The 243,793-nt window shown below is 55.5% G+C and overlaps 12 protein-coding genes and 2 long non-coding RNA genes across 22 annotated transcripts; 6 read left to right on the plus strand and 8 right to left on the minus strand.

Annotated features, from left to right (window-relative positions):
- The first annotated feature begins 47,679 nt into the window (after positions 1-47,679).
- LOC140701867 (uncharacterized) lies at positions 47,680-49,556 on the plus strand. The gene is made up of 2 exons (XR_012080859.2): positions 47,680-47,798; positions 49,219-49,556. It is a non-coding gene; the product is annotated as an uncharacterized LOC140701867 (long non-coding RNA).
- A 15,741-nt stretch (positions 49,557-65,297) lies between these two features.
- BUD13 (BUD13 spliceosome associated protein) lies at positions 65,298-72,414 on the minus strand. The gene is made up of 11 exons (XM_020793640.3): positions 71,750-72,414; positions 71,282-71,378; positions 70,909-70,993; positions 70,420-70,477; positions 69,384-69,823; positions 68,934-69,277; positions 68,587-68,698; positions 67,572-67,710; positions 66,970-67,157; positions 66,617-66,698; positions 65,298-66,191 (listed from the first exon to the last, which is right to left on the minus strand). The coding sequence occupies exons 1-11, from the start codon at positions 72,397-72,399 to the stop codon at positions 66,098-66,100; spliced, it is 2,289 nt and encodes a 762-aa protein (XP_020649299.3). The 5' UTR covers positions 72,400-72,414; the 3' UTR covers positions 65,298-66,097.
- A 361-nt stretch (positions 72,415-72,775) lies between these two features.
- On the minus strand, positions 72,776-80,157 carry ZPR1 (ZPR1 zinc finger). The gene is made up of 14 exons (XM_072979371.2): positions 79,909-80,157; positions 79,196-79,357; positions 78,251-78,341; positions 77,729-77,799; positions 77,311-77,397; positions 77,052-77,174; positions 76,707-76,760; positions 76,432-76,498; positions 75,502-75,572; positions 75,315-75,404; positions 75,123-75,233; positions 74,445-74,531; positions 74,218-74,283; positions 72,776-73,422 (listed from the first exon to the last, which is right to left on the minus strand). Exons 1-14 carry the CDS (start codon positions 80,089-80,091, stop codon positions 73,288-73,290), a joined length of 1,398 nt encoding a protein of 465 aa, XP_072835472.2. The 5' UTR covers positions 80,092-80,157; the 3' UTR covers positions 72,776-73,287.
- A 2,182-nt stretch (positions 80,158-82,339) lies between these two features.
- LOC110078986 (uncharacterized) lies at positions 82,340-86,217 on the minus strand. Its single transcript, XM_020793698.3, is given in 5 exon segments — positions 82,340-82,892; positions 82,894-83,641; positions 84,542-84,668; positions 85,312-85,409; positions 86,068-86,217. Coding segments are annotated over 4 exon segments (1,107 nt in total). The 5' UTR covers positions 85,364-85,409; positions 86,068-86,217; the 3' UTR covers positions 82,340-82,712.
- A 3,113-nt stretch (positions 86,218-89,330) lies between these two features.
- On the plus strand, positions 89,331-91,595 carry APOC3 (apolipoprotein C3). Of its 2 annotated transcripts, none has more exons than XM_020793808.3 (4): positions 89,331-89,412; positions 90,060-90,135; positions 90,704-90,827; positions 91,317-91,595. In XM_020793808.3, exons 2-4 carry the CDS (start codon positions 90,078-90,080, stop codon positions 91,405-91,407), a joined length of 273 nt encoding a protein of 90 aa, XP_020649467.3. In that variant the 5' UTR covers positions 89,331-89,412; positions 90,060-90,077; the 3' UTR covers positions 91,408-91,595. The 2 variants fall into 2 exon arrangements, with proteins under 2 accessions (XP_020649467.3, XP_078235693.1); XM_078379567.1 differs by having other exon boundaries at positions 89,337-89,411; positions 90,054-90,135.
- Positions 91,596-92,814: 1,219 nt separating this feature from the next.
- APOA1 (apolipoprotein A1) lies at positions 92,815-96,130 on the minus strand. Its single transcript, XM_020793737.3, has 4 exons — positions 95,984-96,130; positions 95,285-95,352; positions 94,826-94,982; positions 92,815-93,866 (listed from the first exon to the last, which is right to left on the minus strand). Exons 2-4 carry the CDS (start codon positions 95,325-95,327, stop codon positions 93,227-93,229), a joined length of 840 nt encoding a protein of 279 aa, XP_020649396.3. The 5' UTR covers positions 95,328-95,352; positions 95,984-96,130; the 3' UTR covers positions 92,815-93,226.
- A 2,478-nt stretch (positions 96,131-98,608) lies between these two features.
- On the minus strand, positions 98,609-171,028 carry SIK3 (SIK family kinase 3). 2 transcript variants are annotated; one of them, XM_072979374.2, is made up of 25 exons: positions 170,706-171,027; positions 128,972-129,088; positions 127,066-127,129; positions 123,318-123,479; positions 122,334-122,458; positions 121,539-121,662; positions 119,079-119,197; positions 118,168-118,278; positions 117,918-118,061; positions 117,260-117,337; positions 117,051-117,160; positions 116,520-116,682; positions 116,104-116,259; positions 115,151-115,221; positions 113,098-113,235; positions 109,295-109,445; positions 108,953-109,078; positions 108,222-108,307; positions 106,793-106,905; positions 106,184-106,523; positions 104,726-105,648; positions 102,193-102,362; positions 101,838-101,970; positions 101,219-101,384; positions 98,609-100,749 (listed from the first exon to the last, which is right to left on the minus strand). In XM_072979374.2, exons 1-24 carry the CDS (start codon positions 170,925-170,927, stop codon positions 101,227-101,229), a joined length of 4,104 nt encoding a protein of 1,367 aa, XP_072835475.2. In that variant the 5' UTR covers positions 170,928-171,027; the 3' UTR covers positions 98,609-100,749; positions 101,219-101,226. The 2 variants fall into 2 exon arrangements, with proteins under 2 accessions (XP_072835475.2, XP_072835476.2); XM_072979375.2 differs by lacking the exon at positions 113,098-113,235 and having other exon boundaries at positions 170,706-171,028.
- Positions 171,029-178,939: 7,911 nt separating this feature from the next.
- PAFAH1B2 (platelet activating factor acetylhydrolase 1b catalytic subunit 2) lies at positions 178,940-185,795 on the plus strand. The gene is made up of 6 exons (XM_020793773.3): positions 178,940-179,129; positions 179,944-180,031; positions 180,268-180,357; positions 181,755-181,871; positions 182,103-182,225; positions 182,944-185,795. The coding sequence occupies exons 1-6, from the start codon at positions 179,095-179,097 to the stop codon at positions 183,220-183,222; spliced, it is 732 nt and encodes a 243-aa protein (XP_020649432.2). The 5' UTR covers positions 178,940-179,094; the 3' UTR covers positions 183,223-185,795.
- A 931-nt stretch (positions 185,796-186,726) lies between these two features.
- SIDT2 (SID1 transmembrane family member 2) lies at positions 186,727-204,522 on the plus strand. Of its 4 annotated transcripts, XM_072979377.2 has the most exons (27): positions 186,727-186,988; positions 188,620-188,741; positions 189,005-189,169; positions 189,592-189,637; positions 190,168-190,269; positions 190,370-190,453; positions 190,957-191,056; positions 191,749-191,814; positions 192,556-192,649; positions 193,133-193,197; positions 194,013-194,084; positions 194,378-194,455; positions 194,650-194,697; positions 195,851-195,969; positions 196,591-196,664; positions 196,944-197,010; positions 197,156-197,229; positions 197,392-197,515; positions 197,965-198,082; positions 198,408-198,544; positions 198,977-199,085; positions 199,645-199,721; positions 199,876-199,922; positions 200,287-200,392; positions 200,776-200,886; positions 201,523-201,636; positions 202,947-204,522. In XM_072979377.2, the coding sequence occupies exons 1-27, from the start codon at positions 186,728-186,730 to the stop codon at positions 203,007-203,009; spliced, it is 2,643 nt and encodes an 880-aa protein (XP_072835478.2). In that variant the 5' UTR covers position 186,727; the 3' UTR covers positions 203,010-204,522. The 4 variants fall into 4 exon arrangements, with proteins under 4 accessions (XP_072835478.2, XP_072835479.2, XP_072835480.2 ...); XM_072979378.2 differs by lacking the exon at positions 194,650-194,697; XM_072979379.2 differs by lacking the exon at positions 194,013-194,084.
- A 1,217-nt stretch (positions 204,523-205,739) lies between these two features.
- On the minus strand, positions 205,740-209,604 carry LOC110079017 (palmitoyl-protein thioesterase ABHD10, mitochondrial). Of its 2 annotated transcripts, none has more exons than XM_020793757.3 (5): positions 207,748-209,604; positions 207,183-207,368; positions 206,943-207,054; positions 206,471-206,608; positions 205,740-206,217 (listed from the first exon to the last, which is right to left on the minus strand). In XM_020793757.3, the coding sequence occupies exons 2-5, from the start codon at positions 207,356-207,358 to the stop codon at positions 205,888-205,890; spliced, it is 756 nt and encodes a 251-aa protein (XP_020649416.2). In that variant the 5' UTR covers positions 207,359-207,368; positions 207,748-209,604; the 3' UTR covers positions 205,740-205,887. The 2 variants fall into 2 exon arrangements, with proteins under 2 accessions (XP_020649416.2, XP_020649410.2); XM_020793751.3 differs by having other exon boundaries at positions 207,850-209,595.
- Positions 209,605-209,914: 310 nt separating this feature from the next.
- Positions 209,915-216,108, plus strand: TAGLN (transgelin). Of its 2 annotated transcripts, none has more exons than XM_020793684.3 (5): positions 209,915-210,056; positions 211,804-212,003; positions 212,968-213,145; positions 214,251-214,353; positions 215,321-216,108. In XM_020793684.3, the coding sequence occupies exons 2-5, from the start codon at positions 211,824-211,826 to the stop codon at positions 215,463-215,465; spliced, it is 606 nt and encodes a 201-aa protein (XP_020649343.1). In that variant the 5' UTR covers positions 209,915-210,056; positions 211,804-211,823; the 3' UTR covers positions 215,466-216,108. The 2 variants fall into 2 exon arrangements, with proteins under 2 accessions (XP_020649343.1, XP_072835484.2); XM_072979383.2 differs by lacking the exon at positions 209,915-210,056 and adding an exon at positions 210,085-210,200.
- LOC140701918 (uncharacterized) lies at positions 212,341-214,288 on the minus strand. The gene is made up of 2 exons (XR_012080938.2): positions 213,598-214,288; positions 212,341-212,503 (listed from the first exon to the last, which is right to left on the minus strand). It is a non-coding gene; the product is annotated as an uncharacterized LOC140701918 (long non-coding RNA).
- Positions 216,109-216,952: 844 nt separating the features above from the next.
- PCSK7 (proprotein convertase subtilisin/kexin type 7) lies at positions 216,953-232,647 on the minus strand. Of its 2 annotated transcripts, none has more exons than XM_072979376.2 (16): positions 232,360-232,647; positions 230,288-230,848; positions 229,730-229,864; positions 228,868-229,033; positions 227,423-227,513; positions 226,756-226,810; positions 226,203-226,341; positions 225,613-225,713; positions 223,212-223,379; positions 222,547-222,654; positions 222,171-222,273; positions 220,213-220,369; positions 219,778-219,872; positions 219,338-219,431; positions 218,750-218,867; positions 216,953-218,481 (listed from the first exon to the last, which is right to left on the minus strand). In XM_072979376.2, exons 1-16 carry the CDS (start codon positions 232,645-232,647, stop codon positions 218,053-218,055), a joined length of 2,808 nt encoding a protein of 935 aa, XP_072835477.2. In that variant the 3' UTR covers positions 216,953-218,052. The 2 variants fall into 2 exon arrangements, with proteins under 2 accessions (XP_072835477.2, XP_078235694.1); XM_078379568.1 differs by having other exon boundaries at positions 227,330-227,513.
- On the plus strand, positions 232,579-243,330 carry RNF214 (ring finger protein 214). The gene is made up of 16 exons (XM_072979381.2): positions 232,579-232,720; positions 233,849-234,103; positions 235,278-235,809; positions 236,293-236,352; positions 237,022-237,162; positions 238,129-238,268; positions 238,614-238,682; positions 239,303-239,399; positions 239,664-239,752; positions 240,448-240,538; positions 240,776-240,874; positions 241,187-241,560; positions 241,977-242,115; positions 242,278-242,385; positions 242,502-242,597; positions 243,033-243,330. Exons 2-16 carry the CDS (start codon positions 233,955-233,957, stop codon positions 243,096-243,098), a joined length of 2,250 nt encoding a protein of 749 aa, XP_072835482.2. The 5' UTR covers positions 232,579-232,720; positions 233,849-233,954; the 3' UTR covers positions 243,099-243,330.
- The last annotated feature ends 463 nt before the right edge of the window (positions 243,331-243,793 follow it).

Below are 243,793 nucleotides of genomic sequence, written 5' to 3' on the forward strand. Positions count from 1 at the left end.
ATCAGGTCTTTTGAAGAAAATGGCCCAGAGATAGCCCAGCATTTTTGGCAACGGCTTTGTCACCCGGGATTTGCAGCTTGGCGGGGATCCACGGATCCGCTCACCAGTCCAGATGCCACCTGGGGCCCTGGTGGCCAATCCTGGGTGATTTGCGGTCCTCTGCTGCCTTCTCCCTGTGTTTTGCAGTATAGGTTTTAGCTATGACTATTCATTATTTATTTATTTAAAAATAAATAATAACAACTAGGCAACAACCGCATGCACGCATGTATAAACATGAAACGAAACCAGTAGAGTCTCTTTGAAGAGAAGTAGGTGGGCAGGGGGGAAGGCCTTGTGCCCCAAATATTTGGAGGAACAACAGACACCATCAGTATGGTCCAGCTCTCAATTCCATACATCACTACTGTAAAAAAACATAGCTTTGACTAGGCGGACCTTTGTTGGCAAGATGATGTCTCTGCTTTTTAAGATGCTGTCAAGGTTTTTCATCGCTTTCCTTCCAAGAAGCAGGCGTCTTTTAATTTCGTGGCTGCTGCCACCATCTGCAGTGATCATGGAGTCCAAGAAGGTAAAATCTGTCACTGCCTCCATCTCTTCCCCTTCTATTTGCCAGGAGATGATGAGGCCAGCGGCCATGATCTTCCTTTTCTTTTTCTTTTTCTTTTTTTTTAATGTTCAGCTTCAGACCATTTTTTTGCTCTCTCTTCTTTCACCCTCATTAAGAGGTTCTCTAATTTCTTCTCACTTCCTGCCATCAGAGTGGTATCATCTGCATATCTGAGGTTGTTGATATTTCTCCCGGCAATCTTAATTTCGGTTTGGGATTCATCCAGTCCAGCCCAGGGACCTTTAATTGCCATCTCAAAAAATCTAGACAGGAAATCTCAATTTCTGGATCCTGAACTAACTTATACTGAACTGCTTTGTGGATAAAACAGGCATCTGGTCTGGTCCGGTATGAGGCAGCTTCCTCTGGTCCATAAAACTGGCCCCATCTGGCCTGGCCGAGAGAGAGCTTAGGACAAAGACAGAGAAGCAGTTGTCTGCTCCAGAGGCTGCCGAGACCCACAGCCAGGGCTCTGCTCCCTCAATGGAGGAGAGGATGTGCAAGAGTCATAAGCCAACGGGGCCTGCTTCCCACTGTTCAGCTGACCAAGAGTCTTCTCCTTGGTTGCACCTTTAGGCATCCTTTGCTACCTAGGTCTGCCAAGGAAACCGTGCAGTCCCCATCTGTCTCTCTTGCTCAATCCCACTTTCCTCCGTTCTTCTTCTCCTTCTTTTTTCTCCCCTTCTGGCTCTTTCCCGAACAGACTCTTGCACTAAATTAAATAAGCCAAACTCCCTTTTTATTTCCTCTTTGACAGTAACGTATTGCAAATGTGCTTGGTTTTGACATCCTAATATTCAGAGTCATCTCCCTCGGGATAAACACATCGGCTGTTATCCAAGACGGTGATTTGTTCCAGGACAGAACGGAGCTGGGAAGCGGAGCCGACACAGTCCCAGACTGAAGGGCTGGCTGCGCTGATAGAAAGAACGAGAGACAGGAAAAAGAAAGCAGGGAGAGATAGAGAAAGGAAGAGAGTGCCCAGTGAACCAGACCACACTGCCATCAGCAGGATCACAGGTGCTGGCCACTCATGGAGAGAACTCCCTTCCAAAGTCCATGCCCACCTGAACGGCATCTAACCAACCTGCCCTCATTGCACCACAATGGGCTGGCCAAGTCCTTGAATACAATCACCCTGGACACCACACTTCAAGAAGGATGCTGACAAACTGGAGCAAGCTCAGAGGAGGGCAGCAAGGATGATCAAGGGGCTGGAAACCAAGTCCTATGAGGAGAGACTGAGAGAACTGGCCATGTTTAGCCCTGAGAAAAGGAGACGGAGGGGAGAGAAGAGAGCACTTTTTGAAGACTTGGAAGGTAGTCCCGCAGAGGAGGAGCAGGATCTGTTCTTGATCATCCCAGAGTGCAGGACATTACAAAAAGCCAGATTTAGGCTGAATCTCAGGAAAAACTTCTTAACTGTTAGAGCAGTATGACAACGGGACCCATGACCTTATGAGGAGTCAGTGAGCGCTCCAGCACTGGAAGCATTCAAGAGGAAATTGGAGAATCATCTGGAAGATCTGCTTTGATTTGGATTTCTGCCTTGAGCAGGGGGTTGGAATCAATGGCCTTATAGGCTCCTTCCAACTCCATGATTCTAGGATTGTATGAAATGGTTATCTCAGGTGGAAGGCAAGCCAAGTCCATAAACAAGACACAAGCAGCGCTGTCTTAGTGGGGTGGGGTGGAGGTGCAGTCTAAGGGAGTTTATGCCCATGATTTGGGCAGCTGCGAGACCTGAACCCAAGACTTCCATCTTGGGTTTTACTGTCCTCTGGAGGGCTGGGGAGGCAGGGGTGGGTCAAGGGCATGAGAGTCCAGCCATGTGCTGGGGCTGACCTGTGTTGAGAAGAGAAAGTAACTTTCAGGGACTACGACAACCAGAGATCTGTATTGCTCAGCTGATTCATAATGGGGATTGGAGATGTGGTGGGTTTTTTTTTAACCTCCTGTATCTCCTGGAACTTCCTGGGGAACACGTGTGGGGGGAGGGGGTTCCTGAGCAATTTAGTCCCAAAAGGGAACTTCCCGAGCTTTGGCCCAACCCCTCTGCTCTTGGCCCACATAAACAGAGGTACATTCCCCCGGGGATGTTCTCTTGCCCTAGCCAGCTTCTGTTCATTTTACTGAAGCTGGCCCAGGAAAATGTCCTGGGAAATTGGGCCAGAGGAAAACAATCCACTTTTCAAAGGGCTATCCTCTCCCCCCCCCCCCCCATTTTCCACATTCTCTTGATAGCCTGTTGCCAAGCCTTCAAAAAGGCACTCGTTTTTCTATCAGTCGTCTGGTGCTCTGATCACTTCAATCAAGCCCCGTACAATTCCCCCAGCTTCGCAGGAAGAAGCCAAAGGGCTTCCAATCAGTGCAATCTTGCATCCCAGGCTTGTCTTGCTTTTTGCAGCTCCTCTGCGGGGAGCTTCAGAGAAGCTGGAAAGGCGAGGGGGGGGGGTGGACGCCTCAGCGAGGGGTCTCCATAAGAGATCAGGGCCTCTTACTAACCATGCATCGGCTGGGGATCTCGATCCGTTCTGAATCTAGCACGCTGCTGGATGTGTCTGCTCTGCAGCCGATCGGATCCCTGGTCTATCTCGCGCAGGGTCTCGCTGTGGGGTGTTGGAGGTCTTGGGGCAGTCACGGACCCTTGCAGATGTTTTCCTGTCTCTCTCAGCAGGAAAACCAAATCTCAGCCCAAGAGTGGCTAGAGAAAGAGGAGGACGAGGGAGGTGGGCTTTAGGGAGGGCAGCAGTTTTCAAGCCTGGACATGCATCTCCTCCTCACTGCCAGCTGGCACCAGGGTTCACTCACTTGGCACAAATGGGGTGTGGGTGTGTGTGCATGATGAGAAACCCCTACTGCCTGTTTCACTCCTTTGTAAACTCTTATCCAACAACAGCACCACAAATCTCTGCACCTTGTTGTTGAAGGTCAGTGGAAGGAGGGAGAGCATTTTTCAGACCAAAACGTGGTGGTGCTGCCAACGCTGTGGGGCTTCTGGTTCAAATGTCAACCGGTGGTGGTGTGGCTGCAGCACCCCAATTCTAGACTGGCTGAACAGATGTTTCTGGAACCTTAGCAGCTGCTTAGAAGTGGAGGCCAGGGCTGAGCGACAACGTACCCTAAAGGTACAAGCGAGTCACCCTATTGTCTGGCAAATGAGCGCCGCAGAAACTAGTCAGCTCCAATTTATCTAATAACTCCATGCAAGTATTTGCAATACATACACTTTAAAAAAGGCACTCTGAGAAACTGAAAACACAAGTAGTACTAAAAAATCCAGTCAAAGCAGCAAGGCATAACCTAAGAAGCCCCTAAGAATCAGCCAATGTTTGTGTGTGAGAGACAGACAGAGACCCCCCCCAAGGTCAAAACCTGGGGTCGTGTCATTGTTGGGGCCGTTTTCTGCTACTGTTGGAGATGCTCCTTGCATGGAGGAGCTGCAGCCCATTCCCCTTTCCCCTGTCCCTCGATATATGCCTGGGAGGGGCGAGACCCAGAAGGAAGCAAACACCAGCCGGGAGAGGGCAAGGCTGGGGAAATGCTGCTTCTGGAGACTTGTTGACGCCTTTAACATGCAGCAAGCCTAGTAATCTAATAAGCACAGCAACAAAGCATTTGTCACCCGGCTAATTTTATTAGAGTAGATCTCAAATGGCTAATTTCCTTTTACTAATGAGTAAATTAGCTGAGTCTCTAATCTGTTTTTAAGGCACTTACCCTAATGAAACATGAATGACAGCTAAATTCATTGTGAAATGGGGTGACACATTTTGTTAAGGTTGAAAGGGAACCTGGGTGTGTTGGAAAGGCAGAGAAATTTCACGCCGCTGCCCGCTTGCCCCTGGTGCTGCCGCCAGGATGAGAGTCTGAAGGCCTTCGCTGGCCTCCTTCTCCCCAAAGTGGCAAAATAATGCAGCTAAGCCACGAAATCTTGGGAGTGGTCCAGTGAGGTTCGAGAGGGGTTCGATTGCTATCAAAGGACCCCTGCAGCTGCCTTTAAAGAAAGAGGAGAAAGTGGGGTGTCCCCCTTGAGTAGCGGACAAACACCCGTATTCCTAAACACACCGACTTTGTGGAAAAACTGATTTCTTGGACATAAACAGAATGCCCTCCAAAGCCCAGGTATTAAGACTGCGATTTAAACCCGCTGGTTTCCAACAGGCCTAAATCTTTTAATGGACATGTTAACAATACATCTGTGCAGTGACCCATGTCGTGATAAACGGATCACGCCGAAACAACAAGGAGTTTCTGAGACAGCTTAAAGAATGGCGTGTTTTATTCAGCGCCAGCTTTCCTGAGCTGCAGCCAACACCTTTTGAGGCCTGGAAAATGAGCGGGTTGCACCATCCCACCAAATTCTGTGGTCGGTAAAGGTACTTAATCTTTCACGTGGTTCTGAAGTCTTCCTTGCTTCTTCTGCCACAAACTTAACACAACAGCCCCTCTGGGGATTTTGGATCACACGGAGCCCTTTTTTCACAAACAAAGGTTTTGGTCGGTCACTGTAGGGTTTTTGGAACCCCCAGAACACCCACCAAGAACTTCAGTTTCACACATGACTGAGAATTTTTCAGAGAACTCCTGACATTTATATTTTGCCGTGCTTGGTCTGAGAAAATGTGTGGATTCAGAATCATCCATGAAGTTCAAGCATCTAAGCCACAAAAACTGAAAGGGCTCATTTGCTGAAGGAGTAACTTGTAAACATGCGTGGGCCACTCTTCCATGCCGCAATCCAAGGCCAATATACAGAACACCAGAAAATGGATTGCTTGTTTATCATTCCTTCCATGCTTATGTATTATTATTATATTTATTATTTATTATTCATCTCATAAAACAGATTCTCTAGGCAATGTGCTAATGTTAGCAGATTAAAATATAATAATTAGCACAATCAAAACAAGGATTGCAAATATATATATATATATATACCCAGAACAAAAAAATAATTAAAAACAGATGAATGATTTGCTTTGCATCAAGGGTTAAAACAACCTAGTGATCATCACCAACCACATTATGGAATCTTTATACAGTCAATGTTTTATCGCCAATAGCAGATTTTTAAAAAAAAAAACTGCAAAAGATAAAAGAGGTCTTTTGAAAACTAAAGCCTTGGGAGAATTTTTGGATAGGTTTTTGCTAGCATGGGGACAGGGGGAGTGCACCCCCACAGTCACACAGTGACTTAGAGGCCTTTGCATGCCCCCACTAGTAGAAAATAACCTTTGGATTGAGCCATCCCTGAAGCCACTGGGAAAGTAGAGGAGATGGCCACCCAAGACTTAAGGCCACCACACCCACACCAAGGATTGGCCACCTCCTCCTGTGGCCCCGATCCCTCTGCAATCTGCCCCCCCCCCGCCATGGGCACATAAAGAGTATGCTTTCCTGAGAACTCAGGGGGCAGTTCAAGGTCTAGCCACTCACCCTCCGGGCTGCTGCCACGGATAGCAGGAAAGCAGCTGGCACAACTATCCTGCCCAGCTCCTCCCTCTAAGAGGGCCCCTGAGCAAGGCACTGGGTGGGTAGATGTTCCAGAGAGCCATGCCAGCTGTTTTTCTGCCGTGGCCTCATCCTGCCTGTTGCTGCTATGGCCACTGGCTAGTCAGTGCTCTGGCTGCCCCTCTTCTCCTGTTGTGGCAGGACCAAAGTGGGAAGCCATTCTGGAGACCAACACAAGCTGCTTTTCGACCACGCCCCTTCGCCATCTGCCCCCAGAGACCCAGCGGGCAGGCCTGGGACCCATGTGTGCATCGGCGCTGAAGGTCACAGAAGCAGGAAGCCCCTTCTGTGTCTCTGCCCAAGCGTGGGTTGGGGACTCAGCTCTCCTGAGTGGAAGAGAACTCAGCCTGGAGGATGTGCTGGCGGGTGGCCTCCCATCGCCCTCTGCCACTCACCCATCTGCAATTACATCTTTCTTTAATTATTAGATGATTATGTGTGAAAGAAGCTGATAAAGATAAAAGCTGGGTCACCAGGAGAGGGCTGTGCAGAATGGAAGAAGAGCTTTCTCTAATAACGCTGCAGGGATGGAAAGCAGAGAAGGAGATGGAGCCCCCGGCTCGGCTGTGACGGAAGCCTCTGGGGCTGTCCATGGAGGAGAGATGCTGCTCCTTCAGACCGCGCAACACCAGCCAAGAATGAGCAGGATCCACATCTCTGGAGGACTCCTAGCAACCTCTGGAGAAGGCAGATCAGGGCTGCCACGCTGGAACAATCTCCCCCCAGGACCTTCCTCTTCAGCTCGTTGGGCGCCATTGGCCTCCACCCCAACCTCTAGCAACCGGTCCCCAGAATCATCCTCACCGCCCATGTTCACACATGCGTGAGCCCTTCCAGAGGGCACAGCTTAGCCCTACATCATACCTGCCCCAGCTTGCAATCAGACCTGCCTTCTTGCATGGCTTCCGAAGTGATTTACTGCCACTGTTCATTACAACATTCATAGAGAAACTATTTGCCTACCAAAATAATTGGTGACCCATTCGTTGCTTTATGTTATCTTTAAAAAACACACACAACTCTCAGGGCTGCTAAAAGAATCACATAAAACCTGAAAAGTCCCTGTCAACCTGTTTAAAACTGTCCGAGTAGTTGAGAAACGCAATTCTCCCCCACCATTCATTTCCCCCCCCCCATCCTGTGTGACTCAGAAACAGGCCAGTCCGTGATGTGTGTCTAGCCAGAAGCCAGACTCATTGTGTGTGGGGTTTTTGGGGGGGTGGGTGGGTTGCACTTTCTTCCATCCAAATAGCTGCCACAACCACCTGGAAATCCCTGGTGCCAAGTTCACTTGTGCCAGCAACTCCCAAGGAGACCTGGGCCAGGAGAGGCCCCGGGTTTGCCCAGGCTCCTTGCCCCCCCCGAGTGTCCCATTGTTGTGGGTTGGTTTGTTTGGCCCTCCCCCGGGCCAGGAAAAGGGAGGGGTGGAAATGGGGCACAGATGACACAGGGATGTACAGGTTCCTTCAAGGCAAAAGATTCACCAATTTACTGATTCTTTTCATGGTGCGCGGCACGGGTTCAAGGGGCCTATTTACTGTCTGGACGGAGGCACAGAGGAAGAGAAGGAGGCGATCAGGCTGGCAGCTGTCAGGCTCAAGCAAGCATTCACCAGACGTGGCATGGGGCGCCAATGGGGAGCGAATGCCAATCTGGTGTGGGTGTGACTTTCAGAGGCCAAAGGTGGGGAAGGGGCAGCGTTTGCCACCACCTGACGCTCCCTTAAGGGGGCTCTTTCTGGCACTCGCCAGTCCCGCCTTCCCTGTGGCCTCTGCCAGGGCAGCTTCGTGGTCTCCTCTGGTGTGCAGCGCAGAGGCTGCCTCACAAACCGCTTTGCCATCTGGGATCTCACCCCTGCTCTCTTGCAAGCCGGGCCAAGCAAAACAACAGAGGGGACGTCTGGGCCTCCCCCCCCCTCTTTTCCCAGAGGTGGGCTTGACCTGTCGTTCTCTCCCAGCCCCGCTCCCTGACTTGGGGACCCTGGGAGTCCTCATCCTCCCAGGTCCTCCTTTTCTGGCCCTTTCAGACCCTCTGCTAGGCTTCGCAAGCACCACCTGGAGTTGCAACCAGCTGAGCAGGCGCCCTCCGCACAGCAGCCATGCGGGCTGGTCCAGCCTTTCTGAGCATCCTCCTTGCAGCCAGACTGACTGACTGTGAATCCGACCGAAGCAACCGCCTCCTGTGGGGGATGTGGGCAGGCAGGGGAAGGCTTGGATGCCAGATGGGTGGGTTCCTTGCCCGACGTCCCGGAACTGACCTGATGCTGTTCTCAGTCCCATGCAGGATGTTGTCCCATCATCCATTCAGATACAGGAAACATCTGGCCATGATTCTCCTGTCTTTTGGCCCAGCCTCTGAGGATCCACCCTGGTAGAAAGAACTGACTCTTTGCCTGGGGAAGAAGGGTCGGGTTATAAAGCTTCCAGTTCCCTCCCTGGTGCCGCCATCTACGTTCCCCTCTGTATCTCCTGCCACAGGATTTGGAAGGGGAAGGCAGGTGTTTCGCTTCTGTCAGAGCAGGCAGGTCGTCCTACTCACCCGCTCCCCATTTTGCCACTTCTTTCTAGAGATGAGAGGAAGCCAGGAAGAAAGGAAAACGTCCAGCGGTTGTGTTGGGAACATGGCAGTGCATTCAAGACTTTTGTGTTCCCTCCTTGATCTGTGGTTAGCGGGGAGGGGGGCAGGGAGGAGGAAGCAGGTTGAGAAAAATAGCTTTGTGAAAGATGATGGCTTGACAGTTGGGTGTGATTTGCTTTCTTCTTTTTAAAGACTCTAAAAATCTGCTTAAAGAAAACCGGAACAAATCCGTAAGGTGCTTTGTTTCCATGCGTATGCACACCCAGGGTGGTTTCCCCCCCCCCTTCAGAAGAACTTCACAGCGGAAAAGCAAGGAGCAGTCCTTCGAGGTGCTGGGTGGCCACTTGGGGTGACCCTCTTTGGGGCTGATGGGGGGGCATCCACGGAACAGGCTTTGGGGGATACGAGGCCCTGGAGTGATACAAAGCTTGCTGGAATACCGCTCCATCCCAACATGTGTAGAGCTGCAGGAGGGCCCCCAAGACCCCCTCTTTCTTCCTCACCCTGCTCAGTGCAATCTACCAAAATGGATGGGTGCCCCTAGGCAGAGGGGCCACCTGCTACATGCCCTTTTGACCTTGGAGGGGACTTCCTGAGCCCTCCAAGCCCATTTAGAGAGTGTAGGCTTCAATCCCGATTGCCTTCTCTGATGTGGGGCAGAACGGAGGCTTCCCTCCCCCCCCCCATTGGCAAGGGAGGAAAAACACCCGTGCAAGTAGCCCCGTACCTGAATAGGGCAACGGGGGGGGGAGGCAACAGGTGGTTGGCTTGGTGTCGCTCTCTGGAGGCATCTCAGCCTTCACCTGAGGCCACCAGTAGGCAAAACAGTTGCTACACCCTCACACACGCTGCAGACACAGCAGCCAAGGGAGAGCACAAAGGATGGGGGCTTATACATCAGCTGGCCATGGGCGTCCAAGCAGTGGTTCCCAACCTGAGGGTCGTGATCTCTGGGGTGTTTTCTGGACGTTCATGGGTCACTGCTACGTAAGTGTTGTAGCCCTTGTGAAATCATTTCCTCCACCTTTTGCAGCTGGATAGTAAAGGTAGCATGAGAATGTGTGTGTATGAGAAGCAGGCCCTTCGGAGGAGAAAGAAGCCTCTGCTTTGCCTCATTAAAGCTGCCTTTTTAAGCAACTGTGATGGGGAGGGGCACAGGTGACTTGGTTCTTCCGACGGGTGGGGGCCACAACTTGGGAAAGGTTGGGAACCCCTGCTCTGGGGAGGGCACAGCAAAACAAGCGCCAAGGGGCTTCTCCTCCCGGCGCTTTTAGCAAGGACGGATCATTGCCATTCAAAACACCTTAAGACACACATATGCTCTCTCTGAGCAGGGGGATTTTTTGTTGTTTCATTTCTTATTATATACCTTAATTCTAGGTCCCACGGTTGCTTCCTTGGATTTCTCGTTTTGTTTTGGTTCTTTTTTAAAAAAAAAAAGACGACGTTTGTGCAGCTTAAGTTTTATCAGACAAGGAAAAAAAATCAATTGATTGTTTAGCTGTCTGTTTAAGGAATAAAAGCCTGGCTTAAAAAGGCTCCTTGGAGTGCGTCAATTCAAAGCAAGGGCTGCAGGCAGAGTGCACAGCCGGCATCAGCCAGGCCCTTCTTCCAGCTAAGTGGATGTGATCTCTCTGTTCGGCAGTCAAGTGAGGATGTGGGATCCCCTGCCCCACCTGCGGAGAAGGGCTTCAGCGACCGCTTGGGCCAGAGGAAAGAGTTCACAAAGACCAGGCCCCACCGTGGCCAGTGAGACGTTTGGTCCTGTGCTCAGGACGTGGCTCAGTGGGTGCCTTTGAATAAGGGGTGAGGGTGCAGAGTGGCCTTTTTCACAGACAGCAGTCCTCTGTCGAGGGTTGGGCAGAGGATAGCCCTCTTGGCCACGGCATCCTCCAACTGAAGGCCTCTCCTGCCCCACTCTGATTTCAAAATTAAAACCAGACGCAGGAGAGGCAGATTGGGGGACTGGACATCATCCATTCAGCACCTGGACAGCGGCAACAGTCACCATTAGAGTCACTTCTCATCATCTACTCCTCTGGGAGAGATGTTGGGCTATGGCCTTTCAATGATTAGAATATTTTGACTCGTGCATTAGGAGAGAGTGGTCTAGTGGATACAGTGACCGGCAGGGACTCAAATTACTGCTCAGTCATGGAAATTCATGACTGAGAGTAAGGGAGCCTGGTAAAACCATTCCTTAAATATCCACTTCCTTTGAAAAGCTTATTGAGGTTGTCTTAAATTGGACGTGATGCCTGCCCAAGACAAAGCAACTTTACAGATGACTCGGTTTTTGTATGTTACCAGTTGCAAGTTCTCTCCCAGGAACAATCCAGAAACAGGGCAGTTTCCTCTCTTGTTTCCCTCCTTCCCCCTCCTCTGCATGCCTCAGAGTGCTCATGGTTCATCCATTGCTGCTGCCCCACATGCCACAGCTGCGCCACCTGACCCCACTTGTTCACCCATATATCTGCGTCACAATTCCACACTCCTTTAGCTCAGAAATTGCTCGGCAATATTGGGGACAATGAGGCCTGACTGTCTTCCCTCAGAGCAAAATAATAACTTCTATTTTTTTAATACAAAGGGGCATCATGTTCGGGGCCATGTATCATTCCACGTGGCTCTGAGCTTGCCGCGTGGATCTTCTGGAAGAAAATTTCTGGGAGGACCTAAGAGGGAAGGGCATAATGCAAGGAAGCCATTCATTTTCCCATGACCGTCTCTCTCTCTCTCTCTCTCTCTCTCTCTCCTTTTATGGCTCTCAGCTCTTCCTGAACCAGATACTCAGGAACAAGGACCAGAGGGAAGCACACAAGCTGTTCATTCTCGGTATTGAACCAAGACTATACACACCCCTGAGGCTGGACTTCCATGATTATACTTGCTGTGCTCCCCATGGGCCATGAGCATCTGCTGAACAATGAGAAGAAACTGGGGGACTACAATACCCATCGAACAAACCATTGAATCCTAGGACTATAGAACCGGAAGGATTCCCAAGCACCATTTAGCTGAATTCCTACTATAGCAGAAATCCACCTGAGGCTGTGAAATATTTATACCTTCCCTGAGTCTCTAACATGGGCTAGTAGTCATTTGCAAGACCCACACCTCCTACACAGTCCAATGTGGGCGCTTTGCATCATGGAGGATGCAGTCAAATGGAAGAAGGATTAAAATGATGGTCACACATTGTACTTTATAGAGCATCGAATCCCCTTGCCCAGCCAAAAAGGAAAAAAAACAGCAGCGCCTGCTCTGTGGAACCCGAGTCCCATTCAATGAAGTTTCTGGTTCTTCCCAAACATCCATACAGGAGACGGAACAATGTACTGGACACCCAGCCAAAATATCCACACTTAGAAATTCTACGTTAGAGGAAGGAATTCCTTAAGTGCTGGGGAAAGTCTGGTTGTCACAACACCAGCTTTTTTTTCCCCTTCCATAATAATTTGCAGATCCATCCCTTTTGCCTTGTGATTAGCCCTCTGGACCTAAGAGCTTGACCTGCAAATATAATTCCTCACTCACCAAATTCTGCATGTCTCATCTCCCTGGAACACTGACAGATTTGGGTCTCCAGTGACAGTAATGTATGGTTTGGTCCTCACGTTCACCCACCCACAAACACGAACACAAACACACAAATGTACATCTAGCCCTAACTACAGAGGACCTTTGTAGGGGGTTTATTATGCCCTGTCCTGCGAGTCAACCTGGTTTGAAAAGTGTGTCGGGGTGATGCAATCAATCATCACTGACCCTGCCATTCAACAGGTATCAGAAAATATTTGGGGTCACAGGAATTTTCAACCGGGAGGGGTATTTGTGGAGGCTTTTCCAGGACAAAGATTTGTGTTTCATCTTCCTTATCGGACCCCCTTATTTTGGGAACTCAAGGTAAGACAGGAACTGACAGTATTTAATCCAAAATGGTGAGGACCCCTCCTTCCTTCCTTCCTCCTCCCCCCACCCCCAAAATCTCTCTCTCTCTCTCTCTCTCTCTCTCTCATACGTGTGCCCCTCATTGGCTAATTTTAGCCAAGGAAAAAGTTGCAAGCTGTTTGGAGGCTGGGTATTAAAATCTGCGCAGTAGGAAGAAAGCCGATTGGTGTTCATGAATATTCTGTGGGAGGAAACGGATTAGTGTCGGGGACGTATCGGAGGGGATTTGCGAGGGAATTATTTACGGTGGCAACACGTAAAGCACTCGTTTAGCTGATATTCGACATTATCCAAACAAGGCGCTGGGCCCTGCGCGCTAAGGCAGTAATGCTGCTCCAAATTAAATTCATCAGTGCCTTAATTAAGATCTATATTTAGCGCTTAATTAAAAGGAGGAAGGGACGAGGATGCAGGAGGCACGGTGTCAGAGGCAGAGGAAGGTTGGGGAGGAAGGAGAGACGGATCAAGGGGGGGTTTGGTGCCATCTCCTCAGGCACCAGGTTGCCAGATCGCCTTCCTAGAACATGCGCATGCACACAGGCACACAGACCTCTGTCTGGGTTTCTCCGCCTGGGCCTGGCTGGCTTTCCCAGGGAGAACCATGGCTGATACCTGAGGGGCTCCAGCACCAGAGCCAGCCCCCCCACCCCACCCCAGAGGGTATCTGCTGCCTCTCCTGCTTCCACCATGACCAGGCCTGGATGGGGAGGTAAAGACCTTTAAGATCTGGTCTGATGCTACCATCTTGGTTGTGCCCCTCTGGTCACGCCATCAACAGCATGCCGATATCTTTCTGCAGCTGGAGTGCCTCAGCAGAGCACCGGACTCCAGGTGAGGTCTGACCACAGCAGCAGAGAACATGGCTGTCGACTCTCAGGAAATTCCAAGGAGTGGCAAAGAGATAATGGAGGGGAGGGGGCTTCAGAGCAATCCTTGCCAAGGGAAGCTGCTGAATCTTCCCGGAGATGGGGAGCGAGCAGAAAGGAGGGTGGGAGATGGGGAAAGCTAGGATGGGAAATGTTGGAACGCAGCCACCTGTGGGCTCTCAAAGTGCTGCAGCTGTTGCTCCTCACGCCATCCCTGGCTTTCTTCTCCTGCCTTCCTTGTGCCCGATGGAATCAGTGGCTGCAGCGAGAGAGGCTTTGATCCCAGAAATCAAGCCCCCAGTCTGATGGGTGACTTGATGTTATGCTAATCCAAGCTGATTGAGCTGAGATAATTACACTTCGGCTCGGGTTCCCTGGGAGTTTCAAATAAATATTGATGCACATCTGTCTCCTTGCTTAGGTGCCAGTGGGGGGAGGGGGAGATGATGCCAACCCAAGCCTCCCATTCTAGGGTCATGGAGGACTGGATGCCTGGCTGTCAGGGGCACTTTGACCCTGGTGCTGGCAGCAGCCAGAGATGCTAGCGCTAGCCGGCCAGCTGGCTGCTGTTGGGGAGGCAGGAGCAGAGCAAAAGGGAGGGCAGGGGGAGGGCGAGGCTACTGAAAGGCAATGGGTGGCTTTTTCTACAGAGGCTTGATGCAGAGGCCGGGGAGGATGGGAGGAGGCAACCAGGGTACTTTGGGGGATTCCCACCTTCATCTTCAGCAGCCAAAACAACAAAGCACAAGAACAGGACAATGGAAACAAAGTCTTGCTGCAGCTTTGAGATGAACAGGATTTTTTCAACCAGTCCAAGGCCAGCGTCAGGAACCTGATGTTTTTAGACTACAGTTCCCAGAATCCCCCAAGCAAGGGATTCTGGCAGTTGGATTCCTGATATACTAAACAAGAATACCACCACCAGAAAAGCCGCATACCGACCTTGGCGGGGTGGAGGTTTTAGGGGGGAGTAGAAAGAAGATGAGTTCTGGGCATGTATGGCTTTGCATTCTACCCTTGTTTGGTTGGTTGGTTTTCACATTTTTGTACCTGACTTTTACAACACTACTCTTAGCGGTTTGCACATTAAAAGCAATATGCCAAAACGTCCACAAACGCAAGTATAACGACCCAATAAATCCCAAGTGAAGATTGATTGTGGGATAAATAAATTTATTTAAAAAACTTACGGGAGGATGTCCTCAAAGGCTTCCCAGAAGAGCAGAGTCTTAAGCATCCTCTCAAAGGATGGGCAGGAGGAGGCATGATGAATTTCCACCAGGAGCCCATTCCATACTGTGGAGCCACGGACGAGAAGTCACGGTTGGTAGTGACTGTCTTCTTAGCTTCTCTCAGCATGGCTACCCAGAGAAGGAAGTCCTGTGGAGAGCAGGTGGCATGAGCTGATGTTCTGAGAGAGTAATGCCTCAGGAGATACAGAGGCCTCAAACTGTTCAAGGGCTTTAAATACTAGCATTAGTCTATATAGCACCACGGACAGCGCCTTTAGTGAGTGGCCTGCCATTACTATTTTAACTGAAATATGTATGGGTTGTGTGTTTTCTTTTTTAATTGTTGTGACTTCATTGTGTTTCAGTGTTATAATCACTTTGAACATGTTTTAATATTTATCTCGTATGTGTTGAACTCGTGGACTCTCTTCAGAGGAGTAATCAACTAACTTTCTCCAGTTCAGAGCAGGGTTTGTTCACCACGGCAGAGACATCAGCCTGCATCAGGCTGCCAAGAAGGACTTTGAACCCAGGGCTCAGAGGCACCCAGCCCCCACCCACCCCTTGCAGGTGCCTCGGGTCAGGTCCTTCCCACTGCCCCTGCTCCTCTCAGCCACCTCCTCTGCGGGTGGCTTCGCCGGCATCTCTGGAGCGCCAGCAGCATCGCAGATGCCCGACCGTCCCCCTGCCCAGCTAGCAAATTCCGATGCAAATGAGGCAGATCCATCAATGTGACGCACTCCCTTCAGGTGGGATGACGATGCAAGGAGTGCTATAAATCATCCCCTCCTCTCTCTCTCTCTCTCTCTCTCTCTAACTTGGGAGTGGGGGTTGAAACTCATTTTGTGACCATCCCAGACACCCTCACAGAAGCTATAGCTCAGCCAGGCAGGAGAGGGAGGCAGACGGAGAGGCGTCCCTCGTTAGCTTACATGGCTAATAAAGCAGAGGGCTCCAGGGCTTAGCGATTATGGCATAATGCTGAAGGAGGCCAGGTCTTTGGATCTTCTGCCACGACGAACCGATATAAATCTTACCTTGCTTCATTCTCAAGTGGAGGAATGGGAAACCCTTAGCATGTCCTCTTTTCCTCAAAGACAGTGAAATGTTTTATGTTGTTGTTTTTCCCCCCTAAAGGTGTTCATATTTGAAAGGGCAATTTTTGTGCCAGTTGGGTAAAAGCCGTTACCTGCAATAACTGCGGTTTTAGACAAAGCTGTGGTGGCTGCTTTGTTTAAAAACCTGAAGCACTGGTTGGGTTGCTTGTTTCCCTTTGAGCACACAGCTGGTCGGTCCTTCGGCACTGGCTCTCTCACTCTCTTTCTGGGCTTCCAAAAGGGGAAATGCACTTCTTTTGCCCAGAGACATTTTCTGCAGATTGTAGAAACCTCCCACTCCACAACAAAAAAACCAAAACAACACACTCATTTCATTCTTGTGGGCAAGAAAGCAAGAAGTAAATCATATTTCAGGGACTAGGAAAGACTCAACCACCAGTCAAGCCAGCCTGTTTCATCCAAAATGCATCTCTTTGTTGTTTTTGCTGCTGCTGCTGCTGCTGCTGCTGCTGTTTTGAGATTTCTTCGTGTCCTTCCCACTGACTATTCTTCCTCAGTGACCTACCCTGGGAAAAAGACGCAGTGGGCCCATGGAGTTGTGAGTCTCAGCACCTCTTACATCAGCAATTGAACATTGGAGGAGTTGAATATTTGCAGAAGCACAAAGAACAACCATCACCTGGAAATCACCTCTCTGAGAGTTAGATCTCATACTAAGATAAAGGGGGTCACCCCTCTAAGGGCCTCATCTAGTGCACATAAGAAAAACAGAGCAATTCCTGGGTCTCAGTGATCCGTAACGTCTAGAGTGACCACGGACAGCTTCTCTAACAGACAAGACGACTCACTTTGTAGGCATGACTTGAACCCAAGCCTTTTGAGAAGGCTTTCCTTTGTGTCTGACCCACCCTGACTCCTTTTGTGTAAGGGAGTCACCCGAGTGCAGCTGAAAGGCATTCACCACTCCAGGATATCCTACCTGTGTTCAAAAACCATTCCATCTAATCAAGAAATTAAAGAGCCCTAAGACAAAAAAAGAGGCCAATGAAATTAAATTTCAGCAAGAACCCTTCAGAACCATGTGTGTTTTCTTAAATCTTAATTAGAAATCTTAGCAGCTCCTGGCGGTTCTGTAATCCATCGTTGGAAACATGGCTGACAATTGCAGACACGCACACTTACAGCTCCATCCTTTCTCTCTCATCTTTGGCACTAAGTAATTCTTACTGATGCAAATTCTCTGCACTTCCCAGGAGAGCTAGGAGGCAACAGGGAGGATTGTCGGCATGGCTTCTGACTTCAGGGGCGTGTGCGTTTTTAACGCACAGCCAGAAAGTCAGTGGGTTTCCAACCCCTCATCCAACATTTCAAGATTTGCCATATTCAGGCCTAGCAGGGCCCCTTTCGAAAGCATTGATTATGAAAATATTGAGTCAGTCTTTTAGACCTTTCTGAGCTGAGAAGAGGCCTTGCCCGTGGGGTAAAACCGGTGGGGGGGGAGGAGGGGGAAACGCTCGGCAGAGGACAGAACAACATCCAAAGTGCTTTCACCAAGGAATCCAAGCCTGTGTCCCATTCGGTCAGCCAGAAAAATGGACAGACCAACAGACCAAAATTTCAAAAGGTTGCCGTAGCGCCTTTGGAAGGTCTGCTATTTATTCTCTTGGGTTTTGATCTGATGGGCCTTTTGAAAATCCCTTTCAGGTCAGGTTCTCCTTCTCCTCCACCCGAGGAGTTGGTCCAAAGGGTGGGCTTGAGACCCTTTTTTGATCTCCTTGTAGAAGACAAGCAAGAACAGAGAGCAGGCTCACCATGCAGGGATTGGGGGCTGGGGCGGGGGGGGGGGGAGGTAAGGCTGAGGACTCAGCACTTCTCAAGCAATCGATGGAACACATCCTGAGTGGACTCGATGCGGATGCCATGCTGTACACAGTCCTTATGCAAACACCATCATCTCCTGCGTTATTAATGGGCGGCGTTGGCTGGCTCTTCATTAGCGTGGAATATAAACAGAAAATCATTTGCTTACCACCGATTCCAGCTTGAGCTAAGCAAATTTGGACAGAGATAGTCAAACAGGGAGTTTGTTGTTTGGCTAATTGCAGCCACCGTGTAAAGTTTAGAGGAGGCGAGCGCTGCGGCAGCTGGAAGGGCGGGAAGCGGGGGGGGGGAGGGTGGCAAAAGTCACCTGGGGATTGTGAAAATCATCCGCTGCCTCTGAATGCAAAATTAGCAGCCACCAGACAGCCCTAAGAAGACTGTGTGTGCCTGTTCCCAGATGGATCCCTGGGGTCCTGGCGGTGGAAGGGAATGGACTTCACCTGGGCGTGCCCTTGATCTTATACCTGAAAGACCTCCGAGATCCTTGAGGTCCCCCATCAAAGGCTCCTGGACAAATGGGGTCCCTCTTCCCGCAGCTCCTGGCCTGCCTGGGCTGGGCTGGCTCTCGTCTTTCACAGCCCAGCCCTCCTCCCCCTCCTGTTTGTTCCTTCCACCCTGTGTCCCTCCATCTTCTCTGGCCAGTATCCATCTTTAGGGATGCCCTCTGCAACCCTGAGCAAAAACCAGGAAATGGCATGCAGCTAGACCTTGGAGATGTGAATTTCCCGGGACTGCCTCCAGGCCTTCACAGGTTGCCAGCCCCTCCTGCGGAGAACACAACAGGCCTCCCAGCCAGCCTGGCCTGTCAGGCATGGGCTGCAGGATCGGCACACTTTGTTCAAAGTGCCTGTGAACAAATATTTGCTGCGCAAGCAGCCCATGACGAGGGAGAAACTCGATGTCTTCTCCGGGTGGCCTCTCTGGCATTAACTGGGGGGGGGGGATTATGTTAAAAGGGGAATGTTTAGAAGGAAGTGAAAGTCCACCGACCGTGGAAGGAAGCTGGAAATATCACTGCACAAAGGCATCGGTTTTGCCTGCCAAGACCACCACTTTGCCACCAGGCTTTTAAAGGGTTGCAGCTGGGCTTTCTAATGCAGTGCTAACTGGAATCAGCTCTTGGCCCCTTCCCCCTCCCCATGGCCAGAATCTATCCCTGTCCCTTCTATCACAGGCCAGCCCTATAAGACAAAGGGGGAGAAATCTTTATTTTTTTAAACAAGGTTAATGACCAGGCATCAGATTTCTTTCAGCTTCAGGGTGGAAACAGACAAGAGGGCAGTTTTTAAATGAGTTTGCCTACCAATGAGGTGTCTACAGCTCTATGTGTTGTGAAGGAGTGTGCTTTTGTTTTGAGAAAGGTTGTGGAGAGAAAAGGCAGGGGATTTATCTGGAAGCTGACATACAAAAGCTTTGAAACAGTATGCATTTGGAGGGGTAATGTTTCACCACCTTCTAATTGCAAAGCTGTTGTCTTGCCCCTTTCTGCCCTTAGTCTTCCCCAGCTTCAAAGAAGTTACATCATGTACGTTAAGGCCTGGAGACCGGTCCCTGCGAACAGCTCCCCTTCCAAAGTGGGTTTCTTTGGCCTTTGTAGGGCTGTATACAGGGAACTACTCCCAGTGCAGTGTAGTGGATACAGTGATGGGCAAGAACTCAGGAGAAGAATCTCGCAGGGGCCTGGAACTGGCAAAACCACTCTGAAACGTCTCACTTGCCTTGAAAGCCCTCTTAGGGTCTCTTTAAGTCGGTTCCGACTTGACAGCACAGAGCAAGTGGGGAACTGGGCGCCCAGACCAGGAGACGGCATTCGCGTTTTGTACCAGCCTAGAGATGGGAACCTTGGCTTCGATGTGCATGCAAGCCGTGAAACTCCCCAACGCCAGAAGCCCAAGCAGCCAAAGACGGGTGTGTGTGTGCGGTGGCCAAATTATCCGCTCTTTATGCTCCGTGAATGGCAGGCCCTTGTTTAGCTTCAGGGTTGTTGCTGGTTTTTTTGTTTTTTGTTTTTTAAGCAGAGAAAGTAAACAAAGCAGCAGTAATGAACATGAGCACCGCCGCGCCCGGCTGTACCAAGGCAGTTTGTGGTGGTTTAATAACCTCTTCATGGCTCTGAGCACTGCAGCCAGCAAATGTTTCCTCTCAGGGAAAGAAAGGTGGGGGGGGGGCTACAGGGCTCAGCGTCCTGCACCAGGCGGTGCATAAATGTTAATAAGCAATCCAAACAAGGGGGTTAGCCACAATGAACGGAAGAGCCCGGGAAGGACTCCCTCTTGCTCAGCCCTCCCTGTTCCATCTTCATTTTGAAGATGCTTGGAGCCACGCAGGGGCGAGGGGAGGAGGTGGACCTGCCCGTCAAAGCAGGACTGGTTTGGGGGCAGGGAGGGGGGGTGCAACAGGAGGCGGCTCATGGGCCCACAGGTCTTTGTGGAAAGGTGGCCCTGGACCCAGACACACACCGCTGGGTCAAGCTGAGGTGCCACTTCTTCTTCCTCCTTCTCCCTGGCTTATATAAGGGCTCCCTCCCTGTTTCTCCTCTCCTGCTGTGGATGGACCTTACACACACACACACACACACACACACAGAGAGAGAGAGAGAGAGAGAGAGAGAGAGTGTATACTGGCAGGAGCACTGGGAGCTCCAAGGAACGGCACCCTGGCAGCCCAAGCAGCAAGACAGCCTTGGCCTTTAAGCACCTGGAAAAGTTACTTTTTTGGACGATGGCTCCCAGAATCCTTGAGTGGGGACCCAAGCCCATGGCTTGGGTCCCCTTCTAGACGCCCTAGGGCAGAGCCCTGGTCTTCCCTTGAGCAAAGACGGCTCATTCATCCAGAGTGCCCGGAGGTTTGCCATTTGGCCTTGGGCTCAGGAAGCAGATCCCACCCACTTGGCTCAAGGACAGCCAGGGGGCCTTTCCTGGTCTTCCAGAGGATGGAAGCCCAGTTCCATGGCAGCCTCTTAGCTTAGGCCTCCTCACCCTTGATTCGGAGTCTGGCCACTGTCCTGCTGCTTTCATTTTGCAGAGAGAGGACACCGTGGGAGTGGCTGCAGGGAGGAGACGCGGTGGTGCTTGTGTGCGACCTCAGGCCGAGGGCTGGCGGTCGTGCCAAAGGTCCGGCTGCAGCCCCTTTCATGCTCTCCCTTCCACACCCAGTTGAGAAGCAGCCACCGCACACTCGCCCCGGCTCCTTCTGTAGCTGATCTCTGTTGGACAGCTGATGTCCTGGGCAGCAGGATCGGGGCCTTTTGTGTTCTGGGGCCAAGGTCCAAGGACAGGGTCTTCAGAGGAGCCCTCAGGACCTCCCTTCCTTTGGCCCGCCACTGTCCAAAGCAGAACCCCCGTTCCTTCCAGGGGGCTTGGCGAGGAGGAGAAGCCTTCCTCTGCTCTGCTGGCTGATTCCGATCCTGTTCTGTCCGCCTGTTTGAGAGCACACCTCGCTTCTAACCCCTCCCTGAAAGCGGCGTTGAGTTCCCCTGGTGGAAGGAGAAGGGGTCAGATCCTAAAATAAAGGCCCTGCCGAAAATAAACAGACCCAGTTGCCCAACAGACAGCTAGCTTGTCTCCCAGTTCAGCATCCTCTCACTGCTCTGGGCTACATGGCCAGCCCCCCTCAACAAATGTGCCAGAGCTCTGTGGGATGAGGATGATGAGACCGTGGATGGAGGGTGCCAGAGAAGGTCCGGCTCCTCTCTGCACAGCAAAATAAGTGGGTCCCCTTGGATATTTCTGGGCTCATTCCTGTTTCCAGGGAAACGGCTCCCCATTATTTCACCTGGGAACACCCCAGTCTGGAACCAGCGCCCCATTTTCTTCCTGCCTTACCCTTCACGCAGCACCCTTCCTTCCGTTGCCAAAAAAGAAAAAAGAAAACTGAAGAGAACCCTGCTAAAATCACGAGGGGGAGTCAAAACAAACCTCTATGAAGATGAGTAATGGGCTGGGAATGAGCCGCTCAAGATAAAACTGAATAATAACACGTCAAAAGCTACATGTTGTGGATTTTTAATCCCCAGTGGAGTTTCCCTCGTGCTAATCCATCACTGTAGAAGATGCAAGATTACGGCTCTTGGGGAAGAAAACTCCAGGAGATAAATGGGAGTAAATGAGGGTTTATTATATTATAGGGGGCGATATAATTCTGGGCCTCCCCTTATTGAATCTCTTCCCGGCTGCTCTGCGGGGGTCAACCTCCTCTCTGATCCAGCCCCCACCCCTGGCTTCTCCTGAGACCGGCCAACGGGGGGGGGGGTCTGGGGAAGAGAGAGCGGGAAAGCACAAGCCGCTTCCGGCTGGAAGGGACACCGGGCAGCCGGGTGGTCTTCCTGGCCCACAGGTGGTGGGGTGGCCATGCATCCCACTTTGCAGAGGGCAGTCCCCCCCTCCCTCCAAGGCTCCTCAGATGACTGTCCTGGGTCCACAGGGCTCCCTGGTCTACGTTTGGAGGCCCTAAAGTCCAAACCCCATTGACTTCCCTCCTTGCAACCCCCAGCCTTCCGGGGGGGATCTGAGGGTTCTTCTCCTCTCAAGCAGTTGCCGCCCAGCCTTGGCAGCTTCTCCATTTGGGTCTGGCAAAGAGCAAACAAGGGGAGCCCCCACCAACAACACCACCACCCCCTCCCAGTGTGATGGGAAGCACAGGTTTTCAAATTGTGCCACTCCATCACTTGTCATGCCGAAGGTATATAATGAGTGGGTAAAAACAAAGGAGAGGCGAGGATGTGAAGGTGAGGGGGTGGGAGAGGGAAGGCACACAGCATTGAGCCAAGAAGGCTTCCCAATGCAGGCGGGGGGGGCCTTTCATTCCTGCACCCAGAACTGGAGGCACCCCTTCAGCCAGCAAAGGGTGGGGCTCCTCCTGGAGGAGGCCTGGATGGCTGGATCTTTGCCCCCCAGGGCCCCAGATTTGGAGGAGGCCGAAATCTAGATGCGAATCTCCTGGGGAGGAGAAGGAAACAGCAACACCTCCTGGCCCCGATTCACTTTGCCTTTTCCGAAAGCACCATCTCTCTCTCTCTCTCTCTCTCTCTCTTTTCCAAAGGGGAGCATCACCATCGCTGCTGCTTCCTTGCTCCTGCTGGAGGCTCACACCCACATCTCAGGCTACCGTAGGCGTGTGGCCACCGTGCCTGCCTGGGGTCACCCAGCATTGCTCCTTATAGCTCTGGGGTGCAGGGGCCTAGTGCTGGACATCACCCACAGACGCTGCTCTTCACTTGGTGGCCAGCCACGTGCCCGTGGAGAGCCTGCTAGCCAGACAGGAAGACAGTGACCCCCCCCTTCTGTCTCCTGTCTCCCAGCAGCAGGTAGACTTCCTCTAACGCTGGAGGTGATAGATTGCCAATCTTTTCATCGGCCCCAGCCAGCCTTCTCTTCCAGGAAATTCCTCCAACCCCCTGCTGACGTCATCCGAATCTGCAGCCCTCAGGGCATCCTGTGGCTGTGAATCCCACACTCCGAACTCCGTGTGTCACAAAGGAACCTCTCCTTTCATATCACTGACTCTCCCCCAATCCAGCTTCCGTGGACCACCTCATGCAGTGCTCCTGTTACGGAAACGTCCCTGTAGAGGTCCAGCCCTTCCACAAGAGGTGCTTCTTCCACCTGCAGTGAGATGGCCGAGATGACTCTCAAGAGGGCACACCAGCTGCGCATCCCGTTCAAAAGGTGCACCTTGGGTGCCAATGCAAAAGCTTTTAAAAAAACACGTCTGTGTTCCCAGGCACTTGAAAAGTTTGCTGCTTTTTCTTTAGTACAGTGTCTTTTATCATCTACCGTTATGTCACCCAGAAAGCTGACATGATGAGGGCTGGTTGGTATCTAAGCTTTTTTTCCCCTCCTTCCCACCCACCCCTCCACCACCACCTTGATGGAAAGACAAGATCATCATCATCCACACACTGAACAGAGTTGATGATTCACACCACCTGCCAGTAATGTTTCCCAGCCTGTCACGCAGGCAACTCACTGAACGCAAAGCATGCTGGAGGCACAGAAGAAGCTGCCGTATTCCTTGTCCGACTTGTGGTCTCCATGTGGCTCAATACTGCCAGCTCTGACCAGCAGCAAGGGCTTCCTTCCTCACGTTACCTGAGGGTGGAAAGGGGGCTCTTCTGCAGGCAGCTCCAGCCTCCTCCTCCTCCGTTGTAATTGTGCAGTTGACTTTTTGTCAAGTTGGGTGAGGAGAGACGTGGCCCGGGCAAGGCTGTCTTCAAACCCCATTAGCAACTGGGCCTCCCTCTGACCTCAGGCCCTGCAAGAATCTGCTGTGGTTTGCAAGCGATCCTCAGCCGCCCCCCAGCAGCCTTGCCAGACGATGGCAGCAAACTGGTTAAAATCATCGGAAAGGTTTCTCCCTTTTAAGCACTCAGTGATCAAAACTGCCTGGCAGGTGGTAACATGGATACAATGCACGGAGCCCCATGCAAGCACCAATCATTTGGCATTAATTAAAGAGGGACATTATGTGACTCCGGTCGCTCTGTGTTCATTACTTTCTGCAATTAGCAGATGGAATCTCTCTTTACGATGTTGCTTTCCTTCCCAGCCTGGGAGGGGGGAGGAGTAGAACCATGCAAAGATGGCATCGTCCAAGCCAAAAGCTCAACCCCTTACATTCACACACCTCCCCGCCTCACTCGCATCGTACTTATTTATTGACAAAGCGTGCATGCAGTCCTGTGGCCGGTCACCACCCTCAAGTCCATTCTAACTCTTGGTGACCCTTCCCAGGGTTTTCTAGGCATAAGAACACTCAGAAGTACTCTTATATACTGTACTCTGATCGTATAACTTTCAAGGAAATAACCCAGCCTTCGGAAAGGGACTGCCAGGTTGGGGGTGCACGTGGCAGAGCCAAAGGTTGGGAGTTCAATTCCCCCACTGGGCCTCCTTGAGAGGGGTTGGACTGAATGATCCGGAGGGTCCCTTCCAGCTCTGCAGGTCTAAGATTGTTGTTATCATTAAACTGACCTTCCCTCTCTTGCACACTTTTGAAACATCTCCTTTTCCTTGCTCCACTTCCATGCCACCGTGCCAGCCCAGCCATTCAGGTCCCTCCCAGGCAACGGCTGCATAGCTTTTTAACCAATACCTTAAAACAAGGAGGGACCGCATCACTGCCCCAATCAGGCCAACACAGGACTGCATGTTCTGGGCAGAGGGCTCTGCTGCCCTCCGGTCCAGCTCTTGTGCCTCCCGTCTTGATCTGCTTTGCGGAGGCGTGGTGGACGGGGTTTTCAGCTGGACCCTGGTGGTTGGAAACCCGCCCACCCACCCGGGCTGTTGCATGACTTCTCCGCTGTTTGGGTTCTCACTTCCTACCCACACAGCGGATGAGCAATGAGGGAGAGTAAAGTCACAGCGGAAGCTCTCTTTCTGTCTTTCAGCTGAAATCACAAACCCTCCCTCCCTCCATCTGCCTTGAGAAACGCCAGCCAACAGGGCAAACAAAGTCAGGCGGGGAGCAGGGGAGAGGCATCGCCTTTCAGATTAGCTTTGGATTGGGGGGAAGAGAAGGGTGTTTGCCTGGGATAGGGGGAAGCAGATCTGTGACAAAGTAAGAGGTCTGGGCAGCCTCTGGCTTCTTCCAGCCCCCCTGCCACACACACACACAAAAGTTCCTTTGTAAGAGCTCAGGAGGCAGAGAAAAATCTTCTGTTGCTTGGGGGGGCATGACAGTCCCAGTGACATGGTAGCCAGTGGCACCTTGTTCTTCTTCTTCTTCTTCTTCTTCTTCTTAATTGACAGGATGGTCCTCCATCAGAAGAGCTGGTGGAGGAGGAGGACCAGCTCCCTTCTGATAGGGTCCCTCCCCTTTGAAGGGCTGCTCAGTCCCTGGGCTACTTAAGGAGGCAGAGCCCTAAAGTGGGAGAAAAGGAACCCCAAAGCTGAGCATGCCAAGGGCAGAAGCATCCAGGCGGCAGATCCAACAGGCACACAGACTGCTTGGCCATAGTCTTGCACTTTCCATGAGTTGCACTATCATTCTCTTTAAATAGTTTTATTTTAAATCTAAATTTGCATATGTAAATGAAAACCATAGAATAACAAAGTTGGAAGGGGCCTGTAAGGCCATCGAGTCCAAACCTCTGCTTTAGGCAGGAATCCAAATCAAGGGATATCTGCCAGGGGGTTGTTCCCATATTTCTCTAGAATGCCTCCACAGCGCTGTAGTGCTCACCACCTCCCCCTGAGGGGGTTCCGTTGTCGTACTGCTCTAACAGTAAGGACATTTTCCCCTATATTCAACCCAAATCAGGTTTCCTGTCACTCGAGCCTGTGTTAATTAAATTAACACAGGGCATTTTATGCAAACCAGTATCTTCTTTTTCCATCTCTTAGGCGATGTGCGAAGGATTACTCAGTCCAACAGGGAGCAACAGGTTGGATTCCTTTTTTCCAGGCTACAGGCGAGGCCTGGCATCACCCGCTGTCGCCAGGCAGTTTTGTGAATGGCGATTCATCCCTGGTTTGGAAGGAAGTGTCATTCTCCTACACCAAGCTTAAAAAATCCTCCTCGACATGCTCCCCCCCCGGTTTCCATCCATGTGCTGCCCCCTTTGGCGTGGGAGAGAGGCCTTCGTGATGCCCACAAGCACTTGCCCTTCGGCAGATTCCCCTCAATGGGTTGCACAGAGAAGTGCTGTTTAGCCCTCCTGTGTGAGAGCCTTGGGCCAAGCCATACATGACAGGGAGCACCTCTTTGGAGACTGGGCGCCTGTCTATCTGGGGTGCTCTTTTTATGGGTTTCCCTGCATTGGCATCCGTGGAGTCTCTGATGTCCCTTCCAGCTCTGCAGCTCTAGGACTCCGTGTCCTGTACATAACCGTGGGGTTTGTCTCAACAAGGTCCCCAAACGCTGCTGTTCTCGCAAGCTCTTATTTGACTCTAGCATGGCTTTTGTATTGTTTTCAGAGAGGAAGTCTCTGTTTCAGTAAAGATGAAGACCCAACCCGGGTCTGAAAAAGTAGGCAGTAATCCCTTAAGAATTCACAAAGGAATAGATTTTAAAGGTGACCACCATACTTTTGTTTTGCACTTGTGTTTTGTTGTTTCTATGATTTGTTACTGACTTTTTTTTTCATGGGTTTTATTCTCGGCTAATTTGGTCAGAACGTGGCGCAGACGGAGAGAGGAGGGTGTGTGCACCCTAAAATTTTATGTTGCAGCAGAATCGTCTACTGCCAAAAACCCACCCCAGATGCATCTTCCAGTCACTTCACCCCTTTTCTGCTCGGTGAGACACAGCTGTTCTTTGGTGCGCGCGCACAGGACCTGTTTGGGGGGCTCTTCCCTGGCAGCTGTTGAGGGCCTTCTGGGCCACTTCCCTGGGAAAGCCATCTGCACGAAGGCGTGCACACCAATTCGAGTGAGATCAGGCACTTAAAATGCTGCCTGGCGCGGCGTCTCGAGTCCCCTGTCACTTAGGCTCTTACCAACGGGACAGTTAAAAACCAAACCACCATCATTATACTTAATAACCAGTCTCCAGATCATCAACTCATCCAGGTTTGACAGGCAGCGCTAATGTCAGCTCGCACAGCCTAACAAGTTAGAGCAAGAGGAGCGAAAGCAACCAGCGGTGGTGGCAGGCCTGTGATTTGGTTGCACACCTGCCCATCCCTCCATTTGCCTGCTGGAACGGCACACAAGGGCAACCTGACACCGGCGCCTTCCACTCGGTAAGTGCCAATTGCCATGGCAACCTGATTCTCCCCCTGCCTACTTGGGCATGGCATGAGAACGGGCCGCAGGCTGCCTGCCGGAACGTGACCAAACCCACCCAGCAGCCAAGTGGAGCCTAACAAAGCTTGCGTGCCTCGCCTCGCCTGGAAAAGGCAACACGTGCCCTGCAGGCCCACTTGGTTGGTCCCAAAGAACAGCCAAAAGGCACCCTTGAGCATTCCAAGGGCTGCCCCTTATTGGAGGGACAACCCTTTCTGGGCAGCCCCATGCTGGAAATGGTCCCCCTTCCGGGCTTGTTCCAAAATAGAGGCGGAGGCGATTAGAGAAAGGTGGCACAATAGACTTTTCCACCTATTTTAAATATATGGGCGGCGGGGGGGGGGAAACAAAAGGCTTCTTCTCAACCACAGTAGCTGCTCGTTCACTCGCCAGTTCACAGAAGAAAGGTCTACAAAACCCCCTACTTGGCAATAATTTGGTTCCATTTGGGCAATTAGTAAAATCCAGTGGGCTGGAGGTTGTGCAAAAGAGAGGCCGGCATCTCAGTCCATAGACGTTTCTGTGTGGGAGAAAGGACAGGTGGACAGGCAGGCAGGCAGGCAGGCAGGCAGGCAGAGACATCGTTTGGATTCTACTCAGCCACAAAGAGACCAGAGTATTTCAGAGAGCACTTGCTGAATTAGCTCCCCACCCACTCGACAAACACATACACCAAAAAAGAGCATAAGAACTCTTTTTGCCTGGTTTTATCATGCCCAGAATATAACGGGAGACCTTCTCACCACTACCACCTAAACTGATGTAAATTATGGGATATCTCTTTTAGGCTGGACTATTTGGGGTACCAAAGCCTAGATGAAGCCAGACCTGCCTCAAATGCCATCTGCACGGGGACTTCAGCATTGTCTGGACTCCAGGGGGTACAAGCTCCAGTTCCCTGCAGAGGTTTCAGGATGGGCATAAAAACCTGAATTTAATCTTTCCCCCTTCCCGACTCGTCATTTGGATTACAGCCTGTTTGTCCCATGGTTCTGCCGCTTTTCAGCAGGTTTCCTTGCGTGTTTTGTGCTTAAGATATTCTTGGCTCTTTTTGAGATAGTGGGAAAGTGACCTACATCTGGTAGGTAGGTAGGTAGGTAGGTAGGGAGGGAGGGAGGGAGGGAGGGAGGGAGGGAGGAAGGAAGGAAGGAAGGAAGGAAGGAAGGAAGGAAGATGCCAACTTTGCAATTAGAAGATGTAAAACATTCCCCCTCCAGAGATGCATTCCTTCAAAGCTGCTGTGTATGAGCAGTCTGTTTACAAATAGTGCCTGTCATTTACTGTCTGAGGATTGAGCACCAAACCAAAGCAAGCTAATGCATAGTTTGTGGGGCTGTAGAAACCTCACACACAGGTAATAATCAAGCATCCTTCCTCTCTTACTGTAGCCCCAGCTTCTGACTTCCAATGAGTGTCTCAGTCGGATCCTGTAAGAGCTTTTGTACATTTCAGTGATGCGTATGAGAGAAGCCCCAACTCCAAGTTTTAATTGATGAAGAAGCTATCGGAAACCCTTGCACAAGGGAGGCAGTGATGATAAGGGGCCGGCTTGTGGTCAGAACAGCCAGGCGTCTCTGGGGGTGGAGGCACGCATCCCTGGGCCTGTCTGTGGCAATCAGCAGGGATATGCAGCACACTCGAAAAATGTCTCGCCTGTGGCCGTTTTCTGAGTCTCATCAGCCGAGTCTCCTCGGCAAGACTTCCCCCTGCATCAGGGAGATTCCCCAATTTCCCATTTCTGGAGTTTCACCTCGTTCTTTGCTCAGGCACCAGCCAAATTCTGCACAGCCTGACAATCTTTCCAGGGAATCTTGCACAGAAAAGACGCCATATTTTGCCCAGGGATTGTAAGAATTCTGCACAGATTGGCATTTCTTCTGGGAAAAGAAAATGACCATAAACATCAGAGAAATCCTGGTAGATTTTTATGTGAAATATCTCAGGGGGAAAAATGCAAGTGGGGAAAAAACAAACCTCACAAGGAAATCTTGCCAGGTGCGAAAAGGATTCCCCCCCTCCCCGGTTTCTCACTCAGAGAAGGAGGCAATGAGCCACATCTCTCTCTCTCTCTCTCTCTCTCTCTCTCTCTCTGAGTGGAGCTCAGCACCAAAACCCAGAACCCTTCAGCCCAGAAAGATCTGGCCCAAAGGGTCTAGAGGCTCTACCACTGCTCCTGGAGAACATCTAAGCAACCATGACCCTTTTTGTTCTAACAGCCCCCGGCTGTTACAGTTTTCTGATTGTGAGCAACAATCCATAGAATTTTGTGCTTCTGTTGCTTTTTTGTTATCACTGACTTTTTCTAATCAGGCTCCTCTTCCTTCTACCCCACTTTCTACCAACAGTGCCCTGTGGAAGGTGGGGAGAAAGAGAGAGAAATACTGTCACCGTCAGAGTCTTCTAGATGGTGGGCAAGGGGCCTCTGTGTATCTTCCAAATCGCAACCTGAGGAGGGGAAGGCGGCAGAAGGCCTTCCGTGTCCTGTCCTGCTTCCTTCTCTCGGTGACGTCCTCTTCCTCCCTCTCTGGGCACTCGCCATCCACCGGCTTCCCTTCCCTTGGCACTCCACCGGTGTTGCACTGCCATCTTTTGACTGCCTAGTAAACCTGCCTCTGCAGCCACGCTGCAGGTGAACGGCAGACCCTCTGCAGCCACGGGGGGGGGGGCGTGCTTTTTAGTGGCTGCCTCTTCTCTGAGCAGTTCCAGAAAATGAGTAAGGGGAGAGGGATGGAGGGAGAAGGAGAGATGGGGAGGAAACCTCAGATGCTCAGCCAGGAGTAGTGAAAGCAGAGTGGCATGCTGTTTGTATCAGCAAGGCCCCCAAGGGCTAATGAGAGTCTCTCAGAACCTTCTTCCAACACCAGCATCCCGGCACCCTCCCCAGGCGTTCATCTCCCACAGATATGGCCACAGCCACCCCCGTCCCCTGGCTTTCCCTGAGGGGTGATAAACAAAGGGATTCTCAGCCTTTATAACATTCATAGCAGGATCCAGAGTGGCGCAGTGGATAGAGGGACAGACCAGGACTCTGGAGAACAGGGTTCAGATCCCCCCCCCCTTGGCCATGGAAACTCACTGGGGGGGTGGAACTGGTAAACCCCCTCCTTAAATAACTCACTCATCTTCGAATCCCTATCATTCAGATCCAGCATGAGGGCAAACGGCAACATATATCTTGTGATGTGGAAGCCCGGCGTCTGTCAGCTCTTGGGGAAGAGCGGGATTCATCACTTTAAAAATAATTAAAGGACAATGCATTCCACAGGGATTTTAAAAAGTGCCCAAGAGGCTAGATCCCCAAAACCATAGGCATGTCCAAGCCTCCATGGAAGGCCAGGAAATTGAGCAGCAGGTGGCTTGACCTGTCCAAAGAACCATTTCTGCACACACACACACCCATCCAAACAGTCTTTCTTTCCATCCCAGCCATCACCTCCGTTTGGGGAGAGGCAGCGAGGTGAATGTATGGGGCCAAGCCATCCACAATTAGCTCTTGCCCTTAATTACCTCCATTGCTGATGTGCTCATCAAATTAATTTAATGAGTCCAACAGAGCTCCATCACCAGTCCCCTTTTTCTTAAACGATGTTCTACGTAAGGCTCTTATTCCCTTTGATCGGGGGTGGGGGGTGGGGGGAGGGCTCTTGTTTACATGACTTTCCAGGCTCTGGGTACAGTCTGGGATGGTGGGGGGGAAGACAGACCTACATACCGAGCAGCCGTCCTTCCTTCCTGGCAAGAAGAGGAAGGCAATTATCTCAAACAAGTCATCAACATTTTAAGCTCAGCACTCTTCCAGAGAGAGCACAAGTCATGCCCCTCAAGTTCCTTGTCAAACCCTGTTCATTACAGAAATCCCACCAACATCCAAGCAGTGTTCTCCTCATCTTGTTTTGCATTGTGTGTGTGTGTGTGTGTGTTTCCTATGGTCCCCGGATCATTTTGACTCTTCCCAACCCTTGGTTTGTTTTTTGTACCACCCTGTATCAGTCATGTACTCTGCCTGGCAGCTGGAGAGTGAAAACAGGGCCTGACCCCCTAATTCTGGTTTGTCACCTATCCACTCAAAGCCCACACAACAAGCATCCTTCCACCCTCACACACATACACACAGAGCTCTAATAGTGAAATACTAAGTTTAGGAAACCAAAGCGAGAACCAAAGGTGGGGAAAGAACATTCCAGAACACAAAATCTACACACCAGCCACCTCCATATCAGCAATGTAGCCCACTGTATTACTTTGTATATGTGGAGGAGTTCCCTCCCCAGGGAAATTAGGTCTCCTTCCATCTCTGTAAAGCTTCCAGTAGCAAGCCACAGCTGTACTTTTTAGCCTTTGGCCTTGAGGACTTCTTATCTTTTTTTTCTCTAGAGGAAAAAAAAGAAGTCTTTTGAATAACATTTTAAATCTGCTTTTAAAGGATGTTTTAATCTGGGGTGTTTTTTATTGTCTTTAATCAATTTTTAATAATGTTCATCTTTCTGCATTGCATCATTTTGGGAGCCCTGGTGGGAAGGAAGGCAATCCACAAGTACATAATTAATTAATTAATAATCGCTGGCCTATTGGCAAAAGGCGCATCAACACTTAGAGCCATTCTCTGTGTCTTCTAAACTCAAGGAGGGCAAAAGGTCCCTTTAGTTTGTCATAGCCACATCCAGAGAAAGTGAAAAAGCACACCTACAAGCTTTGCTGGGGATTATTATGATTTTGGCTGGACACACTGGCTGAAATCCAGCAGCACCTTGTAGCTGGAGCAGCCCCATTGAATCCATGGGGAGGTGGGGAGTCAGCTCCCCTGTAAGGTCTGTAGATTCAGTGGACCTACACTAGTCAAGAGTTATGACTGGGATTCAACCAGTATCTTTCCACAGTTCTTGGAGGAACTCTCTCTCTCTCTCTCTCTCTCTCTCTCTCCTGTTTGCTGGAATCAATGCAATCCCCCTAAAAGCTCATAACTCGGAGGTAATTATAAGAAGCATCAATTACCCGACGATGTGGATTCCATGAATTCAATTCATTTGCATAGTGATCGATTCAGCCGGGCCCTCTCTGAGCTCCCTGGAGGAAGTTAGGACATTGTTCTGCGCGCGATTGATTTTACAATGTAAAACCAAACCAGGCTCTCCTCTTATTCAGTGCTGCTCATTCAGCCATATTAACTTTCAGATCATTTATTTTTGTATGTCTTTCAACTCTGTTTGTTGCTATCACACAAATGCAGAGTATTACATTGTACAGAATAATTGAATCAATACGCAGCCACAGTACTTTGGGTCTCCCAGGCTGCTGGCAAGGGTTGCGATGGAGCTAAGAGAGGGATTCCCCCCCCCTAACCTTTCCAGTTATTAAAACGCTTGTCTGGCTCCATATTAACTTTCGGGGCTGTGCATTTGTTATTGTTCCGCCTGGCCTTGGAGTCTGAGAGAGGGGGTGGGCAGGAGGAGCCTTTGAGGAAAAGGTGGGGCCGTTTCCCTCTCTGTTCTCCACTGGCGAGCCTGTTTGCAGAGCATCTTCAGGGACAAAACACCACCACCACCACCCCGTGCGTTGCTACGAGCTCCACTCCCTGCCCTTCAGCAACAGCTGAGCCTGGCAGCAGCTCACGGGCATCCCACACAACCAGACCGGGAGCCAGGCAGCTCCACTTTTCCTGAAACAGGTGGTTGTAGATCCCTGGACCTTGGCCAGAGGAGGAGGAGGAGGAAGAGAGCCAAACCACTGGGGAACTAATGGGGCACAGACCCCCCTAATTTCTTCCTGGCCCTGCTGTGCATATCCGTAGGCCAAGGCTTGCTGGCTCAGGCCAAGACTTCTCACTTTGCAAGGATGATATAGGCTCGGGCCAGGATGCGACCCCACGCACAGCCTTGGAACCCCGTCCCCCGAAGCAGCCCTCTTGTTGCGTCCCAGCCACCACCAGGCTTGGAATGTCTGCGCTTCTTTTGCCTTTCACCTCTACACACACACAAGGGTACACTGCATGTTGTGAACAGCCCAGAGAGTGGCGACGGATGGATGGAAGGAGGGACGGACGGACGGATGGATGCATGCATGCATGGATGGATGGAAGGACGGGCAGACGGGTGGACAGATGGATGGACAGACGAAATGTTCGATGGATCAATGGAGCAGGTTTGGGTGGTTTTTTTTAAGAGGACAGGTCCCAGAGTCCCCCAAACGCTGGCCGTGGTGGCTGAGGGATTCTGGAAGTTGTAGTCCATGAAGCAACTTTTTATGGCTCTTGGACCTCCCACTCTTTGGTGGAGGGGGTGTTCTCCTGCCACCTGCTCCCTGGAGGAGCCAGGAATTGCTCTTGGACCCTTCTGGAGGGAAAGCCATCTCTCTCCAATGGAAATCACTTGCTTTTAGGAGATCTCGCCCCCCGGGTGTGTTGGAGGTCAGCTGCCCCTCAGGCCCAGGTCCCCCCCCTTTCCAGCTTCAGCCCCCCCCCCTGCTTGCCCGAGTGCAACTGAACGGAGGAACAGCCTTGTTTCTCCTGCTGAGGGGTGCCCAGCTCACAACCAGCCAGGGCTCGGTGGCTCCAGCACAGTTGATTTCTTGTTGCCCTTCCATACCAAGCCTCCAAGGGCCTCGGGGGCTTCCCAGGCAGGAGCATCCCAGGGCAGCCGGCGGGACCCCCCTGTCAAAGGAGCCGGCCGGCCTGAGCCAGCTTTGCACCTGGTTGTACTTTTCATGAGAACGTTGGGCCACATGCGTGAGTCCCAAGGCAGTGCGGGAGGGGAAACCTTCTGGGCCAAAGACCCAAAGAAAAAGAGATGCAGGGGTAACAGAGATGGGGGGGGAGAGAGAGAGATTCCTTCTCTTTCTAATTCAAATGGTTGTGAAAGGAGAGGCCGTTTTTTAATTTGGTTTACCCTCCCACCAGGATATTAGACAGCTAAATAGCAGTGTGCCTGTTTCCTTCAGATAACCAGTTCCCAACGAACGCCCTAATTGTCCCCGGAGTCTCTCTGCTGCCATACCGAGTAGGTCATTTACTGAAACGTACACATGACTAAATAAAAATCCATTTTCCCAGCGAAAATTCTATTCTTATCAGAGTTCTGCAAGAGGGTTGCAAGCGGGCCGTGTTAATTGAAGCTTTGATGTTTGTTGGAGGGGGCCTCTAATCAGCTCGACAAAAGGCGCCAAGGCTGCGCATTGTGTGCGCACCCAGCGGCAGAAGAGGATACGGCCCCCCGGGGCTTCCAGGTGGGCCAGCGCGCAGCCCGGCACAGGAGACGCCAGACCGCCTCCAGAGCAAGAGAGGCAGGGTGGGAGAGGCGGGCAGAATAGAGGGAAGGAAACGCAGGCACCAGGCATGGAGCGGGCGGGCGGGCAGAGGGGTCAGGCTGCCTCCCTGCGCCAGGAGAAGGCAGACTAGAGCACCTGGCCAGGATCTGGAGGAGAGCCGGGTTCCTCCCCTTGCAAGCACACCGTGCCTGATGTGGCGCACCTGGTGAAGCCTCGTTGCCTCCTCTCCTTTTAAAGGGACTGCCAGAGAGCGGCCTTCCTTCCGTAAGGACAGCTGTCCAGTCCACGTCTGAATGAAAGAGAAAGAACCATAACAAGGATGGAGACAGAGCAGGCCATCCAAAGGTGACCAGGACTCAGCAGAAGGCTTGCAGGATCCCCGGTCACCCCCTTCCCCCCCCTTCAAGGCAAAAGCACTGTAATTACGACTGAATTACAAAATCCGTTTCTTCTTTTGCAGATCTAGAAATAAATAAGTGCATGCAATGCCATGCAGCTTATGTCTTCCTTTGTTCCCTTTTCTCACACATCACCAGAAAGAGGGGTCTCCATTTACAGGTCAAGCCAAAGACAAAGCAGAAAAGGGTGGCCTTCCTTGTTTCTGTGCCACAATTTAGTTCTAGTCCTTGGGCCTAGATATTCTGTGAAGTACTTGAGAGCACCGAAGACTATCAATAAATACAAAGCCAAAAAATAAGTGGGAGCCTGGCAAAGAAATAAATAGCCTGTCTTGAAAAGTGTACAAAGTAGGGTGCAATAAAATTGTAAAACAATGAATTCGTTTAATGCGCAACAGTCATTAAAACACATTATAAGTTGCAGGAACATGACTGCAAGATTTACCAGCAGAAAACATCTTCTGAAAGGCTTTGCAAATATTTTTACTTGATGCCAAAAAACTTGACTAAGAAACGCTCCGTCCATACAGAGAGGGTTGGTGAGTGAGAAAGTCTTCCAGAAGAGTAGCTAAGAGAAAAGTCCCACAACAGCTAAAGGGTTTTGGCCTCCTTTGGATGCACCTGGAGCATCTCTTTGATGCCATTCTGCCCTACGTCCAGCATCTTAGCAGGGGGTTCCTGGCAAATTTGCTGCATTCTGGCAACTGACACAAAGATGGCCAAAGCCAGATGACAAAAACCAAAGAAGCGTTCTTTCTGTGTGTGAGAGGGAAAGAGATTCAATGCAGGCACCCTCAAAACCATCACACAGAGACGCCCTTCTGTGACAAAACCTGGATTCTGCACCGCACGGCACTCGCCCCACTGCATCTGCAGCTTCGCAAACGGCAGCACACTTTTTCTTCAGCCACTACGGCACATCTTCAGCAATATCCTCCAGCAAATCACGCGATTCCCTTCTTGGGATGTTTTCAATCTGTTTTATGTTTATTTTAATTAAAGAATTTGAAACCGAACAAACAGTTCATAGCAGGTGGCTACACAAGTGTGAAATAAGCAAACTGTTTTATCTGCCACAAAAGTCCGCTAGTAAATTTCTTCAAATTAATCTGAGCCTTCAAAAAGCCAGTTGGTTCCAACCGAAGCACTCCATGATCTGGTCGTCCCCCCCCCCCCCCGTTTCCTAAATATTTCTTTCTCTCTAACCCGTGTCTTCTGGGATTGGTTCTTAAGAATATTGTGGCTCCTGTTGCGATAAGCAGGCAGCCATCCTTGTTGCGCAGATTGCCCTCTTGCCCCTCTTCAACCTAGAAAGGTACACCAGCCATCGCCAGCCTGCTTGGACTCCAAGGCCCATCAGCCCCAGAGTGCAGCAGAAAGGCTGGCGTGGACAGTCAAGCATTTGGCCAACCATTCTTAGTTATTTAATTCCACTCTCTTTGGCCAACATCTCCTTGTCTTCTCTTTGTTCCTATTCCTTCACCAGGGAAAGAGGAAAGACGGCGTCCGAAGCCTGACTGAGCCACTGACTAACCAGAGGCAACAGCCCTTTTCCTCCTGTGTAGAGGACCAGTCTCCCCATTGCAAAGCAGAGTGCACAGAACCGCTCCCTAGAGGCAGAGGAGCGCTAACAGTGGCGGCCACTCCGTTCCTTGCTGGGTTGCGCCAAACCCAGGAAACCATGTGAGGGACCTCTGATGAACCAGGTGCAAAGCTGCCTGAGTCTCAAGGAAGGACAGAAACAGAGGGTGTGTCGAGCCTTTGGTGTGGGAACGTCTGAAAGGAAAGAGTGTATTTTGATCTCTATCAGGACTTCATCCAGTCATGCCTTTCTAAATAATGACACCACGGAATTCATGTTGCTAAATAGAAGACCTGGATTTGTCCCTATGGAAACCCAAACAGATTTCCAGCCATGCCATTAAGTGATAGAAGAATTTATAAATATGGGTGCTTCCCAGAATAAAGGTAAAGGTTCCCCTTGACAATTTTTTGTCCAGTCGTGTCCGACTCTAGGGGGCGGCGCTCATCCCGCTCTTCAAGCCATAGAGCCAGCGTTTGTCCGAAGACAATCTTTCCGTGGTCACATGGCCAGTGTGATTTAGACACGGAACGCTGTTTACCTTCCCATCGAGATGGTGCCTATTTATCTGCTCGCATTTGCATGCTTTCGAACCGCTAGGTTGGCGGGAGCTGGGACAAGCGACGGGCGCTCACTCCGTCGCGTGGATTCGATCTTACGACTGCTTGGTCTTCTGACCCTGCAGCACACAAAGGCTTCTGCGGTTTAGCCCACAGCGCCACCACGTGAAATGCTTATGTGAGTGAAAGGGAACAAACCGAGAGTGTGCAAAACCCAACCCCTCAGAGGGCCTTGGCCTGGCTATCTGGGAATCCACCGGCCTCATGAGGCGCCTCTCCAAACATTAAGACTGGATGGTCCAGAGGGCCCCTCTTTGCATGAAAAGCAAGAGCCTCCCCAGCAAAGGAAGCCAAAACTCAGATATGAGGCCAGCCAAGCTGCTCCCGTCTGTTTCCGCGGATCCCAAAGCCATCAGCCTCTGCCACCACAAAGCCCTCCCTCCAGGGCCGTTCCTCCACTGGGAGGCTTCCAGGTGCAGCTTAGCCCTGCAAGAAGCAGCCAGAGGGGCCGTGCATGACAGGAGAGTAAACGACTGATGGAAGCCCCTTTGTGGCACGTGGCAGAAGGGGTGCTCCTGTGTCTCCGCCCCCCCCGGCTGTGGCAGCCCCTCCCCCTCCTTCTCACTCCTGCTGCTTTTCGGGGCAGTGAGAAGACACGTTGCGTGAATGTGGCCTTCTAAACTGTTTTGTTGTTTACGAATGACTGATTTTAATTAAACAAATTGTTTAATTTGTTTTCAGTGATAATTTTAATGGTTTTGTTGCTCAGCTTGTTTTTTAACAGTGTTAGCCGCTTTGCTATTTTTAGTGGGAAAGGAGGAGACCAAGGTAGAGAAAGCGGCAAGGAGCCAACACCCAAGCGACTCGAAGAGGTCTTCCTCCCTCTCTCATCTCCGTCCACGTGTCTCCATCTCCGTGGCCAATATGAGGCCGTGGCAAGCAACAGCTGCAGTTCCCCTGCCCGTTCTGCCGTGGCTTCAGACATCACAAAGACCACCAAAAGCAGAGTCTGTGGCCACAATGACCAAGGCAGCCTTTATCCCTGAGCATCTACCCCAACACCACAGGCACAGCTGGCATGACGGAGCCATGCTTTGGATTGGAGAAGTCTGGCTAGACCCACCTTGGCCAGGCTCTTAGAGAAGACCTCTGTCGAGATGGGGGTGGAAGTGGAATCGGGTGTGAGTCAGAGGGACATCAGGACTGCCTGATGGAGAGCTCACGCCCTTTCCAGAAGGGCTGTTTCTTTGCCTCCTTGGGAAATTCCTGGGGTTCCCTGGCGGCCGACTGTTCCAACCTCAGAGGAGACCCTCTCTGTGTGTGTTCTGCAGTGGCGTCTTTGCAGCCTCTTCTCTGCCCATTCCTAAAGATCGCCTGCATCTGGCCAGGTGGCATTTCTCTGCAAACAAAGGGCCTCTTTCCGCATTAACCTTGAGGATAACAAAGCCAGTAAAGAGACCCTTTATCTGCGCAAGAGACTGTGCATACAGATCAGCCACCGAGGAGGCACCGATCCCCGTGAGCGTCTTGTCTGGAAAGCCTATGCCGGAGACTGATGCCGATGGAAGGGGGAAGGCTCCTCGACTCGCCTGCCTCCATCTCCCACCCCATGTGCCTGCTCATTCTCAAACACCCTATCAGCCTTGCTCTGCAACCACACAACTCTCCAGAAAGATCACCTGCAAAGATGCAAAGCTGAAGGCAGGCCTAAGGTGGGGGGGAGAGGTCACTTCCCTCAGAACTCATTCCAGGGGTCCCCGGAGCAAGCGAGGGGGGGATGCTGGAAGCAGGAACCATCTCCTTATACACACACAAAGAGAGAGAGAAAGATGCACGCACACTTTTGTCCTCCTCCCACAAAGGGATTGAAATGCTGCTAGCTTGGAGAGCAGGAAGAAAGACCTCTTTGCAATCTTGTCACAGAAAAACATTTCCTCAAAATCAACTTTGTAAAGGAGAGCTGGGCTTTACGGTTTTACTGTGTGCTTTCCAGCAGCTTTGGTTCATGTTATGTATAGGACTTGTCAGTCTTTGAGGAAGGAAGGAAGGAAGGAAGGAAGGAAGGAAGGAAGGAAGGAAGGAAGGAAGGAAGGAAGGAAGGAAGGAAGGAAGGAAGGAAGGAAGGAAGGAAGGAAGGAAGGAAGGAAGGAAGGAAGGAAGGAAGGAAGGAAGGAAGGAAGGAAGGTCTCTGTCCTGCTCTCTAGCAAGGAGGTTTTCACTTCTGCCAAGGTTCAATCGAACAGCACATGGGGCCCACCACATGTGTGAGAGTGTGTGTCTCTATGTGTGTATGCAAGGAAGCAAAGAGACGCAGTGGTGCTTAGATTCCAAGATCAGGTGAAAACCAGGTGCAAATACTCAGGGTTGCCTCATCATTTGAAGCGATAGCCAGCTCTGTGCCAAGGAGAGCGACAGCCTTTCTGGGCTACATCTCTTTCCCTTCTGCCGTGTTGGCCCAACGCTGGATCAGGAGAGACTTGCCTTCTACTGAGCTAGGTTCTGGGTCCATAGAGCCCAGTATGGTTGACTCTCTGATTTGCAGTCCGGACCCATCAGGGTTTCAAGCAGAACTTTTCCTGACCTCACTCGGAGGTGCCTGGGTTTGAACCCAGAGCCTTCTGCACACAACCCACTGAGCCATGACTGAACCCAGCTGGGCAGAGAGAGGGGATGGCTCTGAAATCTGACCGTCCTCTTTGCAAGTCAGCTTGTCCGTCTCCAGCAGGAGGTTGTTCTGGCTTGTTCCGCTCCTCCCGGGTGTTGTCAACAAAACAGGAGGACAGGGCCCTCCACCTCAGCCACCAGGTGCCGTAGCCTAAGCATAAAGACTATCTAGAGAGAATGCAAGTTGGGGGTGGGGGGGCATGTAGCTACACCTGTTCTGGCCATCGGCAGAAGGCAGGCTGGAGCCCATTGAGCAAAGAGCACGCCACCTTTTCATCAGCCCAACATCCACACAACAAATTAAATTAGCCGAGAGTTGGAAGCGTTATCGACCTCTAACCTCGCTCCATCCAGAGGGAAGGCTGTTGTCTGCCAGCTCTCGGTGTTGCACTAATGCTCAGCAAATTCAACATGTTTCCTACCATCTTGGCCTCCCACAAGACACCAGGCTGGGAAATTAGAGGTGCAACTTGCGGCCAGCTTCACTTGTGCTATCCATGCTGGCAAAACCTTTACAAGATGTGCGGCTGCTGTCCTGGGAGTGTGTTTCTCATTTCTCTATTTCCACCCCCTCTTTCCTCTCTCACTCACTGTCTTTCGCACAGACCCACACATCATTGGAAGGAGAAAGATGCAGAGGGCAGCTCCTGTGCAGCTCCTTAGCCAATGTCCACACACGCACAACTGAGGAAGGACAAATAAGTGAGCAAAAGGATGGAGGCGGCAAAAAAGACATCATTCGAACCCCTCCGGGAGGCCTGGCCGTTCTGGGCACGAGTGAACAAGCTCACTTTAATGTCTGCCTAACAGCCAGGAGGTAGCAGAATGCTCATGCTCTGCTTCATGCCGGCCGGCCTCAATCTCCTCACGTTCCTCAGATGAGAGGCACGCAGGAAATGCCTGCGTTTGGCAGCTCCAACTTCTGGCATGTTGGCTCAAACAGGTTTGTGCAATGGAATCCGCCACGGCTCCCCCAGTGGGGCCCGTCTTCCCCCAGGTGACTGATGCAAGGCTCTGCGGCCCGGCCCCTTCATGCCGCCAATTGCACCCATCTGGGGATCAAGAGGAAGCCTGCGTATGGACTGCCAGGTTCAGAAGCAGGTTGTATTCACTGCACATCGAAACCCTTCAAAAAAAAAAACCTCCATGGCGATAATAGCCGTGACTCTAAGCCCTTTTCAAAACTGCCCAACTGTTTTGGCATTTCAGGCAATATCCCTGAGGTACCTCCCTCCATCCGTCCATCTGTCCATCCACTGGGAACCTTTCCACATGGTAAGGAAACTCACCCAAGCCTCCCCTCCCACAACTGGTCATGCAACCAGCTGCACAACTGGTCTCACAACCCATGCAAAGAGAAACTTTTCTGAACAGGGGAATCCTCAAGCGGGCACCCTTCTGTGATCAGGTCATGCAACAGGAGACTGGCTATTTTTTTTTAAAGAAAACCATAAATGCTTTAAAACCATTAAACAGCTCATTGTTAGAGAGGGAAAAGTTCAAGGCCCTTTGCAAAGCATTGCAAGGCCCTTCGGTGGCCTGCTCAGTTACGAAAATAAACTCTACCTGAAGCCATCCCATGAATAAATAAACGGAAATTCTAGCTGCCTATACCTGGAGATACAGAGAGAGAGAGAGAGAGAGAGAGAGAGAGAGAGAGAGAGAGGAGGAGGAGAGAATTTTAGGAAGGGTGGGGTCCAAGAAGGCCCTGCCGCTGCCTAGCCATTTAGGGCGAGCAATCAGACTGGAGGGGCTGCCCATGTGGGCCAGGGAAGGACCAGGGTGGAGATCGTTAGGGGGCCCTGAATGGGAGAGGTTTCCTCAGGCGTCAACCAGGGCCCAGGTGGACCTTCAGAGCAACGGCATGATGATAAAAATCCTGGTTTGCCTGAGTGTCGCCTGAACTAGCCTGAGAGATGCAGGAGGAGGAGGAGGTGTTCCTGGTGCGAAGCACGCCACCGCCACCAGCTTGTCTGGAGCCTAAGCAAGGCTGGCCTCCTGCTGGGCAACAGGCTGCAATCTGGGGGTACCATTACAGGGAGGGGCCGTGAAACAGGACGGTTTGTGCACTGATCTGCGCACCAATTTTCATCAAAACCTCCCCAGCTCATTGCCTTGGTTGTCCTGCCCGTGGGGATCATTAGATGTCGCGTGCGCATACACCCCCGGCACGCCTCTCCTTGCAGAAAAGGAAGCCTGCTTGGGCCCGCTTGACTCAGGAAGGAGCGTGCCTGAACGGCTGGCTGCCATCCCGCAGAGACCGCTGAAGGAGAGGCGAGGAGCTGTGGGCGTGAAATTCACAAAAAGGATGGGGTCTGGCTCATGTGTTTTGCTGCTCTCCTCCCTTTGGCCACCGGGGAGCGCTCTGGCAAAGCCAGGCCGGGCGGGATGCCAGAAGAGGAGGAAGGAACACAGGGACCTAGGAACCTGGGCAGCTGCCGCCTTGGGCAAAGTCCGACCACCCTCGGTCCACCCGGCCAGCCCAGGATGGTCAGCTCAGCTCAGCGATAACGGCTGTCGCGGGTTCAAGGCAAGACTCTGTCTTGGCCTTCCCTGGGAACTCAAGGTGCTCTCCCACGCCAGGATTAACTACCGGGAAAATAAGGCAGGGTCTTAGATTCATTTTTCTCCAAAAAATGCATTAGGGCTTATTTTCAGGGATGTTTTCATGCACAACCCTCTACATTTATTCAAATGCAGTCCTGTCCTCTTCTTCTGGTTGCTTCACAAGGGTGGAGGGCAGGGTTTCACTTAACGGAGGCTTATTTGGGGGGTAGGGCTTATATGACGAGCATCCAGAAAAATCCTACTTGGGCTTATTTTCAGGTTAGGTCTTATTTTTCAGGGAAACAGGGTAGGTGCAAACCTGCTTGGCTTCCAAACCCAGTGGAGACCCCGTGTGTTCGGGGTACAAGGGTGGCAGCTAAACCATCTGTGACTTACCTGGACAGGCCATGCAATTAAAATGCAAAAGCCCAGGCAACGTGGAGGAGGAATTTCAAGGGCACCTGGATTAGTTGTTACCCACTTTAGCCACTCCGCTATGCTCACGAAGTAATAGAAGGTGTGTTTTGCTTCTTACGCGCGTGCACACACACTCCATTTTTTTCCCCAAGCCAGTGGGTGGAACAGAGCATCTGTTCTGTGCTGGTTGTTCTTGCTATGCCAAAGCCCCTTACCCGCTTGTTTCCCCTTGTTTGTGGGGCCAGATTTAGCAAGGGTGAGATGCCATGCGCATCAGTGCGCCCCTTGAGCAGCAGGAACGCCTGTCGTCTGCCCGGGTGCCACTCACCAGCTCAGAGGCCCCAAAAGCATACCCAGCAATGGCTCCGACCTTGCCTGTTGGCCCAGAGGTCACTCTTTCCCCGGGGTCACTCTTTCCCCGGGATCACGGTGCTCCCCCATGGCTCTGTGAGAAGGAGGGGGCTGCCTACACTCACGGAGGGGGAGGCCCATCAGGAGGCCGAAACGCCCCTTACGGCATCACAGCCGCACTCTGTCCCTGGATCACGCTTTGGGAAACACAAGCTGGAAGGAGCCGATATGCTCCAGTCCCACGTTTGGGGCTTCCTGGAGTCAAAAACAAAAGGGTTGGGGATGGAGGCTTGGCCAAGAGATGCCTTGGATCTGAACCGGCTCCGGCCCCAGCGCTCCCAGTGTTCTCCGCCCCCCCCCCCGTGTATTATTCGGTCTGATTCCCACTCCTGCTGGCGGAAGAGCTGAACTCTGCGCCACAGAGTCCGTGGGACTTTCTCAGACAACCCGAGCTGACCTCCTCCTTCTGCTGGCCCCTATCCGCCACCGGGAGGCTCTCTTGCGCGCCTTCCTCTCCTCCAGCCCACTACTTCTTCAGGAGATCCCAGAGCAAAGAGTGCCCGGAAGCAACCTCTGGCACCGTCCTGTCCTGGCGAGGGCCAGAGCGCCAGTCGCCCGTCCTCTCCTCTTGTTGGCGGGTGGGGGAAATGGCACCAAGGGTGACCAGCACTGTTGCCAGGGAACCCCCTCCCCTTTGGATAAGGGAGAACAACAGCTTGTCAGAGATATATATGATGTGTGTTTTCTTTCCAGACAGACTAGATATTGGAATAATTCGTCAATGTGTTTGGCCCTGTTGCATTAGGGCGGGGGTGGGGGTTCAGAGAAGACAAGGCGGGTGTTATAAGAGAAGGAGGCAGGAAGGGAAGCCCCCCCCCTTTTTTTTTTTCCTTTGCTTTTCCATTTAGTGCCTTGGTGGCGCTTTCTTTCCTGTGGTGGTGCATCTGTATGAAGCAGTCCTTCTCCGACTGTTCTTCTTCTTCTTCTTAGGGGAAAACAGAGGCTGGTGCTCTCTAGGCCACCAAGAAGGCTGCTGGGCGTCGGGCAGAGGCTGGAGGAGGAGAGAGGAGACAGAGAAGCCTTCCTGCCCACCATGAGGGCAAATGGCAAAGGCTCTGCAGAGTTCTCAAGCCAGCGAGCCAGTCTGCACACGCCTTCTCCTGAGAGACCTCTTTCTCCCCCCCCCCCGGGCTGTTGCAGTGCAGGAGGAGGCCGTTGTTCAGTCTCCACCTGGCCCAGGACTAGCGGAATGGGGAAATGACCTGGGACCGCCTGCAAGTAAGGCCGTGAGGAGGGCTGGCAGGCCCTTGCTTCTGGCAGACACCCCCCCCTGGGGATTTCTCTTTGGGGGGAGGGGTTGTTGCCGGAGCCCCTGGAACCGGACAGGGAGGTCTCCGAGCCAAGCAAGGAAGATTCCCAACCCGCCCAGCCCAGCCGGATTCGCCCGTTGTTCCTTGTTGTGACGAGGCAAGGCATTGCCTTCTTTCCAGCGACATTTATTCATTCCTGCCCGGGCTCCCTGGGCTCTCAAACTGCAGCCTTTTAGCAAGGCCATTGCACTTAACCGCAGGATTTCGCTACCCGGCAGAGTTTGCTCCAAAAGCCAAGCCAGAAGGCAGCTCTCCTCTTGGCGGGTCGGCCCATCTCCTCCGCGGGGGAACCTGTTGCCCATAAGTGGGGGGGGGGGGCTGCCTCACGCAGGTACAGACCAGCCGTGCTGTTCCTTCCGTGAAAGAGCCAGGCTGTGGCGCTGCCATCCCAGCTTCTGTTTCCTTGGCAACCAGCAAGGCTGCAGGACACCCAGGCTTAAGAGCAGGAGCAACTCATGTAAATACGGCTCCCGGGAGTGGAGTTCCACTCCGAGCACAGCGCAGGCAGGCGTGCTTCTCCCCAAGGGACCCACTCCGCTTAAAAAGGCATCAAACCACTGACCTGTGAAACAGACAAGAGTACGGTTTTGCCAGTGGGGTGTGTTTCTCTCACTCTTGCCTTTCCATCTTCCGCTCGGAATCCTCTGTCATGCAGAGAAGAGTAACTGCACCTTGCTCGCCGCCTCTTTCTCCCTAGGAACAGCTGCTCGGAACAGCTTCCCAGCCAACCCCGTGCCTGCCGTCTGCGGAAAACAGCCCCCAGGATCAGAGAGAAGCGGTTGTTGTGGGTTTCTCGGCCGTGTTCTCTCTCAGAGAGAAGCCTTCAGACGTGCACTTAGCAAGGGGGCCAGGCGGGCCACGGAAGGATTTGTGGCCCGTTTGTCAATGGTTTGGCAAACTGGGACACAGACACACCCACGTGTGCACACATATGTCTCACGGTTGTCCGAACCGGTGTGTCAGAGGCGTGAGCCCTGTGTCCCTTCCCTGATTCGCTAGACCCAGGAATGGGAAGGAGAAGCCCGCCTGGCCATTGCTACCTTTCCATAACGGAGGTGCCTCTTTGCAGGTACAAAGTTACAACACCTGTGAATCAAGAGCGCCGCCTGAGCAAAGAACTCACCGTGGGTTGACTGCTTTGTGTTTTTAATTCATTTCCTTTAAGAGCCCAACCGAGAGTTTTAATGAATCTGTTACCATTGGCCAAAACTAGAATAAAGAGCGATGCAATGTACAAAAATGAAGCCCTTGTTCCAGGAGGTGTCTGTGCCTGAGGGAGGACGCCTCGTCAAAGTGGCTTCCGTCCCATGCGCAGAAAGAATGAATGGGTGGGTCCGGGAAAGACCTCAGCTTCCAAAGCCATCAGAATAAACCCAAAAGGAGAGCCCACCTCCCTGGTTGACGCAGGGCATGAGGTTACTTGCTAAAAATGTTCCTGATTCAATTAATCAGCAAACGCATTCAATGTCTGGACTTCTCCACAAATTGGTGCCCAAGGTGTTTCACTAGAGCTCCTCCACCTGCAAGGGCAGACGGAGCATAACCAGCGCCTAGACGTTCTGTCCTCCTCCCTAAATCCACCTCTGCCTTCTGCTGCTGCTGCTGCTGCTAACCTTGTGCAAAAGGCTGGAAAATCAAAAGAGCACCAATCCTGTCAGAAGCTCTGCACTGTTGGGGAGGGAAATGTGAGCAGAAGGGGGGGGAAGGTTTGGGGAAGGCTAGAGGGGCAGGACTGCCAGAGGGCAGGGGCAGAGCAGGAAAGGGAGGCCTGCAGTCAAGCCAGGCAGACGTCCGCCACCACTTTTTTTACCGGAAAGAGTGCCAGTGGTCATGTCTTCACCACCCTCCTGCCACACTTTTGACAGTCAGCTGTGGTTTTCTCAACTACCCTTCCGTGGCCCCCTTTTGTGCTGCCACATACCCATGCTGCTCGCTGTGGCTTCTTTCCTGCTGTCAAACAAAGTGCCTCCTTCCTTCCTTCCTCTCTCCCTCCCTTCCTTCCTTCCTCTCCTCTCCTTCCCTTCCTTTCCTGCTTGCTTTGGAGCAGCCGTAACTTTCAGGAACATATGCAGCCAAATTGCAAACTGCCCACCAGCAATTACCTGCTCCCAGCACTGGACACCTCCTGCTAATTATTTTCCAAGAGCCAGATGGTGCTGTCATAAAACACTAGCCTTCCATGTGCACATGCATACGTATGTGCACAAAGTGCAAAGGGGAAAATGGGCAGATTTGCCTTGCCGGAGCCCAGGGATTAGAAATCAAGATCCTCACCAATTAATTGGTAATTACTTTGTCTGAAAAATAAACATTCTGGTAAATACAAGCCATTGCACTTTGGTGGCAAGGAATCAGGCAGCGCCAGGTGCGATCACGCGCATGCCACGCGTCCCTGACTGCAGAGGCTGCCCTTAGAAGCAAGAGTCCGGCCGCTTGTGGAGCAAGAACAGCCACCTCGTGAAGGCAAAGAGGTCAAGCGGCCAGACGACTAACAAGACGAAGCTCCCTCTCCTTGCTAGCCTGGGGTGACGTTGAGCCAGTCACAACTCACATCCCATCCAGCTGCAGATTAAGAGGACGGAGGGTCTCTGCAGCTCAGCACTGATGAGGAAGACACCAGAGTGGGCACATCCCAGACCACCTGAGGTAAAGAGCTCTTTTTTCTTGCAGCTGGTGTGGTGTTTATGCTAATTGGAACCTGTTCTCAGGGATCACAGGCCCTGGACCTCCCCCCTTGCTCCTCGGAGCCATCCTTCTCTGGAGGTGCCAAAAACTGTGGGCGGAAAATGTTTTCCTGCTGCGCGGCTACATGACCCTACAACCTCCTTCCCCAGGAAGCATGTGTTTTCCTGGCCTCTTTATCTACTCACTCCAAACAGCCCCGTGAAACCCTCCCAGAATCTGTTTGCTGGCTGACGTCTCGCTTGCATTGCCAATGTTTACAAACCTACCAGGGAGTTGACAAAATAAAACAAGATCAAGCAATTAAAATGTTGATCTTAAAATAGCAATCAGTCATAAAACATGTCAAAAGGCATTTAAAGGCAGCTAAAACCCAGTCGCAACCCACAGCTGGAGGAAAACTTGCAACTCATGAAAGAGAGGGAGGGAGGGAGGGAGGGAGGGAGGGAGAGATGCTTCCACCTGCATTTTTAAAAAGTGAAAGGAACAAGGAGCATCGAACAGAGCAGGGGACAGCAAATACTACAATCAAAATGGCCTTCGCTTCTCCCAGGTGAGTAGAAGGAATGCAAAGCAGGACCTCTGTGTTCATTGCCATAATGCATGAGATTAACCCTCACGGCACTCTGACCCTGAGTAGTGGCTACTCAGGTGACCCGATTTGGCAGCCCTTGGGGGGCCACACCATCAAAACCATACCAGGAGGGCCTCTCCTTCCTGTGTTTGACTGTCTTGTTGATGGAGTCTGGAGGCAAAGCGACCGACGTGCAAAGATTCACATAGTGCTTCCTGTGCATAAGGATGACTCAGGGGCACAGAGGAAGAAGACGGGGTAAAGCACCAGTTTTCAGCCACGTCCATCTCTCAAATGGCTTCCAAACTCGGACGGGCGTGGTCCGGGGGCAACGTTCCACAGGCACTGCTCCCAAAGTGTAAAGGATCACAGACTCCTAGAACGAGGGGGTCGGAAGGGGCCTTGGAATCCATCAAGTCCAACCCTCTGCACAAGGCGGGAGCCCAAATGAAAGCACATCTCACAAGCAGGCAGAAGAGCCAGAAGGGAAACGAATCCCTTTCTCCGCCGGGTGTAGAGCTGGGGGCGAAGGAAGAGTCGGAGCTCAGTGGCTAAACAGGGTATCTTACCAGATGCAGCAAAAATATCTTATCTCTAGAATGAAAGGGGAGAAGTTCACCCCCAGCTCAGGATTCTTCAGATGAATACCTGGGTGGTCCTTGTTTTGCCTTATGCTAGGTGCATGGATACAATTCCTTCATGGCCCCAGCTGTGTAGTGTGGTTCTGTGGTGCTCACACACCTGCCTCTCTATATCACTGTATATCTTCCATGTATCTCCACTACACCTGCTTTTCAAAAACAGTACAAGACGCTTCTGCAGCACCCAGAGGACACGAGGCCCTGACTCTCTCTGCGTGGCGCCTTGTGGAACGTTTGCATTTCCTCACAAACCCCTCACCAGGTTTTTTTTTAATGGGGGGAATCATTGGGTTATGGTTCCCTCCCTTGCAGAGACACAGCACCCCATAGGCAGCTTGTTCTATGATTCTTCCCCAGTGAGAGAAAAAATAAACCTGTATGAGATCGTGAGGAGACGAGGGGTATGGCAGTGGGGAAGAGTCTGACTGAGACACCCCCCTTCTTACAAGATCTTGGTCTCTCCCTGAGAAAGAGGTTGTGAAAGGAATGATGGGGAGCATTTGCCCGGAATGCACCATGGAAAGAAGGAAGCCGGGGGGGCAGGGAGGAGGCTGCAAGGCCTACACGCTCCTGGAGACCCAGCTGTGTAACGGGGTTTGTCGACGGACAAGCAGCCCTCCCGTACCAACTGGGGGGGGGGCTTGATTTGCCTGCGACTTCTTTAATCCTTGCATTGTTGTTGAGTAGATTAAAGTGTCTGCTTCGATACAAGCTGCTGGATGGAGGCATAAATACGCCCGTCACTTATTCTTTTTCAGCACCACGGACAGAGACGTGGGGCTCCTTCTGAGATGCCTGCATGGGCACTGCCGGTGGGCGATGCGTGCAAATCGCCCACCGGACGTTTAGACTTTCCCCAGAACAAACGGGAAGCAGAGTGGCCTCCTCTGGACTCCGGCCTAATCTGGGACGGCGTGGAAAGAGAAATCTTTGCACCGCTTCAACGCCTCGGAGGCAAAGATCGGCTTTTCCTGAATGACTGACTGGTGGTCCGAGAAGGGTTTTCAATGGACTGTTGTGCTCTGTGGCTTCAAATGTGCTCTAATATTGATCTTAGTGATCATTTTAATATAATATCTCTTTAATTCTTTTTCAATATTTGTATACTTACTGTTTTAGCTGTCGAGTACTGTTTCAATGATGCAAGTTTCCTGGGGTCCCTTTGGGGAGAAAGGTGGCATAGAAAGACTTTAAATAGATAGTCTTGGGAGAGTGGGAGGGGGTGGCCCTCAGGGACCGCTGCGCCTCCATGCTGGGCTGTTCACAGGCTTCATTTCTATCCTGGTTGTTTTTTTTTTTTTTTTGGTCTGGGGAGTCCCAGGTGGCGCCATCAGCTCTTGCTTTGCCTGTTTTACCCTCGTGGTGATCCTGTGCAGTAAATCAGACTCAGGAGCAGAGCTTCCCTGAGAGGGTTCAGGGTTCTGTGGGTCCTTGAACCCAGGCTTCTACAGTCCAGCACCCTTACCCAAAACACACACACACACCACACGGGCTCTGACCACAGGCCATGTCATCCTTCTGGAGGTCAAATGGCAGCTGACGCCATTCCCCTTACTTCCTCCCCACCTCCTGCTTACATGGCAATCCCTCTGCTGATGGTGGAGCTCGCCCGCTGAAAGGTGTGCACAGTGACAGGGGAGGGAGCCCGGCCTTCTCCAGGCTGGAGTGGAGAACGGCTTGGTTGTAATCCTGTCTCTTTGTGGGACACGCTTGGATGAGTCTGTCACCCCTCATCAGCTGCCAGCCCTCAGAGCTCTCTTCTGTCTGACTGTCAGAGCAAATCCTCCTTACTCTGAGCCATCAGGCGCGCTCCTACAGGCATTGCGGCACCCTGAGAGATTCTGAGGTGCCCTCTCAGCTGCCTCCTCTTCCTCCTGATGGAACTGCAGGCGTTCGAATCCACCGCATCCTGCAGGAGATGCCTGGGGGTGGTGGAAGGCAAGCAGAGCCTCCTCCGTACTGCAGAATGGAGACGTGTCCTTTTAAAATGCTGGGCCAAGAAATATCGCTTTGCACGGTGCCCATCTATGCCGGGCCCTCCTGTGATTGGCCTACAACCCCCATCCTCTCCATCCATCATGGGAGATGATAGACACCAGCCTGAGAAAAGCTGCTCCAGGTGGACTGAACATCCTCAGCTTTCCTTCTCTCATCCCCGTTTAGCCCATGAACTCTTCATTCTGCCCCACACGCAAGTAGAGAGCAGCAACAGGGTATGGAGGTCATTTGTACCACTCATTGCTGTAACTGAGGAAAAGAGCCAGGATGGCAGGATGGCTGGATGGCTGCACCATTATATCATGCATGGACCAGCTCAGGGAAAACACTGAGCATGAAAGAGTTCTCTCCACACAAAGGGACTGTCTGACCAAAAAAAAAAAAGCCGTTTTGTGGTGCAGTTTGCAGGGGAACAAAAGCTACGGAAATGTCAAAAGGTGGCAAGGTGATCTGAAGGAGAATTACTCTGACATTTTACTCAGTGGCTTTGTGTGTGTGTGTGTGTGTGTGAGAGAGAGAGAGAGAGAGTGCCCTGTCTGTCTGCATTACCAATGTTGCTTTGACTTACACTCCAGAAGCCCCCAAGCTCCAGGGGAAGCTTTCTCCACCCGATCGGCCTCCCTCCCTCCCTCCCTCCTTCTGCCAACCCACCTCAGTCCCCAGCCAGCAGACCAGACCACTGGCCGGCCACGGATGGCCTCAGTCCGGAAGGCTCCAAAAGCCCCCCCATTTACAAGGTCCCAACGGTTCCTCAGGCCTGTTCTGCCAGGGAGGTTCATCTGGGCCTCTTTGGCTGTTCTAAACGGAGCAGTCCTACCAGACAAAAGGTAGCTGCCCAGCCTCAACCCCCCCCCCGTCTCCCACAGCATCCTCTGCATATTCCTGGGGGAAGCTGCTCATTGAACTTCTAAAAAAAAATAATAATAATAACCACCTGGAACTATTTAGCCAGTTTCCTTCCAGCCACCTTTTAATCAGCACTCCCAACTAATTAGTAAGTTGTGAAAAGAATCTCATTGGAGCTGCCGGTCAGTCTGGTGGGTTTTAGGAATTAGAGCCAGGACCTTTTGGGATCCCTCCCTTCCCTGCCCCCACCTCCGGCTGGTGGGTAGGGAAAGGGATCCTGCCTCGGCTGGAAGCTGGCCGGCCGAGCTGCCTTCCTTCCTTCGCCGGCCATCGGGTGTCAGTCTTGCTTCGTGAGAGGCGAGAGGAAAACACACACCCCCTTGGAACCGGAATGCTTGCAGAGATGGGAAATGTTCCTCTCGGGGACTACGATTCCCAGAATCCCACTGCCCGCCTGGCCACTCCCCCACGCCCTGGTACCTGAACACCTGTGCAGCAGCTGCTTCCACCCAGGGCTGCTCAAAGGTGGCCCGGGATATTGTGCTGCCTGAGGCAAATGGCAAAATGCTGACCCACAAGGACAGCTCACACGGGCTGGCCAGGCTGGCCATGACATCCCCCTTCGCGGCTCACACTGGGCCCTCCTCAAAGACACCAGGCCGCTTTGCAGGGGGACCCGTAACACAGAGAGGGGTCTCCTCTCCCCTTTGGGCATTCTGACATCTGAGGCAGATGCCGGTCTCTGCCTCGTGACAGGGATATGGACCAGGATGCACCAGAGCTTTTAAGATCACCAGAGATGGCTGCCGCTAGTGATGCTTCGGTGGAAGCTCTCCCACAATGCAGCGAGTGGGCTTGACTAAGGGATTGGCATCTTTGGAGGTGGGAAAGTGCCTTGCCAGATCAGCGCTGGTTAAAAGGATGTTGCCCTGCCCCGCTTGCTCTCAGGTATCTCGGGAAGAAGAGAGAACCTCCATGTTCACAGGCAGAAAACCCCTAAGTCCAGAAGCTGACAAGGAAGCAAGGAAGCAAGGAAGCAAGGAAGGAAGGAAGGAAGGAAGGATTTTTCATTTTCCTTATTCATGGAACATGCCTCTACTTTTGCTCTGCATAAGATTCTTGACACCATGTCAAATCCTCCCAAGATCCGGTAGCTTTGGAGAGCAAACCCTGTTCCTGCCCTGTATATCTTAGCCTTAGCAGGTTTCTCTCTGGCTGAGAACATTCACTCCAGTCAATTGCAAATAAGCACGAGGCAGCCGATCATTCAAACCATTCAAAGGTGCGGCAACCTCACTTCCATCCTCACTGTGGGCATGAGTATGGTTTGAACAGTGTGTGACTTCCCAAGACCCTTCCTTGGGATGGGATGTGGGCGTCCATCCTCTTCCTTCATCATCTTCCAGAGCCAGGATCGCCTACCTGAAGACCAGGAACTGTCTCTCCAGCTGACAAGAGATTAATTGAAACCTGCTGCCAAAATGTCACCAAGGAGGAGGATTAAGTTAAGGTAAGCCTCTTCTCCACCTCATCGGGGTGAGGTGGTTGGTCCCAGACGGGCCCTTCTAGGAAAGTGTGGAGAGTAATTAATCAAAAAGCTAATGAGAAATGTGTTTTCTTTCCTGGTCTAACCCCACATCATATTCTTATTAGCCAAGGTGATTATAGTCATAATCAGGCATGCTTGGAGTTCAAATTGGGTTTCTTTGCTCCAGTGCCACCAATTTAGAAAGCCATTAATAGAAAAGATAAACCCTGATAACACAAGTCAAGAGCCTTTGTGTTGATTCACCTGTCATGGGATGAGCGGCGGGTGTCGCCTGCTGCCAGCTGACATCGATGGGCCCTTGATTTATGCCCGGCTGCCCTTCTGCCAAGCAGCCACCTTCCCACCACGTACCTGGGTCTGGTCACCTGGGGGGGGATCAGTTTTGCCCTTCCCGCAGTGGCCTGGGACATGTCCCCGTACCTTAGAACAAAACACCGAGGCATGTAAGCAAAGGGCCCGCACTGGGCTGGGCCTCAGTGGGTGGGCACAAAGGCAGATGAACGGAGCAGGCATATTCTCCTCTTGTAAATGTCCCCCCCACCCTAGGGCAAGGATGTTAGGTTCTCCTTTGAGAAGCTGCACTTCAGAACTCCCAACAACAAGGTAGTGGGGGGGGGGGAATGAACCCATAACGCATTAAGGCCAAGGGGGGGGGTCCTCCCTGCACTGGGTTGTGCAAAGCAACAGGGCAGACTAGTGTCCCCACGCCCGGAGGTAAGGGCTTCCTTGAACTTCAGCCTGGGAAGAACTGGCTTTCCTTGGTGGTCCCTCAAGTGCTGCTAAAAAAAATATCCCCAGGATAAAACTGAGATGCAGGGATTGCTATTTAATACACTCCCATCATCCTCTTGGCTGGTGGCATGCTGGGAAAGACCACTTTTGGGATGCCGTTTTTAAAAAAAAACCTGAATGCCAGGATCTGGCCTACATTTGCTCTCCTCCCTCTCCCTCGGGTAACATGGGGGTAAGTGCGGCCGGGAGAGCCCCCAGCCGGCCACCATGTGACAAACCCCTGGGCCAGGTTGAGAGTGGGAAGGACCGGATTTTGCGGACGGTCGGCCACCCACCTCAACTACAGAGTTTAGTGGGCCAGCAACAAATAAACCAGCACTAGTAGTGCCTTCAAAACAGAAGAGCCCTCAGAAACCCAAAGGGGGGGGGAGGGACTACATTAAAACCAAAGGCTCCCCCAGGATGGAAGCCTCATCCTTTTCACGATTCCCCTTTGCCTTCCTTGCTCAAATGAGAGGACGCTGGTGTGAAAGGCAGGCAGAAATCCGCTGGGCACTCCGGGGCCTGGAAACCAAGCCCCAGGAAGGATGCTCGAGGGAGGAGGGAGCGCTTCTCCTCACGAAGCCCGAGAGAGGGGCCAGCGTGTCCGTCTTTGAAGGGCAGTCCCGCAGAAGGTGACTTGCAGGGCCTTGAAGGCATCGACCGAAGGGAGATTCTGAGCAAGGACTTGAGAAGCATCTCCTGGCCGGGAGGAGGGTGATCAGGCAGCACCCTGGTTTATCTCGGACCGCTGGGGACTCTCCGTCCCTGGATCCGGTCTGTCAGAGGTTAGATGCCTTGCCTGCCAGGAATGCTCCACCCGTGGACATCCTGCACCACCGAGACCAGAGGACCTCGACGGTTCGGTTCGGGGACCTCTCTGTGTCCCTGAGCAGGCTGGCTCCAGGAGTCCCTCAAGGGAGTGATCTTGGGAGGGTGGGGGGGGGGAGCCCCTTCCTGCCTCTCCCTCCCTCCCTTACGTGGGCACCAGGGCTTCCTGAGACCAGCTCCAGCCCAGCCCTTCTGCTCCTTGCCTAGTCTCCTCCCGCCCAGCCTTGTTCACCTTGATGAGTTCTTCACAGGGAGATGGGGGACATCCCTCGCCCCCCCACCCCCCACCCCCACCCCCACCGCCAAGCTTTGTCTGCCACGTCCAGGCTGCTATCGGCTGCTCCATTGTCGAGGCTTTGTGTGCTGGCTTTGAAGCCATTATCTGCCTGTGGCAGAGCCTCGGAGGAGCTTTGTGTCCTGGAGACAGCAGCGTCTCAGGCACTCATCTTATCAGCCCAGTGTTAGGTTAATGAGTTTTATTGAATTCCTTTCCCGTGCATAGGAATCAGCCTCTGGAGAGAGGGAGTGACAGCCGCCAGGCAGGTGCAGGGAGAGCAAAGGTCTCGTCCGGCCAGTGGCCACCCAGCCGTCCCAAGGCACCAAGTCAGGGAGGTTGGTGTGTTTCCCAGATGCCAAGCAGCAAAACAGGAGAGGTTGGGAGAATCTTAAGGCTGACCCTCCCGGAACATGGCAGGAGCAGCAAAGAGTCTGGTGGGACCTTTAAAACGGACAGCCAAAGTCCTGTTATTACACCTGCCAGCATAAAGCCAGAGATGTAACTTTCAGCAGTGAATTGCCATTAAGTTAAGAAGCCAGTGGTGGCATTTCTCATCCCCCTCCAATTGCCTGATTCTCTATGTGACAGGAAATGCCAACTTTGACATCTTCCCTTGCTCCAGTTCATTGCTGAAAGCAATGCCGCTGATATAACGCTGGCAGAGATATATGATTGGATTCTGGCCAACCAGCTTTCATGGACTGCAACCTTAAATGAATGGAATAAAAGCCTCAGTAGGCAAATATTTATGTAAACATGAGGAGGAAGAGAATGTTTCATGTAATATACATGAGTCACAATACAAGTTGGTTGCAATGAAGATACACTTCCATAGGGGAGCAGATTAACCTATGTTGTCAATTAAAAAGTCCCTGTCCCTGTTCAAACCAAAAGAGATGAAATACCATGGAACTTTCTGATGCATCCTTTTCCAGCTGTTGATATATCCCATCTTTTATCTAATGAAGGGACTCAGGGCTCTTTCCCTTTGAAATCTGTTTTCTAAAACCCTATTTTCCAAGGATGGTCACCGTGAGGTCAGAGACTATATCTGTCCACCCCCTGGTGAGTTGAGACCTACCCTTGGAAAACAAGGTCACCATTTTCCACAGCCCATTTGTTACACAGTGGCAAGCAGTTTCATATGACCTGCACAGACCACCAGCATCTGTCCAGGGTCTCCAAACAGGCATCTTCCTCAGTTGCACCTTGAGATACAAAGCTGCTGGGGAGGGCTCTGCCACAAAGAGAGAGAATGAGAGAGAGAGAGAGAGAGATCTATAACTCTTTCCCATTCAACAAACAGGAATACATTGGTGAGTAAAACAGGATTCGCAAGAGATTGCTTTTGAGCCCCAAGAGGATGGGCCCGGCTTCTGCAGAGGGATCTGAAGGATGCTTGCTTACCTAAACAATGAGAGGCCATCACCCACCAGCCATCATTCTGGGCAGGGTCTATGAAGAAAGCCAACAGGCCCCAGAGGAGGGGAATGTGACTGACCACAGCAGGAGTGTTCTTCAGGATGGTCCGCAGCACCTAAACCTGGGGAGGAAGTAAGGAATGTGACTCGGCTGTTGAGATGACCCTGGGATGCACGTGAATCCTCTTTCCCTGCAGGCTGAAGGATACTTTCCCCGGCACCTGTTTATTTCCACCCGGGCTGTTTTCTAATTTCATTATTTATCTCCCGTTTAGCCTTTGACAGATCAAAGCCTCAACCATGGCAAGGCAAGGTGCGGTGTGCATGCAAACAAGCCTGATACATAATTAATTACCATAAAACAGTTTCATTAGGAGATGGTGTTACACGGCTGTTTGTCTTAAAAATTTAAGCCATGTAAAGAGAACAAGGAAAGTGGGTCTCTGCCATTCAGCTTATGGTGATGGGATGGGAGGGAGAGGTGTGTGCAATGAATTTGTGGGTGGTGGGGAGCTGGATTTGCGGGGCAGGGAGAGGTATATACCACACAGAGAGTGTTGTGTGGATCACCCAGACCACAGAAAGTGTCCTGCATGGGGGGGGGGGGGGGAGAAGCACAGGACATCTCAGGAAGCAGATGACACTTGAAGGAGCCATCGGAATTGCAGCTGAAATAAATTTCAGGAAGAAAGACAAACACAGGAGGAAAATCATTCACTACACCTTTCTCTGCAAAAAAAGGGGGGCACATGTTTTGAGTTTCTGTACGGTTAGGAACATTAGAATACAGGATGCAGAATATGGTATGTTGTGACTTAGTTCAGCAAGAGGACTGACACAGCTGTGCTCGTGTGCCACCTGAAACACAAGGGACACCCAACGGGGCTTCAGAACCACGTGGAATAGATATGTCCACTAAAGGACAAAGTATTTTGATTCTCACTGGATCTTCTTCAAGATATGATGAGGCACTTGCCAGGAGAATTAACCTTCCCCCCCCCCCATCTACCATTACATACATCTTCCCATACACATAAAATTGTGGGCAATACCACACTTTATAAATCCATATGCTGGGTCTTGACCCCGAGGCCTCAAAGTTTTCGGGGGAGGGGAGGATGGTCCTGCTTGGTGGACCACAGATTCCTGAAGCAGGCCAGACAAATCTATTTATATGTGGAAGCCAGGTAGTTTCCACCTCTCCAGTCCTTACCCTTAGCCTCAGGGCCGAACTATACATTGCAGATAACCTATCATTTTATTTGAAATCAGTCTATTGTTCTGGTGTCATGATTCCAGGCCTATCTTTGTGCATGAAAAATCGAAATTGCAAAGAAAAAGCAACATTTACACCTCAGAAGCCCAACTGCCAAATTAAATTAAATTAAAGTCTGTGTAAAAGCTCCTGCCCTGACAATCAGAGGCTTTTAAACAATTTTCTCTTCCAGAGATGGGCTGTGTATAATGCACAGTTTGGGCAGTCGAGATATAATTCTGAGGAGTCACCGCTTCTTCTTACTTGTGTCTCTCAGCGGCTGGGTACTGACTTGTGATTGTAACCTCCCTGGGAAAAGGATCTGCCCCTCTGGCTCTCCCGGTCAAGCCCCATCGACCCTGTTGGCAGAGAAGAAAACGGGTTCTAAAAGGGGGCCCAGCCCCTTTTTTCTCCTGCTTTCCTGTCTTATCTGCCGTGGAACAGATCTTGCTCATCTTTGCTTATTATCTGTTTTTAATTCTATTAAGAAATGGCCAGGAGAAAGAACATCCATTTTAGATTAACAAGGTTATTAGCACTTAATTATGTGAGGTGACTATAATTGAAAAGGGAAAAGAAGGCACTCCATCAACATCCCCAGAACCTCTAAGCTCCTTAGGGCTAGAGCAGTAGATTTTTTTTTTCCTTTTCTGAATTTTCTTTTTAATATTATTCACAGGGATGTGAAACTATAAATATTAAAATATCCTGCAAAAAAATACGTACAAAGCGAGGCAAAAGGGAGAGTGTGCTCCCCTTTGGATATTCCAGTGTGCCGAATGTTTTTGCATTTACAAATATTCATTAGCAAGGATTTGCTTAGGATTGCCATCTCTCACAGAAACAGGGGAGGGGTTAATTTGTGGGGGGGGGGCAGACTGCCAAGGTAAATATTATTTGTAGGTTCTCTGTCTGTCTGTCTCCTGCCCCCCTTTGCCAGTTCCTCTAGGTTTAGCAGAATAAGCAAAGTGGGGGGGGGGGGAACATACATCTCGCCTAAAGGGCTAGAGCCACACATTAGAGGGTGACGTAGGCAGTGGGGCTGAAGAGTCGAGAGTACATGGCACCAGAATTTGTCCCACCCTGCACCAGGAAGGTGGGCAAAGGCTGCTGGTGGCTCTTATCGGCCCATTTTACAGGGATGGTGACTGTCCCTGTTGCATTCCGGGTGTGTGTTGGGGGCAGTAGTTTATCTTTTCTGCTTTAGGTGCCCAGAGAGCCTTATCCCTCTCCTCTCCTGAGGGCAAAACAGCAGGTGGCGACTGGAACAGATCCGCTGGTCAATGCTGCTCCTTACTCCAAGAGCCGAGCTGGTCCCCCTGCAGCCACGCAAAGAAGACCCCTTTTCGGGATGCCAGGGAAACCCACCTTGCTCACCTGGGCTAGCATTTGCTGCCCTCTGCTGTCAGCTCGCCCTCTTGCAGAGGCGCCCAGTCAGAGCTCTGCTCCCTCCGCTCAGTGGCGGCAGACCAGCCCGGTGTTAAATCTGCATGCCAGGCTGGGTGGCTCCCTGGATGGTCCTCCTGAACACAGAGGCACCGGAGGAAACGAGGAGCGAGGGGGGAGCCATGTCGATGCGTGTGGATGTGTGTCTGTGGATGTGAGCCCAGGCCAAGTCGCCTCGAGGGCCAGCCCTCGGAGAGGCAGAGAGTCCTTCAGTCCAAACCTGGATGAAATGTCTCAGCTCATGGATCTAACCGATGCCCATCTCTGGGCCTTGGGACGGTCCGGAAAGAGATTAGAGGTTCTCAGGAGAGAATCCCCTGCTCCTCGCGGAAGCTGCAAACCCCAAGATTCCTTAGGAAAGACTGGAACAGTGGAAACCAGTCTCCAGACAGTGTCAGTCTGCAAAGTATTTCCAGTCCGAAGCAAAAAAAAAAAAAAAAAAGAACACCTGGGTAAGTATTTCAACCTTCTAGGTGCTTTCCCCTTCGTTCTCCGCCCCCGTCTGTCTCTCTCCATCCCATTCTTTCCTTCTGTTCAAGAGGTGCAATGGCAGGGCCACCGGGGGGGGGGGGAGGCTTGCTTACCTCTCTCTGCAAAGGACTGCAAACAATAAACGGTCCTTTAGTGTGTGTGTCTCCAAGCATTTGCTAAAAATGAAGGCTTCAAGCCTCCTGGATGCCGGGCAGAAGCCTCCTCTTCTTCCTCCTGGTTCCGAGGTTCAGACCTAAAACCTCCCAACACAGTTTGGCCGGAAAAGTGGCCTCGCGTAAAGAATGGCACTTGTGGAAGAGGAGCAAAGGAAGCTGGCGCACCAAATACATACGTCACCACTGCCTGAGTCACTGGGGACCTTGGTAAGCCCGCCAGTGGCACACGAGGCTGCCGGATCAGCCTCTCGGAACTCCACCACCATCACGGCCACCGTGCCTCTGTGAGTGGACGATCCTCTCTGGGGAAGTGTCCTTCCGTAGAAGAGCGCCCAGACCTGACTTAAAGAGAAAGAACCAGAAGGAAGGGAGGGGGGGAGACTCAAGGACTGCGGCCGCTCTGGACGGACAAGGGGGGGGCGGCACCAGCACAGACATCCCCTCCTACCCACCTTTCCTTTTGAATGAGACCTCCTGCCATTCTGTGCAAAAAACATTCCTCCGTTTGCATCTGTTCCTATACATTAGCCCAAGCCGTTTTGCACGCGTTGGTATCCTTTTTCCCCTTCCATCTTGTTGGCCACCCGCTACCCTCCACATCCCACTCGCTGAAGCACTTCCGACTAATCATTCGGTGGCCACTGAGGATACGGGAGCTCCCACGACTGCTCCCCCCCTCCCCCTCTCCTGCTCCCAGCCAAGGCCATAAAGGCAGAGGGTCTGCTCCAGATGGAAAGGCCGGCCAGAGTGCAGGCGGCGGCTGAGGGCACGTGGATTGAAAGTGGGGGATCCAGCGGTGTGCACCACTGCACTGGCAAGGGGAGGTGTGCAAGGCACATGTGGCCCTCTCGATGCACCCAGAAGAGCACACACTGAAACTCAGGCACAGAAACAGAACTGGAGGAAAAGAGCAGTCTTCCAGCAAAAAATGTTGCCGAGCACTTACTGTCCCTTCTCTCGTTTTGAGTGATGTTGATGAGGAAGGCATGGCCGTCTCTTCACCCCCAAGAGAAAAGGGGAAACCGGGCTCTGCCTCACAACCTCCCTCCTTTCCAAAGCCAACCTCAGACACGACAGAGCAAGACTGGCAGCTGTAGCTGTCCAGAGCTTTGGGACGGGTTCTTCTCTCGCCCCGCAGGGAGATCCTACCTAGAGGCTTCATCCAGGTGGTCTCCCATCCAAGTCCTGACCAGGCCTAGCCGTGCTTAGCTTCTGAAACCAGACAAAGCTGAGACGTGTTCGGGAGGCCTGGGTGGACTTTTCCTGGAGGGGCGGCAGGTGGGTCTCCCTGGCAACTCCCCGGGGAGGGCAGGCCCCCACTCCACCTGCCAGCCGTGCTCCTGGTCTGCAGGTGTGGAAGGAAGATGGCATGTGGGGGGTGGGGGGGGAAGAGAGGCAGGAGTGGCAGAGAGAACTAAGCCCTTAATCTTAACTAAACACATTACTGATGAGCTCATCAACAAAGATCTAATTATTGTGTGTGAGGCCAAGCTTAATTGCTTGTCCTTGACATGCATAATGTACCAAATAAGCCTATTACCTAGTGTAAGCCTATTATTATCATCACCCAGCTTCCTGTCAAAAATATAAAAGTAAGTTGGGCAAGGGAGGGGGGGAGGAAGGGGTACTAACGTTGCACAATTAACAACCAAACGGCCAGGCCAGGAATCTCAATTCTCAAGAGCACCTGTGTTTTCCTTTCCCAACAGCTCAGGTAAAATATGAACTCGCTGGAGGCGGGCAAGGGGGGGGAGGGCGTCTCAGCCTTTGACCTTGTGCCCCCCCCCAAAAAAATGTTCAAAATGGCCAGGAGGGCACACCTCAGCTCCAACTTCTTCGGGTCCAGTTTCGTTAATCCCCAATAATTAACGCCACCTTCTCCTGCATCCAGAATGACCTGGATTTCAAGGGTCTGCTCGGAGCAGGACCCAATCCACCACGGGGGTCCTGTTGAGAGGGCGGACCTTAATGAACTGCGGGCTGATATTCAAAGTCATCCACTTTGTGGACAACTTGTACGGTCTTTACGGAATACATCTCTGGTGGGGGTGCATCAGGCCCCCGCCCGCCCAAGGTCCAGAAAGCAAATAAAATCATGGCTTTTCAGCCAAGCTTTGGAGAGTTTTCTCCCTCTTTCAGTGTTTAATCGTTCCAAGTGACAATACTGTTGCCACCATCTTGGGTTTGTCGATGTCTGTGTGGGTGGGTCGTCATGATGGGTTTCTTTTTTCTTTCTTACACCTTCTTTTGAATGGGAAGCCCCAGGCAGCGAAAAGCCTCCAATAGTGACTCTCAATAGACTTACGGGTTGATGGCCAAGCAGCAACAAAGTTACATTGGAAAGCCAACGTAGGGGCCAAAATCCGCTTCCTAATGACCATGGACTTAACACGAACAGCAGAGCTTATGGAGGCAAACGGCTGCGCTTTAAAGCATCAACACAGATGATTATCCGTCGTATTTGAAGGGATGTGACTTGGTGCACAACGGAGGAGGTCTGCGGAGACGTTTTTACTCAAGGCAATTCCCTTCCAAAATCTGCACCACTTGCATACTGTAAAATCTCAACAGGATTTTGGCCAAGGAGTGGAAACATCTTCACTTGATGGAATGAGTGGGGCTCCCTGCTTACTTTTTGAAAGTTACTTTTAAAGCACTTTTTGGGGAACACTCAGAAAAACTTTTTAGCTTTTATGCCATTCGCTTTTGAGAAGCAAGCAGCCATTGCCAGACCCGTGGTCATGGCCTGTCCCTCTCTGTGGCCAGGGGCCCTTGGCAAGCCCTGGCCTTCCAGGGGCCCCCTCCCCGGCCACCCGGTTCTCCTCCCCTTGGCCCCGAATCCCCCCTCCCTCCAGGGGGGCCGGGCTCCTTCGGCTCGTCCCTCCCTAACTAAAATGCGCTAAGAAGACCAACCAGGTTGCCCGCGCCGGCTGCAGCGGCGTCCCCACCCGCACACACGGGCACCACGCAGACTTATCACTACTCACAGGATGTTTACAATAATTTTTAATTTGTACAGTTATTAATCATTTTTCTATCTGCCTCATTTGCATAATGATTAGCCTGCTCAGTGTTTGCCATGACTGTGAATGACAGCATTTTAAATTAAATTAAGATTTTAATATCCTCCCCCTGCCTTCACTGCCGCCCCTGCTTCCTAGGGCTAAGGCTAATCACGGCTGACCGGCGATGCTGGCTTTGAAGGCGGCCGCTGTGTTTCCGAAAGCGTCCCTCGTAAGGGACCCGCGGGGGGGGGGGGACAGAACGCCTACCATCCTGCAAGCCTCCAGCAATGTCTCTTTCCAGGGCTGAGAGAGCAAACAGACCCTACAAGCACCTTTGCTTAAGCATTACACAGCCAAACCACACATCCCAGGTAGCCTGCTATTGGACAAAGAAGTTCCATTAAGGGCTGAGGGTCACTCTCTCTCTCTCTCTCTCTCTCACACACACACACACACACCAGACTTCACCAACTGGCTTGCTGTGTTCTCTGATTGGTCTTCATGCCCTAGGCACGGTTCTTCGTTTGCAAGTCAGATTTCTTGAACTCAAAACACAGCCCAGCTTGGATGCCTACCTCAGGAAAAGCTGCCAGGGCCTTCTCCTCTGGCCCTCAGAGGGACATTCCCACCCCAAAGCTAGAAGATGGCACAGTGGGGAGAGGATGATACCAGGAGTGATCTACTCTAGCCGCCCCCACCAACACCACTACAAACCATCTAGCCTTAATCTGAAAACCTCCAACCAAGGAGACACCCCCAAAGCAGCCTGCTCTGCTACCCATCGGGAAGCTTCCCACTCAGCGTTTCATCCACGTCTCCTTCCTCGTTGCCTTCCATGCGTCTGCTCAGGCTCTGCCATCTGAACCAGGAGAAAAGAAGCTTGCTCTCCTGCCCAGAACTTAGGAGGTATTGGGGGGGGGGGGGTTGCGCTTAAAGCGGTCCCCACTTGAGAACAGCCACGCCAGCAGCACCAAGAGGATGGAAGGCTCTGGCAGCCAAATTTGATGACTCCACAGTGTACAAATTCAGCGTTCAGCAGGGAGATCCCTGGGAAGGGATCCATGCTCACTCTTCGGTGGAACTTCTCAACAGAGGAGCAGGAGCAGAGCTGCAAACGTCTAGGCTGTTGGGCACCTGCTCGGCATCCAGAATTGTCCAGATGCAATCCGAAGTGTAATCCGATAAAAGGGGGAAAGTAGCCGGGAGGCACAAGAGGAAAGCCACTGCCTGAGGAAGGACCAGGCCACCGTCTCCGTGGCTCTCCAGCGGCTGGGGCACCCCATTTCCTTCCAGCACAGCCAGCGGCCAGGGAAGCTGTAGCCTTGCAGATCCTGATGGGGCTCAAAAGCACGACACCTCCGCACCATGCAAGAGCTGGCTGGGCTGTGGGGGGGGACACCTAGCTGCCATCAACCCTGTTCCATTTGTTTTTAATTCAACGGCTTCAGGAAAACGCACCAATGGTTCTTTGAAAGCCAGGTTTCATGAGCAAAGAACAAGCTCCCCACCACAAAAGGTTTTCCTCCTTCTCACTCTGCACCCCACAGCTTCATCATCGCTCTTTTGAAACCTGCAGGAGCTGCATCTTCCAGGGCCTAAAAGAGGATCTTGAGACGAAAGTAGCATTAACATTCGTATCTCCTCCACCCCACTTCTTCCCCACATCCACTTACAGCTATACTTGATCCAAATATATTAACTGAACGGGAAACTAAAAAAAAACTACACACAGAGTACTGCCACTTCACAGCTGCTCTCTTCAAGGAGCACTTTGCATTGACCTAAGGAAGTTCCTCACACACAGAGCAAGGAATTCTCTTATGACCGAGGAATTATTCTAGCGTCTCTCATGCCTGGCAGACAAAAATCACTTCTTTCGCCCCTCCGGCTTCAGTGGTCTTTCCCAGCAGGGCCCTTTTCAAAGTCAAACGGTTCTGAGACATAACTACTCATCCAAGAGACGAGGCACATCAAAGATCTGCAAGCCAGAAACGAATCCCATTTGGACAGAGGGAAAGCAAGCGAGGGGAACCTCCTCCCGGCAGGCCTCCAGGTGTTCAGCCGAGCTGTGCCAGGGGAAGGCTCAAAGCTCAGGACCGGCTCTGGACCAGCTGCAGAGCCTAAACGGGCCCCGGGCCCTTCTTCCTTAACCAGGCCAGCACAATCCGCCTTCTGTTGTCTGCAAACCCACCTAATACAGTAGAGAGGATTGGGATCAGGAAAGGATGTTTGGGCAACCCAAGAGTGGACGAGCCCGCTGGAAGGATCCAACTTCAAAGAGTTCACTAGGAGTGTAACTCTCACACATGGAAATGAAAAACCTCTGAGGTACTTTTTTCCCCCCTTGACTGCAAGTAAATAAATAAATAAAGGTCAATAAATCATTAAGTGTAGTCTTTACACTTACATGATTACTACAACACCTGCTGTCTTATTGCATAGACTTGTGAAAAATTAGTAAGATTAAATGGTTTGCACACTTCCTTGCCTTCCCTACTCCTTGGCCACGCTACGCTTCTGAAAGGGGGAAAAAAGGGAAAAGGCACGGACTGGGTTTTCCACCTCGTATAGAAACGGTGATAGAAAAGCCCTCCTCCTCAAGGCCTTCAACTCTTGCTGGAAGTGAGGAGGGGGCTTAATGCATACGGCAGACTCTCTCTTGCCCAGAAGGAAATTCTCTGCAGGAATTCTGCTTTCTCTGAAGTGAACATTTTGGGTATTATGGGAGGGTAGAGGAGCCTCTGCTCATGCTCGGGTGTAGCCGTAAGAAAAAGACACCTAGAGTCTAACATTCAATAAAAAAAGGAGCATGTTCATTACAAAGTGTTATGACCGATATCCAAATTACAAAGGAAGTAAGAAAGCCCTCCCCGCTCTGCAAAAGCTACTGCTTTTCATTAAAAAGTCTTTGCATTTGGCTCCTCCGTACTGGATGAGAGTTCCCATCAAAGCGCTTCAAAGAAGACAGGGGTTTCTGGGAGAAACGCAAGATTTTTAAACTCTGTCTGGTAACTTTCCGTTTGGTCACTGGCAAAACGTATAAACAGAGAAAGTGGTGGCCGGGCGCCACCGCCCCCTTTCAGAGAAAGGCTGTGGAAATGCAAGCTGACCCCCTGCCCACCCTCAACCCACACCCTCCACAGGAGCAAGAGGGAAAAGGTCCAGGATGTGCCATCCGTCCTTCCTGGCACCGCAAACTCTCATTGCCAACCACAACATCCTTTAAGAGGTGCCAAACAGGGCAGTCCAAGCCTCCCATCCTGTGGCACCAAAGGAAGGTTTTCAGGTAAAGGACTCCATCCGAAGCGCTCCTCTGGTTTGGGGCACGGCTGAAGAGGACGGGCTGCTTCTTTCAGCTGTGCTGGACCTCCATCAGCTTCCATCCAGGTTTCCCCGCCCTGGCCGATGCCGTCCTGCCCTCGCAAGAGACTCTCCTTCTGTCTGGCCAGACACGGACAGCTGCTTCTGTGCCCTTCCTTTGGAACCTGGGCGATGAACCCCGTCACTGGGTACAGGGCCAGAGAAAACCCTCAGCAGCAGCCTTATCACCGTGTGGAAGCTCCCTGCTATCTCAGGCCCGCCGAACCGCCATCACATGTCCTCCACACTCCACTTGTAGGCCAACTCCTGCACCGCCTTCTTGCTTGCAATTCTGGCAAAGCGCTTCTGCTCAAACCCGTTGGACCTGTAGAAAGAAGGCCAATGGGAAGGGGGCCCATAAGGAACTCTGAGAAACAAGGTACATACCTCCTGGAGGCACTGGAGGGTCTCCACAGCACAAGCCTCACCTTCCCAGGCCCCAGGGTTCAAGTCCAGAAAGCACAGGACAGACAAGAGATGGTGGCAGCAGCCGCTCCTGGGGTGTGTGTGTCTCCCAACACCCCTGACAGAACTTCCGAGATGGCTGGAGATATCACAGGGGCTCTGTCCCCCTCTCGTTTTCTGAATTAGGAAGGCCAGAGTTCTTGGAAGAGGCAGAACAGTTTCCAGCCCTTTCACAAAGGAAGGTTTCCCTCCCCTTTTTTAACCAGTCTCCTCAGCCTTGGGTCAGAGCTGCACGTGGGGAATACCGTCTGCATCCCTCATCCGGTTCCTTGAAATAGGACCCACCTGTCAACTCCATCCCAGCGATATCCAGGCCAGATGTTAAACCGATTGAGCGGGGGTGCTGGTCCGTTATATCGTGGCTTTTCTGGTAGAGACAGAAGGAAAGAAGCAAACAGCCTCATTATTTTTCCATCAATAAGCCAGAATTATGCTACTGTCGCCTCGATATACACAGCACCACGGGCAGGATGTGACTCCGCTCGGGACCCCTAAGGAGCTTGCAGAACCGAAGGGAAAGACCACGGGCGGATCCACATGCAGACCCACGAGATGGCCAGCCCCTTCCCCACTGACTCCAGCTCTGCTCCTCCCTCCTGCTTTCCCCCAGCAAGACCTGGCGACCAGGGACCCCTGACCTTTGGTATCTTTCCTCTCCTTGGATGCCTTTTTCTTCCTGATGAAATCAGCCATGGGGTCCCCTTCGCGTTCCTGCTCGCGCAGCATCTTGTCCAGGTCCTGATCGTCAATGTACCGAGCCAGGGGCTTCTGCATTTCTTTCACGGCATCCTCCACGTTCTGCTGCTGCTGCCGGCTCTGGGCCAGCCTGAAAGAGACACCGTACAGAAGAGGAACAGAGAGCGGCTGCTGGACACCCAGGGAGTGATGTGGAGCAGAGCAAAGTGGGCCGGCTGCTTATCTACCACCCCACCTCTCAACATGGAGGCAGTCTTACCTCCCCCCGCCCCCCCCCCCAGCCAATGAGTTCTTCTCTCTGGGGTAAGCGATGTCTGTATCCAAGGACAGAGAAGCACTCTGCAGGCAGAACAGCCAAGGGGAAAACCATTGGTCCCCACCCATCCGCCCCAGCCAGAAAGGGTCACACAGAAGATGCTGGGAAAGACAGAGCCAGGAGGCGTCGTCAGTCAGTCTGCGCTGGACCAACTGACTCTCCTTCCTCACCTTCCTACAGAAAAAAAAGGGACTTTGCAGATGGCTTTCCTGGCATGAGGTCACTCACCCCTTCCCCCACTTGGCATACTGCTCATCTCGCTCGGACTTCTCTTTGGCTTTCTTCTGCTGTTCCAGCCGCTCCTGCTTCAGATCCCTCTTGCGGCCTGACTTATCCCTGAAAATGGTTTCTGCGCGCCGTGATTCAGCTGCAAGAGAAGTCGGGAATCCAAGTCAGACACATCACAACACTCCCACGATCGCCCGACCAGGGCACTCCCTCTTGGGTTCAGAACATCCATGCACTCTTTTGTGCAAAAGGATTTGGGTACTTCCAGAGAAGAGAAAAGCACAAACTGAACTAATTTTTAAAACTGGCAGGACATGTATCTTTCTGCGCTACAAAAGCTTACTTCCGGACTCGTGCTGAACTAAGGTTTGCCTGCCCACAGTCCAGAATCACTCCTCATGGGAGTTGCCTAAGTCAACTACCGAAATGTTTCTGTGTATGTTCTTTAGACCTGGCCCCTAGTTGGTTCATGGGCTGTGTGAAGGCTGAGCAACCGCAAACCAGCCCACAACAACATTTTCCCTGGCCTCCCTCTGTTTCCTATGTTGGAGGAACCCCCTGTGGGAGCAGCAGATGGAAGGAAAGCACTTCCGGAACCATCAGGCTGGTCATTACCAGATCCTGCAGAAAGGCCTGTCTAAAGCAGTGGTCCCCAACCTTGGGCCTCCAGATGTTCTTGGACTTCAACCCCCAGAAGCCTTCACCACCACCTCTGCTGGCCAGGATTTCCGGGAGTTGAAACCTGGAGGCCCAAGGTTGGAGACCACTGGTCTAAAGTATTGCTTCAGCCCGCCTCTCCCTTCAGAAACCATTTTCAGCCCCGCTTCACCAACATGCTCCTGGGGCTTCTGAGGACAGAAACCAGCACAGCTTAGAAGACTGTGCCTTGGGAGAGCTGGATTGAAGCCTTGCCCGCACCACAGATTGGTTGGTTTCCTTAGGAGACCATGAGTAAAACTACCCTCTCAGCCCTCCGCCTGCCCTCCCCTGGACAGATGGGCCCGGACGGACTCACCTTCCAAGTGCTTGCTGCTGCCGCCACCCTGCCTTTTGAGCTCCTGCTGTTCCTTCCTCAACAATTCTGCCGACACCAAGCCAGCTTTGCCTCCTGAGAGCATCTGAGAGCCCTGCAAGCGAAAAGCAGTACAAAAGCTGTAACCTGTACAAACAGAAGGTAGTGACCGGCATCTTCTCGCAGAAATTAATCAAAGGGACCAGATCAAACCACACTTCTTTCAGGCTAGTGGGAAAAAAAACTGATGAAAAATTCCCAAATTCCAAATTCTCTGGCGCTCCTGGCTGGAGCAAGGCCTTCTTACCTTCAGGCCGTCTCCCTTTCGATGCCCAAAGCAAAGCCCTCACCTGCTGACTGTCACCCCTTCCTTTGGCATCCCTGGCCCGATGAGGCGGAGAGGAGTCAAGGGGGCTCCTGGACTCGGGCAACTTCTTATTGCCTTCCTGGCCCCTCCGCGGAGGAGATAAATCAGAATCCGGAGACTTGGGCCGATTCCTTCTGGGCGGAGAAAGATCTGAAGAGGGATTTTGGAGATGCGAGCCCGTCTTGTGAACGGAACGTGGGGGGGAGAGATCTGAGCCTGAGGAAGCTCTGACACTCCGCCGCTGCCGCCGCGAAGTAGAACCAGAACTGGACCCTGAATCATGTCTATGACGCTTTCTTGGATGGGGCTCCTTTTTGGCCGGAGAGACTGCAAAAAGCAAGACAAATATCAGAACACGTGAGAAGCTGAGCAGGGTTTCATCACAGACTCGTGGTGATCCACAACCCAAACAACTTTCCACAACTCTACTCACTTCTAGACGAAGCCTGCTTCTGAGACAGCAAAGCATCGGCCTCAGCACCACGTGCTTTCTTCCAGGGGGGTAAAGAAGAATCACCAGCCTTTTGGCGCTTCTGAGAAGCTGAGTGTTCACCTGACAAGCGTTCTTGTTCACCTCTGCTCGAAGTTCTGCCATTGTTTTTACTAGATACAGAACGATGTCTTCTGGGAGACAAATCGAGTAAGTCACCATGGCCCCTCCTGGGGGGAGACTGATCAGATGAGTTATGGCGGACTCTCCTGGGTGGAGACTGATTGGTGGAGTCATGCCGGCCCCTCCTGGGTGGAGACTGATCGGAGGAGTCGTGCCGGCCCCTCCTGGGTGGAGACTGATCAGGAGAGTCGTGTCGGCCCCTCCTGGGTGGAGACCGATCTAGCAAATGCTTTTGCTTGTTTTGCTTTGAGTCTTCTGAACTGAAAAGCAAAGTTACAAAGATATATACTGTATATAAATAAATAAAAATAAAACTCAGTATAGACAGCAGAAGCAAGCACCAAGTCTCTCTCCTGATCAAAGAAGAAAGGGCCAAGTGTTTGCCCGGGTTCCTGGTGCTGGCATGTAATGTCATCTGTTACCAGAAGCACTGTCCCCCAATACACAGCATGAGCAGATGCCATGCCAAGGGTTCACCGTGTGTTCAATCTTGTCCAAATCATGCAACGACTAACATTTCAGCTCTCAATTGTTCTTATATGCTATCATGACGCACAAGCTTCTAGCCGTGTAAACAATTATGCTGGAACTTTCCTACCTGTTTTTGGTAAGGCTGCAACTCATTTTGTCTCCAAATGTTAGCAATTTCACAACCAGCACATAACAAAAGCTAGCACTACTGTTCCTCTTTCCATCCAAAGCCAATTTTATACAATTGTTGAAACAGGAAGGTAAAGGACACCCATCAGCAAAAGTTAAAATGATCTTGACAGAGTTTTGCCTATCACACCACAGAAATCTGTTTGTAAAATGCAGTAAGTACACAGATCCAGAGAAAGCAGACTACACTCCTCACCTATCTGTTGATTTCATAAGGACAGGAACGTCAGAACCCCATGAGTCTTCATTCTGACCTAGAAAAGAAAACCAAAAAAGCTGCATTTGGAAACTAATTGTATTTCTTTTGCTGTGCAATTACTTTTCCTTTACAAAGAGAAAGAAGGAGTCTAGAAAACTAATCTAGGCATGAATTCCACATGCATTCTCACACTCCCAAATCAGACAAAAGACTGGGGTGGCTTAAATTAAGGCCTTCAGGCCTTCTGTAGATCACCACAGCATTCTCTTGGAACCCCACTTCCAACGAACTGCCTATCCTACCAAAGGCACGAATAAAAACCTAATAGCCCATATCAGCCAAACTGTACATGGGCGTGCAGTTACTTGCCAACCTCCACATAAGTTAAAGACCAAAAACAGGAAAGCCTTGTTATTTATTTCTGTCACTCTCTTCACATCATGGTTTATCATTTCCATGCCTTTAGAAGTACCGCATAAAGCTAACCTCCCAACAGTTTCCACTTGTTACTGGTTCGGAACGCTTCCATCAGCTTAACTTCTTCTGGCCGCTCGTCAATAAATTCTGCCACCTGAAAAGAAGAGGTAGGACAGGCAATCAAGGGAAGCTCAAATTTCCTGACAAACTACAATACCAAAAAAATAAATCCAAGCCATTATATAGCTTTCACTTGACCCACTCGCGCACATGAACTACGCTATATTCTGAAATGCCCACCTCCCACGAGAGCACAATGTGAATCACAATGACCCACAATGAACTCACCTGACAAATACAAGGCCCAAGAGCACCAAGTACAGCTGTAGCGGCCATTGCCTGGCACATTAAACTGCCCAATTCTCAGCACTCAAATACTCACCACCGGTAAGTCTCCATCATCCCCCTCGTCATCATCCTTCTCTTGCTCAACCAGAGTGTTTTTCCAGCTTGTGTCATCATCATCCACAATGCGCATCCTGGGAGGGAAAGGGGGAGGGGAAAGCAATGTGGGGGATCCATCAGAATGGCTCCCAAGCACAGTAAGAGCTGAAGAGGAAGAAAACCTAAACTTCTCTGGAGCAAAAAAACCCGGCAAGAGCCCCTCCTTCCTAGGATCTTGCCCCTAAGAGAGGGCCGTAGGAGGGAAACCGCGGCTCAGGCCCTTTCAGGGCTGGAGGCTGAGGTCGGCCAAGAGACCGCCTCACAAACGCTCCCCTCACACGAGGAGCCGCCGAGCCCCCTGCGCGCGTTCAAAGGGGCTTTCTCTTGAGGAACGACAGCCGGGGCTAGAACCGGGGTAACGAGGGCACTCCCCGGCCTTCCTCCTCCTCCTCCTCCTCCTCCTCACCGGCCCACGGGCAGCTCCTTCCCCGCGTGGCTCCCAGGCTGCCGCGCCGTCGGCTTCTTCTTGCGCCGCTTCTTCCCCGCCTCGGCCCCGCCGGCCTCCAGGTAGCGCCGCCGGAGGTACTCGGCCTTCGAGAGACCCGACGACGGAGCCGGAGCCGAAGCTGCTGCCGCCGCCATCTTCCCCCGGAGCCCGGAAGCGGAAGTAGACGTCAGAGAGCCCGGAAGGACCGCGACCACAGAGACAGAGGAACGCCCCCGTCTTGGAGAGGGCGCGATCGCCCCCTTGCGGCACCCCATTCGCGCCAGGAAACTCACCCGCCCCTTGACAAACCGGGGCGGGGGGGAAGGTTTGGGACTCCAAGTCCTATCGCCCGTGGCTGCTGGGCACTGACTGGGGTTGCAGACCCCCCGCGATGCCTGTTCTTTCGTGTTCTTCCTTAAAGCGTCATTAAGGTCCTTGAGCCTGGCCCAGCGGCGAGGGGCTGAGGATGAGCCAAGGACCTGCTCCGGCCCCTGTTGCTCCAGCCCCCCAGGTGCAAGCCCTCTCACCAGGCTGCCCAGGAGAGCATGACCCACACCCAGCAACGAGGATGAGGGCCCTTTGCTCTGTGCTCCTTTAGCGACAGCACCGAGAGCAAGGGTTCCTGACATCCGCTCGCTTGAGCACCTTTTTTTGCAGGAAGCGGGATGCAAATGTAACCACCCATACTGTCTTCCTGACCTTCCCACTGGCCCCTGAGGGCCTCCAGGCAGACACAGCCAAGCAGGTCTCCCATTGGCCCAGGCTAGAGACCAGAACCCTTCCAGACCCACCACTCCTAACAATGGAGGTGGCAAACTGGGAAGACGCCAAGGGTCAAAAGCACCTCCTTGTAGCCTCAACAGCCAACTGAAACTGGCCAGTGGCAGACCCCCTCCTCCTGCACACCAGGCATGCCCTCTGGCGGTTTCTCACCACTGCAGAGTCTTTGCGGCTCAGAAAAATCAGTAGTTTTTCTCTCTCTCCTACCAGGCACTGACCTTTGAATTATTAGAATACACTGATATTTCTTTATTGCTCCAGAATAAACAGAAGGAAAAGACAAACACTTGCGGAAAAAGAGGAAGGAAAGAGAGGAAAAGGCTCCCAACCCTTGCACTCCTGAGCAGAAATGCCAGTGTCCCCTCGTCAGGCAGTGGGAGGCACCCAACCCATAACCACAGAGGCAACAAACTCTAATTAAACAAGAATCATGTTAAAATAATACACACCAGGAAGACCAACCTGAAAGGGAGAGGGCACGCTTAGGCTATTTGTGCAGAATGGATACACATAACCCCTAATTCCCACCCTCCCCACAGATATAAACGCAAGTCTCCAAGTACGCAAAGCTTCAGCTTCAGCGGAAAGGCACCGCAGGCGGCCTGCTGGGGTTCACATTCAACCCTGAGGGTCTGGAGCGGCTCCTTCCCAAGACAGAATCTTTGCCACAAGCCTCAGCAAAGCCAGTCCTTTCTGTAGGCTGTTGGCCACGCTGGCGGAGCCTCTGCCCAGCTCTGCTACCGGAGAGGGGAGCCGTCTGCCTCATAGCCCTCCGTTTTCATGTCGTTGAGGCCCAGCTCTTCGTTCTGCTCAAAGAGACGCTCATAGCGCTCCACCTTCATTGCGGGGTCCTCCTCAGGCGCGTACAGGTTCTGCAGGGGTCAGGAGACAGGGTCAGGCACCGGAGGGGGGGCAGCAAAAATCACCCTTTTGCCTATACGCTGTGGGGCCGTCACCCAAGGGGGAGGAAAAGCCATGGCCACTCACGGGCGTTTGCCTCCATCCAGTGTAAGAGGGGACAAAGTGGTTGAGGCAAGGACGGGGGCACCAGCTGGCATCCTCTCAGGTGAACTCAGGGTCTTTGAGCCTAGACCCACACTAAGGCAGCACAGGTGATCAACCTAGGAGCTGCAGGACCTTGGTCAAGCGTTTCTCCCCACACCTCTAAGACCAGTCGAGAACATACGCTGCAACAGGAAGCTTCACGGCTGAACAGGGTTTCAGCTGGAACCCCCCCTCTCCACAGTGTCCCACCCTGGGCGAGTGAGTGCTGGGCCACTTGGTCCTTCCAAGCCCAAGTCAGGCACTTGACTGGTCCCCTTTCTGGACACCCCCACCCAACAAAAGGTGTCGCCGGTATTCAACCCCCCGTGTTTCTGCATCCATGTTCTGTTTATGCCTGCGCACAACCCACCCACCCACCCCGAAGGACTCATTCCTTCTTCAGGCACTTAAAGGTCTCTTCCTATCCTAAACAACGTCTCCATTTCCCCAGCCCAGCCACAGCTGCTTGGAACCAGAAGGCCAGTGGGATCTTTCTCCTGCTGGTTTCCTTCTTGAACTTCTCTTTTCTCAAGGGAATCTTTTTGCTCCTGCCTTGGGGAAACCAAGCTCATGCAAAAATGCAATTGCCACACATTCTTCAGTTTACTCCTGTTCCACGTTACCTGAAGGTAACTGTTCCCTGCAGGGTCATCTAAAGTAACGTGCACCTGCAGCTTCCCATCCATGATCTAGGAGAAAAAACAAACCAGTCAGAAACTCCACTCAGCAGAGAAACAGCCTACATTGAGGAGCAGCATTGGACCTCCAGCCCCCCCCCCCACAATATCCACTCCCCCCCAGGTGTGTCCCATCCTGAGGTACAGTCACTAGAAATCAGTTAGGGGCTCACCTGCTGTAGCTTCCTGCCAAACGCACTGAGTTTTTCCGCTCTGTCAGGGAGGGAACTGTCCCCCAGGTTAAAGGGATTCTTCTCCACCTGTGGAAAAGATGACTCAGCAAGGAGACACTGGCCATGGGCACCCTAATCCAGTGGTTCCCAACCTTGGGCCTCCAGATGTTCCTGGACTTAAACTCCCAGAAATCCTGGCCAGCAGAGGTGATGATAAAGGCTTCTGGGAGTTGTAGTCCAAGAACATCTGGAGGCCCAAGGTTGGGGACCACTGCCCTAACCCACACCTTCCAGTCTCCAAGGGGTCACCATTATAGGCATGCAGATCGGTGACTTTGGACTACAACTCCCAGAATTCCCCAGCACAGAGTCTGCTTTTTCATCCTGCTGCTTCTCCTTCAAGAGATCAGCTCCACATTCTCAGTCTTCCCCTGAAACAGGGCTTTCTGCCAAAACCCACCAGGCCTGGGAAAGAGCAGCAGCTGAAGGGCAGACAATGAGCTAAATGAAAGATCCCAACTCCCACTGTTGTGCTTAGATTACTTCCCGCTTCCACATCTCGTTTTTAAATGGCTCTTGACCCACTGCTTTACACTCCCTTTGTAGCGGCTGGCTTCCCCCCCCCCCCCCCCGTAGGCTGTGGGGTGGGGGATACTTTCTTTTTTAAACAGAACTCACGAGGTCACGGATGTCCTTCAGCAAGCCTTCTAGCGTGGTAAATTTCCCGCCCAGCGCCCCCATTCCAAGCTCAAATTCCAGCTCTGGAATCTCCACTCTGCAGGTTTCCGACTATGGAGGATGACATTTCATTTAGTACCTGAAGGGCGAAAGGCTGGACTTGCAAGACAAATAAGGGGAAAGGGGCCTTACCTTCAATAGATCTCTTGTCAAGTCTGAGGAGTCTGTCACTTGAAGAGTTATCCTGGTCCCCAACGGCTCAATGGCCCCTCCGGACTTAACCTGCAGGCAGGAAAGACGGGCCGGCAAACAAGCGTCAAGGTGCCGGACTGCAAAGTCGGAGTGAACCTGAGCCCCTTCCCCGGGGGGGGAGCCTCACCTCGTTTGTCCTGTGCCCACAGGCATCGCAGTTTGTAGCCATGATGATGACTTCCTTGAAATGGGGAATCTCTGAGAGGTATCCATCAAGGAAACCTACATTTCAGCTCAGTTTTTGGACAAGGTAGCCATGTTTTAGCATATATAACAAGAACATAACTAAACAAACAATTTTTTAAAAAAATGAAGTTATTCTAGTGTGAGCTTCTGGGGATTACAGTCCAATTCCTCATATACACGGGGAGAAACAGGGAGCCATAGGGATGCAGATTCAGGGAAGAAGAAGACAGGCACAGAAAAGGAGACTCCAAAGTGACAACAGCATTAACAACACCCAGTTGTGTACTCTGAGGCTGTTGATTACATCGATATCCTGCTAGCCACTAAAGTGATTGCCTTTCTGTAAACACAGGCTGGTCTTTGAAGTGCTTATTGGGATGCGGAGTCAGGAAGCGGCTTTGGACTTTGTCTTTTTTCCTGAATTATCTTCTGGTAGCACGGTCAGAACCAGTAACCTTGTCCTACAGAAGACTGTGGAGACAGCTGCCTGTTCGTAACACAGACACGTTCAGAGTGAGGAAAGAATCCTGAGCCTGCAGCTAAGCCTTGAGATGTCCTACAGAGCTTCCTTTTCTTTACACGCCCAGACTCAAAGCAGCTTGCTTACACAGCCCGATGCCCCACGGGGCCATTTTTACCAGAGACGGCTGCAACAGGTGTCTGTGCTATCAGAATCAAAGACGGACCCTCTTCGGTGCCAATCTGGCATCCAGAAACCACTGTTGACTCACCTCCCTCAAAAACAGAGACAGGCCAGTTCTATGGCCAAATCGTGCTCTCTCACCCAGAGCAATACGTTTGTCCTCCACCTCCTCTGTGCAGAGCAGGAGTAGAATGCAACATGTCCCATTTTCACAGATGTAAAGGATACGCACCAGCTTCATATTGGTGCTGGCAGGAGCATTACACTCTGGACAGTTTGTGTTGAACTGCAATACCTGGAACAGAAAGAGAGGGATCAGTCAGATATTCCTCTAGAGGTCACCATGCCTTTCCTAAGGACACTAACACCTCTGCTGTCGGGGGGGGGGGGGAGAGAGAGGCAGAGCTCTCCAGAGAGTACAAACCAGCCAATAATCCCTCCTCCTGATAGCCAATGTCTCCCTAAGATTGCCCAAGCCCCAGGCGAGGCCCCAAGTCACTCACCTCGTTTCTCAGGTCCTCAGCCGAATCCACCAGGGTCTCACAGGGCTCCTCTGGCTGAGAAAGAACAGAGAAGTTGGATGTGTGTTCCCAGGGGGGAACCTGTTTTGTAAGGATTCAGCTATGGCATGGCTCAAAGATATCCACTGAATGAGAGAAGCCTCCAGAAAGGTAGAAGGGTACAAGTTTCTTCCAGTACCAACACCAGGGTCAGGAAGCCCTGGAGAGACTGAGCCGTGCGCTACAGCCCCAGCTTTTTTGAACTAGCAATAGTGCAGTTCACTGTGCGGCCAACATCAGCGCCTTCCACAAATCCACCCCATTCAGGCCCCTTCTAACTCCGGTTACCTCAATTCCTAGCATAGCAGCTTGCTGGGCAGTTCTTCTGTAGTGGGTAACCACCAGCCCCTCATCTTTCAGTGGGGCACGAGGGTTCTCTACAAAGCTGTTACCTGACGGGTCGTCCAGGATCTACCAGAAAGAAAAGCAGTTGCGGAGGTAGAAAGAGGAGATCCTCTTCCTGCTTCTGCAGGGAACTGGGTGGGGTGGGGTGGGGGCACCCATCTAGGCCCCATCCCCCGGGACAGTTTGTTTTGAATATGCTTACAAAGGTAAAAGGTGACTCCACTTCCTTCAAGTGCTTCAGCTTAGAGATGAATTCATCTATCTTTTTTGCCACGTTGGCATCACTTTCCTGTATACGTGAAGAAGCAGAGTGGTCAGAACCAGCTTCTTCAGGTCACAGAAGCATCCACACCGTAAGATCCTTCCAACAGTTTGCAATGAGTTTTGCCACCCAAATGATGGCATTCAAATTGACAGAAACTCCGCACTGGTTTTATAGAGAGACTGTTCCTCCACCGTCTTCGTAACAAGTGCCAAGAACCCTTTTTCAGAAGTGTAAAATCCATCTGCAGCTAAAACCTACCAAGCAGGCACCTTCCTTCCCAACCAGACAAAAAATCCTAAGGAGTTTTTTAAAAAAGAGGAAAGCACAGCCAGGGATCCCTTGGCAAGCAGCTTACCTGGCGGCCTGGCTGGTCCTGCTCCAGTCCTGCTATGGCTCTGTCAATTAACCCCTCCAGGGTAGTAAGCACTGGGGAGAGGAAAAGGACATAGACATCATCAACCCCATCATCCAATGACTACTCCTCAGGAGCCTCTATTCTGGCTTACAAAAACTGCAGTTATTTCTAGAGATAATGAATGCAATCAGTGCTCAACCAGAAAAAGAAAGAGAAGAGCTGAGAGACAGAGGAGGGAGGGGAAGAGATAAAAGTCCAAAATCCCCAGGTTGGCCAGAGAGTCCTTGGGCCCTCTGATTGCAGTATCCATTAGCCCAAGGGTTTCAAAGCCACCCCACTCACCCCCTCGCCCATTTCCTATACACCCAGAGCCTACAGATGGACATATCCTTTTCACACCTTGCAACAACAGTTCCTCTGCTGTAACAGATCCCCTCAACAGCAGCGAGACCACTAGGCACCACTGTCCCACGACCACTGCCAACTGCCCCAAGACATACGGAAATGACCATATATACCCACCTCCCTTCTGGGAAAAAGCAGGAATTTCAAAGTCTAGCTCAGGGACTCTAGCTGTTGCACAGTCAGTCTTCACCACTTCCCTATTCATATCCTGGAGAGAATGATTTACAGGACAAGTTATACCAACCTAGAGATCATCCTAATAGGTTGGTACAAGGTAGGGAATGAAGTACAACTCAAAGAGGAATAAGTCAACTGATAAAAACTCCCCTTCTAAGACCAGCTGTCATTTTTAGGACCAAGAGCTGAGGCATACTGAAAAGCCCTGCCTCTGGGTCAAGAGCCTATTCTTAGAGGCAAAGAGAAAGCATTCCCTCCAAACTCCTAAAAGCATTTCGGAACTCTGCACCAGCTCCCCAGAGATGGGACACAACTCCTTATCTGAACAGTCTTTTAGGTGTGAGGCAGTGTTTCTTCAATTTATTTAGTTCTGAATGACTAACATTCTGTTGTACTCAACACAGCGTAAAACTACACCAGTGGACGTTCACAGGGATATGATTTCCACCGTGGCATCTTTTTTTGGTCCTGTTTCTGCAAGTTACGGAGGCATAGCTCTGCAACAGGATTTCAGTTACTGTCTGTTAAGTTTTGCACCACCAACCCTGGGAAAGAGGTGAATGAATGTTCATTCAATCCCAAGCCAGTCCCAAAATCTGAGCCCTGCCCAGAGATGGCCTATCTTGGGACCTCAGAGCTGGATTTCTCTAGGCTGGGATGTGATGCGTAAAACAAATCTCCTACCCCACCCCCTCCAGTCACCTCCCGCATCAGCTTTGCTGTGTAAAGAAGGAGGCATAGCTGGAGCAACTTATTCAAAAGCAAGATTCAAGTGGGAGTGGGGGCAGAGCCTACAGCAACAGCCGCCTTCAAAGTTGACTGTTTTGGCTCACAGGCAACCCCACTGCACTGTACTGAGCGACGCCAGGAGGCAGCCTCACCAACCTGCTTGTGCCGCACCGCCAGCGTATAGCACACTCCCTGGTCCTCAATCCGGCCGGCCGACTGGATCTCCGAGTTTGACCAACTGCAGCTGTTGCAGGTGAAGGAACTGACAATGATCTCTTTGAAGAAGGGAATCTTAGTCAGTAACAGCCGAGTCACTCCCTAGGTTTTGTGGGGGGGGGGGGGGGGAGGAGGGAGAGGACAGTCTTAAGTCAAGAGCTCAGCAACTTTTGAAGCTTCCCCCTCCCCGAGGGAGGGACGCACCTTTCCCCTCTCTTCAGGACCAAGGCTCTCAGGGAGGCCTTCTCCCGCAGGCACGTCTCCCCAAGGGAGGCCTTCGCCGCAGCCTGGCTGTGGGGGGGGAGGGGGGCACCAGGGCAGGCGATGAGGAGGAGGCGCCGCCACGGGACAGAAACCCCCGCCCGCCCGCATGGCGCACACACACACACACACCCGAGAGAGGGGGGGGGCTTAAGAGACCTCTGGAAAAGGGCTCCCTGGCCCTGGGGGCCCCGATCCAAGCTGAGCTTCCCTAAGGCACCTTTTTGGGGCGAGGGGGTCCCCGCCACACACCCTCACCCGGGCTGCCCGTCCCATGGGTCTCCCTGCCTGCCTGCCTGCCTGCCTTCCCGCTCCCCTTCCCCGGGGGGGGGAAGGGCAGGAGAGGGTCCGGGCGCCTCGGGAAGGGAGGCCCGGCCCGACGGGGCTCTTACGTTGCGGAAGCAGGCCATGCAGAGGGACTCGATCTCGGCCGGCAGCTGCTCCTCGTCGTCGGCGCTGATGGGGCGGAAGAGCCGGACGGGGCCCGGAGGAACCCCGCTGGCGGAGGCTGAGGCGGAGGCTTCTCCCGCTCGGGGCTCCCCCCGGGCCGGGTCCAGCGCCCCGAAGGCCGACATGCCGGCTCCACGCTCGCCGCCCCGGCAACCGACCTGACCCGGAACCACTCTTGCGGGGGGGGGGGGCCTCCGCGCATGCGCGATCCCCGCTAATCCGGCCTATCGGGCGGGTGGCCCGCCTGGGCGCCGGAAGAAGGGCAGCGGCTTCCGCTCCGGGTGACGTCACGGGCGCCCTTCCCGGGGCTTTGCAGCCACGGCCCGGCGGGGGGGGGGGGGGTTAGAGTCCGCCCGGCTCCCGAGAAGGATGATGGTGGGAGGAATAGGTGGAGGAGCCGCTGCTCGGCTGCAAGGAGGCCGGGAACCAGGGGACCGAGCAGGGCCCTTGCACCCCTGACGCGGATCCTTCTGGCCACACACACACACACACACACACACACACACACACACACCCGCCAGCCCGTGGACGAGTCGCCTCCCTTTCTGAGCGGGGCGCCTGCGGAACGGCCGGCGCTGCACGGAGGGGGGGGTGGGATCGAAGGCCTTGGTGCAGAGAGAGACGCACGCACGCACACACACACACACGGGGTGCTGCTTGACCCCTTGGCGGCGCGCTCCCTTCCTCAGTCCAAACCTCTTGTGTTTGGTGACTCCTGTCGGACTGATCCGGCTCCGCCAACAGGACCGGCTGTTTTGCAGCCCATGCCCCGAGTCCTGGGGGAGTCCTCATTTCCCCCTCCTCCTCCCCCCCCCAAGTATATATTCCAAGACATCTGGGAGGTCCCCGCACAGAACCCTCCAACAGGGTTCGGGGCTCGGCCTCCTCCTGGCGGCTTCCTGTGAAACTTTGGGTTTTGTGCTAGGAAGAGAGGCCGGAGGGAGCCCAAACAACAAAGCCCAGCTTGAAACCCAAGAGCAACTCCACTCGGCCATGGCCCCGGAGCCGATGATGCCCTCGGGGATCACTCCTGTCCTGTGCCCACCATTGGTCCCTAGAGGGCGGGGGGTCTTCGGGGGGGGGGGCTCCTCCTGTGCCCCTCAAGGACTTCTTGGGTGGAAATCTGATCATCTTGGAGTTTGGGGGGGGGGAGGAAGGGGGATGGCGCCCGTGTGGCCAGCTCATCCTCCCCAGAGTAAAACTCCTCATTTCCATTATTATTTGGGCAAGAGAAGGACTGGTGGACTTTAGACTTCAGTAAGCTAAACTATGTGTGTGTTTAGTCGTTTAGTCGTGTCCGACTCTTCGTGACCCCATGGACCAGAGCACGCCAGGCCCTCCTGTCTTCTACTGCCTCCCGGAAAGCTAAACTATAACCGAGAATAACATCTACTTGCAAAACTCACCAGGCAACATAAGAATCTGAAAACTAATTTGGCATGATTGGCTCTTGGTTATCTGGTGTTTGTCTCACCCACCTTTAGGATAAGGATGGCTCAGTCTCTAGGTGACCTTCCTCTTCCTCTTGATTGAACCGGCTTGTCCACCTGAGGTGCTTTCCGCTCATCACCTGGGGCTGCACTAAAGCTAGCTGGGCTGGGGGGGGGGGCGAGATCTGCACTAAAACCATCCTTGCTGCTTTACTAGGTCCCTGGACGTGTCCATGAAGGATGGCATTCAATTCCCCATTGTTCAGAGGCAGCCAGGTCTGTTATGAGAACATGGACTTTAATGGATGCTTGTGAAGTGCTTTGGGCCCTTTCAAAGGACCACCAGATCCCAGCTCACCTGGCCCTTGGTTCTGCACAAGCCCACAAGCTGCCTAGGAAAGCACACTTCCCTCAGGAAACCTCTTTGCCAGTTTTTTTTTCACCAGGAGTAAACTTTCCATTGCGGCTCTGATGATACCTGCCCCGCACCCACCCTAAATAAGGTTGAGCACTTATGAACATTCCTCAACATCATGACAATTCAGCCAAGAGTGTGTGATCAAGGAGCTGCTCCCATAAAAGTAGGGGGCCAGTAGCCTTGAGTCTACTTGTAAAAGTAAAAAACTAAGAATAAAGGGAGGGAGGGAGGGAGAGAAGGCACACGTAACTAAGTGCTTTGGGGGGAAAGCCTTTTCTTTCTTTCTTTCTTTCTTTCTTTCTTTCTTTCTTTCTTTCTTTCTTTCTTTCTTTCTTTCTTTCTTTCTTTCTTTCTTTCTTTCTTTCTTTCTTTCTTTCTTTCTTTCTTTCTTTCTGCACCCTCACCCATCCCAGCCATTCAGCCAAGGGCACCCCATTCCCCTCTTCAAAGACTCACTTCCTAATCTAAGTGAGACCTGGTCGCACCCACCCACCCCCAGTTCCCTCTTCAAAGAGACAGAGTCGCTTTTGTGCACTGCTGAATGGCTCTTTATTTCAACAAAATGTTGGTGCACAAGTTGTGTGCACAACAGTGAGTCCAGAAGTGATTAAAAGACAAAGGCAGTATGCTGTCCCATCATACATGCCGCCACCGCCCCTCCCACCTGTGGCATTTGAGACTCTACACCTCCCCAGTTTTATGCTGAGCAGCCACAACGTGGATCTTGCTATGTGGGGGGGGGGGGGCTTGTATCCTCTTCATGCCCTGGGGAGGCCAGGAAGACATACAGCCCATGAAATACTGGAGACGGGGCATCAGAAGGGAGAGATTCCTTTATGTTAGGAGCGGTGTGCAGAGGAAAGGTTAGCTGCCAGTCCCTGTTCCGGTTTTCTGCCTCTCAGTTGCCCATCTTCTTGAGGGTATCAAAGAAGGAGGCGAACCGGTCCCTCACATCCTTCTCCAGGAAGCTCAGGTGGTCTTGGGCCTCCCCCGCATAGGGCTGCAGCTTCTGCCTCATCTCCTCCACCTTCTGCACCACAAGCTTGTTGAAGTCCTCTCCGTAGGGCTCCATGGTCCTGGCGGAACTCCTGGATCTGCTGCTCCATCTTCCCGCTCAGGCCCTCGAGGTAAGGGGCCACCGACTCGCGCAGCTTGGCCGGGTCCTGCTGCAGCTTCTCCCTCAGCTCCTGGGCCAAGGGGCTCAGCTTCAGCCGCAGGTTCTCAGACCCCTCCGAGAGTTTGGCTCGCAGCTCCTCGGCGCTCTTCTGGATTTGGAAGGAGAGCCCCTCCAGCTGGTGGTTCAGCTGATCCTGCGCGTCCTGGGCCAAGGGCAAAAGGCTCTTGCGCAGGCTGTCCACCGTCTGGTCAGCTTTGGCCTTGAGCTCCCCAGCGTAGGGGGCCAGCTTCCCCGTGAGGTCCTCCATCTGCTGGTTGATCTGCTGCTGCAGCTCATCCGCGTAAGGGGCCAGAACGATCTGGAGGTTGCCCACGTCCTCCTGCAACGTGGCCTGCATCTTCTGGGTGAGCCGCTCCAGCTCCTGGCGCAGCTCTGCAGCATTCCCGTTCACCTGGGTTTGCAGTTCCTTGGCGTAAGGGGCCAGCCTGGCCTGCAGTTCCTGGATGCTCTGGCTTATTTGCTGCTGGGCCTCTTCGGCGTGAGGGGCGATCCGGGCACGGAGCTGCTCCAGCTCCTGACGGAGTTGCTCCTTCAGCTTCTTGGAGTCTTCGGCCAGCCGGGTGTGGAGTTCGGTGGCAAACGGGACCAGCTGCCTCTGCAGATCGGCCGTGTAGGTGCTGATGGCCTGGAGGTTATCCTGGAAGAGGGTGCTGTGGTCGGGAGAGTGAGCCACAGAGGAGTCAGTGCGTGCCTTTTCCAGAAGTTGGGAGGAAGTACCATCTTTTTCCTCTCGCTCATTCATGAAAGAGAGAGCCAAGTCTCAGGATGTAGCTTTATAGCTTATGCATCGTGAGATTTGGGTCTCTCTTTCATAACTGGATCTACTGGAAGTGACCAGTCCTTTCTGAGGGTTTCTCTGCTTACTCAATGCAACAAAGTAGCCAGTTGTTACATTTTACTTTGTTAAAAAAGTAGCTCAGTGCTACTTTTTTCTAGTTCTTTGTTGTTTCATTCGTTTGCAACATTTTATTGTATTGCATTTTTGTAATATACGATTGATGAGTCCATGGCATAAAAATGTATGTCAGGCTCCCTCAGAGGTGTGCAGATGGGTGTTTCGGACTACAGCACCCAGCATCCCCCACATGCCACTCTGCCCACCAAATAAAAACATATTTCAATGCCCTTCAAAAGTAATATTACTCATCACACCAGTCAAGCTGGTTTTGAAATGTAACTTTGTTGCATTCTCATTACCCCCAGAATAACTGTCATGTGTAACTAGTTACTTCCAAGCTCAGTTTTGGTTTCCGAAAACATAACCAGGGACTGGTCAGGGAATCATGGAGCCCAGGGAAGCACTAGCCCCCCCCCCCATTGACTGCAGCCTCCCCTTTGGTGCCGCCCAAGCCACTTGTCAGGAAGAAGGCCGGCAGCACCGGCTTCCCCATCTAGCCCAGCCGTGCTCAGAGAAAACCCACCACCAGCGCTCAGAGAAGTTCCCTTTGACGATCTCAGGATCCTGCCTGGGGAATTCTCCTGGGAATGGCAGGAGTCCACATTCTCTCTGGGACGCATCCTGCAAGCCTAGGGAAGGAGGGGCACCTCACCTGAGCTGCTTTCTGATCTCTGACTGCTGGAGCTGATCCACCGACTCCTTGGTGCTGGCGCTCAGCTGGGTGAAATACTTCCAGACCACGTCAGCCGCCTGGTCGGCCGTGACGTCCGCCTGGGCCCCTGGGTGGGTGGGCAGAGATAAAGAAACACATCAGGGCCTCTGATCGCCAGAACCCAAAACTCCAGCACAGCACCTGTGACCTTCCCCTGGCCAGGTGCAAGGGAAGGAGGTCAGCAGGGGGGCTGCCCCCCCACCCCACCCTCCCGATGCAACATCAGCATAAGAGGGTGGGAGGCCAGGCTTTGGATGATAGCGCAGAGCCCACCTGTCAGCCCCAGCGCCCAGGCTGGCCTCCCTCCCTTTGGGATCCCGGTGAGAGCCCCTTCTTGCTCCCTCTCTCTAAAGCCCTGCCTCCTCGTTACTTTCCTGGCTAAATCACGACCTTCTCTCGGGGTTTGGGTGAGGGGGACCCTTTGTGGAGAGATACAAAATTGTCAGCAAATTAGCAATGCTGTAAATATTCCTTTCAGCACAAAGAAATAACCGTTGTGAAATGCCACCTTGGATGAGACCTGCCTAGAGCAAGGGCTCGGTCGTTTGGACCGAAGGCCAAAAAAAGAAAATTAAAAAATTTGTCTGATGATCCTCTGTGTTGGCAAGATATTCAGAAGACGCGGTAGAGCTTTTTCTATCCTTTGTCTCTTAACTGCTCTCTTTTGCTAAAAGGGAAAGATGGGAAACACAGGCGGGCTTTTCCGTTACCTGCGATGGCAGCCAAGAGGCCAAGGATCAAGGCGACTGCTTTCTGAGGCATGATCTGTCACGAGGCTTTCTTTCTGCCTGTTGCTGAAGGAACAATCCTACAAAAGAGGAGAAGTTGCTTAAGAGCAGGGTGGGGGGGGGCTATTGCGTTGCAAGGCTTACCTTTCTGAAAGCAAAGCTGTCTGCTCTCTTGCCTCCCTCTCCCCCCTGCCCCCCCGCCAGGTTCCCCCCACCGACCACCCAAACGTGCAGACTTTGGCTTCGAGCAAATCTGTGGGCATTTTTTGAAGCCCTTGTGGGACTTAGCCTCCGATCGTGAGCTACGAAGGAAAAGCCAGGCAGTGGTGGCAGGGAGGGGGGCTTTTGCAGGCCCACCAGGAGCCCTCCCCCAAAGCACACTGTCCCGGAGGGGCTTCGCTCTGTCAAAGCCAAGGGTTAAGGTGGGGTGCAAGATCTGAGGGGGCAAAGAGGCAGTGGTCTGTTCTCTCCAAGGCCATGTCACCTCCCTGGGCAGAAGGCGGCTGGGGGCGCGGCATCCCTTTCTGTGCTGCCAGCTCCCAAAATGCCCCGTCAGGCAGCATGGCTGAGGATTCTGGGAGTGTAGTCCCCCAAAGGGACTTTTTCAGACACTGAGCACAAAGCCTGTCCCGACCTGACTCTCTGCTCCCCCCGCCTGGCCCAGCTCCTCTGTCCATCCCCCCCCCAGCAGCAGAGCAGGTGTGTACGAAGAAGCCCAGCTCCTGGCAGCCCACTCACCTCCTCTGGGTCTCCTCTGGGCCTCTGCCTGTCCTGCTGGCTTCATCCCTCCCCCTTTATACCCCTGGGGAAGGCGGGAAGGCTTCGCTCTCTCACCAGGGCTTCCACGCAGGCAGGCAGGCAGGCAGGCAGGCAGGTGGGTGACGCATCCTCAGCATTCACCTGGACTTTAGCAAGATTCCAACGTGGAAGCCAACCGGCTGCCGCAATAGCTGGACCATCTCGTTATCTTCTGGGTGTGTGATTGAGCTTTCACAGCGGCTCGAAGGCGGGAGGAGGAGGAAGCAACCCCTGCTCCCCTCCAGCCTCTGCCAGGGAGGCAAAGCAGAGATAGGAAAGCCTCCATGAGGACTAGGAACTGGAATTCTGTCCGTGGAAGAGGGCCAGGTGGAGGGAAGCCGGCCTTGTGAGGACTCTCTTAGATGGGTTTTGACGGGCCATGAGCTGCACGGGGACCTTCCATGATCTGGCTGGGACTCTGCAAAAGCCCAGCAAGTCTCAGCGAGAGCCTGATGGCCACTGGGAGTTGTAGTCCCCAAAGTGACTTTCCACCTCTAATCTCAGTCCAGGGTCTGCCCGGCTGGCAAGGGGAGGCAGGGAACTGTGGCGCAACCTGCAGGCCCTCTCCCCTCTCCCACGCCCCCCTCAGGTTTAACCCAATGAACCCTCCAAGACCAGGACCCCACACACACACACAACACACACCCCTGGCATTTTGGGCACTACCTGGCATTATCCTGCTCCTGTCTGGGAAGTAGCCAAGCCAGGCGCAGCCCCCTCCCAGCCCTGGTGGATTGCTTCCTCTCCAGGTGGGAGAGCTTAAAGCAGCCAGCCAGCCAGAGGGCCAGCAGGAGGCAGCCAGTGTAGGGTTGTGGGCGAGGCCTGGAGGGCACCCTGAAGAGGAGATGCTGGGGCACAGGCCTCCTCCAGGAGGGGTCCTCCACCGGAGGGGCTCAGCCCAGGCCCTGGCGGCTCGAGAGACTGGAAAAGGTGGTCGTATTGACCAGATAGGAGGGGTACAAATAGAATGAATGAATGAATGAATGAATGAATGAATGAATGAATGAATGAATGAATAAATAAATAAATAAATAAATAAATAAAGAAAGAGAAAGAAAGAAAGAAAGAAAGAAAGAAAGAAAGAAAGAACGAACCTGGAGCCGGAGGGCCTGGGTCACCACCCGCATGGCCCATCATCCACAGGAAACAGCCCCTGGATAACAGAGCCCAGCACCTGGCAGCCCCCCCCCGGCCTCCCTTGACAGGCTGAGCCCCTTTCATCCACACACACACACACACACACACCCCGCTCTTCCTTCAGCCTTTTGCTCCAGCTACACGTTTGGGAGGCCAAGCCTTGGGGCAATTGACCTTGGACAGCCCCCCTCCTTGGCCGTTTGCTGGCTGGGGGAAGGGGAGAGGAGGGGGCAGAGTCTTCTACAGAGAGCCCCCCAGGAGAGCTTCCGGCGGCGGGGGGTGTGTGTCAAGCCCCTCACTGTCATCTGAGCCAGAAAGCGCTCCTGAGGGGGTTTCCCACACCGTCATCAAGGGGTATCTTTTAGGGCAATGTCCCTGCCAGCGATCCGCTCTGTGGCAGCTGAAGGAACACCACCCTGGACTCTGTCCCTGAGCACGTGCAGAGTGCCTTTCCCTGTCCACAAAGTGAAAACAGCCAATGCGCGGATTGGGCTTGGATCCGAGGGGCCAGGCGTCCAGGCTCCTCCCTCGGTTTGGAAACAACCCCTGTTTGCTGGGATGCTCCCCCCCATCTCACCCCCACCTTCCTGTCTGGCCCGGTTATCTGCAGTCCACAGTCCAAGGTGATGTGGATGGGATGCGCAGGAGGGAAGGAAGGGCAGAGCTCAGCCGGCGAGGGCAACGGGTCCGAGGGTTCAAAGGGGAGTCCCGCCCTTCCTCCTTCAGCATCAGGAGAAGCATGGGGGGGGGCGGGGGGTTGCGGAGGGGGCAAGGGGAGGCCTTTTGACTGGGCACATTGGTCCCTCGCTACCCTTCTGGCTGGGATCTCCCTGACTCACAGAGGATGTTCGGTGGTCTGGAACAGAATTTTGGAAGGGGACAAACAGTGACCCACTTTATTCCCTGGTGGAGCTGCCCCCCCCCGGAACACCCCGGTTCCAAGCAAGCGACCCGTCCCACCAGTCCCGCCTGGCTGGCGGCCGCCCAGGAGCATCACAAGCTGGAATCAGCAAGATGTTCTTGTCACTGCGAAGCTGAGCTCGGATCAGCCCTTCTATGTTTGCGTCCTTTTCAGTTGTTGCTTTTTTTTTTCTTGGTCCCATCACCTTCACAGTTGTATTTGGTGGGGACTCGGGAGAGGGCCTTCTCTGTGGCTGCTCCTTTGGAACTCCCTGCCACTGGAGGTCAGCCTGGCCCGCTCTTGGCTGTCCTTCCAGAAGCAGACAAAGACCTTTCTCTTCAGGCAGGCTTCCCCTTAATGGCTGACAGCTTGAGAGGTTTTTTAAAATGGATTGTTGTGTCTTGTTGCTTTTAAATGTGTTTTTAGTATGATTTACTGTTTTTAATATATTTGTTTACATAATTCTTTTAAAACATTTGAGTGCTTAATGTTTTCAGTTTTAAATCTTAAGGAGAAAGGTGGGGTAGAAACTATTTTGAAATCAGTCTGTCAATCATCAGTCCATCAAACCATCTTTCCATGGAAAGTTCTGGGGGGATCTTTTGAGTCCCTCAGCCATGAACCACGAGACCTTCTCACGACCCAAAGGTTTCCTGACTGCACTGAAGCCACAGGCAAATGACTGTTGGTTTTGTCTGATGTCCTTAACGTGCCCCCCATTTAAATTCAATAAATTCAATAAATGAAGTTAATTAATGTGGCTTATTTAGTGACTTAACTGTTAAAAGAGAGAATACAAGAAGGAAAGGGCCAACGTTTAGATGCACGCTTGAGGCCAAACACCCTGAGAAGATGAGACGGCGTGCCAAGTAAATGCGGCGAGGGCTGGGGAATGCCAGGCGGGTCGGTGGCCGTACAGGCCAAGAGGCAACCTTGGCCCCGGATGGCAGGGAATGGGCACTGACCTGGCAGGATATGTCTCTCTCTCTCTCTCTCCCTCTCTCTCTCTCTCTCTCTGTGGCTGGTGTCCGATGTCACTCAATGTCCAGCCCAAGCGTCCACTGAGCGAAGGGGGGGCCACTGAGTGGGATAGGAGCAACAGGGACTCCAGCCCCCACCCACCCCGTTTGGGTCCCCTGGCCGAACTTTGGCCAAACAGCCCCAACAGCCTCGAGGGGGGGGGAATATAAAGGAGACTCTGCCCTGGAAGGATCCAGGCAGAGGTGCCTGGCCAGCTGAAAGAGCAGGTAAGGGTGGGGCAGGAAAGCCACGGAAAGCGGGGAGGGGGCAGGGACCTACCCCAAGGCAAGGAGCCCCCTGGTCCGGCATGCTCTGGGGAGGGCTCCTAAAATCCTCTCTGCCTGCAGGTGTGGCACAGACCCTTTCCAAAAGGTATTCCCCACCCACTTGCCCACAAGACAGTTTGGCCCCGCGGTCGGGCTCCAGGTCAGCCCGTTGGGGGCGGGCAGCTCAGGGACCCCCCCTCCCCCAAGGTGGCGGTTGGGTCCAGCACCCTCCTGAGGACCAGAACAGCTGGATCCCCCTCTAGACCAGGGGTCCCGCCGCCCTCCCGCCCTAGCCCGGCTGGGTCTCCCTCCCTCCCTCGTCTGAGCCTACAGGACAGAGGCTCCCACCTCTGCCGGGAAACAGGGTTTAGAGATGATCCGGCAGTTCCCGGCGACGCGGCCTGTTTGGGCCACCAAACCCCAAGCGCAGGACGTGGGGAAGGTGTAAAGGTGGTGGCCTTCTTTGTAGGGAGGATGCAGTTGGGTTGCAGGACTGCCCCCACCCGGGGCTGGGTGGGGGCCCGCTTGGGAAGGGTGCTTCATCTCCAAGGAGAGGGCTCCCCTTCCGTGGCCCGTGACCTCTCTTTCCTCCTCCTCTTCCGGCACAGGTCCAGCCGCGTGACACGATGAGGGCCCCGTTGCTGCCGCTGTTTGTCCTCCTGGCCCTCTTTGCCACCCTGGCATGTAAGAAGAGAGCCACGTCTGCCCGGGAAGGGGCAAAGGGCACCCCCCAAGGGGCTAGAGAGTTCTGTGGCCGGCATGAGATAGGAGGGGGTGGAGGAGGACCCTTGGGGGGGTCACCCCTTGAGCCGACGCCTGGGTAGCCATGGGCTGCTCCCCGGTTACTCAAGGACAGGATCGGGGATGGAGGGGACCCTCTGCCCCTTGGCAGAAACTCTGGCCGGGCACCTGGAACTGCGGGGGGAGGAGATGGGGAGGGGCAGTTGGCCAGGCTGTTTTCTTTGTGAGTGCCCCCCACTGGCCTGGTTGTGTAAAGGGGGGGGTTTAAGATTTTCCCAGAAGTCATGCTCCCCCCCCCAACGCTTGGGAAGCCCAGAATGGGATTTGCAAAACAGGCCCCCATGTGAGCCTGTTCCAGCTCCTCGAAAACAACCCCTCCAAGAAATAAAAATGTATAAAGAAGGGGGTGGGTGGGGGCAGCAGCACCTCCTTTGTGGGAGACACTCCACATTGTTCCCCCCCCCCGCTCCCCAATCCCCGCCGCCGTCTGCATCTCCTCTCTGCTTGGCAGGGGCCGAGGAGACCCAGGAAGAAAACCTGATCGCCAAGATGCGGCTCTTCACCCAGGAAGCCTCACAAAGGGCGCAGGAACACCTGGCCACCCTCCAGGAGTCCGAGGTGGCCCAAAAGGCCAGGTGGGAGCAGCTGCACCAAGAGCTCGGAGCTGGGGAGGGCGGGAATCGAGGGAAGGCGCGTGGCAGGGCTGTCCTCTGTCCCCTGCCTTCCCACCCCCCCAGCCCAGAAAGGCCCACTTCCTAAAGGGGAAAAACCCAGCCCCCTCCCTCCCTCTCCTCCTTCCTTCCAGCCCTGGGGAGCTTCTCCCCAGATCCCTCCCCCCGTCGGGGATCTCCGGGCAGGGAGAGAGGGGAGCCCACTGCCCTGGAAGGCACCTGCCCAGCAGATAGGCAGGGCTGTCTTCCTTTTTTGGGGAGGGGGGAGCGACTGGAATGCACAGGTACAAAACTCCTTGGAGGCGGGGGCTGGCTTGTCACGGGCTGCATCCCACCCGAGTTCCTAAATGAGATCGGAAGAGGATGCGTTCGACCGAAGCTGATCTTCCTCTCCTTCTTCTCCTACCCGTCCCTGTTTCCCCCCCTCCGCACCCAAAATCTGGCTTCTTCCAGGGAGTGGTTGGACTCTGGCATCACCTGGAGCAAAGAGTACTTGACTGAGCTGAGGGAGAGGTTCTCCAGCTTGTGGGAGACAAAGGCGTGATCCACTCCGGCTGCCCAGTTCCAGGCAAACCTCCGCCAGCCAAGTGAAGCTGCTGGGGGGCTGGCCGTGGGTCTCAGCATCTGCCCCTCTTCCTCCTCCTCCTCCCAACCCCGTAACTCCCCCAAACCCCACCAAGGCCTCTCTTTTAGGAGCATCCAATTTCCACCCATTAAACCTCACAGACTCTTTGCACGTTTCAAGTCTCTTGCTGTCAAGGAGCCCAGCTGGCCGGGGGAGGCCTGGCCAGAGCCCCCCCCATCCCCAGAGGCTGGATCTGGCCCAGGGGCCCTCCCCAGCCTCCTCCATGGATCTCCAGCCATTGCCTCCACCAGACAAGACAGAAGGAACGACGAGGCTAGCCTTCCTTGGGTGGGAAGGGGCTCCCTGGTCTCAAACTGCAGGGTGGGGGTGGTGCAAGAAAAGGGACACTCTTGACCCCAGGGCAACCTTTGCTCAGGATTAGGCCTTTGTAGCCCAGATCCAACCAGGTGCCTGCTTCACCTCTTTCATTCCCCTGGCCTGGGGATCAACTGGCCGTATGCATTGGGGGGGGGCAGTCAGGGGGCGATCCGCGTTGCCTGGGGGCCTTTGGAGCTGGCAGGGTGCTGGGTCCATCTGCATGAGAGCGGCATCTGCAAAAGGCAGGATTGTGCCCACGCCCGAAGGGGAATCCCAGCAGCGCCAGTCGCCGGCATAGCTGAAGGGGGAAGCAGGGAAGGGTCACACCCTGACCCACTCCCTGGGGTCCAGGCAGGCACCGCACGCCAGCCGCTGCTGCTTGCGCCAGGGAGTGGTTCCAGCGGGTGGCTTTCAAATCCGGGAACCAGGACAGGGCAGGCGGTGCGTGTGCACGTGTGGGTTCCCCTTCTTTCCCACCGGAGGTGGGTCGCTGTCCCCACAGAGGGCAAAGTTGGCAGTCGCTGGCCTCTTCCTCCGGGAAAGCAAGCCAGCATCCGTGTCCCCAGGCTCAGCCCAGAGACGGACAGGACAGGCGGCCTCCCCCCCCCAACCCAGATGAAGGGGGAGAACAGGGAATCGTGCCAGCATCGGTGAGCCGCTCTGCCCTGGACGACGGCAGCCCTCCCCCCCCCCCAAGCAGCACCACTGGTTCGACCTTGCTCTCCCCCCCTTCATCTCCCTTTTCCCATGAAGGAGCCCCCCCACCTGCCCACAAAAGAGTCCCTAAAAGAAAGGAGGTCTGCCACACCTGGAAAGGCTGTTCTCTCCCCCCCCCCCCGCCGCCACCCCCAGGGCTTCGAAAGGCAAGCTGCAAAGGCAAGAACCCAAGTCTTTCTCCTTCCTCCTCCCCTCCCCGTTGATGTCAGGCCCCCTCCCTCAGGGTCCCAACGTCCCTCCCACCCCCAGCCGCAGACACTCGGCACACAAAAAGGCCACCTGGTCAGTTGCCTCTTTTTTTTATTTTATTATTATTATTATTATTAGATGACCAAGAAAAGGAAGCAGCAGAAGGAAGGCTCTGGACTCAGAGAGGGGGCTCTGTGGGTGGGTGCAAGCAACAAGGCCCTTCCCACCCCCAGCCAAGAGGGGTCCGGCCTCCAACTCGGGGGGGGGGCGGGGGGAGGGAGGAGGGCCGGGGCCACACCCACACCCACACCCCTTCCTGCTCTTTTTCCGGCCAGAGAGGATTTGGATGGCTCAAAACAAAGTCAGGGGGAAATATGCTACGGGGAGGCAGTGCTTCTTTGGGGCCACCTCGAGAAGGGAGGGCGGGAGAGGCCCAGAAAGGAAGAAGTGTGTGTGCGTGCGCACGCGTCCCCGTCACACACACACACACACACCCCGCAGAAGACGTGGGCCTCTAGGCCCCCTGTTGCTGCTGCTGCTGCTGCTGCTGCATGTACTGCTCGAGGCTCCTCTGGACGTCGCCCATGAGGTTCTGCAGCCGAGTCTTGGCCGTCTCAAACAAAGGTGTCAATTCCGCCTGCAGCTTCTCCCCGAGGGGGACGAGTTTCTCCCTCAAGGCACTGAGATGCTGCTGGACCTGAGTCTGGTACTGGGTCAACTCTGGGAAGCCTTTGTCTCGCAGCTCCTGCATCTTCTCGCTGAACTTCTGCCGGATCTCCTCGCCGTAGGGGGCCAGGTTCTTGCGCAGCTCATCCACGTGGGTGCGAAACTTGTCTCGGGCCTCTTCGAGCAAAGGCTGCACCTTCTGCTGGGCTGCCTCCATGTTCTGGCGCGCCATCTGGCGCACCTCCTGCATGACGGGCTCCAGGCGGTTACGGAAGGCCACCATGTCCTGCTGGAACTTCTGGTTGAAGTCATCCACGAAGGGCTTGATCTTGGTCTTCATTTGGTCCAGGTCTTTGGTCATCTGCTGCTGGACGTTCTCGAGGTCAGTGTGCAGCTGGGCCTTGAAGGCTTCCACCTGGGGCGAGAACTCCTCGTGGACCTTGGACAGGGCCCCCGTCAGGGTCTGCAGGGAATCCCGCAGGTGCAGGCTGCAAAGAGAAGGGGAGGCAAATCACCCGAGATGCTGGGGGCTGGGTAGAGAGGGGGGGGAAGAAGAGGGCCACAGCAGGTGCCCGGCCCGTCTGGCCCCTGGCTCTGAAGCCCAGGAGGAAAAAGGGTGGACCAACTCTTCCAAGGAAGGCTTGTTTCTCTGGCCAGATTCCACCCCATAAGCAGGCAAAACCTTGGGAGAACCCCACAGCCCAAAGTGACCTGTCAGGCTTTGGGATTTGGCCTCGTCATGGCATTCTGCACCCAAAATGGGCAACAAGGTGGGTGAGCAAACATCTGGCCTCTTGCCCACCGCCAAGGGTCATCCTTGGCCTCCTTCCGTTCTTTTGGGTCCAGGTTTCCCCTTCTCTGAGTTTCAAAAAATCTGATCACAGTGTTGGTTGGTTGGATGGGATGTGGTTCCCCCCCCCCAGTTCTATTCGTCTTTTCCCCCCTTGGAAAAGCAAGGAGCCTCACGGGCCACATCCTTCCTCACGGTGCCTTTCCCAAAACAGGAAGCCATGCACCAGACAGGGCTGTGCCAGGAGGTCCCCACCAATGTTTTCTCCCTGGCAACTTTTAACATTTGGCATGAGTTGTGGCTCCATCACCGGGGGGGGGGGGGGAGAGACCGCCACCAAAGGGCCACCCTGTCTAGGGGAGGGTGTGACAAACGGCTGAGTCGTCAAAGGGTCGCGAGGCAATCGGTGGTTTGTCCTTCTCAAACTAACATGGCCCACGGATCACGCCAAAGGTTCCACGAGGGTGGCCCCAGCAGACCCAGCAGCTGGTGCCACGGAGCTGGGAAGGGGCCACAGCAGCCCCTTCCCGCAATCTCTGCCAGCAATCCGAAAAAGCCCGTCCTCGGGTGGCCGAGCCCTCCCTTGGGAGGCTGCCTCCAGGCTGGAGGAGAACCCGCCGAGGCGCAGGGAGAGCTTCTCCAGAGGACCCCACTCACTCGAGCTTCTGTCCCAGGGTGGAGGCATCAATCTGGGACAAGGCTTCGTTGGCCCCGGCCTTTGTGGTCTCCAGGTAGGCGTAGACGGCTTCGACCCAGCGCTCCACGGGGGTCTGCTGGGGCTCATCGCGCTGCCAGAAGTGGCGGGCCTGGGTCCCTGCAGGAGCAGCAACACAAGCCCCGTCAGAGCAAGCGGGACAGGTCTCCGCGGGCGATCCCAGGGCCTCCGAGGGGAAGGGGTGGGCCAGTCCTTCCCAGTCTAGCCCCATCGAGGAGGAACTTCCACCCCTGGCTCCCTGCCCATCCCGAGGCTGTTCCTCTCTTTCCAGAGATGGCCCACCGTTCCCACTGAGGCTGGTAGGGAGGCTGGAGCTGCCAAATCTCTCTGCCCAATAAGCCCCCCTCCCTCCCTCCCTCCCTTCCCTCCCCACCGCCCTGCCCGCTGGCATCCGCACTCACCCGCAAGGAGCACCAGGAGAAGGGCGACGGTGGCGACTCTCATTTTGTGATGCGTCCCAACCTGGAGGCTGCAGAAGGGATTCTCACATGAGGGTTCCAAAATCCGCAAACATGTCAAGACAAGCGGTTTAGTGGAAGGAGATTGCACCCAGGTGGGCAATGCAGCAGAGCTGAGCTGGGACAGCTGGTGGGAAGCCCTGTGGCTGAAGGCAAGCGGGGGGGAGGGGGGGAGGAGAGAACTGCGACCCTCACGTCCCCCTTGAGACCTTCTGGGAAGGAGGCCGCCAGAGAGTAAGGAGCATCTCGGCGTGAGGCAGACGGGCTCCTCGTCCTGTCCTTAAGCAGAAACTGACGAATAGCCGTTCTGGGTTAGACCGCGGGGGGGGCAGGAAAAGGGACACGCTGGGTGTGTGTGTCAACAACCCACATCTGGTGAGAGGACGACCTTAAGGAGCTCCAAAGGCAGATGCTTCCATTAGAAAAATGTTCCTCCCCACCAGCAGCCACGTTTCCTGGGACAGCCCACTTCAGGTAAAAGCCCTGGGCTGAATGGCAAATGCCATCAGAGAGAAGTGGGCAGGGGTTTTCAGCAGAAGCCCGCATCCCTTTCCACCTCGTGGAGAGGCCAGAGAAGGTTGGCTGGGAAAGCAGGCGGGGGGGAGAGACTCAAGAGGACCCCCGAGGGGCCCATCCTCTTACCAGTTCCTTTGGCGTCTGCTGCTTTGTGTGCTGCACCGATGCTCAGCCCTGGGTATTTATCCTGGAGGTGGGTGTGGATTGCTGGAGATAAGTGGAAGCTGTAAACCGGGAATTCACTCCCAAGCGGTGACTATGTGGCACTGAGGAGTTCAAGGATCAAACACGCATCCCCCGGGGAGGGGGGGGAGGCACAATGATCAAGGAGCAACGGGTGGAACAAACACAACACCAGCAACACGCGGCTGGGCAAAGGACCAACCGTCTGACCCAGATGTGCCCTGTGGGCAGAACAGGAATCCTGGGCAGAGCAGGAGGGCTGCCAAGGGGGAGATTGGCAGGCCCCCGCCGGGGCCCCAGTGGCTTAAGGACTCTGACCCCTGTGTGTTCCTCAGTGCTGCCTTGGGGAAAACAACCCCCTCCCCACTGCCCCCAAGCCTCTCTGTGTTCCCGGAAGGCCCAGGATTACACCTGTTTGGGGAGGGCTGACGCCGCCGATCGCCTGCTCTGTCTTCAGGAAGAAGCAGCAGGGGAGGCAGCTGCCACAGCTGGGGCCCCGGTCTCGCCTTGCCAGCCTGGCCCTCCTTGCATTCCAAAACACACTCCATCCTTAAAATCCCCCTCCCTCCCTCCCTCCCTCCCTTCCACCAGCAGCAGCTCCAGGAGCATCCAGGGGCCTCTTCCCCTTCCTCCGCCTGCAGGACAAAAGCAGGCAGGAGCAGGGGAGGGCCCCAAAGGGAAGGCTGCCTCATCTAGAAGCACCCCAGGGATAAAGGGCCTCCCTGGCGCGTGCCAAAGAGGGAGGGGGGTCCAGCCAATAGCCTCCCCCCTTCTGGCCAGAGGTAGATGTTTGCAGCCTGCCTCTCCCCAAACAGCAATCCACGAATGGACAGGGTGCTCCCTAGCGAGAAAAAAATCTCTAGCCCTGTGTGGGGCAGGAGCCCACTGGGGGCTCCCCTCGTCCCAGGCAACCTGCCAGGCTGACTCGGAGACCCCGGGAGAGGCTGCAGGGTGAGGGCACAGGGCAAGAGTTCCTCCAGGCTCGGCGAGAGAAGCAGCCACCAAGTGAGCAAACCACGCCACCCGCACCCCAAAGGCCTTGATGGCACCTTCCTCCCTCCTGGGAGGGCTTGCCTTGACGGGGGGACAGGGAGACCAACCCTCCGGCCATTGCTCCAAATCCTACTCCCTGCGGGAAGCTTCCTTCCTGAAGCCCATCAACCAGCATCCTCTCCCTTCCCTTCCCGCTGGTGACCATTCTCTGGGACCCTTTCCCATTGCCGGAAGCCTCAAAGCCCGGGAGAGGCCGGCAGGGGCCTTCTGCTTCCAAGGTGGCACTCTACCCACGACGGTCCTCCGGCTCTTCCTACAGTAGGACGCCATTCCTCTGCTAGGAGATGGCCTTAAGCCTTGCCCCCTTCCTTCCCCCCCCCCTGCGGCCAGTTCTTAAGAGTGAGCAGGTCTTGCAACAGAGAGGAAGGCCAGGGCCGGGCAGCTCAGAAGGGGGAGGGGCAGCCCCAGCCCTGGTCGGTCATGGGAACAGCCGGGAACTGCTTCGCTCCTGGGCCAGCACTTTTGGGGCAGGGAAGAGAACGGGAAGGGTCACCGCTTCTCCTGTGTTAGAGATCTTTTATTGTCCTTCTCCAATGGGGAGGCACTGGCGACCTAAGAAATCCACACATGGTCCAGGAGCAGCTCTTCGGAGTCGCCAGGCTGGGCACAGAACAGAAGCCCTGTTTGGGGTCCTTGGTTGGGCTCCACTCGCTGGGTGACATCTTGGCAGTTAAAACACCCACTCCTGTGCAGGATGAGGCACAGGGACCGCCGTGGCGGCCAGTGCCCAGGGAACCCAAGCGAGGCTAGGCAGACTTTATCCAGAATTCGGTGCCAGCATGAGCCCAGCTCTGCCTTGACCAGGGGGGTGGGGGGGGGTGAGGGCGACTCTTGCTCGGGCCACACCCTGTTCACCACGCTTCCAAGGACTCTGAGCTCCCTTCTCCCTTCCTCCCCGATGACAACAAAGATTCTTTCTTGGGGGCAAAGGCTGCCACAGAAGGCCACGACAGTTCAAAACCTGCAAACGGGGACTATGCCCAACTGACCAGATCTCACCTCGCCTCTGGAAGAAATTGTTCAGGCACATCTCCAAGGAGAGGAAGAGGGAGCACCCAAGGCCTTGTTGCAGTGCGCGCACACACACACACACACACACACACACACACACAAACACATATACCCTCAGCCCTAGAAAGGATAACCTGTGGCGAGGGGAGCTAGGGCTCCACAGCAGCCGGAGGGCCCCACGAGCCTCCTACCTGCTTCCAAAGGTCAAAAGCCACAGGTCTTCTGATGCAGCTGCCAGCAGAGGCAAAACTCTGGTGCCCAAGGCTTCTCCCAGGGAGGTAGCGGGGGGGGCACCTCCACAGTCTCCTCTGGCTACCCGCTCAGGGCCATTCTCCTAGGTAGTCACATCTCCCTCCCCAGAATGCCAGTGCCCCCCCTCCCAAGCTTGAGGAGGTAGGGGAGCTGCAGAGGGAGCAGCTAGCCAGTGTTGGCACCAGCCAGCGAGGAAGCCAGATCCATTCTGGACTTCTGACAGGAAAAAGAGAGAGGAGCCAGAACCACGGCTGAGAGCCAACCATAATCATGGGTTTATTCGTCATGATCCCATGCCCAACTAACTTACTGGTTGCAGATGACCCAACCTCCCCCCCCACACCCCCGAAGAAAAGAAAAGAAAAACGGAACTAAGAAGTTACTAGAGAGAGATCTGGAGACCTTTTTGTGTGTGGGTTCTTGTTTTAAGTCCAACATAAATGAAAAAAAAAAAGCTTTGGACATTTCCCAAAACAGAAATAAAAGCAAAGTATATTATACATTCAACATATACTGCGAGTATTGATTACTACAATACAAAGCAATGATTAAAAAACAAACCCACAAAAATAAAAAGTGTGATACTGCAAAATGGCACAGCTAGGCAAGTCCCCAAGCCGCTGGTTTGGAGGGCAGCTGTTGCCATCATCTTCCAGGGTCATGTAAACAGAAGGAGAAACCCACACCCCAGTCCAAAGCCAGGCTGCGTGTGCCTCTGGGTTGCTTCTGGTCTCTCACTGGGATGCGGGAGAGGATGAGGAGGCACCCCTTGTCTTCCCCTCCGTCCACCCCCAGGCCCCTCTTCCAGGCAAGGACGTGGTGGTGGTGGCCCCAGATGGAGATTCAGTCACAATTCAGCATTGAGGAGGAAGCAGAGGGGGGGGGGACACGGCCCTGTCGCTGCTCACTGGGGTTTGACATCCGGAGGCCTGGGAAGGCCTGAGAAAGGGCGGGGGGGGGAGAGAACGAGGAGGAGGAGGAGGAGGAGGAGGAATAGGAGGAGGAGGTGACGGGTGGGGGTGGGTCAAGGGCAAACGAACCTCGGCTGTGCTGGTCTCACACCTTCTTCTGTGCAAATTCAGGAGGGCTGCGTTGACTTTTGTTTTTTTTTTTTAATTTTCCTTTAAAAAATGCTTCCAAAAAGAGTCAGTACTAGGAATTTTGCTGTGGTAGCTTTTCCCAAATGTTCCAAGGCAGAAAGATGACACAGAGACTCCCCCAAGACCCGGCTGTGGAAGGGCCCCCCAGTCCCAGAAAACAAGGCCCCCTCCGGATGGAGAGCAAGGGGTCTCGAGATGACGGGAAGAAGGAGGAGGAGGACGATGATGATGCCGTGAGCGGGGTCGGGCGGGGGGGGGAGGCACCGCCACTGGCACGCCACCGGAGCAAAGCCAAGACCAAATTGGGAGCAGCAAAAGGCATAAGGCGGAGGGAGAAGGCCTGACAGTCTTAACCATTAAGTCATCAATAGTAATAATAATAATATTAATAATAATAATATTAATAATAATAAAACATTTACTGAAACCAATTCCTACATGATCTGAAGGGAAGGAAGCAAGTTGGAAAAGGGATCCAGGTTTCTCAAGGGTTGAACCCTAACGAAAATTAAAAGCAGCCGATGGAAGTGAATAGAAAGATGTGTCCAAAAGGAGGAACGGGGGGGGGGGGAGAGCGGGCTCTGTTTTGTTTTTTTAAGCACAGGGCCTATAAAAACGGGGAAAGACAAACAAAAAGATGCACAAAAGCAATATTGCACCCGTGCCGGTGAGGAGGAGGAGAAGCCTGAGTTGGCGTGGCAGGGAGGGTGGCAGAGAGGGAGGGAAGAAAGGGGCCAGGCCAGGCCAGGGCCAGCAGGCAGGCATCGGTCGGACCAGCGCCTCCGCTTCTCGACCAGCCCCGGCCCCTCCAGCCGCTCTGCCGGGGTCTGGCAAGCACTGGGCAAGGCAGGCCCACCTCAAACGTCTGCTTATTGCTCGCTGGTGGGTGAGACGCTGCATCGCTTTCAGCACGCCCCCCCCCCCCAAATCAGCTTTGCTGGGCAAGGCAGGGTGCCCCCCCCAGACAGCAGCTGTCCTGGGGGGGCCCCTGCAGGGCCAGGCAAGGAGGAGCCCTCTGCCTCCTGGAGAACAGCTGGCATCACAGAGGATGAAGATGGCAATACGTCATAAACATCCGAAAGGAACAGGCACACTGCTCAACGGAGGAGGAGGAGGAGGAGGCAGCCGAGGTGGAGGAAGGCCGAGGAAGAGGAGGAGCTGCCGCCGCCACCGCTGCCGCTGCTGTTGCCGCACAATTTCTGTCCAGGAGAAATGCTACGGCCATTTGGCGCGATGCTGCGTGATACTGTTGGTTTGAAATGGACCATTTTTGTTTCAAAGCTGTACAGACCCCTGTCAGAAGAAAGCGGAAGACAGAGAGACAGAAAGATAGGTAGGTATGGGGACACAAAGCAGGCAGAAGCCTTGTGCACGCCCGCACACGGAGGAGACTCCGGCCCCAGCCCACACCTGCCCTGGACGACGACGACCCTCAGAGGGCTCTCTCGCCAGCTCTGCTGCCGCCTCCAAGAGGAGGCCCCCTCCCGGCAGCCGGGTGACCCTCGTGGCACTGCCTGGGAGGAGGGCGCTGGTGTTGCCCCCCGTGCTCCAGCCCCTCACCTCAGCCAGCTGGGTCCATCTGGCAGAAACATATCCCCCCCCCCTCCAAGCAAAGCAGGGACCACCTCGGAGAGGCCCAGGCCAGGTGGCACCTCCTTGCCGGCCATTCCCTTGAGCGGGAGGGGGCGGACAGGCGCTGGGAAATGACCCACCCCTTCCCCGACCTCAACCAGGATGCCCAACGGCACTGATGGCAACCCACCTTCTCCTCTAGACCCCAGCCTGTTCCATCCCGAAGGGAACCTCCGGGTGCTTGTAGCTCAGCAGGACGTCCGTAATACACGTGGAGGGGTAACAGGCGGCATTGAGGTGCTGGCTGCCCTCCCCCAGATCGGGCTGCTCGTCCCCTTCCAAACTCTCCCCACCATCTGCAAAACCAAGAGGGAGAGGGGATGCTTCTGGCAGGCTGCAGATTCAGCTGCCAGGGCAACCCAGGGAAAGGCCCGCTGCATAGGCACCTAGTAGAGCTGAGGAGCCTGCCTGCCTGCCCACCCACCTGCCAGTCCGAGCCAACCTCGCCCCCAGGCTGCCTGCCTAGCCCGGCCCAGGGAAAGATCCCTCCTTGCCTGCCCGCCTCCCCAGCCTTGCAAACGAGGCAGGTAGTGTTCTGGCGGGAAGGTGCAGCCTCAGGATGGGAAAAGCACAGGTCCCACAGCTAACCCGAAACACTCCGAAGCCCCCCCCCACTACCACTACCACCACCACCACCCTTTGCAGATGCAGCGCCTCAGCCCTAGGGCCTGCATGGCCTCCCGTGGGCCCAGCCTTCCCAGACAGCCCTTAGCCTGGTCCTTGACTGCTTCCCGGGGCCGGCCACTCACCATCCCTCTCCCGGTCATGGAGCGGCTGGCTGCCCATGAGCGAAGACTGGCTGAGCACAGCGTCAGACATGCGGGCAGAGCTGAGCGCCTTCCCTGCCATGAGGCTCATGCCTGGAAGAGTGTCCAGTTGCACCTGCAGGTGGGAGGGAGAAGAGATGGAGGCCCCCAGTGAATAGATGCCCCGCGACCACAGAATAGATGCCCCACGACCCTCCTGCCAAGTGGCAATGCCCTAGTGGGCGCCCAGCAAGGAGAGCAGCTCACCCAGGTCTTATCCCTGAGCCGGTGGCTTTCCAAGCCCCAGCTGAGAAGCAGACCGGCCCCTCTTTCCCTCCCCTTGGTCTCCCCCACGTACATAGGCATCGCCGCTGCTCTGAATCGTGTGGTGTCTCTGGAGGGGCCGGGCTCTGTGATGCGTGCTGGGAATCCCCCGGGTGGAGGAGGAGTAGTCCCCCAGCCCCTCGGCATCGGCCGTTTCCATGTGCCCTGGCGAGTTCCTTTCCATGCAACCTGTGGCCATGGGATCTGGGGTTGGGGTTGGGGTTGGGGGGGAGAGAAGAGGACCGCAGAAAGAGCACAACGTTCAGGTCCTGCATGGAGGCCTCTGCCCTTCTGTGCCAGGCTGGAGGGGGAACCGGGCAGAAGCCCAGCATGCACGCCGGGCCCCTCCCCCTCCAAGATAGCCAGCCTGGCTGGCAGGGGCTGCCCTTCCTCTGCTGCAGGCTGACAGCTGTCCTGGGAGAGAGGGGGAGCCTCAAAGACCTGGTGGTCATGATCCAAGGAATGCCCCCCACCACCACCGCCACCACCCACGGGGCCTCCACAATTTAACACTCCCCTGCAACCTCCTCACACACCTCTGGGTTCTCAGCTAGAAGAGACATGTTCTGGGGTATGGTCTGCATGCACACGCCATGTCTGGGGTGTAACGTGGGAGAGCCAAGCACCCCTTGACGCACCCGAACAGACCCCCCAGACCTGCCCGTTAGGCTGCTGTCTGCAGCATGTGCCCATTCTTTGATCTGTGCAAAACCTGCCCTCCGGGTGAAGCACAGATAGACCCCTTTGCTGCTACGGAATCCCCCCCCCATGCCGCCCCCCCAAGAGACCATGCCTGGAGCTCTCCTTCTATGTCCACCTGCCTGGCAGGACATCCAGGTCCCACGGCAGACACACAGGCAGGCAGGGCTTTCCAAGCACGGCTCCTCCTCCTCCTCCTCCTCCTCCTCCGGCCAAGGAGTCAGCCAAAGGTCGGCCCCTGCCCAAACGGCTGCGTGGGAGGTTAAAGGCTGCTCTTCTATCAGGCCAGGCCTCATTTATGGCCTCAGCAGGAGGTGGCGCAGGAAGACAGGCTCCTCAAATGACACCCCCACACACAGACACTCTTCGCACAAGTGCCCTCCATGGTCCCCGAAGGCAGCGTGGTCTGCCAACAGTGCTGGGGGGTGGGGTGGGGGATGCAGACGGAGAGCCTCCCCTGCCCGCCTCACCCAGAGCCGCCGCATGGCTGTAGCCAAGCCTCCTGGTTGTCCGTTCAGGCTGCAAGAACTCACGCCTGTCAACAGGCTGGACTTTGGCCTACCATCTGCAAGGTGACCCTCTGGCCATTGCGACAGGCAGGAAGGGGGGACATTCCCCGTGGCCTCAGAGTCTCTTCCCTGCTAGAGCACACTCTCCCCCACCCCCCCAGCCCCCCAACCAAGAGGCACCCCAGAGCTCTGGAGAGCCCACCCCTCCCCTCGTTGGCCCTGGGCATCCACCAAGCGCAAGGAAGAGACCGGTGCCTGCCTGCCTGCCTGCCCACAACCCCCCCCCGCCGCTGCCGCTGCTGCTCAGAAAGGTGGCAGGAGCAGAGGCGGGATGCAAGATTGAAAGGGAATCCCTTGACGGATGCTTGGAAAGCGGGGAGCGAGCCCCATGCAGCTCCTGAGAGCCCAAGCGGTGGGCCTCCCTTCCGGGCACCAAGGCTCCCACCACCAGGCTTTCAGACCGCCCAGTGCCAACATCGGGTGACAAGCGGCCGAGATGGAGTGGCTGAAGGGTTCCACTAGGCTAGCCAGGTAACCAGGGTCCCTTTCTGGGGAAAACAAACCAAAGAAGCTGCTTTGCCCCGAGGGAGGGGGGCATCAGCGCCAGCTGCTGAGCCCACTGGGCACAAACCACCACGACTGCCTGGCCCCCAAGTCAGCTGGCACCCCCCCAGGCCCCACATATTCTGCCTCAAGAGGATTCCAGGCCATGCTGAGTGGTGGGGGTGGTGGGGGAGCAAGGGCGGACACTGGGGAGAAGGTCTGTTTCCCCTGCCAGGGGCCTGGGGGGGGGGGGCCACGCTGGGATTCAGCCAAGCCAGGAAGGATCGAGAGCCCATGGGAAAGAGCCGTGCTGCATTGAGGCTCAGCCAGGGAATGGATGGCCCCGGCAGCTTGGCCTGACTCCACAGAGGAAGAGAAAATCGTCTCCAGCCCAGCCTTCCCAGAGCACCCTGTGGGGCCTGGGAGAGACAGAGGCACCTTCACGAGTGCTTCACGCTCTCTGGCTGCCCCACGCTCCCATTCCTCTGCGCTCCTCAGGCAGGTGAGAGAGCGAGAGAGAGAGACCAGTGGCTCATCTCAGGAGCCGAGGGCAAAGCGGGGCTCCCAAGGCCAGACTTGGCACTGGCCCCAGAAAGACCCCAAGGGACCAGAAGAGCCGGCCAGAAGGGAAGCCCCTCCTAGCCGAGAGGAGACCGCGAAGAGCGGCGAAGGCCCTGCCTCCTTCGCCACCGCTGGCCCCAAAGGCAAGCAGACCCCCTCCTTCCTTGGGGTTCACCAGCCAGGGCCCCTTCCCCGCATCTCCCCCACCTTCAGGCCAGGCCAGCCTTCCAGGGCCTCTCCTTCACCACCCCTTACCTCTGAAGGGCACCTCGCTCCGACAAAAGGATGTGCCGGCCGGCTGGCGCCTGTAAGGATGCGCCCCCAGCTCCTGCTCGGGCTTCACAGTCCCAAACAGAGAGTCCGCGTCCCCAGGGCTCCCGACGCTTAAGAGCAGCTGGGCCTCATGGCAACCTCTGGCCTTATGGCCGGAAAAGCCGTCCCGGCCCCCCTGGCACAGGCAGCCCGCTTCCTCCTCCATGCTCTCCGAGTGGACCAGGGCGGGCTGGTGGGCGTAGCCGTGGGCCACCACCGAGGCCGGCACCTGCTGGAGGCCGTCGTGCGCCCTCACTTTGAGGAGGGCCTGGGGGCTGGTGTGCGGGTGATGAGGGCGGTGGGGGAGGTAGGGGTCAGCGTTCGGATAAGGCAAAGATAGCGCTTGGCGGTCCGAGGGTCTCTGGGGGGCCCCGCTGGCCACGTGTCCGGTCTCCCCCTGGCTCATGTGCCGGATCAGCTCCTGGAACTCTTGCTGCTGCTGCTGCTGCTGCTGCTGTTGTTGCTGCTGTTGCTGCTGCCGCCGCTTGAGCAGCTGAGCCACCTCTGCCTGGGGCAGCCGCAGGTCGGCGTGGCCGGTGAGCGAGTGCCGAGGGGAGAGCAGCCCCTGCAGGATGTGCGGGACCTGCTGGTGCCGGCTGTAGTCGGGCGGGGTCGGGGAGAGCAGCGCCTGCTGGAGGGCCGAGGCGGCGTAGTGCTGCCCCTGCGGTGGCGGCGGCGGCGGCTGCCCCTGCTGGGCACCGTGGGGGAAGTGGGGAAACGGCTCCAGCGGCGGGACTTTCAGGGCCTGGGCGGGAGGGAAGCCCACGGCTGTCGTGGCTGGGCTGTAGCTGCCGGGCGAGACACGGGCCTGCTCAGGGAACAGGTGGGGAGGCAGAAGCACCTGGTCGTAACCAATGGACGGATACCTGTGTGGGTGGAGAAAGACAGAAGCGTGGGGGGGGGTCTTCTTCAGAGGCGCTGAGCAAGGCAAGCCCAGCAGAACCCAGAATCTCCCTCCCTCCCTGCCTGCCTGCCTGCCTGCCTGCCTGCCTGGGATGGAAGCACAGGGAGGCGGGGGAGGGGGGGAAAGAGGGTTGCCCTCCCATCTCCCAGAGAGAACGGTGGAGATCACTGCCCCTGCCCTGCCCTGCCCTGCCTCCCTCCAGCATATCTGAGGCCAGGGCAGCACGCCTCAGAGAGGGACAAACCCCCTCCAGGAATCTGCCCGGCTTTCACCTGGCACAGAAACCATCTCAGCAAAAGGCCGCCTCGTATCCACTTCCCCCACTAATAAGCTGAGTGTTCTGTGGGGAGCCAAGGGGGGCACGGCAGGGTGTGGCCTGTGGAGCATCTCTCATGCTGCATGTTTGCTGCCAGCGGTTCAGGGCCACCCCAACCATTTTGCAGACACACAAGACAGACAGACAGACACATACACACACACACACGGACATGCCCTACCTGTGTGACTCCGCACTGTCTGCGCTGAGCTGCTTGGAGAGAGGTCTGTGTCCATAAGCCAAGGAGGCCAGCAGGCTGGCACGTTGGTGCATCTGCAATTGGTTGGCACTGGGAGCAATCGGCATGCCACGCCCAGCCTGTAGCAGGCTGTTGCCCACCACCTCTCCAGGATCCTGCACTTGCATGCTGACCGGAGGCCCCTGGCCCGGCTGCTGCACCCCCAGGCAGGAGAGGGGTAGGCTGGGGGGAGGGGAGCAGTTGCCAGCCTGTTGCTGCTGCTGCTGCTGGAAGAGGGCTCCGTGGGCAGGCATCCCCTGGAACTGTGATGGCGAGGTGGCACCTGCAGAGAGGAACCCTGTCCATTAACCACTGCCTCAGCCTGAGGGAGGGCCAGTCTCAGCCATTTGGGGGCCAGGAGCTGCCCTTTATCAGACTCTGCAGCCAAGCCCCGAGGGCGAGGCAGGCAGAGCTTCCACGGACGGATGGGGGGGGGGGAAGTTGTGCCTCCTGCGGCCGAGTCGCCAGAGCAAGAAGCCCTCCAGAAGGATGAGGAGCGACCCGACCGGAGCTTGCCAGAGAGGAGCAGCTCCTGGGCTCGCTGGCACTTACCATGGCTCTGGAGCATGCTGCTGCTGACCGGAGGGGAGCTACTGTCCGTCTGCCTGAAGACAAGGTGGTTGCTAGGGTGGGTGGGAGGGGGGCTGGAGGGCTGGATCCGTAGCCTATACACACACAGGGACACAGGGAAGAGCATCTTTTCAGAAATAACCAGTGTATTGGAGGATGTGGAACAGCCGTCTTTGAGAACATGGGGAACGTCAGAAGAGCTCTGAGGTGGGATCGGGGCCAAAGGATAACCCAGCACCCTGTTCCCATCTGGGCCAACCCCTGAAAGCTCGCAAACGGGACTGAGGGTCCCTCGCCTACCCCAGCAACTTCTCCTCAGCCATTGCGATGCGTGAGCCACAGACCACCTTCTCTGTTCTCCATCCGCCTCACTGCCCTTTAAAGCCAGCCAGGTAGTGGGGGGGGGGCTCTCCCTCGCCACCCTACAGAATGTTGCCGTCCACCCTTTTCTTCCTCCACTGCAAGGCTGGGGAGATGGTCTGGCACAGGCAGGCCCTACATCCCGTGGTGCACTTGGGCCAGGCAATGCGCCAGCCAGCCTGGGTCACGCCTGCAACGAATCAAGTGGCGCGCGGGGGGGGGGAAACGGGACAGGAGGGCCTCCACACCAAAAGCAGCAGCTGGGGCGGAAGGGGAGGGGCCACTACAACCTTCAGCATTTCCTCCTGGTCACTGACCCTCCAATGCTAATTGACACAAATTAAGGCCTGGAGGCGGGAGGCACTCATGGTTTTTTTCTTTTCTTAAGGGAAAAAACCCAACTATGCCAAGTAGGTTAAACCAGAAAAAAAGTGGCACGAATTTTAATAAATATTTTGTTCCCGCTGAAATTGCCCGTGTTCCAAAATTCCTAATTTACATACTGCAATGATAAGGTTTTGACCAACTCATTGAACTTTCCTGCCATCTGCCCTCCTACCAGGAGACCCACACACACACACACTTCTGTAAACCGGGAAGCAAGACTTCACAGCTGCTGGCCAATCCTCACTCAGCCTTTCTTTTCCTGCCGGCAGCCAAGGCCACTGCACTTTGACACTTTCTTCAGCAGAAGGCCTGCCTTGATCTTGCCCTGCCTGAGACACAGCCTTCCCAACCCCTGCGCGTCCCTTTCCTGATAGAGAAGCCGTCTCACCACCTCCCTGCAGTGTCTGCTCCCCTGCAGAATGGCTCCAGTCTGCCGGTCTGTCTGTCTGTCTGGGGAAACTTGATCAAACATTCAAAGAATGTTCTGTTCAGGTCTAGCTGCGTATCTGGGTCTACATGCATGGGGAAGGGAACTCTTGCCTGTTTCGGTTCTGGGATCTGAGCAGGCCTGCCGTTCAGCACAAGATGGTGGAGCATCCACTCAGCTCGCCTGAAGCCTCCTGCACCCCCCCTCCCAGGACACAGGGCTGGAGTTGCTATTTACCTCTGGAGCTGGTGAGTGAGCAGCGCAGGCTGGTTTTCCCCTGGAGCTTGGAGGGGCGGAGAGGGCTGAGGAGGGCAGACACAATCCTGTGTGAGGGAGGAAGGCAGGCAAAAGTGAGGTCGCTCAGCAGGGGCACCCATTGGCAAAAGGCAAAATGGAGGCAGGCTGGGAAGGTGGGAGCCGGGGCCAGCAGGAGTGGTGGCTGAGGGGCACTCCAGCACGAAGCAGGCTGGTCAAGCACAGCCTTCCCTGCAGGAAGAACCCTTTCGGCCAAAGGCTAAAGGAAGCGTGTGGGGTGATTGCAAGGGAGAGCCAATTGGGGAAAGAAAGCTGCCAGGGAGCAGAGGAGGGCATGGATATACCCACAAAGGAACTGCGACTGCCCAGGTGCCACCCAGACCAAGGACGCAGGGGGCTGGCCAGCAAGGACACCCTAACCCGTTCCCACTGAGGCCAGAGGGGAGAACTGCAGGCTGATGGAGAATTCACCAGGGGAGGGGGGAGGAGCAAACATGATGGCTAGTGTGTCAGCATGGACTCTATGCAGCAACCCTGGCCTGAGTCCTTCCCAGCCCTGCCTCAAACTACACCCAAGGTTGCACCTGGGATCCTGCACGGGAGAGCCTGGCCCGCTCCACCGAGCAGCAGCTGCGGTTCCTCCAAGAAAGAGGGAGGGGCCGAGGGCTCTGCAAAGCGTGGGCTCACCCTGCGGCCCTCGGACGCCCCAATACCTGGATCTGCTGCTGAAGGATCTGGTGATGCTGCTCCTGCTGGTACAAGATATGCTGCTGCTGGGTCTTCTCCAAGGTCCGCTCATCGATGTGGCCCCCGTACATCTTCTGGAGCTGCTCACATTCCTGAAACAAGCCACCAGTGCCCACGTTGGCTGCTGCCTGGCGTGGCGGAGCAGGACAGACTCTTGAGGAAGCCCCACCACTGGGTCCCTCTGGGCCTGGGCCCCCTGCGGAGAGGAGGCTGGACTGCGGGATCACAGCTACCCCTTCAGGTTGGAGGAAGCAGCTGCTGCGGCTGCTCACCCTTCCTGCTAGGCTCCCCAGCGGCCACCCCCTCACCTGCTGGAGCTGCTTGATGCTGCTGTGGTTGCCCATCTTTTCCAGCTGGGCCTTGAACGCCTGGATGCTGGCAGCCCCATCAGAGAAGCGGCGGACCGGGGAGAAGCGCTCCGTGGGGAGGTGCAGCGTGTTGGAATCCTTATAGATGTAGCTGTACGAGCACACAAACACACACGGGCACAGGTCAGAAGGGGCCCCGCTGAACCCCCAAGGGCTGGGAACCGGCCGTTTCTCACAGGAACAAAAGGCATCAGCCACCACAAACGTCCCTCTTGCAGGGCAGGCCGGAAGCAGAAATGCGCTGCTTCGCTCCAGCGCCTCCCCGAAGGAACCCCGCACACGGCTTCCTCTCATCTCACACGGAAGGCTGGCAGACGCTCTCCTTTCCAGAGCCGTCTCAGCAGCCCTGGCCCCTTCCTGCCCCCCCCCGGCCTTCCCCTCCAGGGGTGGCGCAACATCTTGGAGAAAGGGGGAGGATGGGGCTGGCATCTCCCACCTGCCTCCCCCCCCCCTTTGGTGGAGGGCCAAGTGCCAAGACAAGGGGGGAAAGGTCTCCAAGCCATGAACAGGGGCTGGAAATTCCTCAGCACCCGCAAAGGGGCTGCTAGACTTCCCATCTTTAGCAACGGGCTGGTGTCCACCCAGGAGGCAGAAAACACGGGGGGGGGAACCCTTTCTGACCGTCTCTAGAGAAAAAGCAGGAGCTGCTGAGCAGCAGGCCAGTTGGCTCCCCTGCTTGCCTGCCAGCGCCCAGCCCTGACCCAATCCAGTGGCTCGTTAGGAGAATCACGGGCGCAGCGGGAGAGGAGGGCCTGGGCAAACTCCGCTGGGGCCAGGGCAAGAAGCTGGGCTTCAGGTGGCCTCAGCCGCCCACTGACCCCCAAATTGGGTCAGCGAGACGGCTAGACGTCCCTCTTCCTCCCCTTTCCAAGGTTCCTGTCTCCTTTCCCCAAGACAGCAGGTTACGTGGAATCAGGGCCTCAGGGAAGAGGGTGCCAGCTGCAGCTGCTGAGGAGGCAGTAGGTGGCCCTCCCGCCACTCGTCTAGGGAGAAAAGAGGGAAACCCCCTGGCTTGAGCCAGTCCCTCCCTGGTCCGCAGGCTGAGCCCAAGCGCAGAGTCCTCCTGGGCCACCAAGTGCCAGAGAGGCCTGGAAGGAAGAGCCGTCTCCCCGGAGGGCTACGGCCTTCTCTCTGGCGCCCGTGCTCGAGCGGCTTTCCCCATGCGGAGCAAGGCTGGCTCCACTACGGAACCTGCCAACCGAGAGAGGGCCCCGGGCATTAGCCAAGCACAGCCCCTTCCTAAGCCAGTAGGGAACGGAGGCTTGGAAACTCCCCGAATTCAGCAGGAAGCGCCGCACATCCAATCGGACCAGCCAGGAGCCCTCAAAGTGGAAGGAGGAAGAGCAGCCCCCCCCCGGCCACTCCTGCACCGCTGGGAACGATTCACAAGGGGCCCCACTGGATGGTGGGGAGGACAGAGATTCCCTGCTAAGGGCCAAGCGCAGGAGAGAAACAGGTCTGGCGGAGGCCCCGTTTTGAATCCCTTGAAGGAACGTCGCAAAGGTGAGGGGGCTGCCCCACCGCCTGGAGGGCCCCACCTCTCATCATCTGGCCTGGGGGTTCCCCCCAAAGAACAGGGATGGGACTCCTTGAGTTCTGAAAGCCCAAACCGTAGGAGCCCCTACAACTCCCCCTCTCGAGCCGAAAGAGGGTGTGCCAGGAAGGCGCCAGGCTGCAGCCCCCAGCCCCCTCCCTTCACTCCGGACACCCTGCGAAGCCCCCCAACCCTCGCCCATCTCTGCCACCTGGCCACTGACCCCAAGCCCCTGTGGCTCCCGTCCTCGGCTCAGCACCAGACCCACTGAAGACACCTGCCAGTCCCAGCGGGGTCCATTTGTCAGGTTGCTCCTGGGTTTGCATACCCACACGTCTGTTCTCTCTTGAGTCCTGCCCTTCCCTCCATGCAGGGGTTTCATGGGCTCCCTGCAACGGGCCTGCCAGGCTCCAGCCGGGCAGTGGGCCGCAAAAGGAGCAGGTGGCCTCACAGACACACACACACACACACACTCAACAGGCCAGCCCAGGGCTGGGAGAACTTACATCTGGGGTGACAGTGCCCAGGGCCCCCCCTGCCCCCTCGGTCAAGAGTGACCATGGTGTGGTCACTGAGGGGACCCCGTGTAGAAATGGCCCAGATCCTCCCCAACCGGCCACGCTGCTCCCTGGCCAGGGGAGGAGAGGGCACGCCATCTCCTCACAAACAACCCCTCCCCTGACCGTGTGGCCCCTTGAGGGTCTGCAAGCAAACCCTCCCCCTGTCCCTGGGCCCTTTGGGGCTTTGGGGGCAGGGGGTGGAGGGGGGGGTCAGCCACCCATGTGCTGGTGGAAGGGAGGGCAGGGACACCAACAAGACCTGCCAACGGCTCAGGCCCTGAAGGGACCGGCAGGCAATGCCAGGCCAAGGCCAAGAACCACCGGGGGAGGACAGGCCCTGGGGGGGGGCACCTGCAAGGGGTACCAGGATTGGCCGCCTCCCGACCAGCGATGGCAAGAGAGAAACTGCTTCCTGCCAGGCTGGCCTGTCAAAGCCCTGCCCGGCCCCGGCCGGCTGCCTCTGTCCCGTCCAGGACTCGTGTTTACTCAGCGTGACGGTGACTGCCGCACGGAGGCTCCAGGCCGGGAGTTACCCGGGGTCAGCAGGCCTTATCTTGGATCGGAGCGGAGGCTCCAGCGTGGCAGGGCCCGCAGAGCTCCCGGGGCTCAGAGTTCAGCTGTTCCGGCGGGTGAGGTGACTGCCGAGCTCAGCAGCTTTGAGGGCAAGGAGAACATGGGCTTGGGGGGCTGCTGCAAAGCCAGTCAGGGAGGGGGGACCTCGGCAAAAACAGGGGGGAGGGAAGGCAGCCTTCCTTCTGAGGCTATGGGGGGGCCGCAATGGGCCTCAGGCAGCCTGTCTGGGGCCAACCTCGCCAGGCAAGCTCGGGGCTCTCCCGTGGCCCCAGCTTGAGAGAGACACACAGAGAGAGAGAGAGAGAGCCCCCCTGTCGCAACGGCCAAAGGTCACCCTTGGGCTCCTGCCACTGCCCTCCCTCCCTCCCTCCCTCCCACCTCCTCCCCTTGCAGGGGACTCTCTGCAGGGCCGCACAGCAGGGACATCCTGCCAACTCTCGCCGCGGCGCAGGTCCCATGACCAGGGTTCAGAGGCCTGCCTACAAGAGAAGCCGAACCCTCCGTGGTTGCCCGGGCACAGGGACACCCTCCTGCCGCTGCCTGGGGCAGGTGCTCCAGGGCTGGGGCACGGGCTCTCATGGCCAGAGGCAGCCGCCCTGCTCCTCTGCCCCTGACCGACCACCTGCAGGGCATCACAGGGGCAAGAACGAAGCCGGGGCAAGGGCCTCGGCTCTCTCGTGCTCCCCCTGGTCACTCAGACAAGGTGGAGCCCGGGAGTGCTTCCCCAGGAGGGCCCAGGGGGCCCGTGCATCCGGCTTCGGCCCCTCCTTCGTGGCAGAGGCTCCCTGCTCCCTGGGAGACCGACTCAGCAGCTGACCGTCTTGCTGGCCAAGGCCAGCCCTCCGGCACCCATGGCTGCCCATGCCCAGTTCTCTCTGGCCTGACACCGCCTCAGGGGCTGGACGTTCAGGAAGGTCTCGAGACAAGACCGGCCCGGGGAATGCTGGGGGGGGGGCAGGCCATGGGCCTGCGCCTCAAGCCTCTCTCGGCCTGGGGTGGAGCGGGGTGCAGCCCTCTGCCCCCAAGCGCCGGTTCCCCTGGTGCAGAGCTCCCCAAGCGCCGGTGCCAGTACTCACCGGTGCTGGTCGGGTGCCAGGTGCGGAGCCCGGGAGCGGAAGGGCTGCTGTCCTAGCTGCCTCTGCAAGTCGGGCGGGATTTCCGCAGTGGGGTTGGTCATTGCCAGGGTGTGCCTTTTGGACCTATGGGCCAAGTATCTGCAACAAGCAGGAGCGCATTCAGTGAAGGGGGGGGGCGGCGGCCTGGAGCGCTCCAAAGAGGGAGCAAGAGCAGCAGGGAGGGGGACGGGGGCCCACACACCACGGCCTCACTCTTTGGGGGTGGGCATGGGGGTGAGGCAGGCCCCAGAGCAGGGATGTGGAGGAGGGGATAGAGAGACTGGCCCTTTGGGGCCCAGGGCCACGCTGGAGAAACCAGAATCACCAGCCTACAGAAAACCCAAGCAAAGCAAGGGGCGGGCAGGGAAGCGTTAAAAGCAGATCCACCCCAGCAGCTGCGAGAAAGGGCCGGGTTATCGACTCTGCGGGGGGGGGGGGAGGAAGAGAAGGAGGGGTTCTGCCTGTCCCTCAAGCTGATGGGCTCCCTCCAGGGGAGAAGAGCAAACTTGAACAGAAAAAGGTTCTCGGTGGCAGGGGCCGTCCTCCGCACAAGAGCCAGCTGGGGCGCAGCCGCCCCCCCCCCGGCCTCCAAGGGGGACAATCCCTCCAGACCCTTTAAGCCGTGCTGCAAGGGGCGGGCTATTTCCACCCGAGAGCTGCTCCCAAGGCTAGGCTGGCAGAATCTTCTCCTGGCACCACTGCCAGTTGCTTCCGGGCTGGGGGGGGCACTCTTTCGAGGAAGGACAGGCTGGCCCCCTCCCTGCCCTGGGCCACCGACTAGTGACTGAAGAATGGCCTTTTTGCCACCCAGCGGGGACAGTGACAGTGCTTTCCCTCTCTCCCCTGTTCTATTGTAGAGAGAGTAGGGAGAGCCACAGCGGGCTTTTAAATGGTTTTCATTCTGTCTTTTCTTATTTGTGCTTCAACATTACAACTGATCAGGTCCTTAGCTATATTTGCTTTTAACTCAGGTGAGAAACTGTCTTGGGTCCTGAAAACAGAAGAAAAGCAGGAGGCAGATGCAGTAAGTAAATAAGCCATGAGTGAGTGAGTGAGTGAATGCCTGACAGCATCTCCCCTCAGACAGGCAGGCAGGCAGGCGAGGCACCGGAAGAGCCTTTCCTAGCCTGAGACCTTGGACCACTGTGGCTGATCAAAGGAGCTACCATCCTGGGCCAGAGGGAGCAAAGGCCTCACTCGGGGAGCCTCTTGGCTCCACAGGACCCAAGGCAGTTTCACGGGTTGCAGCTTGGCTCCCTTGCCCACCAACACAGGGATGTGAACGGAGAAAGGAGGGGAGAGAAGGACAGACCTTCCGTGTTGCCCTGGTTCCCAGACATGTGCCAAGAGAGACAGGAGTGAGCCAGAGGAGGACCTGCCACCACGGCGCCCCATCCAGACGCATCCGAACTCCACATCAAATGACCCTTCAAGCCTTCATGCCCTGTTTCTCTGCTTGCCCTCAGCGAGGCGCCTGCTCTAGGCAAACCACAAGAACTCTGCTAGCAAGTCTGGATGCCCCAAAGTTCAGAAGGCTGGCCTCCAAACTGTGGCAAACCCCTGGCGGCTCGACAATCACAACCAAGGCCACCTGCCCGTCTTTCCCCAGGAGGCCAGCTAGAGAGAAGGCCACGCCTGGAAGGGCAGCGTGGCCCGTGGCTTCAACAGCTCTGCCCCTTGGTAGTCTTCAACCCCTGTGCCCAGAGGTCAGAGAGCCCGGGGAGGATCAGCTGAGTTGGAAGGCTATGGTTATAGAGCAGCCCCAAGCACTAGAAGAAGCTGTGCCCACCCACCCAGTCAGCACAAAGAGGTTAGTAGGAAGACCAGGGAAGGGAGTTGAGGCGCGTCGCTATTATAGCAAAGTCCGTGTGAAAACCCAGCTCCCAGAGCAGCACGGACGAAGCAGGGGGCAGAAGCAAACCTGAAGCACAGTCGTCGTGAAACCGCCTGCCAGACCCCTGGGGCAAAGAGCAGGTGGCAGCAGCAGCAGCAGCAGCAACAGGAAGAGGGTTACCTTTGCACGGCTTCCTGATCTGGCTCCCCATCTGAACTCTCTTCATCCACGGGGGTCACGGCGGACACTGCCTGGAGAAAAGAAAAGCAGAGCCTTGGGGTCTGCAGAAAGGAGTCTAGAAATTTAGACCCACCCCTAAAGAGCCCCCCGCCCCCAATTCAAATCCAGAGAGCAGGAACTCCTCACTTCTGCAGTGGCTTTAAAGGAGTCCAGGAAGGGTCCGGAGCTAGAGGGAAACAGACACAGAGAACCTAAACCTCCAGGACAAGAGATAAGCTTGCCAAGCACTTCAACCACAGCTGGACTACGACAGCCTCGTTTCATAGAAGCATTCCCACTCCGACGTAGATTGCTCCCAAAAGATGCTCTGATTTGTGATTCTCTATGTCGTGTATGACGTGGGGTCTGCCTCTTTCAAGCTTCTCTTTCAAAAAAAAAAAAAAAAAAAAAAGCATGGCTCCATCAACTGTGTGTCGGTGGGTGCAGCTCTAGACAAATTCTCCCATAGGAAATCCAACGCCTTCTGCCTGAGGACCTGTGACCAGGACGGGCTTTCCTGCCTATGACTTGGAGGGGAGAGGGAGACCCCTGTCCTAGGAGAGAATCCACAGCTGTGGGGCCAGTAGGAACGGGGGCCAGTAGGGCAGCGGGCAAGACGACTGGAGGTCCAGGAGACGTATCGCAAACTGACCCTCTCCGACCTGCGGCTGGCGCATGGCTGGGCCCTCCCTGCTGGTGGCGCAAGCCTTGGGGCCGTCCTAGAACTGTGAAAAGTGAACCCCCGAGCCAGCTCTCTGCGATTCAGCCAGCTTACGAAGAAAGAGCAGCAACGAGGCCTCTGGTTTAAACGCAAAAAAGCGAGAGCATGAAAGGAAGCAAGTGGGTGGGCGAGGGGAGGGGAGTGGGAGAAGGCTGGCTCTGCCAGGAGTGCCCCTAAAGGCCACGTTACTTACTGGCGTCATGGTGACAAGCGGCGATGGGCCCCGGGGGCGCTTCAAGAGCTGCTGGGCATGGAGCTGGATATTGGCTCCCCCATCTGAGGCCCTCCGTCCAAGGGGCCCCATCCCGTTCAGCAGCTGGAGAGTTGGGGGCTGCAGCAACGACTGCTCCTGCAAAAGAAGCCTCCGTCTCTACCAGCTCCTGACCTGAAAGCCAGGAGGAAAGGGGCAGGGAGGGAGGGAGGGTGCCGTGGGGCCAGAAGCCTCTCCAGCGCAAAGGAGATCTTGGGAACACGGCTGCCCAACCTTTGCTCGTTCCAAAGCTGATCTAGAAGCCCGTCCGCCAGCCTGACGGGAGCCCCAGGTGTTGGGCCCCCTCCAAGGAAGAGGGGCCAAGATCAGGTCCCCTCGAGGCCTCTCCCTCCTCGTACCTTGTACTCCAGCTGGCCGGTGGGCTGCAGGTGCTGCAGGGGAAGCATGTTGGCGGCCACGTTGATGTTGGGGGCCACCTGGAGGAAGGGAGCCTGTGGCGTGACACGGGGAGATCCTGGCGGCAGCAGCAGCAGCTTCTGGAGATCCTCCATGACTTCGGTGCTGCAAAGAGAAGCAAAGCCACTCAAGAGGAAAGAAAGGTGCTCCAAGCCTCTGCATGCAGGCTGCCTCTGCCCGCAGCTCCTGGGAAAGACGAGGAGGTGGTGGCAGCAGTGGCGGCAGCAGCAACAGAGGCTTCTGCAGCCATCCCACCATTTTCTGGGCTGAGGCTTTCCAGCCCTCGCTGTTGAGAGCAGGCACTTTGGAAGGCTGTTCCTCCAGGGGGCTCAGGAACTCGAACCAAGCAAATCACCACCGAGAGGGAAAAGCCAGGCTCTTCGGCCAGAAGGCTGCAGCACTGGGCGGCAGCGGGGGGGGACGGACGCCCCAGCATCACCTGGAAAGGACAGCAGCCAGGGAGCAACACTCACCGAGGGTCAGCCACCCCCACGGTGTGCCTCCTCATGGAGAGATAGCGGACCAGAGCTTCCGGAGAGGGCTCTTCCCCTTCGTCACTGTCCAGGTTCATGGTTCCATCCGTCTGCAGCAAAGGCACACAAACAGAAGGGAGTAAGGGCGCAAGAAGACACGCAGGAGGAAAGGGTTTGGAAGGGCCCCGGGAGAGAGGAAGGGCACTTACCTCCACAATTTGGTTTTCTGGGTTGATCAGCTGCACCTGGGGGACACTGAGGCCCACCGTGCTGCCTGGCTGCTCCGTCTGCAAAGGAGGCACAATCCAAACTCTGAGGGCTAGGGAGAGAAAGCCACTGGAATTGCAGGCCCTGCCCCTCCTGCTCAGCGCCAGCGGCAGGCCCCACCCAAACGCTCCCCTCACCATGCGGGCAGGCCGCCCCCCATCCACACCAGGCTCTGGGCTGCCACCTCAGCATCCCCCCCCCCCCAGAGAGAGACACGCACAGAGAGACCGAGGAGGAGACGTCAGAGGGTAGCTGAGCCCATTTCAGGTTTTGCTGGCTGGGAGGGAGAACTGTGAGGGCCTGAGAGCTAAAGCAGCCAGGAGAGACAGAGGTCCCTGGGGGACAGGGAACAGGGTGGGCCAGGCCCTGCTGGAGGAAGGCTCACAAGTTCTGCCTCCAAAGTACTTTGACAGATCCACTTGTCCACACAGACGCACAACTGCTGCTTCCAAGGTCACAGGGAGAGGGACTTCTTGCTGCTGGCCTTCCCCCCACCCCAAATAACAGAAGCAGCCGGTTTTGCCGAGGGTAGAGGGAGACAGGCTCCTGAACGCCAGGCCCTTCCTCCCTGGAACAGAGCAGCCCTCGTCTCAGACTGACCTGGATGCCCGCTGGTGCTGGGAAGGCCATGCTCCGCGGAAGGCTAGGCTGGGTGGAAATGCGCAGGTTCTTATGCCTCTTCAGGCGATCGCAGAGCAGGCTGTAGATGGCACTGTAGTGATCGTAGGCGTCGGTTCTTAAGGACTGGGAGGGCAGAGAAACAGAAATGGTCCAGTCACCCTTCTGCTCCCTGGCCCAGGCAAGGGGACTGAAGATGCTCCACCGCCGCCGCCCCCCGCACCGCCCCTACCTGGAGGGTGCGCTCTTTGTCCAGACCCATCTCAGCCATGGCCAGCAGCACCTCGTCGTTCAGGGGCTCCATCTGCCTCTCGACCTTCAGGTGCTGGCACTCGGCGATCAGCTGGAAAACACACAGCCCTTCCGTGGTGCTTCAGACGCTCCCAGCAGAAGGAGAAGCCTCCATGCGGGGAGGAGCTTTGAGGGGTATGTCCCCCCCACCAAGAAAGAGAGGCTGTCTTGTGCGGAGAGGCATCTCACTCTGAGGCAAAGGGCTGAGCCCACGGAGGCCTCTGCGTGTGCCCCCCCCCCCCGGTAAGCCAGCACACAGATGTCTTCTCCACTTCCCACCACTACAGCCTTTCTAACACAATGCTTTACCTGCAAAACCCCACATTTGTGGAATTTGGCTCCTAGGGCTGGCTTTAATAACACACATACATCCCTGCACTCAACACCCATCCTCAAGTGTCTAGCCCTCAAGGTCAGAGAGGTCTTTTGAAAACAGCAGCTGAGCAAGAGATGAGGCCTCTGGGCTATCTCCTGACTCAGCCTCCACTCCTAGCATCCCCCCTTCCCCTTCCTCTTCCCCTTCCTCTTCCCCTTCCTCTTCCTCTTCCACTTCCTCTTCCCCTTCCCCTTCCCTACGCATCCTCAGCCTATGTCCCCTCCCCCGCCTCCTCTTCCTGATAGCTAAACAAATTCTGCTCAAGCTGGCACATGGGCTTCTGATCAAGCATCCGCAGAGCATCCATTTATGACATACATGGCTGGTGGCCTGGACAGCTTATTATCTCACAGGGATGGGTAAGCCCAGGAGCCATTCGCCCGACAGCCAACTCAACACAGAGCTTGACCACTCTTGCTTGGGGGGCATCTGGACACCACTCAGAACGCCCCCCCACACCACCCTGTCTCACTCACCGTGTCGAATTCGGCATCGGCCTCGCCAAGCTTCATCCACTTGTGTTTGCAGATCTGCTCCATGGAGAGCCGCCTGCTCGGCTCCAGCACCAGCATGTGGCGGATCAAGTGCTCGCATTCTGCAAGACAGCATGTGGCAAGGAGATGGGGTGGGGAAGGCTGAGGGCCGGGGCAGCCCTCCTTCAGCATCTGCACAGCCCGTTGGCAGCAACAGCAGGCGGGGTCTGCAATCCGACAGACCCCAAACATGTGCCTTTGACCTCCTGCCTCAAAGGGCACAGGAGAGACTTGTGGGCAGGCTCAGCTTTGGAAGGGGGAAGAGCCTGGGCGCCCACCGCCCCTCTCGACCCATCTTCCTTCCGAGCAGCCACTCTACTGGCAGCAGTCCATATGCTAGGATACCAAGCTAAGCAAGAAGATGAAAAACTGGCCAGCCAGTGGGGCTGGAGAGGATGCCCCTCCTCTCCAGGGCAAACCGGAGCCAAGACCCAGGGAAGTCGGGAAAAAGGACTAGGAAGGCTGTGACAGCGTTGGCCCTTCCGAGTGCATGTCCAGAGCAGATCCGCATAGGCCCCTGAGGCAGGAAACGGCCAAGGAGGAACCCTTCCGATGGAAGGAGAGGGCGGAACAAGCAGCCACAGGCAGAACACAGAAGGACTAGTGGGAAGCCTCCCAAGGTTGGCAGAGGAGAAGCGCAGAGGGCAGGGTGCCAGGAACCCAGCAGGCGGGTGCACAGCTCCGCCCCCCCGCCCCCCGCTGCCTGAGGCCAAGTCACTGGGCAGACTTCCAGCTGGCTCCTCGTCTAGCCCACCCAACGTCCCCCACCCGGCCCCACCAGCGACACTCACAGAAAGGCTCTGAAGAGGGAGGAAAGCAACCCAAGAGAGGGATGGCTGAGGGTCTGCCCACGGGAACCGCTCTTTGGAACAGAGACGCCAACCAGCCAGCTACTGTAGTGCTGCCGCCCCCCCCCCACACACACACACACCCCGGGGCAGGCGTGCAGGGCCTCCAGCGGCACAGGCAGGCGAGAGCAGGGAGGCCCAGAGAGAGAAGAGAACCAGAGGTGTGCAAGACTAGCAAAGGATGGGAGGGCCCCAGCGCTACTTTCCTCCTCCCCCCAATCTTCTTGGATGGACTGTCCTAGTTGGTACGATCCTGGCTGCGCTCGCTGGGCCTGCCTCCTACCTTGGCGCAGGTCGTAGCTCAGGGCAGGCAGGCAGGCAGGCGGTCTCTTTGCTACCTCAGCTACCAAAGGGGCTCCTGAAGCTGTGACTTGTTACTTGGGTGATAAAAAGCCTCAGGTGGCATCACTGATCATTCCGTCACAAGGAGACCGCATTAATAATGCTAGCAGAAAACTGGCAGTCGTTCTGAAAGCAGGTCGGAAATGGCTTTTCCTCAAGGTCAACATTGTCTGCTCAGAGAAAGGCTGGTCTGGTGACGTCAGACGGCCGCGTGCCCTTCACTTGCTTGTGGCCACCCTACAAAGGCCTCTCCACTCCCGCCCCTCAGCAAATCCAAGCTGCCAGCCCTCCAGCTTCAGACCTCCTGCTTGAAACCAAGGGCATTTGGAGAGTGGGGGAGAGAGAAAGCCAGCCTCCACCATCCCATCTCCCTTCTCTAACGACACTGGAGGAGGCATGGAGGGAGCCAGCTTAGTTGACTCATCCCCACCAGCCACGGCTTGGACATAGAACTGTCACAGCTCCACGGGGCCAGCCGAGTGGTAGCTACTGGTCCTTCCGGCTGAAGCCATTTCTCTCCTGATCCACAGGAAAAGAAATCGGGGTTGGCAAAAATCCAGATGTAACATGGATGAATGGATGTCTTCATTGATTTCATTTCTATGCCATTCTTCTCTTCAGAGACATCCAGAATGGTATCCTTTGGTGATGCCAAAGGCCCTGGATCACACTGGATGGGTGCAGGCGCTTCCCAGACCAGAGGGAGGGGGGCAGGACAAAAGGCCACCTCCTGGCTAGCCAGCTGGCCCCATTCCCCCCCCCCAAACAGGGTCCCAGCAAGGCCCTTTCCCTCGCCATTCTAGAATCCTATGAGCAGGTCTTAGCAATGCCTTTCATCCCCCAGGCCCTTGGAAGGGCAATGCTGTAACTCAGATGAGAAGGGATGTTGTTGCGGCCACTTGTTCCAGAAAGGACAGGATCCCTGGCAGGCCACCTGAGACAAAGCAGCCACGAGTCCCAGCAAAGCCAAAGACGTTTTGCCTGGTAAGCTCCTGGGCAGCCTAACGAGCCTTGCCCTTGCCGCCTTCCCGTCTCTGACCCAGAGGAGACCGCCGCCTGCTCTTGCATTGTGTGCCAGCGATGGAGCCGTTGAACTTAGTCCCACTTGGCCGAGGAGGACGTCATGCACGTGCGCTCACACGCACGCACACGCACATGCGCGCGCACACACACACAGAGGGGCTGCCGTGGCCTGCCGCTCAGGGCACCTTACCTGTGGACATGAAGAAAGGAATGCGGAACTTCCCGCTCAGCACCCTCGCCCGCAGGTTCTGCAGTGTGCTCCCGTCAAAAGGCAGGGCTCCGCAGACCAGCACATAGAGCACCACACCCAGGCTCTGCGCAAGAGGAGACCACAGGCACAGGCCGGTCAGACCCATTGGGTGCAACCACCATCAGAGGCCAATTTCAGCCTTTGTACAGCAAAGCCTCGTGAGAAAAGCTTCCCAACCATATTCTTTCACGAGCCCCTTTCAAGAGGAGCTCAAGCAAAGATGGGGGGGGGGGCGGGGAGAGAGTCAACTATTGGCTTATTAAACAAATCTGTTCAATCACAAAAAGAGGCCTTTTCATACCAGCTAGTAAGAACGTGTTCTGGAAGTTGGGGGTGGGAGGGGATGGGGACATTTAGCCTGGAGTTTAGAAGACGGAGAGGTGGTAAGAGAGGCCTCTGCAGGTCTCAAAAGGGCCGCCTGTCCCCTGGAAGACGGAGTGGCCTTGTGTTCTGCAACTCCAGGATTCGGCACCCAAAGTTATGGGGGCAAAGGAGACTCTGACTAAACCTTAGTAAGAATTTCCCCACAGTCGTTCAATGGTAGAATCTTCTCTATCAGGTATGGCCTCCCCGGGAAGGGAGGTTTCCCATGTGGATTCAGGTGCTGAAAGAGGCTTGGGTCACATGACCTTGATGTCCCCTCCAGATCTACAACACTATTATTCTTTGACTCTCGCTCCTGAAAAAAGAAGAAGATGGAACCCTAGCAATGCCAAACCCGTCTCCAGGTCATACCCAGATGTCCACCTTTGGCCCATCGTACTCCTTCCCTTCAAACAGTTCAGGGGCTGCATAAGGAGGGCTTCCGCACCAGGTCTTCAGCAGCTGGCCAGGTGTAAAGATGTTACTGAATCCAAAATCTGAAACAGTGCAAGTCGGGAACAGATTCAGTGGCTAGCCAGTGTCACCGATCAGCCATCAAGATTTCAAGCGCCTTTTTGACCTTGGCATCAGCTCAGCAGTGGGGAAAGCTGACAGCCCGCGGAAGTGCTTCAAGGGCTGTCTGCTGCAGCCGATCGGGAGAAGCCCAGAGGCAACTCCTGTCTGTCCAGCAGTGACCAGAGAAAGCAGCTGTGGCTTCCTGGAAGGCCAGCCGAGGGGAGGGCCAGAACAGGACACCCAGCACTCCAAGAGTGGCCACCCGACCATAGATTTGTATAACCGCACCACCAAACAGCTGTCTTGTTTTAATTCCTTTTCTAGGGCTCCCCAAAATGGAATCCACCTTTTCCACAACAGCCACACACCGAGACACAAAGCTACCCTCAAAACCCTTTCCTGGCCCATCACTGCCAGCTCAGACCACCCCCAGCACAGATGGGAAATTAGGCGTTTATCCCCAAGTGCGTCACGTACACTTGCTCACGCTGAATCACGCCTGCCATTTTAAATCCCACTCTCCCTGTTTGGATAGAGGCATCTTTGCCGTCACTCTTAATGGTTATGCCAATAATGCCACGTCATCAGCAATTTGGCAGCCTCACTGCCCCTTCCTTGACTCTGAATCACTTACAAACAGTCCCAACACATACACTTGAGAAATCCCACTATTTATGCAAGTGTACGATGAGAAAGGGTTGCCCCTCCTCTCCTCTTCCTGTTCTTTGCTAGTTCTCAAACCATACGATCCTTCTAAAAGTCCTCTTTTCTCCTGATGGCTACATTTGCTCCAAAGCCCTTAGTGAAAGCCTCCTGCAGGTGTGAGTAAAAACAGCTGACCTGCTATTTTGATATTCAGATTGGCATCCAGAAGTAAGTTCTCTGCCTTGAGGTCTCTGTGGACGATGTTGTGGCAGTGGCAAAAATGGACAGCGGCCACTATCTGCTTGAACTTCTTCCGGGCTTCCTTTTCAGCCATTCGGCCGTGAGCCACCAAATGATCTGGGGGGGGGGGGGGGAAGGGTTTAGGCAGAGAAAGAAAATCAATGAGAGCACAATGTGGCTCTTTGAATTCCACGGCCGAGACCTGGCCAGGGCTACCTGCTCTTGGAAGAACGGCACAAAGGAGTGGTGGGACGAGGAGCCAAGACCCCTGCTGGGACGGAAGGACAAGATGGACACTGAGCCGCCTGGCTTGCCAGACATCCCAACCTACGTCGGCCTCAGCTGCAGGTGGCTCTACAGGTAGAGGGAGCTAAGATCTACAAGAGAAGAAGCCCTTCCATGGCTTAACATGCCTGGACTATTTTATTCTGACTGGCAGCCTCCCATTTCCAAGCTGGGCCTGAGTAAATCCAGCGTCATCACTCTAGCCCGCAGCCCGCAGTGCAAACTGCATGGCCACTCAGCCTCCTCTGCACCAGGGTGATGCTTCAGTGGGACACTAGACAGGCTGGCGATGGAGTCTCGGGCCTTCTGCATGCAAAGCCCTGCTTTCTCCTCCACCCCCACCTTCTCTCCACGATCATCAGTTAATGAATGAAAACCCTTCAGCTGGACACTCACAACTGGGGACGGGGAGGCTGCCTGCCAAGGGAACGCTGCCAAGGGAACGACTGGAAGTCTGGCCAGGGAAAAGTGTTTCGGCAGGTCCCGGGTCTGGCCTCGAAGGAGCCTTAGCAAGAACAAGGGGCCGTCTGGCCTGGTGCAGAGGGGAGCCGCTGCCCCCCATTCCGCAGCACGCAGCACCGCCCCACGTGGTTTGGGGTTTGTTAGAAAGGAGGGTGACAGGCTTGCTTGGGGGCCTGCCAGGGAGCTCCTGGCTCTGCTGACCTGCTGCCTCGACCTCCCAACCGAGGGCTCGGTGGTCTATCTATTCTGACCCTCGCCCTACTCAGAGGGCCTCTCTTTCAAGGAGGTCTCTCTGGGACCGCCAACCTCAAGCTGGCCCACCAAGTCATCTCTCAACGGTGCGCTGAGTACATTTTCCAAGAAGCAGACTTTCCAAAGAAAGATTACCTGGGAAGGGGCGCCTATAAACGGGATAGCTAGGATCTCTGAGCAAAATCTATTAGAAAGGCAACATTGAAATAAATACGCTGCCCTCTGTCTGGAGAGGCACATTTATGGTGTAGTTACAGTAGATTGCGTCTGGGCATTTTAATGACCGAGTCCTTTGGCACAGCAAGCACCCAGGTGGAAGACTCCCGCTGGACTGTGGCTCTCCAGAGCAGAATTTCCCACTTTCCCTCCCTAACACCGAGTTCCTGCCGGACAACAGAGGCAGCAGAGCTGCCCAACCAGCCACTTGGCTCCCTTGGAGGCTAACATGGCCAGATGGCTTGAAGAAGCAGGGCTGCAGAAGGGGAGGCCATGCCTTCTTGCCTTCCTTGGTGTGACCCAATGCCTCCTTCTAAAACAGGGACGGCCACGGTCTAAGAGCCAGGAGCCAGGGAAAAGAGAAATGCAGGGATGGGAAGCCGGGGTTGCTTTTTAAAATGTAGTTAGCTGCCCAGAGGAGTGCTTTGGGTGGGGGATAAATGCAATGAGTAAAATAAAAACAAAGGCAAAGGAACCGGGAGTGGCTCAAAATCTCATTTCACTTCATATCTCCACACCGTAGTAAGACAACCCCCCCCCCGCATCCACTTCCTGTCTCTGCCTCCTCTCTCCTTCCGTACACTGGCTCCCCACCAATACCTGGGAGTCAGGATCTCCAGGCACGGAAAACAGGGTGGGGAGTTGCCGCCCATACGCCCGCCACCCCAACCACAACTCCAGAGAGTGACCGCCTAGCCTCCAGGTGCCAGGTGGGCTCAAACCCAATTGTCAGCTTGGTCGGTGTTGTGCGTGTGGCCGACGTGCTTCCGGTGACGATTTATGACATTGCTAAGGACACTTTGCTTGCCCCCCCCACCCCCACCCCCACCCTCACCGGCAAAGCCCATGCCTAGCAACGGGAAACAAAGCCTTCTGGCAAGGAGAACGGGGATTTTCTAAGCACAATCAGGGCTTTATCTCAACAGCCAAGACACTCTGCATTCATTTTCTTGTGTCCAAACTTGACCTTGCTTTGTTTTTCTCAAATAAAAGTTTTCACTGCATAGGGAAAAAATCCTTGGATTATTTTGAAAAGCTCTTGCCCACCAGTCTGAAATTGGCAAAGCTGTACTCCTCAGGAAAGACATGGGAGAAAAACCTCCCTGGATCAAATGGGAAAGGGTCGGATGGACCCAGCGGCGGCTCTGTCCCTCTGGGGTGTCACCCCAAAGCATGAGTGTTCCAGGGATCAGGACCCTGGCCAACCTGAACCAGGGCAGCCCCCAGGAGGCCAGATTGGGCCTTTGCTTATAGCTGTCAGGATCCACAGAGAGGGAATCCCTCAGCTGAGTCGCAAGGCCAGCACGGGATCGGGACCTTTAAGAATCTAGCAGGCACGGGGCTTTGACGGCCAGCCACCAAACCATCTGCCTGGATGGGCAGTCCAGTCTGGGGCTAGCGGCCCACCCACTGCTGCAGAGGCTGCACCCTGACAAGCTCTGCTCCTGATGGCTGGCCAGCAAGAACTGGGGAGTCGCTTTCAGCATGGAAGGCATCCCACCGCTTCCCTTTGTCCTCCGCCTCCTTGCTGCCCTCCGACGGCAGGAGCTGGAGCGTAAACTAACGACCGGGTGCAATGAACAGAGCTGCTGCCCTGTGAGCAGCCCATTGAGGGGAGCCTCCTCCTCTCCCGGGTGGCGGGGGGGGGGATTCATCGCTCACAGCCAGCCGGCCAGGCTGGAACAAGTCGTCCGCCCAGGGGCAGAGACACTGAACAGAAGCTCTGCGGCCGGCCCAGGGAGCTCCCCGGGGGTTTTGCCTTCCAGCTCCTTCAAGAAGGGCTTCCTTAGGTCCGGAAGGTGTCACGGAAGACGGAGACTTTTTCTTTCCAAAACGGGCTTCTGTTTCCTGAAGCCACTCGCTCCCCTTTCCCCTGAAGCGACCACAAAATGCACCAGTGACTCTAGCGGGGCATTTGGGAGGAGGATGAAATAGACTGGAAGCTGGAGCCAGCACGGGAGCCGGGGAGGCCAGCAGGATGGAAGGGGTGGCGCTAGGAAGGCAGGGTCACACAGGAGCCTCTGCCGGCAGCCAGCAGGGAGCCCCAGACTGCCTGCGAGAGAGGAAAGGGCCACTCCAAGGGGGCCCCGTTCATGCCTGCAATGCACGAGGCCCGCCCAGTCCCCCCTAACCACCGTGCTTCCCTAAGGCCAGCCCTCACAGCCCGATTGGGGGGGGGTAGGGAAACGGAGACTCCAAGCCTATCAGCAGAGAGGCTTCGGAAAGGATTTTTAAACTATCTTCATTGTTCCTCAGCGTCCATTTTACAGGGCTTTGGCCATAGGAGGCAGCCCAGCGCCTTCATCCTATACCTCCGGGGCAAGGCAAGAAAACCAGCCCTCCCCTCCAAAGGCTTTGACGAACGGAAAGTTCCAGGACCTGAAAAGGGCACTGCCTAACCAAGAGCAGAGAGGAGGGTCAGCTATTTTAAGTTTACTGAGCTGACCAAGTACATTATCTGATTAAAGAATGCAATAAACCCACTTACCAAATATTTCCCCTCCACTGGCATATTCGGTCACCAGATAAATCATTCGCTCCGTCTCCATAACCTGTGCAAGGGCAAAAAAAAAAAAAAGTGACAGATAAGGAGGCTGCCTGGGAGAGAAGGAAGCCATGCTAATTGGACTCCTCTTTTGTGAATTGCATCTCTGATGCATAGGAGCCACTTCCAACAAATTAGAAGCGCCCAGCGGCGGGATGTTCACATACAAGGCCAGGCAAGGACAATCGTGAGGGCCTTAAAGCTGTTAAAATGCGTGGAAACCAAACTCAGGTTTGAGATGTTGGAAGTTGGTTTCCAGAGATTCCCTTCCAGGCCAAAGGGGCTCTGCTTGCTTGTCTAATTCTGTGTGTCCAGCAGGGTCATAGAAGGCTCCTACAATCCAAGCTAAGATAATCTCTGGATCACTAATCCATCTTTTTAAAAACAACTGCTCGCGACTACAGTAGATGACAGCTGTTAAGGATGGGCCAGCCATTCTGAATTAATATTACAACTTTTGTACTTGAGCCACTGAACTGATGATCCTGTTGATAGGAAGACCAACCCTTACATCCTTCTCAGAGGGTTCAAGATCAGATGTTCTGAGGCTGTGATTCTCAACCCATGGCCCTCCAGACCTTCAGCTCTAGAAGTCTCAGACAGATGTGGTCAATGGCTGGGAATTCTGGAAGTAAAAGTCCACAATATCTGGAGGAATAACAGTGGAGAACCACTGTTCTAATGCAGTGCCCCCCCCAACCCTGGGTAACCCAGGTATTCTTGGATCGTTGTTCCCAGAAGCCTTCACCACTAGCTGTGCCAGCCAGGGTTTCTGGGAGTTGCAGTCCAAGAACACCTGGGGCACCCAAGGCTGGGAGGCCACTGCTCTAAGGCAATTCCGAACTCTTTCCTTAGCTCCAGTTACCCAAAGAACTACGGACTCCCAGTGAGAGGGCCCGGCCTCTTGGCAGACACAAGGAATGCCCTCCAAGCAAGGAAAGCTCCTCAAAGGGATTTGAGCTTTGGGTGATTAGCCAAGCTGTTTGCTCCAGAGGCAGCTAGCATTCTCTTTAACACAGAGATCGGGCAGTGCCCAGAGGATGGATGCCTCCAGCAAAAGGCTGCTTGCCACAAACACCTTTGGCGCTTTGGGGAAATGGTACGCTGTAGTGGGGCATGGCCTGACAAAACCATGGCCTCCCCCGTCTTCTCCCAGGCTGATCTGCCTTGCCAGAGATGTAGCAGAGACTGTTCTTAGGAGGAGCGGGCAATACCCTTTATTGGACCACTAAAAAACCCAAGCAGACTGCTAGCTTTCAATGGTAATCCATCTTCCTCAGGCTGTGCACCAAGATCTTGTGTCCCATTCAGAAAAACTATACATTAGACCTCCGTCCACAGAGGGTCAGGAAGACAGACACAGGGCCTGTCCTTCCAGGAACCAGATATCCTCTGTCAGAGGATAGGAGCCCATCAGACTGGCCTGTTTTTCTGCCTGCTTTCCTTTAACTGCTTCAGGGAGGGTCAGAGTGCAAGAAAGCTGCTCCTTGAGAAGGGCCGAAGGAAGACGAATAGCCTGCTGACAGGCTTTGGCTGAAGGAGCAGGCACCCTCACTGCTGTGGACGCTGGAAGAGCTTGTCTCTGGCCTCACGGTTTGCTTTCACACAACAAAAGGCTCCTCTTTTCAGGCGGTGCCTGCAGGCCGCCAGCCGCCAGCGTTGCTGCTGCTCCAAGCGCCACACAGCCGGTATCAACACCTTGTGCACACCTTGAGAACAGGTGCAGACAAGCCAGGTGCCACCTTGAGCCTGAAGGATTCATTTAGCCCCGCCGTGGGCTATCACAGCCCTTCTACTGCCAAGCCATGCCAGGGACGTGCCCCACATCCCAACCACACAGCCCTCCTACCTGATACAGTCGGATGATGTGCGGGTGGCACAGCATCTTCATGATCTGAACTTCTCTGAAGATCTTCTTGAGGTTTTCTTCATCCAGCTGGGTCTTATCAATGATCTTGATGGCAACCTGACAAGGGCCAGCAAGACAGACTGTGAGGGGAGAGAACCTCAGAAGGGCCATCCAGCCAAAAGCAAAAGACAATTGTTCTGCACGTCATCTGCAAGAAGGGCAATATCCCAGCCAGGACAAACGGGTGATCAAAGGTATTAGGCTGCCTTACACAGAGTGAGACCATCGGTCTATCCAGTCCACTAAACTCTCATCCCAGCTGGCAGCACCTGTCCAGGCAGGTATGTGGGGAAAGTCTCTTTTTTTCCAGCCACGGGACCCAAAGTGGAGATCTGAAGGGCAGGAGCATTGGCTTTCTGTGAACCCCCACACCTCGTGAGCTGTCATGATTAGGGAGGATGGACCACTAACCTCTAGGGGCTATTGTCACAAAGTCTGTTGCTTACTGAAACCCAGGCCTAAGCGCTGGGCTTTCACAAATGCCTTTGCTATCACCTTCTGTGTGCCACTGAACATAAGAACGTGACTGATCGGCCGCTGTTCTATGAAGCAGCAAGAGGACAGCCTTAGAAGTGTGCTTCCACATATCTTCCTGGTTCATTATTCATAATCACAGGAACCCAATATAAGTGGCAAGATTTCCTAGAGTGAAGCCTATCTTCGTTCAGTGATTTACTGTAACGATGGAATGTCTTGAACGCCTCTGTGTGTGTGTGTGTGTGTGTGCCAGAACAGATGCTCTCCCCCAAAAGGTGGAGCTGCACAGATGAGGCTGGAAACCATATCCTGCCGGGCAAGCCGAGCGGACTTGCTAAGCACATGAACGGGATAGCAGCCAGCGAGGGAGCCATGATGGGGCCCACCCCGAGGAATCTGCCATCCTCTGCTCTCTGCCCATTCACTGCTGCCTCTCAAGTGCCTTGCCTGGGACAGCGTGTGTCCCATTTCACACCAATCAGTGTCCTCGCTCAGGCACATTCACCAGGGTTCGAAGCCACCTGTTTAAAGGGCTGTTTACCCATCACCATGGAGATGTTCAATTCCACATGAAACCCAAGTCCGTGCTGCTTTGCCAGCGCAAATGCTGGAGCACAGCCATGGGTTCATGAATCAGGAAAAGGCTGAGCACGGCAGGCCCCCTTTCGCCCCTTGGCCAGCAAAACGCTGGACTAGGCAAGCTTCCACCCTGCTCCCCAACCTCCCAAGCCAGGAAGGCAAAACGGTCTGGTGTGTGGGCGGGGGTCTCTCTTCGCCAGGCTCCCCATCAGCCACTCCTCTCCCAAAAGCTGCACTACCCTTTCCAGGTGTGCAAGCCATCTTTCCTCCCAGGGGCTGCCCCAGGCATGTCTCCTAGCAGGTGCTCGGACAGCTGGAGCAGAGAAAAGCAGTGCTGGAAGGCCACAAGTATGAACGCTAAGGGAGAAATGGAGTCTCAAAAGCATTGCTCGCTTCTCCCACTTACGGCATCAATGCGGCTGGTAGGTTTTTAGACTGCTTTCAATCTAAAAGTGGTTTGATACCCTAATTTATTTAACGATGACTTTTCGATCTCTTACATCTGCTTTCATCTGTTTTCATCTGCACACGTTTTTAATCTTGTGAACTACCTCGAGTCCCAGTTTTGAGAGAAAGGCAAGACTAAACCAAAGAAATCATCAAGTGAGCAAGCAGCCTGGGCTATGCTTGAAGGATACAACGGGGGGGGGGGACCTGGAGGGGTAAAAAAGCGCCTAACTGGTCAGTACGGGGAGTTGTTGGAGGCTTTCTAACTCAGCAGGCTCAGAAGAACTTAGTTCTCACGGATCAGCCCTATCATAGATTCCAAACATCTCCATCTCAACAGGTTGTTCCCACTGTAAGTGCCGTGAGCAGACCAGCTGGATGCCAGCTGTTCCCAGAAGGATGCTTTCCGGGTGTCTCTTCTTCCTCACCAGAGATGATGAGGCCCCCGGATCAGACCAGAAGATGCTCTAGCTATGCATCCTGCTGCCCACAGTAGCTGACAAGATGCATTACTCATCTGTTTTCTCTGGCACTCACAAGGACAGAAACAAAGCTCCAGAACGAGTCACCCCCTCAGTGTCCTCAAGTCTAAAGTTCGGGGTCTAAAGACTCAAGGGGCAGCAGGAGAGGCCACCTGCCCCATTTTCAGAAGGCAACCGGTCCCCACATAGTCCTGCCCAGGGTGCCTTGGGCTCATGCACAGAGTGGCCCAAATTCTGCTCAGCACACCAAACTAGGCCATAATTAAGAGTCAAACTAATCCGTAACAGAATTCCTCCAGTGAACTCCAAAACAAAAGCCCCAGGAAGCTAACAATCCCATTATGGGATGCTAACAAAGCCTAGTGACTGGAGGAACCATGCCAGCTGCCAGTCCACACTCAGACACCAATTAGTAGAAGAGCTCTGAAAATCCAAGCAGCCTTTTTTTCCCCTGCATCTGCTAGATGTTTAGCTTGGCAATTTGAGCAGAGAGCCACCAAACAATCTGTGGGGAAGGGCGAGAAGTCCGATTCGGAAACACAGTTCCCAGTCTCCTTGGAGCAACAAGGAGAAACCTCAGTTTCTGGGCCCTGGCGCTTTGCAGCCGAACATTGTTCTGCTTCCTTCTGTGTTGATCAGCAAGAGAGAGAGAGACCTGTATGGGGCCATGCCGGGTCCCAGGGCCCCACCCAGCTAAAAGCCAGGAAGGGTCGTGCCAGCTCCTGCTGCTGTTTTGTCCTCTGTGCCTGCACCCCTTTGGCTCTGGGCAATCCGGCTAGAGTGATTCAGAGTGTTTCAAGAGCTGTGCCCTCTTCAAAACGGCAAGCAAAAGCGTCCATCTGTGTCAGGAGGAGCAAGGGCCCCTCCGCGGCGGATGAAAATGTGGATCTCGTGGCCTCTGACCTTGCAAGGCTTCCCAGTTCTCCACATCCCTGTCATTATGGAATAAAAGGCGAGGGAGCTAGAATGGCTTGTTCATGGGACCGATGGTTTCCCTAAGTAGGTCAGGATGGTGTGCCAATTGTCGGGCTTGTCCTCTTTCAAAAGCATCATACAGACACCCTGGAGGGAGAGGCAGTGCATCGTTCCACTCTGCCATCATGCCCACACAGATGGAAGAGAGACCGAAGCTCTTGTGGTGCAAACAAGCCACGGAGTCGCCTCTTGGCTGCTTCGTCACACAAAATTAAGGGCACGGGCCTTCCTCTGGAACTGCCTGCTTGCAACACAGGAGCACAAACACCTCTGGACAGGCTGCTGCCGACCTCCCGCTAAGAGTCACTGGGAAACTGCAGAACACCAAAACAACAACAACAACAACAAAAAACAGCCTCATGATCTGAGATCTTGCTCCCTCATAGATGCCCACATCGTTCTAAAGAAAACAACCATCCTTGTAAAAGCTTTGAGCAATGAGGTCCAGCAGCTCTTCCCTGTCAAGCACTTGCCAATACACACCTCTGCCGTGAGTCAATCCAAAAGAGCACAAACCCTGGTCCAACAAGAGGCACAGGATCTCTCCTTTCTAAGGAGTTGAGGCAGCTGCTTGTCCTTCAGTCCTCTGTGACTGAGCACCCCCCCTCCCCATGAGGGGAAAGGCAGCAGAAATGGGGCACCTCTAGCTCTGCAAGGCACTTACAGCCGGGAGGCTTTGCTCCATTAATTCTGCTCCCAAACGAGACCAAGGCACATCCCTCCTATATTGAGGATGAGCTTAACAGCAGATGATGCACCTCTGTGCGGTGCTGTCCATGGTGAAGACATTGGGCTGGTCCGGGTGCATCAGGGCAGCTGTGTAATGAGCAGGGGAGCACATTCCCAGTACGTTTTGTGGGTTAGCCTTATAACTGTGTAAGCAGCACAGGCTTCTGCAGGGAGGAACCATTCCCAGAAACATTTCAGCCAAATTGACAGCTGCCACCGCTCAAGGAAAAACCTGGCCAACTCTGCTCCTGGATTTTCCGCTATTTAACAAGCGACCATGTGAGAAAGCCAGGCCAAGACTGCAGATCAATTCTACTCTGTGCAGAACAGAGGTGAACTAAGTGGTGCTAGATGGGGGGGGGGGGGGAGAGAGAGAGATGGAGAGAAAGGATGCCAAAGGAAGTCCCCCACCCCCTGGCTCCTTGGAAGTCCAGATCCTGTGGCATAACCAGGGACCAACATAAACATCCTGTTTCTCAATTTTGAGAGGCAGTGATATCCAGGCAGGCTTCCTCCAAAATTAATATCTACCTGCTGGACAAACAAACAAAATCCAAGTCAATACAAAAGAGGAAGAGCAAGACCAGGAGTTTTCCGCTGGCCCCCTTCCCACCACGATCATTCTGGCAGAGAAAAGAAAAGAGACTGGACTCCGACAAAAGGGTCAGCTTTCATCACTGATCCAGTTCTGCTGTCACAGATGCAAGTGGTTTCAGTGGCACTGTGCCCTTGGCATGCCAGAGCTGTAGTCCTTCCTTTTTGGACAGAGAAAGACTTGGCCACAGTTACTTGTCATCTCCAGGCCAAGGTCCTGCAAGGTGTGCTGAATGTGGACCGACTCAGGAGACAGTCTAGAAACTGAGCATAGTTTAAAATACAGCTTCGTGGTTAATATTTGGGACCAGATATCAGGCAGATGCCTTGCCAGTGCATAAAGAGTGCCACAGGCTTCTGGTCTGCATCTGAGCAGAGGTCCATGTCCTGATGTGTTGCGCTCACCTAAAAGCACCACAACATGCCACGCCACGCCACGCCACTTGGGGCCTGGGCAGCTAAGGGATGTTCTCAAATACACCTGCAGCAGGCCTCCAGCGTGCCCCCACCGCCTTGAAGAGGGACAGGCGGCTATGGGTGAGAGGGCTTGGGGGATGGCAACAGGGCAGGAGCAAAGGCCTTTCCTTGGGAGTCTGAGGGGGCTCTCTAGCCAGGCCCCCAAAGGCATCTGGTCTGCAGAGACGCCTGAGCCCTGTTTTCCTGGTTTTGTTTACATTTCTGTTGTGATGGCTTTCAGCGCTGCCTTCCAGTAGCCTCACTAAGATAATTGGGTTCTCATGAGGTTACCAGTTACCATAAACCATCAGAACTCAACCTTCGAATGGAATGATTGCCGAAAAACATTTTAAACAAACAAACAATAGCTCGCTCTTGCAAGCGGTAGGAATAAATTGCACACCATATACGGCACGTTCCGTCATGACAGGACCACCTCCAGGCCGTTTCCCAGAAACGAGAAGAGGGAGGGAGGGAGGGGAGGGGAGGGGAGGGGAGGGGTGTCCTTCAGAGGACCCCGGTTTGGGCTTCCAGGGTTCTAGGAGGGCTGGAGTTCCTCCACTCGTGGTGCCTGCGTGAGCCACCGACAGGTGGCAGCAGCGGCCCTCCAGACTCCAGGAATCAACCCCTGAAGAAGAACCAAACCAACAATCGGGGAGGGGGAGAGGCCAGTTGCCCCCAACCACCCACCCACCCACCCACAGCACCCCCTGCCCCTGAACAGTGGCTTGGGGACCAGAACGCCTTCCAGAAATTGCCCCTTGGACCCGACCTGGTCCATTTCCCCAACCTGCCTCTCAAGGGACCCGAGGGCCCAAAGTCCTGGCACGAGGGCGGTCTGCCCCTAAGAGAAGGACAGCCTGGGTTCCAGAACAAGCTTCCTCCGAGCCAGGCCAGTCAGGAGACCAAGAGGGAAAATTCTGTTAGGAAACGGTACGAACACACTGGACTACAGAAGGGGCCCCAACAAGATGATGGATGGGATAAACCCTCTGCGTGGTTTTGGCAGTGGGGGGGGGGAAGCAGGGAGGGCAGAAACACCAGAAGCTTTCCTGGGGCAAAGGGGATTCTTGCAGCTTCTCCCTTGAGGGATCCCTGCTGTCGTTCCCCCCCCCCCCAATCCCTCCTACTGGTGCTGATGCTTTGCCTTCTCTTCCCCAAGCCCCAACCACCACTGCAAGCTTAACTTTTCCTGCTCCGCAGCCACAAATTAAATCCAGATCAGGCCAGTAAAATGCAGCCATTCAAAGAGCCCTGTGTCATTCATTCACATCTGGAGCCCATTTTTATTGGCACGCGGACATAAATCACAGCTGGAGACAAGGCTCTGAACTTAGGTGCCTTTGTTGGTGACCTTACGTAACCAACCTGGGCCAGCCCTGGGCAAGGCCGGCCGCCTCCTCAGGTGCACGCGGTTCCAAGCCCACTCTCACTACCTTTGGCCTTGGACCCTGTGCCCAAGCCTCCTGTGTCCCTTCAGATAAAAGCCAGGGTTGTGCCCCACAGGGACGGCTTCCCTCTCTCAGCTGCCCTGCCCTCCCCTTCCACCAGGGCTCAGGGGCTGACCTCTCCCCCCACCCACACAGACACAAACATAGAGCGCATCTGACTGGGGGGGGCAGGGGCGGCTGTGCACTTTGCTCTTAGAAGCTCTTTAAGATGTCCCAGCTCTCTCAAGGTCCTACAAGTTAAATTGGGTGGGGGGTATCTTTCTTCCAGCCCTGTCCACCCCCCATCCCAGGGCGTGGGTAGACTACAAGGGTCAAACAAGGTTTCTTTTCAGCAGCCGCTCATAACCGACCTCCCGGGGAGGCAGCCCCCAAACCCACAACCCCCCCCCGGGGACTGTTCCCAGCACAACTCTGGCGTTTTCACCTGAGGGGGTGGGTGGGTGCCTTGAGTGACAAAGAAAAGCGGGAACTGCACCCTCACCGCCTTGCTGGAGAAAAGGTAGCCACTGCAAAGCTGTGGTTTCCTACAGGCCTGCCCCACAGCCCATGCCGCTGTCAGGCTTCCTGCAAGCCCACAATTTCCGAGCAGAAGGAAAGAGCCCACATCCACCCACAGCCACCACCAGGCACCTCAGGGAGAAGTCCCTGGCATCCGCAGCATCGCCCCGCTTGGTGCCCGCCACTGCCAAGCCCTTTCCCCTGGCAACACACCCTAAAACCAGGGCAACTGGCCCCTTTCCTCAGGCCAAGAGCAAACCTGGCCTCCGGCCAATGCAGCCAAACTGGAAGAAGGAGCAGCCTGGGCTTTCCTCACGTGCAGCCCTTTTTCCACATGGGCCGCTGTGCCCTGGTGGTGGTGAGCCTCTGATGGCAAGGATGTCAATTGATCTTCCTAAAAGCCATCCCTAAGAGGCCACCGTGTAGACACAGGGCACGGGGAATAAAAACAGGGAAGGGCTTACTGCACTCTGCAGGCATGGTCTTCACACCCATCTTTTCTCCTGGCTCTGCTGAATGTGGGCACAGCTCCCCCCCCCCAAAGCAGCACAAACCATTTCTCCCCTTCTTTCAACTTTCCCCCTTATTTCTAGTTTTGTGGCTCAGGAAAAGGGTTTACCCTCAGTTCTGGGCCAGTCCCAAGACTCTCCCCCTTCCCTCCCAGCAACTGGTGAGTGAAGCTCATTGTTCTGCACGGGTGCAGGAGACCTGCTGAGTGGACTACCTTCCGCTGGCCTGGAAAGCAGTCTTTTCACCTATGAAAGAGCTTCACATGGCCCCATGTCCTGCCAGGAGGGGTCTTCTTCCTACGAATGCCATCGTGAATTAGAAATGCCTCACAGGACAACCGTGGGTTCTGCATCAAGCAGGAAGAATCAGAGTGCTCCAACAGGCCCCTCTCCAGATCAACTGTTTCTTGGAGAGGATCTTCCCCTGCCCTCGTCCCATGAAGGCCAGCAAGGCTGAGGGTCAAACTGCTAAGGAAAAAGCATCCTCACTCTAAGCTGCAGTTCTGCCACTTTCCTAACATCAGGGTCTTCTCATCAGATGGCCAAAGTATTGGAGCCTCAGCTTCAGGATCTGTCCTTCCAGTGAGCACTCAGGGTTGATTTCTTTCAAAATGGATAGGTTTATTCTCCTTGCAATCCAGAGGACTCTCAACAGTCTCCTCTAGCACCACAATTCAAAAGCATTCATTTTTCGGCAGTCAGCCTTCTTTATGGTCCAGCTCTCACTTCTGTACATCGCTACTGGAAAAACCATATCTTCGATGATGCGGACCTTTGTCGGCAAGGGGATGTCTCCGCTTTTTAAGATGCTGTCGAGGTTTGTCATCGCTTTCCTCCCAAGAAGCAGGCGTCTTTTAATTTCAGGGCTGGTGTCACCATCTGCAGTGATCATGGAGCCCAAGAAAGTAAAATCTGTCACTGCCTCTTTATCTTCCCCTTCTATTTGCCAGGAGGTGATGGGACCAGTGGCCATGATCTTCAGACCGCTTTCTACACTCTCCTCTTTCACCCTCATTAAGAGGTTCTTTAATTCCTCCTCACTTTCTGTCATCAGAGTGGTATCATCTGCATATCTGAGGTTGTTGATAGTTTTTCTGGCAATCTTAATTCTGGTTTGGGATTCATCGAGTCCAGGCTTTCGCATGACGTATTCTGCATATAAGTTAAATAAGCAGGGAGACAATATACAGCCTTGTCGTACTCCTTTCCCAATTTTAAACCAATCAGTTGTTCCATATCCCGTTCTAACTGTTGCATCCAGTCCCACATATCGATTTCTCAGGAGGTAGATAAGGTGGTCAGGCACTCCCATTTCTTTAAGGACTTGCCATAGTTTGCTGTAGTCCACAGTCAAAGGCTTTTGCGTAGTCAATGAGCACTGAATTCTACCTGAAAATCCATCTCATTAAAACATTAAAGTAACAACTGGCCCAGGTTTCGAACACCAACCTCCCGCAGTAATTCTTAAGAGTTGGGCACTGAACTAGTTAAACACAGCCGAGCCAGCTGGTTGATTAAAGGTTGGCCAAGAGTCTTGAACCTTGAAATGGAATCCCTTGGGTGGATGGGTCTAGAAATACCCCAGACCAGATACACCTCTGAAGGCTTCTGAAGAGGCCAGCTGGGAACATGGCTCCATTTCCTCCTACATGTCACCTCCTTATAGACCCTCCTTCCACCTTAACACCATGCACGTAAGCCACCAAGGCAGGCCTGGACACCATCCGTAAACCCAAAAGGGCAGCATTAAATCCAGTGCAAAGCAAATGGGCAAAATCATTATTATTATTCTTTTTTACTTCAGGAAACGCAAGCCCAGAAAGGTCTAGCAGAAAGGAGATGATCCAACCGGAGCTGTTCCATCCGACAAGCTGCCTTTTCCCACACATGTACCGAAGCAGCAGCAGCGTGGGAGGGAAGATGAAAAACAGCTCACATGTGTTCAACCCTCAGCCTCCGAGGGGGAGAGGGAAAGAAAGGGGGGAGGAGAGCAACACAGACGTCATTGGGGTGCTGTGATCCTGCAGAAGGCCAGGTTGCCTGGAAACTAAAGAGATAGGGGGGAAAGCCATTTTCTTCAGGAACCGAAAATGCCTTCCACAGGCAGAGTCTGGATCAAAGAGCTGGCAAGAATGGCAATTAGGGAAGCCCAACTGGACTCGAAGAGAGGCGCACCCAACCTGCCTGGCAAGGGGGCCTGCAGCATAAGGTGGAATGTGCATATCTCTAGCAGGACGTGGGGCCGTCAGAAGGCTGACAAAACGGGACAAAGAGAAAAGAAAAAAAGAAGGAGAAATCTAAACTCTGCTGCATCTTACCAGCCGGCAGCTGAACAAATTTCTGGAGGCTAGACTTCCTGCCTGTGGCACTTGTTTTCTACAAAGCAAAAGGAGGCCCAAACTCATGGAGGGGTGGAAATAAATGCCTCCTCCCAGAAACCAGTGTCAAATTTCAGAAGCACACACATAAAAAGACCTAACAATAAGTTTTTTTACAAACATCCTAACTTTTAAAAGGCTTGACATTTTATTTGCTTGTTTGTTTGTTTGTTTGACCTCCCCCCCCCCCAATCCAATGGAGGAGCTCAACACGGATTACAAAGGTATTTAAAAATGTAAATAAAAATAGAGCATGTAAGCCATGTACAGTTAGGGAGGTAGCATTTGAAAAATATTCCAAACCTGAAGCAGCATCCTTTGAAGAGCACAACAGAAAAAAGGAACGTTCCTTTCTCAGTGGCCAGCAGCCTGCTTGAAGGAGCTTATATGAAAGCCTGGGATGGGGAGGGAAGACCCCAGAAGCCAGCTGCAGAGAACCCCCCCCCGGCACTCAGGGGGCCCATGCGCTGACCGGCTCACGCCGACGGCTGCAGAGGTCATTCGGATTTCTGAAGGAGTGGGGCCTAGACAGGATTTTTAGGAAAGAAAGAGGGCTAGTGTTTGTCCAGACAAACTCAAACTGCTTGCAGTGAAAGCACTTCAGGAAAATAAATTTTAAAAAAAGGGGGGGGGAGCAACTTTACCGCACACCCTCCAAGGAGTGAAGAGTAAAACCTGAATCAGGCTGCAGCCAAGTGCGTTCAGGGCTGACAAACCTCTAGTGATAAAACATGCCATTAAAAGCAGTGGGCTCTCAGAAAATGGAGGCCAGGAAATCACAGAGTAGCTCCCGCTCTTTTGCCCAGAACCAGGAGCCCTGAGGCCAAGCATGGCCAGACGGTGGCCAAGGCGCTGCTTGCCTGCCAGCTCACAAGGCTAACCTGCCTCTTCATGAGCCCAGTTCTTAGATTACCAGGCTTCACGCTGTGGCCGCGGGTGAGCAGCCCTGGAGCTCAGTGTGGCTTTGCTATGCGCTGGCACGACATGAGAGAGAAGCCAGAACGCCAGGCTGGGTTGCTCAGCAGCTGGGGGGGGGGGCGGGCGTGTTGTCCCGGTGGCGGCAGCAGCAGCAGCAGCCCCTCTCCCCAGAGAACAGCATACCAACAAACCCATGGGCCAATCGCTCCTCCTGCTGGACCCCGCAGAGCTAATGCGGGTCAGGCTGAACCTACGGGCACAGCCTCACCCGAGGCAGCTGGGAGTGGCTGAATCGGAAGCAGCAAAGCCTAGCCTCGGGGTTACATGACCAAGTTCAAGAACAGGCACCAGGGGCGGGCTGTGTAGCCCCTTTCAGCCTCCCTTCTGCACCGAGGCACAGCACAGGAGGTCAATCTGAAGAGAGGTGGCCTCATAAATCAAGGGGCCTTCTTTTACCTGTCCTGCATAAGTTGGGGGGGGCGGCAGGGGGAGATGCTTGCTGGTAGGAACTCAGGGTCATCTCAGATGCCATCTGGGCCACAGACTTCCCCATGGCCTCCAGGTAAGACTAGCCAGGCTCGATGAGGAATAAGGCACCCAAAGCAGATTTCTACCCTAGTGCAAGATCTGTCGAGATGACTTTTTAGGAAATAATTTGTAGCATCGTTAGATAGCCAAAAAACAAACAAAACAAAACAAAAACCCAGATGCTGATATAGTAAACACCTCCAGAGGCAGCCTTCTGGTGATCTTTTGAAGGGCCAAATAAAAATGGCAACCCTGCCCTTTTGCTACTTAAGGAAGCTCTCTGCCTCGCCCGGTGTCTGTGGACCACGCTGGGACCCTGGCAGGAGCCCAGTTAATGCTTCTTCCGAAAGACTTGCTCTCCTGTACAGGGTGGGCACGATGGCGCTCCATTATGCTCTTGGTCCACAATTCCCATTAGCCATCGTTAACACATCAAGCGCAAGGGAGGTGGAGCCCAAAGCCTTTGGGAGAGCCACAACTGGCCGCTCTACCCCATAAGGAAGCTGGTCCATATTCATGCTTTCAACTGGGATGTGAAAGAGGCACTCAACTAACTGGCTGGTAACTTCCTCGATTCTCCTTACACAACTGAAAATGTTTTCACTCTTGTCCTTTAGGGATGACTCATCCCAAACCGGGAACTCCCCAGCTTTTGACACAGCAGCTTTCATTTGGATACCTCCTCTTCCTGCTCCTTCCCTCCTCCACCCACCCCAGCCCTAGTGGCCAAAGGAAGGTGAGGCGGATGCTATCCAGGCAAGCAACCTGGAGTGCCTGCTTCAGCCTTGGCACTTCCACAGCGTGGTGTGGACTGAAGTGCACTTCCTCCAGGAGGAGGCTACACGTGGGGTGGGGTGACCTGGCTGGCACATCAACAGGCAGCAGCATCTGGAGGAAACCACCACCCCATTCATCCAGCAGCAGCTTTTACTCAGCAATAGCTATATAAGCCAGCAAGCAGACTGCAGCAGCTTCTCCTTCACTCACCTTGGGGAACCTCCCCTTTTAGAAAAGGCTGGGGGCATCGGCGTGTGCAAAATCAGGGCAATAATAACCTTCTAATGCAGCCAGGCTCAGTCCTGGAATGTCTTCTCTTGGCCACCCCCAATTGGAAAATTATGCAATGCCAGACAGAAAGTCCAAAGTGATCCAGCTACCCATCTCCTGGACCTCTCAACAGCTTTGGACAGCACTTAGCATGACATCCTGCCTGGGCTCCTTGCTAGACTGGGCGATGGAGCACTGCACTTTGATGCTTCTGGTCACTTCCGGAAGGCTGATTACTCCAGGCACTTGGGTCCCATGTTTCTTATAAAACTGGGATTGCTCGTGGTTTGAATGGCTCCTGCTCTCCTTTTCATCCGATGTTACAGTCTCGCTCGGTGAAAGGGCAAAGCCTACTATGGCATCTCTGAGCACCAGAGAAGCGCCACGCTAACACTGTGGCTTCACAGGGAGCTGTGAACAGCTGAATTATCTGTTTACAAGAGCAGACCCTCAACATTCTTCCCCACTTCTTTGTTCTCCATCACGGCAACAGCAATTTCCTGATGCCGTCCAGCACCAGCAGCAGACAGCCAGAGAGAACCACCCTGGAAGACTGGTGCTCTAGGGCTCTCCCTCTCTCTTCTCTACCACAGCCAAGAAAGAAGGGGACCCCAAGCCTCTTAAGGCCCTGTCCGCCTCTCCTTTTCTGTTTCTCTCCTTTCCTAAATCCCATCCTTTGGGGTCCCCTTGCCTAACCAAAGACTCTTGCAGCCTTGAAGGTCTGTATCCGGTCCTGTGCTTTGAAGACCTTGGATTGTGGACTGTCCTTAACGGTCATCACAGTGGCCTTAGCTTCTTCTGGAAGGAGGCAATGAAGAGACACAATGCCTTCACCTATAAAATAACTGCACAGGAAAAGGAAAAGCAGCAAAGCACAGGAGGATGAGAGCCACCGCTGGGAAATCTGGAAGATTTCGAATTAATTTCTGACATTCATCTCCTTAGGCTGTTTCTGTCAATCACTCAGCAGTTTCTATGGGAACCACACAAAAGCAAGAGAGGGATCAGAACTCTAGCGGGGGGGGGGGAGCATCCCTGGTATGTAGCCCCCATAACTTCCAAAACCTTTCACTTCAAGGCTAAAATCAGCAGCCAGGAGAAGCCCCAGGTCCAGACTTCCTTGGTCTCTCTGTGCCCTCCAGGCAACATACAAAGCTCTCCCAGGTAGTTCCCTAACTTTAGGGTGATCCTTCCAACCCAAGGCAGAAACCGGTGTTCAGCCGAACACCAACCTACCTTCAAGCCAACAGATACTCCAGCTAAGGAGCCAAGAAAGCCCTCCTCGGATGCTCTGACCCAACCCATCTCTTTTGCTCCAGACTGTCCCCTAAAACACCACCCACCCATCTCTCTTCAAAGGCTATCCATGATATCAAAGGCCAAATTCTAGTTTTCCCACCGTTGACATTCTGGCTGGGCTGTTTTAAGTCCACATGCCATGAGATGGATTTTCAGGCAGCTTTGGCCTCCTAACACAAAGCAATGGGGCATCAAGGCCATTCCCACAGCCAGTGGGGAGCCTAAGCGAGCAGCCACCTGCTCATAATTTATTTATTTTTATATATTTTAAACATTTTACACCAGCTTTCTCCTAAAAGAGGACCCAAGGCAGCTTACTTCACTAAAAGACAACATTTAAAGCTAAACGGTATGTATACAAATGTTACAAAGAATCAAAGAAATGCCACACTAAAAAAACAGTAAACAAAAGCAAGACCAAAAACACATTCAAAGCTCTAAGACACAAGAATCCATTTAAAAATCCCACTCAGGCAGCCAGTCACTCCGGGAAGGCTTGCCTGAAGAGAAAGGTCTTTGTCCACTTGTGGAGGGGTCAGAGAGAGTCACAGAAACAAACCTACATATATTGGACAAAATCTGGGTTGAAATCACGCCATTAGAGACAAACAGAGTCCGTCTTGCTTTCCTGAAACACAAAAACCCCACATGCGCATGCCTGCAAGTTATAGGAAGGCCTACGTGTTTCCCCCCCCCACCAGGTCATGGCTATCCAAGCAAAGGACACTTTTTAGGGAAGAAAACTGTGCCCCTTTCAGTATGAAATTGTGGTGGGAGAGGGACACAGAGCAGAAGGTGGCATCTGTACCCAGTCACAGCAGCTAGCAAACCTCCATTGCAAACCAGGTGCTTTAAAGCAGGACCATCTATTTAAAGCAACTTCTCCGGTGCAGATAAACAAGGTCTAGAAACCTTGCCATGCAGAGGAAAACTGAGTCGGCACTCTGAGGCACGGTTTGTGGGACTCCTCAGGAACACGGGAAAGATTAGGCTTAGACTTCATAAAACAGCACATCCAGCACTCTGACAATCTAAAGTCCATTTATCTTAAATGCAGAAATGGAAAGACGAGGCATTATGCTATAGAACAGGGACAGCTCTCAGCACATCCAGCCTTGCCATTCATGGGCTAGGAAACGGTTCCAGGGATAGCTTTTTCCTCCTCCAAGCATGATGAAAAATATGGCTGAAATGCTACCCTACCAGCACATTCCTGGTCTAGGGTTCAGCACTCAAGGAATGTCATCCTATCTGTACTAGCGTGACATTTGCTGCTTAATCACAAGGGCTGGTCTCGCATGATAGCCACTTAGTTTCCTAAATGATCCCATTCAGAAAGCCAACACCTGCTCTGCTAGTGACACCAGCAGCCCCTCTTAGATCACACTTTCCAAAGGGACTGGTGGGGATTTGGAAAGGAGCAGAATACGTGCACAGTCCCATTTCCAAGGGCCCAGATGCCAACCGACAGAAGTAGCTGCTCAGGAAAGAAAAGCGAGGGGAGCAGGGAGCAAGGGAGGGTCTTGGGGATGCCAGGATGGGCAAGCTGAGCAAGGGAGTGGTCAGGAAACAGAGAGGTTACTTACCTGTAACCATAGTTCTTTGAGTGGTCCTCTGTGAATCCACACAAATGGGTGGATTCACAGGAATCCGAGGAATCCTGCGCAAGCACATTCTAAACCCATTTGTGTGCATTCACAGAGGCCACGAAGAACCACAGAGTCTTCCTCGTCCATGTTACTTGGGACGCTTTACACATTTAGGACAGAGATGTGCAGGAAAGTCTGTCCTAACTGGCAATAACAATAAGAAAATACAATCAGACAGCCCTGGATCACATATGCATGAGTGATCTTTGAAATGTGAAGTCAATAAGAGAGCTCACTTCTTGGTATGGGTTACTCCCGCTAACCCACAGAATGCTAGCTGAAATGCCTGGAGCCGTTGATTCAAAAAGAACAGATGGAACCCTCTACTTACTGCTTGATAAAATATCCTGGGATTCATGGAAACGACCAGTCCCTGAAAAGCTGGTCTCAAGATTAGTCTATTGTGGAAACAGTTAATTTTCCTCCTCCTATGTCACACTTCTCACTACTCACAACCTCTCATGTGAGACATTAAGTACACAACTAAGAAGTTCATGCAGGGCAGCTTACCAACCCAGGTCTGGGAGAGACAGACAATATCTCTGCTGGCATACCAAAGATGATAATGTTATCTTATGCGAAGGCACAGCTTTTCACCTGATGGGTAAACAAAATGCTAAAAAGTAAAAGAGTTAGTAGGAAAAGAGCTTTTCCCACTAGCTGCGGCTACGAATCTCCTCCCATTGGCCTTGTGACTTTAATTATTTTAAATCAATCGTTGTTGACGAAGGAAGGCAGAACGTCTCAACATATATTTTATGAGATGACAGCTCTTGCTTGGATTAGGAATATTTACCCCAAAATTAAACAAAAGACAATAATGCATATGGGCAGCATCTACTAGGTCACTACCTCCTGGTTTTAGAGAACAAAGCATTCAAATAGCAATCAGGATCCAAAGCAGAAACAAGAGATATCAAGGTTGGTGTTTTTGTTTGTTTTTGGCAAGGAGGCACAATTCCCCAGTCACAAGAGTAACGCAAAGAGCTGTCCGCCTTAGCCGTCTGAGGCCGCCTAAGGAATGGTCCTAGCCACAGTCCAGAATGTCTGGACTCAGCCAAAGGTCCTCATGAAGCTGGAGGCAGCAACAGGCCTCCCCCAGGGCCTTGCAATTCCAGCAAACTAAGCAGGAATCACCTCTGATGTGCATGAGCAAGGTGGAGCGAAGGCTCTGAGACTGAGAGAGAGAGAGAGAGAGAGAGAGAGAGAGAGAGAGAGAGAGAGTGGACAGGCAAGCCTTCTGGAGGCAGGATCAGCCACGGGAAGACAGCAAATGCACGAGGGCCATTCCATCCTTCCAAGGCTGGAGTATATCCAGATGAGACACAGTGACAGGGCAGCAAAGGTGGCTGTGCAGGAACTCTGCCACCAGGCAACCAAGGGTCAGCACACCAAACCCTCCACTTTTTGCAGACACACGCCAGCCAGCCAGGAAGAACTGGCGTTCAACCAACACATGGTCCTGTGTGCTAGGTAAAGGCAACATCAACCCTTCCCGCTCAGGGCCTCTTTGGTCTCCTCTTTCTGTTCTTCCTCCAAGGACCCCAGGGACAAGCCATCTTCCCCCTTAGAGCTCCCCCAAAGGGGCAAGTTAGGCCAAGGCATCAGGATTTGCCTAAAGCCCACCCACGAGCAGAGATAAGGATCCACCTCTGCCCCATTCAGGCCCAAGTGTTCATCCACTGCACCACACAGCCTCTCCACAGCTTGTCACCCCTCATGGCCAAACCCCTGAAGCAGGAGGCAGGAGGGGTTCAAAGACACCTCCTGGGCAATTTAAGGACACTCTTAACTCCAGGTCATAGACTCAGCTTTGCCTGTTGTAGGAAGGAGATGCACCATTAGGACGGACAAGGGGCAAGTGGAACAGTAGGAGAACCAGGGAATTGGGAGGAGGAGACAGGGAGAAGCAGTGCCCCTGGAGAATGATCAGCAAAGACACCCAAGGAGGCTGGGCAGTGGGGGGCAGGCATGAAGGCAGCCACAGGCCTTTTGTACCCCACAGAAAAAAATGCCTACAGCCCTCCTCAAGCCACAGGTCTCCTTTCAGGAATGGATGCCGAGCCATGCAGCCACGTGCAGAACTCAATCTGGTGGTCTTTAAAGTGTCCCTGGTTTTTGGCCCTCCCCCCCCCCAGCTTTTCACAGGCAGTTGCCCCTTGACACACCAAACGTCCCCGGGGAAATTCCTATCAGCAGCAGCCTCTGCCATGGGATGCGCACTGCGGAGGAACTCGGGGAAGTTTCCCACCAGCCTATCAAGGTTACTCGTCCCTTTCCCGCAACGGCATTCTCCAGGCTTTGGATGCTACTCCTCCTTCATTGCCACACTTGGCACATAAGCAAACGCTGCTGCCAAGAGAAACGGGGAAAGCATTTCACTACTGCCACCGTGAGGGAGCTCACACAGGAAAGGCAGGCTCCATGAGCAAAAGGGGGGGAAAAGAGGCTTTCAAAATCTGCTCCCCGTGGCCTCAACTGACAACTGCAAACGGACCCCCAACCTTTGTGCACAGTTGGCTGCTGGCTGGCCCAGCCATCGCAGAACATCTGCAACTGGGCAGCCAGCGCTGGTATAATCTGGGCTAAAAGCCATCAGGAAAATCAGAGTTTGTGTTTCTATCAAAGGTGGACCCTTTCCCAAACACTCCAGTCCCTATTGTTCTCCTTCCTGGAACTTGCCAATAAACCACTGCTGGCCACAGAATCCCTTCATGGTATGACATCAGTGTGTGATCTCTGCTGAAGAGGCTTGAGGACAAGATGACTTTCTGTTCATGTCAACACGCATTCCATCCATCCATCCGTTCGCCCACCCACCCACCCCACTCATTCACTCACTGACCAGAGGCAAGCGGCCGGCTTCTGTCTTTTGGGCTGGTGGCACTTAGGAGCCACATTGCTCCTTCAGCTACAGGCTGGCCAGGGTATCTTCAACGAATGTGCAAAGATGCAAAAAGGCACTAGAGCCAAGACAGGTGGAAAAGAAAACCAGAAGGTGGTGGAACGGCCTCAGGGACTCCAGACTTGCCCCTGACCAGCTGGCAGGGAAGCCCAGCTCGGAGGAGGAGGAGGAGGAGGAGGAGGAGGAGGAGAGGAGGAGGAGGAGGAGAAGGAGAAGGAGAAGGAGAAGGAGAAGGAGAAGGAGAAGGAGAAGGAGAAGGAGAAGGAGAAGGAGAGGAGAAGGAGAAGGAGAAGGAGAAGGAGAAGGAGAAGGAGAAGGAGAAGGAGAAGGAGAAGGAGAAGGAGAAGGAGAAGAAGAAGAAGAAGAAGAAGAAGAAGAAGAAGAAGAAGAAGAAGAAGAAGAAGAAGAAGAAGAAGAAGAAGAAGAAGAAGAAGAAGAAGAAGAAGAAGAAGAAGAAGAAGAAGAAGAAGAAGAAGAAAGAAGAAGAAGAAGAAGAAGAAGAAGAAGAAGAAGAAGAAGAAGAAGAAGAAGAAGAAGAAGAAGAAGAAGAAGAAGAAGAAGAAGAAGAAGAAGAAGAAGAAGAAGAAGAAGAAGAAGAAGAAGAAGAAGAGGAGAGTGGCCAGGAAGAGAGTGGAAGTAGGGCTGCCTCTCTTCCCCAGCTATCCTTAGAGAGGTGCAGACAGAACTCCCCGCTTGTTGTTTGGACGGAGCCACAGCCCATCCTGGTCCGTGTTGTGGAGCTATTTTTTTAAGAAGCTTCCAGGAGGGAAGCGAGCCCTGCCCTCCCCAGCCCCCAACAATCGAGAAGTCCAAGATTTTCCTGTAACTGGGGACAGACATCTATTTCCACATCCTCCAAATTCCAACAAGTAGCAACAAAGAGAATGGTTCTCGCTCTTTCAAGAGCAGGCTCCTTTATCCTCATTTATCTCTGCTATGTTCGGGTGCAACATTAAAAATATCTGTGCTAAGGAGTGTTCTAAATCAAAGGCTGTTCCCACTGCTCTCAAATTGCAGGTTCAAAGGGGGAGGGGGGCAGAGAGAGGCAGGCAGACAGAGAGGACAGCAACCCCCTGTGTTGTAAGCTTGCACTCAATACTTTAGTATTAGGTCAGACTTTGCTGTTTACACCAGCCCTGCAGAGCGGCCCAGAGGTTCAGATCCCTGACTGGAAGGCTGCACTGACAAAGATAAGTATACTACGGTACCTCCTCATAACATAGTCCATTACTGACATGGCATGACAGTGGTGGCGCTGAGGCTGGTTTGGAGTATATAATATTTTTTTAAAGTTCACTTTTACCTCTCAGGTTACAACAAGAATCAACCAACATAAATGGCTCCCCACTGTCTCCTCAGAGGCTACAATGCAACATTCAACTGCATGCAGAAATCTCATGCTCCAACGATGTGCATGCCAACTTGATACCTTTAGATGTTTAATTCTTTTAAAAAATTCATTTTTTACACAAGGTCCCAAATTATATTCAGCATTCCTACGTCCATTCCACCCCATCAGACTCATGTAACACATACACACCGAGGATCTATCACTTGCACAGCCTAACAAGGGTCTCAACTCTTGAAGGGCCAAACATCTGGTGCCCAAATTAGCATCACCCCTAGACAATACTACAAAATTTGCAAAGACAAAAGAGGGAGGGGCTCCACATCTGTCCAATAAGGTCAGAACATAGGCCATGGCTGCAGAACAATGGCTAGGGGAAAATATCATGGAAATGGCTGAAATCCCGGACAGGAAGCAATTCACAAATTGCCCCCATGCAGTCAGTCCTCTTAGCAATGGAAAAGCTGCCTCAGGTGCACTGATGAGTCTGCGTACTGAATGTTATGTGCGAGTTCTTGTTTGACTTTGTTGTCAGTCCACAAATCCTGTTTTTCTCATTTATCTTCCAGTGAACAACACTGCAAGAGTGATGGAAAAATATTTCCAAAGTCTCTTGGCTCTGCCTCAGCAGGTCCTGTCCTTTCCAGGAGAGTATAAACCATTGCTTTCCAGGCCTGGAGCAGCTGCACTGTCTGTTACACACACCTCCCTGCTCCGAAGACCTGTATAAACTCTGTCCATATCCACCTTAGGTTTCTGTTCTCCAAGCCCCTATGTGAAAAAGTGCTGGCAGAGTTTCACTGAAAAGCTTTGACTGGTTCACATCCATCTGACATCAGCATATCCTGCTGGCACGGATCCTGTGACCCAGGGACACGAGGCACGCTCACCTTCTGGACTGTCCTCAGCCCAAGGGGTCCCCTCACCTGAGCAACAATCTGTGGTCCTGCCCTATTCCTTGCCACCATGACCACCAGCTGAGCCGCCCGGGGATGGAGAGCCCAGAGGCTCCTGGTGGACTCTTGATTCAAATGTTAAAGCATCTCGTTAAGCTAATCTCTCTTATTAAGAGCCTACAGCTTTTGAAGTACTAGATCCCAACAAGTCACAAACAAAAAAAACATTTTTTTAAAGTTCTGCCTTTTATTATCTAATAATATCCTTAGATTTTCCTTCACTGTTTAAGGGGAGAGAAATTTTTCCAAGCCTAAGCTTTCTGGAATTCCTCTGGAAACAGCTGGTTATTACATTAGCCTCACTGTCATTTTGTTAGCTTTTTAAAAAAAGAAGCTCAGGGCAGAGGGAAATGGTCAAGCCAGAAAAGGCCTAAATGGGAAAAATAAGCTGAGGCTCCCTACTAGTCCCTCTAGCAAGATGCATCTGCTGTGCCTCTGCAACGCCAGGGAAGTGCCACTGTGGGAGGCAACTACCTTTTTGGGATGAGACACGATGAACGCTAGCAAGCTTCTCCTGCCAGTGAGTGTCCTGAATGGACACAGCCCAGCAGCTCCTGAACAGGAACAGCCAGTGCTCTCGGAGCCCAACGGGCTCAGAAAGAGCTCCAGCCTGTTCCAAAGCAAAGGAGCACAGAGAAAACCAGGCTTTGATTTACAGGCAAAGGAAAAGACTGGTCACCACCTGAAGGCCCCATGCATCGGTTTCCCCCTTGATCGAAGCATTTTGTTGGCAGGCTGAAGCAGAAAACCAAGGCTGCTGCTGCTGCTCCAAGGCCACCCCGTCTCCTGGGGCCAAAGCACCGGGAAGCGCTCTGCCTGCCCCCCCCCCGCAAGGCACACATAGAGCCAACTTCCAAGACGGCTGTCACCCCTGGCGAGGCTGCTGTGGCTCCGTGCACTGAGGCAAGGCAGTGACGCAGATGTCCCCCTCCCCCAGCGTGCCAAGGGGGGGGGCGGGTGAGCCAGCCGGCAGGAATTTCAGACCGCCACTCTCTTCTCCCCAGTCATGCGCAGGGATCCATTCCTGTGACCTTGCTCGCCACAGGGCGGTATTACCAGGAGTCACACGCTTCTTCGTTCAGGAGCTATGGTGGCATGCAGAAGCCATCTTGCTGAGAGGACTAAGACTTGCCCCTCGGAGTCAGAGAGACAGCGAGATGCTTATTTACCACTTTTCAGGTCCACAAACCACCGTTCCTCCGCATGGTACCCTTACGGTGGTCTGCAAAAGCAGCCCGTGTGCTTGTCAAAAGAGTCAGTGTTTGAGCATCCCTGAAGCTCCTGCTGCACCAACCCCACTCAACAACAATACACACACACACACACACACACACACACACACACACAAACACACACAAATAAGGCCGAAAGCGGCACCTGCAGTAGGGCTTCGCTTGAGAATGTTGAAATATCTGACCTGTAGCTCTGCTTTTTCCTTCTGATATTGAGCACAGTTGTAACTAGAGGTGGGCAGGTTTGCATTCTTTTGTGGAGGAAGGGAAAATAACTCCCAGAATTCCCTTCGGGGGCTAGGCTGCCTGGGGTTGTGTGGGTGCCGTAGTCCAAAAACACAAGCCTGAACAAGCCTCTGCTCTGGAAGAGGCAGCTCTTCCTCAACTCAATAGGAGCGTTTACCTGCAACAAGCTTCTCTGCTCTGTGGCTGCGGAAGAAAGAGGAGGAGGGACAAAAACCGAAACAGCTGCCTTTTTACCAGGACAGGAGGCGCCCGCCGCTGGATCATGTGGATCATGTTCCGGGAGGGTCTCTCAGCCGAGCTCTTCCAACCACAAGAAGAGCTGCTGAGTCAAAGGCAGAAGCTTCTTAAGGGCCTCCACTTTCACACGACTGCAAGCCAGATCTATCAGGAGGGGCCCGAAATTGCACAGCTGCCTGGCAGATTGTAGACTCCACTACCTCCACACCCCTGAAGGAAATGTTTACTTTCCAGGTAAAGCTCCCCCTCTCCCCCCTCCCACCAGTGGTTGCATGTAAGTAAAACTAGAATATTAAAGTGAGTTAATTAAGGCAACATGAAAAGATTTTTAAAAGCCACAACAAGGAGAAACAAAACACACACACACACACACAATTAAAAGCAATTTAATCTTTAAGGCTGGTTTTCAACCAGTCAGGGATGGAGCCAAGACTACACGGGGGGCAGACCATCCTACAGTCTGAGAGGAAAAGTGCCCAGGGATCTTGAAATTCCTGTTCTGAAGGAAGGATCCCCTCCATTTTCCTGCCAACTCTCTAGTCCCTGGATGCCTTCCCCCATCTCCCACCCCACTCCACTGCATGGTTTCTGTTGTTTCCTTCATGCAAATGACATATTGAATTCCTTTCCCCCCCCCCGCCCCAATTTAACTACATGCATACACCACACTCACATCCCATTAGGACAAGCAGCAGTTTTAAACATGTTTTAATAACTCATAAACAACAAGGGCCTCTGCCAGTGGAAGTCTGGGGAGGAAACGCTGTGACTTCAGCTTGACAACCTTCCATGACATCAAAGACCATCTGCCACCTGCTGTTACGTGTTGCCAGCCCACAGATGCCGGGTTTCACACCAGCTATGAATAAGCAAAAGGGGAAAGAGCTGCTGCTGCTGCTGCTGCTGCTCCTTTACAAAAAGCAGTGGTTTCTCTTCAGCTCTGAAGTCGCATTTCAGCTCAACTGCAAGGTATCTCCTGCACATAAAAAGGCTAAGTGCAGGCAATAGGTCCAACGTGCAGAGGCCTCCCTGTTGATGACAGCCCGCTGTAACCTGCTCTACAAGACACTGTGGAATAAAGGGTATCTCTGCAAAAGACCATGAAAGGATTCAGGTCCTTTCAAGGAGCTGAAGATGGGACCAGAAGTGTCCAGGCTCCTGGGCACCAGAATGTCAGGGTCCTTTGTCCCAATAATTCTCCCCCTCCCGCCCGCCCGCCCGCAAAAAGGATGCAAAGTGATTCCATGTCCCACAGCACAACCTCATCCGTCAAACTGTACAGGTGGCCCAGGAGACTCTGTCTTCTGCTTCCAACTGTCTGGTGTTTCCCTGTTCCTCCTTCAATCTGTTTTCTTAACTCAGAAGGTTTATAAAGGAGCGAAAGATGAAGCTGTTGCACGGTGTTCTTTCTCTGGCAATGTTCGGAGCTGCCCATATGGAAGCACCCCAGGAGACGAAGGGCTGGGCTGAAAGCTTTGTGCAAAACCGCCGGCCTTCTCAGATCTTCTGCTTCATAGCTTTGACTAGGACAGGATGAAGACATGTGTTCTTCTGAATGCTTGCAGCAGGACTGTACACAAGCATAGTGGGGCATCCTCTGCCTGTACCAGCAAAGAATGCCAAGGAACAGTTGGCAGTGCCCTGTGTGTCAAACAAAGAAGCACCTGCGGAAGGGAACTGAGTGCCAAGGTTAAGCAAAGAGGGGGTGGCAAATTCTTCAGTGGAAAACAGAAGTCCACTCAGAAGTCAAGCTCTACCGATCTGTGCTTCTTAGACTACAACTCCCAGAATCCCCAGAGTTTAAGCTGCCTGGGGACTACTGGGAACGGTCATCTGAAACTCAGAGAACTGCACAGCTCCCTGCAGAAGGACATCTTTTCCCATCCAAGTGGTCCCGAAGAAGGCACCCGAGCCCTTGAAACAAGGGCCACCCCAGCAGCCAGGCACACCAGAGGATTTCCTCAGCCTTCCTCTGTGAGCCAGGTTTCCATGCCTGCCCACCCCACCCCCCCATTTCCTCCAGCTTGAGAATGCTTGGCCTTATCTGCCTACGTGAGGCCAGGCTCTGAAGGGCCAAGGACAAGCAGAATTATTCAGGCCCAGAGGAAAGGATCGGGTGGGGCCAGATCTCTGCCACAGACTGTCTGGAAGGATGAAGTATGCTGAGACAGCAAGAGGGCAGGCAGGGCGGCCGACCAACTCTGCCAGTCCTTAGCCCACAGACAACACCAAACAGGCAGCCTAAGGGGAGCCCTTAATGCTTACGGAAAGAAGAGGCACTGTCCTATGAGGTCTTGACAAAAAGGCACAAGTTTACAAGAAAAGCTCTGTGTGTGAACAGTGATTCATTTGACAGGAATGCTCCATCATTCCGATGCAATGGAAAAATCTGGAGATTAAAATGCTCAATCTACCCATCGAGGCTTAAAAGGTTAAAGGAGCATTTCTTAAACAGGCATGCACAAAAAAGCCATTACTCATCTTTGCTTCAGCCTGCATACCACTGAAGAGAAGGGGTGAAGAAACCAAGCTGGGCCACAGGAGCAGCTCTGCTGGATTGTAGCTACCAAAACAACATGGATGAGGAAGGAGCTGGCGGAGCTGAGGTCAGAGGCAGAGCTGACAGTGCTACAGCCTGTTGTGATGTACACATGTTACAGGCTGAACCCTTCAGCTCTCTTGCAGCTGGCTGCCTGGAAACCGCCTCTGTCACAAGCTCTGTCTGGGTGAAAAAATGCTCGCCTCTGCAACTGCTTCATTACCCTTAGATGAAAGGAGGTTTGATTCAAGGAGCGTACTAATTTTCAAAGACGCCACCATGCTAGGCAGGTTCAGCAGGTGTGTATATATATTCCTATACACATAGGACACTCCAAATCAGCCACACAACAGGAAAGCCAAATGGAGGATCAGTTGGGTTTGCTCAATTCTACGACTGAGAAAATTCACATGGCTCATGCTTACAATAGGCTCACCCATCGTTCTTGCACCAGATTTTCCATGGGGCAGACAAGACAGGCCCATTTTTCTATGGCCACATTATTAAATGAGAAGCAGAAGGCAGGGTGAAAAATGAGCAACTGCCAGCACAAATAAGAGCTTCCAAAACTCTGGACTCCATCCTCAACTGAGGTAAAGAACGAGCAAAGCACACCAGCAAGCTATTTGACCTGCCTGGTTCCATACAGAAGAGATTATTTAGTAGAAAGCAAGTGTTTTGACTCATTTTTAGTAGTATACATTTCACATAAGTGGGCAGCTAAAGAAAATGAATGGAAACAGACAGCTTCCCACAGGATACTCATATGTCAACATATCTCAAAATATACACAAACATGCATTTAAAAATCAAGAAGTTCCAACTTCTGGTGTTCACCCTGCCTTAGCTTAGACAACAGTTCACGTTATCAGCAGTGCTGCCAGCATTTCTCCGTATATAATTCACTTCTGATCCCATCCACCAAAGCCGGTCCCAGAAATGCTTACAGGCACAAGGTGTCAGCTTTAGACAGCTAAGAACAAAGGGCACAGAGGTGGATTACACAAAAACAGAGATGAGTCAGTGAGAGTCCTAGAGGCTACGTTTTACCTAACCGTTCACAGTTAAGTCTTCTTGGCTAAATCCAAGGCTAAAAGGCTAAATATTTGGGCATAACCTCTAGAGGCAGACCGGCCACACTCCCTCATGATAATCAACTTCTGTGAGCCCCCCCCCCCCTTTTCCTGGTACAGCCAAAATTTCACTCTCCGCTTTCCCTCCCCACTCCTGGCTTTGCTTCAACTCCAGCCACTAAATCCTAGCTTAGCATTATGTATGAACCCAGCCACTGGGCACTACTACTTCTGCTGCTGCTGCTGCTCTTTAAATGCCCTCTACTCTTCTGGACAGATGGGGATCTTTCCCTTAGGGTGACCAACACTCACAGAGCCTAACTCCTAACTCAGCAGGAGTTAGAGTGAGGTCTGAAAAGAATCAGTGTGATGTCATGGCTAGTTGGGAAATCCAGGTCCTAGCCCCCACTGAGAGATGTCACCCATAAAAAGATAATCAATAAAGCTTTGTCAAGGGAGAGAACTTAGCACAGGAATAATGTTCTAGTGGTACATTAGCACAGTTGAGAGAAAGGGGGCAATGCATGGCAATCCAACACAGGCTCATCCAGAGACAGAACTGAGTTTGCTCCCAAGTAAGTGCCCAAGACTGCGACCTCAGCAGTGCTGCAAAACATGTTCCGAAGACTTAAGATACAGGCAACTGGGAGCACTTCAAGAAATAACCAGCGGCTCACCTGAACAGGAAGATTTTGGTAAAGCAACACTATACAAGATATTGCAACAGTTACTCAGGAATATCATTTCAAACTGAAAACTGTGATAGGAAGTTCTACCAGGAAGCAGCAGCAAACATCCCGGAGTAGTGATGCCTCCAAAGCATCACCGTTGGCTTTGAGGGTAAATCAAGCCATACTGAGAGAGAGAGGAGTGCCTGCTCTTCCACACAAATCTCAGCCAGGCAACGGAAGGACAGTTTAGAACCCAGAATCGGGTCTCTTCCCATCATGCTCACTTGTTTCAACTAGAGCATCTCACTCCGGTGCCTGCATTAAGTGTGACTCACTCCGGCGAGCCTGAAGTGGTGTCTCCTGGAGCGCCTTCAGAGACTTCAGAGCTTGAGATTTCAAGAGAACAGGCCGAGCAAATGGGTGCTCTCGTGCTCTCCCTCTCTTAATCTATCAACCACTCAAGCGAGGTCTTATCTACCCTTCAATTCAAAACCTTCAAGGTGGTTCACAAGAACCAACAAAAGGACACAGACAGGTAAGCCTCAAAAAAAAAAAAAAACCTGTGTCGGGGCTGAAAAAACAGAGGTTATAAGGGGGGGGAAATCAGAGGAGCTTTTGTCCTACCCCTCCCCCCCCTTTTTTTAAACCACTGAAAAGACCTTTCCTGGGTGCCTGGTGAATCTCACTGTTGAAGACAAGCAGACCAATAAAGGGAGTCTTACAGCCCCACAAGGTCGACATCCCAGTGTCATGACTTCACTTCAAGCCAGGGGGGGCCCTTGGAAGAAGCTTGCCATAGGCTGGTACGAGAACCTTCCTTCTCTCAGCTGGCCAGGCCCCAAGTGGCTTGAAGCCTACGGATGCAAACCAGAAACCCTTGCCGCACACTCCCAGCACGGGGTCTCTGAAGGTACATTTCAGACAAAGCAGTTTCCAGGCCGTCATCAAAGACAGATCACCATTCAACATGCTGCCGTAGTTTAAACCAGAGATGGCCAGAAGGTCTATAACTGCATCCAGACCTCTCCAGGCAGGAAGGACTGCAGCTGCCACATCTGGCTGAACCAGTGAAACGTTTTTGGCACCACTGGGACCCACAAGGGCCTCGAGCGACACAGCCGGATCACCCCACCTTTCTCTCCATCAAAGGATCCACAACAGTTTACAAAGTAGCTAAAAGACTAATATCAAGTCTACTAAAATGCAACAAGTTACCATATTAAAGAACAATTAAACGAATGACCTGTGAAAGCTATTGAAGCAAAAGTTTAAAACAATGTAACAGGACACTTTAAAAGATAAACTGTGTGGGTTTAGAAAAATGAAACAAAACACCACCCTCACAAACCCTCTCGGTGGCAGCCCTGCCACTTCTTAAAAGCCCACCTAGAGGAGCCGTCATGGAGATGGTACAGAGCTGCTCTCCTCCTCCTCCTCCTCCTCCTCCTCCTGGCTCCTCCCTCAGGGCAACCAAGGTCACACGCCTGCTGGCCGGGCAAGCTAGAAAGGAGGCAGCTTCCTCCTCAGGGTATTCAGGACCATGATGTTTGAAAGGTGTCATTCTCTCTCTCAAACACTGACTGTTCTCCAGCAGCACATCGTAGCAACCCTGCCAGAGAGGAACACGCTAAGTCCGCTGTATCCGGGCGGCTGCTGAATACCCATTCGCATACCAGAGGAACACAGAAAACTGTAATTTACCAAACTGGACCATTCATCCCTTTGGCCTAGTTCTGTCTGCTCCAACTAGCGGCGTCTCCCTCTCTCTCCAGGGAGAGTCACTTTTGTCGGCCTCATCACCTGGGAGTGGGTGTGCAGATGGCAGCCACAGACGGGCGATCACTGTGACAGACCGAGGGGGGGGGGGACACAGGAAGGAGATGCAGGGAATTTTCTCACAAGCTCGGTCTTTCTTCACTAACAACAACGGGGTACTTTGGAATGTAAGAAAAGCCTGTTCTGCAAAGCTAGTAACTTTCTCCAGTTAACAAGAGCGTGGGGCTTAAATCAGGCTTTAACAGTTTAATTGATGCGATCAACCGCACAGTGGCGTACAGCCCTCTAAAGAAATGGTGTGTGCATGCCACCAGGACTGCATGGTTCACGCTGTTCTGTTCTGAAGGACAGCATGCTTCCCGAGCATGTTCTGCACACCCAAAAGGCTTCCCAGGGTGCTGGATCCACAGCAGGGCCCCATCAGGGACAGCCACTGACCGCCCATGTTCCTTAAGCTGTCATTAAGGCCTCCGTTTCTTTGATGAGGGAGGAGACTTGCTTACAGTCAAAGGGAAGGTCCTCTGCAGAGGACAGGAGGCCACAAAGGTGCCTCAGATGATTAGAAAAGGAGTGAGGAAACTCCGGAGCTCCTGCTAAGACTTTTGGACAACTCCTCTAATCCCCTTCCATGGGTCATGCAGCTGGGGCTCAGGGAGTGGAGTCCCAAGCACCCTGAAGGCGTTCCTTTGGGTGCCAGGGACTTCCCCAACCAGTGCCATGGTTGCACCGCGGTTACCGGTTATCGGGGAGGAAGACCAGTTTTGTGTAAGCCTCTTCCTTTCTCCTCTCTCCCCTTGCCTGCAGCCACCCTCCACCCCACGCTTTAGGAATCTCATATGGGTCACCGATGGCTGGGAAGATCAGTCTGGGGAAGGAAACAAATCAAGAGTCAGAGCCAGGCACTTTCCAGAGCAATCCCCACAAGGGCCGGGCTGCCGCAAGAGCTCTTCTCTTCCTCTCTTTTTTTTTTTTAATCTCCAAAATTAAAAGTGCACCCGAAGGTGGGAGAAGGATCAGCTGGCTTCAGGAGATCATTTCTTTCACTAGGGCTTGTTTCTAAGAGAAGATCGAAGTGGACGACTATTTGTCGTCTGAAAGTATATCTCTCTCTGTGGTGAGGGGAGGCCTGAACCCCTGCCCCGTTTACTGCCCGTGCAAGTCAGCACCCAGAGCTGCAGGTCAGATCACCACCTCGCTGCTTCTTCTCCACCACAGAAAGGCACACTTCAGCAGCTGAAGGCGGCTGGCTGCCAGGAGAAGATGGCATTCCGCAGCCTTTGCATGGCCCACGCATCCCTAGGGGCAGCGTGGGAAGAGAACCACACCTACCCAGTCTGGGGAAAGTCTTCTGGGTGTGTTGCGGTGGAAACACGTTTGCATCCAGTTTAGCTGTCAAGAGGAGACCATCAGGTATCGACAAGGTATGGCATTCCACCTTCTTTCAAGCAGCCAGGAAGTTTTTTCCTAACAGAACAGGCACAGGCCATCAGAGAGAACACCCCGAAGGGCGTAGGCCCCGAGCAGCCCTGCATTGGCCCCCAGCTGCCCCTACGGAGGCACGAGAGCCTCATGCCTCAGAGGGACTTGCCCACCTGACAAAGGACCAGCAGAGGGGAAGCGCTGCTCCTTGCCAGCCCCTCTTCTTCCTCCTCATCCTCCACTAAGCCACGGCTTTCAGCTGGAGCTCCCTCTGTCCTAAGTGGACCCCTGCGGGTGGGTTTGTGTGGCAGGCACCCTTCCTGTGGAGTCCCGGGTGTCTCGTCAATCTGCTGCCTCCTTCCCTCTTGATGGCTGAACCACACACTCGAGCACTGCCTGCCAGGACAGGCCATGGGCCAAGGCAGAATTGCCTCTGCTCCTTCATCCCAGCCACCAACAGCAATGTTGAGGGGCACCAGGTCCAGGCAAAGTCCTGCGACGCTCCACTCCAAGCTACCCCACCAAATGGCGAGAAGCCACTAAGGCACACTATGTGTCGGGTTAGTTTCCAACAGCTGCAGATGAAGTTACTGGGATGTCTGGCCTAGGGCCACTGCTTATTGTGAGAATTGCCGCCAGGTAGCTACATACAGAAACCTTACTCAAATCCATTCTAGCTTTCAGAAAACCCTAAAACAACCAACGTATGCAAGGGCACCAGGACTACGAACCCTTGTAGCCTTGCTTTCAAGGGCTAGCCTTTAGGGTATGGATACCAGGGGGCCCAGCCAGAATGCATGAAGGGGCACAGGGCCAATATCTCCTGAATGCAGCAGAAAAGTTTTTTCCCCCTTAAAAACAAAAAAGATGAACACTCAATGCAGTTTTGTCTCTCATCTCTGGGCTGCTGTCCTGGGCTGCTTAATCTCAGGCAGTAGTTGTTAGTCCTGAACTTCAACAGTATCTGTTTCACACCCTAAGCCTATCTAAGCTTCCTGGAAGCCCCTTGGTGGAACTGTTCCAGCGGGCTCCACTTTGTTCCACAAAGCTCAGAAGGTAGTCGAAGCCCCAACAAAGCAGTGCAGCCACTGCACGGTATCAGGTTCCATCCCAGCTGAAACGCTGGCAGAGCTTCTCTTTTTCCAAAATGACTAACATGTTTGGGGTTCGAGACAGAGAAATTGCATGGCAAGAGCATCTTGGTGCAGCAGACCACTTTTGAACTTCCAGCATCAGGCTTACCTGTGGAGTATGGGCATCTAATTTGGGCTGAGGAGGAAGGCTCTGTGGGAAGGGGCTGCAGGGTGATTTCTGCTGCTAAGGTCTGGGGCATGAGTGAGAACTAGAAGCTGACAAGGGCCAAATTCTTTGTGATTCTGCCACTAACTGTTCAGGGAAGCCTGTGGTTGGACACCTCATTGGTACAGCACTGGCAGTTAAACTTCCCACTGATGCTCACAGCAGCTGTAGCTTTGAAACCCATTCCTTACACTCATGCCGATACATATGCACTGTGTACGTATTAACACCCTGCAGCCAAGACAGTGGCATCTTAAAGAGCATTGGGCAGCATCAGCTTTGTATAATACATCAACCTCCTGATCCTATGTGCCATGCAGGACTAATGTCAGATGAGTCTCCAAACTCTAATAGCTCTTGGTAGCCCAGTCTCTGACTTGCACCTCCTCTCCATACTCTTCTTCACTAACAACATGGTTTTACTCTAGCAAAAGGATCCACAGACACTGGCAGCCGGTGTCATTTCAAAATGATGGCCAAGATATTCTCTCATCTTGGCTTACGCCTTTTCCCTTCTGCTTCCCTCTCCTCACAAAGCAACAGGACACAATCCTGCTAAGTTGATGGAGTGAAGCCTGGATTGAACCCTATTCTGAGACACTCAGTCAAGAATAGGGGTGGGAAGGAAGGCTTTAACTACAGCGTCATCTCGGCAATCTGCCCAGCATGGAAATGACACTCTTGAGCAGCGTTGCTAAAACAGGAGATGAGGCTAACGTCCACCTGCTACCTGTCTCTGTGCAGTCCCAGACTTGCCTCCCAGCATCTTTTGCAGTCATGGGTACTGTCATCCCTAAAGTACAGTAGTTTGGTGTTCAGTCTCCTTTAACAGCATTTAGGACACATATTACGCAACAGTGAGAAGATTCCACTCCGTTCCAGGTGTCAGAAGTGAGAGAAAGAATCCACACACACAATTGTTATTATCAAGCTACCTTTTAGGGTTTCCCCCCCCTCCTTTTTAACTGGAAAAAACATGAATCATATTTGTGGTCAAAGAAGAAGAAAGAATGGCTTTCCAAAATACAATTTGTTCATTTGATGGTGTGAAAGATCCAGGTTTTTTGAAGAAGAATTCTAAAATTGGTTACCAGTTCCCAATTCCTTTTTTGTACAGACATTGAATGTAGAATTATAAAATTAATAAGGCACTGAAGCATATGGCCCTCCCTCTACTCTTCAGTTGCTGGGGGGGGGGTCCTCCCTCTGAAAGGAAAGCTGCTGTGCTTCCATCAAAAGGCAAAGGGGTCCATCTATCACACCCCGCCACCTAAGGCTGGTGATGGCAGCTATAACACACCCCGCGGCGCCAGATCCTTCAAGAATGCAGGGATCTGGCTTGTGCACCCTGCCAACGAATCAAGGCCTGTTTCAATTGGGATTATGCTTTGATTAGATAATAAATTGACACAATTAAGTGGACCCTCTTGAGATACTAAGTGTCTAGCAGAGGATGGAGAGGGCAATGATGTCTGTCTAGAATACCAAGTGAAAATCTGCTGCATGGAAACAGCACCGAGATTCTCTTTAACCAGCGGCAAGGGGAAAATTAAACCACCTCGTCAGCTGCCATGGCTCCCTTTCAGTCACTGTACAAGCACTGTGACAGAGACATAAGAGGAAAACATCTGCATGCATCTTCTCATGGGCTGTTCCTTCCTCAGACTTTCACAGAAACTCCTCAGCTTTTGAACACCGTAGCAGAATACGTTGGAATTTGCTCAGAGATGGCCAACAATAAGAAAAGGACTGGAAATCAAACCCTGTGAGAAACAGTTGAGGGAGTTTGGTATGTTAGGCCTGGAGAAAAGTGTGAGACGAGATAGGACGGCCATTGTCAAGGATCTAAAGGACTCTCACATGGAGCATTGTTACTAAATTTTATAAGAACTTCCTAATAGGAGATGCTGTACAAAAGTGGAATGGCCTGCCTTGGAAGGGGTTGGGTTAGGAGCCCCTTCCACTCGACCGTTTCATGGTTTTGGAAGCTGACCAACGTTTCCTCTTCCACTCACCTGCAAGGCTGAGGCTCCTGCAGAGCTAAACCCCCTCTTACCCTGTTCTCAGGATGTAAGGCAGTACCAGGAAGTGAATGACTTGGCCTGCCTTTGCCTGCACTAATGCCAGAGATTTGCAAGAGAAGCTTTCAAGTTCTGGCAGAGGCCACAGAAGCCTAAGCATAACCTCACTAGCTCTGCTGGTTGATCCTCTCTCTATGGATGTAGCGCAGAGATTCTCTGGGCAGGATCTTTAAAGAACAGAGCACTCCTCTACACTTCACATCCAGTTGTTATCACGAGGGCTCCTCTATCAAGCTTTCCCAAGAAGACAGCATCTTATCCTGATTTCACCACCTCATTTATCTAGATACCATCCATCATTTGGGACACCAAGTTGCAAGAGTTTAATGTAAAAATAAAAATGTTCCCCTTTCTAGACAGTTTATTCTTCCCTCTGTCCGTGAGTTTCATTCATAAAAGCATTCATTGAAAACTTGGGTAGAATACTTAGTTCTGCCTTGGCTAGTGGTTTATAACACACCAGCTTATGAATGTAATACCAGCTTCTCTTCTGCTATGTCAAGCTGAGACTTCATTTTTGATCACATGGACGAAAAAGCACTTCTGAAGCAGAGGAAAGTCCAAATGTCCATGTAATGCCCTATGTTTATCAGCTCATTTGCATACACACTCCCCAACCGTAGGGGATCTTCTGCCATGAGGCAATAATCAATCTGCAAACAGTATCCTGAATTGGTCTCTTAAGGTGAGCATACTGCAGATAGTGGGTTCACAGAGGCCACCCACCATTCACATCCTCTCACTTCTGCTTGGACCTTGCTGTTCGCTTCACGTCAACCCCACAGAAGAGTGCTGTGGAACTCAAAGCATAACTAAAATTCTTCACAACTTTATCTGTATTTGGTTCCAGTAAAATTTAGGATGCCACTCCTGTGTTGAGGCAGTGATAAGTAAATCAAACCCCATGACTGACATTCATTGCCTTTGGATGGCACACAGAACTGTGACAGTCTATTGCTTTTGCTCTCTAAACGTTTTTGTGGAGGAGAGAGTGACAAATTCAAAACACTCGAGAATAAACAGAATCAACCATGACTCAACACAGTGCTTCAGGTGTTAATACCACACCCCTCAGCCATCCTACACAAAGGCATCAACTGACATCCCATCAGCTTAGAGACATGTCACTCAAAGGAAGAAAAAAGGCATGGAAAATCATGTCAATCTGTTGCAACCTAAAACATATTGATATTTATGCTTTGTATGCACATCACCATGGGATCCCCATTGAGCTGAAGGTGTTACTTACGACATTTTACAAATAAATCAATAATAAAGAATATCAGAAACCTAGTTCTGTGTTGATGTTTTCATTTTGTAATTGTTGTTGTCAGAGTAACTTCTCAGTGGTATCTTGAATGCCATTCATTGGTAAAGATAGTGTCAGCCCCATATTTTCATGAATCATTAAGACAGCAAGCACCAAAGAGGTTTTATAAGCTTAGAAAAAGTGTACCATAGACTGCAGACCATTTCTGGCTGTGGGCTAAGCAAGAGTTGTCAGGATAGCTCACTATGGTGTAAAGACCTTCACTTTCTATCATTGTGTTGATAGACGCAATGAACCGGGGGAAGGGAGAGACAGTTCAAAATTCTCTCTCTCACACACACACACACACACACAGACAGAGAGAGAGAGAGAGAGAAGAGAGACTGCATCAATTCAGATATTTGGCTGCTCAGTAACTGTTCATATCCATTGTGCACAGGCTTCACGCATCATCAGTTCTGGCCACCATGTACCTGTACAGGAAACTTGAGCAATCCGTACATCTGCACATATATATGGTTGAGTCTACCATTTGCTCAATGATCAATTCCTCCTCCAGAAGCAAGGCCCTGCACCAGTGAAGGACTCTCTGCACAGAAGGCCAGCCAACCTTGGCTTCTATTTTGCCCTCATCCGCCCACTCTGCTGACCAGTCACAGGGAGAAAGAAGGAGCACAACCATAACTGAATCAGTGGGGGCTTGATGAGTCAATGCCTCCATATGTTCCACTGATCCAATAGGCCAACCCTAGTTGAGGCTTACTACTGGATTTAAGCCACTGTGCAGTTATTATGTCTTTCCTTGATGGAAGGACTATAGGAGACACAAGAGTGTTATAAGTGCAAAATGCCAATGTTTGGGCACTCCATGAAATTTTGGATTTATGTCTGGACAGCTGCACATTAGAAATTGTGCTGGAAGCACAAAAATCCTTGCAAAGAGAAATCTAGATAAGATCTGAAAGGAGTTCAAGGGAACCTAAAGTCTGTTTCTTGTTCTCTCAAATATGAGGCCGCGTCTTTGCGAAAAGCTCAGCATGAATCCAGTTCTTTCTTTTTCACTTTTTCAGCTCACAAAAATGGAGGGGTTTCAAGCTACCCACTCACAAGACTGAGCTGGATGGGTTTAGACCACCTTTTGCTGATTGCAAAGTTTTTCATTTAATAAGTTAAAGAGATATTCAAAGCTCAGACAGTATAGTTAATAGCCAAAATGTGTTTAATGCATCCTTCTGAGTCTAAAGAGCATCCAGGGAATCGCAAAGTGAATGTGTTGGCAACGGCCCTCTGCCTCCTTTACACATTCATCTTAAAGCTTCTTCCAGCTGATGCTCGATGGCAAACATATTATGATTCTCTGAGAAACCACAAGCCCCAGGAGCACTGCTAGAGAAGGTGCCTTTCCAACAGATGTCAAAGCCATAATTCATAATGTTGTACATGGAGAGTTAAAAGGGTGGGCAGTTTGTGCCTGTTCAGATAATAGCCACATACAGGTTCCAGGGTTCCATGGCATCAGGCCCTCTCTGGTCAGCACCACTCAGGGGCAGTGTCCGGAGGAGGCGGGGTAGAGAAGTCAGGGTGCTGCTTCGGAGCGGGCACCCACCGGAGGGGGAGAGGCACCAAGCCAGGGAACATCTGTTCAGTGGTTGGCCCAACTGGCACGAACTGCCAAACCAGCAGTTTGTGCCCACCTCTAGGGGTGAGAGAAAGGGGAAGCCAACAGCTGCATTTACTCTACACAGTACCTTTGCTCTAACTTAACACTGAATGGCAAATTGGGTACAGATCTGAAGCTGGGAAAGAGCCCAAAATAAATAAAATTCTGTTGTGGAAAGGAGGTGTGCCCCATATGGGAGCCATGACTTGCAAAGCCCTCTCTGTGGAATGCATGACCAGAACATCTCATGGAGAGCACTTCCCTTGATGGTAATATATGTTTTACTGCCCAAGCAAGTGACAGAATGACAGATAAGCCAACCTTTAGAATTGCAGAACTGGAAGGGACCCTATGGGTCATCAGGTCCAGCCCGTCAGGGAGGCACAGTGTGGGAATTGAACCCCCAACCTCTGGTTCTGCTGCCAAATGCCTAAACCACTAAGCTAGCCAGCAAATGTTCCCAAAACCTTCACACAAGCCACATATGATTTTCTGCACACTCCTCCAAAGGATGGGAAGCCTTCTCTGATTCACCCACAGGGTGACTTCCTTGGGGTGGCTAGAGGTAAACTTTAACCAATAGACCAGTGTCTGTCATTCTGCCTGACACACAGACTTTGTGTCAGCCAGGAAGCTACACTGGATAGCATCAGCCACCCAAAGAGAAGAGTCAGCAGAAAAGTGCTTTCACTTTTGAAGTCCATGGTAAAATGTGAAGCTGGGGAGAACAGCCTGGAGGTGCTACATACCAACCTTTGCGGGGGGGGGGGGGCACGTGAAGGGAGAGAGGGCCTGTTTGGCCAGTTCTGGCAAATTAGTCACCTTCTGCTGAAGTTTACAAGAGGGGCAGGAAGAGATGGCTGGAACACCACCAGCTTCTCAGATTTATGGGGCATTCAAGTGATGCTGATTGTCAGGAAAAGGCTGTTCAGTCAATAACACCCAGCTCTTGTCAGGGCTGCTCTCAGCTTATGGCATGGTTACTAAGTCCTCGCACACCAAGCTTCCAAACAAAGAAGAGGAAGCCATAAACTAATCACAGGCAAAGTCCCACTGTACCTACAAAAATAAATAAATAAATAAATAAATAAATAAATAAATAAATAAATAAATAAATAAATAAATAAATAAATAAATAAATAAATAAATAAATAAATAAATCAGTCAATCAATCAATCAATCAATCAATCAATCAGGGGGGGAGAAGATAGGAAGAGTTCTGGAGGTAGGTGAGGCCAAAGGCCCTGTCTATCCAGCACCCTGTTTCCAGCAGTGACTACCCTACACGCTGAACTACACAAGCAAAGCATGAAATGGGCTGCCTCCTACATGTTCTCCAATGACTGACATGAAGAGGCACCCTGCATCTGATACCAGAGATGCTCTGTAGCCATCATATCACCACTGATCAGAACACTTGCACAAGGATGAAATGCAGAATTGCTGCACACAAGGCATCACTATGCTTGTAAATACACTTGTGCACGGGGCTAGCTAGCAACACCACCAAAAATGACTGTCCCAAAGCCATGGGCTCCCTCTCCCCGACCCCCAGTGGCACTGTCCTGCCAACAGGGCAATTCCAAGATTTCTCTCTCACTGCTGTCACCCCATCTGGCTAAGTGGGCAGCGAATTCTGCTCTCTCCAACACAAGAACAGGCAAGAGGGGTCAGTAAGTGTTCCTCTTCCTCCTTGCGCAGCTCTGGATGGCTAACAGAGGCATGAGGGGAAAGGACACAGGAAACAGAAAGAGAGAAAAACAGCCAGATATCCTGCAGGTGTGCCATTGGCACCCTCAGAGAAATGAGCCAGTTCCTGTCTAGCTGTCAGGACTATTCATTCCTGCCATGCTCTCTCCAGGAGAACAGCACTCTTCCAGCACAGGACTCATCGTTGTGAAATTCAGCAAACAGATTCTCAAAATAAATAAAAATGTGCTGGATAACCATACAAACTTGCAGCTTTTCAATGAGAGGGTCCAAGTCCACGCTCACTTTTCAAACGTATTAACGACAATCAACATCTTGTGAGCCTATTCTCAGAAGTCAGCTTGCTAGCTCCAGGCCAGCCAAGCCACATTTCTAAAAGGCAAGGTGGCAAGAGAAAGCCCACTAGGAGGTGGGAACCTGTGCTGGGAGGCAAGAGAGTTCCAGCAGACGAGAAACATGTAGTCCTCTCATTAACATTTTATTTGTGTTATTTATAGGCCACCTGTCTCCCAATAAGGGGACGAAGAAAAGTGCCAGCCGTTCATAAGTGTAGACACTAAACTTCCTGCAGGTCTCAGGCAAATGAAAATTTCTTTGCTGGGTCTCCAGGCCTCGGGGAAGTGAAATATGGGAAACACAACTGCCCCATCGTCTCAGTGGATGAGCAGGATTTGTGTTAGAACTGTAGGGCAGAGCAGTGATATTTCTTGGGTCGTTCCCCAAGAACAGCTGGTCCTGATAAGAACCTGAGGCACAGGAACCGGCGCCTGAGTTTGCTTCTTGCCTCTTCCTCCTCCATCACGAGTGCTTCACTTTGCTTCGTCAATACTACTAGAAAGGCCAAATGTAAATGTTGGGGATTTGGCACCATCTTTAAATTGCCATGGATCCCTTTCTCACCCCCACTGGAGTGTTATGATAAGTCCCAAAGACCCAACTGGGAGGGCGGGTGGGGATGATGATACTGGGATTCTCTCTCTCTCTCTCTCTCTCTCTCTTACACTTCTTACCACTTCAGCTGTGGTCCCTTCAGGCTTTCTGGCAGACGTTGCAAACAATCATTCATTTGTTTCCAGGCTTGTTTGCAGCCAGCCAGCCATCTCTGAATCACCAGAGTGATCGCCTCCAGAAATGACCACAGAAGAACACAAGGAGTGCAGAGACCCTGCGTAAACACACATCGGCTCTCTCATCCAAGACAAAAGATGAACTGGGGGGGGGGGGGGGGGAGAGAGAGAGCATGGAATGAAAGGGGAAAGGTTTCAAGAAGCACCTGGTACCCAGACTGCTCCTCAAGGCACCACTCCTTCTCCCCTCTCCCTCCCCTCACATAGGGCAGGTCAGCTGTTTGGCCTTCAGAAATTCCCTTTGAACTCCTGACTGCATGACAGATACAAGCCAAACTAAATAGCTTCAGAATGCAAGTTTCTCAACTGGACTTTCATGGAGCTGCAACTCTCCATCCACTGACAGGAGTGAATCAACAGGTTCAAGAGGCATCTCAAATTCATGCTGACCAAATTCCGTCCCCCAGTCATTTTCGGCAGCCAAGAAGCAGCACACACCCAGCAACACAAAAACCCTGGGATGGGGGGGAAAACAGCTTGAACTGCCTGTGAGTTTCAGGTACAGAATCCTCTGAGGCCTGCTCCTCCTTTATCCAGAATGACAGAACGTGGGCTGCCAGAGATGTTCTGGGAAAGATCTTGTGGATGTCGCTCCAGCAAGCTGCTGCAAAAACTGCTACAACCACCATCCCCAACGCTTGTTATTCATTAACGAGGTCTCCAATCATTTGCCTTGTTATTATTTCCCAACAACTGCACTCAAAGTGTAGCTCAAACAGACCTGCAGGGAATCTGAAACGGTCAATGGTGAAGGAAGGGGCTAAGGTTACTTCACCCAACTTCTTACAGAGGGAGCAGCACCGACCTTCGGCAGAGCAGCCAATCCAATGGTTCCAAGGGATAAAGTAAGAGTCAAGTTCTGTGCAGTGTTGGACTCCAGCACCAACAGAAGCAGGCCACCGTGTTGCATTATACTCGGCCCCAGGGTCAGTCCCAAGATGCCCAAAACAGAATGGAAACTCACCTCCCTACAAGGGTATTGCCTCCTGAGCTGTTTCTGCACTCTGCAAAAGCAGACAGTTAGCACACATACAGAAGCTGACCTGGTGGCCTGCCGGTACCATCTGCAGGCCCTGGTTAAGACTTCACTCAGGGTTCTGCAAAGCACTGCAGCAGAAAGCAGCCGTTGCAGTGGATGGAGCAGGGGAAACAACAGCCTGCCAGAGAACAAAAATGGCACCCTCACCTGACATCTCCCAACAATAAGTGAATTCCTGGTGACGCACATGCTGCTTAGTCAGACCCTCCACAGGCAAGCTGCATTCAGCAACATTTGATCAATAGAAGAGCATTTTTAATTCTGCCCTACATATCCTTTGTGGCTCAGAATTCTGTTCAGAACACAACTTCCTCTATGCGAAAGGCCTGCGAGAAAAGAACCTATCTCAAAACATTCTGGTGCATGCTTACAAAAAAAAAAAAAAAAACAGACACTGTTTATCTCCAATTCTACCAATTCCTTTTTTCTAGAGTGAGGTCATCTGGACTGGCAGCAAATGACAGGTGTTCCAATTTAGTTCTCCTGACGTTAATCCCATTAATTCCGCTTCTCCCTTTGGACTGCCACCATAACTCAACATCTCCCGATTCAAAGTCTGAAGGCTTGCTGAAGCTGCATCTACAAGAGTTCTCCCTGCAATTTCTCTGGCAGCAAGAGTTGCCTTCTGAGACTCCAACTGAATCAGGTCATCCCCACAACTAAACAACAGTCTAGAACAGACTTTCCCCTGGGGTGGGGGGAGATGACAGCTGAGGGGGCTGCTCAGAGGCCAAGCCATTTGAGAGAACGCCTGTCACTAGCTGAGCTTCACCCTGTAGGAGAAGTCTAAGAGAGAGGTCAGGACTATCACCAGACTTAAGAGGCAGATTGTTTTCTGTCCTCCAAATGGCAACATCCGTAGAAACCCAGCCATCCCCTTAGCATTTGATGGAGCAGACAAGCAAAGCGCAACTTCAGGGACCAAATTCTTTTTTGAAAAATTAATAAAAAGAAAAGTTACAAATAACAAAGATAAAACTCAAATACAATCTCAGTGGTGACTACACGCAATACACGTTAAACATTTCCCACACACCTGTGCCACCTTCACCGTTGAGACTAGGTGACCAATAATATCAATTTATACCACTTAGGGACCCAAAATCTGAGATCTTGGACTGCCTAGGACAGCAGAAACATCAACTTAGTGGCTGAAAGGAAGAGGGAGGCATCATAAAACCACTAAACAAAGCAGTAACTGATTCTGCCAACAGAGGCTGGCATTCACAAAGCATGTGAAATAATGCACTGACAAAAAAAAGCAAAAGCAAAAACAACTCCTCACCAGGCCAAATGGTGCCACTTTAGTAGCCTGGCACCCTGGCACTTCTCTGCACAGAGAGGCATGCCGGTCCAACTTACTGAGCCACCAAAAACTCTTGGGCAGTTTGTCATCCACACAAAGTTGGAATGACTCCAGACAAACCTTCCCACTCCCAGGGCCAGAGGAACCCTGTCCCCAAAGCCAGGGCCAGCCTCGCAGGCCAAGGAGACCCGAAACAGGTTCTCTGGCACCCCAGGGAGAGGCCGCAGAGGGAAGGAGGGAGGGAGGGAGGCCCCGGCAGGCCCTTCCCCAATGGCAGAAACCCGGGCCCCTTGGGGGCTTCCCCAGTTCTGACACTGACAGAGAGAGAGAGAGAGACCGAGACCCCCGCCAAGAGAGTCCCCCGGGAAAGAGACCCTCCCTCCCTGCCTGCCTTCCTCTGTCCAAGCGCTCCCGCAGGAGCAGGAGCCGCAGGTGAGCGAGGGAGGGGGGCCAGGAGAGGCAGCGGCTTCTGCCCCGGAAACCCGGCCCTGGCAGCAGGGAGTCGGGGGGGGGGCAGGCCCGGAGAGAGCCTGTCCCGGGGGGGGGAGAAGAGGAGGCCGAGCGGGACCCCCAGGGGAGGAAGGCCGGCCTCCGGGCGGCGGTCGGGGGGGAACCTCCTCGCGTGACACAGGCGGAGGGACAAGGGCTCTTTTCTCCTCCTCGTCCTCGTCCTCCTCCTCGTCTTCGTCGTCCGGGGGCGGGCGGGCACCGCAGGCTCCCCGGGCCCGCGCGGAGGGCGCCGTGGCGGGGCCGGCCGGGCTCACCTTGGCGCGGGTGACGAGGTGGGTGGCCAGCTTGACGACGGCGAAGTTGCCCTTGCCGATGGTGCGCTCGATCTCGTAGTGCCCGATGCGCGCGGGGCCCGGGGCGCGGGGCGGCGGGGCCAGGCGGGGGCCCGGGGCCGACAGCGCGGGGCTGCCTCCTCCTCCGCCGCCGCCGGCAGGGCCGCCGCCGCCACCACCGGACGCTGCAGCCGCTGCCGCCATCTTGTTGTGAGGGAGCAGCCGCCGCCCCTCCCCCTCCTCCCGGGGCTGCGGCACCGCGTGAGCTCATCCGCACGGGGGCGGGGCCGCAGCCGCCGCCATGGCAACCGGCGGAGGAGGAGGGGGAGGAGCGCCTGCCCAACCGCCGCGGCCGTGACGCGAAAGGGACGTCAGCGCGTCCGCGCCGGGAGGCGCTCCTCTCATTGGCCCGTGCTCGGCGGCTACGGCGCGCGCGAAGGAACAAACCACCTAGACTCCCTCGCCCGGCTTCGCGTGTTGCCCGCCGCTACAGAAAGCACTGGCTGTTCGACACGTGAGGAGCGTTCACACATCCCTTCTCGCTTTCCGGCGAACAGACGCGCCGGGAAGAACCCCGGACGGCTTGGGTGGCCTTGGCCTGGAGGGAGGCGCCGGGGAGAGGAAGCGGGGTTTGCCTTCGTGGGAAACCTAGCCCGGTGCTTCCCTCCGTTGAGGCTGCGGAACTCCCCGCCCCATGGCGTCGCCCACCGTGGCTTTGACAGGCCGGTAACAGCGGGAGGTCGGTCAAAGGGAGGCTGCCTCGGGCCGGGACGCCCAGCCTGCCCGGAGATGGACAACGTAGGGCCGCCCGGGCGGGCAGGGCTCGCCCCCTGCCGCGACCTTGCGAGCGGCCGCAAAGGGAACGCCGCCCTGAAGTCCCCGCGACCCCGCTCTCGGGCGCCCAGAGGCTGGCCCGGCAGTGGGCAGAAGGCGGCGACGGGGGGTGGGCTTGCGCCTGCGGGAGGAGCTCCGGCTGCGCCCGATCCCCAAGCTGTGGCTCCCTGCTGGTGAACCATGGAGAGCTGTTGCACGCCCCCGCGACCCAGATGCCTGGGAACAAAACTTCCTTCTCCGAGGTGCTCCTCGGGCCAGCGTGCCCCATCCAGTTTGTTTGGCATCCTGAACCCTACCAACTACAGGCCTTCAAGAGAAAGGCCGATGACCCTCAGTCAGATCTGCTTGGATTTGGATCCCTGCCTTGAGCAGGGGGTTGGACTCGATGGCCTCACAGGCCCCTTCTAACTTCCGTTATTCTATGATTCTGGTTCCGATTGCCCCACACACACACACGTTTTAAGCAACTAAAGAATCTCTGATGCAGAAGCAACAACGACCCCAGCTGGTTACACAAAATTAATGCACAGCATTCACTTACACAACAGTTTGGGCACCTGAAACCCCCAGCCAGAAAGTCTGGAAGGGCCACCTTTGACTATTACAGGAAGAGAGCAAAGTGTTAAAGAAGAAGCAGGCATAAACACTAGCAGTGGGGATATCTGCACATCCCAAGACCCACCAGGACAATCTCTTACTTCAGTCTTTCCAATCCTTCCTGGATAACTGTTTGCCAAGGAATCCAAATACGTAGTGTTGATTCACCAACCCAAAGATGAATCCTTTTTACCCTTCCTTCCTAAGTAAGCTAAGTTTCAAAAAGTTTAGAAAGAGTCTCTAGCTGCCAGTAGACTGCAGGACACCCAACATGAGGTGTCCACAAGCCAGCTATAGAAGTAAGAATATAGATAATATATCAAAGTACAGTTAGAGAATCAGGGTTGACACACTTCAAGAACAGGAATAAAAGCTGCGTGGGGGGCGGAGTACAAAATAATATTGGGAGAAGGGTTGGGTGCGAGAGCCTTACAAGAACTGCCAAAAGGGGGAAAGGGGCAGAAAATAAGAATCGGGGGACCTTTTTAAAAATATTAAAACAATTTTAAAACTGGGCAGCAGCAGGAGTACAATACCTCCGAAACTTGTTTGTTAAAAGCCATCAGTTCCCATTATAGTTCAAAGACAAATACAGTATAGTAGTAATGTGCCACTAAAGTAACTGTTTTGAAAGCATATCTTTAATAGTCCTGGATTTCATCATGTCAAAGCCCAGAACACACCATAAACCACCGGATACTCCTGCACTGTGTAGCCAGGCCATCCCCAAATTATAGAAGTAAGAAGTTTTAGAAAAACTAAAAAGAACAATGCTAAATCCTTTTAAAGTTGCAGTCGTAATGTAATGTCATTGCACTTCAGCTACTGCAAAAAAAAAAAAAAGCCAATTATTGGAACTACTTTTGTGTAAGTTGTTACTTCCAAGCTCAGAGTGGCAGGCACCATGACCTCAAAAGAGAAAGACAGCAGTGTGGGATGAAGAGTTGTGGTCTGCAGTTTTACAAAAGAGTTATCATAAGACAGAAGAGAAACAGTCCTGCAAACTTTATTAGGAGAGCATAAGTTGTCACAAGATGTCCCTGGGGTGGAATAGCAACAGCCATCTTTGGAAAAATACAATAACTAGCAGTATCTGGAATGCTTGCCTAGCCCTTTCCCAGTTGAACAGGTCTCTTATAAGGCAGAGAGAAAGGATAAAAATAGGCAAGATAATCCTTTCATCAGCAAATCTGATGATTAATTTAGTCCTTACGTTAGCAAAACCAATGAATAATTATGCACAAGGGATAAAGTCAATAAATACTAAGCTTCATTGTGAATGGGTTTGCATTTTCACCAGAAAATTCTGGAGAAGGGCCGGGTCTCTCTGTATATCAGTGGCTGAGGAACACAAGCCAGAGGTTGTGGCTACTCTCACATCTTGCTGTCAGGCTTCCCTTTGGGGCATCAGGATGGGAAGAGAATGCTGGAACAGAAAGGCCTTGGCTCTGATCCAGGAAGAGGACTCTTCTTGCATCCTTAGATTGACCCAGTGTGTCAACCACAAAAAAAGTTGGAGCCCTTGCTAGGAAAGATTTTAAAAATGAGATAGCCAATATTAACATGTCATGGTGCAAATCGGTGCGGAGACGACATATCACAACCAGTTTTGAAGCCCATCCACCAAGAGGGACAAGTATTTGTATATAGCAGGGTACGTACAAACATGGGGTTGCTTCAAATTGTTAGTCCCTGCCACAGCAGACCCACTGAATGTATAGGAGACTTGCCAGAAAGAAATTAAGTGGGGAACTACTGGCCAGATTTAGGCTAAGAACATTTAATAGGCCTTCCTGCTCCCAAATTCTGTAATGTATATTTAATATCAGTTAGTCTAATTATAGGTTCAGAAGAGATGTGTGTTAGCAATGAGGATTAGGTGAGGCCAGTCATATTTTGCTTTACAAAGGTGCCTATATTCTGCCTTCTCCCTTATCAAGTCTTCAAGATGCAAGCCGAGACAGGATTGGCTGCCAGTTTAACATTAATTGCTTTCTGTGTTCAGTTCCTATCCATGCCAGCAGATTGTTATTAGAATACACCTCCCAATAAGTTATCGAGCCAGGTGGCAAAATACTGAAAGAAGCATCTTTTTTAAAATGTGGGGAGGAGGTGTCATCCAACGTGATCGCTAATGGTTGGTGCAGTGGATAGCATGTCAGGCCAGGAGTCTTGGGGTCTGGGTTCCAATCTCAGCTTGGCCACGGAAACTCAGTCGGAGTGACATTGGCAGACTCCTCCTTGAACACCTCAGATACCTGAAACCAGCTACCTATGTGTGATTTTTACAACAGTTATACCTTGTTTTGACTGGATTTTAGTAGTGTTTTCCATTTATCAGAATGACTTTTTTGTATAGTAGGCATCCTTCAGTCTCGAGAGACTATGTTAACGTGCTCTGAATAGAGGTCTTGGAACAGCTTCTAGTGTGGCTGAGAAGGCCAATATGAGATTGCAATCCCTTCCATACTGAAGACAAATACAATCTGTCCGCTGTCCAGCTCCCTGCTTTTGCTGGTTTCTGGACTGCCTCTTTGTGTCGGCCTGCTGGACAAGTGTCTGTTCAAAATGGGAGAGGCCACGATGCACTGCCTGCCTCCAGGCTGAACGCTCAGATGTCAAGGTTTCCCATCTTTTGGGGTCCATTCCTAAGTCCTTCAGATCCCGCTTGCAGATATCCTTGTATTGCAGCTGTGTTCCCCCCGGGGCAATTTCCCTGCACTAATTCTCCATACAAGAGATATTTTGGAATCCGACCGTCAGCCTTTCCCACAACATGCCCAAACCTATGTAGATGTCACTGTTTCAGTAATGTACACACGCTAAAATTTCCAGCTCATTCTAAAACTACTCTTGGGAAGGATGAGGTCAGGTCCGTTAGCACATGCTACCCCATCCAACAGTTGTATACTTATTGATCTTTGCCTTAATACTGCCTGTTAATGTTGTAAGATGCCTCCTTGTTCATTGTTCACCGTCTGTATGCTCATTGTTTTCAACTTTAATATTGTCTTTGGGTCCTTTTTCAAGGAGAAAGGAGGGGTAAAATATTTTAAATAAATAAGTCAGAAGTCTCTTGATGGTGCATAACGAAACAATTTCAGAGGAGCGGAACTCCATAGATTGGAAAGAAAATATGTCTTATTCAGCGCAGGTAGCAAGCAGCTTTTCCACAGGAGAGTGGGTGGAAGCAGAAGAAAGGAAATGGAGGGTGACAACTGTGAAGAATGCAGACCTTGACAACAGCAAAATCTGCACAACAAAACACCCTTGCCCCCCGGAATTACGAAAGGCTCTCCTCCTCCTCTGTGCTGTCCCCCAACTGCTGGATGGGGTAGCATGTGCTACGGGGCCTGACCTCATCCTTCCTTAATGGATTTTGCTCCAATTAGATGCAATTTACCCAAATCTTTCATTCATTGTGGCGATTCTGCAGAACTTTCTTGTTCACGTTGCCCAGGGAAACAGCCGAGTTAGTCACAAGTGGTCCAACTGTTGCCAGTGACAACCCAGGAGCCTAATTGCCCCTGAAAACAAGAGGCACGTGTAGTTCCCATTACATCCTGAAAAAAAGAAGTTAAAGTGATGCAGACTTTGCTTACTACTCCTCTTCAACATGCTGGCCTTGTGTGAAGAGGAAGGAAGGAGACACTTGGCAAAGGATCCATTGCAAAGGATATCTTCTGCTTGCCTGACTGAGCTTCCAGAGGTCAACCGAGGTAGCTGCGCTGAGCCATAGGTAGCTGTGGCTTGTGCAAGCCTTTCCTGGACCTGCAGTGCAGCCACTTTTCTCTGCTATACTCTCTGTTTTGCCTTGTCTGTAGTCATTAGTGTGTGCTGCATGGAATTCTGGGTGAAGGCAAATCTTTAAGCAAACCACGGATTCTTCTCCAAGAAGGCATGTCGTGATCTGCTGCTTGCTGTGAGAGATCCTCTTCTGGGCCCCTTTGAACCTCCAGGCCGGAAACAGGCAAAGGCAGTATTAAAGTGAGAAGCAATCCTTGGAGCTTCAAGAGGGATATAGATGAGCTCAGTCCCTCTTTAGGAGGGAGAACAGATGAGCTGTCAGCTTAGCAACGTAAACCTCTTAAAATGGAGGCTGCATTGAATGAATTAGTACAAAGGATAACTCTATCATTCAGGAAAGAAAAATCCTGCTTGGAACTAGACAGCACTTGTGGATGTGAGCTGCAAACTCCTTTGGGGCTAGCCAGACAGATGTAGTTTGCTTTCTGGAACCTTCAACACAGGATCTAGCTTTTAATGTTGCTTATACCCAGGTGCTAGAATGGGAAACCGATGGATAGACACGATGACTCTAGATCTGTTTCACCTTCAAATCCTAACCACTCCTCAGAGAAAATATTAAACTATTTCATCCAAAATTCTCTTGCCCCCAAAAGGTGGTTAAGAGAATTTTGGAGTGCCTGAGTCAAACTAGTTGAAATACTGAAGACTGTAATCAGGTATCCTGTATTTTTACAGTTCTTTTAAGAGAAGTTGAAAGCAGGGTGGGTTGCAGAGAGACTGAGGCAGAAGGAAGATTAACCCTCACTCTTCCCACCCTGCGCAAAATTGCACTCTCCCACCGCAAGTGTGAGGTTTTATTTCGGGAAAGTAGGATTAATATATTGAAAGCAGGTGCAGTTACACAAATGGTGTGGCTACGCTACATGCTTGTAGTATTTGAAACCACTTTGACTTTCATGGCTCCATTCTGAGGAATTCTGCTATCTGTACTTCAGTGGCTTGTGACTGAAAGAGAGGGAGTTGCCCCTCTGAAGTTCTGGGTGAGCTGCTCTAGATCCATAATTTGATGAAATACTCAAGAATTCCCTTGTGTAGTTCAGTGGAGGGTAATAGTGCTCACTAGCTCAGAATTCTGGGTTTGTTATGAAACTACAAATCCTAGAATTCTGCAGGATGACCCACGGCAATGAAAGTGATATAAAATACCATATGTAAATCTGATTGAATCAGGCCTCCATAGGGTCGAAATGACTACATAGGCGGGGTATAAATACAATAAATAAATAAATAAATAAATAAATAAATAAATAAATAAATAAATAAATAAATAAATAAATAAATAAATAAATAAATAAATAAAAATATAATCTGGGGGGGCAGTTCTGCAGCATAAGAGCATTTCTTGTTTCATTCTGCTATGATGTATCATGTTCCGCTTGTGTCAGCTAACTGCAATAAAACTTTTTAAGGCACAACTGAGTTCCTGACGCAAAGAAGGAAAGCATGCTGGGGTTCTGGTTGCTCTGAAACCATAGGCCAGCACAATCTACAAGGAAAGTGTGACATTACCAATGTGGATGCAGCTCCAGGATGCTTCAGTGTACAAGAGTTAGACATGCTCTGAATTCCAGGCCCTGGAAGGCATCTGGACAGATGTGGGCAACTCTTTTTCTGTCGAGAGCCACATTCCCTCAAAGGTCATGTCCTGGACCACATACATACAGGTAGCAGGCATACCAGAGGTGAAGCAGGTGGCTGCCTCTAGTGCTTTCTTGCCCTCTTCCTTCCGGCTCAGAGGGCCCCCAGGTCGCTCTTCCCAGAAGCCTCAACAGATCACTTGTAGAAGACCCTTGACATTAGGCTGCCATACAAAAAACCAGGGTTTAGGCACAACAAGTCTTGTTAGCAACTAGTCTTATCTCCAAAAGGAAGCAGTAGAAGAATCCTTCCTGCTCATGGACTCCCTCCAGGCACCGCTCTGCACAATGTTTCATCTATATTGGCTCTTCTCCTCTGTCTTAGAACTTGATCAAACCAAGGCACCTAGCTAGCTCATTTTAACTAAGGTTACACATCAATGTTATTGGTTTTTTTAAACTGCTCCATGGTTCATTTTACCACTGTACTGATTATTTGACCTTCATTGTGTCTGTGTGTACATTGTGTGTGGGTCTGTGGGTGCTGTCTTAGCTGCCAGGTTGGTTACCAGCATGGTGGCTCTTCTCCCATCTCTTGTTGCCTAGATTAGTTCTTCTTCATTAAGACCCAGCCAGTCTTGGATGTTACTCATTCCAGAAATCTGTCTTCTGCCTCACTATTCTGCCGCTTTATTCTTTCCCCTCTGTTCTGAGGGGAGCCTCACATCCAGGCCACAGACAATTTCTCAAGCCTCTCCTGGCAACTGCATGGAGCGCCCGCTCTGCCACCCTCGCTGAGAGACCAGGCCTGGGCGAGGCCGAGGGCGACTCCATCTGGCCCTGCAGGAGAAAGGAGGAGCCATTTCCCTCAGAAGGACGGAGGCAGGCAGGCAGGCAGGCAGGCGGGCGATCCATCCCCTCCCAGGAGGCCGCGGCCTGCAGAGGACCCCAACGTCCTTCTTGGAGGCGGCCACCAGAAAAAGTAACTTTTCCTTGTCTCTCAGCACGACCTGTTACTCCACTGAGAGACGCCTTTGCTTCTCAGGGAACTGAGACGTCATCACCCACAGCCCGTCAACCCCCCCACGTGACGTCACGAGCCCGCGCAGTGACGTCGCCGGCGCCCTCCGGCAGCCCTGCTGAGCGACAGCTCTTCCTCCCGCTTCTCTCTCAATATGGCGCCGCCTGAAGTATGAGCGAGAGGAGAGACGAAGCTGAAGGAGAGGAGGTTGTTTGTCCCTCGAAGCGCACCGTAAGAGATTGAGGCAAAGCACACTCACCCCGAGAGAAGGGGATTGGATGAACACGAACACCAATCTTGCGCGGGCGGGACTTCCGCCCACCGGGGACGTCGATTGGCTGTATCGGAGAGGCCGGGCGGGCGGAAGGAGGGGGTTGCGCAGGCGCGCTGTGGGGAGGGGTGGTCTGCGAGGGGGGGAGGGGCGCGCCCGCCGGAGAGAGAGCGAGAGAGAGAGAGAGAGAGAGGGAAAGAGGGAAGAGGCGGCGGCGGCGGAGGAGCGGGGCCACCGGGACCACCATCGAGGCGCGTAGTGATGGAGGCGCGCGGGGAGCCGCAGTCGCCGCCAGCGTGAGTGTGGGAGAGGCGGAGGCCGTAGCCCATCCCGGCCTTCGGAGCCCCCCCCCTTTCCTCGCCCGGCCGCCTCGGAGGGAGGCCTCTCCGCCGGGGCCTCGTCGTGAAGCGCTGGCCGCCTCTGGGGAAGCACCTGAGGGGAAGCGCCGCCCGGGAGGCAAGGGCCCTCCTCCGCCCGCCCGCCCGCCCGCCCTTGGTGCTGGGCGGCCGTTCCCATGGCGACCGCCCGGGCCTCGCGGAGGGCCTTGGCCGGCCCGGAAAGAGGGAGAAGGCGGCGAAGGCCCCTCTTCGCGCCCCTCTCCCCCCCCCCGCACAGTCCCCCTGGGTTGGGGGTCCCGTCCCCCGCCCGCCCGCCCATCCACGCGCCCACTTCTCGGGCCGGTGGCCTGGCCGTCCCTGGAAGAAGGAGAAAGCTCCCTCCCCGGATGGCCCTCCTTCCCTCGGAACAGCCGCGGCGACGGGGGGGGGGAGACGGTGAGGGAGAGGCGTTTCCTCCAGGGACCCTCCGGGCGTTTCGCGCCCCTCTCCTTGGATAGCAACGGCAACTCATCCCAGGGAGCTTGATTGAGCGGCGTCTGAAGCGCCAAGCCTTCTCTTCGCAGAAACGTTTTCTGAGGTGAAGCCCAGGCAACCCAGCTCTCATCTCTCACCATAGCGCTACCCGGTTATTGCTCAGCACAGCCGCCAGGCTGCGAGAGCCCTACGGTAACCCCTGAGTATCTTTTGGCCGAAGGTGTCCCTGGAGGCGCAGCGTTTGTTTGTTTGTTTTTCCCATCCCTCTCTTCGGGACTGACCCTCTTTGCCTTCTCAGGGACAGACGGAGCCAAGGGGACTCCAACCCAGCAGCAGTTCCACACACCGCTGAAGATGTTCAGGGAGATGACAGGTGGATGTCACAGGTACAATTAAGTATTTAGGAAGACTTCCTGGTTTCTGGGTCAATGGGGTGACTCTGATCTTTTTAGCCAGAGTAACACACCGGTTGGGGGGGGGGTTGATGTCCCTCCCCCCCCCCCATAAAGGAGTCCCTATACTTTCGTGATGTGTTAAAGAATGGCATGTTGCTAGTTAAGCAGTTTTCTTTGTGGGCTGGAAATATGTTGCTTTGCGTTAATTATCATTTTCCTTCATTCAGCATAATCGATTTGTCCTGGACTGCAAGGACAAGGAGCCTGATGTGCTGTTTGTGGGGGATTCCATGGTGCAGCTGCTGCAACAGTACGAGGTAGTTGTGGTAGAGGCAGGTGTGGGGCTAGTTCAGTGAATCTGTTGCTTTACTCAGAGACTATAGGGCTGGGGTTCCCTTTAGATTAGTTGGTCTAGAAAGTATATAGTGCTTGTTCAGTTTGTGTGTTCTCATTCCTGTGATTCCTACAAAGAGCGCTAAACTGCGGTCTAATGCACCAAATCACTTCTCACATTAGAAATTAAGAAAGAAAGCTCAGAATTGCTTAATGCAGATTGTTTTATGCCATATCTTTTTTTAAAGACGACTCATTACTCTGACTCAGTAGGAGACATACAACTGTAAAATACTAGGTTCAGGCGTTTTGCTAAAAACAAACAAACACTGAAATGCAGAGTCCTTGGCTTCTTTAGCCATTCCTGCTAGCAGAACAAGGCCAAGTGTGCCTGACTCAATTCTGGTTCATTCCAAAGTTCACACAAGGTCATTTACCTTGCAGTGTTGCTTTGAAAATACTTGTTTATCTGATCTGTGTATCAGTTTTGCCTGGTAAAAACAAATTTGAGGTGGTTACAAATGATTGAAACAGAAAGTGATAAGTAAACAGCTTGAGAAACTAGCAGTTATAAAGTTACCATTAGGCATTGAGAGTGTTAGGACTATAAACAGTTCTGCTTTACAAAATATTATTATATGTTTTGCTTGTTATGGAGAACATCTGAAATTAAGTTACCACTTGGGTCAAAACATCAATAAGGTGTGTGGTTAGGAAGATTTCCCTTCCTCACATTCCCCAGTCTTCTATCCTAGCATTATCTATTTGCATGTGAATGCCCCCTCATAGCGAAAACTGATAATGGCTAAGAGTATGCTTATTGCTTAAGTGTTGCCACTTTGATGAAGCACCAGGCACATGGAAGGGGAGCATAGCCATGTATTTCGGCTTTGAAGCTGGTGCCATGTGCCCTGTTGGCCCAACGCCCAGGACACCTGTGTGTGGAACACAGAGGCTTTGCTGCGTGTGTGTATAATGTGAACGCCTAGAAAGCATGGCTAAGACTCAATGAATGGGAGTTACCATTAAAAAGAGAGAGATTCTCCGTCGCTTGCAAAAGAAGTCTTCCCTACCCACAGCTGCATCTGCAAAAAGCAGAGGGTTGGAGTGGGGATGAGTCCCTTGCCAGGTGTCTTTATTTTAGGACTCCCATTTCTCTCACAGCCACAGTCCTGGAGTGTGTTGGTTGGAGTTGATGGGAGCAGCAGCACCATAAGGTCTGAAGAGTCTTCCGTGCTGCTCCCCAACTTCGGAGACTCACTGGCCTGATTTGAATATAAGCCGTTTCTCTTTTCTAACAAATCTGTTGCTAGCAGCTTCAATGTTCTATTGTGTGAAGTGATTCTTTAGATTGGTTATGTTAGAGAATTTTTCTTCACAGATATGGCGAGAACTCTTTTCACCTTTGCATGCACTGAATTTTGGAATTGGAGGGGACACAACGGGACATGTTCTGTGGAGGCTGAAGAATGGTGAGCTGGAGAATATTAAGCCCAAGGTAAATCTCCTTTTTGTGTGTGAGAGAGAAGATCCTCCTTTTTGCTGGCTGTTGGTCCAGCCAAAATTCTCTTGGAGAACCATGAAGGAAGCAGAAGGCACACGGGTTGTCTGGTGCCCCTTCTTGTGAAGGACAGCGTCACAAGTCCATCATGTAATGTTTATTTTGAACCTGCGTGACACAGAAATCATTCTGTTTTCTTTGTTTACTTCTTCCCTTCTCACTCTGCAGGTCATCGTTGTTTGGGTTGGAACAAACAACCATGAAAACACAGCTGAGGAAGTAACTGGTGGGATAGAGGCCATTGTGAGGCTGATCAATACACGGCAGCCCCAGGCCAAGATAATTGTGTTGGTATGTCTAGCCACTATCAAGCAACCACTAAGCACTTTTGAGAATGACTTTCAGCTTCCATTAAGCCCTTTTTGCCTAGAAAAATGGAAGGGGCCAATGGTAATTCCCTAGGACCATGGAATGTAAGAAAAGATGGCAGGTCCTCTTTTTCTAGAAGATTCCATAGAGCTTTGATGCAAGGTCACACTCTCCTCTTTGCAAAGAGATTCATGGAGTAGTAATTAATGTAATTGTGTTGGCTTCTCTGATGTTCCAGTCTGGACTTTACAATTGATTTCTGCTTAATTTTTGGCTTATCCATGCAAGTTCAATGAAGTAAATTGTTTTAGAAAGGCAATTGTAAATATACCCTAGTTCCTTTTCTGCATACTTCAAAATGGTGATCTGGTGCATGGAGAGCTTTGTGTAAAAGTGATACAGAATACTAGTATGTTGTATATATAAATCCATTTTGAAAGAAAATGGAGAGGAACAGCAAGGATATGCCACTAGGAATCATCCTGGCTTTCTCAGAGCAGGAAAATAAAAGTGTTTTAAGTGCTTCTGAACGATGAAGTGGGAGCAAGATCTGTGCTGGCAGCGGAGGCAGTTAGTGGGATGGATACCAAAATGGTGGGTGGTTCCTTGTCCAGAAAGGTATCAAGTTGACGTTCCAGAAGCATGCCAGTCCTATCGTTGGGTGCCCACTCAAGTGCCCTCATCCTCTTCCTTGCTGCAGGGCCTGCTACCACGTGGTGAGAAGCCAAACCCTCTGCGGCAGAAGAACGCCAAGGTGAACCAGCTTCTGAAGACCTCCCTGCCCAAACTCCCCAATGTCCAGCTTCTGGATGTTGATGCAGGCTTTGTGCACTCGGATGGCACCATCTCCTGCCATGACATGTTCGACTTCCTACACCTCACAGGCTCCGGCTATGCAAAGATCTGCAAGCCCCTCCATGAACTGATCATGCAGCTGCTGGAGGAGACCCCTGAAGAAAAGCAGGCCACTCTGGCCTGATCCCAGCAATATTCATAGCACCCCAGCTCCATCGGTGCCGTTCTTTTTACCCTGGCACTACAGAATCCTTCTTATTCAAAGAGCTTTCCATTGTTGAATGTTCCCGGGTGTTGTGTTTAGCATTGGAAAGAGAGGGGGAGAGGGAGAGGTGGCTGGCAGCGCAGCATGTGAATCCGCCAGTGTGGTCAAAGCGCCGCCCCTGAGGGGTGGTCTTAGCTGCAGATGATGATGGCCAGAGAAGGATTTTACTTTTAGTCATTTCTTGTTTACAGTGTGAATGTACCCATCACCTGTCTGTTGCTCGTGCTCTGATGTCGCTCTGCCAGGCCTCCCTCCTTAGCCTCTAGGCTTATTTCAGGGGCCCTGAATGTCTCAGCGCCTTCGCCGCACTCACATTCCACTCCCTGAACTGAAAAGTAGCTGCTTCCTTAAAAGTTGGAATTGTTTGGAGAGTTTTTATACTTAACTGGGGTTGGGTTTTTGTTTTAAGTAATACTAGCTGCTTTCTGGCTTTTGCGAAGACACACACAGGCACAGCGAGATAGAGCTACATGTGGCAACTTCTGATTTGTTAGAAATTCCATGTTCAATGAGCAGACTCGCTTTGTCTGTTCTTCATCTGTTGCGCTTGATGGATGTCACTGCCCTGCTGGGGAGGGGAGTGTTGGAGGGGGGAGTATCTATTTTTGCCTCGTGCAAGAAGCTGCCCCCTCCTGTGCACTTTCACACTGCATGTCCAGCTCTTAAAAGGCCCTTGGCTTGGGTGGCTGCTTTCCAGCCAGCCTCTCCACCAATGTAAAACTGACATTTCTTCTCCCTGTGGTGTCCGGTGCTGCAGAATGTTGTGTGGAGCTCTTTGTGTTCAATTTTTTTTAAGAGCAAGAAGCAAATGACTGTTACTTTTCCCTCTTAAGATAATAGTCCATATCCCTTCTTACAAAGCCTGGAACAGGCTGAAGCTTTACAAGTTTCAAGGTGTACATATATTTTTGTGTCTGTCTCGTATAAGCGTACGGATGAAGCAGGCGAGGTCTCCAGCAACCAAGGGCAGAGCTGAATTGCAGTCGTTCTTTGGAGAGCAGCCCATTTCTAGCAACCAGAAATGACTAGAGAGTTTTGTGGTGACTAGGGATATAAAGCCTTAATTCATGGATAGGTGAATGTGAGAGATTTTCCCTGTAAAAGAAACCAGCTGTTAGATAGAACAGGGTTTAGAGGTGTTGCTCTTCAACACAAGTTTTTACAAAGCAAAGGTGCTTCATCTGTGGCTTACTTTAACCTAACCAAGGTTTTCAACCCGGTGACCTATTTAAACCTGAGTAGTTAGTCTTTGCACGGGCATGTGCTTCTTCCCCCCCCCAACCCTTGTGCTTCTTTTTGTGGTAAAAATGCTTCTTCCTAATACTGGAGAATTCCTGGGAGTGAATAGATGCCCTGACATCGTCCTTTGATGCTTTTCCAGTAGACCTGTAGTTAGCATTTCTTGTGACCCTTGTCTAGCCTTGCTCTGATAGACTTCCTCCAGCAGAGGCTCCCCCAAAGCCCCAGCCTGCTGCTCTACAAGAGTGTGCTTTTGGACCTGAAGGCCAAGGCTGCCGAGCCAGGGCTGATCTGGGCAACCCTTAGGAGAGGCCTTGGCAAGGAACAGGGGTGTTGAGGCTCACCCACCTGATGCTGACGAAATGCCTCTGTGGTGTGCGTTCCACCCGGATGAAAAAGCTGCCCGAGGTCCCTCACCTGGGAGCCAGGCCTAGAGAGATGCCAGCTGTGGCCCAGAGGCCCCGTGGCTTCTCCCTTCATCCCAGACGCAATTGTGAATTAGCTGCCCCTTCTTCACCTTTCTCGTTTGCAGTGGCCCATTCTCCCTGCATGTTTGCCGCCTTCTTACATAAAGGAAAGTCAGGTGTTTTCCTGTCTGCCATGCCATGTTACAAAAGAGGGGCCTTTAGCCTTCCCAGACTGGAAAACAGTGTAGTGTCACCCCTTTCACAGCTGTGGCTTTTTATTTTTCATTATTTTTAAAAGAGAAGTCCTCCTGCAGCAGGAAATGGTAGAGATCCTGATCCTGGGCTGGTATTTTCTGCTGAGGACCTCTCATGTTCATGTAACTGGCCTCCTCTTGGCCTGTCCTTCTCATTTCCTTGCTGTTTACAAGTATATGCTGCTGCAACCCAGCATCTTGTCTGTTCTGTGGTATATTGCCAATTTTATATTTATTTCAGCAAAGAAAAAGTGTGCGAACGGAGGTAAAGGAATATTGTCTTTCTTGTGTGTGTGTGTGACTGTAGTGGGGGTGAGGGACTTGTGGGAGAAAACTGAGGGCTGAGTTGGCTCCCTTGTGAGCAAGCGGAGCTGGGGCGGGGGGGGGGGGTACCCTGGTATGTCACAATGAATTGCTGCTGGGCCCTTGGAGGGAGGCTTCTCCTGCCCCAGTAGCCAGCTGACCCTTTGGACCAACCACCACCACCACCACAAAAAAGGGATGATTCCGCTTTGGCAAAATGGCATTGATCCTTGGTAGAGCTCACTGTTTAGTGCATATTTCAATATAAATGTTTATGTTTCACCAACCACTTCACGTGTGTCTCTCATTGAGGAAGAGGCTGCCCCGGGATGGGTGCCCCTTTTTCGGGTCGGGCAGGGAGCGGCGGGGGGGGGGGGGTCCGTTGTGGGCGGTGCCAACAATTCCCCGCCGCCTCTCGGGAAGGGGGTCCAGGGTCAAGGCTGGCTTCGGCCGGGTCCTGAGCGCCCACGCAGCGCGGCGCCCCCCTCGGACAGACAGCCGCTGCTCGCTCGCTCGCTCGCTCCTTTGCACGGGCGAAGAAGGCAAAGCGGGGCGGCGCTCCGGGGCCGCCGCCAGGCCTCGTTGGTGCGCGCGAGTCCTGCGCTTGACTCCGTGGGAGGGCAAACAGCCAAGGAAAGGCCTCGGGGCGCCCTCGCTCTCCCCGCACCGCACCGGCGCCGTTTCCCCCCAGCGGCGGCCAAGGACCCCCCCTCCCTCCCCAAGCAGCCCGTTCAGCCCGAGCGCCTTCGCGTCCCCAGCGCCGCCGCCGCCTCTCCGGGCCCCCGGCAACCGACCGGCCTCCCTCCCTCCTTCCCGGGAGGAGGGCGCGGGGAGCCCCGGCCGCCGCCTCGCTGCCGGAGGGGCCGGCTGGGCGCGATCCGCCGAGGTGGCAAGGGAGGCCCGCCGCGGGTGTGGATCCGAGCCGGGCGGCCGTCTCCGCTCCTGTCCCGGGCCGAGCGGCGCTCCTCCGGGGCGGCCCCGTCCGGCGGTCCCTTTAACGGGGCGCGGCCTGGACGCTCCTCCCGACGCCGCCCCCGGCCCGCCCGCCCGCCTGCTCGCTGGGAGTCCATCGCGGCCTCCCGGTGGCCCAGAGCCCGCCGATCACCGAACGAGCCGCCCCGGCAGGAGACGCCGCCGCCGCCGCCGCCGCTCGGGCATGGTGGTCCCTCCTTCGCCCCGCCGCCCCTCGCCCGCTGCCGCCGCCGCCGCCGCTCCCGGGCCATGCTAGTCCCGCAGGGGGCGCCCCGGCTGCCCCCGCTGCTGCTGCTGCTGCTGCCGGTGCTGGTGCTGCTGGGGGTCCCGGGGCCCGGGGGCGCGCGGGGGGACTCGCCCTCCTCCTCCTCCGCGGAGCCGCCGCCGCCGCCGCCGTCGGGCAAGCGGGTGGTGCAGAAAGAGGCCGACTTCGACAAGCCCTACTCGGACGCCGTCAACCGCGAGCTGCTCAACATCTACGCCTTCAACCACACGGTCACGCGCAACCGGGTGAGCCCCTGGGCATGGGCAGAGCGCCGGGACGCCCCTTCGCCCCGAGGGAGGGCTGACCTGCAGGAGCCCCGCGCAGCCCAGGCGGGGGGGGCGCCCGGGGGGGCCCGTCGCCCCCTCTCTCCTGCCCGCCACCCCTCCCCAAGGGGCCCGGGCGCAGGGCGGCAGAGGCTAAAAAAAAGAAGCCGCCAGCGAAGCCCTGCTGGCCGAAGGTTGGGCGGGCACGAAGGCTGCCCCGGGTGCTGCCCGGAAGAGGAGCCACGTCCTCCCTGCCTGCCTCCCTCGGTGGGGACAGAGAGCCCGCAAGGCGCCTGGGGGATGGCAGTGTGTGTGTGGGGGGGGCGCTTCCCTTCGGTGCCACCTTCAAATTTCTAGATCCCAAGGGAACAGACTCCACACACACACACACACACACACACACACACACACACACCTCCCACGCAGCCCAGGGGCTAAACCTCACCCTCCTTTTCCGGCCGGGTCAAAGGTTAGCTGCACCCCAAACCTCCTGGCACCCCGTCAGCCTTTCTCTGGGTGACTCTTCAGCCGCCCAGCCCCATGTTTTGCCAGGATGGGAGGCTCAGGAAGAGGAGGAGGCCTCGGGACAGGTGGTGCCATTGCCCTCTCCGTGGGCGCCTTCTGGCGCACCACTTAGCAGCCAGGGGGAGAGAGAGTGCGTGCCAGGGTGGATGCCCGCCTGTCCGCCCACCCACCTGCATCTGGAGAAAAGGCCTCCTCTCTGCCCTCTTCCATCGGCCCGCTGCTTCCTTTGGCCTGAAAACCTGCCCCCCCCCCCGCCTGGGCTGCTCCTGCCACCTGTCGCAGGTGCCCAGAAGGGCCAGGTGATGATCTCAACCGTCCACGTCACCCGCCCTGGACAAAGTTCCCTTTTGGGAGACTGGACTGTGAGATACAGGTTTGCAGTCCAGGAAAGAGCCTGGTTTGGATATCATTTGCCGCCCCCCCCGGGGTCACATGGGGAGGGCCGCTCAGGCAGGCTGGGGGCGGGGGGGGGGAGCTGGAAAAATCCTCTCAACAGCTGCTTTGGTGGCAGTGCAGCACCTAAGCCAGGAGGGGCCGGACACCCGCCCAGGTGGGTTTACTTCCTCGGTGGTCCCCTTATCTCCAGGCCAAAGGCTGCTCCGTCCTATTGTTGTTTCCTTTGCTACTTACTTCTTATCTTTGTTTTGATAACGGCTGTGGTGCTGAAGTGGGATTACTCTGGCCAGTCCCAGAGTAAGCACCCCTTGCTCTGACCCGCCCGGCCTCTCGGTTGCCAGAACTTCTCCCAGAGGCCTCCTTTTCCTTTTGCTCTCTTGGAGCTTCTCGGGGGGGGGGGGGGGTTGCAAGCCAGCCTTTAGGGAGCCAGGCCCAAAACCGGCCTTTCCGCAGAGGGCAAGCGGGCCAAGTTTTTTGCCTGCTCCTGCCCGCAGCCGTGTGCCTTGTGCCACCAGCCCCTCTGCCTCTGGGGGGGGGAGAGAGCAAGAGCGGACAGAGGGCCAGGGGGGGGAAGAGCGTGTTTGACCGTGCCGCCCCGATCTGCGGCGATGCCATGGCTCCCCCGGCTCACCGTCTGGCCTGGCAAGGACCGGACTGACGCCCAGCTCCCCTCCCTTCTCACTGCCCCACAGACGGAGGGGGTCCGAGTGTCGGTCAACGTCCTCTCGGAGCAGAAGGAGACGCCGGTGCTGTTTGTGGTGAGGCAGAAGGAGGCCGTGGTGTCTTTCCAAGTGCCCTTAATCCTCAGAGGCCTGTGAGTAACGCAGCCCCCCCCCCCCCTTGGGACACACCTCTTGGGCCTCTTTGGGGCCTCTCTTTCCTTGGCTTGGCGTCTTGCGGGCGAGTGGGCCCTTTCGAAGCCACCCTCCGCACCCCACTCCCCCGAGGCCTCCGCTTGGCCCCCCCCTTCACTGCATTGGGGCACGTCTGGCCTTAGGGGCAGGCCTAGGCTTTCCGTGGCCTGTCCCTTGAGCCCTTCGTCCGTCCGTCCCCCCCCCCCGCCCCGCGGCCCTACAGGTACCAGAGGAAGTACAGTTACCAAGATGTCAGCCGCACCCTTTGCCAGCCCCTGACCAAGAGGGAGGTGGAGACCCAGCTCTTCTACGTGGACGTCTCCACGCTGTCAGAGGGGAATGCCTCTTACCGGCTGCAGGTGTCGCGGGTGGAGAACTTTGTGCTCAGGTGAGGGGGGGGCGATCAGAGCAGCAGCAGGGCCAGGGCCAGGGGGGCTCCCCTTCCACTGGAAACCCAGGTCGGTACCAGAGACGCAGCCCCCTCCGCTGGGCCCATGGCAGGGGAATGGGGAGCAGGAGAGGAGGGCCAGGGGGCGGGAGCAGCAGGAGATATGGGGTGCAGTGGAGATATGGAAACAGCCCCCGAGCCCAGACCTCCGGAGGACACAGATGGGGGTCGGAGGGTTGTGGAGTGGTCCTGAGTGGTTTCCTTTGAGCATGTGCAGAGTGTCCTTCCCTAAGCATATGTTGACCCACCCTCTCGCTGGCCATGGCGCGGGGGGACCGAGGGGTCCAGCTTGGCTTCCAGGCAGCGCTGGCTCCTCTCCGGCGGGTTCCGTCAGCCCTCGTTGCGATCTTTCCCCCTCGCAGGACTGGCGAGCACTTCAGCTTCAATGCCACTGCGGCCCAGCCACAGGTGAGTCCCCCGCGGGCACCTTCTTGGGGGACAGGTGATGGTGGGGTGGGGGGCTTGGATGCAGATGGCAAGAGGGAGATTTCCATGACAGGAGGGGTCCCTCTTTCTGAAACCGTGAGGCCAGAATTTGGCACCTGGGGGCCAAAATGGCACCTGTGGATGCTGGCAGGTGGGATGTGCTGGGATGGGTAGGGCTGTCCTGGCCTGCGAACCCCCCAGGCTGCCTTTGGCCACCTATAGCTGCCCCCACCTGGCAGTGGCTTCCCCGTGACCGTGGACCTGCGATCCGCCGTGGCCGGAAGAGGGTTCCACGGTAGAAGCCCACGGTCCCCTCGGGAGCTGCCGAGTCCACGCCTTGGTGGGCACCTTCATCTCCGGGGCCCCTGGAGGAAGAGGTGGAGGGGCGGCTGCAGGGCGGGGGCAGGGGGGGCTCTTCCAGGGGCAGGAGCAGACACGGCAGAGGGGGGGGGTGGCGGCGGCGGTGGCAGCTCCCTCTTGCCAAATGTATGCCTCCCTTCTCTTCATGGCAGTATTTCAAGTACGAGTTCCCAGAGGACATGGACTCAGCCATCGTGAAGGTGACGTCCACCACAGCCTTTCCTTGCTCGGTCATATCCATCCAGGACATCCTGGTAGGTGGTGCGGGAAAGGGGCCCACCTGGCAGGTGGGCGACGGGGGCCTCTTCCCTCAGAGCCTGACCGTGGGCCTTCTTTCTCCCCCTTTCTGCCCAGTGCCCTGTCTACGACCTGGACAACAACGTGGCTTTCATCGGCATGTACCAGACCATGACGAAGAAGGCAGCTATCACCGTTCAGGTACGGCCGTGCCGGCTGGGAGCTCAGCCAAGGCCATCGGAGCCGGGCCGACATGGCCAGCTTGGCCTCCTCCTTGTCTTCAGTGTCAGGTGGCATCAATTAGTAGATGCTAATCGCAAGGATCGCTGCAGGGCGCGAGGAGGCTGGCCCTGCCCTCGCTGCCCAAGGAGCGCCTGCGTCCTAAGGAGAAGCAAAGGGCCTCGGCTTGGCACCCCAAAGCCCCCGGAGGCCAGCAGCCCCACTGCCCACCCCCCACTGCCCACCCCCCACCAAACTTGCCACCACAACCTTCCAGAAAGGGGCTTAAAAGGATTCCTGTACGAGTCCAGATGCCCAGTGCTTTGTGTCTTTGGAGAAACCGGAAGCTCGGCTCCTGCCAGCTACGGCCAGGAATATCCTGGTGGACAAGCCTTGAAGATGGTTTGTCCTTTCCCCTCCCCTCCCCTCCCCTTCTTCCTCCCCTTCTCCCTCCCAAAGCAATCCTTTTTTTTTTAAACTTGCAGAAGAAGGACTACCCCAGCCACAGTTTCTACGTGGTGGTGGTGGTCAAAACCGAAGACGAAGCTTGCGGAGGGGCCCTGCCTTATTACCCCTTCTCCAAAGGTACGGGAGCGGAAGCCCACCAGGAAGTGGGGGGGGGGGCGGAGGTGGCGGCTGGCACTTGCTTGTCTGTGAGCCTTTTGTTCAGGAGGGGCTTCAGAACGAGGCCGAGCAGGAGTAGAGCCAAGAAGGCCACTTGGGGCTGCCACAGGGCACCCCTCGCTGAGCTCTCCTGCTAGAGCCATGCTCTGGGCTGTGGAGAAGGGAGGGGATGGTCTGGGGGGGCGCGAGGGGAAGGAACCCCACACTGGTCCTCTTAGGTTTGACCCTGACCCTGCTCTGGAGTAGGAGACCTCCTTGCACAAGGAGACCTCCTTGTATCAAGAGCTCTTCCCTGGGGTGTAGAAACATTCAGGAAGTTGGTTGCATCACCCACAAATGGATCTGTGGGTCAGTTGGCTCGGAGGGAAGCCCTCGTGTGTAAACTCAGAGGACAGAAGGGGAGAGGGGGCTTTGCGGGCAGGCAGCCTCTGCATGCCGTGAGCATTGCAGGCCCGGGAGCAAATTCAAAGGTAATCTAGTCCTCCCCCCGCCAGTGAAAGAAGGAGCCCCCCCTGACTCAAGCACAGTCAACCCCCCGGGGACAGCATGGCCGGTGCTGTGCCCGAGCCCCTGGGCTGCTCCGGGAGGAAAGGCTTTGAGGGCAGGCTGTGCAGGCTGGCCATTGACCAGCCCTGGCCTTTGTGACCTTCCAGATGAACCGGTGGACCAAGGCAACCGCCAGAAAGCCCTGGACGTGGTGGTTTCGCCGGCGGTCAGCAGTAAGTGTGCAGCAGGGGCTCAGGTGGGAGAGCAGCCCTCCTGGGAGGAACTCGCCCCCCCCCCTGCAGCCCTGCAGCCTGCGCTGGTCCTGGATTGTCCCCAGTGGGCATTGCCTCCAAAGCCAGTGTGACATTTGGGCCCTGGTGATGCCAAGCTCTTTCTTGCTGGGCTGGTGCGGGGAGCTGCAGCCAGCTTCTTCTTCGGGTGCGCGGAGCCTAGCCGAAGCAGGCCCCAGGGAGATGGAGCTGCGATTCATGAACTGCTGCTTCTGCCAGATAGGCTTCGGGGTCTTTAAGGGCCCCCAAGACGTTGGGTTGGTTTTGCTGTAACAGAGTGACATGGCTGCCCCACTGCCCACCCCCATGACATGCACGGCGCTATCTAGCAGTGGCACACGGTCGCTCCGGGAGGTTGGCGCGGGGGCTGTGTTTAATCCTCGCCCTGCCCTGTAGCTCCCGTTGGCTAGCAGATCCCTGCTAATACCCCATATTGCAAGAAGAAGGGGGGAAAGCCTTGGGGGGGGGAGCAGGTTGCCTGGAGGGGCGCGGTGAGCCTCTGTGGGCAACCTGCCTGCACCTTTGTACTCGGGCCAAAAGACACTTGCCCCCTTGCCCGGTGGAGGGGGGCCCAGTTAGTCCTGCGGCCCCCTTACTTATTCCCCTCCTGGGCCCCAGCGCCGTTGGGGGCCCTGCCGCGGCACCCTTGCAAGGCTCCTCTTTCCCTCCTCCGTCTCCTTCCAGCGCAGGCCTACGTCAATGGGATGCTCTTCTGCCTGGGCGTCTTCCTCTCCTTCTACGTGCTGATGGTGCTCATTGCCTGCTGGGAGAACTGGCGGTGAGTCTCGGGCAGGGCAGGGGCTGGGGTGGCGCTTGGCTCACCATGTAGATCATGGTTGCTTTCTTCCAACTTGTTTTGAGGGGGAGGTTACACGGCTGCCACCCCCACCCACCCCATCTGGCAAGGCCCTGGTGCCCAGGATTGTCCTTGTGGAGGGGGGTGTTCCTTGGTGAAAGTCCCCTGGAATGCCTTGATCCGGGTCAGGACAAGGGGGGGTCCCCTCGTGGTTAGCACCTGTGACGGAGGCTGAAGGGTCCCCTTTGCGGGAAAGCAAAACTGGCCAGAAGTCCCCAGGGCTTGTCTTTGACCCTCCTCCTCCTCCTCCTTTCTGGCCGGAGGGCTTTCTTCGCCTGGCCCCCTTAGAGTAAAAGGTCTGGCCATTGCAAGAGCCACTGTGAGCAGCCTCTACGTTTGGGGGCTTTCTGGGGGGGGGCACTTTCCTGGTGGGGAGGCCTCCTGAGTCTGCGACATCCTTGACAGGCAACAGAAGAAGAAGGAGAGGCTGGGACTCCTGGCAGCCATGGGCACACCCAGTGCCGAAACGGGTATGTGACTGGTGGGGGGGGGGCTTGGAAGGGGGGACTTTGCAGGGCTTCTCATGGGTGTGGGTGTGTGGGGGGGGAGGGGCGTGTACCTCTTTGGAGGGCATGAGTTTGCCCATTCCAGAACTCTGCAGAGTCTGCCCCAGTAAGCCCCACCACCCCCACCACAGCTCAACCCCTGGCCTGATTTAGCTCAGGTGGGCGTGGAGGTGTGCTTCTCGTCTGATGTGCCCCACTTGTTTCTTGGGAGGAGCGGCGCAAGCTGGAGGAGGCCTGCCTTCTGTCTCCCTCTGGTGCCTGCTGGCTGGCCGGAGGGGGCCGAAGTCTTTCAGGCATCCTCCAGGGCCCCTGGGTGGGCAGGCGCCCGGTGCGTGGCGCAGGTGGCAGCCACTGTAGTGGGGCGCCCCCTGGTGGCTGAGTTGGGGGCCTGTGGTGATCACATGGCCTCTCCTTTTTGTCTCCTCTGCTTCTCTTCCTTCCTCCTCTTCTTGGGCACCCCTGCCTTCAGCCTCTCTCTTGGGTAAGCCAGCCCCAGACCTCGTTCCTCTGTCCTTGGCTTCCTCCCTACCTAAGGACTCTTTCTCTGCCTCTTTTCTCTGCCCTCTCTGGGCACAGACGCGGTCCTTGGCTGGTGTGCTAGTGGGGGAAACAGGTCGCCCAGGGCAGGGAGGGGGTGGGCGGCCAGCCAGCCCTGCTTCCCTGCCGGCTACTCTGTCCCTCCTCTGGGTCATTGGCACTCGGTTGCCTTCTGCTGCCACCCAGCCAGCCCGCTTGCCTGGGTCACTGTCTGCTGACGGTTGTGTGGTGGTTTGTTTCAGGGCACCCCCACATCACCCCAGACTCTTTCCTGGGACACCCATCGTACAATGGCTACAGTTATGGCTCCTTTGGTGAGTCCCGGGACCAGGAGTGGCCTCCGCCAGAGCCTCCCGGCCACGCCATGCCTGCTGGGTAGAGAGAGAGACGTCCCTGCATGTTGGGGTGCTGAGGGGGGCTCCCTGTCCCCTGCCAGCCTGGCTGTGTTGAGGAGGGGGCGGATCTGGGGGGGGCAGTTCACTGCTGGTTGGTTCCTGAAACGCTGGCAGTGGAGGGAGGAGGTCCTGCTGCGGGCAGGGCGCGCTCCTCCTTCCTTGCCTTCCCGGGCATCCTCAAGGCGTGCCCACCTTCCTCTTGGCTTTTGCAGACAACGGTTCCACAGCCAGCACTGAAAACGTCACCGAGGCTCTCCTCTCCACGGAGGCATCGTCGTACAGCTACACCGGTGAGAGGCGCCCCCTGGGGGCGGAGGGCCCAGATTCCTTCTCTTCAGGCGGTGGGGGGGGGGGACATACACGCTGGCAAGGTCTGCCCAGGGGTTGTGCCGGGTTTGGGGAGATCTGTCAACCTTCAGGCCTGGTGGGTTCCTGGTTGGCACGGCTGTAGCACCTTTCCTTAACCCTTTCCTTTCCTTTCAAGGGCAGGATCCGTGTCAGCACCGCCAGAGGCACTGGGCCGTTACTATGGGTAGATGCTGGCAGATGGGCGGGGGGGGGAGGAGATGGGGAGGGCGGGAAGAGAGGGCTAATCGCTCAGTCCAGCCTCCCCTTTGTGGCGCCGGGCCCTCTTTGGCCTTGGGGGGCCCAAGAAGGGGGCGGCTTTCTCCGGGCCTCTGTATATTCCATGCTGCGCTGAGAGGACCTGCGGGTCTCATTGTGACTCCTGCTTTGAAGGCCTCTCCTGCCCTGGTTGCCGGTTGCCAGCGCTGGCGTAACTGGGAGACGCTTCCATAGACGGGAAGCCAAAGAGGAGGTTCCCCTCCAGGAGATGGGCAGTGTTCTGTTGCTCTAGGACTGCAGCCTTTCTCCGCCATCAAGCACCCACACACACACACACACACACACACGCACACCCCTCCACCCCATCCTGGGGCGGTCTTGAGGTCGGCTCCTGCTTTTGTCTCCGCTGGTGCACGGAGCCTGCAGAGGCTTGGCAGGAAAGCCCTTCTGGCAGGAGAGCAGAAATGGGATGCCAGGTGGCTCCGTCACCGCTTTCTGAGGGGTGCACACATGAGGTGCTGTGGGGCAGGGCAGGGATTGTGTTGTCCCCCCCTTTGTGTCCCCCCCGTCTTTGCACTCTCTCTCTCTCTCTCTCTCTCTCTCTCACACACACACACACACACACACACACACACACACACACAAAGCCTTGACCCAAAGTTTGTGCCCCTTGGGAAGCCTCGGGGGGGGTGAGCCCCCTCAGAAAGCTTGACGGAGGAGGGGATAATCTGCATGTTGATGCTCCCCAGGTGCTGGGCAATTGGGTGGGGGTGGGGTGGGGGGGCAATCACTGCTTAAGGAAACGGAAGGGAGGCTGCAGGGAGGGGGCCTTCTGCCCAGGGGAGGATGGGGTCCGTTCCCAAAAGGGTTGTTTTGCACCAGTCTTGGGGGGGGAGGAAGGGGCTCTCATCTCAGCCAAGCCTTCAGGACCACATAAAAGGGGGGGGGGGAAGGCTCAGAGGTCAGCTTCATTGGTAATTCGATGGCAGGGGGGCTGAGCTGACCTTGGGCCTTTGCCCCTGGGAGGGGGGGGTCTGCCATGCGCTTCCCAAAGGAAGTGGCCTCAACCGCCCCTTTCCAGGGTCCTGGCCTAGCGATGACCCCTCCCCCCCTCCCCACAGACCGCTCCCTGGAGAACATGGCGGGGCGCCCACGGCTGGACTCCCTCAGCTCCGTGGAGGAGGATGATTACGACACCCTGGCCGACATTGACTCGGACAAGAACGTCATCCGCACCAAGGTGCCCGGAAGGAGGGAGGGAGGGAGAGCCAGGGCTAGGTGGGAATGGCAGGGGTGGGTCTGGCCTGGCTCCCCCGCGCTGCCACCTGCGGGTCCCCTGGATGGGGATCTGTGCTGGGTCGGCAGCGTATAAGACCAGGCACACAGGTGGGCGCAAGCCCTGGCATCATCCCTGGGTCTATTGGCAAGGAGAGGGAGCGGATGATGCCCGTCTTGGGCAAAGGGCAGTCGGAGGCCAGCTGGCTGTGCAGGACTTCCTTGGGGGGGGGGGGAGAGACCACGAGGTGAGAGGTGGAGGGGAATGGAGAGGAAAGGCGTTTGGGGACTGGGGCCAGGGGGTGGAGAGAGAGAGAGAGAGAGAGAGAGCCCGTGGGGTGTGGCTTCTCTCGCTCACTCTAGCCCTCCGCGGGTCCTTCTGGCTATGGAGGTCTCCTTTAGCGGCTTCCTCAGAGGGATTTCTTGCTTTTCGGGTGGGGAGGGGGTCAGATGGCTTGGGGTAGGGGGCACCAGGGCTCCCTGGGGCTGGTCACCCTTGCCTCCAAGTGATCTTCTCTGGGGGTGGGAGTGAGTTGCCTTTTAATGAGAGCCCAAGTTCACACCGGCTCCTTGCATCTCCCAATAGAAATACCTGTACGTGGCGGATCTGGCCCGCAAAGACAAGCGAGTGCTGCGAAAGAAGTACCAGATCTACTTCTGGTGAGCAAGGCTAGGGAGTGAGGAGGGTCAGGCCCCCCCCCAGCCGCTCAGCCCTCCCCGTAGCCCTGGCCTGGGGCTGGCTCTTTCTCCTCCCCACCTGTGTCCCTGGCCCAACAGGCCTGTGGTTTCTAGTCAGGGGCCTTGGGGGGGGGGTCAGTGAGGGGGAGGGACGGACATAACGGATCTGCCACATGGGTCAGAAAAAGGTGGGGATGTCTCCCCAAGAGGAAGAGGGGGGTCCCATCCCTGGCTTCTCTCCCTGTTCTCTGTCCCATCCAGGAATATTGCAACCATCGCCGTCTTCTACGCCCTGCCGGTCATCCAGCTGGTCATCACCTATCAGACGGTGAGGCTCTGCGGAGGCTGCCCGGAGGCCCTCAGGGAAGGGAGGGGGCCATGGGGGGGCCTGGGGAGGGCCCTCCAGCCAGGGCAGAGGGGCAGAAGCTTCTCCCATTGAATCTCCCTCTTTCCCTCCCTTTCTGGCGGGGCAGGTGGTCAACGTGACCGGGAACCAGGACATTTGCTATTATAACTTCCTCTGCGCCCACCCGCTCGGCAACCTCAGGTATTGGGGGGGGGGGGGGGACTGGCCCAGGAGCTGGGGAGGGGGGGTGGATGAGAGGAGAGGACAGGATCTGCCTTCTAGCTGGGGAGGGGAGGAGAACGGAGGCCCCCTCGGGCAGCTGACCATGAGGCTGATCTCCCTGCCCTGCCTTCTCCTCGGCAGCGCCTTCAACAACATCCTGAGCAACCTGGGCTACATCCTGCTGGGGCTGCTTTTCCTGCTCCTCATCCTGCAGAGGGAGATCAGCTACAACCGGGCCCTGATGCACCATAACCGACAGGCCATGGTGAGTAACAGCGGGGGGGGGGCAGGGGGAGGACGAGACCCTCTCCTCCCTACAAGCCCTTGGACCAGGCAAGACCCCGTCCTCCTCGGCAGGCCCCCATCGTTCCCTTTGGGGCCACTCATTGGGGTGGGGAGTGGATGCCAAGCAGGGTGCAGCTGTCCTAGGGCCAGGTTCTGGGGAAGGGGGCCGGTGGGTAGGCAAGCAGGCAGGCAAGACTTGCCCAGCGGGCAGCTTGCCTGGTGGGGAGCCTCCTCCTCCTCCTCCTCGGCTCTTGCCTTTTGGGAGACATGTCCTGCCCCGTTCCCTGGGCCTGGGGGCCCTTGTGTGTGTCTGTGGAAATGGGGCGCCCCAAATGGGAGCCCAGGGGGACGGGCCTTCTCTCCCTCTGGCTTCTTCTCAGAGCCGTCTGCCTCCCCCCCCTTCTTCCCTCCCGATAACCCCACTCCTAGGAATGCGGCATCCCGAAGCATTTCGGCCTCTTCTACGCCATGGGCACGGCCCTGATGATGGAGGGGCTGCTCAGCGCCTGCTACCACGTCTGCCCCAACTATACCAATTTCCAGTTTGGTGAGTGTCCCCTGAGAAGTAGAATGGGAATTTGGGGGGGTGGGGGTGGAGGTGGATGCTGTGGGAATCTGCAGCCCACTGATCAGGTGCCACAGCCCAGGCCCCGAAGGGAGGCTTGAGAGGAGGAGGGGAATCCTGCAGAGGAGACCGCTCCAGCTGCCCTTGGGGGGCCCTGCACCCTCAGACCTGGTTGGGGGGGGGCTTGGCATTGGCGCCTGAGAAGAAGAAAGAAAGGCCACCCGTGGAGGGTCCGGCCGCCCTCTGCCAGCCCAAGGCCCGCCTTCCTGCCTGGACCTCCCTCCGACGGGCGCTTTCTGCCCCACAGACACCTCCTTCATGTACATGATCGCCGGGCTGTGCATGCTGAAGCTCTACCAGAAGCGCCACCCGGACATCAACGCCAGCGCCTACAGCGCCTACGCCTGCCTGGCCATCGTCATCTTCTTCTCGGTCGTGGGCGTGGTGAGTGGCCCCTCCCTCGCCAGGCAACCCAGCCAAGGCCCCCTCCCAGGACGGCGGAAGGTGATGGGGGAGCCGGACCAGTTCAAAGCCCTTTTCCTGTTACCTCGGGGCTCCTCCCATGCCAGGGCTTCTTTCTATGGCTCTAAATTCCAAAGTCGCATTTCCTTTCCAAAAAAAGAGAACGGGCGCAACAGGACACCCCCCCGAGAGAGCGGCCGCCGTCGCGTAGCTTAAGGTGGAGCACTGGCAGAAGAGACCCCCTCTTGCTTTCATGTTGAAGCCCTGCCCTGTCCCTTGATTTCCCCTTAGAATCCAGGGCTAGGGTTAGGAAAGGGGGACTTCCCTCAGGGGAGTGGGGTGCCCCCCCACCCCACTGTGCGTTCTTTCTGCTGCGCACCAGCAAACTCCCCTCTCCTCCCCTCGGCCCCATAGGTCTTCGGCAAAGGCAATATGGCCTTCTGGATCGTCTTCTCGGTCATCCACCTCCTTTGCACTCTGCTGCTCAGCACTCAGCTCTACTACATGGGCCGCTGGAGACTGGGTGAGCCCTCCGTCTCCTGGCCCTGGCAGTGCCCCCACCCCACCCCGTGTGGCTGCCTCCCGGCCCCAGCCCAAAATGCCTACCAGGGGGAGGGGAGGGGGGCAGGCAAGGACTGTTGGCTTGTGAGCCCTCCTGCAGGACCCTTTATATCAAGGAAGGGCACGGTCTGGGGCAGGAGTGGCCACTGCTGGGCAGTGTGTCCTTCTCCGGCCCTGCTGAGGTCTCCGGGTAGGACTGGCAAAAGCCCAAGAGGGTGAAAGGGACCCTCACCCCTGTACATGCACCTTGGGCTTGGATCTCTGATTGAGTCATGCGCATAGACTCAGTGCCGCTCTTTTGGGAAGGCTCCCTTTTTGCCTACCGGAGGTCCTAGGTTCCATCCCATGCAGGACCTTTAGGTGGGGCTGCTGTGAAAGATGACCCCTTGAAACCCCAGAGCGCAGGGGCTGTCAGACACCCTTGGCCGTTTGGGGCTCGGTGGACCCACGGGGGTGAGTCAGCACCAAGGAGCTTCCTGCGTTGCTCCATGCGGCCTCAGGGGGGGTCTGTCTCTCTGCAGACTCTGGGATCCTGCGCAGGATCTTGCACGTGCTCTACACAGACTGCATCCGCCAGTGCAGTGGACCCATGTATGTGGTGAGTAAGTGGGGGAAGGTGACCTGCTTCTGGAAGGGCTGTGGGTTGGAGGAGGGAGGCTTCCTGGGAGGGCCAGACCCCCATCCAGAACGGGCAGGGGCTGCGCGGTTCTCCTCTTCTGGGCCACACCGTCTCCTGCCACTTTTCTCCGCAGGATCGGATGGTGCTGCTGATCATGGGCAACCTGATCAACTGGTCCCTGTGAGTATGAATTGGGGGAGAAGGGTTTCCGCACGGGGCACCCTGAGCTCAGCTGAGGCTACAGATGGCGGGGGAGCAGGGGGGGCAGGATAGGACCTTTCTGGGGGTGGCATCAAACCCGAGGGGTTTAGGGACCCCCTTCAATGCACCTTTAGGGCTGCTTTCTGTACCTTTGGGCATGAGCTGCCTTGATGCTGGACAGCAGAGCAAGAAAACGATAAATGACACCTGTCTATCACCAGCACGGTCACCGTCCATGATCACGAGAAGTCCGTGGAGGCTTCTGGGGTGGCCCGTGCCAGTCCCGACGCCTCCTCCTGCCCACCTGACGTGGCCTTTCCTCCCCCCCTCCCCCCCCCCACAGTGCTGCTTACGGCCTCATCATGCGGCCCAACGACTTCGCCTCCTACTTGCTGGCCATCGGCATCTGCAACCTCCTCCTCTACTTCGCCTTCTACATCATCATGAAGGTGCCGCTGCTTGACCTGGGGGGGAGGGAGAGCCCTTCCTGTGGGCCGGGGAGGGGGCGCCCCCTATTATTTTAACAGGATACCTGTGCCTCTGTGCTTCTCTCAGGCATCCTGAGTATCCCCCAAAGAGGGAGGGGCCCTGGCCACACACAAAGGAGGAGGGATGAGAGGGTGGTTTTCCTTCCTTCTTTCTTTCCTTCTCTCTTTTCCTGTTTTTCTTGCTTCCGCCTCTCTTTTTCCTTCCTTCCTTCCTTCCTTCCTTCCTTCCTTCCTTCCTTCCTTCCTTCCTTCCTTCCTTCCTTCCTACCTACCTACCTACCTACCTACCTACCTACCTACCTACTTGGCTTCCATCTAATTTTGCGCCTGCCCTCGCCCTACAGCTCCGGAGCGGTGAACGTCTCACGCTGACTGCCCTGCTCTGCATCGTCTGCACTTCCATCGTGTGGGGTTCTGCCCTCTACTTCTTCTTCCAGGGCCTGAGCACCTGGCAGGTGAGCTATTCCAGCCCAGCCAAACTGTGGGAAACCAGGCAGAGACCATGACCAGACATCTTCTTTGGCTTGCAAGACGTTGCCCCGCTTAAATAGAGTGAGCACACGGTTGCCTCGTCTCGGGCTGCGGCTGCCGGACTCCTGCTTGGGAGTCGAGGCCTCAGATTTTGGACCTATAATGTCAGGGCATGGGATCCCGTCAACTTGGCGCCCCTAGACTTTGGGGTTTATTCTCGTGGTTTCAGGACGTGCTGCCGAGACTTGCTCAGAAGCACCCTTGTCATTGTCCTGCGTACTTTTCAGCAGCAGCAGCAGCAGCAACAGTTCACACATTGGCCTTCATGCTCGTTATAAGCGTTTCTGCCTTGTCTGCCTCTTGAAGGCATCATGTTTCAGTGGTTGCCAAAGGCTCTGTCCCCGACTCGGAGGATGTCCTCTGGGATCTCAGGGAATCGGGCGGCGGTGGTGGCTGCTCGTGCTGCTAAAGCTCACATGGCAGCCCTGAGGCTGTGGGGGACGCCTGGCCCCAGAACGCCCTGCCTGGCCGGGGTCGGTCCCTCTGCGCCCCTTCCCACCCCCTTGGAAGCCTGTGTCCTCCAAGCCCCTTGACTCACCCAGGCTGCCTGGTCCCTGCAGAAAACGCCGGCCGAGTCCCGGGAGCACAACCGGGAGTGCATCCTGCTGGACTTCTTTGATGACCACGACGTCTGGCACTTCCTCTCCTCCATCGCCATGTTTGGTTCCTTCCTGGTAGGTGATTCCCGCCTGGCCTGGGTGTCCTGGTAGGGACGGGGACGGGCAGTGGTGCCTGCTGCCCGCTGGACCTTTTTTGTGCAGAGGGAGCCTGGCTCTCCGTGTGTTTGTGGGGGGGGGGCTGCCCTCTCCCTTCTGGCCTCCGCAAAGGCACATTGGCATGCAGGGGGAGCATGCCAACAGGTGAGGGGCCAGCGGTGTCTTCTGCGGCACCTCCAAGACCTGCAAATCTTGCTCCGCAGAAAGCGTGGTGCTCCGTGGCCAGGGCTGCCCATACACTTGAGACCACAGGTTGGCCTCCAGGAAGGCTTGTGCCCCATAAAGCCCATCAGTCCGTGAGGCGCCCCAAGTCTGTTGGTTTTGCTGCCACCCACTAAGGCGATGGCTGTGCTCCTCTGCCCCCCCCCGGCCAGAAATGTGTGCTACCCATTACCTGCCTGGTGCTTTGGGGTTGGGTACAGGGTGCTTTCCCCTCTGGGAACTCCTCCACCCCCGAAAGGGCCGCTTTGGCCATCCTGCCTCGGGGGCAGAGGTGAGACGGAGCGACGAGGCTCTGGAGGTCCTGGCAGAGACCAGGGGACTCCTGGACTGGAGAGAAGAGCTCGTTCATTAACGACCCCATTGGAGTGTTCTCCCATAAAAATCCCTAAGGCAATGCACGACACAAAGGAACCTACTAAAATGTTAATACTGTACCAAAGGAACAAAAAGAATTGAAAGCCACAAAGTCCTAAAAAGCAGTAACAGGGGTTGGAACTGTGTTTGGAAAGCTGAAGAAAAGGCCAAAGATCCCTGCCTGCCAGGAGGAGAAGGATCAACTTGGAGCCTGGGGGATTTAGGGTGTTGCCGACAGTCTTAATCTGTGGGCCATGAAAGGGAGGAGAGTTGGTCTCCTAAAAGTCCAAGTCTTCAGCTTCACCTCAGGAGAGTTGCTGCAAGGGACAGAGCAGCAGACGAGAAGCTGGCCATGCTCCCCTCCTCCTGCATCAGCTGGCGTTTCCAAACAGTCTCCAAGGGCAGACTGGCAAGCACAGCGCCACAGTAGTCTAAAGGGGCCCTTGCTGGAGCATGGATCCCTGTAGTCAGTTCCTGGTGGGGGATTCCCAGCGAGCTGGGTTGGGGGTCACAGCTCCCAAATACACCCACCCACACCCTTCTCCTTGCCCTGAAGCCCATGTTCTCTCTTTTGTTGTTGTTGTTGTTGTTTTTGTTTTGCCTGTTTTCCTGGGAGGAGGAGGCGATGCGTCTTCTCCGTCTCCCAGGCTTTCTTTCTGGCCCCCATGGCTGCTTCTTTCCTCCCATCCCAGGTTTTGCTGACTCTGGATGACGACCTTGATGGCATTCACCGTGACAAGATCTACGTCTTCTAGACTGCAGGATCTTGCCAAGCCCTCCCTGGAGAGACGGCTGCCCACCTTGCCTGCTGGTCTCGAGGCCTTTCCGGGGACTTTAGGTTTTGGGTGGACCTTGGGGGGGGCACCCTGGCCACCACATCCGCCTGCTGCCGGGTCTTGCCATGCGCTGCCCTGCCATCTCAACAGGGCTGTGGCTGTGGGAGGATTTCTGTAGGAGGGCCAGGAGCGGGCAGGAGCCCCTCTGCTCTTTTGTGCCGATCCTGTGCGGGGCTGATGGGTACCTTCTGCTTGTGCGGTGCCTCTGAGGTGTCTGGTCCTCCTCCGGGCCTTAGCCTGCTCCTCTTGGCATGGACACGCGTGGCCGTTTTTTTTCCGTTCAGTCTGCCCTTTGTTGGCTGTTGGCGCCCGACAGCCTGTGGATCAGACATGGGGCTTGCCTGCATGTTCTCAGAGAGGCTGGCCTGAGAAATCCAGATGTGGAGGAGAGGAAGGGGCAAGAGACTTGCCTGCCCCTCCACCTCTTCATCTGGGGGTGGGCACACTCCGTAGCACCCGAGGGCCCAGTGCCCATCCTGTCCTGGGAGCACTCAGGCACCAGGCGGTTCCTTGGCAGCAGGGGCATGAATCCGGGGAAGGACCAGAGGCAGGCCCACCCAGACTCTTCTTCATGGTGGGGAGGGGGCAGCAGCCCTGGGAGATCCTCACCCCCCCGCCCCCTCCCTGGCAGCCCCTGGCTGGGCTCCCTCGCACACACACTGGTCGCCAGTCCAAAGCACACGGCCCTCAATGGTGGGGGCTGAGGCCAGGTGCCGGCCTCCCTCCTTTCTTTCCGTCCTCGTGTGGCCTTGGGGGAGGCCGGGGGGGGGGGGGGGCACCGGAGCCTCCTTGCCTACCAGAGGAGGCCCTTCTCCTGGGCAGGCCAAGGGGCCCCTCTGGCCCCTCAGGGACAGACCCGTGTCCCTCTTGGTCTTTCAAGCACACACCCCTCAGTGGGGGCTGCACTGAGTGCCTAACAGGGAGGGTGGGTGGGGGTTTCCCTTCAGCCCTTTGCTGTTTGGCCTTGGTTCCTGCCGGGGGGGGGGGGGACCAGAGTAGGACCTCCCTGGGCCCTCGTCGCTGTCATACTGCCTGAAACTGCGCCTTTCCTGCTCCGAGTTTGAATCTGGCTCCCAGGCTGTTGGCTTCTTTTCCTTGGTGTGTCGCAGTGGCTGCTCAAGGGCCTGCCAGTGGCCGAGCGGTGCCCACTCTGCCTGCTGTGAACCCTGGCGCCCTGCCCCCCTGCTCTTTATGGGGAGGCCCCTTTCCCTCCCTCCCCGCCTTGCCCCCCCTCCCCCCCGGATGAGGAGAGTCTCACATGTTCATCCATTCCTGGTTCTTGATGGTGGTTCAGACTGTTTCCTTTCCCTGGTTGGTTGGTTGGTTTTTTAAAACATTCTTTGTGTAAAACATTGCAGGGGGAAAAAACCTGCTGTTTTCCTTTCTACGGTTTCTGCTGCCAATGCAAGGAAATAAAAAGAGAGAAGCCTTTTGTGCAGGAGCCCTTGGTTTTGGGGAGGGGTGTCCGGAGAGCAGGCCTGCCTTTCCTTAATCTGCACCACCCGGGACTCCTTTGCTGGGCATCCAAACAGGGCTGTGCGTGCGAGGAAAGAGGTAAAACCCCTGGAAGCTTCTATTGGCTCTGCCGCCAGCCCCTAGGAGGCCCTCTCCCCCCCCCCGGGCTCAGTCCGTAAAGGGGGTAAAGGCATCCCTTCTGGCTCAGGGAAGAGCAAACACCCAGGGAAGGCTTTCCCACCTGGCGGTCGCTGCCTTGCCACCAGACCGCGGGGCGCGGAAGGCTGAAGCCCCGGAGGGGCTCCCCGAGAGCGCTCAGTGATTGCACGGGGGCTGGGAGGTCAGGGGCGCTCCCTGGGAGGGGGGCTGGGTCCTGTGGACCACCGAGGGGAGCAGAGGACACCGGGGATGGTCAAGGAATGGCAAATGCAGTGCTCGCAGAGTGGGAGTCCACCAAGACACACACCCCCTTCAAAGGGGAGGTGATGCGCCTCGCTTAGAGTCTTCATCTTTGGGGTTTCCTGCCCGGCATCCCCCCCCCCCGCCAGCTGAACTTCTCCTGAAGCTTGTGCTTGCTGGAAGGTTGGCCCTGAGCCTTTGGTGGGCCACACGGGGGGGGGGGGGGGGGAGAGTTTGCAAGAGAAAGGGAGAAAGCCCTTCCTTTGGGCTCATGGCAGGGGAGGAAAGAGTTAAACACACACACACCCCACGCCCCCTTGGAACCCCTTCAAGCAGCCGCTGCTCGCATGTGAAGAAATGTTACCTTGCATGCCGCACCCCACTGGTCACGGACTGCCACGCTTGGTGGAGCCTCTGGTGAGTGCCCGCTGCACCCGGCCCTTCTCCAAGGTCTACTGACCAGAGGCTGGCAAGGTGGGCGGGCGCAACGTCCCCCTGCAGCAGGAAGAGGGCTCACTGGTCTCCTCATGTGTGCTGGTCTCCTCTACAACAAGAGGGAACCAGGCAGCCTTGTCCTGTGTTTCTTGGGCAGGGCAACACCTGAATGGCGCACGACGGAGTGCCTGGTTTGGGTGAGTGGTGGGACGGTCCCGCTTTCTCCCTCACCCTCCACTAAGAAGCCTCTTACTGTCCCTCCCCCATGACACACACCCCCCGAGGCTCTCCCTTGCTGTCAGGGCACCAGGAACTCCCCACCACCGCTGGGGTCGGAATAAGGGGGGGAGCCCGCCGGGGTGCTAGGCTTTGGGTTTATTAGGGAGCGGTCGGGATCGCCTCTGAAGTGGGTGGGGGGGGGCACAGGGCCCTTTTGCCCAGGTGTCCCTCTCCCTCCCGGTGGGCTCATCCTGGGCCGGCTCCCCCGGGGGGCACTTCTGCCTTCTTCCTAGGGCGCCAAACCCAGCAGGTCCCGGACGGCCCCCAGCAGCTCCTCCAGCTCCTCCGGCCTGCTCAGGCCATGCTGTCCATTCTTGAAGAGCACCACCCGGACGTCGCTGCTCTCCAGCCGCTCGGCCACCTGCACGGCCCGCTGCCAGGGCACCACCTCGTCCTGCAGGCCATGGAGCAGCCGGACGGGGCGGGCCACCGGGATGGAGGGGCGCCCCAGCAAGCCATGCCGCTCGGCCTCCACAAAGAAGTCCCAGTGCAGGAGGAGAGGCTCGCCCGTGCTCCGAGGGAGGGCGTAGCGGCCACTGCGCTGCGCTTGGCTCTTCACCTGGGGGAGAGGGTGGCATGTCAGCTGCCAAGCGTCCAGGGCAGAAGGGGCCTGGGCCCCCAGCCACCCACCAGCAAACAGGGGCCAGAAAACCCCACCCCTGCCCTCATGGCAATCTAGGCACCGAAGGAGCGTGAGCCTCGGCCTCCTCTGGCCCCACGGGGCACAAAGGGCTTCCCACCCTGGGCTGTCCTGCCGCTCCCCCCCCCCCTTGCTGGGGTCAAGGCAGGCTTGACTCTCCGCCGTCCTTCACCTCATTGGGGAGCTCTCGGGCGTGGATGATGAAACCGTCAACCCCGATTCCTGTGGCCACCAAGCCGAGCACCCTGTCTGGGCGCTCCAGAGCCAGCAGCAGCATCAGCCAGGCCCCCATGCTGGCTCCCACCAACACCTGAAAGCAGAGGAGAGATTTAGCTGCCCTGCTTCCATTCCCGTGGCCACCCGCTCTGTGCCAGGTTGCCCTTCCGGCAGCCCTTCCACAGCTGTCCAGCCTCATGGTTCTTGTGGCCCATCTAGGCATCGGTTGGTCGGGAGGAGGACCGAGCCCCCACCCCACCCATGGCCCAAAGGGAGCCCCTGGAACAGTTCAAGCCCCAGGACAGGGTTGCCTGGCCAGACCCTTGCTGGAGGACACCACTCCCCAGAGCAATCTGCCTGGGAGACGCCAAGCGGGCTCGGGGGTGTGTGTGCAGGAGAGGCAGGCTTGGAGCCGACCAAAGGCCTACCTGGGGGCCGGCCGTGAGCTCGTCGAATACCGCCAGAGCATCGTCCTTCCAGTCCCCGAGGCGGCTCTCCTCGAAGGAGCCCTCCGAGGCCCCGCAGCCCCGGTAGTCAAAGCTGAGGGGAGAGGAGGCGCCCTTTAGGAGCGCTGGGGGCCCTGCCAGCTGCCACCCACCAACCTCTTTTAAGGGCCAGGGGGGCCTGGCAGGGAGGAGGCTCCCCTACCCAGCCAGCCCACCACCCACCTGATAAACGCCCGTCCCGTCTCCCGGCAGAACTGCTCCAGGGCCTGGCATTTGGGGTTGTCGCTGGTGTCGTGAAATCCCAAGAGGAAGAAGACCCCAGGGCTGCGGCCGGCCAGGCGCCGGTAAGCCAGCCGCGGGAGGGGTCCTCGCCACAGCAGCGATGCCGGGGAAGCCATGGGACCGGATCTGCAAGGGAGGGCAGGACAGGGGGCTGGTCGCTGGGAGGGCGCTCTCGGGACACCTTCAGACACCTTCAAGCCCGGAGGGCATTTCCGGGCACGACCACCCTTCTCTCACCTGCTGGAGAAGCAGAAGCGGCTTCTCCTGCTCTTCCCTTGGAGATCCACCCACCACCACCACCACCACCACCAAAAGGTCATGGGCCCATCCTGCTGACCAGGCAAGCGGCTCTCGACCTCGGGGCAGAGTCTGGGAGGACAACAGGGCAAGGAGCAGAGCCCCACAGGAACCCCACTCCCAGCCTGGCCAGCAAGAGGGAGCCAGGAGCCCCACCACTCTACACAGACCCCTTGGACGTCCCTTAGGGACTCAGAAAGCTCCACACCAGCCGATGGAGGAGAGGGCCCCTCCGGGGGGGGGGGTCGTCTCTGTGTCGTCTCCAGCACGTCCACGCTCTCCCTTGAGCACCCTTGGCCATCAGCCTGACCTTTGTCCGCAGTCTTGGCTGGTGGTGTCCCGGTGGACGTTGTCCTGCCTGGCCTGGTGGGGGCTTCTTGGTAGTTCCTAGTCCTTCCTTCCCTCCTCTCAGCTACAGCCAGCAGTCCAGGAGGAGCCCCTTCGACCGGCCAGAGAGCGAGGGCGAGCAAGTCCTTCCTCGGGCAGCCTCTTCCTCCTCTTCCTCCTCCTCCTCCTCCTCCAAAGGCAGAAGGCTCAGGCCTTTCTCCACCCTTCCTCCTGCCTGCAGCCGCCTGCCCGCCCGCTGCTGTCCAAAGGGCAGAGCCAGCCGCAGGAGGGAGTCCGGGCCCACAGGGGGAGGGAGTGGCAACACCAGTGCGTCTCCCCCCCTCCCCGTTGCACCACTACCTCAGGCTGCAGAACTTGGTTGGGTCCACCAAGCCCCACCGTCAGTCAGCCCCCTGTGGGTCTGTGCACAGCAGGGGTGGGGAGCAGGAGTTCCCCACTCCTCACTCCCCACCTCGAGGCATGGCCAAGGTGCAGAAGAACCCGCTCTGAGCGGGGCTGGCTGGCGCTGCCCTTTGCACCGAATCCACCTGGGAGGGAGCGGCAGCTGCTCATCCCCTTCGGTTTTGGCTCGCGCAGCAACAGGAGCGGCTGGGCCACCTTCCGTGTTGCGCTGGCTGCCGCAGAGAGAAGCAGAGGCACAAGGAGGTTGAGAACAGCTGGATGGTTTTCAAATACATATGTGGCGCAAGCCAGTAAGGGTGAGGGGGGACGACACACTCTGTGCATGCTCAGAGGCACCCTCTTCCCTTGCCTCCTATGCTCCACTTCCAAATCACAAGCAGGTTTTTTTTTTCTCATGGGTGGCATCTGTGCTCTCTGCCCATCACCTCCAAATTCATGATCCGGCTACAGAGGTCAGCAGGGCTGAATCCAGACACAGCCAAACTCGGTGCAATGGCCAAGACTAACAACAACAACAGATTCCAAATGAGCTTCAGCAAGGATGTGACCTAAAGGTAACACATGAGTAACCACTAACTTGGGGAGAGTCTTTGGAGGACCTGCAAACTGGGTGAACCGACAAGCAAACAGATTAGCTATGGACGGTTTTTCCCCTCGCCTTGGGACTGTTCACTTTCTCTTGAATGGGGAAAAGCACTAACCTGGCTTGGGTCTGAGTTCAAATCTACGGAATGGGTTTGAGCCAGTCGCTCCTCCCTCAGTTCTTCCTCATTCTTAAATTAGGAAGAAACTGCATGTGCCCCAAAGCTTGTGGGCTGGTCCAGTCAAGGTATCCCTCAACTTCTACCTTGGTGTAATCAGAAGAGCCGCAGGGCTCCTTCCCGATTTTTTTTCTTTGCCTTAAAGCTCGTAAAAGACTTTCTGGGACCCAGAGGCAAAGCCCATGTTTGGAAGAGGCCTGGGAATTCTGCGGGCAGAAAGAAGAATTCCGCAGGGATTCCCGGTCGGTTAAACTTTGTTAACTTCACCAGGTCAGTTGCCGGAAGCCGTGAGTTTCCGAGGCCCAGTTAATCAGGCGAAGGGGAAGGGCAGAAGACGGAGCCAGCCTCGAGGGGCCGGGTGTTTGGGGCTGCTGCGTGGATGCGCTTCACCTGTGGGAAGGGGGCCTTCGTCCTCATCCTTGCATCTCCAGGGGCTGGCGATGCCAGGGCGGCGGTCCACAAGGAGGGCGAAGAACGGGGGGGGGGGCTCCCCCCTTCCCCCACCCGGGGTCCTCTGCTGCGAAATTCCCCTCCCCCCCCTCCATCCCTCCCGGGAGAGGCAAGGATGAAGTCAGAGGGCCGGCCCCTCCTTGCTCAACATCGGGGCTGAGGTTGGGCGCCGTCCTGCCTAAAAAAGGCTCGGCTCCCCCGGAGGGGCCCTGGCCAAAACCGCCCTCTCTGACTCAGGCATGCGGGGAATGTCTCCGGAAGGCTCCTCGGGCGCTCTCTTCTGGAGTCTTTCCCCATATAAGGTGCCTGGAGCCGAGGAGACCTTTGCGAGGGGAGGGGGAGCAGGCGGCCCTCCCCCCCCCCCCAGGATGATGGGGGTGGCTTGGAGGGAAGGGCTCCCGGTGATGTCACTGGCTGGGGACCCCCCCCCCCAGCCGCAGCCTTTTATCCCCCGTCCCAGCCTTCCCGGGCACCACCCGCCCCGCCAGCGTCTCGCCGCAGAGCATCGTCGTCCGTCGGGCGCCGTCTGGGGAGAACGCCGCCGAGCAGCCTCTTTGTGAGTGGCCCGGTCGGGGCTGGGATGCGGGCGGGGCCGGGAGCCTGAGTGGAGATGGGGGTGGGATTGGACTAGAGACATACCGCCATGCCCCCCCCCAGATGGGCCTGGGGGTCCCTCCTGGGGCCAGCTGTCGTGAGCCAGGTAGGAAACCCCCCCCCCGGTGGTGGGCCTGGGGGAGGCCAGACTGGACCCACACCCATCGCCGGGAAGCCCTAGTTTCCTCAGGGAGGTAGCTCACTGAGGGCAGAGCTGGACCCCCTCCGGGGCGGGCGGGCGGGCGGGGGGGGGTCTCTCCCGAGGCCCCTGGTCCCGAACAACCCACTGGACCCGACCCATCGACTCAGGGCTCTTCCGACGGTCACTGCACCCCCGAAGGAGAAAGAGGGCCTGGGTGGAGCTGGCAGGGCATCAGAGCAGCCGTGGCAGGCGCTTCATGAGTGGGGGCCCTCCTGGGATGGGGTGGGCTGATCCCCTGGAAGGAGGGCAGGGCGGTGGTGGGGAGGTAGAGGTAGGCTGATGGCAAAGTGAGGGTCTTAGTCTCGGAGGTGCCTCGAGACTCTTAACGGGTGGTTTAGTTTGGTTTTATTTGGGGGGGGGGGTTGCTGCTGTCCTGAAGGTGGCTTTCCCCCAGAAAGTTCTTTCTTTTAAAAACGTCACTAGCCAAACCAGCCACCCAACCCTGTTTTGGCCCCTAAAATCAGCATTGCGCTTGAAGCCAAACCTTGCTTGCCAGAGTTAAGTTCCAATATAGGACTGTGCTTGAAGGACGAGGCGAGGGATGGGGCTCTCTGAAGCTCATACCGGAAACAGTGGGGCACAGCAGTCATAACAGTTGGGGAGGGAGGGGAGGAAGAGATGGCCAGCAAGGGCCTTTCAAGTGGGGGAGGGCTGCATTGGAGGGGGAAAAGGGGTTAAGGGGCTGAGGGCGGCTCCTCAGCAAAGCCCAGCCGAAGTTTGACTTGGGGGTGCCTCTCCTTTACTCTCGAAGTGCTCCATTCAGCTGCGGAACTGACTGCCACCAGTTCTGGGGCTGGCTGCGAACTTGGATGGCTTTCACAAAGGGATTGGACCAATTCCTAGAGCTTCGGGCCAGCCAGGGCTACCAGCCAGCCGGGCTCTAGTGCATGAGGCAGGTTTCTCAGTTGCTGGGGAACGAGAGAGCAAGAGGGACGGCCTCAGACTTTGCCATGGCCACTGCATGGCCTCGGGGTGGGTGCAGACCGCTGGGGGAAGACCTGGGATCTGACCTGTGCTGAGGCTCCCTGGACACTCTTAAGGGGAGAAGCCAGCGGTAGGAGCAGCCTGATAGCCATGCCCGGGGGGCCAGCAGGCAGCTGTGAACCTGATTAGGGTGGGGCATGGGAGAGGCCCCGGCGTGGGAGACCCCCTCTCTCTTGAGCTTCACCAAGTGTTTGGGAAAAGAACTGCTGCCCCCCCCCGGCCCTCCTCCCGTCTCCTCTCCCCCCTCCCCTAGCCATGTGGGGAGTGTGGTGTGGCAGGTCTTTTCGAGACCATACAGGGATGTAGGGAAGGGGGAGAGCACAGGGGCAGCCTCCCCCCCCCCAAATTCTCTCCCAGTCGTGTCTGCATGCTCACAGCCCCAGTGGCTCTCTATGGGCAGCTCTGCCTCCAAAGGGGAGGGGGGGCAAGCTCCACCCTTGTCTCTCCAGCCCCCCCCCCCCGCAGGGCCAGCGCTTTCCCGGTCCAGGGCGGTGCTCAGGCAATCCCTTCTCTGCCTCCCCAGGTCTTCCTTCTCCAGCCACCATGGCCAACAAAGGGCCCTCCTTCGGCCTGAGCCGGGACGTCCAGGCCAAGATCGAGAAGAAGTATGACGATGAGCTGGAAGAGCGCCTGGTGGAGTGGGTGGTGGCCCAGTGTGGCCCCGAGGTGGGCCGCCCCGAACGGGGCCGGCTGGGCTTCCAGGTCTGGCTGAAGAACGGCATCGTAAGCATCCAGGGGTCTCCGCCCCCCCCCCTTGCCTTCCCCTGGGCCCAACGGAAGGGGGCCGTGGTGACTGCGGCTGGTTTCAATGTCTCCATTTTTATTTATTTTTTTCCCGTTTTATGAGTTTTGACCCGCCCAGAGTAGTGCTGTGGGACGAAGGGGAGTGGGATGCAAATAGATTCCATGAATCAATCAATCAATCAATCAATCAATCAATCAATCAATCAAACAATCTGTGCTGGCAAGCGAAGGAAGGAAGGAAGGGTCGCTGGGCAGGTGCACAGCCTGAAAGTAACCTTAGTGACCTGCTTAGTGAGTGGCTGTTTGTGAAATGAGGTCACAACAACAAAGTCACTTTATTAGGAGAACGAGGGGTTGTTGTTTTTCCTAGTTTTTTTTTAAAGTTTTCAAAGGAAAAGGTAGGTATTTGGGCAAGCAATTTTGAAGGCAATATTCCAAGATTTGTACCATAGTCTCAACAATCCAAAGGAAATTTGTTCCTAAGCAACAAAAAAGCAAACGCAACGAGTTACTTTTTCAAACATTGCAACAATGAATTAACCTGTGTAACATGAACAAATGAATTTTTAGAAGTCACTTTCCATGCTCCCGGCCTGTGTAGATTGCATTGTTACCTGATTGCATTGTCCTAGAGCCGCCGCCGCCCCCCCAATATCTGGTGGGGGAGGGATGGGCCCCAAGCAGGGTCAGCCCCCACCCCTCAGCTGCTTGGGAGAGTGAGGAGGTCCCTGGGGCTTCGGCCTTGATGGCAAAGGCAGACGCTTCCTTGAGGCCGGCCAGTCCGTCCATCGGAGGGTGGGAGTGGGCATGAGTCAGACCTGCTCCCTCTGGCTGGCTGGCGGGGGGGTCAGGCTCTCTGTCCAGGGGAGGGGGTTTCCTTTGGGAAGGCCACTTGGGGCTGCCCCTGCCTGACCCACCCGGCCGGCCGCCCCCTTCCTGGCAGGTCCTGAGCAAGCTGGTCAACAGCCTTTACCCCAGTGGCTCCAAGCCGGTGAAGATCCCAGACCCGCCTCCCACCATGGTCTTCAAGCAGATGGAGCAGATTGCCCAGTTTCTGAAGGCTGCCGAGGACTATGGCGTAGTGAAGACGGACATCTTCCAGACTGTCGATCTGTTTGAAGGTGGGCGGGCGTGTGGGGGGGGTGTGTGCATGCGCAAGGGCAGAGGACGGGAGATGAGCCCTGTTTTGTCTTTGGGATGGGTGGGTGGGTGGGTGTCCACCCGTAGAGTTACGTCGTTCCCTTCCTTCCTTCTAAACATGATGCGAAGGCAAGGTGGGGCTTGAATCTCCTGCCTCGCCTCTGTTCTCCTGCCCTTGTTCCTGCTGCTAGCTCCCCCTCCTGTTTCGCTGCTGCTGGGCATAACCACCACCACCCCCAGCAAACCTCCGCCCCCCCCACACACACCCCAGCTAAGAGCCTGCCAGGTTCAGGCTTCCCTTGTGAGACAACGGGCACCAAAATACAGAAACACCGAATGCCCAGGGAGACCTGAAGCTACCCTGGAGGGGCTGCCAAAAAGACTCCCCCCCCCATTGTACCTGGGGCTCGGGAGAGTGGGCACAAGGACTCACCTGGGACTGATCCAGCCAAGGAAGCTGGCTTCCCAGGAGGGAGATCAGGGCTTCTCCTTGCCCAGCTCTGCGACTGTCCATCTTGGATGCTGCAGATCAGCTCCAGTTCCCGGGATCCCTGACCATAGGCTCTGGCTTCTGGGAGACCATGTCCCAAATACACACCTGGGGGTGCGTGCCAAAGATGGAGAAATGTCTCCCCAACCCTCCCTGGTGGTTCCTCCATCAAGGCATACCTGGGATGCTCCTTGCTCTCTGGCTAAAGAGACCAGAACCCTTCAGGGCCTCTTCCTTGGTTGGCCGCTGGCAGATGAACAAGGAGGGGGCTGCGTGCGCTGGAGTTTCCTTACAAGGAAGGAGGTGGTGTCTCCACACGAGGAAGAACGGTCTGACAGATAAGAATGGATCAGTGGTGGGAGGGATTGCCTCGGACGGTGGCGGATCCCCCTTGGTTGCAGGACTCAGAAGAGCGGTAGAGGGCTCTGGAAGGGGTTGGACTAGATGACCCTTTGTTTCGATTCCCGCAGTCCAGTTCTGTGGCTCTGGCAGTAGAGAGCAGAGCGCCCTGAGAGGTCGCCTGCCGGTGGGCGAACGGCCCGCGGCTCGCTCCTGCTCCTCCTGAGTGGGTCTCTTCTTTCTTCCTCTGCCTCCAGCCAAGGACATGGCAGCTGTGCAGAGGACACTGGTGGCTTTGGGCAGCCTGGCGGTGACCAAGGATGATGGGCAGTATCGTGGAGACCCCAGCTGGTTCATGAAGTAAGTGCGCACCTCCCAAGGGCCAGACCTTCCCGGCCGGTCGGCCTTGGGACTGCAACGGCCAGCATCCCCCAGCCAGCATGACCGCTGGCCTTGCAGCCCTGGGGAGGGGGGCCAGGGGACTGGACATTAAAGCCCAAGAGAGGAATGTCTCCAAACGCTGCACACACACACGCACAGACGCTCATGCAAAGCCTGGGCAGCAGGCAGCTCGCTAGATGCCAGGGCTCCAATGGACAACTGGCTGCAAGCAGGCAGGCAGGTCCGAGGGAACGCTGTGCTAAGTCTGGCTTGTCCCAGGAGGACACCTTGGGCTCCCCCGTGCAGGGAGGCATCCCTGACAGCCAGGGTGGGGTTTATCTTCTTCTGCTTGCAAAGTTGTCTTTGGTGTGAAGGGGGGGGGAAACGGTACCCAACAATGGTGGGTTCTTTCGGGTGGGGTGGGAGGGCTTGGAGGTGCCTTGGACCACCGGCAGCCCCAAGCCGACATTCCCAGCAGAAGCTGCTGCAGGTCTGTCCATCGATGGTCCATGGGTGGCTCCTGGGATGCAGGGACAGCCCACCTGGGAAGTCAAGACGTTTCCTGCCACCGAGTCTTCCCTCTGCCCCTGCTTTGCCCCTGCTTGCCTGCAAAGGGGCCAGTCTGTCCCTTCCCTTCCCCTCCCACCCCATGGGTCCTCCCTCTGCTCCTTCTTGGCACGCCACTCGGTGGGCTCCCTCATCCTGCCTCCCCTGCGCACCGAGTCCTTGCAAAGGAGAAGCCGTAAGCGACAAGGGTGCCTGTGGATGAATACACGGGACGGCTCCTCGTGCCAACAGTCAGCTCCCCATCACGGTAGGACGGCGATTCTTTGGCAAAGTCATTTCTGAGACCTCAGGAATGAGCCTTTGAGCAAGACCCTCTGTTCCAGTGGGACTCAAAAGCACCGTGGATGATCTCTCCCTCTCTCTCTCTCTCCCCTTGCAGGAAAGCGCAGGAGAACAAGCGGGACTTTTCGGACAGCCAGCTCAAGCAGGGCAAAAATGTCATCGGGCTACAGATGGGGTCCAACCAGGGAGCCTCGCAGGCGGGCATGACAGGCTACGGGCGGCCCCGGCAGATCATCAGCTAAAGCAGGATCAGCACTGCCATCAGCCCCCACCCCACCCCCACCCCACAAGCACCAGCAGAAACGGCCCTCTGGCTCCTGCACTCGCAGCCCAAACACCCTTCTGCCCCCCACCCCAAGAAATCCTCCTCCTCCTCTTCCTCCTGCTGCTGCTGCTCATGCTGCTAGGATGGCCGGGCTGCCACGTGGCTCTTTTCTGGGAAACCTCCTAAAATCACCTTAACCACGCCCCGGGAACCACATGCATCCGAGACCAAGCCCAAGGGCCCGATGAGGCTGCCAGGGGGTGCCAGGGGCTGCCAGCCTTCCTTCTCGCTCCTTCGCCTGCCCTGCCTCCTTCCAGACATCATTTTGCATGCCCTCAGCAACACCTGTGCCCCTATTCCACAGCCATGGCTTGGGGAGGGGTCCCAGTGGCCGTTAGAAAAATGCTCCCCCCCCAAAAAAAACCCTCCTGTCCCCATAACCACTGAATGTGGCTGAAATGTACACAAGAGAAAGAGAGAGAGAGAGAGAGAGAGAGAGAGAGAGAACCTTTTCTACTGACCGTTTAGCCAAGTGTCCAGGGAAGGGACTGCCTTTCCCCCCTTCCTGTTTTGTACTTTTATTTTTTGGTTCATCAATTAAAAAGTTATGAATCCTTTTAGGTTTATTGGGTATTTATTTCAACTCCCCCCATTCTTGTCACTGCAGTTGTGGGGCCAGGAGAAAGGGGGTAGGCCTGGAGCAGGAGAAGGCAGAAGGGCAGATCCCGAGAACGCTCTGACAGCCAGGCTGCCCGGGGTCAGCCCTTGGGCCTCCTGGGCCCTTGGCAAAAGCCGCGGGTCGTTCCTTGTCCCCCAAAATGAAAATGCAGGGCAAGTGGCCGGCCTGCGAAAAGACAGCTTGCCAGAAAAGGAGAAAAAGAAAGTGGCGAGTAGAGGAGAAACGCAGCTGAGCTGGCCGCAGCCCCAGCCCCACTGTCGAGTTCTTGGCGAGACTGTGCTGGGTGCCAAGAGCCGCCAGCCGGTCCACCCCCCTGGCTGGCTACACAGAAAAGTGCCCCGTGCGAAAGAGGGTCAGGAGACGTGGCCGGCATAAAAATAGGCAGGGCCCGGTGAACCTTTTCTAGCCAACGTACATCAGGCTGTTTATAACAATAAAGCTTATTTTTGTACTTCTTGAGACGGTGCCTCTCTTTTAGCTTGGGTCCCCGCGAGACAGGTTGCTTTCCTCGCCTCTTGTTTTCCTGCTCTGGTGGTCCCCTTCCGGGGCCCTGCCCTTAAGACCCCACCTTGTGGCTGCCCCCTTGGGTGACGGGAAAGAAACCGCCCTGTCCTAAGAGGAGGAACGACGGAGGTGCTTCAGCCCACGCTGTCTGGAGAGGACACCCCCCTGCTCGGGTCTTCAGGGACAGGGAGGGGGACGGGAGCCCCTCCTAGGAGGCCACAGACAGACAGACAGAGAGACAGACAGACAGACAGCAAAGGTGGAGCTGCAGCCCCGAACCGTTTGGTTTTAACAGTTTTATTCTGGAAAGCGGCAAAGAAATGATTCTGCTGTTAATTACAAAAAGGAAGATGATGATGATGAAGAAGAAAGAAGGCGGTGGCTAATTAAAAATATCCCCCAAGCCAGAAGATGATTTTGGGAGACAGAGGTAGAGAGAGGGAGGGCAAAGGCCTCAGCTCTCCAGCCGACAGAGAGCGGAAGAGCCCTCCTCCTCTTGGTAAACCGCAGGCCACACACGTTGGGGGGGGCTGGAGAAGGGGGTGCCCTGTGCACCCACCCACCCTCGCCAACGTCACTCTGCCCGTGGGCAGGGGTCCTCCGGGGGCCCCTCACCCACCTCCTGGTTCTATCTGGGCCAGAGATTCCTTAGGCAAAGGCAGCGGAGGGCAGCCGGCCTCCCGTCGGCTTTGGCTGCACCAGGCGGTGCTGGCACGGGGCGCAAGGGGGGGGCAGCGGCGCAAGGAAGCCCCCCTCCTGTGCTGGAAAGGCAAGCAAGAGCAGGGGAACAGGCAGGCTGGGGGGCGCAGAAAGCCAAGGCAGAGAGAGGGCAGAGGGCCAGGCTTCCAGGCGGGAGACATGGCCCCAAGGCAGGCAAGCAGCTGGCCCCCGAGGGCCCCCCCACAGCCCCGGACGATCTGCTCCTCCTTCGCTTGGGCCAGGGCGCTACAGCAGGATGAGGCCAGAGGCCCTGTCGGTTCCTCAAAGGCCCCTCTGGAGAAGCAGGGCCCTGGGGCTCTTGCGGAGGCCCCTGTCCAGCCTCAGGAGGATGGGCCCCATGCCAGCTTCAGCGCCATCCCTGCTGAGGCCGTGCCAGGCCTCCTCTGTGCCCCCCATCCCCACCCTGGTGAGGTTGTCCCCCTGCAGACGTCACCCACGCAGCACCTCCGTGGGCCGTCCTGGGCTGGCCGGCCGTCTCGCAGTCAAGCCTCTGCACCCCTCCAGGCAGTCCCGTTGGCGGGCAGAGAGGGCAGAAGGCCCAAGAGGCTGCCGGCTTGGCTCGGCTCGGCCAGCCCCCCCCCATAAAAGAGCACCAAACCGGACAGAGAGTGGGGGGGGTGTGGGGGAGTGACCCCCAGGAGCCACAGGCGATGGTTGTGCACTAGCATCCCTGGCGCTCTCTGTCAGCCGTCAGGAAGCCCTGGGTGAGGTGGGCTGCTCCTGGTCCTGGAGGTTCAGCCGGCCTCTCCCTTGGGAGGGCTTTGGGTGCCAGCAGGCTCTTGTCCAGCCTCTCCTCCTCCTCATACTCCTCCTCCTCTTTCTCTTCCTCTTCCTCGGCAGCTGCCAGGCCCGGCAGGGGCGGCTCAGCCTCTCCTCCCACCTCCTTCCCTCCGTACAAGGGGACCACCTCTTCCTCCTCGGCCCCATCCTCCAGGCTCAGGGCTCTCCGGCCACGGGGGTACCACCGGCAGGCAGGGCGGCCCCCACCGCAGCCCGGCAGGTTGTGGGCCCGGGAATGGCGGGTCAGGAAGACCTCCAGCAGGTAGTAGAAGGTCCAGAAGATGGCAAAGCAGCCCAGCAGCATCAGGGTCTGGGGGAGGAACGCCAGAGTCAAGGCGGAGGGTGGGCCACCTCAGCCCGGGGGGGGGACCCCCTCCCCGGCCCTATGCCGTCCTCCCAGATCGCCCCTTCCCCAAAACACAACCAGAAGCCAAGCCCTGAAGGAGGACCCAGTGGCCCAGCTTGGTTTGGACTTGACACAGCGCACCCCTTCCTCCCTCCCTCCCTCTCCTCCCCCTGATATTCCCCATCCACACACGCCCCACGCCCCACGTCTACCATGGGCAGCGATTCCGCACCTTGAGGGTGTTGGTGGAGAGCGCGTAGGCCTCCTGCTCGGGGATCTGCAGGCCCGGCGGGCAGGGCAAGGAGAAGTTGCCCTCCAGGTACTGGCCGCTCATGGCCTCCTCCAGCCGCCTGCAGGAGAGAGCCGCCTTCCATCACCCAGAGGAGAGTGGCCACGGGCCCTTCCTTCTTGCCCTTCCTCCACTAGACTGCTTCGGTTCACCCCAGCCCTCCCTCCCTCCCTTTCTTTCCCTGACTAGAAAGAAGTGTGAGCGAATCTCTCTAGCTGGCTCATGCAAACGAGCCAAGCCGCGTGCTGCTGAGGATCATTCCAATACACAACGCTCAGAGCCCTCCGAAGCCAGCGCTGGAGCGCCCCCTGCCTTGCACTTCTCCCGCCGCTCTCTCCAAGGAAACCCCCTCCAGTGGAATCGCAAGACCATGTCGGGGGTGGGCGGGTGGATGTGCCCCCAAGCACACCCTGTGTTTCTGGCTGCAGAGGGAACAGAATGTGAGCCAGTTGTCTTTTTGGAATCCGGGACCCAAAACACCCCCCCAACCAGCTTGTCCCGTAGCTGAGGGCCAGGGCTCTCCCCCTTTACCTCTGCCGCTCCTTGATCTCCTCGGGGGCCCAGGAGGATCCGTAGAGCGTCAGCTGCCACTGCTTCAGCACCCCAGCTCTTAGGGTCTCGTCCCCTGGAATGAGGGCGTGTGTGTGTGTGTTTGAGATAGATAGAGAGAGAGAGAGAGAAAAGCAGGGGAGTTCATAGAACTACAGAAAGACCGGCTGAGCAGAGGCACTCAGCGGTCATCCAGCCCAGCCCCTTCCCAATGCAGGAAGACTCTGCTAAGCTACGAGCGAGAAATGTCACCAGCTTTTGTGTGTGTGTGTGTGTGTGTGTGTGTGTGTGTGTGTGTGTGTGTGTGTGTGTGTGTGTGTATGCAAGGGGGTCCAGGCACATGCACATGCTCGTCCTGCCCCCCCCTCTGGCCAAGGGGGGAGCTCAGAGCCCCAACTGCATCCCCAGGAGAGAGGACTCACCAACATCCTGAATCTGGAGGCGGTAGGTGCCCTTTGCCTCCTCACCCCAGCAGCGCACGGTGGAGAAAGTCCAGTCCAAAAAGCCATTGGGATCCCTGCAGGGGAGGAGAAGAGGGGGCCTGTGAGGAGACCCCTCGCCAGCCACCCAGGGAAGGAGCCAGGCCTCAGGGGGCTTTGGGGAACCAGAGGATGGGGCAAACGTACCACCCCCCCACAACCTCTGACTATAACGCTACAATGCCAGAACCAGAGAGACCCTCTAGAAAAGCTGGGAAGCCACCCAGCGTGGGTGTTGAGGGAAATCCAGAGGGCTCCCCCCCCCACACACCCCGGCACTAAGAGAGGGAACAAAAGGGGTCCCCTCCCCGCAGGGAAGGCTGGGGTGGCCAGCGCCTCCCTTGCTTAGCTGCTCCCTCCCCTCCCCTCCCCACTCACGAGTCCATGCTGCGGGCCGTCCCGATCAAGGAGCTCATGCCGCTGGGGCAGAAGAGGCTGAGGACCAAGTTGCCCCGGCGAGGGTGGGTGACGGTGACGGTGACCGCCACGTGCTCCAGCGTTTTCATGCCAGACAATGCCAGGTCTGCCTCCGTGACTGAGCGGGGAGATAGGAAGGGGCACATCATCATCCACACCGTGGGCCCCCCAGCCACCGCCAAGCCCCTCCAGAAGGCCTTGGCGGGCCTTCCGGCCACCCCCACCTGCAAAGTAGGGCCACGTGCCGGGACCTTGGCTGGGGAACATCCTGGAAGCAGCGCCCCTCGGCCTGGGGGCTGGTTGGGCCGCCCGGAGGAGAAGGGGCTGGCGGGTCGAGAGTCCCCCCCCCCCCCCCGGCACCAGGAAGGGTTGTTATCCCAACTGTGTGTGAATGCAAGGGGAATACATGCCGTAGGAAGACGTCACCGCAAAGGCCAGGGGGCTTCCGCTGAGGTGGGAGGGGCCGCAGGGTCAGGTCCTCTTGGGTGGGCTTCCTTAAGGCCCCCTTCCTCCTTGCCCCCAGCCTTAGGAGCACCAAAGGCCCCCACCCGTCATGAACCTGTGGCTGGGGCAGGCCTTTCCCCACCTTTCCCTTCTCCCTCATTCTCCCTCAAAGCAGCAGGTAAGAGTCAGGCCAGGGGAGAATCCTGGGGTCCGGTTGGCACGGCTGGGCAGCCGCCTTCCCTGGCTTTACCCCTCCCCTGCCCAGACACACAGAGACCGCCCAGGGTGGGGTGGCCGCTCCCTGCCGAGTCTCACTGGATGTTCCTTCATCCCCCGGGGTTCCAGCATCTCCTTCCGCACAGCAGCCGCCAGAGGTGGCCCTGGAAGAGTTAAACCCGGAGCTGTCTCCCTGCCTCTTCCCCCTCCTTGCAGCAGCCAGGCTAGCCTCCTCCCCCTCCCCCTCCTCGAAGTGGGGGCCTGACCCCCACATTCCTCCCTGGGACTCAGCATTCCCAGCTCCGGGTTTGTTCTTGCTGGGTTTGTTGTGGTTCGTGAGAGAGAATTCCTTTTACGGGAAACAGGAGCAACCCGAGGCGAGCCGAGAACACCCTCTTTGTCCAAAGGGAGGGAGGCGGGGAGAAGGAGGAGATCCCGCCACCCGCTGCCCCCAGGGTTCAGCAGCCCAGCTCAGAAGGGAAGGGAGCTTGGAGAAGCTGAGATGGAAGGCCCCAGCATCCCAAGGGGAGAAGGTCTCTCCCCCCCCCCTCCCCTGCTCCCTTCCGATTCGCCCCCACCAAGGCTGAGAATGAGCCAGGCTGAGCCGAAGGACCAGTCGCCTGGCTGCTTTCGTGGCTGGGATTGGCCCCAGGTGCCCTGTGCCCGCCGGCTGGCCACTCTGTGGGGCTGGGTTCGTGGTCTGAGTCCCCACTCTGCTCTGTCCCTCACCTCTGGCTCACCCGAGCTGTTCTGTGGTCAGGAAACCTACGCCCCGTCAGTTGTACAACAAGGCACCCTGGTCTGGGTGCTCCCAGGAGGCGACTGGGAAGGGGCAGAGGGAGAGGAACCCCCTTCCAGGAGAAGGTCCTTGTTGTTTGTCCACCCCACCCCACCCCACCCTGGGGGGTGTGTGTGTGTGCCTGTGCACATGCCGTGTTTGTGTGGATGGACGGGTGGAGGGTGGCCAAGACAGGAGCTGCGGGATTGCCTAAAATGGGTAGCAGGAGCAGCCAGGCTGGGCGAGAGCCAGTCAGTGGTGCACGGATCCTGCCGGAAGGCGTGGAGCAAGATCTCAGCCGCCTGCCCTCCATGGGGGGCGGGAGGGGGGAGGGAGGGTTGGAGAAAGAGGAGGGAGGCAGTCCTTTGGCTGCCGGGGTCCCTCCAGCCACCCGCCCGATCTTGGGTCCGTGGGACTCTCGGCAGGGGTGCCCAGGCGGGGCCCACGTTCAGCCTCCCCACAGCCCCCTTGCGGGACAGACCATTCCAGGCGACCTCCAGATGGTCCGACGTCAGGGGGATGACTCTGTTCTCCTTCAGGAGGGGGCTGACGTAGGAGGCCAAGTAAGGGACCGACTCCCAGACCTGCCAGGGGAAGGAGAGGAGGCTGCTGGACCGCTTCCCCCAGGCCTTCCCCCACCCTGGTGGATGGGGCCCTCAGCCCACCCAGGAGCTCTTGTCCGGCCGGGCTCTCCCCTTCTCTCCCCCCCCCCCGGGGCAGAGGCAAAACGGGCCCGCACAACGGGGTGGTGGTGGTGGAGGGAACACCTGGGGATGGCCCCCTGCCCCAGGCCTCATCCCTGGGGGCTTCCTTGCAGGGGGGGCCCCTGGGGCCTCCGGAGAAGGGGCCCCGACTACCTTGGCGGCATTGACCAGCCTCCAAGCCTTCAGCAAGCCGAACCCGTGCTGGTGGCTGTGGCTCAGCCCCGCCTGGTTGGTGTCCCATGAAGCCCGGTGGTCTTCGTACTGCCAAGAGAGGGAGGGAGGGAGGGAAAAGGGGGCTCAGGGGGAGCACAGGGGCCGGCCGCTCCGCAGGGAGGCTGCCGGGAGCCTCCTGGGGCCAGAGCAGACTCTTCCCCCCCCCCGGCCCTCCGCGATGGCGGGGAAGCAGGTCTCCCTTAAGAGCTGAACCGGGGGGGGGGGGCTTGGCCGCCCTGAGAAGAGCCTCTCTTTGGCCCGTCTGACTCCAGAGAGGAGCGTAAGGGAGACGACGGTCCCAATGCCAGGGAGAAAGGAGTCCCCAGGCAGGCTGCCTCTCTTCAGAGCCACTCACCGCTCTCTGCAGGACAGTGGGGCTCCCCCCCCCACACCAACCCACAACCGACACATTTCGGAGCGAGCGAGAGGGCCGTCCCGCCTCTGGCCAGGGCCCTGGAGCCGCTGCCCCCCAACCTCTGCTCCGTCCAGGGCAGAGGCAGGCAGGAGCATTCCTGAGCCAGTCCCAGCCAGGTCCATAGGGGGAAGAGAAGGACCCTCCCCCCCCATGCCCCCCACCCCCCACCCCAGTCAGGGGATGAGCTCACCTTGGTGGCGGTGAAGACGATGATGTGCTGGACGTCCCTCCAGGTGAGGCAGGGGCGCACCTGCAGCATGAGGGCGATCATGCCGGCGGCCAAAGGGGCTGCAGCGGACGTCCCCGTGTGGCCTTCTGTGCAGCCGGTGCCCCTCTGCAGGTCCCAGTCGGTGGTCGCCTGCGGGTTGGGTGGGGGGTGGGGGGGTCAGAGAAGGGGTCAGTTGGGGGGAGGGTGGACTTTCCTGGGCCCGGGCAGCTCCCAAATCCCAAAGGGAGGAGAAGATGCTCCCGGAAGGGGCTCTCCCTTGGAACAAGAGAGGACGCCCCCCCCCCGCTGCCCCTCCTCCAGTCGGAAAGCTGGCACCTGAGGATGCTGGTAGAATGGTTCCTGCCATACCCATAGGAGGCCAGCACACCCCAGAGGCTCTGTGAGGGATGAGTCGAAAGGCATCACTGCTACACACACACACACACACACACACAGAGGCTGGGCAGGGCATTTCCTGCTGCTCCCCAGGGCGACCCGGTCCCCTCTTGGCCACAGACTTAGACTGGGAGAGCAAGGCTGCCCCCGTTTATTTAACACCACAAGCATCTAGGGCCCCTCTTCAGGATGGCATCCTTGCCTCGCCTTCCGGCTGGCGCTGGGACTTCTGCTCTCCCCCCCCCGCTGCCCCTCCTCCAGTCGGAAAGCTGGCACCTGAGGATGCTGGTAGAATGGCTCCTGCCATACCCATAGGAGGCCAGCACACCCCAGAGGCTCTGTGAGGGATGAGTCGAAAGGCATCACTGCTACACGCACACACACACACAGAGGCTGTGCAGGGCATTTCCTGCTGCTTCCCAGGGTGACCCGGTCCCCTCTTGGCCACAGACTTAGACTGGGAGGGCAAGGCTGCCCCGTTTATTTAACACCACAAACACCTGGGGCCCCTCTTCAGGATGGCATCCTTGCCTCGCCTTCCGGCTGGTGCTGGGACTTCTGCTCTCCCCCCCACCCCCCCTCCCTCAGACCTCCATCCGTCTCTTCTAAACTGATGGAAGTTTTTTTTAAAAGAACGGTGCCTCTTCTGGGAAGGCAGGAAGCTGGGGGGGGGGGGGTTTCACAGGGTTTGCCCCTTGGCAGCACTGTAAGGAGATGAAGACAGCACCCACTGGGAGTGGAAAAGGTGGGTCCCCTTGCGTCTTGCTTGGGAGGTGAGCCGCCTGGCCAGCTTTCTGGAGAGGGCCGACTCTTTCCACCCCTTCAGCTTCTGGAAGCAGATTTTTCCTCCCTTGATGGCCGCAGGGTGGAAAAATCTGCTTCCAGAAGTCTCCATGCCCTGGCACTCAGACAGGGAGAGCCCCCCCCCTGAGCCCCCCCCCCCAGCTACTGCAGGAAGCAGCCTTGCCAAGAACGGGATTTGCCCAACTGACTTTCTATGTGGAGCATGGAACCGCGGCATCTGTTGTCAACCACGGCAATTTGCACTTGAAATACCGGGCGGCCAATCTTCTGAAGAGCCCTGCGCTTTGCCAGGGAACACGAGCGAGTGCCAAAAACCTGGCTTAAATTCTTCCCATTCAGGAAGTGGCAGAAGGTGGGGGAGGCTGGCAGGAGGAGAAACTACTTCCAGGGTTCCCAGCAGGTAAAGGCCTTCCGAAGGAAAGCAGGCGGCATTGGGGGGGGGGGGTCGCGCCTGGCAGCACCCGCTTACAGAGGAGGCAAGAGACCTTTGCAGGCAAACTGTGCCTCTCCTCCCCCCCCCCGACCCCCACAAAGGCTCTGGAAGGCAGGGAAGGCAGCGCTTGCCCCACCCTTCAGGAGACTCCAAAACACCCAGCAGAGTTAGGGAATCTGATGCAGGAGAGGACGCTGCCCCACAATGGGCCGGCCAGCCGGCCACCCTCTCTCACTCACTCACACGGCCACAGGCGCACAGTTTGGGCTGGTATGTAACAAGAGAGGAACGTTCCACCCCCACGGGAATGTAGGCCCCCGCGCTTTGCACAAGCCATGCCTCCCTGTGCAAGTGGTGAGCGCCATGAAGAAAACCTGACCTTTGCGTGGGCAGCCTAAGTCCTGGGCGGCTCCGCGGCATCAGCCCCGAACGGGTCCCCCCCCCTGCAGGCAACCAACCGCCCATGGGGATCCCCTCCTTGACCCCATCCCTCTAATGGGTTTGGGTTTATTTCACGGGAGGAAAAGGGGAAGAGGAACTGAATGGACAGGCAAATAAATGGATGGGCAAAGAAAGGTCAGGGGGGGGGGTTTCCAGGGCACGTGGGGAGGCAAGGAGGGGAAGAGGCGCAAGGCTGGTCATGTGTGCGAAACGGGAGCAGGGAGCCAAGCCAGGCTGGGCCGGGCACGGCCGTGCGGCTGCCCAACCAGGCAGGTGCACAAGGGAGTGCCTGCTTGCACCCCGACTTACGATGCTCCTCATCAGCTTGTCGCCGCCACTGAAGGTCACCGCCAGCATGGAGGCACACTCCTCGGCGTAGAAGGGCATGGAGCCTGTCTCGTCCACGGCCCCTGGGGGAGGGGAAGGCAGAACAGGGAGGGCGAACTCAGCCCAGTGCTTAGAAAAGAGGCTTGTCGGCCCGCCACTCCCAGAACCCCCCCCCCCCACTTCCCCAAGGAAGCCTCTCTCCAAAGAAACACCACCCATGGCTGAGTGAGCCTCCTCCAAAAGCATGTGGGTGTCTTGGGAAGGGGAAGTGACCCCGGAAGCTCCTGGGGGGGGCAGGAGAGGCAGAAGGGCAGCCAAAGGCCACAGAGACCTCCGGGACAGGGCCGGGTAGATGCCTGGACAACGGGGGGGGGCACAGGTGAGGAACCCCTTGCCACCCGGAGCCCGCCTACGCCGGGTGCCTCTGGCTGGAGAAAAACCACAAGCCTCTTCTGGCTGTTTGAGAGTCCGCAGAGGGCAGACTGCCTCTGGATCAGGGCTACAGGGCACGCACCCCCCCTGCTCCCACCCCCCCAACTCCAGTCTAAAGCAGGCACTCCTCCTGGTCTTACCGACAGTGACGGTGTAGATGGAGTTGGCGTAGCCATCGTAATTGCAGTTGTCTTTGTGATGCCCTCCGTTGCCGCTGGCCACCACGAAGATGCTCCCGAAGCCTCGGCGGCCAGCCATCACCCCATGCTGAAGGGCGGCCTGTTGGGGGAGGGGGGCAGCAGGGGGTTGGGCGGCTGCAAGGGCCTCCGCTTCAGCTTGCTGGACACACACCTTGCGCCCTATCCCGGCAGCCCCCCCCCAACTGCCAAACCCAAAGAAAGAGGGGCCCCTCCTTTTTCACACACACTCCTCCACCCTTCTGCAGAAGCACTCCAGTGACAGGGGCCGCGTTCCCAGAAGGGAGCCTGCTTTCCCTTGAGATGGGTGTGTCTGCAAGGCTGGTGGCAAAGGGAGAGGGAAGGTGGCTGCCCCCCCCCCCGGCCTGGCCATGGAGACCCTTGGAGCCCGTCCTTGGGACCCACTGCCTCCCCGCCATGTCTATCACACCTGCGGCCATGGGGTCCTGACCTTTAGTGCCCAGCAGAGAGAGAGAGGCTGCTGCGTTCCACCTACCTTTCCAAGCTGATGGGGGCCATCCACCGTTTTGCCATCATCGTCTGGACCCCAGCTGTGAAGGGAGACCCCGAGACACAGCAGCACTCAGTACCCTGGTGGCGGGGGAGGAAGAGCCCCAAGAGAAAGAGGCCCTGGATCCCACCCACCCCAGCTGGGCAATGGGAGCAAAAAAAATCCCACCCACTGCCCTCTTTCTCCACTCTGGCAGAATAAACTTCCTGACAGTAAGAGCTTCTTGGCAGGGGAAGGTCCTGCACTGAAAGCAATGGGCTCTCCTTCACTGGGGGGTTTTGAGCAGAGGTTAGAGGGCCGACGGAGAGGGGTGCTCAGGTGGTGGACCCTCTGCCCTGGCCATGGGGGGGGGGTTGGCGGGCGGTGGATAAGGTGGTCCTTGGAGCCCCTTCCCTTCGAGGACTCAGCGATCCACCAAGAGATCCCCTATAAGGAATTCAAACCTCTGCAGAGGAGGTCATGGGCCAAAGGAAGCCGCTTGCAGCCTCTGCCCCCACCCTTGCCCTTGGGTCTCATGGAGCTGCCATCAATCCAGAACCGACCCCCATCTCTGGCTTACCCCCACAGGGGCCAGAAGCTGCAGTATGAGCTCTGCCCGGCAAGGATGCCGGTCCCGGCAGGCCACGGGGCTCGGCGACTGGCTCCCACTGACCTGCAGCTGTAGATGTCGTTGATCTGATAGTGCTTGTTGAAAGCCACGGCCTCCATGCTGTCGGTGAGGGGCCCGTCCAGGACACGGATCCCTGCAGAGTCAGGAACCCCCAGGTCACACCGCTGGGGACACCAGGAACCGCCTCGCAAGCCACACGTAGGGAGGCTTGCACTCCAGCTCTCCCTGCGTCCACATGAAGCTCGTGGCGGCCAGAAGGGAGTCCCGCCCCACCCCCACCCCCCACCCCCTCCAGTCATAAAAGAGGAACGGCAGGGGTCCTGTCTCCCCAGATGAGCACAAGGACCGAGGGCAGAGGAGGGACTGGAGGGCCAGTCTCTGCATTGGAAGCCCTAAGGAAACCTTCACGAAGAAGAGCGACTTTGGAGCGACCAAGGGACTGCTGGAACACCCGCCCCCTTGAAGAGAAGCCAGGGATCCGTGCAGAGAACAGAGGGGCCAACCTGCGTTCTGTGTCGGCCCTATTCAGGCCCTCTAGAAGGCAGGCGAGGGGGAGGTCAACCCACGAAGAGGGGAACGAGCCAGCCCTGCCCCCCAGAGGGCAAGCCTCCCCTGACAGAGAACTGCTCTGCCACATTCAGCGACTCCCCCCTGCGCACTTCCCCTCCTTGTGTGTTTATTTGCTTTCCTGCTACAAGACCCGGATATGGTTTGTGTGTTATTTCATAACCGAGAAGGGGTTGGGAGGAGCAGAAGGGTGCCGAAGAGGAAGGACTGAGGGGGGCAGGACTAAGACTTCCCCTGCAGGGGGGTTCCCTCCAGCCTGTCCAGCACCCAGAAGCCAGCCATGGAGGCACAAACTGTGGGGGGAATTGTGTGTGTGGGGGGGTGCAAACACAACCCACTTGGAAGCATGACCCTGTTCCTTATTATAGGGAGGAGGCGCCACCTGCAGGGGGAAGGGGGCAACAGAAGCCTTGGTGTGGTCCCTGGGATGCCCTGGTTACAGACACAAACACACACACACGCAGGCACACGACTGCACATGCGTGCACACATGTGCAAAGGAGGATTTCCAAGGAGAGCACAGGACCCAGCACCTAAAGGCCTCCCACCAGTACCAGAACGTGAACCCGGCCCAAGGAGCCCACCCTTTGCCCCCTGGCCGGTCCCAGCCCTGCTCTTCCCTCTGGGGGGGGGGGGAAGGGGATGCGGCTGGAACCCCAGCCCGGGAGGGCGGCCTGTCGGTAGATGGAAGAGCAGGAGGATAACCTTAGCGAAGGGTGCGTATAGACCGTAAATATTCCAACAACCATCCACTCATGAACCGCAGCCCTTTCAAAACTCTCTTCACAGTCGGTCTGGAAGGATGCTTAATCATCATCCCCACGTGGAAGGGAGGCATGAAAAGGAAAGGCCCGCCTGGGCCGGCCCACTTCCGGTGGATCCCAGCCTCTGCAGGCAGGTGGAAAAGGGGGGGGGCGTACCTGCGATCCGACTCCCGTAGGCGACTCCGACGGCGCAGAAGCTGTTGTTGGAAACGGCCGCGATTTCTCCCGCACAGCGCGTCCCGTGGTGGTTCCCGTTTTCCTCGTCCGGGTGGGGCATGGGATCCGGGTCGCCGGAATTCAGGTCGTAACTACCCTCAGGGCTCTGGAAAAAGAGGGCCAGCCTACGAGTGAGGCCCTGGTTTCCTGGAGAGGCGGCGGAGGAGGACGCAAAGCTCTCCAGGGGACTCTGTGGCGGTGGCGGGGGGGGGAGGTAAACGTGGCTAGCCGAGTTGATTGTGACATCGGGGGGGGAATGCGGCTGAGATGGGATGAGTTGCCCCCTGTTCCTCTCTGGACATTCCATGGGAGGGAGATCTGCGAGGGCCGCCTTGCCTCTGTCTTCTCCGCTGGGGGGGGGGGGTGAGCCCCTTGGTGGACTCTTGGATGCAAATGGCAGGATGCCAACCCCCCCCCCCAAAACAGACATCACCGGGGGGGGGCAGCAGTTGCAGGGTTGCAATTGATGCCTGCCTCACCGCTTCCTTTCCTAACCTCTGAAAGCAACCCAAGCCTCCTGGCTCAACCTTAGGCTGCATCAGGATGGCGGCATCATCATCTCCAGCATCCAAGGCAGGAGGGCGCCAGGGGCTGGGGAGCAGGAGGGCGGAGGTGTAACCCCTGTCCCGCCAAAGCCCCTGGGGGCCTGGCCACGCGGAGAGCAGAATGGGACGGACCTGGCTGCAGGGCTTCTCTGTCCTACGAAGGGGCCCAGATCCATCCCTCCTCAGTTGTTTGAGAGCTGGGGGGTGGGGGGGGGCCTCCCTCCCCTCCCTCCCTTGTCCCGGGAAAGGTTACTCACGTAGTTGGGCTGGATGTCCTTGACCGTGTGCTCCACGCCGTCATCCACCACCACCACCGTCACGCCCTGGCCCGTCACGTTCCTCTCCCACACGCCCGTCACGTTGATGTCCATGCCAGGGCTCTTGCGATTGCTCTAGGGGGCAGGAAGGCCTCAGGGTTAGGGGGGCACGCTCCGTGACTAGGGGGCTCCTGGGGGGAGGACAACAGCATCACAGGTCACGCCTCTGACAGGCTTGGCCGGAGGACCTCTGGGTACCCCCTCCTGCCCTGTCACCTCGTAAGGGAGGGTCCTTTTCTGCTCTGCTCTCCACCAGCCCCTCTGAGTGACGTTAGAAGCCACGGGGAAGGCACGTGGCCGTTGCTTTTTCTTTTCTTCTTGGCAGCAGCGGAAGGCGCCACGGCCCCCTCCCCATGCGCCCGTGCCCACGCGTGGGAATCTGTGCTGGTGGCCTCAGAGCGTTTCCGGCTGGACGCCTGGCTTGCGATGGACGGGAGGCCATGTCCCGCCCCAGCCCCCCTCCCACCCGGCCCCCAGGGCTGGAGTCCGAGGGCTCACCAGGTGCCACTGCTGGGGGAACTTGGGGTCATTGAAATGCAGAGCGCGCTTGGACCGCTTGAGGAGCCGCTGCTCGGCGTGCCACCTCACACCGTCATGCTGCGCAAATACCGCCTCCGCCGATCGCTGGATGGCTTCCAGGCCCAGATCCGTGGCGCTCGCAGGGCGGTAGCCCAGCAGGTAGTGACCCCTGAGCTCCCCGATCCGGCCGAGGTTCACGAGGCCGGCCTCCTTGGCCAGTTCGTCCGCCTGCCGGTCCAGGTCGTTCTCCTCAGAGGGAGGCGAGCCCTCCGGTCCTCCTGCCAGGTGCACGGCCCAGGTCACACCCCCGGGGCAGTGGGCCGCGCCACCGCCGCCACCGCCAGCTGGCGCCGCCCCCTGCGCAGGCTGCAGTCTGGCTCCGCGGGCGAGTCCGCTGAGCAAGAGCAGCAGGATCCAGGCGGGCCTCAGCCAAAGGCACCCGAAGATGCGCGGCGTCGTTGTTGTTGTTGTCGCGGCCTCCATGGTGGCCCCTCTCCATGATGGCGCCTCGCCTCGCCAAGGAGGCATCCGACAGGCAAGCTGCAAAGGCAAGGCACAGGTCAGACCGGGGTGGGGTGGGGTGGGGGGCGCTGCTGGGAGGGGCCGGCCCCAGCCCCTGGCAGAGCCCCAGCTTTGCCCACAAAGGGTCCCGGGTTCAATTCCCCACAGTGGATGAGGGTGGCGGGGGGGGGGAAGATGTCTGGCTTGGGTAATTCAGTAACTGGAGGGGGAAAGTCTGAGCAAAGTTCAAGGTCTTCTTTCGCTCTGGCGGTGGGCCATCTGGCCCCTTGCCTTCGTTAGCCCAGTCGTTTGCCCAATGGCACGTCCGCTTGCCAAACCATCATTGGACTCTCCACCTCAGTCCTGAAGGGAAACAGCCGCAGCAGCCAAACCCTCCAACGGCCAGCCTGAGAATCCGGTCCCATTCTCTCGCCAACAGAGCAGCCTCTGGTTTTGCCTTTGTTTCCACCTTTACCAAAAGTCGCCCTGGGGAGGCAGGTCCTCTGGGCCAATTAATGTTTCACCCACTGACTTGCTGGCTGGCTACCTTTTGAGCTGCCACCCCCCCCCGCTCCACAGTGTACCTGATACGGAAGCCCGGCCCTTTCTTGCACGAATCAGCCCACAACCGGAGCCACAAAGACACTTTTAAAAACAACAACATCATCTGCAACAGCGCGGGGGGGGGGGCGGAATGCAGCCCAAGGGCCAGGATCCCAGAAGTTGAATGTGTTTGAGTGTGTGTGGGGTGGTGGTGGTGGTGAATCAGCAGCAGGTAAAGCCCACGACTAAGCAAAACAGGTCTTGGAGAAGCCTGCCCCTTTGTTCATTCCCCCCCCCCCATCAAATGGAGCCTCCGCTGTGCCTGGGGCTGAGATGATATTTGGGAAGCCCCTTCTGGGCCCCGGAGACGATCAGCAGAGACGACCCCTCTTGAACTGGGGCAGGACCAAAGCCAAGGGAGGGAGGGAGGGGGCGGGAGAGCTCCCCTCGGGGGGGGGGCTTCCCTTGGCCAGGGCACCGCCAGCGCCTGCCCAGGCCCTTTGGGGGCTTCCCTTTCCTCTGCCTGCCTTTCCCTGCAAGCAACAGCCTGGCGTCCCGCACCCCCCCCCCTTGATGCCCCCTTTCTGGCTCGTGGGCGAACGAGCCACTTGCCCCGTGGCGGAGGAAGGGGGGGGGGAACAGCCTGCTCTGGGGTGCCCGTCGCTTCCTGAAGCAAAGGCCGGGCTGAAGGAAGCCGCCCCCGACACCGCCCGGCATCCCTCCTTCCTCCTTCCATCCCTAGCCCGGCGGGGCCGCGGAGAAGCAGGTGCCCCCCGCGCCCCCCCCCGCCGGGAGGAGACCCTCGGCGCCTCTCTCTCTCTCTCCGGGCTTCCCGGGCAGGGTCGCCTGAAGGGGCCCGGGTGCCTCCCCGCGAGGCGGCCCCCCTCCCCGAAGAAGAAGGCGCCCTCGCCGAGGGGATCCCCGCGTGGCGCGCCCCCCCGCCCCCGCCCCCCCGATGGCTCGCCTCCTGGGACCCCCTCCCTCCCCGCTCCCAAGTGGGCACCTACCGCGGAGGAGGGGGCGCATGGATCGGGCCGGGCTCCTGGCTGGCTGGCCGGCCGGCTTCCTCCTCGCCTCTCCCGGCTCTCGGGCGGCCGCGCTGGCGGAGCGAGGCGGGCAAGGCACGTCCAGGCCGGGGAGGCGTCTCCTCCGCCGCCACCGGGCGCGTCACGTCCGGAGCCCGGCCTCCTCCTCCTCCTCCTCCTCCCGGTTCCTCCGGCCGAGCAGGCGGGGCGAGCGAGGGCTGCGCGGCCGGGACCGCGGCGGGACCCCCACCGGCCCCCCCCGCCCCGCATCTGCCGCGGGGGCTGCCCGAGGGACGCCGAGGGACCCCGCGAACCGGGCCGGGAAGGAGGGCCAGCGCGCCCGGTGAGGGACGGGAAGGGGCCCCGGGGGGGGGCGGCGGCGGGAAGGGAGGGGAGGGAGCGGGGAGGGGGGTGCCGCGCCTCCTCCTGCGCCCCCCCCCTCGGGGAGCAACCTCGCCCTCTCCGGCTCCCGGGGGACCCGAGCCCCGACCCGCTCCGGGGTACCCCCCCCCCCCGAGCCCCGGCTGCCTGCCTGCCTGCCTTCCCGTGCGGGGGGGGCGGCGGCGGGAGGATGGGCTGTGCGCCCCGGCGGGGGTGGCCCCGGGGGGGGCGGCGGGCGGGATGGAAGGAAGGAAGGAAGGAAGGGGTCCCTCCTCTGTCGCGGGGGTCTCTCTCGCTCTCTTGCTCTCCCTCGCCCAGGCTGGCGGTGCGGCGGCAGGGGGAGCTCTGGCTCGGCCGGGCTCGGGCTCCTCCTCCTCCTCCTCCTCCTCCGGGCGGGCCTGGCGCCTTCCCCGCGCTTCCTCGGCGGGCCGCGAAGACCGGGAGGCCGAGCTGGGCGCCGGGCCTTGCAGCCGCCCGGACGGAGCGGCCCCCCCCCCCGCCGCCTCTGCCACCCCCCCCCGCTGGCAAGTCCTGCCCCCTCCGGGGACCCGGGGCTCTAACGAGGCGTGGGAGGGGGGGGCGCGCTTTGTGCTTGCCGCCGTGCCTTCTGCCCCCCCCGGGAGGGGGCGCCCCACTCCTGCCCGCCTGCCCCCCGTCCCCGTCCCACCCACCCCCACCCCCCCCGGGAAAGAAGGGAGTTTGCAGCCCCGGGCATCCTCCTGCAAAGCGAGGCAGGCCGTTAAGGGTCCACCCCCCCCCCGGGGCTTCCTGCCGAGTGAAACCCTTGAGCGGAGTGCAGGGATCGCGCCCCACTGCTGGACCCCCCCCCCGCCCCCATTTGTTTGCCTGCCGACTGTGGCTGATGGGAGTTGCGAGCCACCCTCTCTCTGCTCGGCCCACCTTCAGGCTCCCTCCCCCAGCTCTGTCGCCCCCCCACCACCACCAGCAGGCCTGCCTTTTAATACCGGTGCTTGCCCCCCCCCCGCCCCCCATCTGTGGAAAGGGAGGCTCGGGCTGCTTCCAGGCCCCTTGGCCTGGCCAGGAGAGCCTCGCTTGTTGGATTAAGGGCACTTTTCTCCCTCCCCTCCAGTGGTGTTGCTGCTGGGTGACTCTGGTGGTGGAGGAAGCGCCCGCCCGCCTGCCCGCCGACCTGCCCGCCCTGGGATCCTGCCCTTGCAGGCGGAGCAAAGGCAGCTATGGCATCGGAGAAAACCAGGGAAGAGGAAGAGGAGCGCCCGCTGCCACCGCCACCCTCGGGCCAGGAGCTGCCCAGCGGTCCCTTGGGCCAGGCGGCCGCCCCCTGTGACCCCACCCCACCCAGAGGACTTGCCAGCTTGCCTCTCAGGTAAAGCCCCCACCCCACCCACCCCCCAGCTGGGGTGTGCAGGCGGCTCTAGTCTCGGGCCCGCCCGAGGTCCCTGGCCTCTCTGCCCCATCCGCCCTCCCTGGTCTGAGCTGCTTCCTGCCCCGCGGACCATCTTTGGGGCGGAGCCTCGTTCTCTGCTCCGCCATCCCAGGAGGTCCAGGTCCTTTTCTCTGGTAGCACCGTTTTCCGTGGAGTTCTCTCAGAAGAAAGGCCAGCTGCCCAGCTGGGGGGAGGGGCTGAGGAAGAAGTGGTTTCCTTCCTGCCCAGATGTTAACACATAGCAGTGTACTTGGTGGGGACTCAAAGGGTCATCTAGTCCAGCCCCTGCGGATGCTAGAGTCGCCCTGACAGGTAGCCCTCCCCCAAGGGCTGTTTGAAAACCTCCAGTGGGAAGGGGGGGCCCTCCACCTCCAAAGAGAGGGAGTTGCCCTGCCCAAGAAGCCCCACCGGTTACAGAGCACTTGCTGGGGTGTAATTAGAAGATCTAGGTTTTCCTTTCTGCTCTGGAAGTTTCCTTTGCCTGATGGTGTTTTGGCCTCGTTTTGTTTGTTCTCTGAAGTAAACGGCCTGGGGCATCTAAAGGCCAATACGTAGCTACAAAATCTTTTCAGAAACAGGGCAGTCAGTAAACAAATGGTAATATCTGGATACAAGTGCACCTCCTTGCAAGCGGCTTTGGTTTCACCACCTGGTTTATCAAAAGCAAGGAAGGGCGATGCAACGCAGCCGAGCGATTAGCCTCCCAGTTTCTGCTGTGGGTCAGCAACCTTGTGTGACCTTTCCCCATCCAGAGTTTTTGGTCAAAGGCTATGGGTCTCCTCTGGGGGCATGGATAGGAGCCGGGTGTGTCTTGCACGGGCAGCCAGCCCTTCCTTGTGGCACGCGGCACCGGGAGAGTCTTTGAAGGCGGCCAAGGGCTGGCCGCTGGCACTCTGTGCAAGGTCTAGCTTGCTTTGGAAAAAGAAAGAAAGAAAAAAAAGAAATTTGGCTAGCTTGCCAGTCGCATCGGGGCAGGTGACCTGGACATCAGGCCCCCATTTCTTTGGCCCTGGGTGTGCAAGGAGGGGAGGCAGCAGGTGGCACCACGGGGGTGAGCTTTGCACGGGGGTGTTGATGTGTCTCTTGGCTTTGTTCCTTTCTCTCCCTGGGACAGCACAAGTGCCCTTTCCGCCGACGGAGATGCCGGCCTGCCGCCACCTGTGCCCCAGGGCCCCCACCCCTGGGAAGATGAGAACGGGGAAGGCGGCCCCTCTGAGGATGCTGCCGAAAGGGACTGCAGGACTCTGGAGACGGATGCCCACTGGCCCGCTCCCAAGGGCCAAGAGGGCCCAGCGGAAGAGCCCACCGGCCCCCCTGGCCTTCCTTCCACCGAGGCTGCCCCCTCCAGAGAGGAGCTGTCTTTGCCCGGCTTGGACAGGGCGGCGGGAGAAGAGAGCGCCCCCCGGTCTGGGGAGCCGCGACCGACGACTCCCCCGCTTCCACAAACAGACTGCTCCGGGGACCCAATGGGCGCCGTCCTTTGCTGCTCCAAGGCTGAGCTGGGAGCGTGGGTGTTGCAGCACGGCCAGAGGCAGAATGGGTGCCTGGACGTGGAAGACGCCGCCTTGGCGGCCCCTCTGCCGGGGGAGGACCCAGAGCCCGAGGAGGACCCCTCCTCCAAGCCTTCCCAGAACATCGCAGTGCAGGTCAGGGGCCCCTTCGGAGAGCATTTTTCTCAGGGAGGGGGTGGGGAGGGGTGGGGCGGGGGGGTGCCCTCTTCCTCCTCCTCCTGCTCCCCATGTCTCACAGCCTTCCCTGGTGCAGGCCGAGCAATTTTCAGTCTCCCAGTCCTTGTGGAGCTGGGTTTAGGAGAGCGATGGAGGGGGTGGCCGAGCAGGGCTAGGGACCCGTGCAGAAGCCCAGTTCTCTTTTGGCTGGCTGGCTGGCTGGCTGGTTTGGCATCAGTGAACCAAGAGAAGGCTAGGGTTTAGGCCCTGAGCCCAGCTGGCCTCCCACCTGCTGGCACAGCGGCTCCACCAAAGGCCCTCTGAAGAGGAAGGCCAGCAGCCCTGCGCGCGCACGCACGCACGCACACACACACACACACACACACACACACACACACACGAGCAGCACTCGCTTGGCAAGGGTGAGACTGGCAGGCAAACCCCCCTCTTTTGTCTCTGCAGACTGACTTCAAGGTTGTGGACCTGGAGGTGAACACAGATCAGGACATTGAAAAGAACCTGGTAGGTTTTTGCAGGAAATGGGGACGGATTAGGTTCCTGGCTGGCGGCTGTTGTTTTTTCTTTGGGCAGGCAATGGGGGGGGGGAGCCCTTTCTCCGTTGCTGGGGGAAGAGCTTCCCATCGGCATTTCCTGAGTACGTGCAACTGGAACCCCCCTCTATGCCGTTGTTGCTGCTGCTTGGTTGCATTCACGGGGACCTGGAGGGGTCCAACACACCCCAAGGGATGGCCTTCCGATTGTGTTGGGCCCCTTCTCCAACGGGACGTTCCCTGCTCGGGACGACCTGGCCAGTTTGGAAGGAAAGAGTCAAACCATCCCCGTCATGGGATTCCCTGCTCCCTGTGGGTCGGTGCCCTTGTTCGCTCTGAACAGGGTCCGCCACCTCTGCTCTAGGAGCCCTGGAGCCGGCCTGCATCTGCAGGGATTTTGCTGTCAGCTAGAGCCACGGAATTGTCCAGAGGCAAAGGGTCATCCAGTCCAGCTCACTTTGCCAATGCAGGAGTCGGAAGTAAATCTTGGTGGCTTAAAATATTCCATTATTAGGATTCCTTTATTTGTCTGTGAGCAAGACACGGAGAGCGGGGTTACAGTAATGAACAGAGCGACGTTTCCATTGTCCAAAAGGAAAAAGCGGGCCTCCCTTGAGCCTTCTCATTGTATCCCTGGCAGGATAAAATGATGTCTGAGCGGGCATTGCTGAAGGAGCGCTATCAGGAAGTGCTGGACAAGCAGAGACAGGTGGAGAACCAGCTCCAGGTGCAGCTGAAGCATCTCCAGCAGCGGAGGGAGGAAGAGATGAAGAACCACCAGGTACCCAGCCCCATGCCTGCCTTGCGCTCTCTCCACAGACGCTTAGCCGTGGGGCGCCCGTCATCTCAGGCTTCAGGACAGAACGGGACTCTCTCTCTCTCTCTCTCTCTCTCTCTCTCTCTCTCTCTCTCTCTCTCTCTCTCTGTTTTGGATGCTGCTGCAGCCTCAGTCTTACGGGAGAAGCAGCCACTGCAGGAGATGTGATTGTTTTTCTCCTGGACAAGCCAAGCAGTCTGGGAGTAAGTTTATCCCCAGGCACATTCCCCACATCCCAGAGGTGGAGGGTGTGGGTATATGTGTGCCATTAGAGGAGATGCTTCCCCACCTTAGACCAAAAGCTGCTCTGTGCTCCTGACTTCTCATACTAAATTTCAGGCTCCAAAGTCATCTTTTCTAAGATGAGCAGCTTTAGTGCTGGCCTTCTGGCAGCTGGATGGTAGGTTATATCTTATTTCCCTGTCTTTAGAAGGGTTGCTGCCTGGGGATAAACTTACTCGCTCCAAACACAGATGTTCCCAGACTCAAGCCACTACTGCTGCCAGTCAAAGTTGGCACTGCTGGTCCAGATGGACCAAGGGTCTGGCCGGTATATAAGGTACATTCTTAGGTTTCTGGATCTGCAAATACAGACACATACAATGTTAATCGGTGTAGCATGTGTGTTAGGAGTGTAGTGCAGAGGATACCCTGGGAGCAATGTTCAAACCTCACAGTGGTTCTGAAATGGCCGGATGGCTTATGGCAAGCTATATGAACCCTAAGTAGCATCTTGACTCTTTCACATTGAGTTGTTGCTGTAACCTGAGGAGGATTACTTTGAATGCCTTGAATGGTGCCATTTTTATTTAATTGTTGTAGAAAACATGGTTATAAATTCTGTAGGTGAAGTGCATGTAAAGCCGCTGCAAACTCTTGGTCCTATGCAGAGGTCAAGTATTTATTGCTCTCCCTTCTCCTCTTCCCCAGGAGATCCTGCAAGCTATCCAAGATGTGACCGTTAAACGGGAAGAGACCAAGAAGAAGATGGAGAAGGAAAAAAAGGAATTTCTGCAAAAGGAGCAGGACCTAAAAGCAGAGATCGAGAAGCTCTGTGAAAAAGGCAGCAGGTACTTGGGAGACTTGAAGGCTGCCGGGGGCAGAGACCGGCTGGGGGAGCCCTGCTTTTGCCCGGGCCCTGTGGCTGGCCCCAGAGGACTCGCAGGCTTCGTGCTGGCTCAGTCCCCATAGCGGGAAGCTCCAGTGGGACCGGCCATCCTTTGGGGTGGGCACAGGGTTGGGGCTGCCCCATCCGGATGGGTTTGAGGCCCCTGAAGCCAAGCAAGGGAGCAGGTTCGGCTTGCAAGTTAGCCAGATTGGCCAGGAGCAGCGTTTCGCCCCTGGCCGGCCGGCTGGCCGACCTGCAGCTGCTTGCAGGCATTCAGGCGGGCTGTCCTTTCCCTCTGCCTGCGCAGGCTGCTGAAGGAGCAGGAGGAGAAGGAAGGCAAGATCGTCTCCCTGGTGGCTGAGCAGTCGGAGGAGAAGTACGGCTCTCATTTATCGCTTGGCTTCTCCCGTGGCCCCCTTTCTCCTCTGCCCCACCTGGTTCAACCTCTCCTTTCTCTTTTCCTTCCCACCTGGGAGGGAGGGGGTTTGGTCCTGGGGGAGGTCGGCCTTGTCATCCACGGAGCGGAGAGACAAGACTGGCTTTCCGTCTTAGCCAGGAACCTGTAACAACTCTCCCTACCCCCCCCCCCGCAGGGTTCTTTCCTGCAGTTCCCAACGAGAGTGGGGTTGCCACCCCCCAGGAGTGATGGGTTTTTCAAAATCCTGCCTTTCTCCACTCCTGCTAAGGCAACCAACAGAGAGGGGGGCGAGGGGTGATGCTCAGGTTAGCCTCCCTGCACCCCCAGCCCCCGAGGTCTGTTCCTGGTGTTGTCCAGGTCAAAGGCCCTGCAGTCATGCCTGTGTTTACAGGGGTGTGGGCAGCAGAAGTGGCCAGAAGTCCATGGACGTTTATGCCCAATAAAACCCGCTCCTCTTTAAAGTGCTACAACACTCTTTGCTGGTCAGTGGGATGATGGTGACGCCCAAGAGCCTTTTAAGGAGTGTTTGGCAGAGTTCACCTCCTGGTTGCTAAATCGGAGCCCCCTTTGTCCCTTAGGGAGGCGTGGGAGTTGGAACTGGACAAGCTGAAAGACCAGCAGAATGAAATCAACAGGTCTGTCCTGGAGGAGACGGAGCGGGCCTGGAAGGCAGAGGTAGGTTTGCTGAGCCCCCTTGCCCTGCCTCGAATAAATGGGGCACTGTGTTCCACAGGATCCCAGGGGGGCAGCTGGACGGAGGATGCCCCACCCACCCGCAGCCTTCCTTCGACTGTACACCTTGGTTGCCGCGGGCAGGCGGTCCCTGCCTACAGAACGGCCCTTGCAGGAGGATGGCTGGGCTGGAGCTGTCCCGCCACGTTGCCGTCTGAGTGGCCGAGGGAGGGCTGGGGGACCCAGTGGGGCTTCTGTTCTTTCCAGATCCTGTCCCTGGAGAGTCGGAAGGAGTTGCTGGTGCTGAAGCTGAAAGAGGCAGAAAAAGAAGCCGAGCTGCACCTCACCTACCTCAAGTGAGTGGGGGGGGGGACCCAGACTCCCTCCGGGCACAGAGGCTGCACGGGGCAGATTCCTGGGCAATACTGGCAGGGGTGCCTCCCTGGGCGGTTGTCTTTCTGCCTTCCTCTGCCTCTTCGGCTGTCCTCCCACCTTTTTTTATGGTGGGACCCTCCCCTCCCCGCATGAGAGGGGCCTCCTTATTGGCCCTTGCTGCTTTCGCAGATGACAAAACCACAGGGCAGCTCCTTTCCCAAGGAGAGGCTGTGCCGCTTGGTATGGCCGTTTCATCACAACAGGGCTGGGAACAGCAAGTGGTGCCCGACAGCCCACTGTAGGCTGCATGTCAGGCTTCCCTAGGCCGACCTCTGCCCCCAGAAGTTTTCTTTTGGGAGGCCACGGTGGGTCATCCTCTGTGGGTGCCTGACACAGGTGGTGGGAATGGCCCTTGGTGGCTTTTCCCCTTTCCGGCAGGAGCCCCATGGTGCCTTCCCTGCAGGGCCATAGGGATTACCTGCCCTGTGACATCACACACACCTGTCTGTGACTGAAGATGAGCCGGCTCTCACACAGAACCTCAGGCCTTCCTCGGCGTGGCTGCTCGGGGCAGGGCCAGGGAGGAAGCCTGCTCGCTGTGCATTCTCTCTCTGGCTGTAGGCGAGAGAGCAGGGGAAGCCGCTTGATTACGCTCCTTGCCTTTGTGCCCGGACAGGTCAGCCCCACCCACCCTGGAGACCATTCAGCCCAAGCAAGAGTGGGAGACGAGGCTGAACAGAATACGGATGACCAAAGAGAGCGTCCGTGTGAGTGCGAACAAAAGGTTAATGAAGGAAGTACCCCAACGGGGCGCATGCTGGAGTAACTGTCCAGCTAGGCTGTCTTTTTGGTGGCGTGCATGCCCCGTTGGGGGCCTCCCTGCAGCTCCCTCGCGCACCCCCCTCCCCCGGGGCTTGGAACTGCCTCTGACTTCCCCAGAAGAAGAAGATGCTTCTGCAGACGGCTGGAGATTCCCCCTCCTTCTCTGTTCCTTTCTCCCCTAGGATCAGTTCAACGACCACATCCAGCTGGTACGGAACGGGGCCAAGCTGAGCAGCCTCCCGCAGATCCCCACACCGTCCCTGCCGCCACCCCCACTGGAGGTGAGCCTCTTCCCCTTCCCTGGCTCCCCGGTGGGGCCCTTGGGCCAGCGGCGCACGCTCTCTCCACTTGCCCTACCTCACCAGCGGGGAAGAAGGCAGCCCTTGGAGCCCCCTCAAGCTCCCTGGGGGGGGGACATCCACACAGAGTGGCCACGATCATAAGGACGCTCCGGAAGCGGGCTGTGCATGGCTGTTGGTTTTGACCCCTGTTTAGTGATGGGGTGGATGGGGTGGCCCCCACCCCATGAGGACAGCCCCCGCCCCCGAGGAGCAGCCCCCGAGTGAGGGTCTCCCTTTTCTCCTTCCTCCCAGGCGGACTTCCTGCTGCCGGCTTTCCAGCAAAGCAACCCTGCCCTCCCCCCTCGCCTGCCTTTCCCCGTCGGGACGGTCCCCGTGCCCATGCTGATGCCCAGCGCGGACCCCCGGGTCCTCTCCTTCCCCCTCCTGAACCCTTCCCTCTCCAGGCCCAACCAGCCCTCGCCCCCCTTGCCGGCCTCCCAGGGCCGGAGCAGCCCCATGCTCACCTCGCTGGCCAACGCTCGCACGACGCCCACGGCTTCGCTCCCTCCCCCGCCGGGCCTTGGCGGGGTCAAAGTGGTGCCCGAGTTCCCCCACAGACCCCCGCCGGTGGACAAGTTGGAGAAGATCCTGGAGAAGCTGCTGATGCGCTTTCCTCAGTGTAACAAGTGAGTGAGCCCCAAGCAGAGAGGAGACGGCCGGCCCTTTCGGCCCAGGGAGGAAGCCGAGCGGTGCCTGCCTTGGCCCAAGGGTGCAGGCAAGAGCCGGAGGCCGGCCAAGAGGCGGCTTCTCGCGTAAAGCCAAGGCAGGGCATCAAGCAAGCTGAACGGGTGCCCCTGAAACCAGCCCCTGGCTCCTTCGGGTCAGTTCCCCACCCGCACGTGGCCTGCTCCGGAGCTCTGCTGAACTGCAGCACGAAGGAACCCGCCCCCTGCAGCTCCTGCTTGGCCAAGGGTGGCTCTGCTGGGTTGGGGCTTCTCCCCTTTGGGATGGAAGGGAGGGGGTTAGTGCAACCTGCCCGGGGAAAGGGGGCAGGAATGGCTCTCCCGGAAGGCTTCTCTCTCCTCCTCCTCCTCCTCCTCAGGGCTCAACTCACCAACATCCTGCAGCAGATCAAAGCGGCCCGGAGAACGCTGGCCGGCCTCACCATGGAGGAACTGAACCAACTGGTGGCGGCCAAGCTGGCTGAGCGGCAGGAAAGGGTGGCCGCGGTTGGCACGCAGGTAGGCTGAGAGCCCTCGTGGGGGCTCAGGCGGGCAAGGCCTCCAGGCGGTGACGCCTCCTGAGGGGTCTGGAAGCCTGGGCGTCGAGCCAAGCCCAGCCGGCGGTGGGCTCCTGGGGGCATCTCCCCGGCCTGGCCTACCTCCCTTCTCCCTCTGCTGCAGCCTCACAGCCGGATGTGCCCCTCCATCTTTCCTGCTCCTCTGCCTCAGATCAGCAGCCCTATGTTCTTGCCCTCGGGCCAGGTCTCCTACGCCGGGACCCCCCCTCAGGTGAGATGAGCCTCCCGCCTCCACTGGGAGGGAGGGAGGGAGGAGGGGATCCTGCCCCCCCCCCGGCCTCCAGACTCACCGTTGCCGTCCCCCCACCCAACCCCACCCCACCCCAGGCGCCTGCCACCTGCAAACTCTGCCTGATGTGCCAGAAGCTAGTCCAGCCCAATGAGCTCCACCCCATGGCCTGCTCCCACGTGCTCCACAAGGAGGTGAGTGCCGCTTGGCCACAGCAGCGGGTGGTGGGGCAGAGACCTAGAGATTGGCAGAAAAATGGGGGGCAGCCTTTGATTTGCTGAGAAGACTGGGCTGCCCACCCCACTCCAGGTGGCCTGATCTTGCCAGGATGGGCTCCCTGGTCAGGTGTTTGGCCTGAGAGCCGGCGGAAACTGTGGTCCCAGCCTCCCTCCCGCCCCCCCCCCCCCGTGGACTCTCGGATCTCAATTCAGCTGACATCTCCGGGAGCAGGGGTGGGGATGAGGTCAGGGAGGGAGCCTGTGGCCTGGGGGAGGAGGGGCTGGAGCAGGGATGCCCCCCCGCCTCAGCCTCAGGAAACGCTGCTCCTGCCCCACACTCCTCCCCACCCCACCCCTCCAGGTGGGAGGGAGCGGCTGAGGGCCAACGGCCACCCTGTGTCCTTTGTGCAGTGCATCCGGTTCTGGGCTCAGAGCAACGCGGAAGATGCCTGTCCTTTCTGCCCCAGCCCGAAGTGACCCCCCAGTCCAGCCCGGCCCACCCTTCTCGGGGGCACCGAGGATGAGGCCCCCCTCCTTTCCCAGGCAGGGAGCAGAACGTGGAGGCCACGCCGAGTGGTGTCCTGGGGTTTCTACAGCTCTATATTTATACGGCCGTGTATACACATGTACATTTTTATTCTATAGGGAATGTGTGTATAGAAAGTCTGTATACATACCAGTTCATAATAAAGTGTGTATATTATGCAGAGCTCTCCCTCTGCGCCAGCTGCTCCTTCCTCAGCAAGCCGGGGGGGGGGGAGAGGCTGCACAGGGGTGCCCCTCTGGAGCTTCCCCAAACGGGGGCCCCCCTCTTTCTGGGCCTTGGCTTCCTCTCTCCTGTACCCCCACCCCATGTTCCCATCCTGGAGCCACCCAGCGCTGCTGTTTCACTACAAAAATAACAGGGTTTGGAGCAAGGAAGGAACTGGGAAAGGGTGTTCTCTTTCTTTAATGCAATAATTTACCATATGAACATTCGTGACTCTGACACGGGGGGGGGGAAGGGCAACATCTACACAGGTGCCTCCTGGGGGGGCGCCCCTCCCGCCAGGCCTGGCCCACCCCCTGCCTCTCTTTGGGGAGAAGATGCCAACTCAGGGCCAGGCCATCTTTGCAGACTGACTTTCCCACTGTGCCTCCCCCCCCCCTGAGCCGTTGGGTCAGTTCGGCGG

Source organism: Pogona vitticeps, chromosome 8 (genome assembly GCF_051106095.1).
Source record: "Pogona vitticeps strain Pit_001003342236 chromosome 8, PviZW2.1, whole genome shotgun sequence".
NCBI lineage: Eukaryota > Metazoa > Chordata > Lepidosauria > Squamata > Agamidae > Pogona > Pogona vitticeps.

Bases quoted from the DNA above. Each gene is read 5' to 3' on its own strand.
- BUD13 (XM_020793640.3), bottom strand. From the start codon at position 72,399: ATGTCAGGAACCCTTGCTCTCGGTGCTGTCGCTAAAGGAGCACAGAGC. The intron at 70,478-70,908 runs GTTAGCTTTATG...TTTCTTTTCTAG, and splicing joins CAAGTGGAAACTGTTGGGAG to GTCAGAATGAAGACTCATGG. The intron at 66,192-66,616 runs GTGGGTCCTATT...TTCTTTCTACAG, and splicing joins CGCTGGGATGGAGTTGACAG to GTCCAACGGGTTTGAGCAGA.
- ZPR1 (XM_072979371.2), bottom strand. From the start codon at position 80,091: ATGTCGGCCTTCGGGGCGCTGGACCCGGCCCGGGGGGAGCCCCGAGCG. The intron at 77,398-77,728 runs GTAAGCTGCTTG...TCACGTATACAG, and splicing joins AGGACCAGCCAGGCCGCCAG to GAAAGTGATGCCAACGTGGC. The intron at 77,175-77,310 runs GTAAGCATATTC...TCTTTCTGGTAG, and splicing joins TGGAGTCACCTTTTACCTTT to ATCCTGGACGACCCGTCAGG.
- APOC3 (XM_020793808.3), top strand. From the start codon at position 90,078: ATGAGGGCCCCGTTGCTGCCGCTGTTTGTCCTCCTGGCCCTCTTTGCC. The intron at 90,136-90,703 runs GTAAGAAGAGAG...TCTGCTTGGCAG, and splicing joins CCTCTTTGCCACCCTGGCAT to GGGCCGAGGAGACCCAGGAA. The intron at 90,828-91,316 runs GTGGGAGCAGCT...GGCTTCTTCCAG, and splicing joins GAGGTGGCCCAAAAGGCCAG to GGAGTGGTTGGACTCTGGCA.
- APOA1 (XM_020793737.3), bottom strand. From the start codon at position 95,327: ATGAGAGTCGCCACCGTCGCCCTTCTCCTGGTGCTCCTTGCGG. The intron at 94,983-95,284 runs GTGAGTGCGGAT...CTGCTCCTGCAG, and splicing joins TCTCCTGGTGCTCCTTGCGG to GGACCCAGGCCCGCCACTTC. The intron at 93,867-94,825 runs GTGAGTGGGGTC...TTCTCTTTGCAG, and splicing joins ACCCTGGGACAGAAGCTCGA to CCTGCACCTGCGGGATTCCC.
- SIK3 (XM_072979374.2), bottom strand. From the start codon at position 170,927: ATGGCGGCAGCGGCTGCAGCGTCCGGTGGTGGCGGCGGCGGCCCTGCC. The intron at 123,480-127,065 runs GTAAGTGGGTTT...CCCCCCCCCCAG, and splicing joins CAGTGGAGGGGAAATATTTG to ATCATTTGGTGGCTCACGGC. The intron at 121,663-122,333 runs GTATGACCTGGA...CCTCTTGCGCAG, and splicing joins GGCCAAAGGTGGACATCTGG to AGCCTGGGTGTGGTGCTCTA.
- PAFAH1B2 (XM_020793773.3), top strand. From the start codon at position 179,095: ATGGAGGCGCGCGGGGAGCCGCAGTCGCCGCCAGC. The intron at 180,358-181,754 runs GTAGTTGTGGTA...TTTTCTTCACAG, and splicing joins AGCTGCTGCAACAGTACGAG to ATATGGCGAGAACTCTTTTC. The intron at 181,872-182,102 runs GTAAATCTCCTT...CTCACTCTGCAG, and splicing joins TGGAGAATATTAAGCCCAAG to GTCATCGTTGTTTGGGTTGG.
- SIDT2 (XM_072979377.2), top strand. From the start codon at position 186,728: ATGCTAGTCCCGCAGGGGGCGCCCCGGCTGCCCCCGCTGCTGCTGCTG. The intron at 190,454-190,956 runs GTACGGCCGTGC...TTAAACTTGCAG, and splicing joins AGGCAGCTATCACCGTTCAG to AAGAAGGACTACCCCAGCCA. The intron at 197,516-197,964 runs GTGAGTAACAGC...CCCCACTCCTAG, and splicing joins ACCATAACCGACAGGCCATG to GAATGCGGCATCCCGAAGCA.
- LOC110079017 (XM_020793757.3), bottom strand. From the start codon at position 207,358: ATGGCTTCCCCGGCATCGCTGCTGTGGCGAGGACCCCTCCCGCGGCTG. The intron at 207,055-207,182 runs GTGGGTGGTGGG...CTCTCCCCTCAG, and splicing joins ACGGGACGGGCGTTTATCAG to CTTTGACTACCGGGGCTGCG. The intron at 206,609-206,942 runs GTAGGCCTTTGG...CTCTGCTTTCAG, and splicing joins AGCTCACGGCCGGCCCCCAG to GTGTTGGTGGGAGCCAGCAT.
- TAGLN (XM_072979383.2), top strand. From the start codon at position 210,158: ATGGGCCTGGGGGTCCCTCCTGGGGCCAGCTGTCGTGAGCCAG. The intron at 210,201-211,803 runs GTAGGAAACCCC...CTGCCTCCCCAG, and splicing joins GGCCAGCTGTCGTGAGCCAG to GTCTTCCTTCTCCAGCCACC. The intron at 214,354-215,320 runs GTAAGTGCGCAC...CTCCCCTTGCAG, and splicing joins GACCCCAGCTGGTTCATGAA to GAAAGCGCAGGAGAACAAGC.
- PCSK7 (XM_078379568.1), bottom strand. From the start codon at position 232,647: ATGCGGGGCGGGGGGGGCCGGTGGGGGTCCCGCCGCGGTCCCGGCCGC. The intron at 223,380-225,612 runs GTAAGTCGGGGT...CCCAACCCGCAG, and splicing joins ACAAGCTGATGAGGAGCATC to GCGACCACCGACTGGGACCT. The intron at 220,370-222,170 runs GTCTGTCCCGCA...CTCCCCGCTCAG, and splicing joins TCTGGAGGTCGCCTGGAATG to TCACGGAGGCAGACCTGGCA.
- RNF214 (XM_072979381.2), top strand. From the start codon at position 233,955: ATGGCATCGGAGAAAACCAGGGAAGAGGAAGAGGAGCGCCCGCTGCCA. The intron at 238,269-238,613 runs GTACTTGGGAGA...CTGCCTGCGCAG, and splicing joins CTCTGTGAAAAAGGCAGCAG to GCTGCTGAAGGAGCAGGAGG. The intron at 240,539-240,775 runs GTGAGTGCGAAC...TTTCTCCCCTAG, and splicing joins TGACCAAAGAGAGCGTCCGT to GATCAGTTCAACGACCACAT.